The sequence below is a fragment of the Scyliorhinus torazame genome, chromosome 12 (assembly GCF_047496885.1).
Source record: "Scyliorhinus torazame isolate Kashiwa2021f chromosome 12, sScyTor2.1, whole genome shotgun sequence".
Lineage (NCBI taxonomy): Eukaryota > Metazoa > Chordata > Chondrichthyes > Carcharhiniformes > Scyliorhinidae > Scyliorhinus > Scyliorhinus torazame.
In genome coordinates, this window is record NC_092718.1 from 215,788,072 (window position 1) to 216,076,429 (window position 288,358).

Consider the following 288,358-nt stretch of genomic DNA (forward strand, 5'->3'; position numbering starts at 1 on the left):
CAGAACCCAGATGGGTTGCGCAGGTGGGCAGCACGGTAGCATAGTGGTTAGCACAATTGCTTCACAGTTCCAGCGTCCCAGGTTCGATTCCCGGCTGGGTCATTGTGCAAGTCTGCACGTTCTCCCACGTGTCTGCGTGGGTTTCCTCCGGGTGCTCCAGTTTCCTCCCATAGTCCAAAGATGTGCAGGTTAGGTGGATTGGCCAGGCTAAATTGCCCTTAGTGTCCAAAAGAAAGGTTATGTGGGGGTTACTGGATTACAGGGTTTGGGTAGATAGGTGGGCTTCAGTAGGGTGCTCTTTGTAAGGGCTGGAGCAGACTCGATGGGCCGATGGCCTCCTTCTGCACTGTATATTGTATGATTGTATGTATGATGTGGCCCCAGGCTGCAGGTTGCGCACCACTGGTCTAAGGTTAAGCCAGTCTGTTCACAACCTTGATGTCACATTTGACCCCCAAATGAATTTCCAATCTCATATTTGCAACATCATTAAGACCATCCATCTCTGCCTGATCACACATTGCATGACTTTGCCTCGTCTCAGCTAAGCTGCTGCTAAAATCCTCATACATGCATTTGTTACCTCGAGACTTGACTATTCTAATGTACTTTTGGCTGGTCTTCCAAATTCCACCCTCTGTAAACTTTATGTCAGCCAAATCTCTGCTCCCAGTGTCCTAACTCCCTAAGTCCTGTTCACCAATCACCTCTGTGATCCCTGACCTACCTTGGCTCTCACTGGAGCAATGTCTTGACTTTAAAATTCTTGTCCTTGTTTCAAACTGCTCCATAGCTGCAGCCCTCCCTATTTATGGCAGCCCCACAACCATGAGATAACCCCAACACCCAGAGTAATCAAGGTAACTCAGAGGTTTGACTAGATTCCACCTAAAAAATGCTGATGGGAAGTATCAGTGTAGCTCCATTGCTTACATGGCTCGGGTCCTTAATGAAGTACTTAAATAATTAATATATATGTACTTCAGTGCCTGTAATGTAGGAATAGAGTATTGGCATATCATTTAATTCAATTTTACCTTTTTAGTATCCCGTCCACCACTTCCATGCTACCTGCTGTATTTGTCCATTTTTGTTACATGATTGTTAAATGTTTTAAAATATGATTACTTAGTCTATATATTAATCTTTCAATGTGAGCTAAATTGCAATTCAGCCCTCTGGCTGAGAACGTGTTTCTTAAATAAAATGCCATTATTATTACCTCTGAACTCCTCTACATCTCGACCATCCTCAATTTTAATTGCTCCACCATTGAAACAACAGAGTCGTGAAGACAGCCTCCCATCCATTGACTGTCTACACCTCCTGCCACCTTGGGAAAGTGGGCAGCATAATCAAAGACCCCTCCCACCAGGGTTATTCTCTCTTCCAACCTCTTCCATCGGGCAGGAGATACAAAAATCTGAGAACATGCACTAACAGATTCAAAAACAGCTTCTTCCCTGCTTCTCAATGACTCTCTTATGGACTGAACTGATCTCTCCATGCATCTTCTCTACTGAGTAGCACAACACTCCCTATGCTTCACCCGATGTCTATGTGTTTACTTTGTGTATTTATCATATGGCCTATGTTTTCCATGTATGGAACGATCTGTCTGGACTGTATGCAAAACAATCCTTTTCACTGTACCTCGGTATAAGTGACAAATCCAAATCCATTGGTGACCTTGCCTTTTGTTGCCTAGACCCTAAGCTCTGAAATACCCTCCCTACACCTTTCCGCCTCTTTGCCTCACTTTCCTCTTTTGCAACACTCCCAAAATCTACTGCTTTAACCAAAGTTTTGCTCATCTGGTCTAATGTCTCTTTTTGTGGCTTGGTGTCATCTTTTGTTTTGTAATACTACTGTGAAGCACCTTGAGATGTTTTATAATGTTATTATAATTTGCATTCCAAATTTAAATTACCTCCATTGTTTTAAAAATAGCCTAAATTAAAGTAAATGCAATACATCCTTATGCATTATCTATTTACATATTTCAGGAGAGGAAGCAAAGACTGCAGCCATGCCAGCCTGGACTATACTGTGCATTGTGTGCTGTTGAATTATTACAAAATGCTGCAGGTAAATGTCAGCTGCATACTAACGTTAATTGATGATTTTTTTTTTAATGATCTACATATCACTTTGTAAAATAGGACTAGTAATAATCATTACTTTTTCAGGTTTTATATCGGAATTGCTTTTCTGCTTAGTGTGAAAATGAGCTCTTGTACCATATGAACCATTGCAGCGCACATATGTGGTACCATCCTCAACATGCTGAGTGTGCCATGTACCCTGTGATATTCTAAACTTTCAAAAGCAGTAGAATATACCCATTAAATCCTAATTTAGGCTACAGAAAAATATAAAGCATAGATGCACTGAAGCGATTGGGTGCAGAACAGCTTGCTTATAACCCACAATCCCGCTTTTGATGCAAAATTATGCATTCTTCAGTGTACAGTAAGAAATCTTACAACACCAGGTTAAAGACCAACAGGTTTGTTTGGAATCACTAGCTTTCGAAGCGCAGCTCCTTCATCAGGTGAAAACTTGCGATTCCAAATAAACCTGTTGAACTTTAACCTGGTATTGTAAGACATCTTACTGTGCCCACCCCAGTCCAATGCTGGCATCTCCACATCATTCTTCAGTGTAAGAAGGAATGGTTGGTGTTTTGAAATGGTGGTGTAGTAGGAATATCACTGGACTAATAATCCAGAGGCCCAGGCTAATGCTATGGATATATGGATTCAAATCCCACCATGGCAACTGGTGGAATTGAAATTAAATTAATAAAATCTGGAATTGAAAGCTAGTCTCAGTAATGGCAACCAAAAAACTATAATCGATTGTCGTAAAAACCTATCTGGTTCACTAATGTCCTTTAGGGAAGGACATCTTTACCTCGTCTGGTCTACGTGTGACTCCAGATCCACAGTAATGTGGTTGACTCTTAACTGCCCCCTGAAACAGCCCAGTGAGCAATTCCAGTTCATGGGCTTGCCAATGACACCCACATCCCATTAAAGAATAATGAAAATAAATCTGTTTTAGTCATAGTCATAAATTTAGAAGTTCACAGAACAGGTAAATGATAAGCTTGAGAAAATGGACATGATTCAAATAAGTCTTGCTTCTGTTCCCAGTGATGATTTTCATTTTTGTGGAAACAGTATAATTGCTTATTCTCATCCTCCTTTCTCCTGCCTAATGATCATTTTGATGATTCAAGTAACATGGCAATTTAATATTTGTCTTACAGTAGAATAGAACAAGTAGACAATTTAAAATTGCCAGTCGGGCTCACAATGTGGTGGATTTACATGTACTAGAAGCTAAATATATTAATAGACAGGGTCCTATTGTTGCAGACAGAAAGAACATGTACACACATTGTGCCTGTTTTAGCTAACAACATAAGTGATAGCCATTTTCTGGTTCATTCCTCAGGGCAATGCCTTGACTAATCGGAGTCAAGCTGCCTGGTTTAAATTTCAAACAATGCTCGGCAGTTAACTGTCAGTCACCATGAACTGTGCATTTCCATAGCAACGCCTCTATCAATCAGAGTGCGCTTGCCAATGAATTATTACTCTCTTACCATGCAGTATGTAGTTGTTGTTTCTCCTGGTATTCTTGTGATTGTTTTGATGAGTGCAAGACAAAAAGCTTTGACAAAATGGGTGGAATTTCAGAGTGTCTTGCTCTGATCGAAAACCAGCATATATCTCTCCAAATGCACCACCAAGTGTTCAGATCAGGGCCTCAATTCCAGCAGGTTTTGCGGTGCCATAGAGTGGTTTCATGCAAAAACCTATTGACAAGCAGTGGAAGGATAGAATCCCGCTGCCAGCGAACGGCGCACCGCCGATAAATACGTGGCTGGGGACCAGAGAATCCCGCTCCAGATCTCTAATGACTCTGACAAAAAAAAATCAGTGATCGTGGTTAAGGCCATCAGTCTGGTGGGGTGAGGCCTGATAGAGCTGGCTCCACCTTTGAAGGACGGCCCAATCAGAACTGAGCTGACAATCCCACCAGCTGCCCCCGATGGTACAATTGTCGGGGGAACACACACACATAACCACAGTGGCAGTAGCGCTGGTGCTCCCCCTCCCCCTCATTACCAGGTTCTACCCTCCTCCCCCACTAACTACCTGGTCCCCCATCACTGCCAAGTCCCCCCAATTGAAGGTCTCACTGCTCCCCCAATACTCCCCCCAACCACCATCCTAATTGGGCTCCCCAGAGGGCCTGTACCGGCAGGGGGCAGTGCCAGTGCGCTGCCTGGGCTCCCCCCCACCCCCTCTTCAGGGGCTACAGTGACCTTGGCACACCCGCCGGGGTCCTCTCGACTATTTACCATCTTCATAAAGCTGTTGTGAAGTGACGTTGGTGAGTTAAAATATTCAATGAGAGGGAGATCATGTGGCAGGTAGGCCTCAAACATTAGCTCCGTTCCATCTCCACAGATGTTGTCAGGCTAGTTGAGATTGTCCGGCATTTTCTGATTTGTTATATAAGGGAGTTTTTTAAATGCTTTCATTCATTCCTTGATTAACATCACTCAAACATATTAACTAGTCACTTAAAGAACAAAGAACAAAGAAAAGTACAGCACAGGAACAGGCCCTTCGGCCCCCCCAAGCCTGTGCCAAACATGCTGCCCGTCTAAACTAAAATCTTCTGCACTTCCGGAGTCCGTATCCCTCTATTCCCATCCTATTCATGTATTTGTCAAGATGCCCCTTAAACATCACTTTTGTCCCTGCTTCCACCACCTCCTCCAGCAGAGAGTTCCAGGCACCCACTACCCTCTGTGTAAAAAACTTGCCTCGTACATCTCCTCTAAACCTTGCCCCTCGCACCTTAAACCTATGCCCCCTAGTAATTGACCCTTCTACACTGGGAAAAAGCCTCTGACTATCCACTCTGTCTATGCCCCTCATAATTTTGTAGACTTCTATCAGGTCGCCCCTCAACCTCCTTCGTTCCAGTGAGAACAAACCAAGTTTATTCAATCTCTCCTCATAGTTATTGCCCTCCATACCAGGCAACATCCTAGTAAATCTCTTCTGCACCCTCTCTAAAGCCTCCATAGACTTCTGGTAGTGTGGCGACCAGAATTGACCACTATACTCCAAGTGTGGCCTAACGAAAGTTCTATACAGCTGCAACATGACTTGCCAAATTTTATCCTCAATGCCCCGGCCAATGAAGGCAAGCATGTCGTATGCCTTCTTGACTAACTTCTCCACCTGTGTTGCCCCTTTCAGTGACCTGTGGACCTGTATACCTAGATCTCTCTGAGTGTCAATACTCTTGAGGGTTCTACCATTCACTGTATATTCCCTACCTGCATTAGACCTTCCAAAATGCATTACCTCACATTTGTCACATTACCTCACAATTATCTCACTGTATTTTGGGACCTTGCTGTGTGTAAATGGATGCACTCCAATATTAGTTCATTGGCTGTGACGTGCTTTGGAAAGTTTTTTGAAGGTGTGGAAACAGCTATGTAATTGCAGGTTCTTTTTCACTTTACATAAAACTTTGTCTGAAATGTATATGAAATTAAGTACTAAATGTTGATGTTTTTTTTTCTAGTCTCATACCTCTTATCATCAGACCAAATTTAATTGCAGAATGCTATGCTGGAATTAATAAGAGCCCCAACGTGTTTACCAGTTCAACTTCATTCCCTTGAGGATGTGAGGTCATGACAAGCCTAATGTTGAAGTAATATGTCAGCACTTTGAAATTTTATAGAGTTGAACCGGAAAGTGAATTGAGTAAGAAAGGGCAAAGTTTCAAGTACAATTCCTCTTTTCAGATGTATTATTTGAAAGGAATAGTTTGGAGGAAAATATTATTTTTAAACAAGGGTTGAGTAAACTTTTTATCTGAGACTAAAACTGCATTATTATTGTACTTTAAAAGTTATGTTAGAAGCTTACAAAAAGCTTGTTGGAGTTGTTAACTCAATCTGTAGAGTATTGAAAGTCAAAGAGATCTAGGAGTACAGGTCCACAGGTCATTGAAAGGGGCAACACAGGTGGAGAAGGTAGTCAAGAAGGCATACGGCATGCTTGCCTTCATTGGCCGGGGCATTGAGTATAAGAATTGGCAAGTCATGTTGCAGCTGTATAGAACCTTAGTTAGGCCACACTTGGAGTATAGTGTTCAATTCTGGTCGCCACACTACCAGAAGGATGTGGAGGCTTTAGAGAGGGTGCAGAAGAGATTTACCAGAATGTTGCCTGGTATGGAGGGCATTAGCTATGAGGAGCGGTTGAATAAACTCGGTTTGTTCTCACTGGAACGAAGGAGGTTGAGGGGAGACCTGATAGAGGTCTACAAAATTATGAGGGGCATAGACAGAGTGGATAGTCAGAGGCTTTTCCCCAGGGTAGAGGGGTCAATTACTAGGGGGCATAGGTTTAAGGTGAGAGGGGCAAGGTTTAGAGGAGATGTACGAGGCAAGTTTTTTACGCAGAGGGTAGTGGGTGCCTGGAACTCGCTACCGGAGGAGGTGGTGGAAGCAGGGACGATAGTGACATTTAAGGGGCATCTTGACAAATACATGAATAGGATGGGAATAGAGGGATACGGACCCAGGAAGTGTAGAAGATTGTAGTTTAGTCGGGAAGCATGGTCGGCACGGGCTTGGAGGGCCGAAGGGCCTGTTCCTGTGCTGTACATTTCTTTGTTCTTTGTTCTGTGTCCACACACAGGTGGTGTTTTTAAATGTTTTAACAGAGTTGAGGTCTATTTTCAGAATTATTGGTTACAACTACATATAGCAGAGAGAACATGACTAAACTGAGGAAAGTCATCCAAAGTGCTAACAAAATATTCAACATTCAAAAGCTCTGCTGCAGCTGTCAGAATGACGCAGTTTGTGCCACAGACTCCGATGAAGTTCTGTTAGTTGTTAAAAATGAAAGAGGAATATACAACCTGAAGAAAAACACACAGGCTTACGAAGTCATGGTAGTGAGCCAAGGTATGAATGCAGGCAATCCCCAATATAAACTCATTAAGTTTTGATTTTTTTTTCTGTCCATTGTTTTAGTGAAATGCTTAATAATATTTGTACACTCTTGACTCTGCTATCATTACTGTCTGTTAAGTATATTAATTATTACTGTGTTAAAATACTCAGTCAGGATTTGAATATATGAAACATTAGCCAGTGCACTAAAAATAGCACACAGAGCAATTTAATTGCCATAGTGCCTCACAATTATGTTCTTATTGCTTAAATTTAACGAAGGATGAATTACACTAACAGCTCCACTAATAATTGCAATAGAGATTCACCTGGAACGTAGGGAAAAACTTTGATAGACGTACACAACTACAAACCCCACCATATCTAAGCAACCCTACTCCAGTTCTATATTCATCCTCCACTTTTCTGACTGACCTCCACTGCTTTCCCCTTATGCCTGTGCCACCATTCATGATAAAGTCTTTAGCCATCTCAGTCCTACATTCTGAAACTTCTGAAAAAACCTCAACCATCCTATCTCCCTCCAAATCTTCAGGATTCTCTTCAAAACACACCCCTCCAATAGCCTGAAACTTTGGTTCTATTCGGGCTTACTCTCCAGTCAAGAGAATGGGAAATGTGATTCGAATGAGATTACATGTGTATTCATTGAATCATACGTCGGGATTTTTCGGCTGCCCGGAGACCGGAACTTCCCGCCCGAGGTCAACGGAAGCTTACATGATCCCCTTCCCATCCGTGGCAATCTTGCAGCGGGCAAAGCCAAAAGATCCAGCTCATTGATTCCCTACAGTGCAGACGGAGGCCATTCGGCCCATCAACTCTGAAAGAGCACCCTACCTAGGCCTGTTACCCCGTTACCCCACCTAACCTTTTGGACACTAAGGGGCACATTAGCATGGCCAATCCACCTTTCCTGCACATCTTGGGCTGAAGAAACCCGAGCAACCGGAGGAAATCGACACAGACACGGGAAGAATGTGCAAACTCCACAGTCAGTCACCCGAGGCCGGAATCAAACCCGGGTCCCTGGCGCTGTGAGGCAGCAGTGCTGACCACTGTGCCACCATGCCGCCCCTTTCCACCACCCTTTCTTTTAATTTTGCTCCAACCATTATAGGGAGCCACAGATCTATTGCGTATGTCAAAGAGGTACGTCCATGACTTCCGGGTGCGGCGATGACCAGCTGAGTCGCACGTTTCGGCAGCTCCCTGTGAAACGGACTTTTGGGCTCTTGATAGGAGCCCCAACGGCAATTTTGACGGCTAAAAACACTGTGCGGTAAACCAGAAGGGAATCCCCCCTGGATACGGATGGAAAAAGGAGGAGAGAGTGGCCAGATTGCAGTGGATCCTTTAGAACAGCGGCAAGGAAGGCAAGCAAAAACCAAGATGGCGTCGGAAGGTGGCAGTTTAACATGGGGCCCTGAACAACAAGAGTTCTTGAAATGCTGTGTGGAAGAGATAAAAAAGGAAATGAAGAAAGAGCTGTTGGCCCCGATACTACAGGCGATCGAAGGGCTAAAGGAGGAACAAAAGACCCAGGAGCGGGAGCTTCGGGTCGTGAAGGCAAAGGCAGCCGAGAATGAGGACGATATACAGGGCCTGGTGGTGAAGACGGAGACGCAGGAGGCACATCAGAAACGATGTGTGGAAAGGTTGGAGGCACTGGAAAACAACGCAAGGAGGAACAACCTGAGGATTCTTGGTCTTCCTGAAGGTGTGGAGGGAGCGGACGTCGGGGCATATGTGAGCACGATGCTGCACTCGTTAATGGGAGCGGAGGCCCCGGCGGGTCCGTTGGAGGTGGAGGGAGCATACCGAGTGATGGCGCGAGGACCGAGAGCAGGAGAAATTCCCAGAGCCATAGTGGTGAGATTCCTCCGTTTTAAGGATAGAGAAATGGTCCTTAGATGGGCGAAGAAAACTCGGAGCAGTAAATGGGAGAACGCGGTGATCCGCGTTTATCAAGACTGGAGTGCGGAGGTGGCGAGAAGGAGGGCGAGCTTTAATCGGGCCAAGGCGGTGCTTCATAAAAAGAAGATAAAATTTGGAATGCTGCAACCGGCAAGACTGTGGGTCACATATCGAGGGAGGCACCACTACTTTGAGACGGCGGATGAAGCGTGGACTTTTATTGTGGAAGAAAAACTGGAATGAGCGGGTTATTAAAAAGAACGTTCGAACAAAGTGGTGGGGCGAATGTGGGGGGCAAAGAGGGGTTTTATGTACTAATCCTGCGATGTGGTAACTTTTCTCTCTCCCACAGGTGGTGATGGGGGGAGGAGGGGAGGTGGAGGAGATGGGGCGTTGGCCATTGGGGGCGCGGCCAAGGGAGAAGCGCGGGCTTGGTTCCCGCGCTATGATAATCATGGCGGGAATAGAGAAGCAGGAAGGAGGGGGCGTCGCACGGTGCGAGCCGAGGTCACGGGGGGAAGCCGAGGTCAGCCAGAGTTTGCTGACTTCTGGGAGCAACATGGGGGGAGTAATTACGCTAGCGGGGGATCTAGCGGGGGGGGGGGTGGGAGGGGGGAATTACTGGGTTGCTGCTGCTGGGGAGGGGGGAGCTGGTATGGGAGAGGATGGGCGGGGGGGCACCGCCTGGGGGAGATACAGCTGCGTGGGAACTGGGTGAGGAGCTGGAAAAAGGTGATGGCTAATCGACAAGGGGGGGGGGGGGGTAGGAAGCCCCCCAACTCGGCTGATCACGTGGAACGTGAGAGGGCTGAACGGGCCGATAAAGAGGGCACGGGTACTCGCACACCTTAAGAAACTTAAGGCAGATGTGGTTATGTTACAGGAAACGCACCTGAAACTGATAGACCAGGTTAGGCTACGCAAAGGATGGGTGGGGCAGGTGTTCCATTCGGGGCTAGATGCGAAAAACAGGGGGGTGGCTATATTAGTGGGGAAGCGGGTAATGTTCGAGGCAAAGACTATAGTGGCGGATAACGGGGGCAGATACGTGATGGTGAGTGGCAAACTACAGGGGGAGACGGTGGTTTTGGTAAACGTATATGCCCCGAACTGGGATGATGCCAATTTTATGAGGCGGATGCTAGGACGCATTCCGGACCTAGAGATGGGAAAGCTGATAATGGAGGGAAGATTTTAATACGGTGTTGGAACCAGGGCTGGATAGGTCGAAGTCCAGGACTGGAAGGAGGCCGGCAGCAGCCAAGGTGCTTAAAGATTTTATGGAGCAGATGGGAGGTGTAGACCCGTGGCGATTTAGCAGACCTAGGAGTAAGGAGTTCTCGTTTTTCTCCTATGTCCATAAAGTCTACTCGCGAATAGACTTTTTTGTGCTGGGTAGGGCATTGATCCCGAAGGTGAGGGGAACGGAGTATACGGCTATAGCCATTTCGGATCACGCTCCACACTGGGTGGACTTGGAGATAGGGGAGGAAACAGGAGGGCGCCCACCCTGGAGAATGGACATGGGACTAATGGCAGATGAGGGGGTGTGTCTAAGGGTGAGGGGGTGCATTGAAAAGTACTTGGAACTCAATGATAATGGGGAGGTCCAGGTGGGAATGGTCTGGGAGGCGTTGAAGGCGGTGGTTAGAGGGGAGCTGATATCAATAAGGGCACATAAAGGGAAGCAGGAGAGTAAGGAACGGGAGCGGTTGCTGCAAGAACTTTTGAGGGTGGACAGACAATATGCGGAAGCACCGGAGGAGGGACTGTACAGGGAAAGGCAAAGGCTACATGTAGAATTTGACTTGCTGACTACAGGCACTGCAGAGGCACAATGGAGGAAGGCACAGGGTGTACAGTACGAATATGGGGAGAAGGCGAGCAGGTTGCTGGCACACCAATTGAGGAAAAGGGGAGCAGCGAGGGAAATAGGGGGAGTGAGGGATGAGGAAGGAGAGATGGAGCGGGGAGCGGAGAGAGTGAATGGAGTGTTCAAGACATTTTATAAAAAATTATATGAAGCTCAACCCCCGGATGGGAGGGAGAGAATGATGGGCTTCTTGGATCGGCTGGAATTTCCCAAGGTGGAAGAGCAGGAAAGGGTGGGACTGGGAGCACAGATCGAGGTAGAAGAAGTGGTGAAAGGAATTAGGAGCATGCAGGCGGGAAAGGCCCCGGGACCGGATGGATTCCCAGTCGAATTCTATAGAAAATATGTGGACTTGCTCGCCCCGGTACTGACGAGGACCTTTAATGAGGCAAAGGAAAGGGGACAACTGCCCCCGACTATGTCTGAAGCAACGATATCGCTTCTCTTAAAGAAGGAAAAGGACCCGCTACAATGCGGGTCCTATAGACCTATTTCCCTCCTAAATGTAGATGCCAAGGTCCTGGCCAAGGTAATGGCAATGAGAATAGAGGAATGTGTCCCGGGGGTGGTCCACGAGGACCAAACTGGGTTTGTGAAGGGGAGACAGCTGAACACGAATATACGGAGGTTGTTAGGGGTAATGATGATGGCCCCACCAGAGGGAGAAACGGAGATAGTAGTGGCGATGGATGCCGAGAAAGCATTTGATAGAGTGGAGTGGGATTATTTGTGGGAGGTGTTGAGGAGATTTGGTTTTGGAGAGGGGTATGTTAGATGGGTGCAGCTGTTGTATAGGGCCCCAGTGGCGAGCGTGGTCACGAATGGACGGGGATCTGCATATTTTCGGCTCCATAGAGGGACAAGGCAGGGATGCCCTCTGTCCCCATTATTGTTTGCACTGGCGATTGAGCCCCTGGCGATAGCGTTGAGGGGTTCCAAGAAGTGGAGGGGAGTACTTAGGGGAGGAGAAGAGCACCGGGTATCTTTGTATGCGGACGATTTGCTACTATACGTGGCGGACCCGGCGGAGGGGATGCCAGAAATAATGCGGATACTTGGGGAGTTTGGGGATTTTTCAGGGTATAAATTGAACATGGGGAAAAGTGAGTTGTTTGTGGTGCATCCAGGGGAGCAGAGTAGAGAAATAGAGGACCTACCGCTGAGGAAGGTAACAAGGGACTTTCGTTACCTGGGGATCCAGATAGCTAAGAATTGGGGCACATTGCATAGGTTAAATTTAACGCGGTTGGTGGAACAGATGGAGGAGGATTTCAAGAGATGGGATATGGTATCCCTGTCAATGGCAGGGAGGGTGCAGGCGGTTAAGATGGTGGTCCTCCCGAGATTCCTCTTTGTGTTTCAGTGCCTCCCGGTGGTGATCACGAAGGCTTTTTTTAAAAGGATTGAAAAGAGCATCATTGGTTTTGTGTGGGCCGGGAAGACCCCGAGAGTGAGGAAGCGATTCTTACAGCGTAGCAGGGATAGGGGGGGGGCTGGCACTACCGAGCCTAAGTGAGTATTATTGGGCCGCTAATATTTCAATGGTGAGTAAGTGGATGGGAGAGGAGGAGGGAGCGGCGTGGAAGAGATTAGAGAGGGCGTCCTGTAGGGGGACTAGCCTACAGGCTATGGTGACAGCCCCATTGCCGTTCTCACCGAGGAACTACACCACAAGCCCGGTGCTGGTGGCTACACTGAAGATTTGGGGACAGTGGAGACGGCATAAGGGAAAGACTGGAGCCTTGGGGGGGTCCCCGATAAGAAACAACCATAGGTTTGCCCCGGGGGGAATGGATGGGGGATATGGAATGTGGCAAAGAGCAGGAATAACGCAACTGAAAGATCTGTTTGTGGATGGGAAGTTTGCGAGTCTGGGAGCGCTGACCGAGAAATATGGGTTGCCCCAAGGGAATGCATTCAGGTATATGCAACTGAGGGCTTTTGCGAGGCAACAGGTGAGGGAATTCCCGCAGCTCCCGACACAAGAGGTGCAGGACAGAATGATCTCAAAGACATGGGTGGGGGATGGTAAGGTGTCAGATATATATAGGGAAATGAGGGACGAAGGGGAGACTATGGTAGATGAACTAAAAGGGAAATGGGAAGAAGAGCTGGGGGAGGAGATCGAGGAGGGGCTGTGGGCAGATGCCCTAAGCAGGGTAAACTCGTCGTCCTCGTGTGCCAGGCTAAGCCTGATTCAGTTTAAGGTATTACACAGGGCACATATGACTGGAGCACGGCTCAGTAAATTTTTTGGGGTGGAGGATAGGTGTGCGAGGTGCTCGAGAAGCCCAGCGAATCATACCCATATGTTTTGGTCATGCCCGGCACTACAGAGGTTTTGGATGGGGGTGACAAAGGTGCTTTCAAAAGTAGTAGGAGTCCGGGTCGAACCAAGCTGGGGGTTGGCTATATTTGGGGTTGCACAAGAGCCGGGAGTGCAGGAGGCGAGAGAGGCCGATGTTTTGGCCTTTGCGTCCCTAGTAGCCCGGCGCAGGATATTGCTAATGTGGAAAGAAGCCAAGCCCCCGGGGGTGGAGACCTGGATAAATGACATGGCGGGGTTTATAAAGCTAGAGCGGATTAAGTTCGTCCTAAGGGGGTCGGCTCAAGGGTTCACCAGGCGGTGGCAACTGTTCGTCGAATGCCTCGCAGAAAGATAGACGGAATGGGAAAAAGAAGGCAGCAGCAGCAGCCCAGTATCGGGGGGGGGGGGGGGGGGGGGGGGGAGGAACCAGAAGGACTCTCAGGGTTGTTAATATATACTGTATAGTATGTATAGGTCGTTGCTACAGATAATTATATATTGGACTGTTAAATTATATTTTTGGAGAGTGTTACTTGTGACAAGGCAGTTGCCAATTAGGGCTAGTTTTCATTTTTGTTATTTATTATTTATTCATTTTTTGTTTATAAAATAGGTCATTGTTATTTGTGTTGTTATAATATTGTGTAAAGGATGCACAATGTACTGTGTTGGTTGACCAAAAATTTTCAATAAAATATTTAATAAAAAAAAGAGGTACGTCCATGAGTTCCATGTTATCACGGAAATTGTGCTATTTTGTCCTTGAAGCGTCTTAGCAAAATAGGTTGGTTCCTGGGAAATTTGAACCAAGAAAAAGATACTTTCCCTCTATCCACTTTGTTCTGTGTCTCAAACTTTCCACCATACTCTCTGACTCTCTAATAGCAACAAATTGTATATCAGCATTAACAACTGCTGTCAGTAATGACTAATATATTGGAAAAAATATTCACATTCAGAAAAACTAAAATTGTAATATGAAGAAATGTCTTATTTGAACACTATTGAAAGAAAAACAGTGGAGATTGTTCTGCCTCGTTGTTAGAAATCAAATCTTCTGAATTCTAAAGAATTATTTTTGTACCTTGTTCTGTGTAAATCCACAAATGGGCACATAGGGGGCGTCATTCTCCGACTCCCCCGCCGGGTCGGAGAATGGCCGTTGGCCGCCGTGAATCCCGCCCCCGCCGAAGTCTCCGAAGGGAGAAAAGTCGGCAGGGCGTTAATGGCGCCGCTGCCGCGGAGAATGTCACGGGTCTGCGCAAGGCAGCCGATTTTCGGCCTGCCGATATTCTCCCTTCCGGATGGGCCGAAGTCCCGTCGACGTGATGACCGTTCACGTCGACGTGAATCAGACCTCCTTTTCATCGGCGTGACCCGGTGCTCCAGGCTCACGCCGACCAGCAAGAAGGTGAGTGACGGCCTGGGGGGTTGGCTCTGGGCAGGAGATGGCGTGGCCGCAGACTGATTGCGTGAGGAGAGGTGTGTCTCGGCTTGTGTGTGTGTGTGCGGCGGGGGCGGGGGGGGGGGGTGGTTAGAGTAGGCTGGGCTCCGGGGGAGTGCCGGGAGGGGGTCCGTGCCGGGGTGGAGGTTGGGGAGGGGGTCCGTGCCAGGTTGGAGGTTGGGGAGGGGGTCCATGCCGGGGTGGAGGTTGGGGGGGGGTCCGTGCTGGGGTGGAGGTTGGGGGGGGTCCGTGCTGGGGTGGAGGTTGGGGAGAGGGTCCGTGCTGGGGTGGAGGTTGGGGGGGGGGTCCGTGCCGGGGTGGAGGTTGGGGGTTGGGGAGGGGGTCCGTGCAGGGGTGGAGGTTGGGGGGGTGGGTCCGTGCTGGGGTGGAGGTTGGGGGTTGGGGGGGTCCGTGCTGGGGTGGAGGTTGGGGAGGGGGTCCGTGCTGGGGTGGAGGTTGGGGGTTGGGGGGGGTCCGTACTGGGGTGGAGGTTGGGGAGGGGGTCCGTGCTGGCGTGGAGGTTGGGGGGGGGGGTCCGTGCCGGGGTGGAGGTTGGGGGTTGGGGAGGGGGTCCGTGCCGGGGTGGAGGTTGGGGGGGGGTCCGTGCTGGGGTGGAGGTTGGGGGTTGGGGGGGGTCCGTGCTGGGGTGGAGGTTGGGGAGGGGGTCCGTGCTGGGGTGGAGGTTGGGGGTTGGGGGGGGTCCGTGCTGGGGTGGAGGTTGGGGAGGGGGTCCGTGCTGGGGTGGAGGTTGGGGGGGGGTCCGTGCCGGGGTGGAGGTTGGGGGTTGGGGAGGGGGTCCGTGCCGGGGTGGAGGTTGGGGGGGGGGGTCCGTGCTGGGGTGGAGGTTGGGGGTTGGGGGGGTCCGTGCTGGGGTGGAGGTTGGGGAGGGGGTCCGTGCTGGGGTGGAGGTTGGGGGGGGGGTCCGTGCCGGGGTGGAGGTTGGGGGTTCGGGAGGGGTCCGTGCCGGGGTGGAGGTTGGGGGGGGTCCGTGCTGGGGTGGAGGTTGGGGGTTGGGGGGGGTCCGTGCCGGGGTGGAGGTTGGGGAGGGGGTCCGTGCCGAGGAGGTTGATGGGAGGGCAAATGAGTTGGTCCACCTGGCCAGGTGCCACCCTCCAACAGTTGGACCCATGCGGTCCATGCCACCTGGCTGGGGGGAGGAGGGGATATGGGCAATGATGACATGTCGTCGTTCCCCTCCCCCCCACCAGGCCGTCATGTTTTCAGACCATCCAGCGATGTTGGCCGCCGTGGTGGCAGCTGCTCATGTCTATGTTGCCCTGGATGAGGAGGAGGAAGAGGAGCGTGCCAGAGAGGCGACGCAGGCTGCCGCAGAGGGGCAGCCGCCCAGGCTGGAGGGACACGTGACCGACAGGACGAGGAGGGGGAGAAGGACGTCGCGGCCCCACGGCAACGGAGGCACCCGAGGGCGCCCCGTGTGTGTAGGCCCCGGCAGTCATACCAGGACCTCACGGACCGGGAATGCAGGAGGAGACTCCGGATGAGCCGGGAAACCGTGGCACACATCTGCCACCTGCTGGCACACCTGTCACCGCGTGGCACTGGCGGGGGACACCCTCTCCCCGTGTCCGTCAAGGTTACGGTGGCCCTGAACTTTTATGCAACAGGGTCATTCCAGGCACCGAGTGGGGACCTGTCCGGCATATCGCAGACATCGGTGCACCGGTGCATCCGGGCAGTGACAGATGCCCTTTATGCCATGGCGCACCGCTACATCCGCTTCCCCGTGGACCGGGCCAGCCAAGATGCCCGGGCCGTGGGCTTCTCTGCCGTTGCCGAGTTCCCCATGGTCCAGGGCGCGATCGATGGGATGCACGTCGCCGTGCGGCCACCTGCAGATAACAGGGCCGTGTTCACTAATAGGAAGGGGACCTATTCGATGAACGTACAGGTGGTCTGCGACCATCGCATGATGATCCTGCACGTCTGCGCCCGTCACCCAGGCAGTGTACACGACTCATTCGTGTTGTCGCGGTCATCCATCCCCGGCATGTACGAGGGACGCCATCCCCGGCTGAGGGGCTGGTTGCTGGGCGACAGGGGCTACCCATTGCGATCGTGGCTGATGACGCCTATACGGAGGCCACGCAATGAGGCGGAGAACCGCTACAATGATGCCCATGTAGCGACAAGGGGAGTGATCGAGAGGTGCTTTGGCGTGCTGAAGATGCGTTTCAGGTGCCTGGACCTCTCTGGGGGCGCCCTCCAGTATCGGTCAGATAGGGTCGGCCGCATCATTGTGGTGTGCAGCGTCCTGCACAACATAGCCCAGCAGAGGGGCGATGTGCCGCAGGCAGAGGAGGGCGGAGTGGAGGAGCAGCAGGAAGATGCCCAGTCCTCCCCAGATGAGGGGGATGGGGGCAATGGTCAGGGCAGACGGGGTAGACATAGGCGGGTGGCTGTCCACCGTTACTGGCTGGCCCAGCGGGCACGGGACAGACTGATAGCCGCCCGATGGGCGTGGGAATCGGGTAGTATGGCCACAGACCGCACACCATGGCAACAGCCGACCACTCACACCCCCCACCCATCCACCCACCCAGCACCCTCACCCCCCTCCCCAACCCCACACACCCCACCCGCATGCACACCACCCCCCCCCCCAATTGCCGATCCACCGGCGGCACAACGGGCCGGGCTCACCCAGTTGCGGGTGGACGCGTGCCTATCGCAGGCCATGGAGGATGATGACAACCCGCCCTGCGATGAGCTCCTGGCTCTACATCGTTGGACTATGTCTGACCCATGGCCACAGTACCACCATCCACCCGGACCATCCCTGCATGCGGCTGTGACACTGCAGCGCACGGTCCCGTCCTCTGCCCGGGGGATGTTGATGGCGGCCCAGGGGGAAGGGGGCAGACTCACCTGGGGCTGAGGTAAGACCACCCCTCACACACACACTTGCGCTCAACGTACATGACACCCCCGCACACTTTGGACAGAGCACAAAGGCAGCTTCGGTAGGTGTAACATTGACTTTAATAACCAAAGGAATTCATGCACGTGCCCTAGCCCCTAAAACTCATCTGTGCCCTGCACCCGTGCCAACTTACTCAGTGTCTAATTGTTTGGCCTTACGGGCCCTTTGACTACGTCTACGTGGTTCCCCAGACGGTACAGCAGAACTGGAGGTGGACTCCTGTGATTCCTGCCCTCTGACACTGGATCCCTTTGGCGGCCGTTTCCTGGGGCGTCCTGGCCTAGATGGGCCAGGCTGCGGCCCGGGCGACTGGGATGGCGAGCTGCCAGCCTGTCCTGCCCGTTGCCCACCCGATGCACCTGGGACGGAAGGGGGGGAGTCCGAGGTGTCGCGGTGTACCGGGACCTCCCCTACAGAGGGAGCCGGGACGGACCACACCACCTCCTCCTCCCTCGGGGTGCCCGATGGCCCCCAGGCCTCTACATGGGTGGGGGATGCGAACGGACTGGCCATCCGACGCGCCCCCGACATCTGGCGCTGCCAGTCCTGGAGGCCCGTGCTGGTATCGACAGGGGTCTGCAGGTTTGCAGCCATGGAGCCCAGGGGGTTGTCAAACCCTGTCTGTGACAGTGCGACGCCGGCTCGCACATGGCCACTGGCGCCGATGCCCTCAGCGATGGCCTGCTAAGACTGGGCCATGGCCTGCTGAGACTGGGCCATGGCCTGCTGAGACTGGGCCATGGCCTGCAGAGACTGGGCCATGGCCTGCAGAGACTGGGCTATGGCCTGCTGAGACTGGGCCATGGCCTGCTGAGACTGGGCTATGGCGTTGAGCGCCTCTGCCATCTGGCGCTGGCACTGGCTCATGGCCTCCTGTGAGAGGGCAGCCATTTCCTGGGCCACAGACGCCGCCTGCACGGAAGGCCCCAGGCCTCGCAAACCGTTCCCCATGTCTGACACCGTCGCACCCATTGCCTCCACCGCGACGCCACCCGTGCGGTGTCAGCCTGGGTGGCACGCATGACCGGGACCACTCCCAGCTCCTGGACGCGGGTGGACTCCTCCACCTGCGACCGCAGCCTCCGCAAGCCACCCGTCACCCTATTCGCTCGTCTCCGTGTCGGTGGTTTCATCGGATCTATGTGTGGGTGTGGTAACTGCAGGAACCCGGGATCCATCTGGGCGGCAGATGTTCGCTTGGCCTGGGCTGCCCTCCGACCGCCCGGTCCCTCTGCTGCTCCTACCTCCACCTGCTGTACCGGGACGGCTGTGTTGTGCGCACCAGTGAGTGTACCAGACGCCTCATCACTAAAGTGCCCAACCGTGGTGCGTGTTTCTGCGATGGTGGAGGGTGTTGGTGACAGCAGTGGCGTTGTGTCGTGCTCTTCTTCCCACTCTGACTCCATGGCACTTTGGGGTGGGGGTTCGTCTCCACCCATCCACTCTGAGTCACTGTCCGGTATTTTGTCTTCCCGGGTAGGGGTGTCCTGGGTAGTGCTGTCCCGGGTAGTGCTGTCCCGGGTAGTGCTGTCCCGGGTAGGGGTGTCCTGGGTAGTGCTGTCCCGGGTAGGGGTGTCCTGGATAGTGGTGTCCTGGGTAGTGGTGTCCTGGCTCGGATGTGACGGGGGCCTGTGGCTGCCCCCCTCATCGCTGGGTGGTCGCTCCCGCACGTGACGGGGGTGTCGTCTCCCTGTTGCTCCAGGTCTCTCCGTCTCCTGTGGTGTGCGAGGGGCATCCTGCGGGCGTCGCATGCTGGAGGGTCCGGGTCTCTCCGTCTCCCGTGGTCTCCGAGGGGCATCCTGCGGGCGTCGCATGCTGGAGGGTCCGGGTCTCTCCGTCTCCCGTGGTCTCCGAGGGGCATCCTGCGGGCGTCGCATGCTGGAGGGTCCGGGTCTCTCCGTCTCCTGTGGTCTCCGAGGGGCATCCTGCGGGCGGTGTGCATCTGCGGGGATGGGTGCCTGGACGTTTGGTCCTGCGATACACAATGAAGCATGCATGGTTAGACATCAGGCAGTGATCAGGTGATACGGGGGAGGGGGATATAGGGGAGGGGGGATATGGGGACGGGCTGTTGGTGGCTCACTTGCTCGTGGGCCCCGACCTCTGCATCAGCAACCTCCCGGTCCTCAGGTCCGCCAGCCAGTTCCAGGGCCCTTTCCTCGTGTACGGTCAGTGGCCTCTCATCAGCGGGCCCTCCTCCAGTCCTCACATGCTCCCTATTGTTGTGTGCGCGCTTCTCCTGTGGGGGGGTGGGGTGGTGGCAGGGGTAAAAGGCAACAGTGTTAGGCAGGTATATGAATGCACGCCATCGGTTGCGCGTGCATTGCAGAGGTTAAGGTTAGGGCTGGATTCACTTGGGGATATGGGGGATATGAGGGAGGGGGGATATGGGGGATATGGGGAGGGGGGATATGGGGATATGGGGAGGGGGGATATGGGGAGGGGGGATATGGGGGAGGGGATATGGGTGAGGGGGGATATGGGGAGGGGGGATATGGGGGAGGGGGGATATGGGGGATATGGGGGAGGGGGGATATGGGGAGGGGGATATGGGGGATATGGGGGAGGGGGTTATGGGGGAGGGGGGAATATGGGGGAGGGGGGATATGGGGAATATGGGGAGGGGGGATATGGGGGAGGGGGGATATGGGGGATATGGGGGAGGGGGGATATGGGGGAGAGGGATATGGGGGAGGGGGGATATGGGGGGGGGGGATATGGGGGATATGGGGGAGGGGGGATATGGGGAGGCTCACCCTGCCTGCTCTGACGAGGTCGTTCACCTTCTTGTGGCACTGGGTGCCTGTCCGTGGTGTCAGGGCCACAGCGGTGACGGCCTCTGCCGCTTCCCTCCACAGACGCCGGCTGTGGCGTGGGGCAACTCTGCGGCCGTGCCCGGGATACAGGGTGTCCCTCCTCTGCTCCACCGCGTCCAGGAGCGCCTCCACATCGCGTGACTCGAACCTCGGGGCTGAGCGACGGCCAGCCATCCAGTCGGGTGTTGCGGTCAGGTGTTCTGGTCGGGTGGGGGGGAGCTGCGCGGCCTTATGAGCCGTCACACCGTGCAGCGCGTATGACGCTGCACGGCGTGAACCACTGCGCAAGCGCGGATCCCGTTACGTCGCTGCTAGCCCATTTCGGGCCGGAGACTATCGTCCCATTTTTATGACGTGATGCAAGTGGGATTTGCGCCGTTTTTTGCGCCGATCGGCGGACTTTCCGCCTATAACGGAGAATTTCGCCCAGGGTTTTGATCATCTTTCGACTGTCCTGGTTTTTAACAAGCAAGTTGATTTTTCTTTCCAAATCTACTGGCTCTAGTGCTTAGCAGATTTGATATTTTAATTAGAATAAGTCAAAGTTGCTTGGAGCAGCAATAGGCTCGCAAGTCCCTGACCACTTATGCAAAAGCTGATAGATGGCAGAGAACGAGCTCTTAATAACAGCAGAATTTGAAAACTTGATCTCATTATTGTTAATGGATTTACAAAATTATGCAAAATGCAATATTGACATAGCAAGCTCAATTTTCCTCTGGGCTCAGGAAAACCCGACTTGCGCACTTGCACGACTCTCAGACTGCACACCCAACCCATGTATGACTTTAAACAATATATTTGAAGGGAACAAGGAAAAAATATGGAAAATTATAGGCCAATTAGCCTAACCTCGGTTGTTGGCAAGATTCTAGAATCCATTGTTAAGGATGAGATTTCTAAATTCTTGGAAGTGCAGGGTCAGATTAGGACAAATCAGCATGGATTTAGTAAGGGGAGGTCGTGCCTGACAAACCTGTTAGAGTTCTTTGAAGAGATAACAAATAGGTTAGACCAAGGAGAGCCAATGGATGTTATCTATCTTGACTTCCAAAAGGCCTTTGATAAGGTGCCTCACAGGAGACTGCTGAGTAAAATAAGGGCCCATGGTATTCGAGGCAAGGTACTAACATGGATTGACGATTGGCTGTCAGGCAGAAGGCAGAGAGTTGGGATGAAAGGTTCTTTTTCGGAATGGCAACCGGTGACGAGTGGTGTCCCGCAGGGTTCAGTATTGGGGCCACAGTTGTTCTCTTTATATATTAACGATCTAGATGACGGGACTGGGGGCATTCTGGCTAAGTTTGCCGATGATACAAAGATAGGTGGAGGGGCAGGTAGGATGGAGGAGGTGGGGAGGCTGCAGAAAGATTTAGACAGTTTAGGAGAGTGGTCCAAGAAATGGCTGATGAAATTCAACGTGGGCAAGTGCGAGGTCTTGCACTTTGGAAAAAAGAATAGAGGCATGGACTATTTTCTAAACGGTGACAAAATTCATAATGCTGAAGTGCAAAGGGACTTGGGAGTCCTAGTCCAGGATTCTCTAAAGGTAAACTTGCAGGTTGAGTCCGTAATTAAGAAAGCAAATGCAATGTTGTCATTCATCTCAAGAGGCTTGGAATATAAAAGCAGGGATGTACTTCTGAAGCTTTATAAAGCATTAGTTAGGCCCCATTTAGAATACTGTGAGCAATTTTGGGCCCCACACCTCAGGAAGGACATACTGGCACTGGAGCGGGTCCAGCGGAGATTCACACGGATGATCCCAGGAATGGTAGGCCTAACATACGATGAACGTCTGAGGATCCTGGGATTATATTCATTGGAGTTTAGGAGGTTGAGGGGAGATCTAATAGAAACTTACAAGATAATGAATGGCTTAGATAGGGTGGATGTAGGGAAGTTGTTTCCATTAGCAGGGGAGACTAGGACCCGGGGGCACAGCCTTAGAATAAAAGGGAGTCACTTTAGAACAGAGATGAGGAGAAATTTCTTCAGCCAGAGAGTGGTGGGTCTGTGGAATTCATTGCCACAGAGGGCGGTGGAGGCCGGGACGTTGAGTGTCTTTAAGACAGAAGTTGATAAATTCTTGATTTCTCGAGGAATTAAGGGCTATGGAGAGAGAGCGGGTAAATGGAGTTGAAATCAGCCATGATTGAATGGCGGAGTGGACTCGATGGGCCGAATGGCCTTACTTCCACTCCTATGTCTTATGGTCTTATTTGTCTCACGGGATTGGGTTTACAGTACAATTTGTGAGCTGCATTGGAGTGCACGAGGGGTATGGGTGCAGAGGCAGGCTGATTAGAAAATCTGCCTCCGTTCTCCAACACAGTATTCCAGCTACTAAAAGTGTTTATAGGGCCCCAAACTCTCACTTCCCTCACACACCCACCCACTTCCACATGCTATTCCGTGCCCCATCTGATCACCCATGCCACATCAATGCTCCCCATTTATCCTCCATAACCATGCACTCAGTATGTACTATGTACAGACCTCAGATTCCATGCAATAGCAATGGAAAATACTTCACATTCCTTGGGGGAAAAATAAACTTCTCACTATCTTAAAAACCTTCATATCATTGATTTTGAGAAATAAAATGTGTTCTGCCATGTGGCAAAAAGAATGTAATACTCGTATTCCTATTCGCTTTTGTCAACAAACCAGAAACCACATCAAAGGGGCAAAATCTGTTATTACAACTTCTTGAAACTGTCATTCATTGTCAGATGAATGGAACACCTACTGTGCTGAAACCCATTAGCAATTGAAACTCAGCCAAGCATTCATAATGGCCACAGTGGTCCAAAGCAAAGACTATCCTCTGGGAAGGAAGAACAGAAGGTGCTCATTTCACTTTCAATCAAGAGTGTCAATCAATTGCAGAGAGCAGGTGGTTAGATTTATTTCAAGTGTCAATACCAGTTTTTGGATCAGCCAGAGTTATTTAAATCATGGTAGAAAAGATAACTCACTGGCTGCTTTATTTTGGTTTATTCTGTAATAGATTTCACTGCATCATGGTGCTTTCTCCATTGGAAAAGAACTATAGTGCATGTGAATGAATGCACAAGGCTGGTCAATGTAATAGTCAACTTACCCTTAAAAGACATATTCCTATGATGAATCATTGCATTAAAATACATCTACAAAACAATGCAGCGCCTAACAGTGACATTTGAAGACATGAAAGCATTTTACCCTTACATTTCCGAATGTTCCAGACTCCTCAGCAGGCGTTCCATTTTCTTCATGAACTTTCAAAACTGGCTTGCCTTTAATGGGCTTCTAAAACCCCAAATCACCAGTCAAAAATGGTTTGGAAGGAGGTTTTCACTTCCCATTTCAAATGGAAAGCCTAATCTCAGTGAGGTTTGGGTGTGCTTTGCACACTAGACACTCCCAACCTGAAAAAAGGCTAAACAAATATCGCACAGGGTCAGGAATGCAGAGGACCCCCCCCAAAAAAGCTAAGTGTAGCCATTCACGCACTGAACCGCACCCCCATATTCAGATTAAAATTCAGTCCAACATGTCACAATTAATACTCTGCATCATTGTGACATGACATTTTTTGTGTGTTGAAATATGATGACTTTAATTGGAAAAGTCTGGATGCTTGAATAAACATTTAAAATGACTGGTCCCGATATTCAAAAGTCCCATATTAACTTTACTCCTAACCTGAAACCCATTCAAATATCTATTAAAACCTGTACTTCCATAGCCAACCACAGTACTGCTTTTTCCAATTATTATGTTTGATCAAATGTTTATTTTTCCTTTCTTCACATCTGATTGATATGCTCCAAAATTGTGATATGGTAAAACATCTCGAGCATTTTGCAAACGTAAAATTGAGCAATCAGCAGAATCTTGAGTGTTTCAGTACACAATCCTACAATCATTGCCCTGTTTTCTTTTAAATTTCTGATAGGCTTGCAAAACACTGGCTTATCATTAAACGCAACCTGGAATTCACAGGAATGTACTTTGACCAGCTACTTACAATGCAGAAACTGCGTCAGCCAGCTAAATCCTCAATGTTTACTGATGGGTGCTGAAATAATACAATTGAAAAGTCTTGAAAAACCAAAGGTAGGGAACGCACATCAGAAAGTTATTTAGAGCCATAACATTTTCTAAAACACAACGTTGGGCAGGCCACAGGACTGGAAGATTCCACCCAATGTTTGCCTTTATTTTACCTGCCTTATGAAAAATGGCTTGCAATGTTTCCTTAGACCGGAGAATTGTTCACATTCCTAGAGTGCTAATTGACTTCTGGCAGAACGGGAACATGGGGCGAGATTCTCCGACCCCCGCCGGGTCGGAGAATCGCCGGGGGCTGGCGTGAATCCCGTCCCCGCCGGTTGCCGAATTCTCCACCACCGGATATTCGGCGGGGGCAGGAATCGCGCCGCGCCGGTTGCCCCCCCCCCCCAGCGATTCTCCGGCCCGGGGGCCGACGTCCTGCCGCTAAAATGCCTGTCCCGCCGGCGTAGATTAAACCACCTACCTTACCAGCGGGACAAGGCGGCGCGGGCAGGCTCCGGAGTCCTGGGGGGGGCGCGGGGCGATCCGGCCCCGGGGGGTGCCCCCACGGTGGCCTGGCCCGCGATCGGGGCCCACCGATCCGCGGGTAGGCCTGTGCCGTGGGGGCACTCTTTCCCTTCCGCCTTCGCCACGGTCTCCACCATGGCGGAGGCGGAAGAGACTCCCTCCACTGCGCATGCGCGGGAATGCCATCAGCGGCCACTGACGCTCCCGCGCATGTGCCGCCCGGAGATGTCATTTCCGCGCCAGCTGGCGGGGCACCAAAGGCCTTTTCCGCCAGCTGGCGGGGCGGAAATTCGTCCGTTGCCGGCCTAGCCCCTTAAGGTTGGGGCTCGGCCCCCAAAGATGCGCGATGCCCGACTGATGTGCGCCGTTTTGGGCGCCAGTCAGCGGACATCGTGCCGTTTCCGGAGAATAAGTGCAGAGATAAGTGCAATAATCTAGACCAGGGGCGTCATTCTCCGACCCCTGCCGGGTCGGAGAATGGCCGTAGGCCGCCGTGAATCCCGCTCCTGCCGAAGTCTCCGGTACCGGAGATTGGGCGGGGGCAGGAATCGGGCCGCGCCGGTTGGCGGGACCCCCCCGCTCAATTCTCCGGCCTGGATGGGCCGAAGTCCCGCCCAGAAATTGCCTGTCCCGCTGGCGTAAATCAAACCTGGTATTTACCAGCGGGACCAGGCGGCGTGGGCAGGCTCCAGGGTCCTGGGGGGGGGCATGGGGCGATCTGACCCCGGGGGTGCCCCCACGGTGGCCTGGCCCGCGATCGGGGCCCACCGATCCGCGGGCAGGCCTGTGCCGTGGGGGCACTCTTTCCCTTCCGCCTCCGCTACGGCCTCCACCATGGCAGAGGCGGAAGTGACTCTCCCCACTGCGCAAGCGCGGGAAACTGACAGCGCCCGCTGACGCTCCCGCGCATGCGCCGGGAAACTGTCAGCGGCCGCTGACGCCCCCCGCGCATGCGCCGCATTTCCGCGCCAGCTGGCGGGGCAACAAACGCCATTTCCGCCAGCTGGCGGGGCGGAAATCCCTCCGGCGTCGGCCTAGCCCCTCAATGTTGGAGCATTCCGCACCTTTGGGCCGGCACGATGCCCGTCTGATTGGCGCCGTGTTTGGCGCCAGTCGGCGGACATCGCGCCGTTGGGGGAGAATTTCGCCCCATGTTAGTATTTTAACTTACAGAAAATGAGCCTCCCTTCAGTCAGGTGTACTGATCAGAAAATTATGAACTATACTTCAGAAAGCAAGAAGTCATTGCGTTTAATGGCTATCAATGTAACTTTCCTCTTTCATAATGCACTTCTCACAATTGGTGATCTTGGGAGAAGGACCCCATACACCCAGAAATATGCTCATGAGAAGGTCAGAAGGTGGATAAGTATTGTCCCTACTACCTGAACAATCTAGTGAGAGATGTGTTAATAATTCCATGATTTTAAAATGACCAACAAAATCCTTCAGCTATCAGGCTATTAACATTACCTGACCAACCCACAGAAACTTAAAATGTTATGAGATCAATGGGGTAAAACCCTTTGTCCTAGAAATGCCAGAAGCGATGACTGAGGCCAAAATAGGACATTTTACGAGGAATCTTTTTTCCATTAGATGAGTAGTTAATAAATCAGTCCGTAACAAATGTTGAAATACATGCTTTGCCTGGAATAGCTTTCTTGAAGTACAATATTAATGTACCTTCAGTATCTATACATGAACAACATTTGTATTATCTCTGAAAAGCCCAAGCACAGAAGCACACTTTATAGCCTCCTGTAACGCCATACGTAAGTGAATCACAGCGTGTAAGTAGTCATGGAGCCTAAGTGCCCAGTATCTTCATTGGTGGCGATGGACTGAATAAAACATTGACAGACGTTTCAAACAAAAAGGCAGGAAGACCAATGGTTCAATAGGGTTGTCTTCAAAGTGATGATGTCAAAGTAGTGATATGATAGCCTGGACTAGAGGATGGAATAATCCATCTCATGTACACAGTAAGTTCTCATTTTAAGACATTCTGCTGAAAGTCGTTTAGCTTCAATGTTGTTTATTCTTGAGAGGTCTTTTTTCGATTTATGTTGCTACTTCCGGAGAAGAGAGCTGGGCCCAAGATCCAGAAGTAGGGGCGCAGGGCATGGACAGATAGCTGGCTGGAAGCCCCCAATAGGGCGATGAATTGTGAGTCGTCCGGATTGGCAGTAGAGATGGGAGAAGGGCCTCCTGCTCCTTCCGCTGCCGCCTGCCCCAGATCTTTCTGCTGCCCCCTCTGGCACTTTCCACAATTCCTCCGGCTCTTTTTGCCCCTCCCCCCGTTCTTTCCATGGTTCACCCCTCCTTTGCATGACTATCCTGGTTTGGTTCCCCTCCTATCCCCATCTCTTTCCAAGTCTTCTTCGACTCTTTCCATAGACCTTCCCAAACACTCAGCTCTGCTTGCACCCCCTACTCCACCGGCTCCATCTACGGTACTCCCTGGGACAGGGGTTCTACTTCAAACTGTCAGGCAGAGGTTCAGTCTCTTTAAAGACACAGAAATATACTGCAAAAAGACCAAGAGAGACAGAGTGGGAAAGGAAACCAAGCAAATAGTTGAGCTGAGTTTCAGGGGTGCTGTGGATGAGACACAGAAGCTGTGCTACTCTGGTCTTGTTTGTGTGATTTAGTGTTATCTAATTTGAATTTGTTCAGTTTTTCTGTTATAGCCAATGGTTTATTTTATTTTTCAAGTGATTCCAGATGAGGATTCACAGTGCGGTACAGGTGCGCCACTGTATTTCAACACGTTCATTGGTTTTTCCGGGCAAGAAATGTATGAAGGCCTCTAACTCCGGCTTTAACGTTGAATTCTTCTGGGAACCCAAGATTCATTTAAAGCTATTTTACTCAAAGTTGTGATTTTCAGGAATGTACACAAAACTTTAAGTGAGGACTTAATAGATCAACGTGATAGATCAGTGGCTGTACTACAGGCCACAGTGGATTGAATAGCAACTAATATGGACTATATGCTGACTTCTGGTGGTGGTGATGTGCTGAACAATCGCATGAAAGGTGGCTCTCCTCTAGAAACTTCAATTTACGCCTTTTTAGCCTGGAAATCGGCAATTAAACCACCAAACCCACCTTAAAACGAACAACCACCAAAGGAAATGCCAAACCAAACACCGGTCCACCCACCGGTGAGGCAGTGGATTGAGCTCCTAACACAAGAGCTCCCAAAACATAGGGGGCGGGATTCTCCAACTCCCCGCCGGGTCGGAGAATCCTCAGGGGGGTGGCACGAATCCCGCCCCAACACCGGCTGCCGTATTCTCCGGCGCCGGTTTTCCGGCGGGGTTCACGCCATGCTGGTTGGGGGCCGTTGGCAGTGGGGGAGTCCCCACGGTGGCCTGGTCCACGTTCGGGGCCCACCGATCTGCGGGCGAGCCTGTGCTGTGGGGGCACTCCTTCCTTCCGCACCGACCCCTGTAGGGCTCCGCCATGGCCGGTGCGGAGAAGAGAACCCCCTGGGCATGCGGCAAAGTATGCCGGCCGGTCTGCGCATGCGTGGAACCACGCTGGCGGTTCCTCGCAGGCGCAAGATCACGCCGGCACTCAGCGCATGTGCAAACTCACACAGTCCCTTCGGCGCCGGCTGGAGCGGCGCCAACAATTCCGCCATCCACCTGGACCCTGGAAGTGCGGAGAATTCGCACTTTCGGGGGCTGTTGACGCCGGAGTGGTTGGCGCCGGTTCTCCCACCGGCGTGGGGACTTAGTCCCCAGAAGGGAGAATCCCACCGAGGGACTCCATTAAGGAGGACCTCATGGTGACCGTGAAGGCGCCATAGTAATCGCTCTCATTTTCATTCTGGCCCCCTTCAAAGAGGCGCTGGAGAAGACAGAGTGGCGGTTGGAGACCCAGGAGGCGACGGTCCGGGAACTGGAAAAAGCGGCCACCGACTAGAGTGATCGGATCGTCTCGCTTGAGACAGAAATGGCAAGGTTGGTGGCGGCCCAGGGAGTGCTGAAGGGGAAGGTGGAGGACCAGGAAAATAGGTCCCGCCACCAGAGGCGGAGCCATGGCGCAGTTCTCGAAAGGGAGGAAGCACCTGGCAGAAAAGGGAGGCAGAACAACAGGTCGGGGGAAGGAGGGTGAGAAGGGCGGGGGGGTGGTGAGGGCGGGGAGCCGACAGGGGCATGGGGAGGTTAGTAGTAAGGGCAGGGGAGGCAAAGATCAGGGGCCAAGTGGAAGGAGATGAGGGAGGAAGGGTAGAATGCTGGTTACAACAGCCTCCCGTGGGGATGGCTGGAACAAAGAAGGCAATGGCAGCCATTTTGGATGGCCCCCATGCAAAGGGAAACCCCGGCGTGCAGGGGCGCATCCATGTGGCAAGTATAGCTGACCCCGCAGGATGGGGGAGGCGAACAGAAACTTCCCCCCATCAGGATAGTCACCTGTATCATGAGGGGACTCAACGGCCCAGTGAAAAGATCCAGAGTCTTTGCCAATCTGAAAAGCCTAAAGGCTGACATAATCTTCCTCCAGGAGACACACCTGAGGGAGAAGGACAGGCTGAAGATAAGAAAGAGCTGGATAGGACTCTGGATAGGCCTACCAAGCATGTTACAGGATGAGGGCTTGGGGGGATGCATACTGTTTAATAAGAGGAAAAAGGTGACGGACCTGGGGGGAGGCAGTATGTCATGGTCAACAGTGTCCTGGAAGGTGCACCAATGGCGTTTGTGAATGTGTAAAAACCTAACATGGATGACGTAGACATCAAAAAGATCATGGCAGAAATCCCCGACCTAGACACACACAGACAATTCATGGGGGGAGACTTCAACTACATAGAGGACCCACAGAAGGACAAATCCAGCCCCAAATCAGGGAAACAATCGGCGATGGTAAGGGAACTGAAAGCCTTTAGGGAGAAGATTGGGGGGTGAACCTGTGGAGGTTCACACAACCGAGGGAGAAGGTGTTCTCTTTTCCTCTCCCAAGTCCACAAAGTATACTCCCGTATCGATTTCTTTGTAGTGGGTAAAGCGATGCTTTCAGGGGTAGTGGGAGTAGAATACTCCACAATAGTAATCTATGACCACTCTCCGCACGACGTGGATGTGAGGTTGGAGATGGACCGGGACCAGCGACACCCATGGAGGCTGGACACAGCCCTGCTTTCCAATAAATTGTTTTGCGAAAGAATATCACAAGTCATCGACGGATATGTATCCTGCAACCAGAATGGGGAGGTCTCACTCTGCACATTCTGGCACGCACTGAAAGCGGTGATAAGGGGGAAATAATAGCATATAGGGCACTCAGGGACAGGAAGGAGAGGGCGGCTAGGCAAAGACTGATTGGATGTAGATCGGTGGTATTCCATGGCCCCCACCGTGGAACTACTGGCAGAGAGGAACAAAACTACAAATGGAATTTGATCAGCTCTCCACCGGGAAAGCAGTGCACCAATTCTACCAGGCACGGGGGACCTTCTGTGAACATGGAGACAAGGCCAGCGACCTGCTGACTCACGGCCACCTATGGCCGCATTCTGGCTGTCTGAGTTGACGGAATTCCTCAAATTGGCAAAGATAAAATTCACCATCAGGGAATCGGTGGAGGGCTTCCACAGTACATGGAAGAAATTTACCAACCTGTTTGAGGACCTGTTCATGACCAGCAACCAATAAGGGAGGGGGAGGAGCAGGGAGGGGGAAGGGGAACCAAAAAACAGACAAAAGATGAGGAGAAGGGGGAGGGAGGGAGGGGGGGTGGGGGGTGGGAAATCAGAGAAGGGAGGGGGGAAGACACCATCCAGAGCACGGGGGAAGCAGGGCAGAGATACAAAGGACACCGAAGGGAGAAAAACCTAGGGGGTGGCCAAAGCAAGAGGAGGGCACACCTGGGTGACCTCAAACAAGCCCCTGGTGTGTTTTAATACCACAGGGCAACATGTAAATAGTCAAACAGTACGGCTGTGATAACCGATTACTGGGGGCCTAATGTTAACAGCCCTGAAATCTGTATATATGTTACCTGTGTATTTATACTGGGTCACTTTGTTTCCCCGTTTTCGTTCCGTTTGTTTACTGTGTTTTCTTTTGATTTTTGTTCTCTTTTCTTTTTGATTTGAATCTGCAGAATAATCTGCAAGGTTGTTACAAATTACATGCAAAAATCAAAAACATCTTTTTAAAAAATAATATGGACTACACGCCATTCCTCTAAACCCAGGAGTAAACATTAGAATGGTATTTTTCCAAAATGCGTTGACTTGCATAAAGTCTATGAGGGCCTGTGCAATGAGGGCTGGAGAGACTTTTAGAGAGATTGCAGACAATCAAAAAGTAAGGTTTGCATGACCCTACAGATCACTGTCAATGCAAAAAAAAATGCCTAATTTCATTTGTCCAATCTAAAACTTGATTTTCTGGATCAGCAAATCTAACATAACTATCACTTGCATTTTGTGCAGCAGCTTTAATGTAGAAAAATGCTATGCTGCTTCACAGAGGCAAAATAAAAAACACTGATACTGTTGAATGGAAGTGTCATGGACAGAAGTAATGATGGAATACTTACTGGAGGAGAATATTAGCAGACTTGTACATATACAGAAGACATGTACAATGTTACTATCTATCAGAAGTTGTAGCAGCCAATTAAACTCAAATTTTGTATAGATCATACTTGAAAACGCATCCTGCTTGATTCTTTCTCTGCCAGCCATGGAGTCTCTGACAAATACAGGAAATTATTTGACTAGCATTTGAAATGTTGAAGTATTTTTTTCATGTAGGAAATCATTTCCATGCATTATAATGTGATTTATTATCTGCAAGATTAATAGTTCCGTTTGAGATTACTTTTTTTAGATTATCCATTCAGTCCAGGATGGTTTAAAATATAATTATCTTCCCTCCTTTCCATGCCATCATGGCTTTTTATTTGATAAGTATATGAATCATAATAGCTTGTTTTAACAGCTAAAAACAAGGGCCAAAATTTTGTGGTGGTGATGATAGAAAATCTGTCAGCTTTCACTGTCTCCACTCCTTTGCAATTGACAGAAACCTCTGCAGTCCACACTTGTACAGTTAAATGTGAAAATCCAGAAACTCCTCTCAGTGATACTACTCTTTTCCACAGGTTGTGCTGTTAAAATTCCCTGCCCACATCCCCCAGTCCCCAATGAATTAGAAATCACTGAACTGATGAGAACTTGTCATTTTAACCACTTGTCTTCTTGTAAAAGCACTTGAAAAAGTAACGCCTAGTTGAATGAAGTCTTGCTGGGTGTTTTAAGGGCACACTAAATTCAAAATTACTGCTGGGAAATCTCTCTGGCCCTGAAAAATATATGTTATACTTGTGGAATGGCAAATGTGTCCAGTATGATTAAAAATGTATTTTACAATATATTTTTTCAACTGAATTATTTCAGCCTCTACCTTAATCTCACACCCCAAGTATTTTGCTCTCTAACATTTAATCAAATGAGAAGTATAACCAGTGAATTTTACCTCCTGGGCTGCTGTCTGTGAGAATACTTCAATGTATTGGCTGCTTACCCTGTTTGATGACACCATTGTCGCTGGCTGGCTAAAGATCGCCTTGACTTGGCACAAGATTGAAACTAAGATTGGGAGAAATGAAATCCATGTCACAAAGATCACCAGAACTTGCTCACTCTTCTCCTTTGTTTTCCCAACTGTGTGGAAGGTTACACACAAATTATAATTGAAAATATTGGTGTGGTAGTATGCATTAGGGGTCATGTGGGACTGTGAAGCCGTGATGTCATTGGCTGACAGATCCCGGGTCCTGGTTGGCTGTTGACCTCTAGCTCCGCCCTGAAGGCGGAGTATAAGAACCAGGAGTTCTCCCCCGCAGGCCAGTCTGTTGCTGAACTGCGGGGAACAAGTCACGCTTAATAAAGCCTCATCGACTTCATCTCTATTCGTCTTTCGTGAGTCTTTGTGCGCTACAATTGGAAAACACACTTTGGGGGCAATTATCCAATATGGAGCCCAAGTGTTCGTGCCGTCGTGAACGACGGCGTAAACCGGACCCAGGTATGACCGATTCTGGCCCCCATAGGGGGTCAGCACGGCGCTGGAGCGGTTCACGCCGCTCCAGCTTCCTTTCCGCCACTCCAATCCGCACATGCGCAGTTGGGCCGCGCCAACCTGAGCATGTGAGGGGGACTTCTTTAGCGCGCCGGCCCCGACCAACATGGCGTCGGTTTTCAGGGACAGCCGCGGCAGAAAGTAGGCCCGGGGGGGAGAGGCCGGCCCGCTGATTGGTGGGCCTGGATCGTGGGCTGGACCCCATCGGAGCCCCCCCCCCCCCCGGGTGAAGCAGCCCCCCTCCTCCACCCCCCACAGGCCGCCCCCGACCGTTCTCGCAGAGTTCAAGCCCGCAGCGACCAGGGGCAAATGCGCTGGCGCAAATGGCACCGATTCTCCGCACCTCGGAGAATCGCGCGCCGGCATCGTGGCGCGGTTGCGGCGATTCTCCGGCCTGGTGTGGGGCTCGGAGAATCGCCCCCTATGTTAGTCATAATTTAAAAGAGAAAAGTAAGAAGTCTTACAACACCAGGTTAAAGTCCAACAGGTTTGTTTCGATGTCACTAGCTTTCGGAGCGCTGCTCCTTCCTCAGGTGAATGAAGAGGTATGTTCCAGAAAGATATATATAGACAGATTCAAAGATGCCAGACACTGCTTGGAATGCGAGCATTAGCAGGTGATTAAATCTTTACAGATCGAGAGATGGGGTAACCCCAGGTTAAAGAGGTGTGAATTGTGTCAAGCCAGGACAGTTGGTAGGATTTCGCAGGCCAGATGGTGGGGGATGAATGTAATGCGACATGAATCCCAGGTCCCGGTTGAGGCCGCACTCACCTGAGGAAGAAGCAGCGCTCCGAAAGCTAGTGACATCGAAACAAACCTGTTGGACTTTAACCTGGTGTTGTAAGACTTCTTACTGTGCTCACCCCAGTCCAACTCCGGCATCTCCACATCATGGCTACCATCGACACCGCAAACTGCCGGCTCAAAGTGGAGAGGATCTCCAGGAAGATCGCGCATATAGACACTGACATTAAGTTTCTACAAAGATGCAAGAAAGCAGACAAGATCCCGAAAGGGCTACAGATCACAAACCCACTCAAGTCGACCTACAACACAGACTACGCTGAGAGACTCTGCCGTCGCACCTCTCTCACACTCCTCAACCACCTCGTACGCCAGCTCTACAGCAGACGACCTGGAAACCAAGATAGAGGCCATATTCTCAACTTGCGCTCAGGACGCAGCAGACCAGCTGCGGAACACCGCCAAACAGATGAGACAACAATACTATGCCACCTATATGCATACCAAGAACAGGAAGCTTGAGAAACTCGGCATCACCACCAGCAGCAACCAAGCCACCCCCGGTACCACAGTAGAAAACAATACAGGGAAATCTATTGTCAACTTGTCAGACTACACCCTTCAACCAGACAAAATCGAAGTCCTCAGCAGAGGGCTCAATTTCTGCACCACCACCAAAATGGACCCCATCATTCTCGCAGCAGACACGGAGGAATTTATCAGGCGAATGAGGCTCCGGGAATTCTTCCACAGACCACAAGAGGCCAACAGCGAATCCAAGCAGACTACCAATGAACCGGAACAGCAGACCGAGAGATCTGCGGTGCGGCAACTGAAGAGGAAAGAGTCGAATTGGACCCCTCCGGAAGGCCGCTGCCCTGGACTCGACATGTATGCTCAAGCCGTCAGGAGTCGCGTCAATGCCAGATTCATCAGTCGCATTCACAAGACAGCCCCGAACGTCACCCAAGGACAACGCAATGCCTTCCGCGCTCTCAAGACCAACTGCAGCATCGTCATCAAACCAGCAGACAAAGGAGGGGCCACTGAAATACTGAACAGAACGGACTACCGCAAAGAAGTATACCGACAACTAAACAACCAAGAACACTACAGACAGTTACCCGCAGATCCGACCAAGGAACACATCCGCCAACTTAACAGACTGATCAAGACCTTGGATCCAGATCTTCAGCGCATCCTACGTGCTCTCATCCCACGTACTCCCCGCATTGGAGATCTCTACTGCCTCCTGAAAATACACAAGACCCACACACCAGGCCGTCCTATCGTTTCAGGCAATGGGACCCTGTGTGAGAACCTCTCTGGCTACATCGAGGGCATCTTGAAACCCATCGTACAAGGTACGCCCAGCTTCTGTCGCGACACGACGGACTTCCTACAGAAACTTATCACCCATGGACCAGTTGAACCAGGAACATTCCTCGTCACAATGGACGTCTCGGCACTCTATACCAGCATCCCCCATGACGACGGCATTGCTGCAACAGCCTCAGTACTCAACACCGACAACTGCCAATCTCCAGGCACAATTCTGCAACTCATTCCCTTCATTCTGGATCACAATGTCTTCACCTTCGACAACAAGTTCTTTATCCAGATGCACTGAACAGCCATGGGGACCAAATTCGCACCCCAATACGCCAACATCTTCATGCACAAGTTCGAACAAGACCTACTCACTGCACAGGACCTTCAACCGACGTTATACACCAGATACATCGATGACATTTTTTTCCTTTGGACCCACGGCGAAGAATCACTGAAACGACTACACGATGACATCAATACGTTCCATCCAACCATCAGACTCACCATGGACTACTCTCCAAAATCAGCTGCATTCTTGGACACACTCGTCTCCATCAAGGACGGTCACCTCAGCATTTTGCTTTACCGCAAACCCACAGATAACCTCACGATGCTCCACTTCTCCAGTTTCCACCCTAAACACATTAAAGAAGCCATCCCCTATGGACAAGCTCTCCGTATACACAGGACCTGCTCAGACGAGGAGGAGCGTAACAGATCTACAGACGTTGAAAGATTCCCTCGTACGAACGGGATATGGCGCTAGTCTCATCGATCGACAATTCCAACGCGCCACAGCAAAATACCGCACCAACCTCCTCAGAAGACAAACATGGGACACAACCGACAGAATACCCTTCGTCGTCCAGTACTTTCCCGGCGCGGAGAAACTACGACATCTTCTTCACAGCCTTCAACACGTCATTGATGAAGAGGAACATCTTGCCAAGGTCATCCCCACACTCCCACTACTTGCCTTCAAACAGCCGTGCAACCTCAAACAAACCATTGTTTGCAGCAAACTACCCAGCCTTCAGAACAGTGACCACGACACCACACAACCCTGCCATGGCAATCTCTGCAAGACGTACCAGATCATCGACATGGATACCACCATTATACATGAGAACACCACCCATCAGGTACGTGGTACATACTTGTGCGACTCGACCAACGTTGTCTACCTCATACGCTGCAGGAAAGGATGTCCCGAAGCGTTGTATGTTGGCGAGACCATGCAGACGCTGCGACAACGAATGAACGGACATCGCGTGACAATCACCAGGCAGGAATGTTCCCTTCCAGTCGGGGAACACTTCAGCAGTCAAGGGCATTCAGCCTCTGATCTCCGGGTAAGCGTTCTCCAAGGCGGCCTTCAGGATGCGCGACAACGCAGAATCGCCGAGCAGAAGCTTATAGTCAAGTTCCGCACACATGAGTACGGCCTCAACCGGGACCTGGGATTCATGTCACATTACATTCACCTCCCACCATCTAGCCTGCGAAACCCTACCAACTGTCCTGGCTTGACACAATTCACACCTCTTTAACCTGGGGTTACCCCATCTCTGGATCTGTAAAGATTTAATCACCTGTTAATGCTCGCATTCCAAGCATTGTCTGGCATCTTTGAATCTGTCTATATATATGTTTCTGGAACATACCTCTTCATTCACCTGAGGAAGGAGCAGCGCTCCGAAAGCTAGTGACTTCGAAACAAACCTGTTGGACTTTAACCTGGTGTTGTAAGACTTCTTACTGTGCTCACCCCAGTCCAACGGCGGCATCTCCACATCATAAAAGAGAAAAGGTAAGGTAACAATAATATGAGAAAAATACTGCAGATGCTGAAATAAAAACAAAACGTGCTGGAAAAGCTCGGCAGGTCTGGCAGCATGTGTAGAGAGAGAAACAGAGTTAACAATTCAACTCCAATGTGACTCTTCCTCGGAATTCCTAGGTAACATCAATATTTGGGTGGCATATTTCATCAGAATGTTCCCCAGTTAGAGGGGAGGGACTTGCTGGAAATGTTTCTTCCAGGTACGGGAAGTCCTGTCATACATTTCCACCATTTTCTGTTTTTATTTTGGTCTTTTATTTCAATCTATCAAATTCCAGAAGAACAATGTTGGAAGACAAAAAAACCTGAGTTGGAAGGTGTAAAAATGATTTAAAGTTCAGTTTTGGTGGGAAAAACTCATTCAGTAAGCTTGAAAAATTGTGGTTTAATGGACATTACTTTCAAAGCAGCAACATACATTTATGTGGTACCTTTAATATAGTAACACTTCAGAGTGTTATCAAACAAAACTTGACACCAAGCCACATAAGCAGATATATGGTCAAATGAACAAAATCTTGGTTAAAGTGGTAGAGTTTAAGGAGGCAATCTTATTCATTACTAATAGCATTTCACTTGCATTTGTACCTCTGCATTAGTGTCAGCGTTAAGCTGTTACAGTGTAAGTGCAGCCTGAATCCAGGGCTATTGAAAGCAAAGTGAAGGGTGATCCCCCACAGAAAGAAAGCCTCTACTTTGCTTCAAAGTCTGTTCAGGTCTTGACATAGTGGGCGACATTCTCCGACCCCCTGCTGGGTCGGAGAATCGCCGGGGGCTGGCGTGAATCCCGCCCCCGCCGGTTGCCGAAGTCTCCGGCACAGGAGATTCGGCGGGGGCGGGAATCGCGCCGCTCCGGTTGGCGGGCCCCCCGCTCGATTCTCCGGCCCGGATGGGCCGAAGTCCCGCCGATAAATTGCCTGTCCCGCCGGCATAAATTAAATCACCTACCTTACCGGCGGGACAAGGCGGCGTGGGCGGGCTCTGGGGTCCTGGGGGGGGGGCGCGGGGCGATCTGAACCCGAGGGGTGCCCCCACGGTGGCCTGGCCCGAGGGGCCCACCGATCCGCGGGCGGGCCTGTGCCGTGGGGGCACTCTTTCCCTTCCGCCTCCGCCACGGTCTCCACCATGGCGGAGGTGGAAGAGACTCCCTCCACTGCGCATGCGTGGGAAACTCAGCGGCCGCTGACGCTCCCGCGCATGCGCTGCCCGGAGATGACATTTCCGCGCCAGCTGGCGGGGCAACAATGGCCGTTTCCGCCAGCTGGCGGGGCGGAAATTCGTCCGGCTCGGCCCCCAAAGATGCGGAGCATTCCGCACCTTTGGGGCGGCGCGATGCCCGTCTGATTGGCGCCGTTTTGGGCGCCAGTCGGCGGACATCGCGCCGTTTCCGGAGAATTTCGCCCCTAATTTTTAATCCACAATTTTATTGCTATATAAAACAAAAATGACTTTGTACCCATACTAGATTCAAATTAATAATAAGAATTAAAGCTGAATAAATTAATAAACGCTCATCTCTATAGATATCCTTTCCTGGGATAAAGATGAGTAGAAATGCTCAATGTAAATTAATTAGTACTTTTTCCATGGTTGATTCTATCATAGATTATTTTGAATTTTTATGCATGTGATGTCACTCTCTCATGAAATACCCTGTGGGTTTATCGGCATACAGTCCTTTCTGAAAAAAATGTAGAAAATCATTATGCATCTCTGCATTAAGCACAATTTATAAAATAAATTCCAAATTTATTATCATAGAATGATTTTAGGCAACTATTTACAATGTGACTTTGTGACACATGGATGGTTACCAGAAGCTGGAGCTTGATTATAGATATAAATTAGATTTAAACAAAAGTCTGAGTTTTTGGTATTTTCTTAATAGAGCAGGCTCCCATTAAAATATAACTGACAGAGTAAGGATTTTGAAAATTTGAAAATTCCACTTAGTGGAATAAACTGTATTCATTACCTTTCTTTTATTGACCTTCTAGTCGCCTCCATCTAATCTTGTTTTTCACAGTAGTCAGTGACTGACACATTCTATAAAAATTCAAAATTGAATCCAGAGGACATATGCGTGCAAGTGAAGGGATTTTCAGCATTATTTGGGCAGTGCTGTTTAGAGAAGGATGTATTTATGTAGCCTATGTCAGCAATCAATAGATTTCTGATCCTAAAATAAGTGTTTTTCAAAGGTGTTGATTTCTAGTACAGCAGGTGGTTCATGTTCAATTGTGTGATCAGCTGCTTCTAGTTGTACTTACTTTGTGTTTTTGTAAAGCTTAGAAATAACAAGCCTGACATTCTCTGCCTACGGCAGGTCTTGACTTACTCTGTTTCCTGCTTTGACAACAGAGGCCAAAAGTTTAATGTATTCAATTGGATTCATGCTACACATCAAGTGCTACTATTAACATTGTTTATCATTGTATCTCAATTACTTTGTAATAAGATTTTTGGTTTTACTGCAGCTTTTCATTTCTGTTATTATTAGCAGTAGGTTGAATCAAAGATCCACGCTAACAGATGCACTTTATATAATAGGCAGTAAGCAAATGGTGGTGCAGGCACTGTTAGACAAAAGATTTGTCTGTTGATGATTGACATCAGTTTTCTATGGAGTAGTCTACCATGGGTGTGAATTTGAAGAGTTTGTTTCAAACTAGAAAAATAAATCTTTAATCTTTTGCCAATTTATTTCTGAAATGCAGTTAGCAAAGCAAAAAGTGACTTTAAATCCATCTGTGGAATATGCTTGCCTCTCGCCTCTCTTATGATTTGAAGTTCTCAGGTGTCCCAACACTTAACCTTCCATAGGAAATGGGAATTACACAGATTAGCCAGTGGCTCAAAAGCGCCATGTACATAAGAGTGCTGTACATCCTTGTAAAGTAACACACATTTGAAAGGAAACTGGTATAGGTTTAGGGGTCAATATTGCAATTCAACATCAGTTCTCCTGGGAATGCATGGCATGGGCTTCTATGCATGGTAGCAGAGTGAAGAATTGAGCTTACTGGCTATTGCATTCTAGCCATTCATTTTGTTGCATTTTGTGAAAAGTTTGGTACAGTACAGCTGTTACGTTTGCTTGTATAATAATAGCCGTTATACTTCATTTTATTTCTTTTTTAAATTTAGAGTATCCAATTCTTTTTTTTCCAATTAAGGGGCAGTTTAGCGTGGCTAATCCACCTGCCCTGCACATCTTTTTGGGTTGTGGGGGTGAGACCCACACAGACCCGGGGAGAATGTGCAAACTCCACACAGACAATGACCCAGGGCCATTGTACTTCAAAACAAAAACATTTCTAAAGCATTTGAGACATTTTAGCTGAAAGATTCTCCATCCCGCCAGACCTGTTCTCTGGCGCGGCATGCCCCCGCCGACAGCGGGATCTTCCATCCTGGCAGTCAGCTAATGGGGTTTACCATTGTGGCCACCCCCACGTCGTCGGGAAATCCACGGGCGTGAGTGTGCTGCCGGTGAAGCGGAGGATCCCGTCAATGGCGAAGCAGAGGATCCTGCCGATGGAGAAACCCGCCCTCTATATTTAACAAGTTTTCATTAATTTGTCCTGCTTTGGATTCCTGAAATACACATCTTATTCAAACATTTAGCTCTTTTTTTGTTACAATGCCATTCTTAGTAGTGCCTGCACGCACCAGGGAGCTCTATACATAGAAAAGCAGGAGAGTGAAAAGAACCTGAAATCTGAGCAAGGAGCTGCATGGATAAGTAATGGAGAACATGCTGAGAGAAATACAGTTTGGCCAAGAGGTAAACAAGCCAAGAGGGAAAGTAAGTCCTGTAGAGGACAGAGAGAGAAAAATTAAGGCAAAGAGTGTTGACAGGGAGAGGTGCCTGATGAGTGAGAAGGATTCTGAAGAGTGTGTGTTGCCATCAGCGGGGAGGCCTGTGCATATGTTCCAAAGTAATTCCAGCAGTGGCACCTAAGACCCATAAACCACTGCTAGGAATGCCAGAGGCATAGCATAAACATTGCCAAAACACAGCTTTACATCTTTAATGTTGATGAAGTGTCAGTTTTGGACTGAACAATATGTCAAATATATATTATGTTTTTTATTCGTTCAGGGTGTCACTGGCTGGGCCAGCATTTATTGCCCGTCCCTAATTGCCCTTGAACTGAGTGGTTCACGAGGACATTTAAGAGTCAACCACATGTGCTGTGGGTCTGGAGTTATATGAAGGCCAGACCGGGTAAGGAGGACAGATTTCCTTTCCTGAAGGACATTAGTGGACCAGATGGGTTTTTACGATTATCACAAAGTTTCATGGTCATTATTAGACTTTTAATTCCAGATTTTTATTGAATTCACCTGATTCCCCAGAAAATTACCTTGGTTCTCTGGATTACTAGTCCAGCGACAATACCACTATGCCACCGCCTCCCCTCAAATGTATGTATACATATATATGTATATTTTGTATCATTTTGCTGGTCGATGTCCAGAAGCATTTTCAGTTTACTGAAGCACTATTCAAGACATGAATTTATCCATGCTGCACATGAAAGATATTCATTTTTCCATTAACACAACTTTATATCATAGATGTTTTTTGTTTTAATTTTATATTAAACCAGTGTAGTAGCAAATATAGTTAATTCAGGCAGATTTGTAAAAATTATGCCACTGGGTAACCTTGCCTCGTTCCTCTATCACTAAAAGGGAGAAATCTGGGGCGTGATTGTCCGACCCCCCACCGGGTCGGAGAATCGCCGGGGGCCAGCGTGAATCCCGCCCCCGCCGTGTCCTGAACTCTCCGCCACCGGAGATTCAGCGGGGACGGGAATCGCGCCGCACCGGTCGGCGGAAATCCCCCGGCGATTCTCCGGTCCGCAATGGGCCGAAGTCCCGCCGCTGTCAACCCATGCCAGCCGGCGTGGATTGAACCACCTTTCAAACAGCGGGACAAGGTGGCATGGGTGGGCTCAGGGGTCCTTGGGGGGGCGCGGGGCGATCTGGCCCCGCGGGGTGCCCCCACGGTGGTCTGGCCCGCGATCGGGGCCCACCGATCAGCGGGCGGGCCTGTGCCGTGGGGGCACTCTTTTCCTTCCGCCTTTGCCTTGGTCTCCACTATGGCGGAGGCAGAAGAGACCCCCTCCATTGCGCATGCGCGGGGATGCCGTGAGCGGCCGCTGATGCTCCCGCGCATGCGCCGCACGGCAAAGTCATTTCCGCGCCAGCTGGCGGGGCACCAAAGGCCTTTCCCGGCAGCTGGCGGGGCGGAAATCAGTCCGGCGCGGGCCTAGCCCCTCAAGGTGGGGGCTCAGCCCCCCAAGATGCGGAGAATTCCGCACTTTTGGGGCGGCGCGATGCCGGACTGATTCGTGCCGTTTTTGGCGCCGGTCGGCGGACATCGCGCCGAATGCGAAGAATCCCGCCCATGATGTTGAAATGCAAGTAAAGAATTCATTATTCTTCAATATGATATTTTCTTTTCCCACGCCAAGTCTCACCGTTCTTTCGCCAAGAAAATAAGAGGTAGCAGCCCCCAGGTCACCACATATTCCATTCTGTAATTACAGTAATAGCATTTATAGTGTGCCTTTAGCATATTTTGTGAGGGCCATGAATAATCCAACATGAGTTTGTAGAATAGAAAGAAATAACTTTATTTACAATTAGATATATATACAACAGCAGCAGTACTCCCTTGCTGCTCACTCCACTCTAGCTGGTTCCACACTGGCCAGCTCTATTTATGCTGGGACTCTGCTAATGATTTTTCCGTCCACATCATTGGAGAAGCTCATACTCCCTAAGGATTGTCGTATTGCCATTAGTCCCCAGCCAGTGGTAAGCAGGCAGGTTATAACAGCGTAGTAAAACATTCTAAAATAATTCAGAATCACCGTCCAAAATAAGACACTGAGAAAACCCCTTCATCCCAGGAATCAACCTAGTGAACGTTCTCTGAACTACAATGCAAGTATATCCCTCCTTAAGTAGGGGGACCAAAACTATATGCAGTACTCTAGCTGTGATCTCACCAATGTACAGTTGCAGCAAGATCTCCCTATTTCTATACACCAAACCCCTTGCAATACAGGCCAGCATTCCACTTGCCTTACTTGCTGCACTTGCATGCTAACCTTTTCAAATTAATGTATAAGAACACCCAGATGCCTCTGTGTAGCATTCTGCAGTCTCTCTCCATTTAAATAACATATTGCTTATCCATGCCACCAAAGTCAACAAGCTCACATTTCCCCACATTATATTCCATCTGCCAAGATTTTGACCATTCACTTAACCTGGGCGGGATTCTCCGAGCCCCCGCCAGGTCTGAGAATCGCCAGGGGCTGGCGTGAATCTCGCCCCTGCCGGTTGCCGAATTCTCAGGCATCGGATATTCGGCGGGGGCGGGAATCGCGCTGCGCCGGTCGGTGAGGCCCCCCCCCCCGGCAATTCTCCGGCCCGCGATGGGCCGAAGTCCCGCTGCTGGAATGCCTGTCCCACCGGCGAGAATCAAACCACCTTTCTTACCGGCGGGACTATGCGGCGCGGGCGGGCTCTGGGGTCATGGGGGGGGGGGGGGTGCGGGGTGATCTGGCCCCAGGGGGTGCCCCCACCGTGGCCTGGCCCGCGATCGGGGCCCACCAATCCACGGACGGGCCTGTGCCGTGGTGGCACTCTTTTCCCTCCGCCTCGGCCACAGCCTTCACCATGGCCGACGCGTAAGAAACACCCCCCCCCCCGCCCCGCGCATGCGCAGGGATGACATCAGCAGCCGCTGATGCTCCCGCGCATGCGCGGACTTCCGCCGGCCGGAGAAGTACTTTTGGCCCCGGCTGGCGTGGCACCAAAGGCCTTTCCCGCCGGCCGGCAGTGCGCCAACCACTCCGGCGCGGGCCTGGCCCCTCAAGGTGAGGGCTTGGCCCCTCCGCACCTTTGGGGCGGCCCGACGCCGGAGTGGTTCCCGCAGGGTAGGGGAGAATCCCGGCCCCTATCTATGTGCCTTTGCAACTCTTGCATCTTCCTCCCAACTTGCTTTTCAACCTATCTTTATGTAAATATGGCTATAATATACTTGCAGAAAAGGTTGTTGTTTCAGCGTGTTTGCTATTGTGGGATTTAGCTATTTGCTGCAAGAGAAAAATTAAGAAACAATCAATTTAAATTGAACATTATTTATATTGTTTTCTTTAAAAAAAACTTTGGGCGGGATTCTCCGCCGCGTTGGCCCAGTGGCCGGAAAATCCTGCCCGAGGTCAATGGATTTTTCCATTGTCGGCGTCTCGCCCGGGGCATACTTGCTGCGGGCAGGGCAGGAGAATCCAGGCCTTAGTATTGTATTTCTCCTTTTCTTAACATGCACATTGTTATCTTGTTAATCAATTCAAAGCGGTCCTTAGTTTCAGGTAATAACTGGCAATTTTCTGAACTTTTGCACCTAAAACATTGCATGATACTGAGATGCTGCTCTCTCTGTTTTTTAAACCACAAAACGTTGGTTCATCAAGATCTTCATGCGTCACAGTGTGGAATTGTTTTCTTTGGATCATTATTTCATCTATGACTAGAGAAAACTTGATTTTTTTCACTGCTGACTCACACAGTTGCAACACCTCTACTTGCTAAGCCAAGTTCTTTGCCAATGGTGGCTTACAATCTTCCGTTACGTTCCAGATCATCAATGAGTTGGAGTTTTTTGACTTCAAAGGTGAAAACTTCATCAGGTGCACTTTGTCTGATTGCTGTTCCCTTGGACGGAATTCTCCCATAAGTCCCGTGGTAGTGATGGGGACTCAGTGAGGGGGGAGAGAAAACTAGCAGCCTCCACAAATCACATGCATGTATGTGTCTTCTCCTTGCGCATGGATGTGTTCAGTTGGTCCATAATCCTTCTGCTCAAATCGCACCTGCCGCACAGAAGTGGCTATATTACGAGGGGAAGAACACTGTGACATGCAACTCCTCTCGAGGGTTCTCTGCTTTGGCCAGGAGAAACTTTGACACAATCGAGCGGAACCGGTGAAGACTGGACAGGGGGTGACCACACTTGAGGGTATTCACCGAGTTTGAGGACAAGGCATCAGAGCTCGTGGTAGTCGAGCACAAAAGAGCCGTTGAAGATGGGGAGATTGGCCTTCGGTGTCACCAAGTGGGAATTCATCCATTCAATGCAAGCCTAAGGGTCAAAAGTGCTGTCACTTGCACCCTCCTTTCTCACATAGGTACTGTGGTAGTACAAGGTATTGCGGTACCTAAGAGGTGGATGACCATTGGTTAGACCCAGGAGTCTACCATTGGCTGTTGTACATAGCTCTGCCCTGAGAGGCGGAGTATAAGAACCGGTGCCGTCCCAGCAGCCTTCACTTTCTGTATCGAAGCTGTTGGGGAAGAGGTCTAGCAGATTTAAGCCTTCAGTTATGGAATCACTTCGTCTTGAGTGTAATTGATTGCGCATCAATTTAATCTGCTACAACTTCAGTTGGAAGGATGGATCTCTGCATCAAACCGGAGTGCCTCCAGCTCAGCCCTCACGCGGATAACTCTGCTGCTATTTTTAAACACTGGCTGGCGTGCTTTAAGGGCTACCTCGACACGGCCGTAGGCACCCCCACGGAAGGACAGAAGATGCATCTCCTGCGCTCCCGGGTCAGCCCTGGGATCTACCCCCTTATCGAGGAGGCGGAGAACTATGCTGCCGCTATCGAACTGCTGGAAGGACATTACATCCGCCCGGTAAACCAGGTCTACGCTCGTCACCTGCTTGCGACTAGGCGGCAAAGCCCCGAGGAAACGTTGGAAGATTTCTACCGGGCGCTACTGGTGCTGGGCCGAAACTGGCTGCCCGCAAGTTTCGGGGAGCGAGCACACAGAACTTTTAATTAGGGATGCTTTCGTGGCAGGTATGACCTCCACCGATATCCACCGAAGGCTCCTAGAAAGGGACACTCTGGGACTTACAGAGGCACGGGCCCTGGCAGGGTCCATGGACGTTGCCTATAAAAATGCGCTGTCCTTTGCACCCAATCGCGCGGCGGCCCCCTGCAGCGGCAGCCCCTCAGACCTTCCCCCTGACCCCGCAAGCCTGCGCGGCGAGACGGCCCGCTAACGCCGCCAGACCCCGCTGTTTCTTCTGCAGGCAGGCAAATCATCCCGGCCCGCGCTGCCCGGCCCGTACCGCCACCTGCAAAGGGTGCGGCAAGAAGGGCCACTATGTGGGGGTCTGCCAGGCCCGCGCCGTGGCCGCGGTCTCCAGCGACTATGGACCGCCGTGGCAACCCTCCCTTCAGGCCCCGACCGGCCAGCGCTCACCGCCCCCCCCCCCCCCATCCTAACGTCACGTGCGACCCACGGGCGCGGCCATCTTGCCCCCCAGACTCCACACTGGACGGGTGGGTGCCGCCATTTTGTCCATCAACAACGTTATCTTCTTCATCCCCGGACACCATGTGCGACCCATGGGTGACGCCATCTTCGATGGGGCCCCAGGCCCCCGGCTCGGTCGACTACACGCTGCCCAATCAGAACTCGCAGCTGCTTCATCTGGCCTCGGTAACACTGGACCAAAGTCGACCTCGGACACTCGCAACGGCTGCAACGACGGTCCTCATCAACGGCCACGAGACGTCTTGCCTGATTGACTCTGGGAGCACGGAAAGCTTTGTTCACCACGACACGGTAAGGCGCTGTTCACTTGTAACCCACTCTGTAAATCAAAGGATCTCCCTGGCTTCCGGGTCACACTCGGTGGAGATACAGGGGTTCTGCCTAGCGAACCTCACTGTCCAAGGTAGGAAATTCAACAATTTCCGCCTGTACGTCCTGCCGCACCTCTGGCGGCTACCCTCCTAGGGCTGGATTTCCAATGCCATTTGCAAAGCCTGACTTTTAAATTCGTCGGCCCTATACCTCCCCTTACTGTCTGCGGCCTCGCGACCCTTAAGGTCGACCCGCCTTCCCTGTTTGCGAACCTCACCCCGGATTGCAAACCGTCGCCACCAGGAGCAGACGGTACAGTGCCCAGGACCGGACCTTCATCAGGTCCGAGGTCCAAAGGCTGCTGGGGGAAGGGGTCATCAAAGCGGGCAACAGTCCCTGGAGAGCTCAAGTAGTGGTGGTAAAGACCAGGGAGAAGCATAGGATAGTCATCGACTACAGCCAGACCATCAACAGGTTTACGCAGCTGGATGTGTACCCTCTCCCCCGTATAGCCGACCTGGTAAACAGGATCGCACAATACAAGGTCTTCTCCACGGTGCACCTCAAGTCCACCTACCACCAGCTACCCCTCCGCACTAGTGACCGCAAGTACACTGCCTTCGAAGCAGATGGGCGGCTCTATCAATTTTTAAGAGTTCCCTTTGGTGCCACTAATGGGGTCTCGGTCTTCCAGCGAGAGATGGACCGAATGGTTGACCGGTACGGCTTACGCGCAACGTTCCCGTATCTGGATAACGTCACCATCTGCGGCCATGACCAGCAGGACCACGACACAAACCTCCGCAAATTCCTCCAGACCGCGAAAATCCTTAATCTGACATACAATAAGGATAAATGCGTGTTTAGCACCGACCGTCTAGCCATTCTAGGCTACGTAGTGCGAAGTGGAGTCATAGGCCCCGACCCTGAGCGCATGCACCCCCTCATGGAGTTCCGCCTCCCTCACTGCCCCAAGGCCCTGAAGCGCTGCCTCGAGTTCTTCAGCTATTATGCACAGTGGGTCCCCAATTACGCAGACAAAGCCTGACCCCTGATCCAGTCCACATCCTTCCCCGTGTCGACGGAGGCCCGCCAGGCCTTCAGCCGCATCAAGGCAGACATTGCAAAGGCCACGATGCGCGCCATCGACGAGTCCCTCCCCTTCCAGGTCGAGAGCGATGCGTCCGACGTAGCTCTGGCGGCCACCCTAAATCAAGTGGGCAGGCCTGTGGGTTTCTTCTCCCGTACCCTCCATGCTTCCGAAATTCGCCACTCCTCGGCCAAAAAGGAGGCCCAGGCCATAGTAGAAGCTGTGCAACACTGGAGGCATCATCTGGCCAGCAGGAGTTTCACTCTCCTCACGGACCAACGGTCGGTTGCCTTCATGTTCAATAATGCACAGCAAGATTAAGAACGACAAGATCTTGCGGTGGAAGATAGAACTCGCCACCTTCAATTACGAGATCTTGTACCGTCCGGGGAAGCTAAACGAGCCTCCTGATGCCCTATCCCGCGGCACATGTGCCACCGCACAAGTGGGCCGCCTCCGATCCCTCCACGAGGACCTTTGCCACCCGGGGGGTCACTCGCTTTTTCCATTTTATCAAGGCCCTACTCCATCGAGGAGGTCAGGACAGTCACCAGGGACTGCCAAATCTGCACGGAGTAAAAACCACACTTCTACCGGCCAGAGAGGGCGCACCTGATTGGATTGGATTGGATTGGATTGGATTTGTTTATTGTCACGTGTACCGAAGTGCAGTGAAAAGTATTTTTCTGCGAGCAGCTCAACAGATCATTAAGTACATGAGAAGAAAAGGGACTAAAAGAAAATACATAATAGGGCAACACAACATATACAATGTAACTACATAAGCACTGGCATCGGATGAAGCATACAGGGCGTAGTGTTAATGAAATCAGTCCATAAGAGGGTCATTTAGGAGTCTGGTGACAGTGGGGAAGAAGCTGTTTTTGAGTCTGTTTGTGCGTGTTCTCAGACCTCTGTATCTCCTGCACGATGGAAGAAGTTGGAAGAGTGAGTAAGCCGAGTGGGAGGGATCTTTGATTACACTGCCCGCTTTCCCCAGGCAGCGGGAGGTGTAGATGGAGTCAATGGATGGCAGGCAGGTTTGTGTGATGGACTGGGCGGTGTTCACGACTCTGAAGTTTCTTGCGGTCCTGGGCTGAGCAGTTGCCATAAAGGCTTCCCGTCCCTTTGAACGCCTCAGCATGGACTTCAAAGGCCCCCTCCCCTTCACCGACCGCAACACGTACTTCCTTAACGTGATTGACGAATACTCCCGGTTCCCATTCGCCGTCCCCGGCCCAGACATGACCACAACCACCGTCATCAAGGCCCTCCAGGGTATCTTTACACTGTTCGGTTTTCCTGCATACATTCACAGTGATAGGGGATCCTCCTTTATGAGCGACGAACTGCGTCAATTCCAGCTCAGCAAGGGCATCGCCTCGAGCAGGATGACAAGTTACAACCCCCGGGGAAACGGGCAGGTAGAGAGGGAGAACGGAACGGTCTGGAAGACCGACCTGCTGGCCCGACGGTCCAGGAATCTCCCAGTATCCCGCTGGCAGGAAGTCCTCCCGGTGGCCCTCCACGCCATCCGGTCGCTGCTCTGTACAACCACAAATCAGACACCTCAGGAATGTCTCCTTGTTTTCCCCAGGAAGTCCTCCTCCGGGACCTCGCTCCCAACCTGGCTAGCGACACCCGGACCCATCCTGCTTCGGAAACATGTGAGGGCGCACAAGTCGGGCCCGTTGGTCGAGAGGGTCCACCTGCTGCACGCCAACCCCAAGTACGCCTACGTAGTGTTCCCTGATGGCCGGCAGGACACAGTCTCCCTTCGGGACCTGGCGCCCACCGGAGCCCCACGCGCACCCGAACCATTGCCCCCACCCCCACCCTCCCCACAGCACCTAACTGGAGGGTCAGTACTCCCGCCGCTCCTGCCTACGCCCGACCACACACCGGCGCCCCCTACTGGCGCTTTCCCCCCTGTCAACCTTTTGCCCCTACAGCGCCACTTAGGGGTGACGAAGCTGCCAGGGAGGATGACATCACGCTCCCGGAGTCGCAACTGCCGGGACCCCCATCAGAATCACTGCCGAGGCCCAGACGCTCCAGAAGGACGACCAGGCCACCCGATCGACTGATTGCTGCACTATGAACACTTTGTAAATACCCTCGACATCACGGTACCTCCATACCTGGTCATACCATGCGAAAGGCGACTATTAACGCTGGCCACCACCCCCGCCGGGCTCTTTTTTAACAGGGGGTGAATGTGGTAGTACCAGGTATTGCGGTACCTAAGAGGTGGGTGACCATTGGTTAGACTCAGGAGTCTACCATTGGCTGTTGTACATAGCTCCACCCTGAGAGGCGGAGTATAAGAACCAGTGCCGTCTCAGCAGCCTTTACTTTCTGTATCGAAGCTGCTGGGAAAGAGTTCTAGCAGATTAAAGCCTTCAGTTATGGAATCACTTTGTCTTGAGTGCAATTGATTGCGCATCAGGTACCTCCAGGAAGAGACCAAGACCTGAGGAAGAGACCTTTCAAGCTCTAGCCCTAGTCACATCCCAGAAAGGAGCCAGGAGGGAGCGGAATAGGAGGTTGCCACACCTTCTGAGGCACCAGAGCGCTCAGTTGCGCCCTCCACAAGCTCAGGTACACACAACTTGGGTATTAGTGTTAGGAGGCAGTCTTGACTCCACAAATCCCTCCCCTGCGTGTGCACCTGGGCATTCCCTCCCCTTCCACCCTCCAAACTCTTTCCTGCCCTTCTCCTTCCTCCCCCCTTCTCCTTCCTCTACCTTTCTCCTTCCTTTTCTTATTCCTCCCCCCTCCGAACTTCTCCTCTCCATACTCTTTCCTCCCCTCTTACTATTTCCTCCCCCCTTACCCCTTCCTCCTCCCAACTCACTGTTTTACTCACTCCTCTCCATTACCCGACCTCCCAACTTACATCCTTCTCTTCCGTTACCCCTTTCTACACCCTGACACCTTCACCCCTACGCACCTCCTTGCCCCTTCCCAATTCCAGTTCCATCACCCCCTCCGACACCTTCATCCCCCATCCCAACTTCACTCACCCTGACACCTTCATCCCTCTTCCAGTGCATGGCAAAGACCTCAAAGTTCTGAAGCATGTCTCACATCAGCAAAGCCGAAGCTGCTGCATGGAGACTTAAAGGCAAGTACCGACTTTTTCATGTCACATTGGTGCAGACATGGTCTGGACCAGCAAGCTTTCCTGCTGGCATCACAGAGAATTGGGCGGGGGGGGCGGGGATGAAAATCAGTTTCACGCCAGCCTCCACTAGGATTCCTGATCCGCCATGACGGTACCAACGGAAGATCCCACTGCATATCCACAACGGTGCAAAACCGATTTTTATCACCTCCCGCTGAATTCTTCCTCCCCCCACTGTTGATCCTGTCAGCAGGAGCATATGACAATATCAGTTTCCTTTGCAGATGGTGGGCCATCTTAGCAGGCAACCAATTGAGGGATCATGCTGAATTCACACTAACCAGGTTACCTTACAACATCAGCTAAAATCCCATCACTGTATCTGGGTCATTCTGAGTAGATTCTGCTAAGTATTCGTTGTTTGTGTCTTTTCATTGGAATTGTTAAAACTGGGTTATTATTATAAGCAATACAAGTTATAGTGAAGTTATATTGCATATGAGATTTAATAGGATAGGACCAAGAGCTTATATAATGAAATACTGAGGACTTTGTGTCCTTCTTATTGCAGTATATAGCCATGTATGTTCAGTAAAATGAACACCTGCTGTAACACATTAAAGAACCCACTGTGTTACTGTTACTCAGCACCATCGTGGAAGACAAGAGTATGTGACTGACTTGGAATTGATCCTTCAATAATGCTTTGTTGAGGATTTTGTTTCCAGATTTTGCGTTATTTAATTGAGGCTCTCAGAAATGGGTACCGTCTATCAGGCAGAATTGTAGGAATTAACTCAAAACAGCATTGTCCGTGACTGAACTCATAAACAGACTGTTGTGTAATTTATCGAAACCATAAATTCCATATAAGCCCCAGAGGCTTTCAGTACTAAAGCTACAATTCTGTCATTAAAAAACAACTTTCAATAAAGCTGTTCCCATTTTCCTAAAAGGGCACAAAAATTAATAATTTTCTCAGATCCCCTTTCTAATACATTTTGAAAGCTTTGTCATCCTTTAAAATGAATTAAATGTAAACTACTTTCAAAAATAAACAATTGATTTCTCTCATCCTTGCAGTACATAAGTACATAAATACCTTTTTTACCAAATTACTAAAGCCTAAGCAGGTGTATATGAGATATTAAGTGATATTAATGGGCGGCACATAACACAGTGGTTAGCACTGTTGCTTCACAGCGCCCTAGTCCCTGGTTTGATTACCGCTTGGGTCACTGTCTGAGCGAAGTCTGCACATTCCTCCTGTGTCTCCTTGGGTTTCCTCCCGGTGCTCCGGTTTCCTCCCATAAGTCCTGAAAGACATGCTGTTAGGTGAATTGGACATTCTGAATTCTCACTCAGTGTATCCGAACTCGTGCTGGAATGTGGCGACATGGGGATTTTCACAGTAACTTCATTGCAGTGTTAATGTAAGTATACTTGTGACAATAATAAAGATGATGATGATGTTGTTTTTCATATGTGCAGGCGCTAAGTAAGTTGTACAAATACCAGTTTATGTTAAGAAGAACATAAGAAATAGAAGTCTAAGTAGGCGATTCAACCTCTCAGGCCTGCTCTGCCATTCATAAGATCATGGCTGATCAGATTGTGCCTTCAACTTCATCCTGTTCCCCATAACCCTTAACTCTATTGTTGAACAAAAACCTGCCTAACTCAGCTTTGAATATATTTAATGACCTGTGGGATTTCCTGAGCAGCCGTCATTTGTTTCTTAGTGATAGGAGGCAGCCCACCATTGGCTGGCAACAGGATCTTCTGGTCCCACCGTTGTCAATGGGGTTTCCTGTTGAATGCACCCCTCGCCGCTGGGAAACCCATGGCGGGGGGGTGCCGGCAGTGGGACCAGATCATCCCACTGGCATGAACCGCAGAAAGGTTTTTCCCCTTGTCTCCACCGCTGTCAGGCGTAGAGAACTCCACATATAATGGACCTTCTGAGGGAAGAAATTCCTACTTTTCTTTGTCTTGAATGGCAGATCCCTTGGGCGAGATTCTCCACTCCCGCATCGGTTGGGAGAATCGCCTGGGCCGCCAGAATTTCCCGGGACGCCAGTCCGACGTCCTCCCGCGATTCTCACAAGCGGCGGGAACGGCCCGGTCGAGTTCCACGGGCCGCAGGCCGGAGAATCGCCGGAGACACCCAAAATGGCGATTCTCCGGCACCCCCGCTATTCTCAGGCCCGGATGGGCCGAGCAGCCAGGCCAAAACGGCGGGTTCCCCCCGGCGCCGTCCACACCTGGTCGCTGCCGTCGTGAACGGTGCGTGAACGCTGGGGGGGCGAGGGGGGATCCTGCACCGGGGGGTACCTTAAATGTGGGGTGGCCCGCGATCGGTGCCCACCGATCGTCGGGCCGTCCTCTCTGAAGGAGGACCTCCTTCCTTCCGCGGCCCCGCAAGATCCGTCCGCCATCTTCTTGCGGGGCGGACTTAGAGAGGACGGCAACCACGCATGCGCGATATGTGGCGCCGACCGCGTCATCTACGCGGCGCCGCCTTTACGCGGGCGACAAGGCCTGGCGCGTGTAGATGACGCAGCCCCGATCCTAGCCCATTGTCAGGGCCTGAATCGGTCGGGATCGGGGCCGTTTCACGTGTCATGAACCTCGATGGCGCGGCCACTTCGGCGCGAGAGTGGAGCATCTCGCCCCTTATTTCAAAACTGTGGCCCTTAGTTCTAGATTTTGGCTGAGAGGGAAAACACCCTCTCAGAATCTTTTCTGTCAAGCCCCCTTAGCATCTTATGTTTCAATAAGATCATTGATTGATTGACTGATTTTACTGTCACATGTACCGAAGTACAGTGAAAAGTATTTTTCTGCGGCCAAGGGAAGGTACACAGTATGTACACAATAGACAAAAAGAATAATCGACAAAGTACATCGACAAATGGTGATTAGTTACAGTGCGGAACAAGGGCCAAACAAAGCAAAGCAAGATCATCGCTCATTTTTAAAAATCCCAATGAGTATGGCCAATGAGAATGGGCCCAACTTGCTCACCCTTTCCTCATAAGACAACCCCTTCATCCCAGGAATTAACCTGGTGAACTTTCTCTGAACTGCCGCCAACGCAGATATATCTCTTATTAAGTAAAGTGGCCAAAACTGTATGCAGCACTCAAGGTGTGGTCTCACCAATTGCCTGCCTACTTTCATATTCCATCCCTCTTACCAGAATGGCTAACATTCCATTAGCCTTCCTAATCACTTGCTGTACCTGAATGCTAGCATTTGGTGTTTCGTGTGTGAGGACACCCAGATGCCTCAATCCCACAGCCTTTTGTAGACTCTCTCCATTTAAATAGAACATTCAAGCAATTAAATTTAAATTGTGGATCCCATCCGAAAATGTTCTGACTTCTCTGTCGATACTGCAATACAATTACCACACCTCATCATAAACATCTCTCGGCAGTATCTCTCATTGTTAATTTCGCTGAAACCAACTCCTTTATCCCAACAGCAGAAATTCATAAACCTCTTCTCAAAAAGTGCACCCTTGATCCATCTGTTGTTTCCAAATATTGCCCCAAGTCTAATCTCCCTTTCTTTTCAATGGCCTTGAACATGTTATTGCCCAACAACTTCATTCAGCTCTTCCATAATTATCCATTTGAATTCTTCAGTGCCCTTCTACTCTGTCCACAATGCCAGGATCACTATTTTAGTCAGAGTTGGTGTTAGCCGTAGTACACAAAGGGTCATAGGCATCTCTCTCAATTCAAAAAAAATGTGTAACATAGCTTATGGGGCAAGGCAAGAAGACCAGCCTCCATGAATCACACAACTTTAGTCAAAGCCACAAATTATTTATGCTGTGTCTGCAGCCAGGGCATTCTTCCTCCTGCTTGTTGACCACTTGACCCGCCTGCCCTCTATTGCCCAACTTTGTGGGACTGCGCTTGTGTAATTCCACTCTTACCAGGCTTAATGTATAAATCTGCAGCAATGGCTTTTTCTACAGCTTTTCAAAAACACTGCCTACTCTTGGTCCCTCCTTTGCTTCATTTACAGCTGGTCTTTAAAAACTGACATGCAATTATGGATTCCGCTTCTATAATATGCTGATAAAACCCAGCTCTACCTTTTCACCATTTCTTCTAACCATGATTATTTTGAACTGCCAGATTTCCTATCTGACATTAACAAATGGATGAGTCAAAAGCAACTTTTCATCATTTAAGTGGGAGAAGAAACTCGATGCTGACGATTGCAGCTCCCCCAAAAAACAATTACTTTTTAGAAACATTATATTTTAATTTACTACGGGATGGAGGTGCATTTATTGCCCATCTCTAATTGCCCTTGAGAAGGTGGTGGTGAGCAGCCTTCTTGGGCCGCAGCAGTTGTAGGTGTAGGTACACCCACGGTGCTGATAGGGAGGGAGTTCCAGGATTTTGATCCAGCGACAGTGAAGGAACGGCGATATATTTCCATGTCAGGGTGGTGAGTGACTTGGAGGAGAACTTTCAGGTGGTGGTGTTCCCATGCAACTGCTGCCCTTGTCCTCCTAGATGGTAGTGGTCGTGGTTTATTTTGACTGAGGAGCCTTGGTGAGTTCCTGCAGTGCATCTTGTAGATGGTACACACGGCTACCACTGTTCACCGGTGGTGGAGGGAGAGAATGTTTGTGGAAAGAGTGCCAACCAAGCGGGTTGCTTTATCCTGGATGGTGTCGAGCTTCTTGTGTATCGTTGGAGCTGCACTTACCCAGGCAATTGGAGAGTATTACAGCACACTCCTGATTTGTGCCTTGTAGATACTGAATGGGCTTTGGGGAGTCAGAGAGTGAGTTACTTGCCATAGGTTTCCTAGCCTCTGTCCTGATCTTGTAGCCAAAGTATTTACATGTCCAAGTCAGTTTCTGGTCAATGGTAACCCCAGGATATTGATAGTGGGGGTTTCAGCAATGGTAATGCCATTAAATATCAAGGGGCGATGGTTAAATTCTCTCTTGTTGGAGATGGCCATTATCTGGCACTTGTGTGGCATGAGTGTTACTTACCACTTGTCAGCCCAAGGCTTGATGCATTTGGGTCAGGTCTTGCTGCATTTGAACTTGGACTCCTGTGAAGGATCCAATGAAAGGAAAGAATAAATGGGCCGTAATTCTCTGTCCGTTGTGATCTACATTTCACACCGGCAGCACACCCCTCCCTACGGGTTTCCCGGCAGCGTGGGCTGGCTTCAATGGGAACTCCCATCTAACAGAATTAGACAGGGTAGATTCAGAAAGAATGTTCCCGATGGTGGGAGAGTCCAGAACCTGGGGTCATAGTTTGAGGGTAAGGGATTGTGGTATTATAGGTATTACGGTACCCAAGAGGTTAAAGCACCGTTGGTAGAACCTGTATGCTTTCTATTGGCTAGAGTGTATAATAGCTCCGCCCTGATAGGCGGGGTATAAGAACCCGTGCCGCCCCAGCAGTCCGCATTCTGTACCTGAGCTGCTGGGGAAAACATCTAGCTTATTAAAGCCTTCAGTTGGACTACAACCTCGCTTTAGTCCTCATTGATCGTGCATCAATTTAATAAGCTAGATTTTTAAGAAGAAAGGATGGAGCTCCGAATCAAGCCGGAGTGTCTGCAACTTAGCCCCCACGCGGGCGAACTCAGCGGCAATCTTTAAGCACTGGCTGGCGTGCTTTAAAGGGTATCTCGAGACGGCCGAAAAAGCACCCACGGGAGAGCAGAAACTGCACGTCCTGCACTCAAGGGTGAGCCCGGAGATTTATACCCTCATCGAGGAAGCGGAAGACTTCGATGCAGCAATTGAGCTGCTAACAGGACACTATATTCGCCCAGTAAACCAGGTCTACGGCCGGCACCTGTTGCAACAAAGCGACAAACCCCTGGGGAATCGCTGGAGGAATTCTACCGCGCACTCCTGGTGCTGGGAAGAAGCTGCGGCTGCCCACACGTTTCGGCGAGCGAACACACGGAACTCTGCGGCCAGCTGTCGCCGCCACCTCCATAGCCCAGGGCCACGTGGGGACCCCGGGCGCGCCATCTTGTTCCGCGGACGCCACGCTGGAGGGATGGGCGCCGCCATTTTGTGCACCCCCGGCCCTGTGCGACCAATGGGAGACGCCATTTTGGATGAACCCCCAGGACCCCAGCTCGGCTTACCACACACTGCCTGACCAGAACTCTCAACTACTGCGATTGGCCTCGGTGACTCTGGATCAGTCTCGACCTCGAACACTCTCAACCGCTACGACGACCGTTTTCATCAACGGGCATGAGACATCCTGCCTGATCGACTCTGGGAGCACGGAGAGCTTCATAGAATTTACAGTGCAGAAGGAGGCCATTCGGCCCATCAAGTCTGCACCGGCTCTTGGAAACTGCACCCTACCCAAGTTCAGCACCTCCACCCTATCCCCATAACCCAGTAACCCCACCCAACACTAAGGGCAATTTTGGACACTAAGGGCAATTTATCATGACCAATCCACCTAACCCGCACATCTTTGGACTGTGGGAGGAAACCGGAGCACCCGGAGGAAACCCACGCACACACGGGGAGGATGTGCAGACTCCGCACAGACAGTGACCCAAGCCGGAATCGAACCTGGGACCCTGGAGCTGTGAAGCAATTGTGCTATCCACAAGGCTACCGTGCTGCCCACACACCCTTGCTTCATACACCCCAACACGGTAAGGTGCTGTTCCTTCCTCATCCACCCTGTTAATCAAAAAATCTCACTGGCCTCCGGTTCCCACTCAGTGGAGATAAAGGGGTTTTGTGTAGCAAACCTCACAGTCCAGGGAAGGGAGTTCAAAAATTTCTGTCTCTACGTCCTTCCCCACCTCTGCGCGGCTACACTCCTGGGTTTAGACTTCCAGTGTAACCTTCAAAGTCTGACCTTCCAATTCGGCGACCCTATACCCCCCCTTACCTGCTGGCCTCCCTCCCAGATTTAGAAGCACATCAGCTTATTTGGGGTGGGGATCTAAACTGTGTTCTGGACCCTAGTCTGGATCGGACCAAGCCCAGATCTCTGACTCCATCAGGGGTGGCCAGAGCTTTGTTGTGTTTCATGGAGCAGTTTGGGAGGGGGTGGGGGTAGGGTGGGTGGGGGGGGGGGGGGGGGGGGGGGGTAGATCCTTGCCGCTTTTTGCACCCAGGTGAAAAATATGTTTTCTTTTTCTCACATGTTCATAAGGTATACTTGTGGATCAATTTTCTTTGTGGTAGTTAGGTCCCTCTTCCCTTCAGTGGTGGCAGATGAGTACTCAGTGATTGTGATTTTGGACCATGCCCCGCACTTTATTGATTTGGGGCTAGAGTCAGACCCCTCCCAATGTCTGCCATGTAGGGTGGCCACAACATTACTAGTCGACAAGAAATTTTGTGAACGCATGTCCACTGCCATTGGGGGCTACTTAAAATTTAATAAAACTGAATCAATCTCCCCTTCCATGCAGCGGGAAGCCCTTAAGGTGGTCCTCAGGAGGAAGTTATCTCCTATAAAGCACACTTGGTGAAGACAGCGAGGATGAAGCTGCAGAGGCTGGTGGACTCCATTCTTGAGGTGGACCACCTGTACTTACTTGCCCCTAACCCGGAGTTGTTGGCAAGCTGGAAAAAGCTGCAGACACAATTCGACCTATTATCGACAGAGTGGTGGGCCAGCTGTGACGTTGAAGGGCATGTTTTGTGAATATGTGGAGAAGGCCAGTCTCCTTTTGGCTCACCAGCTTAAGCAGCAGGAGCTTCCCGGCAAATCATACAGATACGAAATTCGAGCTGTAGCCTGGTTTCTGCCCTCCTCAGGTTAATGCGGCTTTTGAATCGCTCTATCGTGATCTTTATAGATCAAAGTCGCCAGTGGAGGGATAGGTCAGGATTGACTTTTTGGACAGCTTATCCATCCCAGCGGTGGAGGGCAGAGGAATAATGAGTTGGAATCGCCGATGAACCCAGATGTCAGTATAAAATACATTGGTTTGATATAGACTGGCAAAGCCCCTGGTAAGGATGGCTTTCCCATTTATATCATTCAGACATTCGCGAAGCAGTTGGTGTCTTTTTATTCTGGATATGTTTAATGATTCCTTATCCCAGGGTTCGTTGCCCTCTACCCTTACACAGGCCTTTATCTCCTTGATTCTCGAGAAGGACAAAAGACCAACAGAATGTGGGTCGTATCGACCTGTCTCACTCTTGAAAGCAGACGTTAAGTTACTTGCCAAGGTGCTGGCGCTTTGGCTGGAGCCCTACCACCCAGAGGTAATCTCGAAGGGTAAGACTGGCTTTGTTAAGCGTCAACAATTGTTGGCCAATATACGTCCCCTGCTTAACGTTGTCCTTTTCCCCTCCTCGGTGCCCGAACTGGAAGTGGTTGTTTCCCTAGATGCCAACAAAGCATTTGATAGTAGAGTGGGACTATCTGTTTGAGATTCTTGGAAGGTTGGGATTTGGCGACAAGTTTATTTCCTAGATTTGACTAATTCATAGGACCCCCGACTGCTAGTGTTCGTATAAATGCTGTGAACTCGGGTTATTTTCCGTTGAATAGGGTACGAGACAGGGGTGTCTCTGCTCCTGTTTGCTTTGTCAAGAGAACCACTTGCATTACTGCTGAGATCCTCTATTAAGTGGAGTGGGATGAATCACGGAGGGGTGGCGCATCGGGCATCCCTTAACGCGATGGCCTACTTTTTATGTCACGGACCCATTGTGAATGTTTCCCAGTCACCCCAGCTCCTTTTTTGTCACAATCAACAAATGAATGTCCTCCTTTATTTGGGCGGGTAAGACTCCAAGGGTCCGTCGGGCTTTTCTCCAAAGAGACAGCCAATCAAAGGGCTTGGCCCTATCCAATTTATTGTTTTACCATTGGGCAGCCAATATTCAGAAGATTACGGGCGCGATTCTCCGGAAAGATTATGGTAGCGAGCGGGAATTGCCAGGAACATCCCAGCGTTCAGCCCAGCGAGGCCGGCAACATAATTCAACATTAATTGGTCCACTTGACGAGGCCTCACAGGCTTCTCGCCAGGACTGTGTTCGCACGCCCCCCATTAACAAGATTGAGCAGCACTTAAGCTGCAGTTGCTCAGCCAACCCCAGCTGGCACACAACAGTGGCGCCGAGGAGACCAGCCCCAAGATTCAGGGACGCTGACCTGGGCAGACTCCGGGATGCGGTGGAGGCCAGGAGGGATGTCCTGTTCCCTCGAGGGTCCCAGAGGGTAAGCCATAAGGCTGCCAGTGCTGCCTGGGACGAGGTGGCGGCAGCAGTCAGCTCGGGGAGTGTGACCAGGAGGACTAGCCTCCAGTGCCGGAAGAAGATCAATGACCTCCACCGGGTAGCATGAGTGAGTAGACACCAATGTCTCCCCCCACAAAGGAGCATTCACCCCAACCACCCAGGTAACTCACAACCCATCCTCCGCCCACCTCCCCCTTCAACCCCCCCTACCCAACCCTCCTTTCACACCCACCCGCCCACAACTATGAACCACGCATGTGGCTAACAATGCCCCCTCTGTGTCTCCGCAGGAAAAGCTCTCCTACAATCGGCGGGAGAAGGCCCAGACTGGCGGTGGGGTGACGGACTTGAGAATCCTCACCTCCTTCGAGGAGCGTGTCCTGGAGGTGACCGGGGTGGCCGAGGACAGAACGGTCACCCATGCAGAGGGTGGCGGACGCCGCAGCGGTGAGGAACCATCGAACTCCACCCAGGGGACCTGTCAAATGTGAGTACTGATTGCCTTACTGGCTGACTGACTGACCCATCCCTCCCACTGACCACATGCCCATTCTCCTGCAGGTCCTCCAGCCAACGGCGCCGGCCCATACCGGGCGACACTGTCTCCTGACTCCGAGGGGAACACCTCGGATGAGAGCCCCGAGGACGCAACCGTTATGATTGCGTCACAGCTGTCATCCACACCCTCCACCATCGCAGATACACACACCTCAGTGGGAAATGCTAGTGGACAGGCTTCTGGCGCACAATCTGATGAGCACCACATTGCTGGTGATGCATATCTGGTGGAGGCAGGAACCCCAGGCGAGACGGCAGTTGGAGGGCTACTGGATCCCAGGACCCAGCAGTGCCCCAGTCTGATGCTGAGCCTCTGAAATAGTGTTACCTAGATCTGATGGAGACGATAGGGAGCGGCCGGGACATTCAAAGGGAGATGCCAGCATCTTTCTAGCAGATCCATAGCCGATTGGAGGAGTTCCAGAGGCTACTGGCGCAGGAGATGGCGCCGGCAGTGGAGGGCCTGATGGCACCAAGGCTAACACTGATAGGGTGGCGCCCGCAGTGGAGAGCCTGATATACAACATCGGTAAAGGTGTCCAAGGTGTTGCTCAGTCGGCGACGGCTATGGCCGAGATTCTTGACAGAATGTTTGCCTTGCTGGGGGATGTCACCCCAACGAGGCTGACCTTGATGAGGTTTTGCGGGTCATGTCCCGCTCTCAGGTGGGATTGGCCGAGGCTCTGCGGAGCTTGTCCCAGCCGCAGGTGGACATTGCCGAGGCGCTGCAATGTATGTTCCAGTCACTGAGGGGCAGGGCCAAGGGCGTCGACACCTAGCGAGACATTGGGGAACCGCCAGGGCTGGCAGAGCCAAATGATGCAGGGGCAGCAGAGGTTCGAACCAGCTGCCCCCCGTCCCAAGGTGGATCCCAGGGCCCTATAGGCACCAACTTGGAGGAGGGGGCACTCGGTGCCTACCCGTCCCGTCCAATGGTGCAGCGACGATGGCCACCAGCCCCCCCGAGTTGCACCCCTCTGATGAGGCCGCGTCTCAGGGTCAGCCCGGGCCATCCGGCCCACAGGAGACGCCCGCTAGGGGACAGGGAGAAGTCCCAAAAGAGGAACCCCAAACAGGAGACAGGGAGAGGTCCCAGTTAAGTTAAGAAGAAAGAGGAGCGGGAAGAGAGGCTCCAAGCAGAAAAAGTGATGGGCCGGATGGCCTCCTTCTTCACTGTAGCAATTCTATGATTCTAATTACTTTAATATAAATTTAGAGTACCCAATTCATTTTTTCCAATTAAGGGGCAATTTAGCGTGGCCAATCCACCCACCCAGCACATCTTTGGGTTGTGGGGACGATACCCACGCAAACACAGGGAGAATGTGCAAACTCCATACGGACAGTGACCCAGAGCCGGGATCGAACATGGGACCTCCGCACCATGAGGCAGCAGTGCTAACCACTGAACCACCGTGCTGCCCTATGATTCTAATTTATTGCATACCCCTATTTGCCCTTGGGAAGGTAGTGGTGAGCCTTAAACTGCTCCAGTCCATGTTGATTTATAGTTTTGTATCGCGGTTTTGGTACAATTCGGTGTCCTGCTAAGACATTTCGAAGGGCAGTTAAGAGTCAGCCACATTGTTGTGGTTCTGGAATCACATATTGGCCAGACCAGGTGAAGACAACAGGTTTTCTTTTCTAAAGCACATTAATGAACCAGTTGGGTTTTTACAGCAAATCTTAGTTTCATGCAGTTATTTGGCTAACATATTGCAGACATTCATTTGAAATCATTATAAATTTCTGGAAACACCCAATGCAAATATCAACTCATAATCTCCTAGAACATTTGCCATATTTTATTTTGGCATCCTTATTTAGCACAAACCTCACTTGACCCTATTCTAGAAAAGAATGAACAGACATATATGCAGGAAAAGACTAATCATATTGGATCACGTCCAACAAAGCTCAACCCTCCAGTCCAAACGTTTACGTTTATATTTGTTGCAATTCGGTTTGTGTGCCAGGTGATATTAAATTGATACGTGCGCTGAAAAATATGTTGCTGCAAAATATATGAGGGAAAGTTGCGCACTGTGCCAATCTGATGTAAGTCTGGTGTTAAACTAGTTGAATTTCAGTTGAGCTAACACCCTTTAAACTATGGACTTTAGCCCAGAAATGCCCCAGCATTGTAAACAGTGTGGAGTGTTTTTTTCCCCAGGATACCTATTCATTTGGTTGAACTGCAGTAAAATTTATCCTACATATATTTTGTTTGCAACTGTTAATCTGCAGCTATAGCAATGGAAGCAAACATCCTAGGCACTATTCAGCTGGGCAGCTGGGTTCCTGCTGAAAATCCTTTTTGGATATTTTATTTTCTGTTAGATTGTTTTGCTTTGAATTTAGTGCTTCTCGTCCTCTTTCTAACCTGGTAAAGCTAGATACATTTTAGTGTGGTTAGTTGCGGGGTATATTGTTTTCTACTCCATAACAATCTGATAAAAGTACCTTCCTTAGCCCAAACCTATTTCACATAGAACTGAAAATAGGTCAGTACTTATTCTATTGTATCTTCCATTTCTTCCCGTTTTATTGCTTCTCTTTGTCAATATGAAAATATTGAGTTCCATTGAAATACTAACATTACATGAGAATGTTTAGGAAAAACTACCGGCAATTACAATCAACAAGCGTGATTCTTTTCAGTAGACTTAATCCCATTTAACTGCCTGATTTTCTTTCTTAATTGCTAACTTTTAATATTGGGCCATTACCAAATAATTCTCCAAAATTGAAAGTATATTGAGGAGTGCCTGGGGAATGCGCTTGTCACTGACCTTTGTATCAATGAGATCCACTGATGGGATGGTAGGATTCTGGTGTCGGTTTTTTGGTTCCATATTGGGATGGTGTTGGTTACAGAATGTGTCTGCTAAAGAAGTCTTTGTCATCTTCTGTACGTTAACATAACCCTCACTCACACCCTCCACCTGCAGAGAGACATACACCTTGATGGGACCTAGTTTAAGAACAGCCTTGGGATCATAATCTGGTGAGCACATCACACTTCCAGATTCACAGCGGGTAGTGGAAGGGACATAGCAGGGTATCGACACTCGGAAGATTGCTGGAGGCCAGGAATCTGCTGAGTCCCAGTCAGATATCATCAGCAGGATTCTCCGATCCCCCGCCGGGTCGGAGAATCCCCGGGGGACGGCGCAAATCCCGCCCCGACGCCGGTTGTCGTATTCTCTGGCACCGGTTTTCGGGTGGAGGCGGGGTTCACGCCACGTCGGTCGGGGGCCGTTGGCAGCGGCCCTCCCAGCAATTCTCTGGGTCCTGATGGACCGAGTGGCCCTCCGTTTTTGGCCAGTCCTGGTGGCATGGTCCCACACGGCGGGACTTGGCAGGTATGTCGGCTGGGGCGGTCCTTGGGGGGGGCGTGGGGGGATCCGACCCCAGGGGGGTCCCCACAGTGGCCTGGCCTGTGATCGGGCCCACCGATCTGCAGGCGGTCCTGTGCCGTGGGGGCACTCCTTCCTTCCGCGCCGGCCCCTGCAGGGCTCCGCCATGGACGGCGGGGAGAAGACAACCCCCTGCGCATGCGCCAGAATACGCCGGCCGGTCTGCGCATGCCAAAATCACGCTAGTCCTTCGGCGAATGTGCAAACTCGCGCAGTCCCTTCGGCACCAGCTGCCGCGGCGCCAACCCCTCCGCCGTCCACCTAGCCCCCAGAAGTGCGGAGTGGTTTGCGCCGGTTTTTCCGACGGGGTGGGGATTTAGTCCTGCGAAAGGAGAATCTCGCCCCATATCTCTAGACTCGGTCATGCCTCAGCTGCTGGAGCTCCAAAGGCAAACTCGGAATAATCACGAAGGGATGTCTGATACACTCCTCGGATTGAAAGGCTGCATGGTGAGGTGCTTGTGCCGACATAGCAATGCAATGAGGTCAAAACAGATAGTGTGTCAGCCGCCGTGGAAACCTTGGTGCAAAACATATGACCTGCACTGCTGCATGAGATGCACTCCATAGTGCAGGAACTTACTAGGATCCATCAATGCAAACATCAAAGGATGGTGGGTATTCGCGAGTTCAATTCAACTGCCACTCTATCCCAAGGAGGAAACTACGGGCCCTTGGGAGGAAGATCAGCTGATGCACACCCCAGGGCCACCCAACTCCAGGAGTTACCTGCTAATTGGAATTCCCTCTTCCTGTGACTGCCTCAGCTCAAGCTCCACAGACCAAAGAGGGTGGCACTGCTGCACAGGAGAACCCCAAAAGCAAGCTGTGATCCTCCAGGTCTCGGCCCTCGAGAGGATGCCCGCCAAGGTGTTCACAGACAACAGGACGTGCTAGACAGCAGGCTGCTTTCACCTCTGTTACGGATGTTGGGGATGCATCAAGATGTAGCGCCAGGGCATGGACACGGTTATTATGCACTTGTACATGATGGTCACCTCCGTAAATAAACTCTCACTAAATGCACCCTTTCTGTGGCACCTTGTTCCGCTGTGATCCTGTAGTCCTGATCTGAAAACTGGATTCCTGCACCAGAAAAGGGCAGGGTGTTCAGCCTGGGCTTCCTCCATGTGCTTTGTGTAAAGTTGCCAGCATATTGGTGGTTTCCCTTCACAGTGACTGGACACATCAGTCATGCCTGTTTCTCGTGGGGAATGAGGATGTCTCCACAATGTAAGGGGCTAGCGTCACTCATTCCATTCATTGTCAATGTGTGCTCTCTGCACCTTTGAACTGCAGCTGGCCCCCTTATCCCCTCCATGAATCTAATGACAATGAACAGGTCAAGGGCTTGCCTGGACATTGCCATTGCCTCATGGCTGACATCCTCACAATTGAGGAGCTCCTTAGCCTCGTCCCTTTCAACATCCTCCTTATCGGAAGAAACGTGCCACTCCTCCTCAGGCATGTCCTCTCCCCGTTGCAGCACCAGATTGTGCAGGGTACAGCAAGAAGCCAAGATGCAGATTGTATTGCAGGGCTCTACCAGACCTCTCCAGAACCTCATCTTCAGCATTCCTATGGTCTGCTCCATCAAAGTGCAGTTTGCAGCATGAGCCTCATTTTACCTTGTATCTACTGCCTTCTGTGGCCTCCGCACAGGTATCATTAACCACCTCCTAAGCGGGTTGCCCTCGTCCCTGAAGAACCAATACTGTGGCCAATGCTGACCCTGAAACATGTCAGGGATCTTAGAGCGGCTCAGAAGTCAGAGTCGTGCATATGCGAGGCGGTAGATTTAAAACTGAGATGAGGAAGCACTATTTCGCATAGAGGGTGGTGAATTTGTGGAACCCACGCAGACACAGGGAGAACGTGCAGACTCCACAGAGACAGTGACCCAAGCCGGGATTGAACCTGGGACCCTGGAGCTGTGAAGCAACAGTGCTAACCACTGTGCTACCGTGCTGCCCATAACAACATAACAGCGTAGTTATCGTTCCCTACAGTGAAGCCATACTCAAAAGATGAACTGTTGACTTCCGGGTGCGGCGATGACCAGCTGAGTCGCACGTTTCGGCAGCTCCCGGTGAAACGGACTTTTGGGCTCTTGATAGGAGCCCCAACGGCAATTTTGACGGCTAAAAACACTGTGCGGTAAACCAGAAGGGAATCCCCCCTGGATATGGATGAAAAAAGGAGGAGAAAGTGGCCGGATTGCAGCGGATCCTTTAGAACAGCGGCAAGGAAGGCAAGCAAAAACCAAGATGGCGTCGGAAGGTGGCAGTTTAACATGGGGCCCTGAACAACAAGAGTTCTTGAAATGCTGTGTGGAAGAGCTCAAAAAGGAAATGAAGAAAGAGCTGTTGGCCCCGATACTACAGGCGATCGAAGGGCTAAAGGAGGAACAAAAGACCCAGGAGCGGGAGCTTCGGGTCGTGAAGGCAAAGGCAGCCGAGAATGAGGACGACATACAGGGCCTGGTGGTGAAGACGGAGACGCATGAGGCACATCAGAAACGATGTGTGGAAAGGTTGGAGGCACTGGAGAACAACGCAAGGAGGAACAACCTGAGGATTCTTGGTCTTCCTGAAGGTGCGGAGGGAGCGGACGTCGGGGCATATGTGAGCACGATGCTGCACTCGTTAATGGGAGCGGAGGCCCCGGCGAGTCCGTTGGAGGTGGAGGGAGCATACCGAGTGATGGCGCGAGGACCGAGAGCAGGAGAAATTCCCAGAGCCATAGTGGTGAGATTCCTCCGTTTTAAGGCTAGAGAAATGGTCCTTAGATGGGCAAAGAAAACTCGGAGCAGTAAATGGGAGAACGCGGTGATCCGCATTTATCAAGACTGGAGTGCGGAGGTGGCGAGAAGGAGGGCGAGCTTTAATCGGGACAAGGCGGTGCTTCATAAAAAGAAGATAAAATTTGGAATGCTGCAACCGGCAAGACTGTGGGTCACATATCGAGGGAGGCACCACTACTTTGAGACGGCGCATGAAGCGTGGACTTTTATTGTGGAAGAAAAACTGGAATGAGCGGGTTATTAAAAAGAACGTTTGAACAAAGTGGTGGGGCGAATGTGGGGGGCGAAGAGGGGGGTTAAAAAGGGGGGAAAGAGGAGTTTTATGTACTAATCCTGCGATGTGGTAACTTTTCTCTCTTCCACAGGTGGTGATGGGGGGAGGAGGGGAGGTGGAGGAGATGGGGCGTTGGCCATTGGGGGCGGGGCCAAGGGAGAAGCGCAGGCTTGGTTCCCGCGCTATGATAATCATGGCGGGAATAGAGAAGCAGGAAGGAGGTTGCGTCGCACGGTGCGAGCCGAGGTCACGGGGGGAAGCCGAGGTCGGCCAGAGTTTGCTGACTTCTGGGAGCAACATGGGGGGAGTAATTACGCTAGCGGCGGATCTAGCGGGGGGGGTGGGAGGGGGGAATTGCTGGGTTACTGCTGCTGGGGAGAGGGGGGAGCTGGTGTGGGAGGGGATGGGCGGGGGGCACCGCCTGGGGGAGATACAGCTGCGTGGGAACCGGGTGAGGAGCTGGGAAAAAGGGGATGGCTAATCGACAAGGGGGGGGGTGGGGGGGGGGGGTAGGAAGCCCCCCAACCCGGCTGATCACGTGGAACGTGAGAGGGCTGAACGGGCCGATAAAGAGGGCATGGGTACTTGCACACCTTAAGAAACTTAAGGCAGATGTGGTTATGTTACAGGAAACGCACCTGAAACTGATAGACCAGGTTAGGCTACGCAAAGGATGGGTGGGGCAGGTGTTCCATTCGGGGCTAGATGCGAAAAACAGGGGGGTGGCTATATTAGTGGGGAAGCGGGTAATGTTCGAGGCAAAGACTATAGTGGCGGATAACGGGGGCAGATACGTGATGGTGAGTGGCAAACTACAGGGGGAGACGGTGGTTTTGGTAAACGTATATGCCCCGAACTGGGATGATGCCAATTTTATGAGGCAGATGCTAGGACGCATTCCGGACCTAGAGATGGGAAAGCTGATAATGGGGGGAGATTTTAATACGGTGTTGGAACCAGGGCTGGATAGGTCGAAGTCCAGGACTGAAAGGAGGCCGGCAGCAGCCAAGGTACTTAAAGATTTTATGGAGCAGATGGGAGGTGTAGACCCGTGGAGATTTAGCAGACCTAGGAGTAAGGAGTTCTCGTTTTTCTCCTATGTCCATATAGTCTACTCGCGAATAGACTTTTTTGTGCTGGGAAGGGCGTTGATCCCGAAGGTGAGGGGAACGGAGTATACGGCTATAGCCATTTCGGATCACGCTCCACACTGGGTAGACTTGGAGATAGGGGAGGAAACAGGAGGGCGCCCACCCTGGAGAATGGACATGGGACTAATGGCAGATGAGGGGGTGTGTCTAAGGGTGAGGGGGTGCATTGAAAAGTACTTGGAACTCAATGATAATGGGGAGGTCCAGGTGGGAGTGGTCTGGGAGGCGTTGAAGGCGGTGGTTAGAGGGGAGCTGATATCAATAAGGGCACATAAAGGGAATCAGGAGAGTAAGGAACGGGAGCGGTTGCTGCAAGAACTTTTGAGGGTGGACAGACAATATGCGGAAGCACCGGAGGAGGGACTGTACAGGGAAAGGCTAAGGCTACATGTAGAATTTGACTTGCTGACTACGGGCACTGCAGAGGCACAATGGAGGAAGGCACAGGGTGTACAGTACGAATATGGGGAGAAGGCGAGCAGGTTGCTGGCACACCAATTGAGGAAAAGGGGAGCAGCGAGGGAAATAGGGGGAGTGAGGGATGAGGAAGGAGAGATGGAGCAGGGAGCGGAGAGAGTGAATGGAGTGTTCAAGACATTTTATAAAAAATTATATGAAGCTCAACCCCCGGATGGGAGGGAGAGAATGATGGGCTTCTTGGATCGGCTGGAATTTCCCAAGGTGGAAGAGCAGGAAAGGGTGGGACTGGGAGCACAGATCGAGGTAGAAGAAGTGGTGAAAGGAATTAGGAGCATGCAGGCGGGAAAGGCCCCGGGACCGGATGGATTCCCAGTCGAATTCTATAGAAAATATGTGGACTTGCTCGCCCCGGTATTGACGAGGACCTTTAATGAGGCAAAGGAAAGGGAACAACTGCCCCCGACTATGTCTGAAGCAACGATATCGCTTCTCTTAAAGAAGGAAAAGGACCCACTACAATGCGGGTCCTATAGACCTATTTCCCTCCTAAATGTAGATGCCAAGATCCTGGCCAAGGTAATGGCAATGAGAATAGAGGAATGTGTCCCAGGGGTGGTCCACGGGGACCAAACTGGGTTTGTGAAGGGGAGACAGCTGAACACGAATATACGGAGGCTGTTAGGGGTAATGATGATGGCCCCACCAGAGGGGGAAACGGAGATAGTAGTGGCGATGGATGCCGAGAAAGCATTTGATAGAGTGGAGTGGGATTATTTGTGGGAGGTGTTGAGGAGATTTGGTTTTGGAGAGGGGTATGTTAGATGGGTGCAGCTGTTGTATAGGGCCCCGATGGCGAGCGTGGTCACGAATGGACGGGGATCTGCATATTTTCGGCTCCATAGAGGGACAAGGCAGGGATGCCCTCTGTCCCCATTATTGTTTGCACTGGCGATTGAGCCCCTGGCGATAGCGTTGAGGGGTTCCAAGAAGTGGAGGGGAGCACTTAGAGGAGAAGAACACCGGGTATCTTTGTATGCGGACGATTTGCTACTATACGTGGCAGACCCGGCGGAGGGGATGCCAGAAATAATGCGGATACTTGGGGAGTTTGGGGATTTTTCAGGGTATAAATTGAACATGGGGAAAAGTGAGTTGTTTGTGGTGCATCCAGAGGAGCAGAGTAGAGAAATAGAGGACCTACCGTTGAGGAAGGTAACAAGGGACTTTCGTTACCTGGGGATCCAGATAGCCAAGAATTGGGGCACATTGCATAGGTTAAATTTAACGCGGTTGGTGGAACAGATGGAGGAGGATTTCAAGAGATGGGATATGGTATCCCTGTCACTGGCAGGGAGGGTGCAGGCGGTTAAGATGGTGGTCCTCCCGAGATTCCTCTTTATGTTTCAGTGCCTCCCGGTGGTGATCACGAAGGCTTTTTTTAAAAGGATTGAAAAGAGCATCATGGGTTTTGTGTGGGCCGGGAAGACCCCGAGAGTGAGGAAGGGATTCTTACAGCGTAGCAGGGATGGTGGGGCTGGCACTACCGAGCCTAAGTGAGTATTATTGGGCCGCTAATATTTCAATGGTGAGTAAGTGGATGGGAGAGGAGGAGGGAGCGGCGTGGAAGAGATTAGAGAGGGCGTCCTGTAGGGGGACTAGCCTACAGGCTATGGTGACAGCCCCATTGCCGTTCTCACCGAGGAACTACACCACAAGCCCGGTGCTGGTGGCTACACTGAAGATTTGGGGACAGTGGCGATGGCATAGGGGAAAGACTGGAGCCTTGGGGGGGTCCCCGATAAGAAACAACCATAGGTTTGCCCCGGGGGGAATGGATGGGGGATATGGAATGTGGCAAAGAGCAGGAATAACGCAACTGAAAGATCTGTTTGTGGATGGGAAGTTCGCGAGTCTGGGAGCGCTGACCGAGAAATATGGGTTGCCCCAAGGGAATGCATTCAGGTATATGCAACTGAGGGCTTTTGCGAGGCAACAGGTGAGGGAATTCCCGCAGCTCCCGACAGAAGAGGTGCAGGACAGAGTGATCTCAAAGACATGGGTGGGGGATGGTAAGGTGTCAGATATATATAGGGAAATGAGGGACGAAGGGGAGACTATGGTAGATGAACTAAAAGGGAAATGGGAAGAAGAGCTGGGGGAGGAGATCGAGGAGGGGCTGTGGGCAGATGCCCTAAGCAGGGTAAACTCGTCGTCCTCGTGTGCCAGGCTAAGCCTGATTCAGTTTAAGGTATTACACAGGGCGCATATGACTGGAGCACGGCTCAGAAAATTTTTTGGGGTGGAGGATAGGTGTGCGAGGTGCTCAAGAAGCCCAGCGAATCATACCCATATGTTTTGGTCATGCCCGGCACTACAGGGGTTTTGGATGGGGGTGACAAAGGTGCTTTCAAATGTAGTGGGGGTCCGGGTCGAACCAAGCTGGGGGTTGGCTGTATTTGGGGTTGCACAAGAGCCAGAAGTGCAGGAGGCGAGAGAGGCCGATGTTTTGGCCTTTGCGTCCCTAGTAGCCCGGCGCAGGATATTGTTAATGTGGAAAGAAGCCAAGCCCCCGGGGGTGGAGACCTGGATAAATGACATGGCAGGGTTTATAAAGCTAGAGCGGATTAAGTTCGTCCTAAGGGGGTCGGCTCAAGGGTTCACCAGGCGGTGGCAACCGTTCGTCGAATACCTCGCAGAAAGATAGATGGAATGGAAAAAAGAAGGCAGCAGCAGCAGCCCAGGATCGGGGGGGGGGGGGGGGGGGGGGGGGGGGGGATGGGGGGGGGGGAGGAACCAGAAGGACTCTCAGGGTTGTTAATATATACTGTATAATATGTATAGGTCGTTGCTACAGATAATTATATATTGGACTGTTAAATTATATTTTTGGAGAGTGTTACTTGGGATAAGGCAGTTGCCAATTAGGGTTAGTTTTCATTTTTGTTATTTATTATTTATTCATTTTTTGTTCATAAAATAGGTCATTGTTATTTGTGTTGTTATAATATTGTGTAAAGGATGCACAATGTACTGTGTTGGTTGACCAAAAATTTTCAATAAAGTATTTATAAAAAGAAAGATGAACTGTTTATAGCCTGATTCTCTGACTTGTGCTCTGTTTTGATTGCGAGTTGTCACTTGGTGCACGGAGATTGCTTGTTTTACCCCATTTTTTACATTGAATAATATTGTCAAATAGCACATGAAATAGTATCCAAAGTAAACTTAACTTCATTGGGAGGAAATAAATAAGTTTTGGTTGAAATTTGTATTATATAGGAATTCTCAGTTCTGACCAAAACAGATAAGCTGTTTTTTTATGCAAGGGTGTTAATGCATTTTTAGAATCCAATCTTGCTGAATGAAATTAAACTGGTGACTGTTGAGTTATTAGCTTTCATATAAAAGTACTTTTTTTTTTTGCTGCACTGGAGTCCGGCCTTCTTGAACACCAACCCGGCCTTAATCTGTAAAAAGAGCCTTAGAGCTTGCATGAGGGGTGATCGGAAGAGGTGGCATCTTTTTAAAAACTGTATATTTATTATTGCATGTTAATCGGATTCATCATGTGATAAAGATTTCATCTGCTACATGAACATAGAATCAGCTGTTTCTAAGCGCATGTCTCTGTCTTGAACAGATTATTCACCCCTTATTAGTGGAAACCAGAGACCTTTTTAATTTGTTTTACATTGTGATTTGTAGCAGATAAGTCTAATCAGAATGCAAGCTCTGTGTGAGACAGCAGTTATTCTCGTTATTCATTTTTTTTTAATAAACAATTTTAATGAGGTATTTTTGGCATCACAAACAACAACAGTATAAAAACAATGTACAAAGAACAAGAAAATAGTGCAATCCCGCCAAGACCCGCCTAATTGACCCCCTATTCTACACTACCCTAAACCTCCCCCCGCCCCTGCTGACGATTAATTCTGTGCGAAGAAGATGAATGGTTGTCACCTCCGGGCGAACCCTAACAGTGACCCTCTCAGGCGAACTTAATCTTCTCTAGGCCGAGAAAGCTTGACATGTCAGTCAGCCAGGTCTTCGACTTCGGGGACTTTGAGTCCCTCCAAGCTGGCAGTATCCGTCTCCGGGCTACCAGGGAAGCAAAGGCCAGAACATCTGCCTCTTTCTCCTCCTGGATTACCGGGTCTTCCGACACCCCAAAAATCGCCACCTCTGTACTCATTGCCACCCTTGTTTTCAAAACTCTGGACATGACGTCCGCAAACCCCTGCCAATATCCCCTAAATTTTGGACGTGCCCAGAACATGTGAACACGGTTCGTTGGTCCTCCCGCACATTTTGCACACCTGTCCTCTACCCCACAAAATCTACTCATCCGGGCCACTGTCATGTGGTTCCGGAGGACCACCTTGAATTGGATCAAGCTGAGCCTGGCGCATGTTGCAGTCGCGTTGACTCTGCTCAATGCATCCGCCCATACGCCATCCTCCATCTCACCACCAAGCTCCTCCTCCCACTTACGCTTCAGCTCCTCCGTCTGCATCTCCTCCACCCCCACCCATCCCCAGACACTACCCTATCCTGGATCCCTCTTAGTGGCAGGAGTGGGAAGGATGATACCTGCCTGCGCAGAAAGTCCCGCACCTGTAAATATCTAAATTCGTTCCCCCTTGCCAACACAAACTTCTCCTCCAGTGCCCTCAAGCTAGGGAAGCTCCCCTCTAAGATCAGGTCCCCCATCCTCTCAATTCCTGCCCTTCGCCATACTTGAAACCCCCCATCCAAGCTCCCCGGGGCAAACCGGTGATTGTCACATATTGGGGACCAAACCGATGCTCCCACTTCTCCAACGTACCTCCTCCACTGACCCCAGATCCTCAAGGCCGCCACCACCACGGGGCTGGTGGAGTAACTCACCGGCGGGAACGGCAGAGGTGCCGTTATCAACGCCTCCAGACTGGTGCTCCTACATGAAGCTGCCTCCATCCGCTTATCCTCGTTATTAATTGATAGAAGATCCTAACTGCCAGTTCCTTTTAGCACAGAAAAGTAATTGCAGACTATGCTTGGCAAATTACATAAATTGCCTGTTGTTATTAAATGTACAAAATATGCAAAACATTGGTCTTTTTTGATTGTAGAGCTACTGGGTAACTTTAGTAGTTGATTAGTTACTGTTTCTTCATAAAATTGTTATCCTTTTAGAGAATTATTTTGAATGGCATGTATGATTTTATTTCTCGAACAACATGAAATATTTTGTCAGGGTTCTAAATTACAACAGCATAGAAATTAGTGATATCGGTGGATATTATGAGATTATGTGCCATTCCTCTGGCTACTGTTTTAAGACAAGGAATAACTTGTTTCCTTAAATAATGGACAAAGCATGATATATGAGAAAATTAGGTTAATAATTGTATGGACACTACCTTCTATGCTTAAATGCCATGACCAGGTACAACATAATACTTGAGAAGAAATTGAACTAGGAATTGCCAAAGCACTAATGGATTGCAGATTTTACCTGTATACTGCATTTGTCCATTGCTGAAACAATTGGGGCCATGGTTACCATGGCACAGGCACAGACAATGGGCATGTAGGGGGTCATCTTGTTAAATTTCTTCATTCGATTAAATTCTTCGCATATACTTTCTGGCCATGTATTTGACGGCATATTGGAAATTGGGAAAGCCATCAGCTCTTTAGTGGTTTTAGCTGGAGAAACTAAGATCTGGCAAATGGTCTTCCTCACCCACACTTGTCTTGCAATGAAGCTAGTGTGAATAACTTGCAGTGGTATTGCATAAAGTGTGGCAGGAGTATGTGTGTGAGATAGACCTTGGTGCTGAAGCATCTCGATTACTGAGGTGGAAGTGGAAGCTGCTTCGATGAAGGTTGAAAGCTTCTCCTATAATTTGGGATTGGCAATACATGCTGGCCTAGCCAGCTACACCCACAGCACATGAATGAATTACAAATAAATCTGGGAACAAACCAGGAAGAAATCATTGCCATCAGAACAAATCATAAGATAAGAGTAACCATCTGAAGGGTTGATATGGGTAATATGATTGATGTGGTATACTATTTGTATCTTGTTAGGGACCATTAACAATTATTGTGTTATTTATTTATTATTTCATGGGATGTGAGCACCAGTGGTAAGGCCTGCATTTAAAAGAAATCCAAACACAGCATTTTTACCGATAGAATATTCCACAAGATTTCACGATTTTAAACAAAAACAAATTTTATTGCATACAAAAGACAAACAAAACCAGCATTATTAACTTAACAATGTGGTGTGTAAATATGTATGTTATGCACTCAGTTTTGCTCCTTACTCTCCAAAGCCCCTTCCCTAGAAGACCCATCACTCTTAAAGTTATTTACTTCCCTAGGAATGTATGCTACAGCCCTCTAGAAACTACTTCAATTCTCCACAGTTGCTGCTACTCTCGGAGGTAAGACTTTCATTTACCGCAGCTTAATCATGGCTGCTTCAATATCCTGGGCGGGATTCTCTCAACCCGAGGCCGAGCCGGAGAATCACCGCGACCGGCGCAATTCGCGCCATGCCGTCCCAATGCCGGCACGCCATTCTCCGCAGAGCTGAGAATCAGCACCATTGGCGCCGGCGTGGTGCCGGTCGGGGGTCGCTCTACGCGGCCGGTCCACCGATTCTCGGCCCGGCCCGGCCCCCCGGCGCCGTCCACATCTGCTCTCAGCCAACGGGAACTCAGCATGGAAGGGTCGGGGGTTGGCCTGTGTGGGGGAGGTGGGGTCTGACCCGGGGGGGGGGGGGGGGGGCGGCTCCGATGAGGCCTGGCCCGCGATCGGGGCCCACCGATTGGCGGGCCGGCCTCTCTGGCTGGGGGCCTCCTTTCCTCCGCGCCAGCCCCTGTAGGCCTGCGTCATTTTGCTTCGGGGCCGACACGTTGAAGGAAGCCACTGCGTATGCGCATGTTGGCGCCGGTGTCACTGTGCATGCGCGGATCCCACGGCGCCCAGTTGACGCCGGGATCAGCAGCTGGAGCGGCGTGAACCGCTCCAGTGCCGTACTGGCCACCTGTAGGGCAAAATTGCTGATCCAGAGGCTGTGTTGATGTCGTCAAGATCACAGAATCCCGCCCCCTGTCTTCTTAATGCTTCTAAACTAATCTGCTGGTTGCTTTTACCACATGTAGATGGAGGGCTGGATTAGCTTAGTGGGCTAGACAGCTGGTCTGTGATGCAGAACAAGGCCAGCAGCACGGGTTCAATTCCCGTTCCAGCTGAGAATTCTGAATTCCCCCTCTGTGTACCTGAACAGGCGCCGGAATGTGGCGACTAGGGGCTTTTCACAGTAACTTCATTGCAGTGTTAATGTAAGCCTACTTGTGACAATAAAGATTATTTATTTATTTATTTTTCCACTCGCTTCAAATTAGCAACCTTTGGGCATGGTGGGGCAGTGGTTAGCACTGCTGCCTGATGGCGTTGAGGACCTGGGTTCAATCCTGGCCCTGGGTCATTATCTGTCTGGAGTTTACACATTCTCCATGTGTCTGCGTGGGGCTCACCCCCATAACTCAAAAGATGTGCAGGGTAGGTGGATTGGCCACACTAAATTACCCGTTAATTGGAAAAAAAATAATTAGGTACTCTACATTTTAAAAAAATTAATCTTTAAGTTTCTTTTCCCTCGTGAAATCCAAGTTGAGATGAAGTCCGACCCGCATTCCAAATGGCAAATGATGAAGTTAGCTTTTTCTGTGCTTACAATGTAGGTCTAACTAACTCATTTATTTTAGCTATCTTCTCTCAGTGAACTGCACCAAAATCCAAGATGCAGCTAAAATCATCTGCAAACATTCAGATAAATTGAAACCAGGTAATCTCCCAAAGCTCCACTCATTTCCATGTCAACATGGCATGCTTGGAGATGTCCTCAAACAAACCCTTTTTGGTTAAATATCCCTCTTTAAAATTCCTACTTTGATCTGAAGGAAGAAATTGATTTTACAACCCTTCACGTTTAACCAAATTCTTTTAAATCAATTTAGCTTTAACTCCCAAAACAAAATGTCTTTCTCAACTGCCCTTACTGAAATTATTGCAGATGCCAAGTTTCAACCAGAAGACCCAAAGATAAGTCATCCATTGTTTAAGTTTCTCCACCTGTTGTTTTATGACTCTCACTGTCCTTGCAAGATAAACATAGAGTAGTTTTTAACTGTAATTCAATTCCAAATTGTTTGAATTGCATCCACTTCAGGATTATTACCAGTTTCTCCATCAGGGATTTCCATTTGTATTAAATTTAACTCTTTAACCTCCAACCTAAATGTTATATTCCTAAAACGATAAGTTATATTCTAAAACATGAATTATGAACTAGGCATTAACAACAATACGTGAACTTCCAAAAGGCATTTGATAAAGTGACACATAACAGGCTTGTCAACAAAGTTGAAGCCCATGAATAAAAGAAACTGTGGCAGCATGGTTTACGAAGTTGACTGAGCGACAGAAACCAGAGAGTAATAATGACAATCGTTTTTTTGAACTGGTGGAAGATCCCCAGGGCTCAGTATTTGGATCACTACTTTTCTTCATCTATATTAATGACCTAGACTGTGCTGTGCCAGGCATAACTGCAGATAATGCAACATTTTGAAATATCATGAACTGGTGATAAACTTCCAAGAGGACTTAGACAGGGTGTTGAAATTTAATGCAGAGAAGTGTGAATTTATACATTTGGTAGGTAGGATGATGAAAAGCAATATACATCAGACCCAGTGCAGAGGTTTAAGAAGGTGACTCACCGCCACCTTATCAAAGGAAATTAGGGTTGGGCAATATATGCTGGCCTTACCAGATGTTCGGCCAAATAACAAAAAGCTTGGTCAATGTGGAAGATTTTAAGGAGACTCTTAAAGAATGAAAGTGAGGTAAAGAGGCAGAGAAGGTGGAAGGGAGGTATTCCAAAGCTTAGGGTCCAGACAACTGAAAGCACTACCGAAAATGATGGAGCGATTAAAATCAGGGATGTCCTGGAGGCCAGAATTAAAGGAGTATAGACATCTCAGGTGTTTGTGGGGCTGAAGAAAATGAGGAGGGATGAGGCCATGTAGGGATTTGAAAGCAAGGATACAAATTTAAAAATCAAAGCGTTGCTTGAACAGGAGGCAAAGTAGATCTGTGAAGACAGGGTTGGTTGGTAGGTGAATGGAATTTGGTGTGAGTTACGGGACGGGCAGCAGGGCTGTGAATTAAGGTTTCAGCAGCACAAATCAACCAACATCACAGAAGTGGAAATAGACTTGCTAGTCTGTTGTCTTTTTTATGTAGCATTTTTACTAAAATCAAGCCCATAGTTGAAACTCATGTTTTCATGGCCTTATGGATTGATTTCTTTGGAATTAGCTTAGTGATTCATTTCAGTAATCTGATAGAGACAGATCCAAATTTAAACAGATAAAATTTGAAAGATTTATTTATTTCTATCAGTGAGAAACTGGAATACAGATTTATATATGTGGCAAATTGTCATCTTTTAAGAAGTCATTATTGTTTAAAGACTAGATAGTAAAACTACTGCAGATGCTTTCAATCTGCTAGTTTCTGTTTGAAAGGAACTGTTTGCAGTCTCTCAGTTGGATTCACAAATACCTGCTTTAAGTACTCTTTTGTGCTCTTTAAAAAAGGAACTTTTAGACCAAAAGTTGCAAATGTTGCTCAATTTCAAGTAATATAAAAGATTCTATTCATCTGATGCTTAATCTCTGTAAACAATAGAAGTTTCAGTTGGATTACTCCCTGCTGTGTTTAATATGGTGTAATGATCAGCCATATCATATGGAATGGTGGAACAGGCTCAAATGGTGGAATAGTATTATAGTCTTACGTATCTTCACGTTTTTTTGAAGTGTCATCTGTACCTCCTCATGTTTTGCAACTTGTGACACAATTACCCTGTCCTTCCTCAGTGCCTCTCCCCTATGATACACCTACATGACTCCTGCCTATCATGCTTTTACTGTTCTATGTTCTATTACTTATCTCAAAATATCACTATCTCGTATCCATTAATTTCTCTTCCTGCACTTACACAATTCGTTCGGAATTCCATACTTAGCCACTTCCTCTATTCATTTTTCATGCGACCCCTCAGTTATATCAGGGGGAAATTTGGGTCAGCTTTCATATTGAGGCCCTGGTTCATCTCTCTGTCATTATCCTTGATATTGCTGGTGCTGTTTGACCGCATGGCTGACATAGCTATGTCTGAGCTAACATTCAATTCCATAACTTCCCAGTTGCTCATTCAGCTTAAACCAATAATATTCAGCATTGCTTCATAACATTGTCTGCTTATGTTGCAACCTATCTCCATCACCAGTGAGTTGGTCTCACATTGTGGTCTTCAAATATATTTTAAATTCTATGCATTAATTATATGACTGTTTATGTATTGTGCAATCCCCTCTCCCATAGATACAGAATGTACAGGTGCATGCTATTTCAATTATGATTGAATGTCAATATGTGAGGTTTTTTTCATGTATGTATTGTTACATTTTAGTCACCCCAGGATGGGTGCTTTGTGATAGGAAATGTTATGTTGGTGTGCGCACAACATCACCCTAGCTCAGTCATTTTCAAAGTCAGGGTCCCGACCTGCGGTGGGTCGCGGGCGTGTGTTGCAAGAGTCGTGCGGCCATTGGTCACGGCGTTCCTGATCGCGGGAAGTAGTGCCAAACGGCCATGCCCAGCTTTCAGAATGACGGCCATTCCACCCATGCATGCCCCCTCAGCAGTGTGCAGGGCCGGAGCCCAGAGAGGCAGACCGCCTCCTCCTGACATCAGCATGCTTTCCCAGGAGCAGATTTTTTGTTTTTAAATCGATACAGTCTTCCTGCCTGGAGCGGCGACAGAGAGCAGGTCACGTGCCCCATACACTGACATCACGTTTTCTGGGTGTGAGAGAGATTCCTGCATTTTATAGCTGCCAGCAGTGCTGGTGTGAGCTCCAGGGCGTCTGGTGAACAACCCTCGAAGAAGAAGAAGCTGAAAACAGGAACAATATAAGGTTTGGGTTTATTAATTGTGCCACTGCAAATCAGGATGCAAAGTTCATGTGTGTTACATGGAGGGAAGTACTGGCAAATGAAAGATAAAAACCCTGAAATCTTCAAAGGCATTTGAAGACTAAGCATGGCGAGTTCGAGGACAAACCTCTTGATCTTTTTCAACGGATGCAATGAGATCTTAAATCATCAGCTGAACTCCTTAGTAGAAATGTGACATTGAAAGCAAGTGAGATTGTGAGGATCAAGCAGGCTCACCTGTCACATTAAAGGTAAGCGGAAATGGTGGGTCGTGAAGTTTGGGCAGTGTGGGTCACGAACGCTGGCCGGCGTGAATCCCGAAGGATGGCCGGTTGCTAAATATGTGTCCCAGGCAAATAAGTTTGAAAAACACTGCCCGAGCTAACTCTCAATCCTGATTCTATGCCATTGTTATACCAGTAAGAAGTCTTACCACACCAGGTTAAAGTCCAACAGGTTTGTTTCGAAGGAGCACAACTCCTTCATCACCTGCTGGACTTTAACCTGATGTTGTAAGACTTCTTACTGTGCCCGCCTCAATCCAACGCCGGCATCTCCACATCACTGTTATACCAGTAAACCATCAATTAAGGTGAGAAGTGAATCAATGGCAGTAAAAGTGCCTTGACATGCATATAATATTTCCACTGTCTCATGTCTCAATGTGATGTTTTGTAAGAATGCACAAATTGAATGTGTGAAAAAGCCCTAACACGTTTATCTGCTTTGTTGCATGATCACAGATTTTTGAATAAAGGTGTGTATGCAACCTTTGCTAATCCCAATTTCTCAGTCCTGAGGCATTAATATGTGTGCACATGTTGTAAAGACCCAATGACATTTTAACACTAATGTGGTTTACTGACATAAACCCTACCAATATCTCTGCTGTGTGCTTCCACGTAAATTGAGTAATTTGAAATTATTCCAGTTGGTACTTGGTGCAGCTTAAAATAGTGCAGCTACAAACATGTTAATAGCTCTGAGCAATCCATCCCTGATATACATGCATAGTTATTTTATGGTTGGTTTGTTAGTAAAATCCCGATAGGTTGCCTTGGTTTAAAGCTTGCCGTCTTATATTTAAAAATAGGAAAATACAGATGCAGGTGTGCCACATATACCAATTTTAAACATCTAACCCAAGTGTAAAGTGCCAGGGTGCTAAATACTCTACCTTTAAGTCCCATTGTGTGGAATTCCTAATGCAAATGTAAGACAAAAACACAAAACAGTAAGTCTGTATAAAAATGTCCCTTAACCCTTTTGTTAATCAGTTTCATTCCCAAAGTACCATGGACACCAATAAAGTAGAAAAATCGGATCAATTTTGTATAAAATACATAATTCTATTAAGCATTTGAACAAAAACAGAACATGCTAGAAATGTATAGCAGATGTGTCTCTCAGAAATAAAGGTTCATGTTTTGGCTCGATACTTTTTGTCATAAACTTCAACTGTGTTTTCTCCCAGATTCTGACAGATGTTCTCTGAATTTCCAGCCTTTAGTGTTTTTAATTAAGATTTCCAATGTTTGCAGTTTCTCTTTTTATATCTTTCTTATACATTTGTTCCTCAAAATCTCTCAAAATGAAACACCCACAGTTATACCAGGATCGCACCCACCCATTAGCTCCCAAACCAATTCTGCTGGGGCTGGTGGGTCATTAGGACTGCATCTAACTCACATGGGGCAGCAAGTTGATTTTCTGACGTCCATCCCCTTCCATGGTGGAGGAGTTGTTCAGACTCTGGTCACATCCTTTTGGTAAGTAGCTTTTTAAAAACCATCACTTCTTTGTGGTTCAGGTTGTTTCCTGGTCTGGACTTCACCAAAAGAAACCATTTTTCCCTTTTGCGAGACAATCCAGTTCAACTGATTCGGCATACCAACCCCCACATACAAGTCCAAGACCTGACTGTGCTAAAGAAACTCTAAACTCCTGGGGCGAGATTCTCCGACCCCCCGCCGGGTCGGAGAATCGCCGGGGGCTGGCGTGAACCCGCCCCCGCCGGTTGACAAAGTTTCCGGCACCGGCTATTCGGCGGGGGCAGGAATCACGGCGCGCCGGTTGGCGGGCCCCCCTGCAGGATTCTCCGGCCCGAATGGGCCGAAGTCCCGCTGCTAAAATGCCTGTCCCGCCGGCGTAAATTAAACCACCTACCTTACCGGCGGGACAAGGCGGCGCGGGCGGGCTCCGGGGTCCTGGGAGGGGGGGTGGGGGGGGCGATCTGGCCCCGGGGGGTGCCCCCACGATGGCCTGGCCCGCGATCAGGGCCCACCGATCCGCGGGCGGGCCTTTGCCGCGGGGGCACTCTTTCCCTTCCGCCTTCGCCACGGTCTCCACCATGGCGGAGGCGGAAGAGACTCCTTCCAATGCGCATGCGTGGGAATGCCGTCAGCGGCCGCTGATGCTCCCGCGCATGCGCCGCCCGGAGATGTCATTTCCGCGCCAGCTGGCGGGCCACCAAAGGCCTTTTCCGCCAGCTGGCGGGGCGGAAATTCGTCCGGCGCCGACCTAGCCCCTCAAGGTTGGGGCTCGGCCCCCAAAGATGCGGAGCATTCCGCACCTTTGGGGCGGCGCGATGCCCGTCTGATTTGCGCCGTTTTGGGCGCCAGTCGGCGGACACCGCGCCATTTCCGGAGAATTTTGCCCGTGTGGAAACTACCCTTGAAAAGTGCACAGGTCTCATATAGAACAACAACATTGTGCCTGATTCTTTGACCCCTAGTTTCATGCTAGCACCTTAGAATCGTAGAAATACCACTGTAAATTTACAAAGTGGAAGTGAGGAGAAAGTGATTTGTCAATGCTCTGAACCTAAGTTTGAACCACAAAATATACGGTCCAATAATATGACTTGCTGTATTATTGAGCGTATTGACTCACTAACTTGCTGTATTATTGAGCGTGGAAGGCTGAGGTCTACCGCACACCCGATACACACTATGAACTCTAACAGAAGCCCAAAGTGCAACCTGTGTTTTGGAACCAAATATTGTACAAATCAGGGAGCCTCCTCCCAAAGGAATTGGAGTCATGCTGAAACGCAACACTGAATTATAATTCCAGGTTGATAATGATTCGACAAAATTAACTCCTTTCTTTTATTATTTGATAATCTGCCTCAAAACCAGGTTAGTGAATACCGAAATGAGGAACTGCTGGTCTCCGTGGCCTTCTAAATATTTGTGTTTTTTTTAAAGTTTAATATCAATCCTTGGCCGGGATTCTCCCCTACCCGGCGGGGCGGGGGGTCCAGGCGGGATGGAGTGGCGGGAACCACTCCGGCGTCGGGCCGCCCCAAGGGTACGGAATTCTCCGCACCTTTAGGGGCCAAGCCCTCACCTTGAGGGGCTAGGCCCGCGCCGGAGTGGTTGGCGCGCCGCCGGCCAGCGGGAAAGGCCTTTGGCGCCACGCCAGCTGGGGCCGAAAGGACTTCGCCAGCTGGCGGAAGTCCGCGCATGCGCGGGAGCATCAGCGGCTGCTGACGTCATCCCCGCCCATGCGCAGGGGGGTGTCTTGCACGTCGGCTGAGGTAAAGGCTGTGGCCGAGGCGGAGGGAAAAGAGTGCCCCCATGGCACAGGCCCGCCCGCGGATCGGTGGACCCCGATCGCGGGCCAGGCCACCGTGGGGGCACCCCCCGGGGACAGATCGCCCCCCCCCCCCCCCAGGACCCTGGAGCCCACCTGCGCCGCCTAGTCCATCGGTAAGAGAGGTGGTTTGATTCTCGCCGGCGGGACAGGCATTCCAGCAGCGGGACTTCGGCCCATCGTGGGCCGGAGAATCGCCGGGGGGGGCACGCCGACCGGCGCAGCACGATTCCCGCCGCAGCCGAATATCATGTGCCAGAGAATTTGGCAAACGGCGGGGGCAGGATTCACGCCAGCCCCCGGCGATTCTCCGACCCGGCCGGGGGTCGGAGAATCCCGCCCCAGGTTAGTAAGTATGAACATCCCTTTTAATCTATCCAATATGGAACCCCCAAGACCTGGCTGTGAAGCTATCTTAGCACAAGGGCTCAAATGTTGGAGGCAATTCAGCGATTGGATTGCGCCCAGTGCAGATCGGGGCACGTCGGATGAATAGCGGGCGAAGGCAAAATCTAGATTCTCACCAGGCGTGAACCATTTTGCAAGTCAAACTGCCCGCTCCCTATGGCAAGTTCTGGTTCTCGCCCAAAATGGCGAGGGTATCCCTAATTTGTATGCATTTCAATCTTATTAACGAGATTGAATTCAAATGCAGCAGCCTCCCAGGAATTAACCGACTCCCCAGCGGGAAGTCACACGGGCGTCGTTTAGTATTTCTTTTCAAAAACGCAACGGATACAGAGGGGAAGTGAGGAGGCGAGTAGCCATTTCCAATTTCCGGCATAAAGCTCAAGGGCACTGCTTGAGGAGGAGGAGGGACGATTGTGGGGTGTGGGCAGACCTGCTGTGAAGATTAACTTGACAGCTGTGTCACATGTATGAGGTGTGACATGTTTTAATAGTGACCATTTTACTGTGACAGATTTCCATTCCCCCCTAGCTCAGATAGTGACTCCACCAGTGTCCACCCCCTGCTCCTCACTATTTTAGATCTCTTGTGGTCTAGTGTTGCATCTAGGTGTGTCCCAGGATGCACATCATAGGTGGAGGTAGCCTGTTGCTTTCCATGCCCTATATCTTTTGATGTCTTTCATAGAAGTCCCTTGGAGAGCCTGGAGCTAAGAGTCATCAGCCGACTTATCGGTGTCATTGGCATTGGGCGCACTCTGTTCTGCCTGCTGCCCTTGAGATGCACCGGTGTCAGGAGAACAGGAAATTTCCGTAATCCCCTTGGGGGCAGGCCTCGGGTTGACCTCCGGCGCGCCCTCCTCCCCGACTGCGCCCGCAGGGCCCTGGGGACGCCATGGGATGAAGCGACAGCTGGTTTGAGCTCTAGAGGCCTCTGAGTCAACTGACGCTTTCAGTCCTGAAGGCTCCCCATTGTCTGCACCATGGTGTCGACGCCCTCAGCAATGGTCCTCAGTGACTGGACCCATGCTCTGTAGTGCCTCAGCAATGAAATGAAATGAAAATGAAAATCGCTTATTGTCACAAGTAGGCTTCAAATGAAGTTACTGTGAAAAGCCCCTAGTCGCCACATTCCGGCGCCTGTTCGGGGAGGCTGTTACGGGAATTGAACCGTGCTGCTGGCCTGCCTTGGTCTGCTTTCAAAGCCAGCGATTTAGCCCTGTGCTAAACAGCCCCTTGCCAACCTGCATCTGGGATTATACCCCTCATCGACTGGGACATGATGCAGAGGCCCTCAGTCAAAATCGTCAGAGACAGAGCCATGCCTTGGCCACCAGCACTCAAGACGCGGACATCATGCTGCAGGTTTTCCACTGCGGCCCTCGGTGCCACGCATTGTCGGCACCATCTCCTGCGCCTGAAGCCTTTGGATCTCCACCAATTGGCCTTGCAATCGCTGGAATGTTGCTGACACCCCCTCCTGAATCTCATGGCTATATCCCATCATCTGCATCAGCTCTGGGAGCACCTTGTCCAGAGGTTCGGTACCTGGCTAGGACCCAGCTGCGTCCTGGGATCCAGCAGATCTACAACTGCTGACTTCCTTGGATGTTCCTGCCTCCACCAGGTGTGCATTAGCATCTTTATGCTGCTCACCAGATTGTGCCCCAATAGCCTGTCCACTAATGTGGCCCACCAAGGTGTGTGTCTCTGCGCTTGTTGATGGTGTGGACGATAAATGTGACACCTCACAGATGGTCACTTGAGAGCTCTTCCTCGAGGTATTCTCTTGGGTAGCGAGTAATACGACTCCAGATGGCCTGGCCTCATCGGATGGTGATCCTGCAAAACAATGGACATGTGGTCAGTGAGAGGGAAGGATCATTTTGTCTGACATGAACAACTCACTTGAGACAGTTCTTCTGGATGAAGTGGCAGTGGATCCTCACCTCTCTGTCACAGTCCAAACTCGCGGTCGGCGACTGCTTTCTCCTCGGTCAAACCCGTAATTTCCAGGATTTGAATCTCTGGGATTCCGCCCCGTCTTGGCCCTTTCCTGTTCATTATGGACTATCTTTTCCTGTGGGGACAAAGAGGGGGCTGCACACTTGATGAGCCATGGGGTCTATAGCAGGTGGCATGTGGGCACCGCACCTGGACATGAAGGGGTTGTGCTGGTGGGTACCGGGGTTCTGAGGAACAAGCTTGAAGATCGGATGTGGGAGGGTTGGCGTTAGATTGAGGAGATGGGCGGTTTGGGAATTTGAGGGGTAGCAGGTGGAACTCATGCCAGTAGACAGATGATAACTTAGCCTTGCAGCTCGTGGGAGGCCATTGGTCTTCTTCCAACATTGGCCGGCAGTCCTCCTTGTATGCTGCCTGCACTGACAGCCGCTGTCACTGACTCCCACGTGGCATTGCTCATTCTGTTGCTGGTCCTTCGGCCCCTTCGGGGGAAAAAGGGTTCCCTGTCCCTCATCCACAGCATCGAGAAGCCCTGTCACGTTGGTAATCTTCAAAGTGAGGAGCAGGTCTGTACACTGCCATGCTTGTGTGTTGACTGGGAGTGAGTGGTGAGGGAGGGTTCAAAAGCAACTCCCCCTTGTTAGCGGTGAGCAGCTGAGGCTCAAGTCAGCTGAATCAGATGACGAGGGGGCCAGTAACGTTGAGAATCTTGTGGGAGCTCATTTTTGGCACTAAGTGCCTTTGAATATGTGATCTTGCCAAAGTGGCAGTTGCAAAACTCCCTGCAAACGAGCCCAAAAACTGGACTTTAACTTTGGTCTGCTGAATCGTGCCCATTGTTCTATTCAGTGTTTCATTAGGCATTAGTTGTGTAATCTATCTTACCGATTTACCAGCAATAAGCAGAACGAGATCCAAATTGATAACGGCCAAGCTTATTGCTTGCTTCAGCAAAACCTCCAATACTTCAGCAGTCATAGGATGAATTTGGCAGTGTTTGTTACAAAACAAATGATCTTTTCCAGGTATTAAGGATCTCCTTAACTGTAATTGTTTTGAAAACATCTAGTTGTTACCAAGACTCTCAGAATATTGTTAGTCTGTTGTTTAGAGATGCATGAAAATGTAGGGCGAGATTCTCCATCCAGCGTCTCTGGAATTCTAAAGTACGATCGGGCAGCGAATTCGGCGTCAGCCAAAATTTGAGGTTGGCACCGGACACTGAATGAAATGCCATGCTCCAGTCTCTCGACAGCAGTGTCAATGTGTTCTATGCCATACACCGGCGTGGGAATGCGAATTGTATGGTAAACACCGTTGGAATATCATTGATGGGCCCGACTCGGCATTTTCTGGGCCTCCCACGATGCTCTGCCCCGCCAGGAGGAATTACCGACAGCAAGGTTCACTTGTGGTATTTACAATGGGGAAATGGGCGCTGTGGCTGCAGAGGGAGAGGGGGTACGAAGAGCTCCCAACATCGCTATAGTGTGCTGCCACTTGTTCTGCTGGCTGGGGGTATTTGCCAGAGCTCGGGTGAATAGTGGGGGCGGCCAGTAGGTGGGCCGTGGGGTCAGGGTGGCCGGGCACGGACCACCATTGCCACAGCCTGCAAGGCAGCCATTCGGCTGCGCACACCGCTGACTGCCCATTGTGAACTTAGCGCCAAGAGTCATATGGGTGCCCCCCAGGACACCACCACCAGCCCCCCCCCCCCCCCCCCCCCGCAGGAACCTTCTGGCTACAGCCGTCCCATCAATAGGATGGCCGTGCCCCAGCGCAACCAGTGCCATTGTCTTTGTCGGGCTGAGGTCGGCATGCATTGGAATCGCACGGGTTCCATGTGGTGCTGGTGCTAGCCCATTAACGGGACCAGAATTGCTCCGGGACTGGCACCATTTTCGTGAACGTAGAACACTTGCAATTCAGTCCGGCATCAGCACTTAGTTTCTCAAATGGAGAATCCAGCCCATAATCTCTTGTGTCTGTATTAGGACTATCTTCTCTGTTTTAGTTGAATATACATTTACTGAGTGTGAAAGTTGTTTTCTTCAAGTATATCAGTGATTATGCAAAATATTTGCTTTGTTCTCTTTTTATAATGACATCTTTCAAAAAGTTAAAACTTATTATTGGATTTGAAGGCTACTCCCAATAGAGTTTAACAATGTTATATAGATTTCTTTGAGTGGGGAATTGTAACATAAATCTGCATCCTCCGACGTTGGCACATTGATGCACTACAGTTGAGACCATCTAGGTTATTTTGCACTTAACATTCCATATTGTTATTCTGTCCAACATTACTTTAACCATATTTAGAAATTTGCTCCATGTTTGCAACAATAATTTAAAAATTAGACATTTTGGGCGAAATTCTCCCGAAACGGCGTGATGTCCGCCGACTAGCGCCCAAAACGGTGCCAATCAGACGGGCATCGCGCCGCCCCAAAGGTGCGGAATGCTCCGCATCTTTGGGGGCCGAGCCCCAACATTGAGGGGCTAGGCCGACGCCGGAGGAATTTCCGCCCCGCCAGCTGGCGGAAACAGCCTTTGTTGCCCCGCCTGCTGGCGCGGAAATGACATCTCGGGGCGGCGCATGCGCGGGAGCGTCAGTGGCCGCTGACAGTTCCCCGCGCATGCGCAGTGGAGGGAGTCTCTTCCACCTCCGCCATGGTGCAGACCGTGGCGGAGGCGGAAGGGAAAGAGTGCCCCCATGGCACAGGCCCGCCCACGGCGGTGGGCCCGGATCGCGGGCCAGGCCACTGTGGAGGCACCCCCTGGGGCCAGATCGCTCCACGCCCCCCCAGGACCCCGGAGCCCGCCCACGCCACCTTGTCCCGCCGTTCAAAAGGTGGTTTAATCCACGCCGGCGGGACAGGCAATTTATCGGCGGGACTTGGGCCCATCCGGGCCGGAGAATCGTGCGGGGGGGCCCGCCAACCGGCATGGTGAGATTCCCGCCCCCGCTGAATATCCGGTGCCGGAGACTTCGGCAACCGGCGGGGGCGGGATTCATGGCGGCCAACGGCCATTCTCCGACCCGCTGGGGGGGTCGGAGAATGACGCCATTTATTTCAGAAGATTTAAATTTGGCAGAAAACAAATATTTAATTAAATGCAGTATTTAAATGCAATTTAACGTTCCTCAGGGTAGCATCCTCAGCTTAACCATCTTCAGCTGCTTCATCAGCAACCTTCCTTCTGTTATAATATCAGGGGCGAAATTCTCCGTTATCGGCGGAAAGTCCGCTGATCGGCGCAAAAAACGGCGCAAATCCGACTTGCGTCACGTCGGAAAAATGGGTCGATAGTCTCCGGCCCGAAATGGGCTAGCAGCGACGTAACGGGATCCGCGCTTGCGCAGTGGTTCACGCCGTGCAGCGTCATACGCGCTGCACGGCGTGACGGCTCATAAGGCCGCGCTGCTCCCCCCCACCCGACCGGAACACCCGACCGCAACACCCGACTGGATGGCTGGCCGTCGCTCAGCCCCGAGGTTCGAGTCACGCGATGTGGAGGCGCTCCTGGACGCGGTGGAGCAGAGGAGGGACACCCTGTATCCTGGGCACGGCCACAGAGTTGCCCCACGCCACAGCCGGCGTCTGTGGAGGGAAGTGGCAGAGGCCGTCACCGCTTTGGCCCTGACACCACGGACAGGCACCCAGTGCCACAAGAAGGTGAACGACCTCGTCAGAGCAGGCAGGATGAGCCTCCCCATATCCCCCCCTCCCCCATATCCCCCCCTCCCCCATATCCCCCCTCCCCCATATCCCCAAGTGAATCCAGCCCTAACCTTAACCTCTGCAATGCACGCGCAACCGATGGCGTGCATTCATATACCTGCCTAACACTGTTGCCTTTTACCCCTGCCCCCCCCCCCCCCCCCCCCCCCACAGGAGAAGCGCGCACACAACAATAGGGAGCATGTGAGGACTGGAGGAGGGCCCGCTGATGAGAGGCCACTGACCGAACACCAGGAAAGGGCCCTGGAACTGGCTGGCGGACCTGAGGACCGGGAGGTTGCTGATGCAGAGGTCGGGGGCGTACTAGCAAGTGAGCCACCGACAGCCCGTCCCCATATCCCCCCTCCCCTATATCCCCCTCCCCCGTATCACCTGATCACTGCCTGATGTCTAACCATGCATGCTTCATTGTGTATCGCAGGACCAAACGTCCAGGCACCCATCCCCGCAGATGCAGACCGCCCGCAGGATGCCCCTCGGAGACCACAGGAGACGGAGAGACCCGCACCCTCCAGCATGCGACGCCCGCAGGATGCCCCTCGGAGACCATGGGAGACGGAGAGACCCGGACCCTCCAGCATGCGACGCCCGCAGGATGCCCCTCGCACACCACGGGAGACGGAGAGACCTGGAGCAACAGGGAGACGACACCCCCGTCACGTGCGGGAGCGACCACCCAGCGACGAGGGGGGCAGCCACAGGCCCCCGTCACATCCGAGCCAGGACACCACTACCCAGGACACCACTACCCAGGACACCCCTACCCGGGACAGCACTACCCGGGACAGCACTACCCAGGAAGACGAAAGTGACTCAGAGTGGATGGGGGGAGACGAACCCCCACCCCAAAGTGCCATGGACTCAGAGTGGGACGAAGAGCACGACACAACGCAACTGCTGTCACCAACACCCTCCACCATCGCAGAAACACTCACCACGGTTGGGCACTTTAGTGATGAGGCATCTGGTACACTCACTGGTGCGCACAACACAGCCGTCCCGGTACAGCAGGTGGAGGTAGGAGCAGCAGAGGGACCGGGCGGTCGGAGGGCAGCCCAGCCCAAGCGAACATCTGCCGCCCAGATGGATCCCGGGTTCCTGCAGTTACCACACCCACACATAGATCCGATGCAGCCACCGACCCGGAGACGGGCGAAGAGGGAGACGGGCGGCTTGCGGCGGCTGCGGTCGCAGGTGGAGGAGTCCACCCGCGTCCAGGAGCTGGGAGTGGTGCCGGTCATGCGTGCCAACCAGGCCGACACCGCACGGGTGGCGTCCGCGGTGGAGGCAATGGGTGCGACGGTGTCAGACATGGGGAACGGTTTGCGAGGCCTGGGGCCTTCCGTGCAGGCGGCGTCTGTGGCCCAGGAAATGGCTGCCCTCTCACAGGAGGCCATGAGCCAGTGCCAGCGCCAGATGGCAGAGGCGCTCAACGTCATAGCCCAGTCTCTGCAGGCCATGGCCCAGTCTCAGCAGGCCATGGCCCAGTCTCTGCAGGCCATCGCTGAGGGCATCGGCGCCAGTGGCCATGTGCGAGCCGGCGTCGCACTGTCACAGACAGGGTTTGACAACCCCCTGGGCTCCATGGCTGCAAACCTGCAGACCCCTGTCGATACCAGCACGGGCCTCCAGGACTGGCAGCGCCAGATGTCGGGGGGCTTCGGATTGCCAGTCCGTTCGCATCCCCCACCCATGTAGAGGCCTGGGGGCCATCGGGCACCCCGAGGGAGGAGGAGGTGGTGTGGTCCGTCCCGGCTCCCTCTGTAGGGGAGGTCCCGGTACACCGCGACACCTCGGACTCCCCCCCTTCCGTCCCAGGTGCATCGGGTGGGCAACGGGCAGGACAGGCTGGCAGCTCGCCATCCCAGTCGCCCAGGCCGCAGCCTGGCCCATCTAGGCCAGGACGCCCCAGGAAACGGCCGCCAAAGGGATCCAGTGTCAGAGGGCAGGAATCACAGGAGTCCACCTCCAGTTCTGCTGTACCGTCTGGGGAACCACGTAGACGTAGTCAAAGGGCCCGTAAGGCCAAACAATTAGACACTGAGTAAGTTGGCACGGGTGCAGGGCACAGATGAGTTTTAGGGGCTAGGGCACGTGCATGAACTCCTTTGGTTATTAAAGTCAATGTTACACCTACCGAAGCTGCCTTTGTGCTCTGTCCAAAGTGTGCGGGGGTGTCATGTACGTTGAGCGCAAGTGTGTGTGTGAGGGGTGGTCTTACCTCAGCCCCAGGTGAGTCTGCCCCCTTCCCCCTGGGCCGCCATCAACATCCCCCGGGCAGAGGACGGGACCGTGCGCTGCAGTGTCACAGCCGCATGCAGGGATGGTCCGGGTGGATGGTGGTACTGTGGCCATGGGTCAGACATAGTCCAACGATGTAGAGCCAGGAGCTCACCGCAGGGCGGGTTGTCATCATCCTCCATGGCCTGCGATAGACACGCGTCCACCCGCAACTGTGTGAGCCCGGCCCGTTGTGCCGCAGGTGGATCGGCAATGGGGGGGGTGGTGGTGTGCATGCGGGTGGGGTGGGTGGGGTTGGGGAGGGGGGTGAGGGTGCTGGGTGGGGGGTGTGGGTGGTCGGCTGTTGCCATGGTGTGCGGTCTGTGGCCATACTACCTGATTCCCACGCCCATCTAGTCAGTGAAGCGGGCGTCTATCAGTCTGTCCCGTGCCCGCTGGGCCAGCCGGTAACGGTGGACAGCCACCCGCCTGTGTCTACCCAGTCTGCCCTGACCATTGCTCCCATCCCCCTCATCTGGGGAGGACTGGGCCTCTTCCTGCTGCTCCTCCACTCCGCCCTCCTCTGCCTGCGGCACATCGCCCCTCTGCTGGGCTATGTTGTGCAGGACGCAGCACACCACAATGATGCGGCCGACCCTATCTGACCGATACTGGAGGGCGCCCCCAGAGAGGTCCAGGCACCTGAAACGCATCTTCAGCACGCCAAAGCACCTCTCGATCACTCCCCTTGTCGCTACATGGGCATCATTGTAGCGGTTCTCCGCCTCATTGCGTGGCCTCCGTATAGGCGTCATCAGCCACGATCGCAATGGGTAGCCCCTGTCGCCCAGCAACCAGCCCCTCAGCCGGGTATGGCGTCCCTCGTACATGCCGGGGATGGATGACCGCGACAACACGAATGAGTCGTGTACACTGCCTGGGTGACGGGCGCAGACGTGCAGGATCATCATGCGGTGGTCGCAGACCACCTGTATGTTCATCGAATAGGTCCCTTTCCTATTAGTGAACACGGCCCTGTTATCTGCAGGTGGCCGCACGGCGACGTGCATCCCATCGATCGCGCCCTGGACCATGGGGAATCCGGCCACGGCAGAGAAGCCCACGGCCCGGGCATCTTGGCTGGCCCGGTCCACGGGGAAGCGGATGTAGCGGTGCGCCATGGCATATAGGGCATTGTCACTGCCCGGATGCACCGGTGCACCGATGTCTGCGATATGCCGGACAGGTCCCCACTCGGTGCCTGGAATGACCCCGTTGCATAAAAGTTCAGGGCCACCGTAACCTTGACGGACACGGGGAGAGGGTGTCCCCCGCCAGTGCCACGCGGTGACAGGTGTACCAGCAGGTGGCAGATGTGTGCCACGGTTTCCCGGCTCATCCGGAGTCTCCTCCTGCATTCCCGGTCCGTGAGGTCCTGGTATGACAGCCGGGGCCGGTACACACGGGGCGCCCTCGGGTGCCTCCGTTGCCGTGGGGCCGCGACGTCCTCCTCCCCCTCCTCGTCCTGTCGGTCAGGTGTCCCTGCAGCCTGGGCGGCTGCCGCCTGCCCCTCTGCGGCAGCCTGCGCCGCCTCTCTGGCACGCTCCTCCTCCTCCTCCTCCTCATCCAGGACAACATAGACATGAGCGGCTGCCACCACGGCGGCCAACATCGCTGGATGATCTGAAAACATGACGGCCTGGAGGGGGGGAGGGGAACGACGACATGTCATCATTGCCCATATCCCCTCCTCCCCCCAGCCAGGTGGCATGGACCGCATGGGTCCAACTGTTGGAGGCTGGCACCTGGCCAGGTGGACCAACTCACTTGCCCTCCCATCCCCCTCCTCGGCACGGATCCCCCCCAACCTCCACCCCGGCACGGACCCCCCCCCCCAACCTCCACCCCAGCACGGACCCCCCCCCCAACCTCCACCCGGGCACGGACCCCCCCCCCCAACCTCCACCCCGGCACGGACCCCCCCCAACCTCCACCCCGGCACGGACCCCCCCCCCCCCCCAACCTCCACCCCGGCACGGACCCCCCCCCCCAACCTCCACCCCGGCATGGACCCCCTCCAACCTCCATCCCGGCACGGACCCCCCCATCCACCTCCCCGGCACGGACCCCCTCCCGGCACTCCCCCGGAGCCCAGCCTACTCTAACCACACCCCCCCCCTCCCCCCGCCGCACACACACACACACAACCCGAGACACACCTCTCCTCACGCATTCAGACTGCGGCCACGCCATTGCCTGCCCAGAGCCAACCCCCCAGGCCGTCACTCACTTCCACGCTGGTCGGCGTGAGCCTGGAGCACCGGGTCACGCCGTTGAAAAGGAGGTTTAATTTACGTCGACGTGAACGGTCATCACGTCGACGGGACTTTGGCCCATCCGGAAGGGAGAATATCGGCAGGCCGAAAATCGGCTGCCTTGCGCAGACCCGTGACATTCTCCGCGGCAGCGGCGACATTAACGCCCCGCCGACTTTTCTCCCTTCGGAGACTTCGGCGGGGGCGGGATTCACGGCGGCCAACGGCCATTCTCCGACCCTCTGGGGGGTCGGAGAATGACGCCCCAGTTGTCTAGTAAACGCCCTCACCTGCATATATCTCAAGAAATTTCCCCGGGGCAACTTATACTTTTCCTCCAATGCTCCCAAAAGTCCCATCTATAAATAAATCTCCCACCCTCCTAATTCCCAACTGGTACCAGCTCTGAAATCCTCCATCCATTCTTCCTGGGGCGAACCTATGGTTGTTCCTGATTGGGGACCCCATCAGGGCTCCCCGCACCCCTCTCTGTCGCCTCCACTGTCCCCAGATATTCAATGTTGCCGCCACCACCGGGTTCGTGGTAAACTTTTTAGGTGAGAACGGTAGCAGCGCCGTCACCAGCGCCTCTAAACTCGTCCCTTTACAGGACTTTCTCTCCAGTCTTTTCCACGCCGCTCCCTCACCCTCCATCATCCATTTACGTATCATTGCCACATTGGCGGCCCAATAGTAATCGCCCAAGTTCGGTAGTGCCAGTCCTCCTCTGTCCCTACTACGCTGAAGGAACCCCCTCCTTACTCTCGGAACTTTCCCTGCCCACACGAAGCTCGTGATGCTCCTGTCTATTTTTGTAAAAAAGGTCTTGGTGATTAGTATAGGGAGACATTGAAATACAAATAAGAACCTCGGGAGGACCATCATCTTAATTGCTTGCACCCTGCCCGCCAGCGATAGAGGCTGCATGTCCCACCTCTTGAAGTCCTCCTCCATTTGTTCTACCAGCCGTGTCAGATTAAGTCTGTGCAAGGTTCCCCAGCTCCTAGCGATCTGAATCCCCAGGTATCGGAAGTTTCTTTCCACTTTCTTTCGAGGCAAGCCTTCTATCTCTCTACTCTGGTCCCCTGGATGTATCACAAATAATTCACTCTTCCCCATGTTTAGCCTATACCCCGAGAAATCCCCGAACCCCCTCAAAATTCGCATAACCTCTATCATCCCCCCCGCTGGGTCCGACACATATAACAATAGGTCATCTGCGTATAACGAGACTCGGTGTTCTTCTCCCCCTCTAATCACCCCTCTCCATTTCCTGGAGTCTCTCAACGCCATGGCCAGAGGTTCAATTGCCAACGCGAACAACAATGGAGACAGCGGGCATCCCTGTCATGTTCCCCTATATAGTCGGAAATACTCCGATCTATGTCGACCTGTAACTACGCTTGCCGTTGGAGCCCCATAAAGAAGTCTAACCCAGCTAATAAACCCGTTCCCAAACCCAAACCTCCTTAACACTTCCCATAAATACTCCCACTCCACCCTATCAAATGCCTTCTCTGCGTCCATTGCCGCCACTATCTCTGCCTCCCCCTCCACTGGGGGCATCATTATCACCCCTAATAGACGTCGCACGTTAACATTCAGTTGTCTCCCTTTTACGAACCCTGTCTGATCTTCGTGCACCACCCCCGGGACACAGTCCTCTATCCTCGATGCCAGTACCTTTGCCAACAATTTGGCGTCCACGTTCAATAATGAAATGGGTCTATAGGACCCGCACTGCAACGGATCTTTATCCCTCTTCAAAATTAACGATATCGTCGCATCCGACATCGTCGGGGGTAGAGTCCCCCCTTTCCTGGCCTCATTGAACGTCCTCACCATCAACGGGGCCAACAAGTCCACATATTTTCTGTAATATTCCACCGGGAACCCGTCTGGTCCCGGGGCCTTCCCTGCTTGCATGCTTCCCAGTCCCTTAATAACCTCGTCCACCCCAATCGGTGCCCCCAGGCCTACCCCCTCCTGCTCCTCCACTTTCAGGAACCTCAATTGGTCCAGGAATTGCCGCATCCCCTCCTCTCCCTCTGGGGGTTGAGACCTATACAGTTCCTCATAGAAGGTCTTGAACACCTCATTTATCTTTCCTGCCCTTCGCACCGTGTCTCCCCTTTCGTCTCTAATTCCTCCTATCTCCCTCGCTGCTGCCCTCTTTCGCAATTGATGAGCCAACAGGTGACTAGCTTTTTCCCCATATTCATACCTCCTCCCCTGTGCCTTCCTCCACAGTACCTCCGCCTTTCTGGTGGTCAGAAGGTCAAACTCCGTCTGGAGTCGTCTCCTCTCCCTGTACAATTCCTCCTCCGGGGTCTCTGCAAATTCCCTATCCACCCTTAAAATCTCCCCCAGTAATCTTTCCCTTTCCTTGGCCTCTGTTTTCCTTTTGTGGGCCCCAATGGAGATCAGCTCTCCTCTAACCACCGCTTTTAGTGCTTCCCATACCACTCCCACACGGACCTCGCCGTCTTCATTGACCTCCAGGTATCTCTCAATACACCCCCGCATTCTTGCACACACTCCCTCATCCGCCATCAGTCCCACATCTAATCGCCAGAGTGTTCTCTGCTCCCTTTCCTCTCCTAATTCCAGGTCCACCCAATGTGGGGCATGATCCGAAACCGCTATGGTTGAGTACTCAGCTTCTTCCACCCTAGAGATCAGCGACCTTCCCAAAACGAAAAAATCTATCCGGGAGTACACTTTATGGACATGGGAGAAGAAGGAAAACTCCCTAGCCCTAGGTCTAAGATATCGCCATGGATCCACTCCCCCCCATTTGGTCCATAAACCCCTTAAGTACCTTGGCCGTTACCAGCCTTCTTCCGGTCCTTGAGCCGGATCTATCTAGCCCCGGGTCCAGCACCGTATTAAAGTCCCCTCCTAAAATCAAGTTTCCTACCTCCAGGTCCGGTATACGCCCCAGCATCCGTCTCATAAATCCCGCATTGTCCCAGTTTGGGGCATACACATTAACCAACACGACCTCCATTCCCTCCAGCCTGCCACTCACCATTACATATCTACCCCCGATATCTGCTACGATGTTCTTTGCTTCAAATGCTACCCGTTTCTCACCAAAATGGCCACCCCTCTATTCTTTGCGTCCAGTCCTGAGTGGAACACCTGTCCCACCCATCCTTTCCTTAACCTAACTTGGTCCGCCACCTTTAGGTGCGTCTCTTGGAGCATAACCACGTCTGCCCTTAGTCCTTTCAAATGCGCGAGCACTCGGGCCCTTTTTATCGGTCCGTTCAGGCCTCTCACGTTCCATGTGATCAGCCTCACTAGGGGGCTACCTGCCCCCCCTCCCGTGTCGACTAGCCATTCTCTAGGCCAGTCCCATATCCCGCCTCCGCGCTCCCGCTCGCTCCCCCAGCGTCGCACACCATCCCCGCCCACCCACTCTTTAGCCATTTCCTTTTGGATTTCCGCAGCAGCAACCCAGTTGTCCCCGCTCCCCCCCACACTAGATCTCTTTCTAGCATGATTGCTCCCCCCATATTACTTCCGTAAGTCAGCTGACCTCAACTGACCCCGGCTACTCCTGCTCACTCCTCGACCCCCCCGTGTGGGGAACTCCCATCCGCCTTGCGCCTGTCTTCCCGCCTTATTCTTTCTGGCGCGGGAACATCCCTTTACCTGACCCGCCTCTTATGGCGCAGCTCCCTTTCCCCTCCCCCTCCCCTTCTCCATTCTCCACCTATGTCCCGTCTTTTCCCCCCCTCACCGGTGCCCACATTTCCCCAATGTCTCCCCCCTTCCCAATTTACTTCTCAATTAACTTTAACCATAACATTAACAATAACATTTCCTGCAGCATCAGTCCCTCAGTTCCGATCCAATTTCTCTTCTTTGATGAAGGTCCATGCTTCCTCCGCCGTCTCGAAATAATGGTGTCTCTCCTGATACGTGACCCATAGTCTTGCCGGCCGCAGCATCCCGAACTTCACCTTCCTTTTATGCAACACCTCTTTGGCTCGGTTGAAGCTCGCCCTCCTTCTCGCCACCTCCGCACTCCAATCCTGGTCTACCCGTACCACTGCATTCTCTCATCTGCTACTCCGCACCTTTTTAGCCCATCTCAGGACCTCTTCTATATACTTAAGGCGGTAAAATTGCACAATACCGCCCTGGGTGGTTCTCCCGCTTTTGGTCTTCTCGCCGGAATCCGATTTGCCCACTCCACCTCCAAGGGGCCCGTAGGGGCCTCAGCACCCATCAGTGAACTCAGCATCGTACTTACGTACGCTCCACAGTCCACTCCTTCCACACCCTCAGGGAGACCCAGTATCCGAAGGTTCTTCCTTCGCGCTCTGTTTTCTAGGGCCTCGATCCTTTCAGTACACTTTTTATGAAGTGCCTCGTGCGTCTGTGTCTTAACCGCCAGGCCCAGGATCTCGTCCTCAATATCTGTCACCTTCTGCTCCACCACGCGGAGCTCTGTCTCCTGGGTCTTTAGTGTCTTCTTGAGCCCCTCAATTGCCTGTAGCATCGGGGTCAGCACCTCCCTCTTCAGCAGCTCCACGCACCATCTCACAATTTCATCCTGCTCAGGCCCCCATGTCGCCTGCGCTTTCTCCGCCGCCATCTTGTACTTCTCTCTTTCTGACCCTTTGGTCGATGATTCCTCACGCTGCAGCCGCCGCCGCCGGTTTTTTCCTCCTTCGTTTGGGGGAGACTCCCTTCTCACACGCCCCACACCGGGTTGCGTCGTCAAAAAATTCCCCGTTGGGGCTCTTAAAAGAGCCCGAAGGTCCGTCGGAGCTGGAGCCGCCGAAACGTGCTGCTAGTTAGGCATCCCCGCAACCGGAAGTCTCCTTGCTCCTTCATTTCCAGCAATTTCTTCACAGCTTCTTCCCCGCTGTTACCAGACTCCTAAATGACCCTCTTATGGACTGACCTCATTAACAGTACACCCTGTATGCTTCATCCGATGCCGGTGCTTATGTAGTTACATTGTATATGTTGTGTTGCCCTATTATGTATTTTCTTTTCTTCCCTTTTCTTCCCGTCTACTTAATGACCTGTTGAGCTTCTTGCAGAAAAAATACTTTTCACTGTACGTCGGTCCACGTGACAATAAACAAATCCAATCCAATCCAATTTCCTTGTCTGCACCGCTTCTGCTTTTTAAACTTCAAGTGCCTTGCCTTTTTGGTCTAAATTTATTTTTGTGGTGGGTGGAATGGTGGTGGGTGGAAGAAAATCACAGTCACTTATTTTGGCTATCCTTTGCTCTGGTCTTTCTATTCTTCTTAAGGGTTTTTACTTCCCTTATTCCAGAGCTTTAATTTTTCCTGTGTGTTTGCATGCTGGCCTCGATGCTAAGTTTCTAATTCAGAATCTACCACTCCACGTCCCTTATAATAAAGGGAAATAATACCTGTGGAATGAGTCATTAAAAATAAGTGAAGGACACAAAAATCATTGTTTTATGTTTCAATGAGCAACAATTATGAAATGGTATATTTAACATTTGCCAACATTATTATGACTTCAGACACCCTGTCCATTAATGATATTAATTTGATTTGCCACCAAAAATACAGCTGTACTCAAACTATATTGCTGAGCAACAATAACATTTAGTAAAATGTAAATTCTTGGGCTGGATTCTCTGCTCCCCGATGCTGAAATCACATTCGGCGACGGGCGGAGAATCCGTTTTGGCGCCAAATTCGGGAGCGGCGGCGGTTTTTAAATTCTCCTCCCCCTGAAAAAAACGGCGCGACGAGTATCCACTGCCTCAGGCCATTCCCTGAGACCCACCCTGTGATGCTCCATTGCCGATCGGCCGAATCCCTGACGGCGTGGCTTACGTGTGCTCGCACCATCCGGGATCCTCGCGTGCAGCTGCACACTCAGTCCGTCACCGCCACAGTCGGGGGAGGGCCCATTGACGGGCAGGGGGGTGTTTCATTCGGAGCTGGGGGCAATGTGGCCGGCCGTCCCGGCACGCAAGCGGCCAATGCGCGGCACTACTTTGGCGGTCCAAGTCCGCGGACTGAGTCCGCCAAGGAGCACAGCGCGGCCTCTGATCCGGAAGTCCTGGGGGCCGTACCGGCAGCTAGAGCGGCGAGCTCCACGACAGCTCCCTGCCAGCCCCCAGCAAAACAGGGAATATGTGGCCTACTGACGCCCGTTTTCCTGCCGTAAAAGACCACAATTTTCACAACGGCATGGGGACGTAGTCTCCAAAATGGAGAATCCAGCCCATAAGTGTTTGCGTTTCTGTTTGTGTGATTGATAAAAGTACATTATAATGTTGCTGCAGTTAACACAGCATCATTGGAGGATGATACTTATGCTCAGAGCCGTCATGCATCAAGCCTTGATCATGAAACAGTAACACAACATCATGGAAATAATTTTGTAACACGTCTAGCCATCTCAGCTGGAATATTTGTTGTTGTCACTCATTAATCAAACACTGAACACAGTCCGTTATGACTTCATACTCAAACACACCTCAGCAACTGCTGATTGGACATCGTACCTCTGTTTGCGTCTGTTTTTTTCCCCTTTTGTATATTTATGCAGGTCAGCAGCAAAACTGGATTGTTGCCATTGCTCAGTACGAGTGTTCAAATGTTTTGTAGATGCCATATCAAGTTTGAAATGAAGGAATGTTATCTAGCATCTCTTCTAAGTACATGTGAGGAAATAATAGACGTCAAATTTAACTCTGAATAGCCAATATTTAAATTTTAAAATATTTACTTGAATTTAAATATATCTTTAATTAAAAATTATGTTTAACTTATTGATAGTTTTATTCAGTTTTTCCATATTAAATCCTGATACAATGGGCTGGATTCTACGCCAGCGGAATGCTCTGTTTTGCCGGCAGCCCGGGGGTTTCCCAACGGCGTGTGGCTGCCCCACAATGGGACACCCCATTGACCAGCCGGCGTAACGGAGCATCCCGCTGGGGGGGTGAAACAGAAATGCGGCGCGGCGGGGCAGAGAATCTAGCCCAATATATTGAAAGTGATAAGCAACACTGAGCATATCGAATTCTCTCTTGCCTACTGAAATGTATAACTATCATTTAAGTTATCATAACTATCATTTGAGCAGATCAGGAAGAAAGATTTGCATTTATATAGAATCTTTTACAACATCAGGACATCACAAAGTGTTTTAAAGCCAACGAAGCACTTCTGCAGTGCAGTCAATGTTGTAATGTTCAAAATCAGGGGCGAGATTCTCTGACCCCCCGCCGGGTCGGAGAATCGCCGGGGGCTGGCGTGAATCCCGCCCCCGCCGGTTGCCGAATTCTCCACCACCGGATATTCGGCGGGGGCGGGAATCGCGCCGCGCCGATTGGCGGCCCCCCCCCCCCCCGCGATTCTCCAGCCCGGATGGGCCGAAGTCCCGCCGCTAAAATGCCTGTCCCGCCGGCGTAGATTAAACCATCTACCTTACCGGCGGGACAAGGCGGCGCGGGCGGGCTCCGGGGTCCTGGGGGGGGGGGGGGGGGGCGCGGGGCGATCTGGCCCCGGGGGGGTGCCCCCACGGTCGCCTGGCCCGCGATCGGGGCCCACCGGTCCACGGGCGGGCTTGTGCCATGGGGGCACTCTTTCCCTTCCGCCTTCGCCACGGTCTCCACCATGGCGGAGGCGGAAGAGACTCCCTCCACTGCGCATGCGCGGGAATGCCGTCAGCGGCTGCTGACGCTCCCGCGCATGCGCCGCCCGGAGATGTCATTTCCGCGCCAGCTGGCGGGGCACCAAAGGCCTTTTCCGCCAGCTGCCTTTTCTGGGCAGAAATTCGTCCGGCGCGGGCCTAGCCCCTTAAGGTTGGGGCTCGGCCCCCAAAGATGCGGAGCATTCCGCACCTTTGGGGCGGCGCGATGCCCGACTGATTTGCGCCATTTTGGGCGCCAGTCGGCGGACATCGCACCGATACCGGAGAATTTCGCCCCAGATCAGATCAGGCAGACCCTGTCTGCTAAAATGTGGATTATCTCGAGATAATAGGCAGAGACTGGTTACTTACCCACAAACAGAATATCAGAGGGACCCTGGTTTCCTCTTAGTGGTCTCCTACACTTGGGGTTTATAGTGTCAGCAACAGAGGCCTAGAATTCCTTGGCAACAACGGTGATGCCCAGGGTAATTTGTGAAACTGAAGTAAGGGCTGGATTCTCCGATTTGGCGGCTATGTTTGGAGGAGGCGTCTGGTCTTACGACCAAAAAGTCTGCAGCACCCCCACACCGATACTCCACCCAGTGGGGGGCTAGCAGCCGTGCCACGTAAAGGTGCTGCCTGGGATGTGCCGGTGCCGTCGGCTGGAGGACATGCGGGAGAATGGACATGTGGGGCGGGATTCTCCCCTACCCGGCGGGCGGGGGGTCCCGGCGGGACGGAGTGGCGTGAACCACTCTGGCGTCGGGCCGCCCCAAAGGTGCGGAATCCTCCGCACCTTCAGGGGCTAGACCCGCCCCGGAGTGGTTTGCGCCAGGCCCGCGGGAAAGGGGCTTGGCGCCACGCCAACTGGCGCCGAAGGGCCTCCGCCAGCCGGCGCGTGTTGCCGCATGTGCGGGAGCGGGAGCGCCAGCGCATGTTGGCGTCATCCCCACGCATGCGCAGAGGGTTTGGCTTCCGCACCGGGAATGGCGGACCGGTACAGCCTCCGGTGCGGAAGGATAGAGTGCCCCCACGGCACAGGCCCGCCCGCGGATCTGGGGGCCCCGATCTGGGGAAGACGACATCTCTCCTGGCCTCCATGGCGTCTAGCAGCCTCCACAGGTCAGTGCCCCCGAATCTTGGGGCCGGTCTCCTCAGCGCCATTGTTGCGAGCTAGCTGGAGTTGGCTGAGCAAGTGCAGCTTATTTGCGACCTTGTTAGCGGGGGGTTGGCGAGCGCAGTCCCAGCGAATCATTTGGCAACCCTTCATTTGCGGCGAGAAGCCCATGGGACCTCATTAAGTGAACCAATTAACGTTGAATTGCATTGCCGGCCTCGCTGGGCCGAGCGCCGGAAAACTGGCAGTAATACCCGCTCACTACCACACTTATAAAGTTTTCCGGAGAATTGCGCCCGATGTACGTGCAACTCATATATGGAACCAATGGCTATAATTTTAGATTCACGTTTTTATTAGAACTTTTAAATATAGGTTTTTTAAAGATCAATTGGATTTGTTGTACACAACTATCAATTATTTTAAAACAACTAACTTGCAGCTGTAAACCCAACTTTATAGTTGTCTAGTTTGTAATAAAATGAATAGCTATTGTCAAGCTGCTGTGCATTATAGATATTCATTATGTCTTATTCACAGTGCAGCTGCTACTGACCTCCCAATTAATCACAACAAAGCCAGCTTTGTCGTACAGCATGAGAAGTGATAGCTATGTATATATGCTAGTTCAACCTTGCACAATAAAATAATTCAAAGTGTTTTAAAGGTTTGTTTGCCTTCTCCTGTAGAGAGAAAACCAACACAGTATTATTATTGCCTTAGCAACACATTGGTTGAAAGTTAGTCGTGTTTGGATTTTTTGACATTCGTTTTGGAAAGCTGGTGTACAATCTTGTCTTATTAATTGAAGGCAATTTTTTTAACCAAGAACATACTTTACTTATAAAACTGCATGACCATTGAAAGTTGACATTACATGAGGCGCAAATCAAATCAGTTTCTTCCAATACCGTATGTTACTCACTACATTTACTATTACAGTTAACATTTACAATATTCATTACAAGTCAGAAATAGAGATTTCCCATTTCCAGCTCCGTGGAGTTCTGTGGCGGAAAGGCCTTGGATGGTGGCCTGCACCACCAAGAAACATGTGGCTGGGGAGCGGAGAATCAGACCAGAGAATCCCGCCCGTTATCTTTCAGATTAAATCTTAAACCAAAGTTTTGCCAAATATTTGTCCCTCAAGTAACACAGTCAGAAACTGATTAACAGGTCATCTATGTCATTGCTGTTCACACTGGCCTACTGCACCCGTCTACATAACAGTAGTGATTATACTTTGATGATAATTCACCAGCTGCAAACACAACTATGAGGCTGAGAGTCGCTATATAGATGCTTGCTCATTCATTCTGTGGAGACATTGGATTTGATTTATATCTTTGTGGTAGCACAGCCCCCTTAAGCAGGCAGGCTCCATGAACCCATGCCCAGCTCCCCCCTCGGCCAAAAGGAAGTTTGGGCAGGGCCCCGGGAACAGGTCCTCCGGCAGTGTGGACCCCAGTGCTGAAGTGTAAAGACCTGTGATATTGTGTTCTGTGCCTGCTACTTAACTGCCTTTGTGTTTCATCAGTAAACCCCTTTGTTAACTACTGGAACCCTCCAGTTTCTGTCTCAAGCCACCACAATCCTCATGCTTAAAGTTAGTTCTAATGATGCAAATCTGACCCAAAATGTCAACCACTCGGGTCACAGTTAGTTTTGGAGCACAAGCCTTCAATACTGCAGCCTGGATGTTATCAGGTCCATAATCTTTGCGGTATCCGGTGCCTCCAGCCATGATATCACATAGAGTGAATTGAATTGGCTGAAGACTGGCATCCATGATTGTGGAGATCTGAGGAGGAGTCCAAGATGGACCATCCACTTGACACTTCTGGCTGAAGATAGCTGTGAATGTTTCAGCTTGTCTTTTGAATTGACCTTTTGGGCTCTGCCATCATTAAGGATAAGTTGTTTGGGGAGCCTCCTCCTTTGGTTATTTGTTCAATTGCCCAAACCATCCCTGACTGGGTCTGGCAGGATTGCAAAGCTTTCATTTGACCTGTGGGTTGCGTGCACAGAAATCTAGATCCCAAGATGTCATCTCAGACTCTTTTTAAAGTTGATTTGGCCATTGTAAAAAGGACATCTACGTAATTTATGTATCTCTGATTGAAGCTCGTCTACGGCCCATCTACCCTTAGTGTTCTGGACTTTTGCAAGTCTTACCTGCCGATCAGAATTAGAAAGATGCTACTACAGAGAGGAAGGTAGACAGGGGTTTGGGGTCTTCCGAACCTGATGTATTATTACTGGTTGGTGAAGGTACGGAGCTGGGTTAGAGGGGTTGACTCCCAATGGGTCAGAATGGAGGAGAGTTTGTGTAGGGGGTCAGGATTGAAGGCGCTAGCAACAGCGCCGCTCCCGATGGCCCCGGGGAAATACTCAGGGAGTCCAGTAGTAATAGCTTCATTGAGAATTTGGAGGCAGTTTCGCCAGCATTTTGGGTTGGAGGCAGGGTCAAGGGAAATGCCGATTCAGGGGAACCATAGATTTGAGTCAGGGAAGTGGGATGGAAATTTTCGGAGATAGGAGCAGAAAGGAATTAGGAACTAAAAGATTTGTTTGGAGGATTGAAGGAGCTGGGAGTGAAGTATGGGCTGGAGCAGTGGGAAATATTTAGATACATACAGGTTCGAGATTTTACCAGAAAGGAGATACGGAGCTTCCCAGTAGAGCCGGCTTTCACATTGCTGGAGGAGGTGCTGACGACAGGGGAACTGGAGAAGGGGGTAGTATCGACGGTTTACGGGGCTATTGTGGAAGAGGAGAAGGCGCCGCTGGAAGGGATCAAGACAAAGTGGGAGAAAGAGTTGGGAGAGGGTACGGAGCAGGGGTTTTAATGTGAGGTTCTCCGGAGAGTGAACGCCTCCACCTCGTGTGCGAGGTTGGGGCTGATGCAGCTGAAGGTGGTATATAGAGCACACCTTACAAGGGTAAGGATGAGCCGGTTCTTTGAGGGGGTAGAAGATGTTTGTGAACATTGTGTTGGGGGGGGGGGGAAACTACATTCATATGTTTGGTCCTGTCCAAAGCTGGAGGATTACTGGGAGGAGGTTTTTAGGGTAATCTCTAAAGTGGTGCACGTGAAACTGGACCCAAGCCCTCGGGAGGCCATAAAATAAGAACATAAGAACTAGGAGCAGGAGTAGGTCATCTGGCCCCTCGAGCCTGCTCCGCCATTCAATGAGATCATGGCTGATCTTTTTTGGACTCAGCTCCACTTTCCGGCCTGAGCATCATAACCCTTAATCCCTTTATTCTTCAAAAAACTATGTATCTTTATCTTAAAAACATTTAATGAAGGAGCCTCAACTACTTCACTGGGCAAGGAATTCCATAGATTCACAACCCTTTGGGTGAAGAAGTTCCTCCTAAGCTCAGTCCTAAATCTACTTCCCCTTATTTTGAGGCTATGCCCCCGAGTTCTGCTTTCACCCGCCAGTGGAAACAATCTGACCGCGTCTATCCTATCTATTCCCCTCATAATTTTATACGTTTCTATAAGATCCCCCTGCATCTTTCTAAATTCCAACTAGTACAGTCCCAGTTTACACAACCTCTCCTCGTAAACCAACCCCTTCAGCTCTGGGATTAACCTAGTGAATCTCCTCTGCACACCCTCCAGCGCCAGTATGTCATTTCTCAGGTAAGGAGACCAAAACTGAACACAATACTCCAGGTGTGGCCTCACTAACACCGAATACGATTGCAGCATAACCTCCCTAGCCTTAAACTTCATCCCTCTAGCAATGAAGGACAAAATTCCATTTGCCTTCTTTTTTTAAAAAAATATATTTTATTCAAATTTTTGGGCCAAACAAAACAATACAAAGGTTTTCCTTTTTACAACAGTAAAACAATATAAATAACAGTGGCCGTTTTTAACAAATAAATAAATAATATATAAACTAAATGGCAACTGCCCTATCAAAAATAATAACTCTCCAAAAATGAAATCAAACAATCCAAGATACATAGCCTAATACAAATATTTATACAAAAACACCCGGGAGGACCCGCCCGGGCCCCCCCCCCCCCCCCCTACCTCCCCTCCCCCCCCTGGGTTGCTGCTGTTACCTTCCCATTTCCTTTATCGTTCTGCAAGGTAGTCAATGAACGGTTGCCACCGCCTGGTGAACCCTTGAGCCGAACCCCTCAGTGCAAACTTTATCCGTTCTAGTTTTATAAACCCTGCCATATCATTTATCCAGGTCTCCACGCCCGGGGATATATATTCCTTCCACATAAGCAATATCCTTCGCCGGGCTACTAGGGACGCAAAGGCCAAGACATCAGCCTCTTTCGCTTCCTGCACTCCCGGCTCTTCTGCAACCCCGAATATAGCCAACCCCCAGCTTGGCTTGACCCGGACCCCCACCACCTTCGAAAGCACCTTTGCCACCCCCACCCAGAACCCCTGTAGTGCCGGACATGACCAAAACATGTGGGTGTGGTTTGCTGGGCTTCTCGAGCATCTCCCACACCTATCCTCTACCCCGAAAAATGTACTGAGCCGTGCTCCGGTCATATGCGCCCTGTGTAAAACCTTGAATTGTATCAGGCTTAGCCTGGCGCACGAGGACGACGAGTTTACCCTACGTAGGGCATCAGCCCACAGCCCCTCCTCAATCTCTTCCCCCAGCTCTTCTTCCCATTTCCCCTTCAGCTCATCCACCATGATCTCCCCCTCGTCCCTCATTTCCCAGTATATATCCGACACCCTACCATCCCCCACCCATGCCCCTGAGATCACTCTATCCTGAACCTCCTGCGTTGGGAACTGCGGGAATTCCCTCACCTGTTGCCTCGCGAAAGCCCTCAGTTGCATGTACCGAAATGCATTCCCTTGGGGCAACCCATATTTTTCCGTCAGCGCTCCCAGACTCGCAAACGTCCCGTCTACGAACAGATCTCTCAGTTGCACAACCCCAGCTCTTTGCCATGCTCCAAATCCCCCATCCATTCTCCCCGGGAAAAACCTATGGTTATTTCTTATCGGGGACCGCACCGAGGCTCCCGTCCTTCCCCTATGTCGTCTCCACTGCCCCGAAATTTTTAGTGTTGCCACCACCACTGGACTTGTGTATTTCTTCGGGGAGAACGGCAACGGCGCCGTCACCATTGCTTGTAGGCTGGTTCCCTTGCAGGACGCCATCTCCAATCTCTTCCACGCCGCTCCCTCCCCTTCTCCCATCCACTTACACACCATTGAGATATTGGCGGCCCAGTAGTATTCACTTAGGCTCGGTAGTGCCAGCACCCCCCCCTATCCCTGCTACGCTGCAAGAACCCCCTCCTCACTCTCGGGGTCTTCCCGGCCCACACAAAACTCATGACACTTTTCTCAATTCTCTTGAAAAAAGCCTTTGTGACCATCACCGGAAGGCACTGAAACACAAAGAGGAATCTTGGGAGGACTACCATTTTAACCGCCTGCACCCTACGCACCAGTGACAGGGGCACCATGTCCCATCTCTTAAAATCCTCCTCCATCTGTTCCACCAATTTTGTTAGATTTGTTAGATTAAGCCGGTGTAAGGTTCCCCAACTCCTGGATATCTGAATCCCTAAGTACCGGAAATCTCTTGTCACCTTCCTCAGCGGTAAGTCATCTATTCCCCTGCTCTGCTCCCCCAGATGCACCACAAACAGCTCACTCTTACCCATATTCAATTTGTACCCCGAAAATTCCCCAAACTCCCTGAGTGTCTGCATTATCTCAGGAATCCCCTCCACTGGGTCCGCAACATACAGCAATAAATCATCTGCATACAAGGATGCCCGGTGTTCTTCCCCTCCCCTGAGCACTCCCCTCCACTTCCTGGAGCCCCTCAGTGCTATGGCCAGGGGCTCAATCACCAATGCAAACAGTAACGGAGACAGGGGACACCCCTGCCTCGTCCCTCTATGAAGACGGAAGTAATCAGACCTCTGTCTGTTCGTGACCACGCTCGCCACCGGGGCCCTATACAGCAGCTGTACCCATCCGATATACCCTTCTCCAAAACCAAATCTCCTCAGCACCTCCCACAGATAATCCCACTCCACTCTGTCGAATGCTTTCTCGGCGTCCATCGCCACCACTATCTCCGCCTCCCCCTCTGGTGGGGGCATCATCATTACCCCTAGCAACCTCCGTATGTTCATGTTCAGCTGTCTCCCCTTAACGAACCCAGTTTGATCCTCGAAACAAACCTGTTAGACTTTAACCTGGTGTCGTCAGACTTCTCACTGAAACATAAGGGGAAGGATTCTCTGTCAGCTGACGCCGGAATCGCGATCAGGCGGAGAATATGGCGTCAGCCACAGATAGAGGTCGGCGCCTGACGCCCAACAGAATGCTATGCTCCGGCGCCTTGATAGCGGCGTGAATGTGGTCCACTCCACGCTCCGGCATGGGCATGCAAAATGTAGAGTAGCATGCATTAACATCCCATTAACATGCCCGACCCAGTAGTCTCCGGCCTCCTGCGATGCTTCACTTGTGGATTTTAAGTCAGGAAACAGGCACCGTAGCTGTTGAGGGAGAGAGGGGAGGTTGATAATGTCCCCAAAAGCGCAACGGTGGGCTGACAGTTGCTGTTGGCTGGGGGCATCTGCCAGGGCTGAGGAATAGCGGGAGGCAACCAGGGGATGGGCCATTGGGTCGGTGTGTCCCCTAAGACCAGGGTGTCCAGGCAGGGACCACCAGTGCCGTGGACTGTAAGGCAGCCATCTGGCTACGCACTCCGCTGACTGCACACTGTGGCCCATAGATATGCAGAGCATCACTGGCCATATGGGTGCCCAACCCCCGCCCATCCCCCGAGGAACACACAGATCCCAGCCGACCCATCCACGCAATGACCGTAGAGCACCCGCGATTCAGTACCAGCATCAGTACTTGGGGCTGGATTCTCCGATTTTGAGACTATGGGCTGGATTCTCCAGTCGAAATTGCATTCGGTCGAAATTGCGTTTGGCTTAAGGCCGGAAAATCACATTTCCGACCGAATCTGGGGGCGCCGCTTTTGCGATGGTCCACCCCCTCCAAAGCGGGTACGCCGCGCCACGTATCGACTGAGACCCAACTCCCGATGCTCCTGTTGCTAACTTTTGGTTGGTTCAATTGGCTCTGTTTTATAACCTTTGCTCTAGAGTCGCCAGGTATCTTTATGATACCGCCATGAGGTTCAAGTAATGATCAATAACTCAATACACCGATTAGTAAGATTCAAATCAAAGCATATTTATTACACACAGTCAATCAAGACTCATGCATAAACTCTACTTTCTAAGCTATTTCTATCACTAACCGGCCTATACTTAGCTTCGGACTGGCCCACCAGGTCAGAGGAACAAATGGCCTTTCGTTCGGGTTCTGAGTCTGCGGGATTCAAAAGCTGGTATGGACTGGTAGTTAGGAGCGCCTATCTCGTAGCGAGCGTTGACTTGAGACTTACGTTCTTTGGAGGAATCTGAGACAGGTCACTGTCAAGGGTTGGTTCGCGTTGCTGAGTGACCCTGTCAAGAAGGACGATTTGAACTTGGGGGCTTTACTTTATAGTCCCCAGGGGCTTCCCGCCTTTCGGGGCGGACCCCGTACCTGGTTTCAAGTGATTGGACTTCGCTCCAATCGCTTGGTTTGATTTCTCCAATACTGGAGCTGTTCCCTGATCGTTGGGCGGTCTTTCAGTGTCTGTTAACCTCTTTTGTGTTGGCTCCTGCTGGAGCCGAGGAGTCTGGCTTGGCCTTGTTTACCTCAAATGTTTCGATTGTTCCCGGGGATCGTTCATTACTATGTAGATGGCTGCTACATTACTATGCAGATGGCTGCTTGTATCGATGCTGTCTGGGCCTTTGCAGAGTCTAATACACAGTAAACTTGCACCTGCTAGTTTTTGCCTGTGTTGGCTGAATTTCCCTTCAGCCTTTGCGCTTCTCCATTTTAAATCGGGAAGTGGCCAACTCAGGTGGCTACACTCCGCCCCCGACCGGCCAAGTTCCCCACGGCGCGGGACACGTATGGTCTCATCCTAGCGGCTCAGCATAGCGGCTGCGGACTCAGTCCAGCACCGCCACAGTCGGGGGAGGGCTGATCCGCAGGCAGGGGGACATTATTCGGGGCTGGGGTCACTGTGGTGGGGTGGTCCGGGGCGCGCAAGCCAGCCGAAGGGAGGGGACTATTTCGCAGGCCGGGTCCATGTAAAACCCCCGGTATTCCTGACAGAAATGGCCGGAGAATTGACGGTTCCATGGCTGTGCATGCGCATGGCGACGACCTGCTGCAGTTGTGCCAGCCGCATGCAGACCCAACCTGCCAGATGGTGCCCCCCTATACACCCCCTCGCACCCTGCACCAGGCCCTGCAGCCCCTACCGAAGCCCCCCCCCAGCCAGCGGAACGCTTTCCCCCCCAACTGTGGCTGGACACGGCTTTCCCCCCGTCGCCTGCAGCCGCCACATGAGGTTGATGAAAACTCAGAGCACACGTGTCCCACACCGTCAGGAAGTCAACCCATCGGAGCAGAGCGTCGGGGGAGGTCCTTCGGGTGATGTCCTGAAGCCGTCCCGAAGGCGTGTGGCGTACTCCCTGATGGAGGGGGTGGAGCATCTGAAAACAGGCAGGTCCCCATTTCGGCATCAAAGGCGCTTCTCCGCCCAATCACCGATTCAGATATTGGCGTTGGAGAACGGCGAATCCCGCCCTTAGTCTCTCAAATGGAGAATCCCGACCAAGCTATCCAGACGCGGCAGGGCTTAAAGTTAGCTTGGGAAGCCCTTGAAGTTCCAGTTCACTCCTTCATCACTCAAGGGTTCACCTTGATAATGGCGTATCAGAAAATGTAATCCGTTTCAGCAGTACGTCCTTCAGTCTGCTTTGGTGAATATACTTACAAAGCCTTTTCTGATTTAGGCAACATAGGCGGTCTTTTGAATGGAAGAGGTTCAAAGGGGAAAGGTGGTACTCAACGCTAACCAACTGTCAAGCGAGTCACCACATAAGTCTAAATTGTTGTTCCTCTAATTCAGAGTTAACTGAATGTTAAATTGAATTTTTGAGGGCTTAAAAGAAACTGCTCAATGTCTGAGCTTGCTGATTTGAGTATGTGTGCTAAAATATGAGTTTTGATGCCCGCACATCAGAGCATACAATTGGAAGCCACTTCAATTAACAGAGAGTAACATTTAAACTGCTACAGTAAAACAAGTCAGCTCTTACTGCAATGATTATATTGAAAAATATAAAGCCATATTCACACATGAGGCTGTTGGATACCTGCTTGAAGAAGTGATGGAGAACTGAGATACTCAATGGGACAGATGAATGTTTTTCCCAATGCCAGATGCATTTGGTAGATTAAGCATGGAATTAAATCACAGGTCAATGATGTATTTCACATCCCCAGGACATAGAAGTTTATCAGGAGAAGATGTCAAGCTCAAAGTAATCTGTTAAGGTTAACTGTTACGCATGACAAGCACCTGCCACAAGTAGAAATGTAGGGAGTTATACCTGCTAAATCTTATTTTTACTAATATTTAATCTCGCCATAATAGAAAGTAATTAAAAGAATACCTTGTGCTTATGGCAACATGTATGTACAGCAACAATTCTCAAAGAACTTCACATATGGAATATGCACCCACAGATTTTACAGAGTAACCTGCCTCTGGCTGACTACTCAACCCCTGCTGATCTCCAATGATTCCCTGCCCCCTAAATGCATTACATTTTAAACCCACCACTAATATATCCACCCATTGCCTTGCTTCAACGGATCTCTGAAATCTCTTCCAAACCTACATCCTCTCTCAAATGTTTAGTTCCTCTGTCTCTGGATTCTGCGCATCCCCATCTCCACTCACTTCTCTCATGTCCACCATGCCTACTCACGCATCGACTATATATTTTTTAGGTTCTCAGGGGAGACATAATTTCTTGCAATGTATATATTATCAAACAAATAAAATTAAAACAACAAGAACCGGTGGATTCAATTTTAGAAACAGACCGTCAGTATTCCATTACATCCACCCCTGAATTATATGCAGACTCATTTTGACTTATTTTCCACAAATAAAGCTCTGCACATGATACAACATTCAAGGGGACTTTTTATGAATACGGGACAAAGCTTGCTGCCTAGTAGCCCACCAGCTCAGGTGCCAGTCTGCTTCTCAGTTTATTACCCAAATCTATGACTCTTCCCATAATTTTACTACTGACCCCTCTGATGTTAATTTGACCTTTGCCTCTTTTATCGTAACCTCTATAAATCTGATCTCCCGTCAGATAGCATTGCAATGGCTGACTTCCAAAATAATTTCGACATCCCATCTAAATGTGGACAAGACCAGAGAGTTTTGCTGTTATCTGGTGCTGGTGCTACTTAGGTGCGAACATAACGCTCTTGCAACTCTTCATAGATCAAATCTTACAGCCTGGTCATCAATGGTTTGCCTCTTACCTTAGTCGGCAGAATTCAATCCATAAAAATAAACATCCTGCCCGATTCTTGTTTCTTTTCCAATATCTCCCTATTTTTCTACCAAAATCATTTTTTGTTATGGTTAACAAGTTCAACATTTATCTGGGCAGGCAGAACTAGAGTCCTTAGAGCGATACTTCAGATAGGTTGGTGGGCTAGCCCTTCCTAATCTGCTAATCTATTATTGGGCAGCCAATATTCAAAAGATTTTAACATGGTGTCATGATTCATGTTTAAACTGGTGTCTTATGGAAGCACACTCTGCTCATCCTCACTTCCTGCCTTAATTTGTGCCCTGCTATCCCTTTCCCCTCGAAATCATGTCAAACCCCATTGTGATTTCTACTTTAAAAACGTGGAAACAATTTCATCAGCATTTTAAACTTTCTACTTCTTCGCCATTAGTAATAACCATTTATTCTTGCCCTCCATGCTTGACTCGGCATTTGCTTTGTGGCGGAATAGACTCAAATGTTTTATTGACCCGTCTGTAGATGGGAACTTTGCCAGCTTTAGTGAGCTTACAATCGAATTTAATTAACATGAATCTAGCCTTTACCGCGATTTTGTTCGCTTGCACATCCTTTCCTCAACTACTTCCAAGTACATTGTTGGAAGGGATTTTGTCATTGCCTCAAACCAGCAGTAATTCTATTTCAAGGTTGTACAATCTCATGATATCCGCTGGACTCTCCACTCTCCATAAGGTAAGAAACGATTAGATGTGGATGACTGGTGGGAGGAGGCCCATCTTAGGGTCAACTCCACATCATCCTATGCTCAGTTAAGCTTAATTCAGTTTAAAGTTATGCACAGGATTCACTTCATCAAAGTCAGAATTAGTATGTTTTTCCCCAACACAAGAAACAAATACAACAGGTACTCACTCACCCCTGCAGACCATACCCCACATCATGCCTGAAGCTGGCCAGTTTTTGGGCGTGCTTCTTTGACATTCTTCCCAGATATTGACCTTGCACTTTGATATTTGGAGTCTCATCTGTACTGGTCACTTTCACTAAAATTGAGGCAGATGTCAGTGCATTTGCTTCATTAATAGCCCGCAGGTGGGTTTTATTAGACAGGAAATCCCCCAAGTCTCCCAATGCTTCATCCTGGTTGGAAAACTTAATGAGCACGATCTATAGCCGTGTTGCGGCTGAAAGGCAGCGAGGCCGATAGACGTCAGGAGATCCCTCTTCCGGGATCTACCTGGCTCACCACACCTCCCAAGATCTATTGTAGGCGGGATCACTATTTTGCAAACCTGCATATTAGAGCAAGACAACTAGTCTCACTCTAATATGCTTTCCCATGACGTACCCAAGACTTTGGGATCTAACCCCTTTGCCTCGGAGACTTCAGGCAAGCGTCGTTCAGTGCTTGTCTCCACAAACGGGGCATTTTTCCCACGATGGATATCGGGCCCGGGTTGCCCTGTGCGGGTGCGGGAGGGCCCAAGGATCCCTTTCTGGATGAGTTGTACCTTTTGGGGGGTTCGGAGGCTACGTCGGGGGGGGGGGGGGGGTTGTCGAGGTCGAGAGATCGGGACACCATTTTAAAATGGCATCCCCATCTTCTCCTGCACTGAGGAGTTCCGTGAGCGGAGACCAGCACTGACTGGCGCTCGCCCGAGGTCTCCGAGGCAAAGGGGTTGTCCTTAGCATAAATCCTCCACAGAGGCGGACGAATTTGTCTGGTTTGAAGACAGGGACAACAGGCATGGCCTATTCTGCGAACTGTACAGGCCTTATTATGCTAGATTTTCCAGATGCCCAAGTTCAGTCTCCACATTTTCCAATAGGGAGTACGGGACCAGTCTTGCACTAAAATATTTAGGCGTAGCTTTAGGGTCGACATAAATCTTGGCTTTGGCTCCTCCTATTTTCCCAAATCCTTCCTGGAAAACTTTAGGGTATTTGCTGATGACTCCATACATCCTCCCATGCCCAGCCTAAAGATCTCCAACCAGTTTAGCCTGATCCGCTGGAGCGAATCTCTCGCCTTTAGGCTTGGTTCTTGCCCCCGCACAGTGATGAATGGGAGTTGGTCTGATTGCTGCCTGTAAGTCACTGGGATAATTGTGATACCCTTTATTCATAATGTTTCCCCTGTGTAGATAACTAATCTGGCCTTCGTGCCTTTGGAGCTCAAGAGTTGAACACCAGTTTGGAGGTGATCATATGTCTGCTCTCCGATAATGGAGACCGCAGCTCCCATGTCCACCTCCATTTTGATGGATAACCCCATCAGTCCCACCATATTGGGGAAACATGGTCATAATAATGCAGTTTAGTTGTGTTGACCCTGTTTCTGGTAGTGGGTATACCTGCATGGTGTGGATCAGTACCAGCCTTGGCTTCTAAACTGAACAGCATGCACTTTGCCTATTATAACTTTGACTTGGTTGTACCCTTTGGCAATGCTTGCAATAGTCCATCGTCTGGCATCTGCAAACTTCCGGAGCATGTTTCTAGCATTGTTGGGGCCATCATCGCATTTCCTTGACTGCCGGGTGATGCGAGTTGAGCACCTATACTATGGACTATCTGACATTTTACTTACACAAGAACCCTCAGTTGGGGAATGATAATATAATCTTTATTGTCGCAAGTAGGCTTACATTTACGCTGCAATGAAGTTACTGTGAAAATCCCCTAGTTGCCACACTACGGAGCCTGTTTGGGTACAAAGAGGGAGAATTCAGAATGTCCAAATTACCTAACAGCACGTCTTTTGGGGACTTGTGAGAGGAAACCGGAGCACCTGGAGGAAACCCACGCAGACACGGGAGAATGTGCAGGCTCCGCACAGACAGTGACCCAAACCAGGAATCAAACCTGGGACCCTGGCGTTGTGAAGCAACAAGACTCCTCCCTCTAACTGAAACCCCTTGTAGCCCCTGAGCTTTTTCTTGCATTTTCCAGTGACAGAGCTATTTCGATGGCTTTTTAAAAATCCGATATTTTGTTTGCGATTTTCAAGTTGTTTATTCTGTATACCAATCTATCTTGCGACATTTCATTCAGGAATGGTCCGAATTCACAATGTTCTGCCAATCTGGCCTCAATTTCGGTGACAGATTCCCCTTGCTTTGTTAAAGTGGTATCTCTGGAATATAGCAGAGGGCTTCAGATCATAATGGTTTCTTATAAGTCTTCGAGTTAGGGGCATCTGGATAGGTCAGACTTTGTATCACGCTGAATATACAGGTCCCGCATTCTGTCAGTAAGATCACTTTCAGTTTTTCATCTCCCTCAATATTATTAGCCCAGAAGAAGTAACGCATGCACTCTGTGTATTGAGCCCAGTCTTCGCTTACATCATGGAGTTCAGGTTTACCGAAGAGAGTTTTTTTTTTTCTTACCGTTTGTTCTCGACAATGAAGGTTGCTCGGAGAAAGAAATCTTGTTTAATCCTCATCACCAATTTAATAATCTCACCAAGGCGTTCCAACAGCATACTCTTTTATTTACATAGTGGAAAAGGCCGCAACCGCGGCTTACAGCATACAAGTTCAAGCCCGGGGATCGACAGAATACCGGCCCAGGTTGAAGCAGCGGGTTGCTTCCCATTGGACAAGCTCCCGCCTGCTCAATAGGGAAGTTAATACTCCACAAAGCCCTATTGATGATCCCCCATGTCCTTCGTGGCCACCATAACATCCACCCTCCCCATTCTGGGACCCCCTGAACTTACTTGGGCCTCCAGTGCCAGGACATAGGCTCTGACGTTCTCCTGCACCACATTTTCCGTCTACTGCAGCGCTTTTGGAGCAGGGACTAAAGAGCTTCCCGCTACCAGATTGGATGGAAGTCCTACCTGCAGCCACTTAAAGCTCATTCAAATGTGAAATGGCTGCGTGGCACTTGGGAGTCAGTGGGAATGTGTTCCCCATCCACTCTTTAGATGGTGGGAAGCAAAACCCCACCATTCGGAAAATCCAGACCTTGAAGTTGAGGAGACAAAGCAAGGTAAGTCGCAGTGCATGCGTTAAGAATGACTGGTGACAGCTGGAGGCCAGACACTACTGGCCAGAGGTCCAGGATATCTTATGCTTATGTGCTAGCCTCTTGGAATTCAGATCTCATGGGCTGACTGCCTGAGCAGGATCATCCAAATCGGCCAATGGTGTCAATGAAAAATACGCTCATAGATTTCAGGACAAATCTAGCAGCTGGATCTTTAGCATTGTGGGTGAGCACTTGTCTGCGCTGCAGTCTGCCACGAAGCATTTGATAATTCCTGTGGACTCCACAGTAAACTCCTCAATGGCATAGGTCACTGGTACAGCAGGAAAATCTTATGTACGCTCGCACAGCTGCTAAAGAGGTTTGAACACAAATCTTACAAGGTGCCCTTTTCACTGTCTGAACATCCTGACAAATTGCCGAGATATGATTGCTATTGGCAACAAAGCTACCCCAAGTTTTATTCTAAAATGTGATGGAAATAAAGTAAACATTTATGTTTTCTATCTCCTCATCACAATTTGAATTTGAATCACTGTTGTTTTGTAGGTGAATGTGGCAGCCAAATTCACACAACAATCTCCCACAAACCGCTGTGCAGGATGTCCAGTTAATGCATTTTAATAATTTAGGATGCTAGCTCGGAAGAGGGCTGTTGTGGATGGAGGCAAAGACTCCACAAGAGGCCAGGCTGACAGGATATAATTCTCTTTATTCTCACACAGATATCACAATCACTCCTCTCCACTCAGGGTCACCTTCCAGGTCTGATTGGGAAGAAGCTCTGCCCCCTTGTCACCTGGGTAGCTCATACTCTGGAGTGTAGGAGGGGTATCGGATGCAGTACCAGTTCTGCCCCCGTAGGGAATTTGCAACAAGGGCAATGGACGATTTCCACCAAATACATTCGGTGGAACAGAAATGGATAAAGTGAAGTATTGAGCTAAAATAGCAGTTTCATCCATGTTTAGCCCAAGAGACTAACCTGGTAAAGGGGTTGAAGCCTGTGTGAGGAACTTCTTCTCAGAGGTTTGTTGAACATCTAATTGCCACTTGAAATGCTTGCTAGTACTCATTTAAGAGATTGCACTGCATTTTGCAGGCTAATGTTTCTCCTAACATCCTCTTCTATCAGCGTCGAGCTGTTTGGGAATAAACATGGCATTAATATTGATTTCAATTGCTACTTAAAGGGATAGCTGCCATTTCCTGGTCATTGCCGGTGGAACTGTGAAGAGGACCTCAAAAACACATTGAGAGACATTCTTGGACACATTGTCAAGACTGCAGCAATACTTGAGCAATATTTATCCTAAAATTCTCGGGAGACTTTACCTGAAAATGCTGTTCTAGACTCATACAGCCTTATTAGACACCTTATCAGAATCGCCAGAAGAAAGGAAGTGCTTGGTTGTGTTGCCAGAGGTCCCCCTTGGTCTGCATGAGGAATGGGAGGATGTCATGAGACCAGGCAACGTGTTAGAGTGAGGTAGAGGAGTCTGCAAGTTGGCTTCCTTCCCCCTCGCACCCATTGGTGCAGAACATTCATAGAATCATAGAATCCCTACAATGCAGAAGGAGGCCTTTCTGCCCATCGGGTCAGCGCCGACCCTCTGAAAGAGCAGCCTAACCATGCTCCCGCCCTATCCCTGCAACCCCTTAACCCCACTTAACCAGTGGGCACAAAGGGGCAATTTAGCGTGATCAATCCACCTAACGTGCACATCCTTGGACACTAAGGGGCAATTTAGTGTGATCAATCCACCTAATCTGCACATCCTTGGACAGTGGGAGGAAACCAAAGTACCCGGAGGAAACCCATGCAGACACGGGGAGAATGTGAAAACTCCACACAGACAGTCACCCAAGGCTGGAATTGAACCCGGGTCCCTGGTGCTGTGAGGCAGCAGTGCTAACCAATGTACCACCATGCTGCCCTTCCCCTCCCTTTCTCCTCTTCCCTGAATCATCTCCATAAGATTGCATCTGAGAACCCTTGACCCCAGAGTCATCTTGCAATATCCCACTTTGAACCAGCTGGAGCACTGCACACCTTTGGTGGAAGTCGGTGTGAGGAGTCCACATAGACCACTGCATGAAATTACATCAAATCACCAATTGAGTGGTAAACCTGCAGGTGGGTTTAGATTGTTTGGAGACTTGGGCGGAGAGATGGCAGATGGAGTTTAATCTGGACAAATGTGAGGTAATGCATTTTGGAAGGTCTAATACAGGTAGGGAATATACAGTGAATGATAGAACCCTCAAGAGTACTGACAGTCAGAGAGATCTAGGTGTGCAGGTCCACAGGTCACTGAAATGGCAACACAGGTGGCGAAGGTAGTCAAGAAGGCATACGGCATGCTTGCCTTCATTGGCCGGGGCATTGAGTATAAAAATTGGCAAATCATGTTACAGCTGTATCAAACCTTATAAGCAATTAGGCCCAACTGAACTTTCAAACAGGCTAGTCTTATTAGCACTACCCATTTAGCACTTGTTTTCACCCTCTGGCTAAAATAATCACCAGGATCTGAGACTTTCACCTCTAACACTGGTAGTGACAGGCAGGATCTCAAATAGCGTACCTCAGCCTCGGCAACATTCCTCAGTACAACACTGAGGGATTTGCTCAAGCCCTGTAATTGTAGTTGAGGAAATGGGTGGAAAGCTATTAGTCAGTGTTACGGAGCAGTTTATATCATACATCTGTCCACAGATTTTTGAGGAAAAGTGCTAACTCAGATCCTTATTGGAATGCATCTTGTGTTACTGCCTGTTATAACCTGCCTGCTTACCACTGGCTGGGGACTAATGGCAATCCCACAATCCTTAGGGAGTAATTATAAATAAATGTTATTTATTTCTATTCTACAAACTCGTGCTGGATTCTTCATGGCCCTCACAAAACTGGCAACGAGGGTTAAAGTGGATAGCTGTCTACGCTGCTGAAGCCACCTCCCTGGATTTTTGTTGGATACAGGTTGGAAGTTTTTTTTCTGTTACACCTCTTTTTGGACTTTTGGATGTCTTTGATGCTGTGCTGGAAAGTTGTAACCAATACGCACAATGGCTGCGTTACTATTTCCAGGCAAACAACATCACCGAAAAAGAGCGCCAGGAAGTCATTTTGCTCACCGCCTGCGGCTCGCATGCGTTTGGGGTGATTAGGAGCCTTACATACCCAGCTGTGCTGGACACCAAAACATTTGATGAACTTGTGACCTTAGTGGGGCAACATTTTAACCCAGCCCCATCCACAATAATCCAGTGTTACAAGTTTAATACCGCTGAGAGGACCCCAGGAGAATCCCTTGCAGAGTTTCTATCCAGGCTACGCAGGATTGGGGAGCACTGTGACTATAATGAGACCTTGTCAGAAATGTTACGCGATCGTTTGGTTTGTGGTATTAACAATGCGGCCACCCAGAGAAAGTTGTTAGCCGAGCCAATGTTGACTTTTTCAACAGGCCATTCAAATAGTATTGTCCCGAGAGAGCACGGAACGGGGAGTGCAGGAGCTACAGGGAATGGAGGTGCACGCCTTGGGGCGTAACCCCTTCCATCCAAAAGCGTCTCCGTGCACCCCTGCGGTACCTTGGGTGGGCAGCGTCCGGATCGACGCCAGTGTCCGCCAGACATTCCTCCCCGAAGGGAGCCTTCTCCAGAACCGATGGATGAGGAGCCATGTCAGTGTCGGACTTGTGGGTGCTGACACAGTCGCGGACGCCGGTCCTGGGGGTGCCAGAGGCGCCATCTTTCCGACAGAAGCTGGGGCCAGCCCAGGGGCCGTACCTTCCATTTGGATGAACCTGCGGTGACTACCCCTGAGGATGTGGAGACGGAGGACGACTGCCTGCAGCTGCATTGTGTGGCAGCTCCCCATGTGGCCCCCATTAAGGTAACCGTACGGGTCAATGGTCACCCGCTTGAGATGAAGTTGGACATTGGCACAGCTGTCTCCGTGATCGCCCAGAGGACATTCGACCACATAAAGCAGGGTATACAGATCCTTATATTAACCGATACACAGGCCAGGTTGGCCAGCTATACAGGGGAACCATTGGACATTGCAGGAACTACGATGATCCCTGTTGCTTATGGATGCCAGGAGGGGCGTTTCCCATTTATCGTGGTGCGCGGCCACGGGCCCAGCCTGTTGGGTCGGGACTGGTTGCACCATTTGCAGCTGCAGTGGCAGCACGTCTTCCAAACAGGTTCTGGAGGGTTGATGGAGGTACGAGGACGGTACCCAGATGTATTCCAGCCTGGTTTGGGGAAAATAAAAGGGGCCGTAGCCCACATCCAAGTCGAACCAGGAGCCATGCAGCGCTATTTCCGGGCGGGCCTGATGCCTTACGCCTTGGTCGAGAAGGGGAGCTCACTCGTTTGGAGTCCTTTGGTATTATCAGGCCTGTCCGTTTCGCTGACTTGGCAGCGCCAATTGTACCTGTAATGAAGCCAGATGCCACAGTTTGCTTGTGCGCCCACTATAAACTTAGTGAATACGGCTTCCCGACTCGACTGATATCCAATGCCCCGCATAGAAGATCTCTACGTGCAGCTTGCAGGCGGACCCTCGTTCACGAAATTCGATATGAGTCACGCCTACCTTCAGTTGGAGCTGGACCCTGCCTCCTGGCCATATGTAATTATTAATACACACCGGGGCCTGTATGAATATGCACGGTTGCCCTTTGGAGTATCTTCTGCCTGCAATATCTTTCAACGCGCCATGAAGGGCATCTTGAGAGGTTTACCGCATGTCGGTGTCTATGTTTTGGTTACAGGAACGTCGGAGGGATGTCGGAGCAGGAACATTTGGAGGCTGTCCTTAGACGCTTTTCAGAGGCTGGAGTCCGTTTACGTTGTACAAAATGCGTCTTTCAGGCGAAGGAAGTAGTCTACCTGTGTTATCGGGTGGACCGCGAAGGTTTGTGACCCCGTCGCAGAGAAGGTGCGCGCAATTCAACAGGCCCACGCCCCGACTGACATTTTGCATCTTTGTTCTTTTCTCGGCCTTGTAAACTATTACGCGAAGTTCCTCTCCAATCTGGCAACTACACTGGTCCCGTTGCACCTTCTGCGAAAGAAGAATCACACCTGGGTCAGCCGCAAGAAACCACTTTCCGACGGGTAAAACAGCAATTGTCGTTGTCTGGGTTACTAACCCACTATGATCCTGGAAAACCATTGCTCATCACGTATGATGCATCCCCGTGTGGTATTGGGGCCATCCTGTCCCACAAGATGGAGAACGGGGCCGAGCGGCCGATAGCATTCGCCTCCCACACATTGACTGCAGCGGAAATGAAGTACGCGCAGGTCGAGAAGGAGGGCCTGGAGGTGGTCCTTGCGGTGAAACGCTTCCACCAGTATGTGTATGGGCGCCACTTCACTATCGTGACTGATCATAAGCCTCTGCTGGGACTTTTCCGAGAGGATAAGCCAATACTGCCCATTGCTTACGCACTGTTCCAGTTCTGGGCTTTGTTGCTCGTTGCCTACGAGTATTCTCTGGAGCATAAACCAGGGACCCAGATAGCGAATGCAGATGCACTGAGCCAATTGCCTTTGTCGACCGGCTCCATGTCGACCCCCACGACCAGTGACGTGGTTGCAATCCTAAATTTTATGGACTCCTTGCCTGTCACGGCATCACAGGTCCGTGAGTGGACTCAGACGGAGCCGGTCCTGTCAAAGGTACGGCACATAGTCCTGTATGGTGGGCAACATAGACAGCTCTCAGGCGAGTTGCGGGCATTTTCCTCCAAGCTGTCAGAAATTAGTGTGGAAGACAATATCCTCTTGTGGGGGACGCGTGTGATTGTCCCGGAAAAAGGAAAGGACTTGCACAATGGGCATCCGGGTGTGACCACAATTGGAAAATGGTGGCCAGGCCTCAACACCGCCATTGAGAAAGTGGCCCAAAACTTCTCCATTTGCCAGGAGCATCAGAAGCTTCCGCCGGCCACCCGTACTACATCACTCGGAATGGCCAGGGCGGCCTTGGACACGCTTGCATGTGGATTTCGTCGGCCCTTTTCAAGGATCCATGTTCCTTCTATTAATCGATGCTCAGTCTAAATGGCTAGAGGTGCATAAGATGATAGGCACAATGTCCTGCGCAACAACCAAGAAGATGCGTTTGACTTTCAGTCCCTCACCGGAGGTGCAGGTCACGGACAACTGCACTCCGTTCACAAGTGAGGAGTTTGTGAGGTTCATGAAGATGAACGGCATACGCCATATCCGCACCGCTCCATACCACATGGGTTCCAATGGGCTGGCGGAGGGCGCAGTGCAGACATTCAAACGGGGCCTAAAGAAGCAATCTTTGGGGTTTATGGCCACGAGACTGGCTCGTTTTTTGTTTTCATACAGGACCACTCCACATGCGGATAGCTCTCGCGGAACTCCTAACGGGCCGGAGACTTCGCACCTGCCTTAGCATGGTTTTCCCGGACATTGGCGCAAAAGTACGCCGCACTCAAGTGGAGGGGGTCTCTTCCGCCTCCGCCATAGTGAAGACCATGGCGAAGGCGGAAGGAAAAGAGTGCCCCCACGGCACAGGCCCGCCCGTGGATCGGTGGGCCCCGATTGCGGGCCAGGCCACCGTGGGGACACCCCCCGGGGCCAGGTCGCCCCGCCCGCGCCGCCTTGTCCCGCCGTTCGAAAGGTGGTTCAATCCACGCCGGCTGGCGTGGTTTGACAGCGGCGGGACTTCGGCCCATCGCGGACCGGAGAATCGCCGGGGGTGGGCCCGCCGACCGGTGCGATTTCCACCGACCGGCGCGATTCCCACCCCCGCCGAATCTCCGGTGGCGGAGAATTCGGGATACGGCGGGGGCGGGATTCATGCCGGCCCCCGGCGATTCTCTGACCCGGTTGGGTGTCGGAGAATCGCGCCCATGGTCTTTCTCGGCATAGGCCAATTTGGCAGTTTGCACCCGGTGACCCAGTGTTTGTTCGAAATTTTGCTGGTGGTGCCCAGTGGGTCCCTGGCGTTATCTTTTGCCAAACGGGCCCTATCTCTTACCAGGTGCAAGCCCAGGGTCGTCTCCAGCGCAAACATATCGACAACGTTCGGTCCAGAAGTCCATTTCTTCCAAAGATTCCCTGCCCCTGGAGCTCACTTCTACAGCCGCAGAGACCAGACAAAGTGGAGAGTATTCCTCACAATCTTCGTCTGGCGCCGCACTCAAAGCCTGCGCAGGTCGTTGCAGAACCGTGTGGAGATAGGGATGCCGAGATGACGGAGGCAGTGGACTCCGACTCCGAGATGGAGTCACAGGACGCTTCAGAGGGGGAGTCCTCGGTCCCACGGACCGTGGATGTACAACCGTTACGCCGTTCATCACGGAAGCGCCGTTCTCCGTCTCGTTATACGCCGCCCGATCCAGCGCATCGTGCAAATGGTGTCCAAATAGATGATTGCTGTGAAATAAGTTGGCCATAAAGCTTCCAAGGAGGGCTTTCAATTCAATCAAACCTCCTTTTATGACAAATATTACTGCTCTATACATGGAGAAAACAAAAAGCAATCTCGTCTCTTAATAATAATAATAATAATGTTTATTAGTGTCATAAGTAGGCTTACATTAACACTGCAATGAAGTTACTGTGAAAATTCCCTAGTCGCCAGCATCTGTTCAGATACACGGAGGGAGAATTCTGAATGTCCAATTCACCTAACAAGCACATCTTTTGGGACTTGTGGGAGGAAACCAGAGCACCCGGAGGAAACCCAGGCAGACACGGGGAGAACGTGTAGACTCCACACAGACAGTGACCCAAGCCAGGAATCGCACCCGGGTCCCTGGCACTGTGAAGCAACAGTGCTAACCACTGTGCTACCGTGCTGTCTATTCTGTAAGAAATACAAATTAAACAAAATTTTTATCCGTTGTCAAATGAAAAAGAAAAAACTACAAGAATGTATTTGTTGTGTTTTCTTTTGCATAATATAAATACATCAATATATACTTTTGCTAAACTAAGCCTATCATGTTGATAAGGCTATCTGTCATCTCAGAAAATGTAGAATATGTTAAAATATGTGATCCTTGGTTTGAAATGTGTTGAGATTGTTTGGAATACAAACATCATAGTGAAACATGACACATACGAGTGATGTATGTGTTTTGAAATTGACTTTTGTGTTCAAAGGGTAGATTATGAAATTCAAAAGTAACTTTAAAAAAAACAATTGAATAATTATTCTGATCTCACTACCCAACCCCCTTACCAACAATGAATAGATTTATCACAAGGATTTGAAAATATGCTTCCATGGATCTGAACCTTAAATCAAATGTTAAAAATTTTTTTTTTAAATTTAGAGTACCCAATTATTTATTTTCCAATTAAGGGGCAATTTAGCCAGCACATCTTTGGGTTGTGGGGGTGAAACCCACACAGACACTGGGAGAATGTGCAAACTCCACACGGACAGTGACCCGGGATTCGAACCCGGGTCCTCAGCGACGTAGTCCCAGTGCTAACCACTGCACCACTGTGCTGCCTGAATCAAATGTAAAAATTGCTGTTGTATCATCCAGTTCAATGAAGAATTGGCTCAGTTGCACTAATTTATATTGTTTTTGAAAGAGGATATGAGTTCAAGTATCGTGAATTTCTGAGCATTCAATGCTATGGAATAGGCAATTTTCCACATATTATCTGTTATGATGAGGACTCACATTCCTCCTTAGGTGTGTTTATTGATTCTCGCTAGGCTGCTAGATTTATAGAATTTTAAAAATAAATGTGGGTGTCGCTGGTGGAACCAACATTTGTTGCCCATCCTTAATTGCCATTGAGAAGGTGGTGGTGAGCAGTCTTGTTGAACCGCTGCAGTTGACATATCGCTGGTATGTTATTCAGAGGGAAGTTCCAGGATTTTAATCCAGTGACTGTGAAGGAACGGCGATAAAGTTCCAAGTCAGATTCCAAATTAATATGATGGCTGGGGATAAAATAATATCAGAAATGGCTTCACCCAGTGAAACAGCATCTTTTATTTATTCACAGATCAGCATTTACTATGTTTCTTTTGTTTTGCAAAATACACCAATACATTCAGCCCTTGACTCGAGCTTTACAACAAAAGGTTTGAATCCCACCATGGCAGATGGTGAAACTTGACTTCAAAAATCTGGAACTAAAAGTATAACGATGACCATGAAACAATTATTGTTGAAAAACCCATCTGGTTCACTAATGTCTGCCATCCTTGTGACTCCAGACCCACACAGGCTCTTAACTGCCCCCCCCCCCCCCCCCACTGAAATGGCCTAGCAAGCCACTTAGTTCAAGGGCAATTAGGGATGGGCAACAAATGCTGGTCCAGCCAGCGATGCTCACATCCCAAGAACGAATAAAACAGAAGAGCGATGCCTTTGACATCAAGACAATGTTTGATCCAATGTGGCAGCAAGGAGTCCTAGCAAAACTGAAGTCAATGGAAATCAGTCAGAAAACTTTCCACTGGTTGGAGTCACACCTAGGACAAAGGAAGATGATTGTGTTTGTTGGAGGTCAATCATTCCAGCATATCATTGCAGAATTCCTCAGAGCCCTAGGCCCAGCCTTCTTCAGCTACTTCTTAAATAACCTTCCTCCTTCATAGGGTCAGAAGTGGGAATGTTCAATGCTCAGCACCATTTGCAATTCCTTTGATACTGGTATAGTCCACATGTCCACATATATAAATCCAGCGCAGCGCAAGGCTTCAAGCGGGAAAGGGAAAAAATGGGCAAGAGTTTAAACGCTGCGCGCTTGCAGCACGCATGCCCGTACGCCCGCACTTCCAGGTCGTCACACAGTGCATGCGTGGTGCACCAGTGACTTAAGCTGTGAATCCTACAGGAAGTTACGACCCACTAGGTTTCGCAGTTACACTCTTCAGTTTAGGATCTTTTGAATTCAAGCCTCTGAATTCAGTGTTATAATCTTTGTTGATCGACTTCAACAATTGTCAGTTTGTTAAGCTATAACTAAAATTTTCATTGGTACAACAGCTTAACACCTGCAGATAATATTTCATTGTAAGTTCTCCATATTTTTTTCTGATGCGATTTAACTGTTGTTGGGCACAGTAAAAACAAAAAACTCCAAAATTGATATTTAAAACTTGTTTTTTTAACAAGATATGACAGTTCAGGATCTGTCCTGAGATTTGTGCCAAGAATAATGTTTGTACTGGTTAAATATGCTGTGGAACTATAAGGCTTTAAACTGACATCATTAGCTGAATAATTAGAGTGTTAGCGTTGAACACCCAAAATTGAAGGTGGGAGGTCGGGAAAATGGGGACTTGGGTTCAAGGGCCACTCCCCAATGCATTCATGGCATCAGGGAACTTTTACAGGACTGGGAAGCAGTTTGGCTGACCTATGGAGCTGGGCAGCAAATGGGGGGTTGGGGCGCGTGCCATCAGAGCCAAAGGCTCCATGCTACAAGAAGAGGGCTGTGTTTATAAAAGACCTCTGTCATGGCTGAGATCAATCATGAAGAGGGCTTGCTCTTCCACACTGCTTAACATGTAGGCAGCATTTGACCAAATCTGACATCAAGTAGCCCTAGCAAAACTTTAGTTAATGGAAATCAGGGGAGGGAGGGAAACCTCTGCTGGTTGGAGTCATTCCTGGCGCAAAAGAGGATGGATATCGTGGTTGGAGGGCAATCATCTCAGCTCCAGGACATCACTGCTGGAGCTCCTCAAGGCAGTGGCCTAGGCCCAACCATCTTCAGCTGCTTCATCAATGAACTTCCTTCCATCATAAGGTCAGAAGTGGGAATGTTCACAAATGACTCCGCAATGTTCCACGCCATTTGCGACTCCTCAGATACTGAAGCACTGTTGAAATATTTGTCATTAGACAGAATAGATTCTTTGTGTATTGGGGAACACAAACATTAATCACCATCAATTAATGCCAGCTTTAGACACATAATAGTGGCATCATTTAAATGGCCCTTTGCTCAGATGACCTAAAATCAACATGGAAGAAAATGTTTCATGATCGTTAGAACATAGAACATAGAAAATACAGCACAGAACAGGCCCTTCGACCCACGATGTTGTGCCGAACCTTTGTCCTAGATTAATCATAGATTATCATTGAATTTACAGTGCAGAAGGAGGCCATTCGGCCCTTTGAGTCTGCACCGGCTCTTGGAAAGAGCACCCTACCCAAACTCAACACCTCCACCCAACACCAAGGGCAAATTTGGACACTAAGGGCAATTTATCATGGCCAAACCTACCTAACCTGCACATCTTTGGACTGTGGGAGGAAACCGGAGCACCCGGAGGAAACCCACGCAGACACGGGGAGGATGTGCAGACTCCGCACAGACAGTGATCCAAGCCGGAATCGAACCTGGGACCCTGGAGCTGTGAAGCAATTGTGCTATCCACAATGCTACCGTGCTGCCCTTGAGAACAAATAAATCTACACTATATCATTTTACCGTAATCCATGTACCTATCCAATAGCTGCTTGAAGGTCCCTAATGTTTCCGACTCAACTACTTCCACAGGCAGTGCATTCCATGCCCCCACTACTCTCTGGGTAAAGAACCTACCTCTGATATCCCTCCTATATCTTCCACCTTTCACCTTAAATTTATGTCCCCTTGTAATGGTTTGTTCCACCCGGGGAAAAAGTCTCTGACTGTCTACTCTTATCTATTCCCCTGATCATCTTATAAACCGTTATGCTACTTGCAGGATACAGACTAAGAAGGGAACATGGATATCTGAAAGGTAAAATAAATATTTTAATTTCCCAGAATTATATAATAGAATAAACTACAATGGAAATGAATGGAAATGCCTCGGAGGAAGGGTAAACAGTTTCCAGGTAGATCATCCATTGGAACAGAGCAGGGAGTTTGTAAAATACATCTAGTGCTTATAAGTGCAGCTAATCATGACCAATTGTATTAATTTGACACAACTTTTAGCCAGTAAGGAAAGGATGGGAGGTAAGGGTAATTGGTAATGACAAGCTATTGGGAATTAGAGGAGAAGCTATAAAGAAAAACTATTTAATAGCACTGTTCAGCCATTAAGCATAGCCTTAAGCATCCAATATAGTGGGTGATGTAGCCACCTGGGTTGGCCACTTCCCGACTTAAAATGGAGAACCGCAAAGACTAAAAGGAAATTCAGCCAACATAGGCAAAAACGAGCAAGTGCAGAAATCCTGTGTATTGGAACTTGCAAAAACCAGACAGCACTGAAACCAGCAGCCATCTGCATAGTAATGAGCGATTCCCAGGCACAATTGATACACTTCAGGTGAATAAGGCCAAGCCAAACTCCTCGGCACCATCAGGAGCCAAGACAAAGGAAGGCCAACGGACATTTAGGGACTGCCCAGCGATCAGGGAACAACTCCAGTATTGGAGAAATCGATCCAAGTGATCGGAACGCAGCCCAATCATTTGGAACCAGGTACGGGGTACGCCCAAAGGGGCGGGAAGCCCCTGGGGACTATAAAATAGAGTCCCCAAGTTCAAATCATCCTTCTTGGCAGGGTCACTCAACAACGCGAATCAACCCGAGAGTGAACTGCCCAGCTGCCGCACCAACCAAGTAAGTCTCCAGTCAACGCTCGCTACAAGATAGGCGCTCCTAGCTACAAGTCCATACCAGCTTTTGAATCCTGCAGACTCAGGACCTGAACGAAAGGCCATTTGTTCCCCTGACCTGGTGGGCCAGTCCGAAGCTAAGTATAGGCCTTTTAGTGATAGAAATAGTCTACAAAGTAGAGTTATATGCATAAGTAGTGACTTACTGTATATAATAAATGTGTTTTGATTTGAATCTCACTAATTGGTGTGTTGAGTTATTGATCAGTACTTGAACTTGAACCTCGTGGCGGTATCATAAAGATACCTGGCGACTCTAGAGCAAAGGTTAAACAAACAGAGCAAATTACGAATTAAGAGCCAACCAAAAGTTAGCAACAGTGGGGTACATGCATTCGTTCATTAACATGCTAGACGCTCGCCAGCTGCCAAATTGGTAAAGGCAGGAAAGGCATGTCCCTGATGGTCATACCTGTTTTTCATATTCAATTAGGTATATACATAGCAGGCCAAAATTGAAATCCTCTGTGCTGACGATCTGCCAATTGGTCTGATGTAATTGCGGACCTAGGCCCAAAATTACATGCACCTCAGGCCTATCCATTCTGAGGCAGGGATCCTTCCCAATTTCTAGGCCATGATATATGAATAGAAGATCTGAAGGCAGACTTGGGGATAACCAGAAAATCTATTGTCATAATTTCTCTCTTGGAGGTGTTTTTGGTTTGTTGCGGGCATAGCAGGATTAAAAACACATCCAAAAGTATCGAATTGTGACTCATATTTCCTATTGATATATTGGCCGGGATTCTCTGGGGACACCCGCCAATGGAGGGAAACCTGATGGCCCGGTGAATCAGGCTTGGGCCAAAAATAGGTTTCATGATGGTTGCATAGGTATTGAAAAGTCCTAAACGGAAACTGAACTGGTCTTTGTGTTGGGTCTCTGTTCAGAAGTATCACTGCTTAAATTGGAAACATTTCAGTGCATTTTCCAGGTTTTCCAAGTAATGAAGTAACCCCACCTAACTTGCACATATTTGGATATTCAGGGGCAATTTTTGCATAGCCAATTCATCAAACTGCAAGGGCTGGATTCAGGGACTATTTCCCCACGTCGTCGTAAAAACTGTGGCCTTTCACTCCCAGAAAAACTGCTCTGAAAAGGCCACATATTCATAGCCCTGCAGGGGGCCAGCAGGGACCCGTCATGAATCTAGCAGCTTTAAATGCAGATACGGGCCCCCGCACTTCCGGGTTAGAGGCCGTGCATCCGCACGCCGGCAGCCTCCAGCAGCTGCGCCGTGCTCCTTGGCCAAATCAGACCGCGGAGCTGGACCTCCCAAATAATGCCCCGATCGGCCGCGCGCCCGACCAAAAGTAACCCGGTCCCGTATGAGGCCCCCCCTGCCCTCCGATCGGCCCACCCCGACCATGGTGGCTGCGGACCACATTAGATACATGCCGTCGGGACTTCGGCCGGTCGGGGGCGGAGAATGGCGGGGCGGGCTTCCAGCAATGGCCGCAGATAGGGGATACGCGGTGCGGCGTACTTCCCGGGTACGCCGCTTTTTGAGGGCCGGTGAATTGGGGAAATCGCCGCCGGTCCCGATTCCATGTGCAAAAGTGGATTCTCCGCCCCAGCGTCGGACGTGATTTTAGCATCGGTTGCGGAGAATCCAGCCCCATATCTTTGCACTGTTGGAGGAAACTGGAGCACCCAGAGGAAACCCACGTAGGTATGGGAGAAAGTGCAAACTCCATGATGCACGATCAATGACCACTAAAGCGAGGTTGTAATCCAACTGAAGGCTTTAATAAGCTAGATGTTTCCCCCAGCAGCTCAGGTACAGAAAGAAGGCTGCTGGGGCGGCACGGGCTCTTATACCGCAGGGCAGTGCTACCATACAGCTTGATCAATAGGAAACATGCAATATCTACCAATGGTGTTCCAGCATTACCAGGTACCGTAATACGTCTACATAGACTACCACACTCCACACAGCCAGTCACCCGGAATTTAACCTTGGACCTTGATGCTGTGAGGCAACAATGCTAACAACTGTGCCACCCTATCACTTAAACCTACTGGTTTTCTGACAACAGAAGTATAATAATGATCATATAATCTGCTTCCAGATGGTTGGTAAGCTCAGTTGGCTATATGGCTAGTGTGTGATTCAGAAAAATGCTGCCAGCAGAGGTGGCAGTTGTTCATCGACTTCTTCAAGGAAAATTAAACGTCAGCAAGGGCGGGGTGGGAGGGGAAAAGTGGGGGTGGGGGTGGAAAATGGGAGGCATGGAGTGTAAGACAAGGACAGGGAACTTTGTATACGGGTAATTAGGAAATAGGGCGGGGTAGTAGGGGATGTTATTTTTATGATTTTTGCATGTGCCGGCTGGCTCGGTTGTTTAAGAAATATTAAAGTGTTCAAACTGTGAAAATTACAAATGCTTCTATAAAATATTTTCTAAAAAAAAAATGCTGCCAGCATGGGTTTGATTCCCATTTCAGCTGAGGTAGACTTGGGACCTACCTCCTTTCGCTGTTCCTGAGCGTGGGAAGCAATGTCAAACCACTATGGACAAGAAGTTTCCAAGAAAATGACTCCGCTTGATGAATCTGCAGTCAATGGGCCTTTAGGTAGAGCACAAATGAATGAATGTTTCTGTTACGTTGATTGATTGGCCAGGACACCAATATAATCCCCTGCTCTTCCTCAAAATTTACCCTGGGATCTTTTAAGTCTAGTTTAAATGGGGCCTTGGTTTAATGTCCCATCTGAAAGACTGCATCAGAGTGCGGCAGACCATCAGTACTGCACTGAGGTTCAACCTTGACTGTTGTGCTCAAGTCTCTGAAGTGAACTCAAACCCACAACCTTCAGATTCAGAGATGAGAGATCGTCTCATTGAGCCATAGCTAACAATGACATTTACTAGAATGTCAATTCCCTGTTAAATTGTAATAAAGACCAAAAATTATATTCAAGAAAACCATAAGGATTTTTATGGAATCATAGAAAACTGAGCTCAGACAGAGGCCATTCAATTTATTGTCTATGTGTTGGTGGGATAGGTCACTTTGGAAAAATCTACTCAAAATCCATTTCCCTGTTCTTTTCCTCTGCTCTTTCATACTTTTCTTCTCCAAGCAATTATTTATTTTCTTTGTAATCTTATGGTTGATATGGTTTCAGTTTCTTTTCATGGTACTATATTCCACATGCAAATAACGTTTTGGGTGGGGGAAAAAAAATCTTTTAACCGCTTCTAATGTGCTTCTGTTGCTAATTCTGAATTTATGAGCCTTGCTTTACAAAGAAAACATTGTTTTGCAAGGGTTTTAGATCTTTTATTCTATTAAGTGACCTTGAGAGCCAGTGTTGTTCTATAGAAATTATCACTGGTGGAGATATGAATAAAGATAAAGACCACTTTTAACTCTTGCCTGGTGGGTGTCAAGCAGAATTTGAGGGTTAAATAAGTTCATTTAAAGAAAGGCAGAATTTGGACAAAACCTGAAGGGATTTTTTCTTACAAGGATTTTTAAAACATAGAGACTACAGTTGATCTTAGCCAAAAGGGCAAGAAGTGATTTTTAAATTAATATAATAAAATATTATAATGAATTCTGTACAGATTTAGTAATGCATTTTTTGGATATGTTTATGCCTCCCACCTCCCCCCCAACAGAGAGCAAATCCTGCTACCCCCTCCCCCATGATCCCCAAACAGACACCCCCATCAGACTCTCCCCATGGAGACCACCATCAGAAACTCTCAGCAGGGACCCCCAACAGAGATCCCCATCAGTCACCCTCAAAAGCCACCCACATCGAGGAGACTCCTGCCTGAAAGCTGAAAAGCAATCCAGGCAGTATAGTGAAAACTCATTGCATGTTCACTTACCCTTCTTTTACATCTGCTGCCTCAGACAAAGGTGTTTAAAGCAACAGCTGTTACAAGTTACATCTGGGGCTGGTTTAGCTCACTGGGCTAAATCGCTGGCTTTGAAAGCAGACCAAGGCAGGCCAGCAGCACGGTTCAATTCCCGTACCAGCCTCCCTGAACAGGCGCCGGAATGTGGCGACTAGGGGCTTTTCACAGTAACTTCATTGAAGCCTACTCGTGACAATAAGCGATTTTCATTTCAAGTGTCAGAGATTTGCTTGAAAGGCCAGTACCTTCAAAGGGCTTCAAATTCCTTGACAGCCTTTTGAATGCAAATCATCCATTCAATTTGACACAGTAATACATTGCATTAGTTAGTGATTATCATAGAATTTACAGTGCAGAAGGAGGCCATTCGGCCCATCGAGTCTGCACTGGCTTTGGAAAGAGCACCCTACCCAAGGTCAACACCTCCACCCTATCCCCATAACCCAGTAACCCCACCCAACACTAAGGTCAATTTTGGACACTAAGGGCAATTTTTTATCATGGCCAATCCACCTAACCTGCACATTTTTGGACTGTGGGAGGAAACCGGAGCACCCGGAGGAAACCCACGCACACACGGGGAGGATGTGCAGACTCCGCACAGACAGTAACCCAAGCCGGAATCGAACCTGGGATCCTGGAGCTGTGAAGCAATTGTGCTAACCACTATGCTACCGTGCTGCCCTGACAGTTTTATTACTCCAAATATAGGTGCTTGCTGGATTGTTGATCTATCTTCCCTTTATGTTTGAATGCATCTTCATTATCCTGCTTTAATGCGAACCACATTATTTGTAAACACTTGTGCTCTGATTGACAGTTCCTCACCACACTAAAAGCAGCTAAGTGCCTTCACTTCCTCTTTTTCATAGCAGAAAGTCTCAGTTGGGGGTCTCTGGTGGGGGTTGGGGGGTCGGGTAGGGGGGCAGGATTTGTGTTATGCGGGGAGAGCGCCTTCCGAAGGATTTTGGGGGGCGCCTCTTTTATGAACTGAACCCCTTGACCCACGGCAGCATCAGGGCCACGCCTGGGAAAATTTGCACAAATTCCTGCTGGTGGATTTCCCGTCGGTGTATAACGGGGGTTTGGAGACTTGGACTCCCAGCCTATTAGTCGGATGCAAATGGTTGAAAATCACCAGTTTTCACACTCCTGCCGGTGCGGGGCGTGTAGCTTTCTGTCACCGCCGTTGGGACACTGGAGGATTGGCGCCAGGCACCAAGACTATTTTCAGGTGATGGTCCATTCTCTGCCGGATCAGACACACGCTACCAGCACAAGCAATGGAGAATATACCCGCTGGTTACCACTCAAGAGTGGGTCCAAAATTGGTTTCAAAAGAATTTTTGTGGGGCCAGAATTGTGCAGGAGTAATCCTATGAAAATATTACATCCAGCTCCCAGCACAACACGAGACCCACCCAGACCCAACCTACTGACCGTCTCAACAATGAGAGTTGATTGATTTCCCATTCACCCATCACTGTTAAGCTGCCTCTGATTAGTCGTATGGCACATGCAACTCCCCAGTGCATTCAAGTAGGCTTGTGCCCAAAAGCTTTCAGGCCACCTAGCCCTGACTTGGAAAGAGGCATGGCAGCCGCTGTGCTAAATCCATGCCAGTGTTGGTCAAAAATTGCCCCTATTGAATTTCAACATTTTTTTAACAAAGTAAGTCCAAGAGATCTACAGCAATCAAGGACATAATTTTCCTCCCCTCCAACAAGAGATTAAAATGGTAAATTCAGATTTAGGGCACGATTCTCTGTTTGGGAGACTGTGTTCACCTGCCGGAGCTGAATTGCTACCGGTTTACGATCCCCCTGGCAGCATTACCGGCCAGCTGTTCAGTGTTCCACCCAATGCAAATTTATTCATGGTGTGGAACACGAGGGATTCCCAGGGAATGCCGCTATCGGGCTGCCATTGTGAAGGGCAGCCTGATAGTGAGGTCCCATGGCTGGCTACCCAACTCACGCACCACAAACCGGCTCCGAACCCCCCCCCCCGCCCCCTGCATCCTACATTGCCTGGGTGTCTCTGGATTGCCTGGGTGCCCCCCCCCCGCCCCAAGTACAGGGATGACCCGACCCACCCCCCTGGGACCCCTGTAATAGTAAGACCCCGGCAGGGACCCCTGTAATAGGGAGACCCCCACAGGACTCCCTGTTAAAGGGAGACCACCTACAGGGACCCTGCAATAGGTGGATCCCCACAGAACCCACCCCCGTTACACAGACCTCTCCCCCCCATCAGAAAATAAACCCCTGTCTGGAAACTAGAGAGTAGCCCAGACAGGGGCAGTGAGAAGAATTGCAGCTGTAACATTTGTCTTGCAGCTCCACATGTCCATTCCTGGAAGGAGAGCAGCTGTGACCTGCATTTGGTTGTCACAGATCCATTAGCTGCAAGCCAGTCATAGTTTTCAAGTAGTGGTCTGTGATTTATAGCTTCTACAAACCATCTGTAGCTTTGATTCATTCATCCCCCTTCACGGTTCAATGGCCTAGGTGGTGAAATCCCAATGTCTGTAAATATTGACCAGAACAAAGAGAGATAAGTGCATTCCAAGCACTAAGTGCATTCCAATCACTCAAGCGTGGGATTTCACTGCACGTACCTCTCTTTGAGGGGATCTGTGAGGCAGTCCCTTTTGGCAGGTGGTCTCTGTGGGGTGTCCTCCAATTACAGTGATCTCTGGAGGGGTCCCCAATTACAGGGGTTCCTGTGGTAGGTCCTCCTATTGCAGCGGTCCCTGCAGGGGGTCCTCCTGTTACAGGAGCCTCTGTTGAGGGGGGGAGGGGGGTCTGATAGCAGAGGCGTGACAAGGTCCACTGCGAGGTCCATCACGCCAGGGCCACGCTGGTAGAGACTACAAGTGATCCACACCCATGTGATTCCCGGCCATAGGGACTAGAGAAGCACGGAATGCCGGAGCGTAGTGCACCAGGCCCGCTAAATGGATACAAATTGGTCATTAAGATCTATTTCCATTTATTCCCATGCTCTCACTGGTGTGCAGCGTGAACCTCGTTCCCGTCGCCCGTGGGGGGACATTGCAATCGGATCAGAACTGGGCTTCGATCCCGATTTTGCCCTGATGCCCGTTTCTCCATCCTATTGGGGAACACGATCTGGGCGTCCCGGGATCGAGAATCGAGACTTGTGTTTTGTTTCACTCCAACCTTGTGGTTCATTCACTTTTAGGAATAATTTATTAAAGGAACTGATTAAGCGCACAAGCAGTTAGTTTATTAGACAGAAATCCTTGCACCACGCGATATGTGTGTCAATGGTCCTGAAAGAATGCCTGGCTGTGTTTTTTTACATTGTTTTACTGTAGTGCACACAATGGATACTACCTGTGTTAGTCAAGTACTCACACACATTGAGGTCCCCAGGAAGTTGAGATTTTTTTAGGAGAGGGGTTGTAAGCAAGGGACTGTAGGTTTGTTACTGAAACGTTTCTATGGTAAGTACAGCAGTGAATTAATAGTTTAATAACTCACTATAAATTATATTCTCACTTTTTTATTGGGTTCTGAAATTTAACTGACTGGTTATGTTAGGTGGGAACTTGCCACTGGGGATAATTTATTATTTTCCCTTTTATTGTATCTGCCAAACCTGCTGTGATTTTCCTATTTTGTAGTTGTTGATAGATCTTTGTCCTGATCAGATTATTTACATTATATTCTGTTTTTTCCCCATGCTTTTTTAAAAAAACATAAAACGCGTATGCACCTATAGGTCCAAAAATCCTTGAATGTGCAATCACGCTGGGGCCAGGAGTAAACCACAAAGCAAAAATTAATCTGCCAGATTTTCAGGTGTGAAATCGGTGATAGGGGGCGCGATTCTCCGACCCCCCCCCATCGGGTCGGAGAATCGCCGGGGGCTGGCGTGAATCTCGCCCCCGCCGTGTCCCGAATTCTCCGCCACCAGAGAATCGGCGGGGGCGGGAATCGCACCCCGCCGGTCGGCGGACTCCCCCCGGCGATTCTCCGGCCCGTGATGGGCCGAAGTCTTGCCGCTGTCAACCCTCGCCAGCCGGCGTGGATTGAACCACCTAACCGGCGGGAGCAGACGGCGCGGGCGGGCTCCGGGGTCCTGGGGGAGGTGCGGGGCAATCTGGCCCCGGGGACTGCCGCCACGGTGGCCTGGCCCGCGATCGGGGCCCACCAATCGGCAGGCGGGCCTGTGCCGTGGGGGCACACTTTTTCTTCCGCCTTCGCCATGGTCTTCATTATGGTGGAGGCGGAAGAGACCCCCTCCACTGCAGCCGCAGACGCCCCCGCGCATGTGTCGCCTGGCGAAGTCCTTTCGGCGCCAGCTGGCGTGGCGCCAAAGGCCTTTCCCGCCAGCCGACGGGGCGGGAATCACTCCGGCGCTGGCCTAGCCCCTCAAGGTGAGGGCTTGGCCCCTAAAAGGTGCGGAGAATTCTGCACCTTTGGGGCAGCCCGACCCCGGAGTGGTTCCCACCACTCCATTACGCCGGATTCCCCCGCCCCGCCGGGTAGGGGAGAATCCCGGCCAGGGTCTCAGTGCGTAAGCTGGCAACTGGAGAAGACTCAGACTGACTTGAAATTGAGTCTTGGGTCTCATGTGTGGTGATATGCCTGTGGGCCATATCATAGTTGGATGGTGTGCGACCTCCAACCAGCAGGTGGCAGTACAGGCACAACAAGTGGTGTCTCCTGGCTATAAAGGGAGACATCCGGCCATTTTCAGAAGAAGATTGAGAGGGTAAAAAGACATACATGTAATTGGTCAGTGCTAGGTGTAAGTTCCAGAGAAGTAGCAACACTCCATGATAACATGTGCTGTATCAGATTGCCATCTTACCACACGAGACACAATAAAAAGTACCTTGGTTTGGACATATCAAAGTGTTTGGTGAGTTACTTCATAAAATACAAGGGATCAAAAACAACATCATGTATATAATCTGGAGGTGCTCATGAGCAGAGTCTTACCATATTTTTTCAAAGTGTCAGACGTGTAGCTCTCCAGCTGCACAGACCAGTTTTTACTCCAATCTTGAGCCTCTTTGAGTAAAGAAAATGAGTGGGTGTGGTTTACGTTGTCACTGTGGCAAGGCAGGGCCTGATAAAGTCTCAAAGGCCGACTCCAAGAGATAGGGGTGCTACCTAAGTGCCAACCTGGCAGTGCCAAACTGTGCCAAAGGGCAGTGCCAACCTTTGCCACGGGGCAGTATCAGGGCAGTGGCATGTTCCTCTACCTTTGGGGGCTATACCTTTGTGCCCCCCGAGATCTCCTCAACTGATTTATGTTTTCAAGTAGCTGTTCTAAACCTCATTGACGTCACGTCAGTGAAGTTTGAATATTCAGTGAGGGGGGAATCATTGCCGGGTAATTACATTCAAATGTCTTCATAAACATTAACGTGAGGGTCTCGCTCTTTGTAGGCGTGAACCTTGTGATGTCATCGGCAAGGGGGCGTGGAAAATCGCGTTTCCAGATTTTCTCTGGATTTTCCACTCGTGTCGGCAATCCTGCGGACCACTATCGTGTGCTCAAAATCACCCCCAATATCTCCACAAATAGCTCATCCTTCTGCAGTATGGAGCTTTGGACCACTGCCTTGCCATCAGCTGCCTCAGATAGGTGCTATAAAAGGATAGAGGACAGCAGTGAGCTACGGGTCAATCATGACGGGCAGGAATTATGTGGTGTCAAGGGGAGCACTCCTCCTCCTTCTGTCTCCACATCAAAAGTAACTTTTTCTTAAACTTAGCTTTTTGAGGCGGTTGTTTTCTTACCCACATCCATGTCAATAACACCTGAAGCGGGCAAATACCACTCACCACATAACCTGAAAGTCAGACTCAAAACATGTGCCCATTCTATGATGTCAACTTTCCCATGCAGTACACCCAACTAGTGAGACCACATTTGGAGTACTGTGTACAGTATTGGTCACCTTATTTCAGGAAAAATGTAAATGCATTGTAAGTAGTTCAGAGAAGGTTTACCAGACTAATACCTGGAATGGGTGAGTTGTCTTATGAGGAAAGGGTAGACAGGCTAGGCTCGTATCCCCTGGGGTTTAGAAGAGTAAGAGGCAACTTGATTAAAGCAGTTTAGATTTTGAGGGGTCTTGACAGGATGGATGTGGAGAGGATGTTTCCTCCTGTGGGACTATCTAAAATTATGGGTCACTGTTTAAAAATAAGGAGTCGCCCATTTAAAACGGAGATGAGGCAAGATTGTTTCACTCAGAGGGCCATGAGTCTTTGGAACTCTCTTCCTGAGGAGGTTGTGGAAGCAGAGTCTTTGAATATTTTTAAGGCAGAGATGGATAGATTCTTGGTAAGCAAGGAGTAGGCGGAATGCAGCTCTGGCATTACTATCAGATCGGCCATGATCTTATTAAATAACGCAACAGGCTCAAGGGGCTGAATGGCCTATTCCTGCTCATTGTTCATTTGTTCATTCGTCCATCATTCATAGAAACCCGTGTGGGACCTGCAATCTGGGAAGCTTCTTTATTTTTATTGTGACTTGTGAAACTTCAAAGAAGCAAACAAATGTTGGGCAGTTCACAGGGAGGGTGAATTACAAGAAAACACACAAAAAAAGTGCAGTACAAGACCGTAAAAACTGATTGGAAGCAAGTGTAATCGCAGTTAACTTGCTCTAAGGCTCTGCAAATTAGGGCGGGCCATTATTATGGATAGAAATGTAATCAGGAATCAGTAGACAATTGTAAAAGATCGAGGATATTTGGGCGTATTGTACTTGAAAATGAAATGAAAATCGCTTATTGTCACAAGTAGGCTTCAAATGAAGTTACTGTGAAAAGCCTCTAGTCACCACATTCCGGCGCCTGTTCGGGGAGGCTGGTACGGGAATTGAACTGTGCTGCTGGCCTGCTTTGGTCTGCTTTCAAAGCCAGCGATTTAGCCCCGTGCTAAACAAACCCTGGTTTCCCCTTACTTTCACCACAAAGATTGCACATATTTTGTTTGTACCAAGATGGCTGGTATATCTGAATTCCAATCCTAGTGTTTTCATTTATGGTTTATTGTCATTTTTGCTGCCTGGCAACTAAAGGGCCCAACAACGACTAAAGAATATGTAATCAATGACATTGTAGATTCTTATACAGGAAGCATCAACAACAATAACCCCTTAAAAACAACTAAGTGCTTAACTTGCTTTCTGGGCTGAGGGCACTGCAATCATAAATGCTTTACTAAAATAAAACGGAGGGATTATCATGTATGAAGTAAGAAATAATTTTAATTGTGCTTTTTGGGAGTTTTAGACCAGCAGGAGCCACTGATGATAATTTGAAAACTGTGTTCAAATTATGTCAAAAAACCTCTACTTTTCGACTGAATTTTGGAAGCATTTTTTAGTTGCTATTAGTCCAAGCTACAAAGTTACAAAGTATGTTCTGTCATTATAATTCTTGACAGAAACGATATAAATCTTGGGCAATGTGACAAAGGGGCTATTGTCTCTGAGCAGATGTTGCACGTTAAAGTTTACCTTCTTATCGCAGGTGCATATTCAATGAGAAAATATTGGTCACAGGCCTCCAATCTCTGCATTGTGCATTAGTAATGTGTAATTTCTACATTTAAATTGGTCCAGGCCAAGTTAGGCTACAGCCATTCATATACATTTTACCAAAGTTGGATGTGATTGGTTGATGGCAATGGGCAGTGCTGCAGTTGACATTTTATTATATTTTCCAAGTTACTCAGGAGATGGGATTCTATCTTGATGAAACCTCAGGCACTCTCACCTCTCAGTCAGAAGGTTATGGGTTTGAGTCCCACTCGAGAACTTGAACACATACATCTCGGCTGACACTTCCAGTGTAATACTGAGGGAATGTTTGCACTGACAGAAGTGCCATATTTCAGAGAGACATTTAACCAAGGCCCATCTGCTCTCTCAGCTGGACGCTAACACTCCCATGGCACTATTTTGAAGAAGAGTAGGGGAGTTATCCCCGGTCTTCCAATCAACATCTATCCTTCAATTAACATCCCCAAAACAGGTTATCATAGTGCTGTCTTTGGGAGCTTTCTGCATGCAACTTGGCCGCCATGTTTCCTATATTACAATAGTGACTATGCTTCAAAAAATACTTCATTGTTTATAAAGTGCTATATAAATGCATGTTCCTGCTTTTCTTTATCTTGTGACCTCATGGTTGGGAAATGATAATTGCTGAGATTTGACTCTTGACCCTTTAAGGCTGAATGTTGTTTGTAGTTATCTCTGTATATGTTAATACATGATTAGTTAATGTGTAGTCAGTACAGTCAGATGATCTCTAGATGGCAACACTAACAGGAACTATATAAGGAGTTTCCCGCTCTTTCTTAGTGTTAGTGTGTGTATTGCAGCTAGAGGATAGAAGTGACCAGTTCAGAGTGTAGTGTATTATATTAATTGTTAATTTAATCTAATCTTAGGTAATTCCATTACTAGTCAAAGTATTAAAGTAAAAGAACTCAAGTATATTATTTTGTTACTCAATAAATAATTTGTCATCAACTGGAAGACTTTGATGTTTATTATCAAGTTAAATACAACTCGGCAAGACAAATGAGTAATATATATATTACATCTCTGTAATATAACATTGTTTATTTAATGATTTTGCTCATCTACTTAAAACAAGATGTGTGCATTTTACAGCTTTAAAATGATGTTTGGGAATGAATGAATGAAAATTTCAATTTAAAAAAAGGCATTTATAATTAGACTGTAGAAAAGGGAAGATCTGTCATTTCGAAAATTATTATTGGAGTATGTAATTGATTTTGATGACATTGCTGATAAGGACACAGTAAAAATAAAAGTGTTGCAGTTTTCTTGTTTCCTTTCATCGGTTAAATCGGTTCAAATTGTATGCAAAGAAAACCCTCGGTAGCTCAATAATGACAGATGTCAGATTTACAAAATTCTGTCAAGCTCTTAAACTACTGAACCTGAGCAGACGTTTGAGATTGACTGTTTCTTATGTTTCGGAGTATTAATTCTCCTTTTCACAGTTTGTGCTGTGTATAGTATACAGTGTCCGGATATTGCTATTCGTGTGTATTATAAAAATGTTTGTAGTGAAGTAATTTCTTCCTTGTAAAATTATCCTTCCATCACTGGAGGGACTTTTCTGTGTAACACTACCTCTCACTGGCCCCTCAAAGCGCAACCACTTCATCACAGAAATCCTTCCGTTAAGTTGGTTGATCATAAGAAAGTATTGTTTTTGACACCACCATTTAAATGTACTTGTTCTGTGATGTTTTTGAAATAATCTATTTCCACATAAAAGGAGCAGTTCATCTTTTTTTTATACATTTAGAGTACCCAATTATTTTTTTACCAATTAAGGGGCAATTTAGCGTGGCCGATCCACCTACCCTGCACATCTTTGGGTTGTGGGGGCGAAACCCACACAGACACGGGGAGAATGTGCAAACTCCACATGGACAGTGACCCAGGGCTGGGATTCGAATCCTGGTCCTCAGTGCCGTAGGCAGCAGTGCTAGCCACTGTGCCACTGTGCTGCCCTCGAGTTGTTCATCTTAAATGTATTTGTTGGGAGATAAATTACTGGTCTTAAAAAAAGAACCCATTCAAAATTATACCCATAGAAATAAAGATCTTGGATTTCTGTAAGCACCTTCCCCATATTTACAGTGAAAAAGTGACCAGTTAATCTGTTTTAGGTAGTGTTAATTGAGGGATGGAACTTTTCCAAAACACCAGAAGAATTCCTCCCACACCCACTACTTCTATTGCCATAGGATCTATTATGTCCACCAGAACAGGCAGACAAGGCTTCCCACCTATGATCCAAAAGGCAGCACCTCCAGCAAATACAGTTGCAGCTGGATTATGTAATCAGTCCCAGAGTGAACCAACTGACACGTTGATTCAGAGGCGGGAGTGTAGCCCGGAGCCAAACTGAAACTCACGTTGCCTTCAAAACAATAGTGGCTAAATTTTATAGTGTATGTTTATTGCATTAAGGGCCCCACTTTGCATAGAAACTAGCTTAAGCGCACTGTCACATCAGTCAGCAGCTGAATCATATAAGAGTAGGGAACAGTCAGTAGCTTAATGAAGTGCTGTAGTGTTATCGTAAGGATTTTTTTCCCAAACAAAGTGTCTTTAGCTTTGTTTGGCTAAACATTGAGTTTAACTTCCCACCTATCTGCTCAATTCCTACATATATTTAAATTCTCCGTTGTTAATCTTGTATCAAATTTAGCCACTGATCTTGTGACTCCTAGCTCCACCAGGACATTTTATATTCAACAAAATGTAGGACATCACTGGTAATATTCACTCCCAGGTTGATGACAATCCCTATATAACTACCCTCAATTAACCAAAAACATCGCAAACTTTTTTTGCATGGAAATGTTGACATGCAGTCTAATAGCAGTAGTATAATAGCAATAAACTTCAGACTTTCCCAGCGTACCCATCAAAAACTAATGTGAATAGCGTCGTTTTTTAACATTGGCATTAATTTAAGCTCACAGGAGCTATTTATTGCTTCGTAGATGTGGGATTCTGAATTTTATTGCTTAAATATGTTTCAAAAAGAGTTTTCTGCTGGTTTCAGCAGAAATTGTGTGCAAATTCTGGCATGCAATTGTTATGAAATAGATGGCTAGAAATTAGTACTATTAATTGTAGCTGATGAATGTCTGACATGTTTTTACTGCATTCCTTTGCTATTTTAATGGTGGCTTTAACCCATTTACTTAAAACCCATTAATACTTTCAACATTGTCTGCTATCATCACTAACAATCACTTTCAGTCTAAAGTCTACTTTGCACGTACTCAGTCTACATCAGCAACAGTCTGTTGCAAATTTGCATGATATGAGTTGCAATGTTTTGATGGAATTAATATGCTTGTGTTGTCATTTTTACAGCTGCAGGGATTTTATGTTTAATAAACACAGAGCATCAAAAACAAACATTCCAATGTTAATGTTGTACCAAATACAAAGCTTGAAGTAGCATAAATTTAACCTCAGAGGCCATCTGGGAGACTTTCAGCTCAGAATGCTTTCAGCCTGTTGAAAAACTCTTTAGCGCAATCTCGCTTTTAAAAGGCATAGTTTAAACCTCTATTTTAGCAGCACCCTAAACTCTAAAATGTAAATGGTAAAATTTCCATCTAAATTCCAGTATTGTGAAGACTCCTGTCTACCAATAAGATAGTCACTCAACAAGGATCAACTGCCCCATTATTGAAGCATTCCTGATAGCCAGCCTGTATTGTTAGTAAAAGTGGCATTGTGATGTTTATCTCAAACCATGTCAAATAGTTACTGCATTTCTGATTAATGAACTGTGAATGAGCTGAACAGCTTTAGATAATCTTAACAAATGAATTGTGGTGATAGGTGGCCGTTTTAATTTGTAGGCAGACAGGTTAGAACAATAGGTGTGCCTATTACAGGTGAATACCAACATTCTTTTTATTCTTTGCAAACCCCCCCCACCCCCCCTCCCCGTGGGGGGTTCTCCCCCCCATGGGGGGGCCACTACATGTAACTGTGACAGCTGTAAATGGTCAAATGTATGAGTTCAGACTTCTGGTGGGGGCAATGTGCTGAACAGTCGCATGAATGTTGGCTCTCCGCCAGAAAATTCAACTTGGATCCTTTTTACCTGGAAATTGGACATTCAGCCCCCCCCCCCCACCCTAAAACGAGCAACCACCTGAGGAAATGCCTGCATGTCAACCAAGAAACCGAAAAGATAGTAAGAGCAGCAAGAGCAGGAGAGTAACACCCAGGCTGCAGACACAAGGAGTGAAGCAGAGCAGGACATGGTGTATCAAGCGGTTTCACCAACGCAAACGCCGGTCCTCCCACCAAAGGAACAGTGGATGGAGCTCCTAGCACAAGAGTTCCTAAAACTTAGGGACTCCATTAAGAAAGACCTCCTGGTAACCATGAAGGCAGCCATAGAATTCACTTTGGCCCCCTTTAAAGAGTTATTGGAGAGGACGGAGGGGCGATTGGAGACCCAGGAGGCGATAGTGCAGGAACTGGAAAAAGCAATCGCCGACCAGAGTGAACGGATCACTTCGCTTGAGACAGAAGTGGCAAGGTTGGTGGTGGCCCAGCGAGTGCTCAAGGGATAGGTGGAGGACCAGGAAAATAGCTTCCACGACCAGAGCCTCATGATTGTTGGGCTACCTGAGGGCCCAATGTTAGGAATGGGTTAAGAGACATTCCAATTACATGTCAAATTGATGTTAAGTATCAATAATTGACACTGTTATGCAAAGGGTTGGAGGTGGCACTTGTGGTGGTGATAGAGTTTTGTATAGAGTGTGTTCAAGGGAAATAAAGGTGTTTGGGAAAGGAGCAGAACTCTTGACTCTTTATTCAACAGCAGACGGAAGCTAACACATGGAAAGCACAAACTCAATGGAATCTGTAGCGCTGATGCTAGAGAAGCTGGGCAGGGGAGAAAGCTCTCCCAAGCCCCCAGATGTGGATAGGGCCCACAGGTCATTCCCAACAATGACCCAAAACAGGAGAACTACCACGAGCAATCATTGCAAGGCTCCTCATATTTCAGGACATAGAGTGAATTTTGAACTGGGCAAGCAGCATGCGGTCCTGCAAATGGGAAGGGCTTGCAATCCGCATGTATCAGGAGAGCTAACCTGACCAAGCGCCGGACCGAGCCCAACGGGGCTAAGGCGGCTCCATTTAAGAACAAAGTGCGGTTTGGGATACTGTACCTGGAAAGACTCTGGATAACATACAACAACAAGGAGTATTATTTCAACACACCAGGAGAAGCAAACAAATTCATTCAGAAAAACAGACTGGAAAGGCAGCAATAATGAACATACATGGACCATTTATCAAGCTCTTTCTTTTTATTATTCTGTCTGTCCTTGGCGCTCAAGGGAATGAACACATCCACATCCTAGGGTAAGGGAGTGAGGCAGAGAGACATCGAAGTGAGAAAGGAGGGAGGGGAGGTCCAAATAAGGGTGAAGAATAGGAGGAAATGCTTCCAGGAGGGGAGCCGCCAGACTGGAGAATATGCGAGCACATGGATGTAAGAGGAGACTGGGCTGCTGCGGCGCAGCTCTCGGCATGCAGAGGCATGTCCATGTGGTGAGGGTATGGCTGACTTCTGGAACGACGCAGACTTTATCAAAAGACCATGGCGGAAATCCCCGACCTACACTCCCCCCGACTCATCATGGGGGGGAAATGTCAACTGCATACCGGACACAAAGATGGAAAAATCCAGCCCCAAATCAGGGAGGCAATCGTCAATGGCAAGGGAACTGAAAGTCTTTATGGAGCGGGGGAGGGGCTGGACCCGTGGAGGTTCTCCCTCTTCTCCCAGGTCCACATGGTATACTCCCATGTTGACTTCCTTGTAGTGGGTAAAGCAGTGCTTCCAGGGGTAGTGAGTGTGGAATACTCAGCATTAGTAATCTCTGACCATGCTCCGCACTACGTGGCTGTGAGGTTGGAGATGGGCCGGCCCCACATGGAGGCTGGAGACAGTTCTGCTCGCTGATAAGGCGTTTTGCGAGAGACTATCACAAGCTATCGATGGATGTGTATCCTGCAACCAGAATGGGAAGGTCTCACCCTCCACATTCTGGGAGGTGCTGAAGGCGGTGATGAGGGCGAAATAATATAGGGCACATGGGGTCAGGAAGGAGAGGGTGGCTAGGCAAGGGCTGATTGACTCCTTATTGAAGGTGGATCGGTGGTACTCCATGGCCCAAACCGTGGAATTACTGGCGCCGATTAAAAAATTACAAATGGAATTTGATCAGCTCTCCACTGGGAAAGCAGTGCACCAACTCCGCCAGACACAGGGGACCTTCTATGAACATGGATACAAGGCCAGCTGCCTGCTGGCTCACCAGCTGAGAAAACAGGCAGTCATGAGGGAAATAGCGCAGGTGAAAGATAGGAACGGCAGAATGGCCACGGCTCCAGATAAGATCAACCAGGTGTTCGCAACATACCACTGGGGCCTGGGCACCTCAGGGACCCAAAGGTGAGACAATTTCACGAAGGACAGGACATACCAGTCGTGGGGTGGAAAGAAAACAGGGACTAGAAGCACCACTAGAACTGAGAGAAGTCATGGAGAGCATCAACTCCATGCAGTCGGGGAAAGCACTGGATCCGCATTCCCGGTGAACTTCTTTGAAAAATTCACGACAGCACAGGCCCGACACCTGCAGCAGATGTTCAATGACTTGCTATCGAGAGGAACCCTGCCGCCCACGCTGGCACAGGCCTCAATCTCACTGATCCCTAAAAAGGACAAAGATCCAATGGTGTTTGGGTCATACAGGCTCATCTCACTCCTAAACAGTGATGCCAAAGTCCTAGTGATGGCCCTGGTGAGGCGACTGCAGAGTTGCGTGCCAGGAGTAGTTGCGGAAGATCAGATGGGCTTTGTCAAGGGCAGGCAACGAACGGCAAACATCAGATGCCTGCTGAGCATGACCATAATGCCACCCGGGGAGGGGACACCAGAAGTGATCATCTCCCTGGAGGCAGAGAAGGCCTTTGACAAAGTCACCTAGAAGTACCTCATTGAGGTAATAGAACAGTTTGGGTTTGGGCCAGGCTTCACCTCATGGGTGAAACTACTGTACAGCGCCCCTTGGCGAGTGTACAGACAAACGCCACCAGCTCTGAATACTTCCGGCTGCACAGAGGCATGAGACAGGGATGTTCTTGTCCCCACTGCTATTTGCCTTGGCAGTTGAGCCACTGGCCATCGCTCTCCGATCAGCGAAGGGGCGGAGTAGGCATCCAGAGGGGAGACTGAGAGCACAGAGTCTCACTCTATATGGATGACCTGCTCCTCTAGGTGGTTAGGTGGATTGGCCATGCTAAATTGCCCTTAGTGTCCAAAATTGCCCTTAGTGATGGGTGGGGTTACTGGGTTATGGAGATAGGGTGGAGGTGTGGGCTTGGGTAGGGTGCTCTTTCAAAGAGCTGGTGCAGATTCGATGGGCCGAATGGCCTCCTTCTGCACTGTAAATTCTATGATTCTACGTCTTGAACCCACTGGCCAGCATGGGAGGAATAATGGAATTCCTCAGGGAGTTCGGAGCCTTCTCAGGTTACAGACTCAACCTGAGCAAGAGCGAAATAGTTCCCGTGAACCCGCAAAGGGAGAAACCAGAGCTGGGAAACTGGCCGTTGAAGCTGGCCCAAACCAAATTCTGATACTTGAGAATCCAAATAGCCCACGACGGGACACGGATCCACAAATGGAACCTGTCGAGCCTGATGGAGGGAGTAAAAGGGGACCTGCAAAGGTGGGACTCACTCCCGCTCTCCATGGTGGGGAGAGTGCAGATGATCAAGATGAACGTGCTGCCCAGATTCCACTTCCTATTCAGGTCCCTCCCGATCTTCATCCCCAAAGCCACCTTCACTAAATTAGACAAATCAATCATGACGTTTGTGTGGAGGGTGAAGGAACCCGAGGATCTGCAAAGAACAAAGAGCAAAGAAACGTACAGCACAGGAACAGGCACTTCGGCCCTCCAAGCCTGCACTGGCTATGCTGCTCGTCTAAATTAAAATCTTCTACACTTCCAGGCTCCGTATCCCTCTATTCCCATCCTATTCATGTATTTGGCAAGACACCCCTTAAACATCACTATCGTCCCTGCTTCCACCTCCTCTCCCGGCAGCAAGTGCAAGAGCATCTTACAAAGAAGGAGAACCATGGGGGTGGGGGGGGGGGGCCTGGGCCTGGCCCTTCCGAACCTCCAACTCTACCACTGGTCAGCCACCGCAGAGGGAGCCCCCACCCCCAGGCAAGAACACAAAAAAAACAGTGGTGGTGATCACACTTAAAGCATGGAACCAACTAAGGTACCGATACGGACTGGTAGCAGTGTCCGCCATGGCCCCCATCTGCAAGAACCATAAATTCACCCCGGTGACAATGGACTCCTACTTTAAAAGATGGAGCCAGGACAAGGCGATACTGATGGTAGGGGATCTATATATAGACGGCAGGATAGTGACCCTGGGGGAACTGACAGACAAGCTACAACTCCCAAAAGGGAACAAGTTGCGATATATGCAACTAAGGAACTTCCTTTGCAAAGAGACAGCAACGTTCCCCCAGCTACCAGGGCACTCCCTACTGGGCAGACTTTTTTAAAATCAAAATTTAGAGTACCCAATTATTTGTTTCCAATTAAGAGGCAATTTAGCGTGGCCAATCCACCTAGCCTGCACATCTTTGGGTTGTGGGGGTGAGATGCATGCAAAAACGGGGAGAACGTGCAAACTCCACATGGATAGTGACCCGGAGCCGGGACTGAACCGTTCTCGGTGCTGTCAGGCAGCAGTGCTAACCACTGCACCACCGTGCTGCCTACTGGACAGACTTCTAACTGCGCTGACATATAGGGGCATCTACTGGTGGAGATACAGTCACCGCTGGACGAAACAAGGGAAAAATGGGAGGAGAAACTAGGCATGGAGATAGGGGAGGTCTCTGAATCGAAGCACTGCGCAGGTCTGAGCCTAATGCAGCTAAAGGTAGAGCACAGGGCGCTTTTGACCAGAACACACATGAGCGTTTTTTTCTGGAGTTGGAGAAGAAATGAGAACAGTACAAGGCAGGCCCGGCCAACTACATGTGCAAGACTTGTTGGGTACTGGATCGCCTTTTTTGAGGCCATGTCCGAGGTTGTGGGTGTAAGGGTGGAGCCATGCCCATTAGTGGTGGTCTTCGGGGTATTGAAACAGCCAGAGCTCTTTCTGGGAGAGGGGCAGACGCCCTTTCTTTTGCCTCCCTAATCGCCTGCCAGAGACTCCTGCTCGGCTTGAGTCTGGTTGTCCGCCTTAGCAGAATTCCTCAAATTGAAAAAGATAAAATTCACTGTCAGAGGGTCGGAGGAGGGCGTCCACAATACATGGAAGCAATTTAGCAACCTGTTTGAGGATAAGGAGGAGGAGAAGCAGGAAGGGGAGGAGGGGGACCGAAACAGATAAAAGATGAAGAGAAGGAGACTTCCGGGTGCGGCGATGACCAGCTGAGTCGCACGTTTCGGCAGCTCCCGGTGAAACGGACTTTTGGGCTCTTGATAGGAGCCCCAACGGCAATTTTGACGGCTAAAAACACTGTGAGGTAAACCAGAAGGGAATCCCCCCTGGATACGGATGGAAAAAGGAGGAGAAAGTGGCCAGATTGCAGTGGATCCTTTAGAACAGCGGCAAGGAAGGCAAGCAAAAACCAAGATGGCGTCGGAAGGTGGCAGTTTAACATGGGGCCCTGAACAACAAGAGTTCTTGAAATGCTGTGTGGAAGAGATCAAAAAGAAAATGAAGAAAGAGCTGTTGGCCCCGATACTACAGGCGATCGAAGGGCTAAAGGAGGAACAAAAGACCCAGGAGCGGGAGCTTCGGGTCGTGAAGGCAAAGGCAGCCGAGAAAAAGGACGACATACAGGGCCTGGTGGTGAAGACGGAGACGCAGGAGGCACATCAGAAACGATGTGTGGAAAGGTTGGAGGAACTGGAAAACAACGCAAGGAGGAACAACCTGAGGATTCTTGGTCTTCCTGAAGGTGTGGAGGGAGCGGACGTCGGGGCATATGTGAGCACGATGCTGCACTCGTTAATGGGAGCGGAGGCCCCGGCGGGTCCGTTGGAGGTGGAGGGAGCATACCGAGTGATGCCGCGAGGACCGAGAGCAGGAGAAATTCCCAGAGCCATAGTGGTGAGATTCCTCCGTTTTAAGGATAGAGAAATGGTCCTTAGATGGGCGAAGAAAACTCGGAGCAGTAAATGGGAGAACGCGGTAATCCGCGTTTATCAAGACTGGAGTGCGGAGGTGGCGAGAAGGAGGGCGAGCTTTAATCGGGCCAAGGCGGTGCTTCATAAAAAGAAGATAAAATTTGGAATGCTGCAACCGGCAAGACTGTGGGTCACATATCGAGGGAGGCACCACTATTTTGAGACGGCGCATGAAGCGTGGACTTTTATTGTGGAAGAAAAACTGGAATGAGCGGGTTATTAAAAAGAACGTTCGAACAAAGTGGTGGGGCGAATGTGGGGGGCAAAGAGGGGTTTTATGTACTAATCCTGCGATGTGGTAACTTTTCTCTCTCCCACAGGTGGTGATGGGGGGAGGAGGGGAGGTGGAGGAGATGGGGCGTTGGCCATTGGGGGCGGGGCCAAGGGAGAAGCGCGGGCTTGGTTCCCGCGCTATGATAATCATGGCGGGAATAGAGAAGCAGGAAGGAGGGGGCGTCGCACGGTGCGAGCCGAGGTCACGGGGGGAAGCCGAGGTCGGCCAGAGTTTGCTGACTTCTGGGAGCAACATGGGGGGAGTAATTACGCTAGCGGGGGATCTAGCGGGGGGGGGGGGGGGGTGGGAGGGGGAATTACTGGGTTGCTGCTGCTGGGGAGAGGGGGGAGCTGGTATGGGAGAGGATGGGCGGGGGGGCACCGCCTGGGGGAGATACAGCTGCGTGGGAACCGGGTGAGGAGCTGGAAAAAGGTGATGGCTAATCGACAAGGGGGGGGGGGTAGGAAGCCCCCCAACTCGGCTGATCACGTGGAACGTGAGAGGGCTGAACGGGCCGATAAAGAGGGCACGGGTACTCGCACACCTTAAGAAACTTAAGGCAGATGTGGTTATGTTACAGGAAACGCACCTGAAACTGATAGACCAGGTTAGGCTACGCAAAGGATGGGTGGGGCAGGTGTTCCATTCGGGGCTAGATGCGAAAAACAGGGGGGTGGCTATATTAGTCGGGAAGCGGGTAATGTTCGAGGCAAAGACTATAGTGGCGGATAACGGGGGCAGATACGTGATGGTGAGTGGCAAACTACAGGGGGAGACGGTGGTTTTGGTAAACGTATATGCCCCGAACTGGGATGATGCCAATTTTATGAGGCGGATGCTAGGACGCATTCCGGACCTAGAGATGGGAAAGCTGATAATGGGGGAAGATTTTAATACGGTGTTGGAACCAGGGCTGGATAGGTCGAAGTCCAGGACTGGAAGGAGGCCGGCAGCAGCCAAGGTACTTAAAGATTTTATGGAGCAGATGGGAGGTGTAGACCCGTGGAGATTTAGCAGACCTAGGAGTAAGGAGTTCTCGTTTTTCTCCTATGTCCATAAAGTCTACTCGCGAATAGACTTTTTTGTGCTGGGTAGGGCATTGATCCCGAAGGTGAGGGGAACGGAGTATACGGCTATAGCCATTTCGGATCACGCTCCACACTGGGTGGACTTGGAGATAGGGGAGGAAACAGGAGGGCGCCCACCCTGGAGAATGGACATGGGACTAATGGCAGATGAGGGGGTGTGTCTAAGGGTGAGGGGGTGCATTGAAAAGTACTTGGAACTCAATGATAATGGGGAAGTCCAGGTGGGAGTGGTCTGGGAGGCGTTGAAGGCGGTGGTTAGAGGGGAGCTGATATCAATAAGGGCACATAAAGGGAAGCAGGAGAGTAAGGAACGGGAGCGGTTGCTGCAAGAACTTTTGAGGGTGGACAGACAATATACGGAAGCACCGGAGGAGGGACTGTACAGGGAAAGGCAAAGGCTACATGTAGAATTTGACTTGCTGACTACGGGCACTGCAGAGGCACAATGGAGGAAGGCACAGGGTGTACAGTACGAATATGGGGAGAAGGCGAGCAGGTTGCTGGCCCACCAATTGAGGAAAAGGGGAGCAGCGAGGGAAATAGGGGGAGTGAGGGATGAGGAAGGAGAGATGGAGCGGGGAGCGGAGAGAGTGAATGGAGTGTTCAAGACATTTTATAAAAAATTATATGAAGCTCAACCCCCGGATGGGAGGGAGAGAATGATGGGCTTCTTGGATCGGCTGGAATGTCCCAAGGTGGAAGAGCAGGAAAGGGTGGGAATGGGAGCACAGATCGAGGTAGAAGAAGTGGTGAAAGGAATTAGGAGCATGCAGGCGGGAAAGGCCCTGGGACCGGATGGATTCCCAGTCGAATTCTATAGAAAATATGTGGACTTGCTCGCCCCGGTACTGACGAGGACCTTTAATGAGGCAAAGGAAAGGGGACAACTGCCCCCGACTATGTCTGAAGCAACGATATCGCTTCTCTTAAAGAAGGAAAAGGACCCGCTACAATGCGGGTCCTATAGACCTATTTCCCTCCTAAATGTAGATGCCACGGTCCTGGCCAAGGTAATGGCAATGAGAATAGAGGAATGTGTCCCGGGGGTGGTCCACGAGGACCAAACTGGGTTTGTGAAGGGGAGACAGCTGAACACGAATATATGGAGGTTGTTAGGGGTAATGATGATGGCCCCACCATAGGGAGAAACGGAGATAGTAGTGGCGATGGATGCCGAGAAAGCATTTGATAGAGTGGAGTGGGATTATTTGTGGGAGGTGTTGAGGAGATTTGGTTTTGGAGAGGGGTATGTTAGATGGGTGCAGCTGTTGTATAGGGCCCCAGTGGCGAGCGTGGTCACGAATGGACGGGGATCTGCATATTTTCGGCTCCATAGAGGGACAAGGCAGGGATGCCCTCTGTCCCCATTATTGTTTGCACTGGCGATTGAGCCCCTGGCGATAGCGTTGAGGGGTTCCAAGAAGTGGAGGGGAGTACTTAGGGGAGGAGAAGAACACCGGGTATCTTTGTATGCGGACGATTTGCTACTATACGTGGCGGACCCGGCGGAGGGGATGCCAGAAATAATGCGGATACTTGGGGAGTTTGGGGATTTTTCAGGGTATAAATTGAACATGGGGAAAAGTGAGTTGTTTGTGGTGCATCCAGGGGAGCAGAGTAGAGAAATAGAGGACCTACCGTTGAGGAAGGTAACAAGGGACTTTCGTTACCTGGGGATCCAGATAGCTAAGAATTGGGGCACATTGCATAGGTTAAATTTAACGCGGTTGGTGGAACAGATGGAGGAGGATTTCAAGAGATGGGATATGGTATCCCTGTCACTGGCAGGGAGGGTGCAGGCGGTTAAGATGGTGGTCCTCCCGAGATTCCTCTTTGTGTTTCAGTGCCTCCCGGTGGTGATCACGAAGGCTTTTTTCAAAAGGATTGAAAAGAGCATCATGGGTTTTGTGTGGGCCGGGAAGACCCCGAGAGTGAGAAGGGATTCTTACAGCGTAGCAGGGATAGGGGGGGGCTGGCACTACCGAGCCTAAGTGAGTATTATTGGGCCGCTAATATTTCAATGGTGAGTAAGTGGATGGGAGAGGAGGAGGGAGCGGCGTGGAAGAGATTAGAGAGGGCGTCCTGTAGGGGGACTAGCCTACAGGCTATGGTGACAGCCCCATTGCCGTTCTCACCGAGGAACTACACCACAAGCCCGGTGGTGGTGGCTACACTGAAGATTTGGGGACAGTGGAGACGGCATAGGGGAAAGACTGGAGCCTTGGGGGGGGGGTCCCCGATAAGAAACAATCATAGGTTTGCCCCGGGGGGAATGGATGGGAAAGAGCAGGAATAAAGCAACTGAAAGATCGGTTTGTGGATGGGAAGTTCGCGAGTCTGGGAGCGCTGACCGAGAAATATGGGTTGCCCCAAGGGAATGCATTCAGGTATATGCAACTGAGGGCTTTTGCGAGGCAACAGGTGAGGGAATTCCCACAGCTCCCGACACAAGAGGTGCAGGACAGAGTGATCTCAAAGACATGGGTGGGGGATGGTAAGGTGTCAGATATATATAGGGAAATGAGGGACGAAGGGGAGACTATGGTAGATGAACTAAAAGGGAAATGGGAAGAAGAGCTGGGGGAGGAGATCGAGGAGGGGCTGTGGGCAGATGCCCTAAGCAGGGTAAACTCGTCGTCCTCGTGTGCCAGGCTAAGCCTGATTCAGTTTAAGGTATTACACAGGGCACATATGACTGGAGCACGGCTCAGTAAATTTTTTGGGGTGGAGGATAGGTGTGCGAGGTGCTCGAGAAGCCCAGCGAATCATACCCATATGTTTTGGTCATGCCCGGCACTACAGGGGTTTTGGATGGGGGTGACAAAGGTGCTTTCAAAAGTAGTAGGAGTCCGGGTCGAACCAAGCTGGGGGTTGGCTATATTTGGGGTTGCACAAGAGCCGGGAGTGCAGGAGGCGAGAGAGGCCGATGTTTTGGCCTTTGCGTCCCTAGTAGCCCGGCGCAGGATATTGCTAATGTGGAAAGAAGCCCAGCCCCCGGGGGTGGAGACCTGGATAAATGACATGGCGGGGTTTATAAAGCTAGAGCGGATTAAGTTCGTCCTAAGGGGGTCGGCTCAAGGGTTCACCAGGCGGTGGCAACCGTCCGTCGAATACCTCGCAGAAAGATAGACGGAATGGGAAAAAGAAGGCAGCAGCAGCAGCCCAGTATCGGGGGGGGCGGGGGGGGGAAGAAGGCAGCAGCAGCAGCCCAGGATCGGGGGGGGGGGGGGGGGTTGGAGAGGAACCAGAAGGACTCTCAGGGTTGTTAATATATACTGGATAGTATGTATAGGTCGTTGCTACAGATAATTATATATTGGACTGTTAAATTATATTTTTGGAGAGTGTTACTTGTGACAAGGCAGTTGCCAATTAGGGCTAGTTTTCATTTTTGTTATTTATTATTTATTCATTTTTTGTTTATAAAATAGGTCATTGTTATTTGTGTTGTTATAATATTGTGTAAAGGATGCACAATGTACTGTGTTGGTTGACCAAAAATTTTCAATAAAATATTTAATTTAAAAAAAAGATGAAGAGAAGGGAGGGGAATTGGGACCTGAAAAGGGAAATGGGAAGACACCACCCAGAGCACAGGGGAGGCAGGGCAGAGGGACCAAAGAGCATTGAAGGGTAGAGAACCCAGGGGGACATCCACAGCAACAACAAGAGGGCACACCTGGGTGACCCAAATAAACCCCTGGTATGTTTTAATACCATGGGGCCACGTGTAAATAATGAAATAGTGCAGTTAGGATAACCCATTACTGAGGGCCTAATGCTAACAGACCACAAATCTGTGCATAGATAGGTTTCCTGTGTATTTACACCGGATCACTTTGTTCTCCCCGTTTTGTTTTGTTTTATACTGTGTGTTGCCTTTGAATCTTTGGTTCTCTTTTCTTTTGTATTATTTAAATCTTAATTAAGCAATGTTGTTACATGTTAAATGCAAAATCAATAAAAACATGAATTTTTTTAAAATGTGAGTTCAGGAGTAAAGAGTGCTGTATATAGCATTGCTGCCTCACTGCGCCGAGGTCCCAGGTTTGGTCCCGGCTCTGAGTCACTGTTCGTGTGGAGTTTGCACATTCTCCCCGTGTTTGCGTGGGTTTCACCCCCACAACCCAAAGATGTGCAGGGTAGGTGGATTGGCCACGCTAAATTGCCCCTTAATTGGAAAAAAATTAATTGGATATTCTAAATTTATATATATTTTTTTAAAAGAGTGTTGTATAACAGGTGACACAGAAATTACTTTCATGTTAATTGTGGTAGATTGTGCAAGAGTAATTCCATCTGCAATGCCTCTGCTGCATCCTCTGGATTCAATGGGAAAACCATCAAACATTGGTGACATTCTTGAGACCGGCTCCACAAGCATTCAAGCAAATCTCTTGCAAAAACAACTCCAATGGACTGGATACTGGTCGGTTGGCCGAAAGCTGTCTGGCCCATCAGATCCTGGGGCGGGATTCTCCGACCCCCCCCGCCGGGTCGGAGAATCGCCGGGGGCTGGCGTGAATCCCGCCCCCGCCGGTTGCCGAATTCCTCGGCACCGGATATTCGGCGGGGGCGGGAATCGCGCCGAGCCGGTTGGCGCCCCCCCCGGCGATTCTCCGGCCCGCGATGGGCCGAAGTCCCGCCGCTGTCAACCCTCGCCCGCCGGCGTGGATTGAACCACTTTTGGGACGGCGGGACACGGCGGCGCGGGCGGGCTCCGGGGTCCTAGGGGGGGGTGTGGGGCGATCTGGCCCCGGGGGGTGCCCCCACTGTGGCCTGACCCGCGATCGGGGCCCACCGATCCGCAGGCGGGCCTGTGCCGTGGGGGCACTCTTTTCCTTCCGCCTTCGCCATGGTCTCCACCATGGCGGAGGCGGAAGAGACCCCCTCCATTGCGCATGCGCGGAGATGCCGTGAGCGGTCGCTGACGCTCCCGCGCATGCACCGCCCGGCAAAGTCAGTTTCGCGCCAGCTGGTGGGGCACCAAAGGCCTTTCCCGCCAGCTGGCGGGGCGGAAATCAGTCCAGTTCGGGCCTAGCCCCTCAAGGTGAGGGCTCGGCCACTCAAGATGCGGAGACTTCCGCACCTTTGGGGCGGCGCAATGCCGGACTGTTTTGCGCCGTTTTTGCCGCCGGTCAGCGGACATCGCGCCGATATTGGAGAATCCCGCCCCTGTTTCCTCAACTCTGAAATTGCCAACATTTCAGAGGAAGACAAAGAAAACACTTAAAAGATGCTCTGAAGTTCCCCTTGAAGTAGAGAAGCATTCACATTAATGACTGGATGGAACTTTCTACGAATCATTCAGAATGACGATAACCTGTCCTTTAAGCTGTGTCACATTTTGAGTTATGACATCTTAATGATAAGGCAGAATGAAATGAAATGAAAATCGCTTATTGTCACAAGTAGGCTTCAAATGAAGTTACTGTGAAAAGCCCCTAGTCTCCACATTCCGCCTGTTCGGGGACGCTGGTACGGGAATTGAACCATGCTGCTGGCCTGCCTTGGTCTGCTTTCAAAGCCAGCAATTTAGCCTTGTGCGAAACCAGAATGGCAGCAGAGGAGAAAAAAAGGAAGCAAATCCTGCACACCAGATCCCACTACCCCATGGGACATCCTGACCCATGTGTCCAAAGATATGCAGGTCGAGAATCAGTCTGCTCAGTCACATGAAGACCATGGCAGAAACTCACAACCGTGAGTAGACATCATTGTTTAATTAAGGAACAACCAACGCTGATGATACATTATCACTGAAAAGAATGAGAATGGAAAGGATAAACAGGTTGTTTTTGGGTAACATGCTTCTCAAAAAACCATGCAAAAAAAAATGATTGGTTATCTTACAAACATAATAATAACAATCTTTAACACTGCAATGAAGTTACTGTGAAAAGCCCCTGGTCGCTGCATTCCGGCGCCTGTTCGGGTAGACGGGGGGAATTTAGAATGTCCAAATTTCCTAACAGCATGTCTTTCGGGACTGTGGCAGGAAACCGGAGCATCCGGAGGAACCCACTCAGGCACTGGGAGAACATGCAAATAACCTGAACATTTGCTGCCTGGCAGAAAATTCACAATTCAGCTCTTCTGCTTCCAGAGCTCAGAGGGTCCAGCAGCATCCAGCTGGATATGTGTTTCTTTGGGGAGATGAGGGCTACTTGCAGGAGAGGGGGTCAGTCTTAAATGGCTAATCAAAGGAACTAGGTCTAAGCCATCTACTGTGGCTGCAAGGGTGGTCAGAGACAATGCAAGCAACTTTCCTCTTGGATTCCCTGAACCAGAGAATAAAATCCCTATAGTGCAGATAGAGGCCATTCAGCTAATTGAGTCTTCATCAACCCTCTGACCCCCCACCCCCCCAATTGAGGTCCAATCCTCATAACCCCACCTAACCTGCACATCCCTGGACATTAAAGGGAAATTTTAGCATGTCCAATTCACCTAACCTGCACATCTTTGGACTGTGGGTGAAAACCAGAGTACCTGGAGGAAACTCACGCAGACACTGGAAGAATGTGCAAACTCCACACAGACCCAGCTGGATTTGATCCTGATTCCCTGGCACTGTGCCACCTTGCCTGTGCTCCACCCATAAGGCACAAATCAACAGTGTAATAGACTACTCTCTGCTTGCCTAGATGAGTCCAACAACACCTGAGAAACTATACAGTAACTAGAATAAAGGACATTAAAAGTTCTCTCCATCTTCCAACCATCGACTGTGGCAGTGGTGTGTACTATTTACAAGGTGCACTGCAGTAACTCGCCTAGATTACATCAATAGCACCTTCTTCTAACCCCGCCACCTCTACTATCTGCAAGGACAGGGGCAACAAATGCAGAGGAACACCACCACCTGCAAGTTCCGCTCAAAGTAAAAGGTCACTCTGATGTTGAACTGTATCACCACTCCTTTGCTGTCGCTGGGTTAAAATGCTGTAACTCCCTCCACTGGGGATTAGTCTACATCACATGGACTGCAGCAGTTCTAGAAGGTGGTTCACCATCAATGATTATTCGGGATGGGCATTACATGCTTGCATTGCCAGCAACACTTACATCTATGAATACATTTTGAAGAAGTGTGACTACAGAAATGGAAAATAGGATTGTTCCAGATGTTTCAATCAGTGAATAATATCTCTGGAGCTGATTGGAAGGAAGAAAACACAAATATAAAGGGTGCAATTTTCCCACCGAGTTGCTGATCCCGTTGCGTCAGGCGCATAGTGGGAGAGGCCAAAAATGGATTTTGCACAGATGCCAAGCTGCATGCGATGCACCTGACCTGCGGCGCCCTCGCTGGGCATGATCCAGATAACAATTAAATGAGCCATCATGCTGGCACGAACTAGCACTGGTCTCTGAAAACGGATGACCTGACTTCCACCCTCCTCTAAATAACGAGACTCCCGCCACAGACGCCCCAGAAAAGAAACCCCTGTCTAGAAGCCCCTCAGCAAAGAAACCCCTGTATAGAAGCCCCTCAGCAAAGAAACCCCTGACTAGAAGCCCCTCAGCAAAGAAACCCCTGACTAGAAGCCCCTCAGCAAAGAAACCCCTGTCTAGAAGCCCCTCAGCAAAGAGACCCTTTCAGGAAGCTAGAGAGCAATCCAGACAGAGGCAGTGAAAACAATCACTGTTTTAACACTTACCTGAGCAATACACCTGCTGGCTCAGACACGAGAAGCAGCACCTCTCAATTCCTGGAAAGAGAAATCCAGTCAACGAGGTTTAAACCTTTTCAGATCTTTGATCTGCAAGCCATTCATTAATTTCTCTTTAATATTGATTTTGCTAAGCTGTGATTGAGAGCTTCCACACACCCCAGCTGTCAGCATTGTTCCATTCTTCCTTCATGGTTGAGTAATTCTGATGTGGCCTCACCACAATGTTTTTAAACATCAAGCTTTGATTTACAACTCCTGGACCACTTCAAACAGAATTAAGTGTTTGCCAATCATCTCCCTTCACGGTTGAGTGATTTTGAAGTGGTCAGCTAGAAACTGAAAGCACTTAACTCTGTTTAATTTAACTGCTTTATTGAAATAAAGGTGAAATACTGCAGATGCTGGGAATCTGAAACAAAAACTGAAAACGCTGGAAAACTCAGCAGGCCTGGCAGCATCTGTGAAGCGAGAAATAGAATTAATGTTTCGAGTCTGTATGACTTTTCTTCAGAAACCCTTGTTAACTGGGTTCTTCATGAGCATAGAGTGACCAGGTTCGAATCATGATTAGCTCCAATCATAAATTGGATTTAGACAGATGAAGGGTGACAATTTAACTTATGCTAACTGGCTGCAAGTTGCAGAACTTCCTTGTTTTGACTGTTTTATGATCAATTTTTGCTGTATTACTAGGCACACATCGGTGCCTTTCATAAGCATACTAATTGTGGTGTTGTGTTACAGTCCACTCAGGGAGTCAGTTGCTATGGCAATCAGCACTTTTACATGCATGTTGTAGTCTTGAGCTATGTGTGTGAAGTGATGATGGATGCTCCAACTTTATTTCCTGGCTGACCAGGGATCTTTCCTATCCTTACCATCTGCCTTTGGCCTGTGTTGGTAGGATTTGCAGGTTAATGCTCAACCTGTTTGGCCACGTTATGTATGTGTGCCATGAACCTTCCTTGGCTGTCAATTCCTGGATGGGACTCAAACCTGCAGCTTCTGGCTCAGGGGCAAGTGTGTTACCCACTGTGCCACAAGACCTCACTTATGGGCAAAAAAGAGAAAATGCTGGAAATTCTCAGTGGGTCTGACAGGGCCGAATTCTCCGCTCCCCCAGTCACGTATTTCTTGGCAGTATACCGTTCCCTGGCAGCGGGATTCTCTACTCACCGCTTGTCAATGGGGTTTTCCATTGAAGCCACCCCACGCTGCTGGGAAACCCGCGGCAGTTGTGCAATGCCGGCGGGAGCAGGGAATACCAACAACCAGAGAATTCTGGCCAGCATCTGTGGACAGAGAACAGAGTTCATGTTTTGAGTCTGAATGATTCTTTGTTACTTTTACCTTACTTATAGTGGTATACCTGGGCACCTCTGAATGATTTTTGATTGAGAGGTTGTGGTTTAGGCCCAAGTTCTATGTATAGAACACCTGCAAGATTATAAAGAGTGGAAGACAAGATGAGGGGCAGGATTCTCCGACTCCCCCGCCGGGTCGGAGAATCGCCGAGGGGCGGCGTGAATCCCGCCCCGACGCCGGCTGCCGAATTCGGCGCCAGGGTTTCAGCGGGGAATCGCTCCTCGCCGGTCGGGGGCCGTTGGCAGCGGCCACCCCGGCGATTCTCCGGCCCGCGATGGGCCAAGCGGCCGCTTGTTTTCGGCTGGTCCTACCGGCGTAAATCAAACCAGGTCCGTACCGGCGGGACCTGGTTCTACAGGCGGCCTGCAGAGTCCTCGGGGCGGTGCGGGGTGATCTGGCCCCGGGGGGTGCCCCCCACGGTGGCCTGGCCCGCGATCGGGACCCACCGATCCGCGGGCGGGCCTGTGCCGTGGGGGCATTCTTTCCCTCCGCGCTGGCTGCTGTCAACCTCCGCCATGGCCGCGGGGAGAAGAATCCCCCTGCGCATGCACTGGGATGACGTCAGCACAAGCTGGTGCTCCCGCGCATGCGCCAACTCGTGCCGGCCGGTGGAGGCCCTCCGGCGCCGGTTTGCGCGGCGCCAAGCTCTTCCGCGCCGGCTGGCGCGGGGCCAACCCCGCCGCCGCCGGCCTAGCCCCTAAATGTGCGGTGGATTCCACACCTTCCGGGCGGCCCGACGCCGGAGTGGTTCACGCCACTCCTCTGCGCCCGCCCCGCCGGGTAGGGGAGAATACCCCAAAGATGTGCAGGATAGGTGGATTGGCCACACTAAATTGCCCCTTAATTGGAAAAAATAATTGGGTACTCTAAATTTATTTAAAAAAAACAAAAAATTATTATTATAATAGTTTTTGCACAAGTATAAATAAGGTTTGTGTTTCATAGATTGTTCAATGTGAGATGAGTTCACTGAAAATTTTGATATCTCCAGGTACGTTCGGGGATCTCAACCTAACCATAAATAAGTTACTCTATTTTGCCCTTCTGATTTAAAAAAAAAAATTTAGAGTACCCAATTATTTTTTCCAATTAAGGGGCAATTTAGCGTGGCCAATCCACCCACCCTGCACATATTTGGGTTGTGGGGGCGAAACCCACGCAAACACGGGGAGAATGTGCAAACTCCACACGGACAGTGACCCAGAGCCGGGATCGAACCTGGGACCTCAGCGCCGTGAGGCAGCAGTGCTAACCACTGTGCCACCGTGCTGCCCTCGCCCTTCTGATTTTTGAAAAATTGTTCTAATTGTAGTTTACAAGTGATTACACACTGTCAGAGTGAAATACTTATGTAAATCCTGTAGCAGTTATTATGCTTGACAGGATGATGAAAGATAAATATTATTTTAATATTCTGACTAAGAGATAAAGGACACGATTCAGTAGACAAAATTTAAAGTCCAGTTTTGGGTGCGTTTGTCTGGGAGTTTCACGTCGACCATGTTGTCGATATCGCAGCCAGTATTCAGCGGCACTTAGTGCCAAAAATGAGCCCCCATGAGAATCTCAACATTATAGACTCCCTCTTCCTCTGATTCACCTGACTCGTGCCTCAGCTGCTCACCGCTAACAAGGGGGAGCTGCTTTAAAAAGGCCCACTCACCACTCACTCCCAATCAACACACAAGCATGGCAGCGCACAGACCTGCTCCTCGCTTTGGAGATGCCAATGTGACGGCTTCTCAAAGGTGTGGATGAGAGGCAAGACACCCTGTTCCCCCAAGGGGTTCAGAGAACCAGCAGCAGGGTTGGCAATGTCGCCTGGGAGGCAGTAGCAGCGGCTATGAGTGGGCAGTAAGACCTGGAGGACCACTGACCAATGTGGGAAGAAGACTAACGACCTCCAATGAGCTGCAAGGGTAAGTTACCACCTCTCTCCTTGCATCAGTTCCGCCTGCCGCTCCTCAAATTCTCAAACCATCCTCCTCCCTCCCCTCATCCGATCTTCAAGCATTTTCCTCAGAACCCCCAGGACCCACCAGCAAAACCCCTTCATGTCGAGGTGTGGTGTCCACACATGCCACCTGCTATAGACCCCCCCGACCCATCAAGTGTGCAGCTCACAATGTCCTCTCTTTGACCGTGCAGGAGAAGATAGCCCATAATAAGCATGAAAGAGCCAAGATGGGGGAAAGAGTCTCCCCATGAGGAACAGGTCCTGGAAATTGTGGGGTTGTCTGAGGAAAGAACAGTCACCAACAGCAAAGTAAAGAGTTGAGGATCCATTGCCCTTTCACTCAGATGACCTGTTTCAAGTGAGTTGTTCATGTCAGACAAAATGATCCTTCCCACTCACTGACCACATGTCCATTGTCTTGCAGGGCATCCATGTGATGAGGCCGGGCCATTTACAGTCATGTTCCCCTCCGCCACCCAAAAGAACACCTCAGAAAGAGCACCGAGGAGACCACCGGTGATGTACCCCAGTTGTCACCTGCACCTTCCAACAGCGTAGAGACACACCTCAGTGGTTGACTTCAGAGTGGACAGCCTTCGGGGGCACAATCTGGTGAGTACCACACAGCTGCTGATGCACATCAGGTGGAGGCAGTGCTCGGGGGTGGGGTGGTTGGGGGGCCCTTCAGGGGGGTTGGGCTTGATAGGGGGCTGAAGTGTTCCAGGTCAGGGCCGCCCCTGGTCCGGGGGGGGGGCTTGGAGTCTGTAAGGCCTTCGAGACATCTTCAAATATTGTGGAGATCCATAACAGGGACAGCCACAGCTGCAGCTCATCTGTCCTCCCAAACTCTTACAGGACAAATCCCTGTTGCAGCTTCTCTCCTGAAAGTCAATTTGACTCCCTTTGACTGTGAGCAGCCTCTAGCATCATAGCTGAAGGCTATTTCAAATGAGGAATTAGTCTTGTTAGTTGTGAGAGCATCTCACGCTCCTGAACTCTCAAGTGCCTCCTTGAAAGCACAGGTGCCATGCCTCAGAGGCCGATTAGCGCACTGCATGTCCAGCAACCTTGGATGTCAGAAGTGTGTGCCTGGACTCTAGGAGCATCAGCTCCATAGCAGCAGCTGTCAATAATCAAACAGTAAAGAGCAGGACTTCACCATGGAGGATACACTCGCGGCAAAAGGATAAGTGTTTTGATGAGTGAAGGGCAGCTGAGCACGGCCTCCCTAATGTTTCTGACAGAGGTCTGTGGTCTAGGGGCTCCTGATGTGGCCAGGGGTGAGTGTGCAGAGCATGGTTTGCCAGCACAACTGGCTCGCTGGATGCCACTCTGAGAGCAGGCGGGACAGTCAAGGTCAGGGTGGAGGAGGCTTGGGGGATATGAGGGTTCCGGGATAGAAGCCGTAACTGAATGTCTAACTCTCCTTCTCCAATTCCTTCCAGATAAAACAATGTTTACTGGTGTGGATCCCATGGAGGCTGCCCTCGCTGTGGCTATGGCAGCCCCCCAACCAAGCCCACCACCCACCCGGGAACGCTTCAGCCCCCCCCCCCCCCCCGACCAAGCCCAACACCCGTCCGGGAAGCATCAGTCCCCCCGACCAAGCCCACCACCCACCCGGGAACGCTTCAGCCACCCCCCCCCCCCGACCAAGCCCAACACCCGTCCGGGAACGCTTCAGTCACCCGACCAAGCTCAACACCCGTCCGGGAACGCATCAGTCCTCCCGACCAAGCCCGAGCCTCCGCCCCTCAGTGGGGGAGTTTGTACTCTGTGAACTCCATGGGGAGAGCAATCGCGTTGTCCCTGTGGGTTTCGTGGGGCTTAGAACATCACTATTCCCCCATTGTTAATGGTGAAAAATCCTGGAATTCGCAACTAACCATCCTGAGAGCACTATCACCAAAGGAACTGTAGCAGTTCACCCACGAGCACCTTCTGAGGATAGCTAGGGAAGGATGGACTTTTAATGACTCTTGCCACATTCGATGAGCAAATAATGAAAGATTTGTATATTCAAAGGTGTTAAAAAAGAAAACAAAAATCATCTTTGCTTAAAGGTTGTGACAAGTTAAACAGAGAAAAACTGATTCATTCAGTATGAGTCATTTTTAAATGTTGCCTGTAGCGTTTACTCATAAAATGTCTTTAGTGACTGTGGGGTGTATATAACAGGTGGGATGTGTATGCGGAAAACACCTCAAAAACAAACAAGGCCTATTTTGGCCCAGGAAAAACTCTGTCGCAGAAAAGATTCTCCCTCTGAATGCAGTTATTGTGTTGCAAGATTGCCTTTATTCCATTAGAGAATCAATCTCCAATGTGTACTTATTACTTTATCCATGGCAAGAGCTTTTGTAAAGATGTCATAAAGGATTCAAAATTGCCTTTTTGGCAGCTAGAAGGTACATGTTTGTCTGTAATCACTTGAATCTAACTCTCGCAAAGTTTTAAAGGTGTTACCTAATCAAATTTATAATCGCGTTGTTCAAGCATATTTTACACACTGTGCTGAATGTGCATATGGTCTGTTACAAAGACTATAATAATTGCAAACCCATAAGCATAATGGACTTTTAAAAATTGCAATACTTAAATACTGGGGTGTGGTGACCCTCCGGTTAAATCACCACCAGTCAGCTCTCAAAGGGGAGGGCAGCCTATGGTCCTCTGGGACTGTGGCAACATTTCTATGGAATTGGTCATGGACATTATTATAGCTGAGTTTAATCCTGCTTTCAATGGATTGTACTTTCCAACTAGAGGATGGTTAGCTCAGTTGGCTAGATGGGTGGTTTGTGATGCGGAGTGATGCCAACAGTGTGGGTTCGATTCCCGCACTGGATGAGGTTATCCATGAAGGCCCCACCTTCTCAACCTTTCCCCTCACCTGAGGTATGGTGACCCTCAGGTTGAATCACCACCAGTCAGCTCTCACTCAAAATGGGATGAGCAGCCTATGGTCCTTGGGGACGATGGCGACTTTCACTTTCTGCAGGATAGCAATCAGGAGCAAAAGGAATCTTTGCTCTTCAAAACCCAGGGACATTCAGCGACAATGCCAGTAGGGTTGACACCAATGTAGACCATTATAGAACCTAAAGGTAGCAGATTGTGAGCTTCACGATGTAGAACCATTCCTCATTATTGTCCACTGAGGTTTGATGAGGTCAAAAGATTCAGTGCCCAATGCTGCCTTTCTGAGGGTCCTAATGCAAAGGAGGAGGCGAAGGGGGGAGAGGTGACGCACAGCACCATCAGGAATCCCACCTGATGTCCAGGGTCAAGGGGAACCAGAGCAAGAACAAGAATGTCGAGAAGAGAAACCCAGACAATGGAGGTGAGTCGTGGGCAGCACAGTGGCGTAGTAGTTAGCACTGCCACCTTATGGCACCGAGGACCCGGGTTCGATCCCGTTATAAGTTTAACCATTAAGAGTCTGTCTCAGCCTTCAAAGCCAGGCTTTGCTAACTTGCTGAAGGCTGTGAGTTTGGGATCACGCTTAGTGACAGCTAGTTTGTGGAATCCATAAACTTAATACCCAGAAGAAGCTTCTGGCGGAGATCACAGTTACGTTGTAGAAAGCGATCGAGATAGCTCAGGTGGCAGAGTGTGCTAAAAAAAAGGCGCCAATGAGCTTCAAAGAGTGGCTGAAGGGGAGGTTAACCAAGCATAGAGCAGTACGGCTCCAAGGTTTGCAGCGGGATCAACAGGCACAGCTCAGAGCCAGGCACGGTCCTCAGGACAGGACTAGAACCCAAGGAGTGGGAAGGAATTGGGATATCAAACCGAATCCTAGTTGGATGGCTATTGTTGCAGGAGGGATCATCCCCCGGAGACCTGCCGTGTTCGGGAGTTTGTGTGCTTCTGTTGCAACCGAGGGGGCGCACTCAAGCATGTTGGTACGTGAGGCAAAGCGCATCAATGCAGAAATAAGCAGCAGCAGTTCACAACGCCACTGAGGTTAGTGGAGAAGAGTTCTGAAGAAGAGTATGCAATGCATCGGTCGAATAAAGTCCAGTTGACTACTTGGCTCCAAGTGAAATCATCTTAAGGTTAAATGGTAGACCCCTTGAAATGGAAATCGACACCAGGGCTTCGGCAATCATAGTGGGTGAGCGGACCTTCCAACATTTGCGTGTAGGAGCACCGTCTTTAAGCTTGAAGAGTACTACAGCCAAACCTATGAGTTGTTGAAGATTCTCGGAACAGCCAAGACCCCAAGTGGCCTACGGATGGCAAGGGGGGCCAATCAACCTTTGGTTGTCGTAGAAGTATTAAAGAGATTTCATGGATCCCACTGATATCGCGAAAAATGTATTTTCAGGCCTCAGAAGTGACGTATCTGGGATTTTGCATTGATGTTTGTGACAGGGTTGGACCCATTGCAAGTAAAGGTCAAGGTCATACAAGACATCCCTGCATCCAAATATGTCAGCGAGCTTAAGTCCTTCCTTAGTATGTTCAATTACTGTGGAAGGTTTATTTAGAATCTAGCCACAGCATTGACACCATTACACCAGCTATTAACGAAGAATCAGCGATGGCAGTGGAGGGAACCTCAAGAGACAGTCTTCCAAGTTGTGACGCAAGCATTGCAGTCGGCAAACCTCTTGGTGCATTTTGATCCGGGGAAATGAATCATGCTGACATGTGACATGTCTCCTTACTGTATAGGGGCTGTTTTATCTCACAAAATGATAGCTGGTTTGGAATTCCATATCTCCTTTGCCTCAACGATCCTTTCTGAAGCAGAACAAAACTATACCCTGAGAAGGAGGTTATATTTGGTGTGAAGCAATTCCACCAGTATGTATACGGTTGACAGTTCAACATAGTGACTGACCACAAGCCATTACTGTGTCTGTTTGTACCCTCCTGGATAAGTTATACGATGAGCTGGGGAAGGGAAGATCGCGGATATCTGTGGGATGTTACTGAAAATGGGGAAAGCGCCATTAGAAGAAATAAAAGGGAAGTAGGAGGAGGAGCTGGGAACGGAACTGGGGGGGAAGGGCCTGGAGTGAAATATTGTACGGGGTGAATTCGACCTGCGCCAGGATGAGTTTAATTCAGTTTAAGGTGGTTCACAGGGTTCATATGACGTGGGCTCGGATGAATAAGTTATTCCCTGAAGTGGAGAATAGGTACAAGAGGTGCATAAGGGGGCTGGACAATCATGTATATATGTTTTGGCCCTGCTCGAAACCTGTAGAAATTTGGACATTGATCTATCAGACGCTGTCGGAGATTGTGGGGTGAGAGTGGAACAGTGCCTGCTGGTGGTGACCTTTGGGATATTAGAGCGGCAAGAGTTACTGGAGGGGAGGGGGCCGATGTCGTAGCTTTCGCCACTCTGATTGCCCGGCGGCGAATTCTGCTAGGGTGGAGGTCGGCGGTGCCACCAAAGGCTTCGGCAAGGCTGAGGAACATGGTGGATTCCTGCAACTGGAGAAAATTAAGTTTGTTCTTGGAGTGTTAGAGGAGGGATTTCACATGAGAAGGAGGCTATTAATTTCCTTTTTTTTAATAACTTTAGAGTATCCAATTATCTTCTTTTCCAATTAAGGGGCAATTTAGCATAGTCAATCCACCTACCCTGTGATGAGACCGTCAATTCACTGAGAGACACGTTGAGAAGTAAACCGTGGTTTTAATCAGCTTTAGAACTGAGCCTGCCTGTGACCGGTACAACAATGAATATGGCCCCGCAGGTCAGCTGCCTTTATACTTCCTGTAAGGGGTGGAGACATGGGCGAGCCCGTACATGCCCCGACATATCCCCCTGTGGGTGAAGCTGTACAATGGCCCATAGGTGGAGCCCACAGGGTTAAACACATAACTTAACACGATGCAGCAGTAACATGATATCACAATGCACTGGTGAATTAACAGTAGTTCCATTCACCACATTCACCCCTTGTTTAAAAAATGAAATCCAGCGGGGGTGACAGGTTTACAGATTCAGTCGGTCTGGTGCCCGGATCATACGTTGCAACCGCCGAAACACTGGTGTTGCAGCCATTTCGGGTGGCTGTGGAGCTGGGCCACACTGGCGTGGACTCCTGGAGCGGCTCTTCTGGAGCTTCATTCCTGTGGACCGGTGCGGCGGGTGGGAGGGAGCGCGAGAACCATATCGGGGTAGGGGCGCTGAACATGGGAGGTTGGATAGGGGTAAGGGCACTGAACATGGGAGGTTGGACTGGACCTAGTGTCGGGGGTGCAGTAGTGGTTGTGGTGTCGGAGCCTGCGGGCGCCAGGTCCCGGAAGGAGACGGTATCCTGCCGGCCATCGGGGTGTCTGATATACGCATGGTGTGAGTTGGAGTGCAGGAGCTGGACCCTCTCTACCAGGGGGTCGGTCTTATGGCTCCGAACATGTTTTCGGAGGAGGACTGGATCCGATGTCATCAGCCAGGGGGGAAGCGAGGCCCCTGAGGTAGCTCCCCTAGGGAAAACAAACAAGCGGTCATGAGGGATCTGGTTTGTGGCCGTGCAAAGGAGGGACCTAATAGAGTGGAGAGCATCGGGGAGGACCTCCTGCCAGTGAGAAACCGGGAGATTCTTGGACCGTAGGGTCAGTAGGACGGTCTTCCAGACCGTCGCGTTCTCCCTCTCCACCTGCCCGTTTCCCCTGGGGTTATAGCTGGTAGTCCTGCTCGAGGCGATGGCCTTACTGAGCAGGTACTGCCGCAGTTCGTCGCTCATGAACGACGAGCCCCTGTCGCTGTGGACATAGCTGGGGAAACCGAACAGGGTGAAGACACTATGCAGGGCTTTGATGACTGTGGGAGTGGTCATATCGGGGCAGGGAATGGCGAATGGAAAACGGGAGAACTCGTCTATGATGTTCAGGAAGTACGTGTTGCGATTATTGGAGGGGAGGGTCCCTTTGAAATCGATACTAAGGCGTTCAAAGGGCTAGGCTGCCTTTACCAGGTGGGCCTTATCCGGTCGATAGAAGTGTGGTTTACACTCCGCACAGATTTGGCAGTCCCTGGTTACAGCTTTGACCTCCTCGCTGGAGTAGGGCAGGTTGCGGGCCTTGATGTAGTGGGCGAGCTGGGTGACCCCCGGGTGGCTGAGGCCAACGTGGATAGCACGTAATCGGTCATCTTGCGCGCTGGCGCACGTGCCGCGGGACAGGGCATCTGGGGGCTCGTTGAGCTTCCCAGGACGATGTACTATATCGTAGTTATAGGTGGAGAGTTCGATCCTCCACCTCAAGATCTTGTCATTCTTGATCTTGCCCCGCTGCGTATTGTCAACCATAAAGGCAACCGATCGTTGGTCGGTGATGAGGATAAACCTCCTACCAGCGAGGTAGTGCCTCCAGTGCCGTACGGCTTCCATGATGGCTTGGGCTTCTTTTTCGACCGAGGAGTGTCGAATTTGGGAGGTGGTGGGGGTGCGGGAAAAAAACGCTACCGGTCTGCCTGCTTGGTTGAGGGTGGCGGCGAGAGCGACCTCTGAAGCGTCGCTCTCCACCTGGAAGGGGGCGGATTCATCCACCGCGCGCATTGCAGCTTTGGCGATGTCCGCCTTGATGCAGTTGAAGGCCTGGCGAGCTTCGTCTGCCAGTGGAAAGATGGTGGCCTTAAAATAGTGGGCGGGCTTTGTCCGCATTCTGGGGGACCCACTGGGCGTAATAGCAGAAAAATCCAAGGCACCTCTTCAGGGCCTTGGGACAGTGAGGGAGAGGGAATTGGAGGAGGGGGCGCATACGGTCAGGGTCGGGCCCTAGGACCCTGTTTTCCACGATGTAGCCGAGGATGGCTAGCCTGGTTGTGCGGAAAACGCATTTCTCCTTGTTGTAGGTGAGGTTGAGTTTTTGGGCGGTTTGGAGAAATCGGTGGAGGTTGGCGCCGTGGTCCTGCTGATCATGGCCGCAGATGGTTACATTGTCCAAGTACGGAAACGTGGCCCGCAGCCCGTACTGGTCCACCATTCGGTCCATTGCTCGTTGGAACACTGAAACCCCGTTTGTGACGCCAAAGGGGACCCGGAGGAAATGGAAAAGGCGCCCAGCTGCCTCAAACGCCGTGTAGGGGCGGTCCTCCGGGCGGATTGGAAGCTGGTGATATGCAGACTTCAGATCTACCGTAGAGAACACCAGTAGTGCGCGATCTGATTTACCATGTCTGCAATCCGGGGAAGGGGGTACGCATCGAGTTGCGTAAAGCGGTTAATGGTCTGGCTGTAATCAACCACCATCCGGAACTTTTCCCCGGTCTTGACGACCACCACCTGAACTCTCCAGGGGCTGTTGCTGGCTTCTATGACCCCTTCCCGCAAGAGACGCTGGACCTCGGACCTAATGAACGACCTGTCCTGCATGCTATACCGCCTGCTTCTGGTGGCTATTGGCTTACAATCGGCGGCGAGGTTCGCAAAGAGGGAGGGAGGGTCGATTTTTAGGGTCGCGAGGCTGCATATGGTGAGCGGGGACAGGGGCCCCCCAAATTTAAGAGCTAGGCGCCTGAGATTGCACTGAAAATCAAGTCCTAAGAGGAGAGGAGTGCAGAGGTCTGGGAGCACAGACAGTTTAAAATTAACGTACTCAGCGCCCTGGATTGCTCGGGTTGCAGTAGTGCACCCTTGGATTTGCACCGAGTGCGACCCAGAGGCGAGGGAGATTGTTTGTCGCGTCGGGAATATTGGGAGCGAACAACGTCTTACCATGTCCGGGTGAATGAAGCTCTCTGTTCTCCCGGAGTCGAAAAGGCAAGGTGTCTCGTACCCGTTTACCCGGACGGCCATCATGGAGCTCCGGAGGTGCTTCGGTCGCGACTGGTCCAGGGTGACCGCGCTGAGCTGGGGGTAGCCGGTGGCGTGATCGGAGGTGCTGGGGCGGCCCCGCAATGGCTGCTGTCCATGTCGTTCGTCCATCTCGGGCGGTGTAGAAGATGGCGGCCCCCGTTGGTCGAGCGTGGCGGGCGGTGAGGAAGATGGCGTCCAAGATAGTGGCCCCCATGGATCGCACGTGGCTGGCCGCGTGGGGGAGGATGGTCAAGATGGCGGCCCCCATGAGTCGCACGTGTTGTGCGGAGGCGGAGTCAGCAGTCACGCTGCCACTTTGCGGGGTCTGCGGATCGGGTCTGTGAGTTTGAGTTTTTAGAGCTGGCCAGGCAGACCTTGGCGAAGTGTCCTTTTCGCCCGCAGTTACTACAGTTCGTGTTGCGGGCCGGGCAGTGCTGTCAGGGGTGTTGAGACTGGCCGCAAAAATAGCAGGGCAGCCCCCATGATGGGCGGGCGGCCGCGCGGCACAGGCCTGGGGTAGTCTCTGGTCGGTCCCACGAGGGGGTCGCGTAGTCGGCGGGGAACGCAGTAAGGCTCTGAAACATGACCTCCAGAGAGGTAGCTAGTGTCACCGTGTCCTCCAGGTCCTCGGCCCCTTTTTTGAGCAGGCGCTGTCTTACATAGTTCGATCGGACCCCTGCCACGTAAATGTCTCGGCTAGCAAGCTCCATATGCTGAGGGGCCGTAACGGCCTGGTAGTTACAGTTGCGTGCGACGGCTTTGAGGTTGCGTAGGTAGTCATCTAGCGACTCCCCGGGGCGCTGGCAGCGAGTAGTGAAGATGTGTCGCACGTAGACCTCGTTCACGGGCCGTACATAAACGCGTTCGAGTAGTGTGAGGGCCTCTGTATGTGTCGCGGCGCCGTCGAGCTGGACAGAAATACGATGGCTCACCCGTGCGTGGAGAAGACTCAGTTTCTGTTCGTCTGTGACAGATGCCGATGCTTCAAGGCGAGATAGGCCTTGAAGCATCGAAGCCAATGTAAAAAAAATTATTTCGCCTCCGCAGCCTGTGGATGGAGTTCCAGTCTATCAGGTTTGAGGGCTGATTCCATAGTAGTATTTAAAGCTGATTAAATTGATGAGACCATCAATTTACTGAGAGACACGTTGAGAAGTAAACCGTGGTTTTAATCAGCTTTAGAACTGAGCCTGCCTGTGACCGGTACAACAATGAATGCAGCCCCGCAGGTCAGCTGCCTTTATACTTCCCTTAAGGCGTGGAGCCATGCGCGAGCCCGTACATGCCCCGACATAGCCCCCTGTGGGTGAAGTCGTACAATGGCCCATAGGTGGAGCCCACAGGGTTAAACACATAACGTAACACGATACAGCAGTAACATGATATCACAGTGCACTGGTGAATTAACAGTAGTTCCATTCACCACACCCTGCACATCTTTTGGGTTGTGGGGGTGAGACCCAAACAGGCACAGGGAGAACGTGCAAATTCCACACGGACATCCTTTCATATCTGTGTTCAAAGATGTGTTTTCCACTGATTAAGGGAGTGAGTGTGGGTGGTGGTGGGTGGGGTGGTGGGGGGGGGGGGGGGGGGGGGGGTAATGAGGAGGAGGGATGTGGGTGGGGTGTTTTTTGGGGAAGGTTAAGATAGTTAAGGGTTAAAAAAGGGGTAGAAATGACAAACTATTTTGGCTGTGTTTTCTGGATAGGTGTGTGATTTTTCTTTTTGCTGTGTTTGGAATGAAATATGCTTTTAAAAAAAACAAAATTACTGGGCCTGTGAAGGGAAGATTAGACCATGCCTCGGTAAGGGTGCAGTGTTTAGCCCTGCTGTTGGCAGCTTACAACTATGCATTTCAGCTCTGGCCTGGGACACAAATTGTTAATGTGGATGCATTAAGTCATCTGTCCCTTCCAGAGCATTCTGCCACCACCGGTACCCCAGGAGATCATTCGAGCCCTAAACTTCCCCAACATCTTGCCAGTGTCCGTGGGGCACATCTGCAGCTGGACACAAAGTGATCCGATTCATTCAAAGGTCATATGAATGATACAGTTTGACTGGTGTTAGGAGAAGTCTGAACAGCTGAGGCCTTACTTCACGTGTCAAGATGAGCTGACATCCGACGTTGGCGGGATTCTGTCAGGATCACGGGTGGTTGGCCTGCCTCAGGCCAGGGGGCTCCTCTTTCAAGAGGTATACAGCATCAACCAACTTCCTCCTGACCAGGGTCCACGTTGATTAAGCAGGCCCGTTCCTGAGCAAGATGTTTTTGGTGCTGGTAGATGCCCATTCGAAGTGGCCATCAGTTCAAGAGATGGGGACCACTACCTCGGCAGCCATGGCACCCTTGCACCGAGTGTTTGTTATTCAAAGGCTTCTTGAGTCAATTATTTCAGACAATGGCACTCCCTTCACTGGTGGTGATGATTTCCAGTGTTTTGTGAGAGCAAATGGCATACGACACACTCGGACTGCCCCCTACCACCCAGCATCGAATGGTCTGGCTGAGAGGGCCATTCAGACAAAGATGCCACGAAAAAGCAATCCGATAAACCACTTTGGCAGAGGCTGGCTAATGTTTTTTGTTGTGAAACTCAACCCCTCATTCCACCAGGGGGGGGGTCACACGACGTGACGTGCTTGTTAGGTGAATTGGACATTCTGAATTCTCGCTCTGTGTACCCGAACAGGCGCCGGAATGTGGTGACTATGGGACTTTTGCAGTAACTTCATTGCAGTGTTAATGTAAACCTACTTGTGACACTAATGGAGATTGTTATTACCAAGGGTGGCACGGTGGCACAGTGGTTAGCACCGCTGCCTAAGGCTCTGAGGGCCAGGGTTCAATCCTGGCCTCGGGTCACTGTCCGTGTGGAGTTTGCACATTCTCCCCGTGTCTGCGTGGGTTTCATCCCCACAACCCAAAGATGTGCAGGTTAAGTGGATTGGCCACGCTAAATTGCCCCTTAATTGGAAAAAAATAATTGGGTTCTCTAAATTAAAAAAAAGATTATTATTACCAGCTGAGTTGCTCATGGGCTATCGGTTGAGAACCTGATTGGATCTTGTATTTCCAAATTTGGTGGAGGCAAGTCAGGCCCCCCCCAGAAGAGTTAGTGGTCAGAACAATGAGGTGGCAGGTCGTTTCAGGTGGGAGACCCAGTTTTGGTACGATTCTCTGCTGCCGGTGGCCTTGGTTTGAAGTGCGTTGTGGCCTAGTCAGGGCCGGTGTCTTATGTGGTTGATGTTAACAGTAAGACACATAAAAAGCACATAAACCACCGAGGAATCCATGGGTGGCGACCCCTGACGCGGAGTTGATAAGTCCAGCAGGCATTGTGAATATTCCTGTAAAGTGGTCCAGCCAAGGGGAGCCAGGGACTCCCATTTCTGTTCAACCTGCTGCATCTTCCGAGGCCAGTGAGGCTAGTTAACCTGTCATTGAAGTGGGCCCTCCTGAGGTAGCATCAACTGTAGACCACCTGATCACCCAAAAGAGTGCCAAGCCTGTGGCTGGGCTATGGAAGTCCAGGAGGAGCCGGAGGCCTCCGGACCGATTGAGGACCAAGGTCAAAATTCTGTCAGGCCAATGATTTTTTAAATTCAATTCATTTATGGGATGTGAACATTGCTGGAAATTCCAGCGTTTATTGCCCATCCTTATTGGCCTTGAGAAGGTGATAGTGAGCCATTTCCGTGAATCACTGCAGTCTACATGGTGTGATTAGGGAGGAATATCTTGGATTTTGAAGTAGCAACAGCGAACGTACAGTGATATAAGATGGTGTGTGACTTAGATATAGGTGGTGATGTTCCCAAGCGTTTCCTGACCTTTTTTTTCTAAATCAAGGGCGGGCAAACCTTTTAGCCAATGGCCACATCTGGGTATGGAAATTGTATGGGAGCTGGCCATAAATGATCAAGAAACATAATAATCTTTATTAGTGTCGCAAGTGGGCTTACATTAATACTGCAATGAAGTTACTCTGAAAAGCCCCTAGTCGCCACATTCCGGCGCCTGTTCGGGTACACTGAGGGAGAATTCAGAATGTCCAATTCACCTAACAAGCACGTATTTCGGGACTTGTGGGAGGAAACCGGAGCACCCAGAGGAAGCCCACGCAGACACGGGGAGAACGTGCAGATTCCGCACAGTCACCCAAGCGGGGAATCGAACCTGGGACCCAGGAGCTGTGAAGCCGTAGTGCTAACCACTGTGTGTCTGTGCCGCCGAACAGTTATGATAGATACATTTTGGTACAAATAAACACAAAACCATTATTGTTGTTATAATAATACAATCATAATGATGCATTACATACAATAACGAAACAAACATACATGCCTTCCTGCTTGGGCAATACAGTTGGTCATCCGCATTACAACGGTATCATTGTGCGTCATTGCCAACCTCAATGCTTCCTCCAAGTGGTGTTCACCATGGAGGAGTATTGATTCATCAGCTGAGGGGGTGAGGGGGAGCCTAGGTGGTAATCAGCAGGAGGTTTCCTTGCTGATGTTTAACCTGATGCCATGAGACTTCATGGGGTCCAGAATTGATGTTGAGATTGCCCAAGGAAACCCTGTGTATCACTGTGCCACCTCTTCTGATGGGGTTGTCCTTTTGGTGGGACAGGACGTACCCAGCAATGGTGATGGCTGTGTCTGGGACATTGTTTGTAAGGTATGGTTTTGTGGGTGTGACTTGATGCTGCTTGACTAGTCTGTGGGACAGTTCCCTCACATTGCACCAGATGTTACTAAGGAGGACTTTGCAGGGTCGACAGGGCTGGGTTTGCTGTTGTTGTTTCCACTGTCTAGGTCGATGCTGTGTGATCCATCCAATTTCATTCCTTTTGTAGTCCTCTGTTGCACTTTCACCAGGTTGCTACCTCATTTCTAGGTATGCTTGGCTCGACAGCTGATGTGGCCTTCAACATTCCCCTTTGAACCAGGTTCATGGGAGAGAAAGGGATATGCTGGGCCAGGAGCTCACTGATTGTGGTTGAATACAATTCCGCTGTTAAAGGCTCACAGCCACATGGATGCTCAGTTTCGAGCTGCTAGATCATTTCTGGTTCTATCCCATTTAAAATGATGGTCATGCCGTACAACACGATGGAGGAAGTTCTCAATGTAAAGGCAGGACTTCATTTCCACAAGTGGTCAGCCGCGGGTTCCAATTGCCCCACCCATTTTATGATGGACATTAGAGCTAATGGAATTACTCCTCTTAGGATCAACGTTTCTCTTAAATGTGACTCTGATGTTGGCCAGGCACCTCTGTATTTTCTTGGTTCATTCAACTGTTGACAAGAGATAAGCAACTCATAGTTATGCATTCAGCAGTTCTACATAGGATCTGAGCTGTGCCTAATCGTTTAATCTTGATTGAACCTTTACAGTGAATGAGGCTTTAGGACTGTGCTATGACACCCTGGGATAGTGTGAAGTCAATTCCAGCCTTGTTTGACCTGGTGTTGCAACACAGGTGAAATTAGATTTTACATTAATAGTCGTTGCTTTGGTTGAACTAAATTGACTACAGTCACCAGGTTTGTAAAGTTTAAACACAAGTAACCTTTTATTAACAGTAATTATAATTATTATAACCCCTACAGAGGTCCCATTATAAGGACAATCCGATTCCCCGTGACCTCCATGGAATATGAACTTCCCCGGTAATGAGGGGACCTTCCCCTTAACTAGGGGAGCCCTCACTTGTACAAAAGTCCTGACCTGGGTCCAGGTCGGGGAGGGAGACCCTTCGGGGAGTGGAGACTTATTGTATATCAAACGAACCTAGTTATTCTTCTCTACCTGCTGGGCCACACGTGCTACTTAGGTGGATTCTAAATAATCGAATAGGCAAAAAAATACAACTGCCGATCTACTATCTCATTCCCACCATTCCCCCCACCCAGTTTTAACTCCCCCCACTCTCTATATACGCACAAAAAACACAGAGGGAATAGGGTGATTGAGAGGTAAAGAACATATAATAATATAAAAGGATAAGGATCTTATATTCAGGTGGATGTCTTTCAGTTAGTTTCTTTCTCAACGTTGGGTCGTTTTTTCCCTTCAGCTTGTAACGATCTTCACTGCAGACTCACTGCAGACTCACAGAGACATTAGGAAACCGGGAGCAGAGAGAGGGAGAAAACACAGCTCCTCTTCCTTCAAGGGTCTAGAAGTTTCTGGCAAGTGCTCTCCTAGAAAACCACCTGGCAGGAACCAATCACTGACTGTTGTCTGGTAAAACACTGTCCCTGGCCAACCCACTGGTTGTTAATTAGCCAATTGAACCGACTTCCTCCAAAACCTAAGATTCACTCGGCATGGAGTCTGATTTCTCCTATCCAAAATACAAAAACTAGGAACACACTGGATGCGATTTAACCATATGGGAACTATGCCCCATATTAAATGTATTTATCCGCTTGCAGCACCAAGAAACACAACCCTATCTTAGGTGACTCAGGTTAGATACGAGGCCTAAGCACAGAATGCACAGCCGAGGATGTACTTAACCCCTTTTCCTGCACTGAGGAGCCTGCTCGCCGAAACTCCTCAGTGCAGGAAACGGGGAGAGACCGGAACAACATTTTTAAATGGCATCCCGATCCCTTGAGCCCCTGGCGTGACCCCCCAAGACCCAACTCAACGTAAGGGGTTCCTCAGCCACCACCCCTACACTCCACCTCACGTGCCCAAGCCCGATCACTGCTGCACAAAAAATGCCAGCTTGGCACCCTGACTACCTCTGTCAGCTGGCAGTGCCACCTGGGCATCTTGGCAGTGCCAGGCTGGCACTCAGGTGGCCCGTTCAATGTGCCAGGCTGGTAGTGCTAGAGTGCCCAGGTGGCACCAGCAGTGCCAGGGTACCACCCTGCCCAGAAGGCATATACTTGGGGGCCACCAATCCCCAGGGAGACTCCCATGAGTGCCGATCCGTCTGATCCCTGTTTGTGGAGACCAGTACTGAACGGCACTTGCCCAAGGTCTCCAGGGCGAAGGGGATAGATCCCAACGCCTTGGTTACCTCGGGGAACTGCATATTAAAGTGAGATAGCTGTCTCGCTCTAATATGCAGATTTGCCAAATGGTGATCCCGCCCACAATGGGCGGGCTTGACGTCGCGTGAGCCGGGTAGATCCCGGGAGCGTGGTCTCCCACATTTTACAAGCCACATTGCAACATGGCGTGCTGCTTTTCAGGGGCTGCGTGGCTGGGAGATCGTGCTAACTGTCCTGGCAAGCACTCTTCTGCTTAAAGGCACATTCCGATTATGGTTCACAGACCAATGATAATAAAACAAAAGAAATGGAAACAAAGGAAATAAACAGGAAGGACTCTTACAACTTATGTGCTACTCAGAAACATATGGCCCTTTACCATTGATTCATGTAATACAGAACAGAAGCAAGTTGTAAACTGTTTGGGTCCAATATTATTTTACTTTAGTCCCAAGTAATTGCATAAACCTGTTTGACTTTCAGGGAATGCTAAAACTGGAGTTTTTCAAAATTCAGATATCACACCAAAATATAGCATAATAGATGAAAACCTAACTCAGTTCCTTTTTTAATTTGCACAAACATGAAATATTTCTTCACTCAGAGGATCCTGAATCTTTGAAATTCAGAACCCCAGAGTTATGATGAGTATATTCTAAATTGAAATTGATATATTTTTGGGAGCTAAGGAAATCAACGGATATGAGTTTAGGGCAAGAAATTTCAGTTAATGTGGCAGTTCAGCCAAGATCTTATTGAATCATGAAATTTACAGTGCAGAAGGAGGCCATTTGGCCCATCGAGTCTGCACCAGCTCTTGGAACGTGTACCCCTCTTAAGCCCACACCTCCACCCTATCCCCGTAACCTCACCTAACCATTTTTGGACACAGGGCAATTTAGAATGGCCAATCCACCTAACCTGCACATCTTTGGACTGTGGAAGGAAACCGGAGCACCCGGAGGAAACCTACGCAGACATGGGGAGAATGTGCAGCCTCCACACAGACAGTCACCCAAGGCTGGAATTGAACCCAGGTCCTTGGCGCTGTGAAGCTACAGTGTTAACTACTGTGCTACCATGGTGGAGCAGGCTCGAGGGGCTGTATGGCTTACTCTTACTCTTATTTCTCATGTTACTGAGGGAGGAGAGAGACTGATGTTCAATTGTAGTAGAAACACTGGTGTACAGTGGTATAAGGGACCGGTGTGCAATGGCAGGAGAAAGACTGTGGCTAGAAGCATGTCCCCATTAACAAAGTTAAACTTCTTAAAATCTCCTGAGTGGGATCATCAAAATTTACAACATAGAAGGAGGCCATTTGGTCTATCATATTTCTGCTGGCTCTTTGAAAGAAGTTCCACGCTGTTTTCCCTCCAGAAACTTCCACCAGCTTTTCCTGTAGAAGTTGCCAAATCCCGACAATCTTAGTTCTTTTCCTCATCCCAATTCTAATGATTTTTAATCAAAAACTTATTGAATAATTACAGCAAAGAAGGAGGCCATGCCAGCTCTCTGCAAGAGCACCACAGCTAGGCCCATTCCTCTCCGGTAGCACTATTTCAAAGAAGAGCAGGGGTGCTATCACTGATGTCGTGGCCAATACTTATCCCTCGAACAACATCACAAGAACAGAGGGTGGAATCTTACCAGAATTTGGCAAAGTGCCAGACTCGGACAGAAAATGTGTAACTTGAGTGGATGTGGTTTATGCCATTACTCTAGTGGGGCGGGCCCTCATAGAGCTGGGAACCAACTCCAAAGAGATCAGGATGCCACGTTTAAAGGACACCCCGATTAGCGCTGTAGCCTAACGGCACCCCCTCCTCCCCCACAGACCCACCAACATTCATCTTCAGCATCCCCCTCCTCAGTATCCGCTCCCCCCCCGCCCCCGCCACCGCCCACCACACATAATGCACCCCCCATGGGGCTCCCACTAGGGTCCGCTCCAGACACTGCACCCTGGAACAGGTTGAAACTGTCAGGTTGGCATCTGCCTGGGCATGACCCTCTCCCCACGGGGGCTATACTTACCTCTGTGCCCAGTCGAGGGGATCCCCTCGACTGCCTCACACCTGGCCAAACTTGTAAACCTCGCTGATGCAACCTCACGTTGGCACGGTATGAATATTTAGTGAGAGGAGAATCATTTAGGACAGGGCCGCTAATTACATTGAAATGCATTGAAATTTATTAAAACGAGGTTCACGCCATTTGTGGGCGTGAATTTTGTGATGTTGCCGGCGAAGGGCAGGGAAAATCAACAAATGCCATCTCTCCGATGAGAATTGCATTTCTTGATTCTGGGGCGATATTCCATCCGCACCGCCAATCTTATGGAGTGCGAGCTCAAGATCGCAGCCATATTACCTGGTCATTATCACATTGCTATTTGTGGGAACGTTCTGTGTGCAAATTGGAGCTGCATTTCCTACTTTATAATAGTGACGTGCGGCACGGTGGCAAGTGGTTAGCACTGTTGCCTCTGACGCTGAGGGTTCATAACGGCCCTGGGTCACTGTCCGTGTGGAGTTTGCACATTCTCACCGTGTCTGCATGGGTCTCACACCCACAACCCAAAGATGTGCAGGTTATGTGGATTGGCCACGCTAAATTGACCCTTAATTGGTAAAAAATAACTGGGTACTTTAAATTTATAAAATAAATAATAGTGACTACATCCAAAATGCTGTAAAGTGCTTTGATGTGCCTAATGATCATGTAAAGAACCATATTTGGTGCTTTATTTGTCTTTTCTTTTACCACAAATATTAGGCTGACTGGCCTGTTGTCTCTTTGTTTACCCTTTTTCATTTTCTTTTTTTTTAATGTATTTTATTATAAACATGTATCAAAGCAGGTTAAAGCAAATAAACACCCCGGGAAACATACTTCCCAACAATCAATTATGCAGTCTGTACAGATTTTCCCCCTTTTTCACCCTCCCCCCACCACCCACCCCCCTGCGATGAACAGCTCCTCAAACACGGTCACAAACATCCCCTACTTTTTCTCAAACTCCCCTGCTGAGCCCCTTAACTCATACTTTATCTTCTCTAACCACACGAAATCGGTCAAGTCACCCAACCAAGCCGCTACCCCCGGTGGCGATGCCGACCGCCACTCCAGCAAATTTTGCCGCCGTGCAGTCAGAGAGGCGAAGGCCAAGACATCACGCCTTCTTCCTCTTGATGAGCTCTGGCTTCTCTAAAACCCCAAATATCGCCACCAAAGGGTCCTGGTCCACCTCCTCCTCCACTACCCTGGCTAAGACCGCGCACACTCCCGCCCAGAATCTTCCCAATTTTTCGCAACCCCATAACATGCGTGTGATTCCTTCCTTTTCTTTAATAGTGGTATAATATCAGCAACCATTGAATTGTCCAACGTGACTCCTTTATCCAATAAGTATTAAAAGGCTGCCTCTACTATTTCTACCTGTGCTGCTTTGAATAACCTCGGATGCATTCCATCTGGAGACTGTTGCCAGCGAAGGGCAGGGAAAATCAGCAAATGCAATCTCTCCACGAGAATTGTGTTTTCCGATTCTGGCGCGATTTTCCACCCGCACCGCCAATCTCATGGACGGTAAGTGCGAGCTCAAGATCGCAGCCATATTATCTGGTCATTACCAATCTTCAGTCTCTTATTCAGATACTCAATTGTTCCAAGCATGGGCACCAGAAGAGAAATAGTTCTATTCACTGGCCGCTATTAGCATAAGGTAAAGCCCAAATGAAGAGCAGGCTGAAAACATTGCATTAAATGGATAATCTACATTCCCTGTGACGCCGCCAACCTCGATGATGGAGAGGGTTGTTTTGCCCGCAGGGTTGGAGGAGGAGGGGAGTACCTCGGGTATCTATGGAAGGATTATGGCCAAAGACACAGTATCGGTGAAGTGGGTTAAGGCCAAGTGGAAGGAGGAGTTGGGGCTGGTGTGTGGAGTAAAGCCCTGCGGAGGGTGAACGCCATGTCCTAGTGTGTGAGGCTTGGCTTAATACAACTTAAGGTAGTGTATAAGGCTCATTTGATTAGGTCTAGGATGAGTAGGTATTTTGAGAGACTGGAGGACAACTGCGAGTATTGTGGGACAATTTTGACTAACCATGTGCACATGTTCTGGTTGTGTTCTAAGCTTGTGGGGTTCTGGGTCTCCTTCTTTAGCACCATGTCGGCGATTCTGCAAATTGAACTAGAGCCCTGCCCCCTAGGGGCCACATTTGGGGTGTCAGACTTGCTGGAGCTGCAGATGGGGGCGGTGCTGGTGTTCTGTCCTTTACCTCGCTGATTGCTCGGGTGCTGATGGGACAGCGATCAGCTTCTCCACCCAGTGCCTCAGCGTGGCTGGGAGATCTGATGGAGTTTCTATACCTCGGGAAAGTCAAGTACACCGTGAGCATAACAACTGAGAGGTCCTACTGAAGATGGCAGCCATTTATCTTGTACTTCAAAGAGCTGGTCAGGGTTATAATAATAATCTTTATTAGCGTCACATGTATGCTTACATTAACACTGCAATGAAGTTACTGTGAAAATCCCCTAGTTGCCACACTCAGGCGCCTGTTCGGGTACACAGAGGGAGAATTCAGAATGTCCAATTCACCTAAGAGGGTCAGCGGGATTCTCCGACCCCCCGCCGGGTCAAAGAATTCCGGGGGGGGCGGCGCGAATCCCGCCCCGACACCAGCTGCTGTATTCTCTGGCGTTTTTTTGGACGGGGGCGAGGTCCATGCCATGCCGGTCATGGGCCGTTGGCAGAAGCCCCCCTGGCGATTCTCTGGGCCCCGATGGGCTGAGTGGCCATCCGTTTTTGGCCAGTCCCGCCGGCGTGAATCACTCAGCTCACGTATCGGCTGGACCTGGCAGGTAAGTCGGCTGGGGCGGTCCTCGGGGGCGTGCGGGGGGATCCGACCTCGGGGGGGGGGGGGGGGGTTCCCACGGTGGCCTGGCCCGCGATCGGGGCCCACCGATCTGCGGGTGGGCCTGAGCTATGGGGGCACTCCTTCCTTCCGCGCCGCCCCCTGTAGGGCTCCGCCATGGCCGGTGCGGAGAAGAGAACCCCCCGCGCATGCGGCCAAACAAGCTGGCGGTTCCACGCATACGCAAGATCACGCCGGCCCTTTGGCGCATGCACAAACTCGCGCAGTCCATTCGACGCCGGGTGGAGCGGCGCCAACTCCTCCAGCGTCAACTTAGCCCTCGGAAGTACGGAGAATTCCGCACTTTTGGGGGCTGTTGACGCCGGAGTGGTTGCCGCCGATTTTCCCACGGGCATGGGGACTTTGTCCCGGGAAAGGAGAATCCCGGCCCATGCCTTTCAGGACTTGTGGGAGGAAACCAGAGCACCTGGAGGAAACGCACGCAGACATGTTAGTTGCTGGGGTTGGGGGGGGGGGGGGGGGGGGGGGGGGGCAGGGGATAGGGAGGAAGGGAGTTAGAGTGGAGGGTGGTTGGTTATTTTGGGGGGTTTTCTCAGTGGGGGTGGTTTGGGAATTGGGGGTGTTTTGTTTTGGTATTACGTATAAAATGTAAAACGTTTCAATAATTAGAAAAACAAAATGGATAATTGTGTTTTATGCCAGTTGCAGGTTGACAGAAAATAGGCAAGTGAAAGTAATAATTAATCAATTTGCTTCAATATGAGTAATTTACCTTCTCTGTCTTTTGGTCCCATCTCCAGTAAAGAATATCTGTTAAATGAATATTATTTTGCTTAAAAATAAAACAGATACTGAAATGTAAAACTAATACATTTTAGATTAGTCAGCAGAAAAGACAAAAATAATCTTCTGGCTGAAACTCTGTCAAAACGTAAAAGGTAAAACATAGGCAAGTATTTTAGTCGGGTTTGAAAAGATGAAGATCAGTAAGGTACAACAGATAAGTAAATCAGAAAAGTTAACAGGTCGAATGACCTATAAACTGCTTAAATTAGAACTGCGAGATGATCTAAACATTCACCTCCATGAGGCATTGGAAAGATGCTCATGTCAAGAAAATGGGGGTAATTGAAGAAAGAAAGGAAAAATAAACCTTTAGATACAGAAAGGTGAAATGAAGAATGCTGGAAACACAAACTAGTCCCAAAAAAGTGATTTTAAAAAACAGATGATCATTTGGGCACAGACCCAGTGCTGTAACTGTGTCCTGGCAAATGATCGTCACCCAAAATGTTAACCTGCCTCCCACTGACTACCAATAGACCCACCAGGATTTGCCACTGTAATGATAATGGGGGTTCCAATGAAAATTGGAAGTTACGGAAGTCAGCATTAGGAGGAGCGGGGTGCTGTGTGCCCAAGAGACTGTCTCTTGAACCTCTGACATTGCTCAATCAACCTTCTTTTGTTTTCCCATAATAAAGACTAAAATGTGTCAGAATTAACTTGCCCTGTTTTCAAGTTGTTTAAAAATATTTCTATTTTTACAGCACCACCAATGCTACAGTACTCTCTTCAAGCCCAAGTTGCTGAGTAATTATCTATGCAAATTCCAGACTATTGCAGGTGCTGATGATGTGTCACTTCCTAACTTGCACCTGTAGATGTCAGTCTAGCACTAGTGTTTAATGCATGTTTCGCTGGATTCTGTGTTATCTCAAGACATTTGTTAAAAAACCACAGAACCCAATTTTTGCCAAATTTCTGAATAAAATCCATCTAATACTAGCTATCCATTTGTAAAACTCTTACAGACGTCAGGCTATTGTAGAATCATTCTGCACTTCAAAAGTTCTTCATTGGTGATAACGCACTGTGGTATAACCTAAGGCCATGATAGGTTCCATATAAATGCAAGTCTTTGTTTTTTACATATTGTTCATATTATCTGCTTCGACATATTTATTAAAAATAAGGTAACCTAGCAGCAAGCCAATAATTTTAATGTGCTAATTTAAATACTTATTGATGTAGATTGCGGCTATAAATAACTCCTCAATAAAAGATATGAATGTTTATTTATAGGACTTTGCCACTGAAACTCCTATACCCTCCATTTATTGTGGAAACATTAGGTGGTCACTCTCACACTCCTGGCCTGTGCTCTGTAAAATGTTGTAATCAGTCTGTTTGCTGTTTAATTTCTAGTCACCTTTAAATTGATTCCACCTAATACTTGCTGTAATATAGAATTGCATTAGTTATGCAAGCTTCAAATATATTGCAAGTTATTTTACAATATTTAAGTACACTGACAAATCAATATGATCTCAATCAGGTCTAACATACAGGAGAATTTTTGAAAAATAATCAGTCAAAGAAGAGCATTGTAGCTCTAAGTTAATTATATGATTTTAAGTTAGTATTTTTTAGAAGCAACAATTCATTATCTCTGTGGATATTCAATTTCAATTGCCAAATGTATTCCAGTTGTGCGAACAAAAAAGAAAAGAAAATCACCTCCTAGTTCTTTTGAAACATTTTTGTTCATAGTGTATTCATCTCCTGATTCTGTGAAAGAGGCATGCAAGCAAATGCATTTAATCCATTCACAGCACAGGTTGAGTTGACCATGAATGTCATTGATCTGAGAAAGCACAACTGAGCTTTTAAAAACTCTTTGAGCCTTGTTTGTTTAACTGCTGTAAAATGGTCAAAAAAACAGCTGATAATTGGCAGTAACAAGATACCAGTGCATTAAGGTCCATATATCACTCATTTAATGAGGATTATGAGAAGTATGAGGTTGTAGTTAAAAAGGTAGCACTTAATAAAAAGCAAATATAATTAATGAGAGGAGACACAATAGGAGGTTTAAGTGTGCTGAACTGGCTGTGTGAAATGGATATTCATATACTGCTCTGAGAGGCAATAGTTGTGTTAAAGGGTTTTGCTCAAATGCTAAAGCAAGCCTGGCAATCACACGCTTAACAAATTGTACAGGAGCTTATTTCAGTTGTTTACTTTCTGCTTGACCTTTTTGACTATCGGTTGAAGTAAAAGATTTTGTTTAATAAGAAATGCCTTTTTGCTTCTGAGCTGGTCTGATACAATGACTCAAACAAATGGTGAAACCATTTTTGTGCATTACATTACATCAGCCCTACACACTGGAAGAATGCAGGGAAGCAGTACAAGGGTGATACCGAGTAAAAATTATTATTTTTTTTCATTTGGGGCATAAGGAAGGGGAGGACAGATTTTCATAACCTGCAATCAAGGGCAAGGGAGAACATTTTCTGTGCAAATAAAGGAAAATTTATAGATCCATTATAAAAGACTCAGATACGATCTTATTCCATATGCCCTTTGGTGACGAACAGCAGAGAGGCCCATGTCTGCCGTGGCTCAGAGGATTATGACATCTGTCAGCAGACCCAATAAAATTACTTCTGGATTGATTATGATGGTCCTGTCGGTGACAGTATGTCACACGTACAAAAGCTCCCCCAAGTAGACAATACACCGTCTCCAATTGCTCCTTCTATTTCTGGCAATTATTATGAGAAGCCCGTGCTGAATGATTTATAAATTACAAATATTATTTGAATTTTTATGACTTCAGTCTGAGCTGAAGCCATGAAGCTACATATGCATGTAGCCGGTTTCTCATCTGGAATGTTATTAGAGCAGGTGAAGTACATCTTTAGAATTTTCCCCATCCACTTCACCATATTATAACTTAGCCTGACAATGTTTTGTATGGTGGAAATTTTGCAGTGGGATGTTCTGGAGGAAGCTGTCCTCCCCTTCTAGAAATTATGGATGGTGTTACAGTCGGAGGTGAAGCCAAGATCAGCAACAAACATATTTCAGCTTGAAAGAAAGATTGTGTCATTTTGAGTCTTGATGAAACTGGGAAATCATTTACCTACCACCAATTTGTCAGTAATATTACTGCACAACCTGCTAAATCACAAGCACTAATATTCAGTGTGAATAACTTAGACATAAATTACACTTTTGATGTGGTGACATATCACAAGGTAGTTCAAAAAAGGGCAGATCAGACACCCAGGCCTGAATTTTTGTTTCATTGAGACTCTGGTCAAAAAGAAGAAGGAGGCATATGACGTACATAAGCAACTGGGATCAAGTAGATCCCTTGAAGAGTATAGAGATTGTCGAAATAGAGTTAAGAGGGAAATCAGAGGGCAAAAAGGGGACATGAAATTGCTTTGGCAAATAATGCAAGGGAGAATCCAAAGAGATTCTACAGATACATAAAGGGGAAAAGAGTAACTAGGGACAGAGTAGGGCCTCTTAAGGATCAACAAGGGCATCTATGTGCAGAGCCACAAGAGTTGGGTGAGATCCTGAATGAATATTTCTCATCGGTATTCACGGTGGAGAAAGGCATGGATGTTAGGAAACTAAGGGAAATAAATAGTGATGTCTTGAGAAGTGTGCATATTACAGAGGAGGAGGTGCTGGAAGTCTTAAAGCGCATCAAGGTAGATAAATCCCCGGGACCTGATGAAATGTATCCCAGGATGTTGTGGGAGGCTAGGGAGGAAATTGCGGGTCCCCTAACCGAGATATTTGAATCATCGGCAGCCACAGGTGAGGTGCCTGAAGATTGGAGAGTGGCGAATGTTGTGCCCTTGTTTAAGAAGGGCAGCAGGGAAAAGCCTGGGAACTACAGACCGGTGAGCCTAACGTCTGTAGTAGGTAAGTTGCTAGAAGGTATTCTGAGAGACAGGATCTACAAGCATTTAGAGAGGCAAGGACTGATTCGGGGCAGTCAGCATGGCTTTGTGCGTGGAAAATCATGTCTCTCAAATTTGATTGAGTTTTTTGAGGGAGTGACCAAGAAGGTAGATGAGGGCAGTGCAGTAGACGTTGTCTACATGGACTTTAGCAAAGCCTTTGACAAGGTACCGCATGGTAGGTTGTTGCAGAAGGTTAAAGCTCACGGGATCCAGGGTGAGGTTGCCAATTGGATTCAAAATTGGCTGGACGACAGAAGGCAGAGGGTGGTTGTAGAGGGTTGTTTTTCAAACTGGAGGCCTGTGACCAGTGGTGTGCCTCAGGGATCGGTGCTGGGTCCACTGTTATTTGTGATTTATATTAATGATTTGGATGAGAATTTAGGAGGCATGGTTAGTGAGTTTGCAGATGACACCAAGATTGGTGGCACAGTGGATAGTGAAGAAGGTTATCTAGGATTGCAACGGGATCTTGATCAATTAGGCCAGTGGGCCGACGAATGGCAGATGGAGTTTAATTTAGATAAATGTGAGGTGATGCATTTTGGCAGATCGAATCAGGCCAGGACCTACTCAGTTAATGGTATGGCGTTGGGGAGAGTTATAGAACAAAGAGATCTAGGAGTACAGGTTCATAGCTCCTTGAAGGTGGAGTCGCAGGTGGACAGGGTGGTGAAGAAGGCATTCGGCATGCTTGGTTTCATTGGTCAGAACATTGAATATAGGAGTTGGGACGTCTTGTTGAAGTTGTACAAGACATTGGTACGGCCACACTTGGAATACTGTGTGCAGTTCTGGTCACCCTATTATAGAAAGGATATTATTAAACTAGAAAGAGTGCAGAAAAGATTTACTAGGATGTTGCCGGGACTTGATGGTTTGAGTTATAAGGAGAGGCTGGATAGACTGGGACTTTTTTCCCTGGAGCGTAGGAGGCTTAGGGGTGATCTTATAGAGGTCTATAAAATAATGAGGGGCATAGATAAGGTAGATAGTCAACATCTTTTCCCAAAGGTAGGGGAGTCTAAAACTAGAGGGCATAGGTTTAAGGTGAGAGGGGAGAGATTCAGAAGGGCCCAGAGGGGCAATTTCTTCACTCAGAGGGTAGTGAGTGTCTGGAATGGGCTGCCAGAGGTAGTAGTAGAGGCGGGTACAATTGTGTCTTTCAAAAAGCATTTAGATGGTTACATGGGTAAGATGGGTATAGAGGGTTATGGGCCAAGTGCGGGCAACTGGGACTAGCTTAATGGTAAAAACTGGGCGGCATGGACTGGTTGGGCCGAAGGGCCTGTTTCCATGCTGTAAACTTCTATGATTCTATGTCGGCTGCACAGAGTTGGGAGAATTCCTGGCTCTGAGAACCTGGGCGGGATTCTCTGAGAACCGGCGGGGCGGGTTCCTCCGCACCTTCAGGGGCTAGGCCGACGCTGGAGTGTTTGACGTCGCGCCAGCCGGCGCGGAAGGGCCTGGCACCACGCCAACCGGCGCCGAAGGGCCTCCGCCGGCCGGCGCGAGTTGGCGCATGCGCGGAAGCGCCAGCGTGTGCTGGCGTCATCCCAGCGCATGCGCAGGGGGTTCTTCTCCGCACCGGCCATGGTGGAGGTTGACAGCGGCCAGTGCGGAGGGAAAGAGTGCCCCCACGGCATAGGCCGTGCCCCCACGGCGGATCGGTGGGCCCGATCGCGGGCCAGGCTATTGTGGGGGCACCCCCCAGGGCCAGATCTCCCCGCGGCCCCCCCCCCCCCCGAGGACTCTGCAGGCCGCCTGTGGAGCCAGCCGCCGGTAAGGACCTGTTGTGATTTACGCCGGCGGGACCCGCCGAAAACCGGCGACCACTCGGCCCATCGCGGGCCGGAGAATCGCCGAGGGGGGCTGCTGCCAGCAGCCGCCTCCCGGCGTGGCGTGATTCCCGCCCCCTCCAAAACCCCGGCGCCGGAGAATTCGGCAGCCGGTGGGGCGGGATTCATGCCGCCCCCCAGCGATTCTCCGACCCAGCGGAGGGTCGGAGAATTCCGCCCCGACTCCTATACATGTCTGATTTTTGGCCCCGGGGGGAATTGGGAGATGGGCCATATTAGGAGTCAAGGCAGGTGACCCCAGAAGCATTAAGGGGTCGGATGGTCGCCCAGCGCGGTTTGGATGCAGATAATAAGTGGGTTGTTGGAGAGGTTAGTCATCCATGGTGACATCCCCCTATTCCTTGGAAGATATATTATTGACTTGTCAGGTGAGTTGGAACTCTGAATGCTGTCCAGCCATTACCTGACCCTGGAATGGATGTCTCATCTCGGGTTTTCCCAAGGAATAGATGTAATTATTGCTGCCTATTCAGAGTGTACTGAAGCATTGAAAGCATGGAGTGGATTCACAAAACACAGCCACAGAGATGGCATTGTCTTGTCACCACTACCTGATAATCTGCAATGATGTACTTTGCTGCTAAGACTCAGTGGATGAATAATGAACAATGCCATTGTCATTGTCCCATCCACTTGCCCTTTTGCAACGCATCCATCAGTACCGAGTTAATTAGGAGGGCTGTCAGAGGTTGTGGAGCACAGCATGCTACCTTCTAATAACAGCTGAAACATACATGGCACTAAGCATTTGTGTACGGCCATTTTCTCCACCACACCTGAACAGTAATCATTGATGTGATGAAAATGGTGAGTGCATGTAAGCACACAGATGTGAATGAGAGCATTGTAATATGAATGGCCCATGACTGTTTTCACCTAACATTTTTATTGATAGGATGTTATAGAGTGGAGGCAGCAAAAAAGCTGTCCCATCTTTCTCTAATCAGGACCTTCGGGTTTTAGTGGAAATGATCCTGAAGAGAAGATCTGTCCTGGCCAACATAATCTGCAGCAACCAAGAAGGCCTGGATTCAAATTATTGCACAAGGTGAAGTGCACTGCACCTAAGTGTAAGAGGGAGGTGTCTGAGTCAAAGGTATCTGTGCAAAGTTCCCTTCGGAGTAGTGAGGAAAGTTTCTAAGATGCTCCAGTAGCAGGAACATGGAGCCTCAGGAGTCACTGCTCCAGGACATCATTACAGGAGTTCCTCAGGCAAATAATCTTCAGCTACTTCATCAACAACCTTCCTTCCATCATAAGATCAGAAGTGGGGATGTTTGTTGATGATTGTACAATGTTCAGCACCATTTAGAACATAGAACGATACAGCGCAGTACAGGCCCTTCGGCCCACGATGTTGCACCGAAACAAACGCCATCTAACCTACACTATGCCATTATCATCCATATGCTTATCCAATAAACTTTTAAATGCCCTCAATGTTGGCGAGTTCACTACTGTTGCAGGTAGGGCATTCCACGGCCTCACCACTCTTTGAGTAAAGAACCTACCTCTGACCTCTGTCCTATATCTATTACCCCTCAGTTTAAAGCTATGTCCCCTCGTGCCAGCCACTTCCATCCGCGGGAGAAGGCTCTCACTGTCCACCCTATCTAACCCCCTGATCATTTTGTATGCCTCTATTAAGTCTCCTCTTAACCTTCTTCTCTCCAATGAAAACAACCCCAAGTCCATCAGCCTTTCCTCATAAGATTTTCCCTCCATACCAGGCAACATCCTGGTAAATCTCCTCTGCACCCGCTCCAAAGCCTCCACGTCCTTCCTATAATGCGGTGACCAGAACTGTACGCAATATTCCAAATGCGGCCGTACCAGAGTTCTGTTTAGCTGCAACATGACCTCCTGACTCCGGAACTCAATCCCTCTACCAATAAAGGCCAACACTCCATAGGCCTTCTTCACAACCCTATCATCCTGGGTGGCAACTTTCAGGGATCTATGTACATGGACACCTAGATCCCTCTGCTCATCCACACTTCCAAGAACTTTACCATTAGCCAAATATTCCGCATTCCTGTTATTCCTTCCAAAGTGAATCACCTCACACTTCTCTACATTAAACTCCATTTGCCACCTCTCAGCCCAGCTCTGCAGCTTATCTATGTCCCAAGTGTGGATGAGCAGAGGGATCTAGGTGTCCATGTAACCTGCTACATCCTTCCACACTGTCGACAACACCACCGACTTTAGTATCGTCTGCAAATTTACTCACCCACCCTTCTGCGCCTTCCTCTAGGTCATTGATAAAAATGACAAACAGCAACGGCCCCAGAACAGACCCTTGTGGTACGCCATTTGTAACTGAACTCCATTCTGAACATTTCCCATCAACCACCACCCTCTGTCTTCTTTCAGCTAGCCAATTTCTGATCCACATCTCTAAATCACCCTCAATCCCCAGCCTCCGTATTTTCTGCAATAGCCTACCGTGGGGAACCTTATCAAACGCTTTACTGAAATCCATATACACCACATCAACTGCTCTACCCTCGTCTACCTGTTCAGTCACCTTCTCAAAGAACTGGATAAGGTTTGTGAGGCATGACCTACCCTTCACAAAGCCATGCTGACTATCCTGGATCATATTATTCCTATCTAGATGATTATAAATCTTGTCTCTTATAATCCCCTCCAAGACTTTACCCACTACAGACGTGAGGCTCACCGGTCTATAGTTGCCGGGGTTGTCTCTGCTCCCCTTTTTGAACAAAGGGACCACATTTGCTATCCTCCAGTCCTCTGGCACTATTCCTGTAGCCAATGATGACATAAAAATCAAAGCCAAAGGTCCAGCAATCTCTTCCCTGGCCTCCCAGAGAATCCTAGGATAAATCCCATCAGGCCCCGGGGACTTATCTATTTTCAGCCTGTCCAGAATTGCCAACACCTCTTCCCTACGTACCTCAATGCCATCTATTCTAATAGCCTGGGTCTCAGCATTCTCCTCCACAACATTATCTTTTTCCTGAGTGAATACTGACGAAAAAACTCTACACCTCAGAGACTGCAACGGTTCAACAAGGCAGCTCACCAGCACCTTCTCAAGGGCAACTGGAGATGGGCAATAAATGTTGGCCTAGTCAGCAATGCCCATAACTTATAAATTAATTTTTAAAATCTCTTTGCGGCATAGTATTTGGACAATCAACAATTTGCAACTCATCAGACACTGAACCAATCCATGTCCAAATTCAGCAAGAACTGAACAATATCCAGGCTTGGGCTCACAAGTGGCAAGTAACATTTGTGCCACACAAGCACCAACCATCTCCAACAAGAGAGAATCTAACCATTCACCCTTGATATTCAATGATATTACCGTTGCCGAATCACTCACTATCAACATCTTTGGCATTACCATTGACCAGAAACTGAACTGGACTAAGCATGTAAATACTGTGGCTACAAGAGCAGGTCAAAGGCTAGGAATCCTGCTGCAAGTAACTCACCTCCTGATCTCCCAAAACCTGTCCACCATCTTACAAGGCACAAGTCGGGAATGTGATGGAATACTCTCCATTTGCTTGGATGAGTGCAGCTCCAGCAACACACAAGCTCGACACCATCCAGGGTAAAGCAGCCCGCTTGATTGGTACCCCTTCCACAAACATTCACTCCCTTCACCACCAACACACAGTGGCATCATCTACAAGATGCACTGCAAAAACTCACCAAATTTCCTTAGGCAGCTCCTTCCAAACCCATGACTACTATCATCTAGAAGGATAAGAGCAATAGATACCTGGACGATCCCTCCGAGTCACTCACCGTCCTGACTAGGAAATATATTGCCATCATTTCATTGTCGCTAGATCAAAAAGCTGGAACTCCCTCCCTAACAGCACTGTGGGTGTTCCTACACCTCAGAGACTGCAACGGTTCAACAAGGCAGCTCACCAGCACCTTCTCAAGGGCAACTGGAGATGGGCAATAAATGTTGGCCTAGTCAGCAATGCCCATAACCTATAAATTAATTTTTTAAATCTCTTTGCGGCATAGTATTTGGACAATCAACAGCAGATGTGTGGGTATGTGGCAGTGAGGCAGTGTTAGTTCTAGGACTGCAATTAGGGCCCGATTTCCGGTTCTCGCGAGATTCGCCCGTTGCGTCAATCGCGCCCATGATATCAGATCTATACATCCTTCCACAGGGTAGTATCCGGTTGTCCTACCGCTCCACCTCTTCCTTCCGGGTACCAGTGCTGATGGCTCTTTCCTCTGACCTTCTGCCCTCCCTCTGGCTCCTATGGGGTGGGACCTCCAACTTCCAGGCACATCCACCATTTTCGTAACAATGGAGAGGCTCTCTGTCGGATGAAAATCCAGGCTCAAGGACAAATGAGGATGAGTTAAAGGAGATTAAGGTGCTGTTGCAGATATTGGTTTTGAAAATGGAGCGATGGATTAAATTGAGCCGGACACGCACAATAATCCAGATTTGGGTGAGCAGTAGTTCATGCTGGAGGAGGGGGAGAGGAATGAGGCCCTGGAGGGATTTGTAAATGAGAGGTTTGAAGAGATACGGAGCTATCATCCTGCTAAAATAAAGGAACTGATTTTAAGGTGCCACGTGCAATTAAATGCAATTAGGAGAGGTGGCAACATGCACTGTAAGATCCTAATTTAGGGTGGAGTAGTTGGACAGCCTTTAAATTTCGATATGAAAACTAACCTGGTGCTCAATATAGTATTATGGTTTGTAAGAGTTAATGTCGGGGACCGTGTCGACAGCACCTCCCATAATGATGATGCAAAATAACACATGACTAGGAGAGGACAAGGATGACTTCAGCAGTGTAACACCTAGTCATGGATAGCTGTACATAGTTCAGTTATGCAAACCAAACCAGTTACTGTTTGAACACAACAACGCCTCAGTAATCATTCTAAAGCTAGACTAACCAACATAGAACATAGTGGCAATGGTGATGGATTCCAAAACACTGAAAATTAAACTTTAAAGAAGGTTAAATGTCAGACCTGTTAAAGTGGCACCAAAACTGCAGAACCCTATAAGACACAGTTGAAGAACTCCAAAGCTGCTCCATTGGTGAAGTGGAGGCAGGAAGAGGCAGTAGATCAATGGTTCAAAGTCATTCGGGGCTGCATGTGGTGGTGGGTGAAGAAAATCCCATTCCAGCGATCATAGGCTTTGAGTCGGAGAACCCAGCAAAGATCATGGAATAGGTGAACAACCCTTAAAAAGGGTTTAAAAAAAAAATGTTAACAGCGCACTGGTCAGGCAACACTGTGAAAACCAGATCCCTTGCGAGGGCGGGTGACAGAAAACACTGAAATCCAGGTCCGATGTTGGCACCATTACACATGGCCACTGCAAAGCAGCACAGCAGAAACAAAATGGCAGCTGCAAATTCCCCATGCTCCAGTGCAAAGTGAAGAGCTTATTGAAATTACTTGAAGTAAAGCAGTTTTTAGCAGAGTTGCAGCATTCAAGAAATAAACACCAAGTCTAGCTGGGAGGTCCCCTAGGGAAACACAGTGACCGCAGCAGGTCTCTGGAAGGGCTGAGCAGCCGGGGACGTTTCAAATACTGGGGGGGGGGGGGGGGGGGGGATAATTTAAAACTTTGGGTAAACCATCTGAAATCTTAGAAAAGCCGTAGATCCTCAATTTATCCTAACTCAGAGATTTGGACACCTGGAAGGACCAAATCAAACTCAAAACTGGGCACTCTTGGTGAAAACAAATCTTGAGGATCTGAGTTGTTTCAGGATTGGACAGCAAGTCTGAAGTTGAGCAGATCAACAAATTACTTGACTCCATAAGAACTGTAGCAGATGATGTGTTTGCAAGACAGGGTACCAATAAGACCTCTGATAAATTTGAAGAAATTGTAAGCCTTCGATAACTATTTTAACCTGAAGGGAAATATGATCTTGGGAAGGACCTAATTCACCGAAAGGATCCAGGAACCAGGTGAATCAGTAGATGTTTTGATGAATGATCTTCATAGGCTGGTTGCAGGATGCAAGTATGGAGACTTTAAAACAGAATTACTGCAAGATCATGTTGTTACCAATGTTACCGAGTCAGTGTTACCAATGAAACCAAGACATTGATCAGGTCGATTCTGCACAGCTGCCCGTCCTACCCAAAGGATTACTTCCAGGGCTAGAAGTCTAGGACTATCCGCGAGTTCAATAAAAAGAGACTGCAAGAAGACATTGCTCCTGAAGTGTGGAAGGGCAGAAAAAAAAACTTAAGAAGCAAGGATAGGGAGCATGCAAAACGCAAAGAGAGGGATAAACCTGCAAGATCAAATCAAGGGAGAGGGAAATGTGATTAAGAAACGTTTAAGAGTAAAGAGAGGAAGAGTAAAAGTTTAAGAATAAAGAGAAAAGTTTAAGAGTAAAGAGAGGAATGTGATTAAGAAAAGTTTGAGAGCGAAGAGGAAAAAACAGATCAAGTCCAGATTCCACAGTTAGACCAATGGAAAGAAGGATGAATAGTGCAGAGAGTTGACAATCAACAGAGATCTTATTTAGTGTTATGGGCGAGGCGTTTTCAGAACCCCAAAATGTATCATGGAGTTCAACCAACCTCTCCCTTTAATGTATTTGTTGCTTTTCCTAGCACACGGCTTGTTCCCTAGGTGTGGGATTACAATTATGGACACGTGGGTTTTTAAACACAAAACAATGTTTATTCCATGAACTCAACTTAACATCTTAAATAAACATTAGATCTCTTAACACCCCTTACTTCACAGATAACTCAGAAAATATTGCAACAGTAAATAATTCCTCAAAATGTTCCTTCAAACTTCCAAGAGACTTAACACCTTTAAACAGAATCACATCAGGTTAAAGGCTTTACTATTATGAGTTTAAATCACCCAAATGATCCAGAGATAGTCTTTCATGGCAGAGATCCAGCTCACTGCAAACACAGACACTCCCAAGCTCTTTTCCTCCAAACTGCTTTTTAAACCTGCAGCTCTCTGGAAACACCCAGACACACACAAGCTCTTTTTCAAACTGCAAAACTAAACTGCAAATTGGCTGATCTAAAGCACAGCTCCACCCACTCTCTGACATCACTGTTTTCTTAAAGGTACATTGCTTAAACATCCATGTCTTACAGGTACTCTCACATGGCATTAGTATATATGTCAGAAGGTACTATAACGTAGAAAATGGAGGAATCTTATTTTTAAGCATCAAAGCCGACAATCAGTTAGACATTTGGAAGAACCGAACACGGAGTCAGAAATTAATAAAGAACCAGATACTACAACTCTCATTGAAGACTATCCAAATCAAGGAGTTCAAACAGAACTGACTGATCCTCCAAGTCTGAACATTGGGAGTTGAGAAGCCGCCTAACAGATTGATTCTGTGATGTCAGAGATTTTGGGAGATGGAGTAATACATAAATATGAATGCAAAACAAATGAACGGGATGTAGTTACTCCAAAAAATCAAAGTAGATGGGCGATGGTGAGGGGCTGGGAGGAAGCAGTCAGTGCAGGGATCCTCTGTGGTCGTCCCCCTCAGTAACAAGTTTACCGTTTTGGATACTGTTGAGGGGGACGACCTACCAGGGGTAAGCCACGGTGAACGGATCTCCAGCACTGAGTCCGTCCCTGTGGCTCAGAAGGGAAGGAGGGAGAGCAGGAGAGCAATAGTTATTGGGGACTCGATAGTTAGAGGGACAGACAGACGGTTCTGTGGCAACGAAAGAGACTCACGGATGTCATGTTGCCTCCCGGGTGCCAGAGTCCATGACGTCTCGGACCGTGTTTTCAGAATCCTTAAAGGGGAGGGGGAGCACTCACAAGTCGTGGTACACATCGGTACCAACGACATAGGTAAGAGAAGGGACGGGGATTTAAAACGGGAATTTAGGGAGATAGGGTGGAAGCTGAGAGCCAGGACAAACCATGTTGTCATCTCAGGTTTGTTGCCGGTGCCACGTGCTAGTGAGGTGAGGAACAGGGAGACAGTGCAGATAAACACATGGCTACAGAACTGGCTAGGTCATAGAAGGCAGAGAGTAGCAATGGAAGGATGCTTTTCTAATTGGAGGGCTGTGACCAGTGGTGTTCCACAGGGATCAGTGCTGGGACCTTTGCTCTTTGTAATATATATAAATGATTTGGAGGAAAATGCAACTGGTCTGATTAGTAAGTTTGCAGACGACACAAAGGTTGGTGGAATTGCGGATAGCGATGAGGACTGTCAGAGGATACAGCAGGATTTAGATTGTTTGGAGACTTGGGCGGAGAGATGGCAGATGGAGTTTAATCCGGACAAATGTGAGGTAATGCATTTTGGAAGGTCTAATGCAGGTAGGGAATATACAGTGAATGGTAGAACCCTCAAGAGTATTGAAAGTCAAAGAGATCTAGGAGTACAGGTCCACAGGTCATTGAAAGGGGCAACACAGGTGGAGAAGGTAGTCAAGAAGGCATACGGCATGCTTGCCTTCATTGGCCGGGGCATTGAGTATAAGAATTGGCAAGTCATGTTGCAGCTGTATAGAACCTTAGTTAGGCCACACTTGGAGTATAGTGTTCAATTCTGGTCGCCACACTACCAGAAGGATGTGGAGGGTTTAGAGAGGGTGCAGAAGAGATTTACCAGAATGTTGCCTGGTATGGAGGGCATTAGCTATGAGGAGCGGTTGAATAAACTCGGTTTGTTTTCACTGGAACGAAGGAGGTTGAGGGGAGACCTGATAGAGGTCTACAAAATTATGAGAGGCATAGACAGAGTGGATAGTCAGAGGCTTTTCCCCAGGGTAGAGGGGTCAATTACTAGGGGGCATAGGTTTAAGGTGAGAGGGGCAAGGTTTAGAGTAGATGTACGAGGCAAGTTTTTTACGCAGAGGGTAGTGGGTGCCTGGAACTCGCTACCAGAGGAGGTGGTGGAAGCAGGGACGATAGTGACATTTAAGGGGCATCTTGACAAATACATGAATAGGATGGGAATAGAGGGATACGGACCCAGGAAGTGTAGAAGATTGTAGTTTAGTCGGGCAGCATGGTCGGCACGGGCTTGGAGGGCCGAAGGGCCTGTTCCTGTGCTGTACATTTCTTTGTTCTTTGTTCAGAGAGCAATTATCTCTTTTAAGTTATCAAGTAGTCTGGAAACAGTTTTTAAAATGAAGATAGAGAAACACTTCTTTGAACCTGCGCAGTTCAAAACCCAGTCCAAAACTCAAAGCGAAAGTAAAACCCACAGAGCCACACACCAGCTCCAAATTCAAAACGAAAGTAAAAACTCACAGAGCCACAGCGCAGCTCCACCCACACAATGACATCACTGAGCCATGTGATAAGACAAAAACATTTCTTAAAGGGACACTCCCATGACACTAGAGAGTCCGGATATTATTGCTTTGGTGGGTGGGGGTGGGGGGGGTGGGTGGGTGAGATACACATTGATGATCCACGTTGTTGGGGGGTGCTGGGGAGGGAGGGGTTGAGAGCCCTGATGTCCATGGTGTTGGGGATGGGGGGGGGCGGTTGTAGTGAGAACCTCGTGTTGATGATGGGGTAAGGGGGTGGTGGGTGAGAGCTCCAATGGTGGTGCTGGATTCGGGGAGTCCCTGATGCCCATCAGGGGGTCTTTCATGTCAATGGTGGGGGGGGGGTTATTTTCTGTGCTGATCAGGATGCCTTTTTAAAGTACGCCCCAATCTCTGCGAAGCTGGCCTCACAAAGGGCCCCGCACTGCCACAGTGACACCGTTATCCAAGCCCCCTAATTTTCTTTCTCAGCGAGGCTCAAGGACTGGACTAAAAACTCAGGTGTGCAGCTGGAGAGCTACATGCCCGGTTTTATGGGAAAATTCCACCCCTTGTCATGGAGATAGTTCAGTTGTATAAAATAAACCAGTTTCTGTTTGAACATACCAACATCTCTTTAATCATTCTGAAGCTAGAGTAACCGACATACAATACCAAAGGAAGAGAAAGGGTGCGTATGTAGGGACTGTGGGAGGAAACCGGAGCACCCGGAGGAAACCCACGCACACACGGGTAGGACGTGCAGACTCCGCACAGACAGTGACCCAAGCCGGGAATCGATCCTGGGACCCTGGAGCTGTGAAGCAATTGTGCTAACCACCATGCTACCGTGCTGCCCCCAAAGTATGCTTGTTCCCTCTTCAGCTGTCAGTTCCAGGTCCTCCAGTAAATGACCTTTTCATTAAATGGGGAAACATAATCAAAGATATGCTATCCTCTAAAATTATTTATTGATAAAGTCAATAATTCAAACATTTCCCCACTAAGTTTCTGCTCTCCTTGACTGCTGCTACAATGCTCTGCCTGAACAGGATTTTTAAAGTTTTCATTATACAGTATTCTTGCTTTGTGTAGGATTTGCCCCTGAGAGTCAAAAATCAATATTTAAATGTGCTAATCAAGCAAATTTTGGGCAGATCAGATTAGAATTGCAACAAGTGAAACTCCAGGCTGATTGACCTAAATCTGGTGAAACTTGCAGCATTGAAATTTGGAGCCATGGAACCTTGAAAATGGGTTAGAGTTGAGGCTGAATATGCAGGATCGAGCATCTCTGTTTGGCAAATAACAATTTACTGGTATTGGTTTAAGAATTACCTGCAGTTTGTACTGACAGGTTCAGTATCAAGAATATTGTTGCAGTGTTTGTGTTGTCAGTGGTGACATATTTGTAGATTTAAAGTTGACAGTTTAAATGACTTGTCAGGCATGTCTAAATTCACATCATCTGACACTTAGTTGACAGGTTTATTGGAAATTAATGGTTGCATTAACAGTTCTTTGTGTACAAGAGCTTAAACCTCCATTGACTTCTTTTGGGAGTGGGAAATTCTCTCATAAGTTATTAAAACAAGTCACGCAATGTACTTTTTTTCAGTATGCATTACCATTCATTGATGAGATTTTTTTCAACCCTCCAAGAATTCAACCTTAGAATATTTCTCTGAACCAATGTTCAAATAGCAGCAACATAACAATTAAAAACATTACGGGCGTGATTCTCCCAAAAAATGTCTAAGTTAATTTGTGGTGGGTTTTTCAGGGCGTTTCCCGCCGGCTCTGTTGGTGAGTTCCCCACCGCTATTCAATGACACTTCATCACTTTTTGGGCCCTAGGAAGTTTCTCACCGGTTTCGGCCACACTTAGAATTTATCTTTTGCACTGGGGAGCTGAACTCAGAGATCGGGCTGCCATTGTGAAAGGGTGCCCCAGTCTCTTAAGTGAGCTTGTGGGTCCCCCAAACCCCACACTCATGGGCAATGTCACCCCCACACACATGGACCCCACACTCCCCTTACAGAACCCCCTCCCTTCCAGAACCCTCACCCATCACCACCCCCCCCAACTTGCCAGAGGTCCCTACTTACCTGCCCTGCACTCTCCCGCCCTTCAAACCACCCCCTCCAACCTCATTATATGGGTAAGTCCCCCTTCCTCTCCTGGCCCCTGGCAGTGCCACCCTGGCACTTGAGCACTCTTTCACTGCCACCCTTGCACTCTTGCACTGGCACCCAGGCAGTGCTCCTGTTGACTTGGCAGTGCCATCCGGGCACCTTGGCAGTGCTAAAGTGGCAGTGCCAAGGTGTCAGCTTGCAGTGCCATGGTGCCTGAGTTCCAGGGGGAGGGTCAGGGGGCCACCCTGAACTTACCCTGACCACCCAGGTGTCTAGGTAGCCCAGGAGACCCGCGGGTGCCTTTCTGCATGGTTCATGGTTATGGGGATCACCACTGATTGGCGCCCGGCTGCAGCCTCCCTGGGGAGGCTGGTGTATCAAAAGAGGCTGTTGATCCCGCGCAGTTTGGTCGTAAGTAGGTTTATGACCTACTTCTGTGAGCATCATTCGGCCCTGTCCTATTTGGGGTTGGTCCTGGGAGGCACCGAGGCTGTCAGGAGGCTCGCTGGAGGACTTTCCCGGCATTCTCTGGCCGCGTTGCACTCAAGTGAGAGCCCAGCGCGGCCAGAGATTCCATGGGCATGGCCCCCCTTAGTCACGTTTTTGGGCCCTGGGGAGTTCTCACCAGTTTAGCCCACACTTAGGGCGAGATTCTCCGTGGCGACAATCCGGCGACCAGAGAATCCCGCCCGAGGTCAATGGATTTCCCCATTGTCGCCGTCTTGGCTGTGGCATTCTTGCAGCGGGCGGGGCGGAAGAATCCAGCACTTAGAATTTTGTTTGGCACTGGGGAGTTGAACTCAGAGGTCAGGTATTTTGAAAGAGTGTCCTGATCTCTAAATGAGCTTGTGAGTCCCCCATACCCCCACCCATGGGCAATGTCACCCCCCACACACGTGGACACTACCCCACAGCCTCCAAGTGAGCACATCCCGTTATGGGGCTCCTTGGGGTCTCCCCCCTTCACGTCCCCCCAATCCCCTTACAGCACTCCCTCCCTTTTAGGCCCACCAACCATTATCCCCCCCCAACACAACTTTCCAGAGGCCCCTACTTACCCGCCCTGCACTCCCACCCTTCAAACCCTCCTTCCACCCTCATTTCATGGGCATGGCCCACCTCTATCCCTGGCCCTTCGCAGTGCCACCCTGGCACTCAGGCACCCTTGCACTGGCAACCAGGCAGTTCTCCTGCTGGCTTGGCAGTGCCAGCTGGGCACCTTGGCAAGTCCAGGTGACAGTGAAGGTGCCAGCTGGGCAGTGCCATGGTGCCTGCATTCCAGGGGGAGGGTCAGTGTGCCACCCTGCACTTACCTTAACCACCCTGGGCTACCGGAGACTCCACAGGTGTCATTCCGCTTGGCCCACGTTTGTGTGCACCAGCACTGATTGACATCCGCTGCAGCCTCTCTCGGGTGACCACATCGTACGACCTACTTCCGTCAGCGGCATTTGGTCTGGCCATTTGGGGTGGGGTTACGACTCCGAAATGTCACGGGACTTTGGCGAATCTGGGAGGCGCGGAGCCTGTCAGGAGGCTCGCTGCAAGCCTGTACCGGCATCCTCTGGCTGTGTTGCACTCAAGCAAGAGCACAATGCGGCCGGAAAACCACGTCCTATATTTCTCATTTATACTAAGAGACATTAAGATCTGCACAGCTGTTCAAGGATATACCGACACAAACTGCATCATTTAAAAATTCTCTCTCCTCAATCTTGCTGCCTATTGGTATTGTGAGCTTACTGTCAAGACAAAATAGTTCCCACCACAACTAATCTTCTCTTCCAACAGTAAGCCTTCAAGTTTTAATATTTCCATTTATATTGGCAGATTTCTAGTATTTTAATATGTCAAAGGTAGAATTAAGGGGAGGATGGGACCTTGAGCCCAGGAGTTTTTTAAAATTGATTTATGGGATGTGGGCAGTGGTTAGGGAAGCCATTATTGCCCACCTTAGTTGTCCTTCAGAAGGTGATGGTGAGCTGCCTTCTTGAACCGCTGCAGTCCCGGAGGCGTAGGTACACCCACAGTTTTGAATTAGACATTTCAGGGAAAATATTGTAAATTTACTTTTCAGCCCCCAATTGTATGTGCACAAATAAGAGAACAGGACACCCATCTTACGCAACATGAGAAAATTAATCGTACAATTAAATACTTTTTCCTCACCAAGTTTCTGACCTCTCCTGAAAGTGTTGATTTGTGGCTCCATCCTGAAAGCTGCTGTCACTCAAGCGGGCTATTCTTGAGGCACAAAACTGTACAGTGAACATTGGCAAGCTATTGGAACAGGAAGATATCAGAACTAAAAGCAATCCTGTTCACTTTCCAGCAGAACCTTTGGACAGCAATCCAGGCTGTAGGGGCCTTACCTTAAGCTTGCCGAGCTTTGAAAAAGGGTCATCTGGACTCGAAACATTAGCTCTTTTCTCGCCCTACAAATGCTGCCAGACCTGCTCAGATTTTCCAGCATTTTCTCTTTGGCCTTACCTTAAATTTAGCTCCCTCGCCAAGGACGCTGGAGCAAATTATCATGTTCTTAAGAATACTGCAACACACCTCTGAACAAATGACTAAAATTGACGTATCAATGACTTAAAAGATGCATCAATACTAAGAATAAATGGTGAAACGGGAATTAAGTTCTACCATTAGGATACACTCTGTGAATGGAACTTGAGTGCTCTGTAGATCATCCGTATTTCATATTTGTTGACAAGCAAAAGCTATGGGTCCTTGCCACTATCCCTGCAAAAACTGACTTATGACTTGCATGATTTCACAACTCACTGAATTGATGTGTGTTATTCTTATTCGATGAAAAATACTTTTTCTTATTCGTTCATTGGATGTGAGCATCACGAGCTGGGCCCCACCATTTATTGCCCATCCTTGAGGGCATTTAAGAGTCAATCACATTGCTGTGGATCTGGAGTCACATGTAGGCCAGACCAGGTAAGGACGACAGATTTCCTTTCTTAAAGGACATTAGTAAACCAGATGGGTTTTTACGACAGTCGACAATGGTTTTTTTAGATTACCTTTAGAGTTTTTAATTCCAGATTTTTATTCAATTCAAATTTCACCATTTGCCCTGGCGGGATTCGAACCTGGGTCCCCAGAGCATGACTCTGGGGCCGGGATTCTCCGACCCCCCCCGCCAGGTCGGAGAATCCCGGGGAGAGATGCGAATCCCGCCCCACTGCCCCAATGTCGGCTGCCCTATTCACCGGCGCCATTTTTCGGGCAGCGGCAGGATTCCCGCCAGGCCGGTCGGGTGCGGTTGACAGCGGCCCCCCCGGTGATTCTCCGGGCCCCGATGGGCCGAACGGCCATCCAGTTTTGGCCAGTCCCACCGACGTGAATTACTCACCTCATGCACGGCTGCACCTGGCAGGTGAGCATGCGGGGGGCGGTCCTCGGGGGGGAGGGGGGGCGGCGCGGGGGGATCCGACCCTGGGGAGGGCCCCCACGGTGGCCTAGCCCACGATCGAGGCCCACCGATCTGCAGGCGGGCTTGTTCCGTGGGAGGACTTATTTCCTCCGTGCCGGGCCCCTGTAGGGCTCTGCCATGTTGCCCAGGGGTCGGCGCGGGGAAGAGAACCCCCCGCGCATGCGCGGAAATACGCAGCCAGTCCGCGCATACGCGAGATCACCCCGGCTGGTCCGCGCATGCGTGAACTCGCGCAGTCCCTTCGCCGCTGGCTGGAGCGGCGGCAACCCCTCCGGTGTCCACCTAGCCCCCAAAGGTTCAGAGAATTCCTTACTTTTGGGGGCTGTTGACACCGGAGTGGTTGGCGCCGGTTTTCCCGCCGGCGTGGGGACTGACTGGGTCTCTGGATTACTAGTCCAACGACAATATCACTATGCCACTGCCTCCCCACTATTAAATATGAAGTTATAGATCCACTAGTGTTATGATAAAGGAGAGTGTGACCACAGATACACATGATTTTTTTCCATATTTTTAGCAAATCATTAAAATCATCAGGAACTATTGCATTTGCTGATTTGTTCAAATGAGTGAAAATATTGACCATCATGTTAAAAGGATCCAAAGCAGTGCTGAAAAGCTGTAAACAATTCAATCTACCCTTATGCACTGGAAATGTAAAATATTGGACAGTTTTATTTTCTTGCTGCAGAGGGCAGTGCAGGGTTATTGTCGAACCTTTGTGTACTGTGACTGCCCGGGTTTGTTTGAATGACAAATTAAGCTCAAATACCAAAGCAAAATAAGCAATGTGAGCGGAAGACAGACAGAACCAACAAGCAACGTTGAACACAAATTAACCCTTCAAAAGCTAACCATAAGTCCCGATGTTTTGCTAGTTTTGCACTATATTTCAAAATGCAAGAATGTATTTTTTTCTTCCCTGAAGGGCTTGTGGAATTTAGGGCAGAGTAATTTGGACAGTGTCTGGGAATGAATTTCAAGGGCAGAATTCAGCTGAATCCTGATTTTGCAATCTGATTATAGTTTGTTTCTCCTGATTATTTTAGAAACAAGAATAAAGGATGAGATTCAATGTAAAAAAGTTAAAGTGCTGTTTCTGGCTCATTTTGTGTGGTGTTTCCCGGTGGCTAAGGCCACACTTAGGCAGCCATCCTGCACTGTCAAGCTGTGCTCGGCAGCAGTTCCGACTTCTCGCAGATCGGGGCAGCATTTTGGAAGCTGCTGCAATCTCTACCCACCCCCACCCCTTCTCCAACTTTCAGGATCCCCCCTTCACCCCCCACCCTTTTTTGGGGCCCTCAAACACCCCCTCACCCCCACTCTTATGGGAAAGGACCCTCTGGGCCTGACCCCTGGCACTGCCAACCTGGAACCTAGACAGCTTGGCTCTGCCAGCCTGGTGCCCTGGCAATGCCCCCCCCCCAGCCTGGCAGTGCCACCCAGGCAACCTGGAAATGCAATGATATGCAAGTCTTCAGAGCTGCTTTTGGTGCTTGTAATATGGGGCTGGATTCTCCATTTGGGAGACGTGGGGCGGGATTCTCCGTTGCACGACGCTGATATCGGAATCAGATTTGAGGGGGGTGTAAAGCCTTATGATGTGTTTTGACTTATAACAGCTGCTGCTTTCTGTACCTATGAGGCAACAGGTGAAAGGGACAGGTGATTGAAAAAGCAGTGATTTTTCACTGTTTCTGCCTGGCCTTCTCTTTAGCTTCCAGCAGGGATGACTGATGGGGAGGGGAGGGGTCTCTTTTAAGAGGGGATTCTCTGTTTGGGGGGTTCTCTGATATGGGGCAATCCCTGATATAGGGGGGGACGTCTCTGATATGGGTGGCTCTCAGTTATGGGAGTTGTCTGATATATTGGGTAATGGAGGGTTTCTGACATGAGGGGGGTCTCTGATCTGAGAAGCTCTCAGTTATGGGGGTTCTCTGATATATTGGGTCCTTTGTTATGGGATGGTCTGGTGGGGGTCTCTGATGGGGGTTCTGAGGGGGAAGCCTGAAGGGTGATGTGGGCGCATTTGCATTGTGGGTGGGGTGGAGTCCCTCGGATAGATCTTGGGGGCACCTACCTTAAATACCCTGAGGTCCATCGCGCCAAGGCCACACTGGCAAATACTTGCATCAATCCACGCCCGCGTAATCCTGGCCCAGAAGGCTGGAGCATCACGGAGGTGTTGAGAATCTGGTGTCCAGCCCATTAACAGGATGCAAATGGGATCAAATGGACCATTTGCATCCTCCTGCTGGTGCGGGGTGTGAACCTCAATGCTGCCGCCAGGGGGGGACTGGAACATCGCAAACAGGCCAGAGCAGGCCCCGATCCCATTTTTTGACCATCACGAGATTCTACGCCACATTGGGAACTCCACTACTGGCGATGAACGGCGGAGAATCCCCACCATGAAAGCCAGGGTTTTCCTCTAATTGCTAACTTGAACTAATCTGCAAATACATTGTTGGTAAATTCACTTAGAGATTTGTTAATAGGGGAAGGAACATGTGTATATGTGATCACGCTCCTCTATACAAAATTGTGGATTTTAATTGAATAAAATTTGATATTCATTATGCAGCAAGAAATCACAACTGAGCAGGTAGAAAATTCACACAATAGAAATGGTTCATAAATTTCCAATGAAAAGATAGCAAGGACAAATGAAAACATAAAATCAAAAATGTGAAGTAAACAAAAACCGAAGCAGAAGGGGAACTAATTACATCATCCCAACAAATTTTTGAAATCTTTTTAGATGTCAATTGATTATTAGAAAGTTTGTGAATAACGTTTTAAAAGCATAAAAATGCAAACCAAGTGCTAAACTTGCCTTTGATCAACATTTATTTTATGAATGACACCTTTTTGAGAAACCAAAGGCTTGAAACACTACTGCTGGCTGGAGCCATCACTCTGACACCTGAAGACAGTCAATCTAACGTACACCTTCATCCCAGCAATGAGGCATTATTAACAGGAGTAAAAGATATGTAAATAATTTTTAAAATCAGGTCAAATAAATGTGTATGTCTCTTGTATAAAATAAAGCCAAAACCTGCTAAAAATTTGCTAAAAACCAATGTAGGTTAGTATATTTAGCAATTACAAATATTTGTTTGGTAGCCCAGAAATTGAGCATTTCTGAAACAAAAGAGTTTTTTTGTCAAAGTTTTTCATCTTGCATTCATCAGGACAAGGATACCAATGTCAGGGGAAATAATGAATGTATACTGGAGGAGAAGAGAGTGCTGACTGGTTGGCAAGTGACTCTTGATTGGTAGAAGCATTGCCATGCTGAATGCACCAGTTGATAATGACTGATAGTTAACTGCCAAGCATTGTTTAAAATTTAAATCAGGCAGCTTGACTGCGATTGGTCAAGGCATTTCCCTGAGGAATGAACCAACAAATGGCTGTCACTTATTTTGTTTAGCTGAAACTTGCACAATATGTGCATATGTTCTCGCTGTCTGCAAAGAACGTACTGGAAGATAGACATATTAATACACAGGACCCTATTCTTTAGTGTAAAGTAGTTTTTTTCCCTTAGATTGATATTCTTGTGAATTATCCTGATGAGTGCAAGATGAAAAAACTTTGACAAAAATGTCTAATTTTTCAGCAATACTCAAATTAGAAACATCCTCAGTTGCATTTTCATCAAAATTGCATCCTTGCAACCTCTGACCATACATAATTCCAAGGGAGAAGTACTAGTTTTATATTAAGTACAATGAGATGGACAAAAATAATTAAATAATGCAAGAATGCTGTCCTTTCAGTTTTAACTTTTCAGATATAACAAAGCAAAATTTACAAGCGTCAAAACAATGTCAACATCCTGAGACACCTTCAGTGTGTACACAAGATACCTATACTGAAATGTTAACCATTTTCCTCAATGCAGTTGCTCACAGAATTGAATTTCCAGGATATTCTATTTTTACCTCAATTTCTAAGACTGTGCCTCTTATAATATAATAATAATATAATACTCGCTTATTGTCACAAGTAGGCTTCAATTAAGTTACTGTGAAAAGCCCCTGGTCGTCACATTCCGGTGCCTGTTTGGGGAGGCCGGTACGGGAATTGAACCCGCGCTGCTGGCATTGTTCTGCATTAAAGCCCACTGGGCTAAACCAGCCCCTTGTTTATTAATCTGTACTGTATGGCATGATTCTTGGTGAGCAAATACACAAATATAATGATCTGTCTGATAAAAGAATATTGGAGGCTATTCTCTTATTTTGGTATTGCCAAAGAAGAATATTCCAACTTTTCTGCAACTTTTTATAGTCTCCAAATGTAACACAGTAGTTTACCTGGTGGTGCAGCCTCTAATTCTTAATTTACAGTACATATACAATTCAAAACTGGTAGCTTCAGAAGTGATTCCTTTATTGTAACCAAAAGATTCAAATTCTGAAGTTCCACTGTGGCTCTCCTGGTATCCTACCGTAGTTTAGGTGAGAATGTGGGCAGCACGGTAGCACAGTGGTTAGCACAAGTGCTTCACATTTCCAGGGTCCCAGGTTCGATGCTCGGCTTGGGTCACTGTCTGTGCGGAGTATGTACGTGCCCCCCCCCCCCCCCCCCCCCCCCCCCCCGTCTGCGTGGGTTGCTCTCCCACAGGTCCAAAGATGTGCAGGTTAGGTGGATTGGCCATGCTAAATTGCCCTTCGTGTCCAAAAATGTTAGGTGGGGTTACGGGGATGGGGTGGAGGCGTGGGCTTAAGTGGGCTGCTCTTCAAGGGCCGGTGCAGACTCAATGGGCCAAATGGCCTACTTCTGCACTTTAAATTCTATGAAATCAGTCAGTCACTTTGCACAAAAATAGCTAAAATGCTTCTCTGGGGTGATTTGGAGGGGCCTGAGAATCTCATACTAAAGTTATATCGGGATACTAGAAGAACTTGTGGAATTTCCAAGCCACTGTACCATGATGGAAATGCCAGAGTTTTTTTGTTTGTGTTTTGGTGAACTTCATCCATTTGTAGTTGAGCTGATAGATATGAGCATTCCATCCCCAGGAGGGGCTTATTTAGCACACTGGGCTAAATAGCTGGCTTTTAAAGGAGACCAAGACAGGGCAGCAGCGCGGTTCAATTCCTGTACCAGCCTCCCCGAACAGGCGCCGGAATGTGGCGACTAGGGGCTTTTCACAGTAACTTCATTTGAAGCCTACTTGTGACAATAAGCGATTTTCATTTTCATTCATTCAGGAAGAGGGGGAAAGAAGAAAGGTGGACTAATGGGTAAATACTCTCATTAGTAAATATTGATATTGTTCATCAAATGACTTAAGGTTATTACATACATGATATAAAAACCTACAATCATTTCCGTCTTCATTCAGATGATATGCTTTTGCTTTCAAAAGTCACAAACATACGTTGTGGCCCATTGCTGGTCTATTGTTTAACAGTATTAAGAAGTGTACTCTTTCTGTGGCATATTTATGTGTAATGTTTTGTGCATTTTTAAACCATTTTTCTACAGAAGGAATTGGAAAAATAAAGTTTGTTTTATGTTAGAATTTTAAAGAAAAATATATTTACATCAATTTTAAAAAGCGACACTCAGACAATAGGCAGTTCAAATTGCTAACCTTTGTTGTTTATCCACGGACTGTAAATAATAAGCAATTCAATGGCTTGCCTCAGCAATTGATAAAGAACTCCTCAAAACCACTGTGTAAGGAAGTCCTTGATCCCTTTTGGCTACGAACTAGAAGCAGTCTGTCAGGTGCAGCAAACACTGCAAAGTCAGTAAGATTTTTTAGCCAAAAGGCTAGTTTTCACCATGCTCAGAAGGAGAACATTAGTGTGGGCAAGCGCAGCATTTTCATTATTTTGTATTATTCTGAACAAACCTGCTATATGATTCAAATCAGGTCATAACTGTAGCTCTGTATGTTCATTTGCTGTGAACGCAGGTTAACATACCTGGTCTTGTTCTACCAAGTGTTTTATTTTTAGTCTACCATTGAAGAGATTGAACAAACACGTGCAAACGACATAAATAGCCACTTCAGGTGACATGTAACTCGTGTTGCTACAACCCTGAGCTATTATTACACAGTTAGATTTGGGCAATACCGGACATAAACCACCTGCTACAACCCCCAAGGAGATCACGGATGTGGACCATCAGGTTCCCTGTGATCCCTATCGAGTATGAACCTTTCCGGAAACAGTGTGGGGCTTCCCTTTTAATGCGGGGAACATGTGCAGTATAAAAACCCCAAGCTGTGTGAAGGGGTGGGAGAACCCTTCGGGGAGTGTAGTAGTTTAATGTACGTAATAATAAACCTTTATTTTTGCACCAGTTTTGACCCAGCCCTAGGTCACTGTCTGTGTGGGGTTTGCACATTCTCCCCGTGCCTGCGTGGGTTTCACCCCCACAGCCCACAGGTGTGCATGGTAGATGGATTGGGCGTGCTAAATTGCTCCTTAATTGGAACAAAAATAATTGGGTATTCTAAATTTATTTATTTTTAAATAAAAAAAGTTTTGCGCCCTACCCTTCATTCCTTGTGATCACTCTGTGCGGATTATACACTGGCGACGAGGATGGGATGGCGATCCTGAATTTGGGATAACCGGGGGAGTGCCATGCGGCCTTTCCAAGGCCCAAAGAGACTGGCCCTTGACCTTGGGGCCATTTCCACAGGAAGACAGACCACCGCCGAAGGGGCCCAGTGGGCCGTCGAAACGTCTCCCACAACCAGGAAGACCCAGACCGCAGATGCGGGCCAGCAGCAGGCCGTAGTGACCAGGGCGAAAGACGGCGGCCAGAAGGCCCAACCCCAGCCATTCCACCAGACACAACCGCCCTCCCCATGACTGGGCATATTATTTAGACAAGGAAGACCACCCATACCAGCAGTTGCACTGCATAGCGTCACCAAGGGTAGCACTGATCATGTCAGATGGGTGAATGGGCACCCCATATGCATGGAATTGGATACCGGGGCAGCAGTCTCCATGGTCAGCCGCCGGATGTTTGACCAGATCTGATTCTGCATTCGGGCTTTGGTTCTATGGGACACGGACGCCTGGCTGGCAACATAAACGGCAGGTACCTCGGTGGTCCCGGTCACCTACGGGCAGCAAGTGGCCAGTCCCCTTGGTAGCGGTGCGCGGAGGTGGTCTGAGCTTTCTGGGCTGCGACTGGCTGCAACACCTCTGCCTTGACTGGCAGCAGATCTGCTGCATGTACCCGCACAGACCAGAGGGCAGCTTGGCAAAATTTCCTGAAGTGTTCCAGGAGGGCCTGGGCACCATCAGAGGGGCAGCGGCCAAGATTATTGCCGACCCGTCGGCACAACTACGCTATGTTCGTGCCCGCCCAGTCCCATACGCCTTACTCCCAAAAGTAACTGCCAAACTGGACCGATTGGAATATTTGGACATAATCCACCCCATGCAGTTCTCCGATTGGTTGAACCCAGTTCCTGATGCCGAGCCGGCCACATGGCCCGATTCCGGCGCTCCACACACGAACACCAATCCCCTGCCCAGAAGGTGCCACCGGACCCCACACTAACAATGCCCGAGCACCAAACCTGGGCGAAGAGGACAATGGACTACCCCACGCCAGTCCCCCAGTCCCCGACGAAGCCTCCCCTGCCTGGGGAACGGCTCCCCCCCCGGCTGTGCTGACGCTGGACTCAGGATAAGTGTCCCACGCCGTCGGGAACTTGGCCCATCGGGGGCAGAGCATCGGGGGAGGGCCCCAGGTGACGTCCTGAGGCCATCCATATGGCGTGCGAGTACGCCTTTTTCGAGGGGACGAACCATCGCAAAAGAGATTTTGCCATTGGTGACCAGAGAATCCCGCCCTCTGAGTCCCGAACTCAGCCCCAAATGGAAAAGGTCACTTGTGATTTTACACAGGGCTGCTTCCTCAATTGACCTGGAGCCATACTGATTAATGGAGGAGGTAGCTGAAGGAATTTTGTTTTTATTATTTCACAGGATATGGACATCAGTGGTTAGGTCAACATTTATTGCCCATGGGAAGGTGTTAGGAGCTTTCATTCTGCAGCAAAATAGAAGGGATCCTTTTAAAATGCTTGTAGGATGGAAGATGACCAGGAAAAGCACTAAACTCTCCAAACAAAAATGGTTAGGAATGGCAAGCTTTAAGCTCTTGTTACTACTGACACTATACCATATTTGTTGGACAGTGGTTAGCACTGTTGCTTCACAGCGCCAGGGTCCCAGGTTCGATTCTCGGTTTGGGTCACTGTCTGTGCGGAGTTCTCCTCGTGTCTGCGTGAGTTTCCTCCGGGTGCTCCGGTTTCCTCCCACAAGTCCCAAAAGTCGTGATGTTAGATAATTTGGACATTCTGAATTCTCCCTCTGTACCCGAACAGGCACCGGAATGTGGCGACTGGGGGCTTTTCACAGTAACTTCATTGCCGTGTTAATGTAAGCCTACTTGTGACAATAAAGATTATTTGTTTATTTATTTATTTTATGTTAATAAGGAGACTGTGCAGGGTCGACAGGGCTGAGTTTGTTACTGTCGTTTCTGCTGCCTCGGCTGATGCCAGGGGGTCCATCTGGATTCACTCCTTTTTGATTCTCTTTATCAGCCTGGTACAACAGGCTTAATTTCCAGCTCTTCCAGAGAGCATTTAAGGATCAACCACATTGCTGTGGTTCTGGAGTCGCATATAGGCCAGACTAGGATGACAGATTTCCTTCCAAAATAGTGAACCAGATGGGATTTTTATAACAATCGACGATGGTTTTATGGTTACCATTATTGAGATTATTTTAAATTTTATCAATTTAATTTAAATTCCACCACCCATGCGCTATATCTTGTAGATGGTGGATGGGAGCCAGTAGGTGAGATAATCACCTCAGAATTCCCAGTCTCTGACATGCTTTTGTAGCTACAGGTCGCAGTTTTCTGGTCCCGTTCGTCACAGGCGCAGATTCCATTATGACCGCTCACTCTCACGAGAAGGCCAGAACAGGATTTGTAGTGGCAAGGTCTCAATATGAGATCTCCACCCCCCTCACCGTAATCAGCACGTAATCAAGGTTCACGCTCTGTGAGGACGTGAACCTGATTATCATTAACTTGAATTCAAAAGGCTTAATGCTGTTGCTTCCAAGGTTGTCAGATGCTGGCATCAAGCTGGCAGGAATCATTACTGGTTTATAAAAACGAAACCCCAGTCGGAATGACCATGCCGAGTGTTCCGCGATGAATATAGCACCTGGGTGGTAAGGGACATGGTCAGGCATTGCCCTGGTACAGTCCCCTGGTAGCATGGCAGTGCCAACCTAGCAGTGCCAACCTGGGGGAGGAGGGCCTTAACTTTGACTTTGAGGTTAGGCTGCCTTTTAAAAATGGAACCCCAATCTCTGTGAAGCCGGGCTTGGTGGCTCAACAGGCCCCACGCCGCTAGAATGGTGGCACAAAACATGACTCCCTGCTTTTTTTTGACAGTCAGAACCTGGCACTTTGCCATTTTTAAGGAAAATTTTGCTCATTGTTTTATATAACTGGTCATTGCTAACTCCCAGGCATCGATTCTCCGTTCCGGAGACAGTGGGCTGGAATCTCCGGTTCAGCGGCTAAGTGCCGGCTCAAACGGAGAATACCTGGGCATTTTACGACTCCAAAATTGAATCCGGGACCGGCGAGGGGCGAGCTACGGTGCCGGGTGAAACTCCATGCTCCCGTGCCGAAAACCATCGGAGATTGGCCGTGTCCGTGGCTGGGCATGCGCACAGTGATGACCTGCAGTGGTCGTGCGGAATAACATGGTGCCAGCCGTGCGCGGACCCGACCTGCCATCCGCGACCCCACAGGGCACCCACTGGCCCCCCCACCAGCCCTCGCGGAAGCCCCCCCCCCCCGCCCCCCCGGGCCAGCGGCACGGATCCCAGCCAAGTGTGATGGCGCCGGACAGATTCCGCAGTCGCCAAGCTGGGTTCCCGCCTGCTCAGACCAAACGTCAACGCGCGGTTGGGAACTCAGCCCATCGGGTGCAGAGCACCACGGGAGGACCATCTGATGATGCGCCAACGCCGTTGCAACGGTGCAACATGATTACGGAGCATGGCTGACCGGCGCCGGCCGCCATTTGGGCATCGGAACTCATTTTCCGCCCAATCACCGATTACAATATTGGCATCGGGCAACGGAGAATCCAGCCCTAAGTGTTCCCGCCAGCAGAGAGTCGCTACTGGTCTTCGCTGGTGCTCGGAGCGGTACCCAGGTGCGAGTCCCTCTCCTTTACCATGCCAATTTATGTAAGGGGCAGAGCTCACCGGATTCTGCCATTTTGAGTGGGCGGCCTGATATTGAGGTTTGAGGGTGTGCCCCCTTCCCCACTACAGTGTTTATCCTGCCCCCCACTGATATGTAGGGGCATCTTCCCTCACAGCCACCCCTCCACCACGGGAATAATGGACCCCCCCCCCCACACAGCACGCATGCATGAGGATGACCTGACCCCCCCCCACAAATTCCATCATCTCATCATCCACCCTATCAGACACCACCATCAGAGATCCCCATCAGGTATCCCCATCAGAGATCCCCATCACAGATCCCCATCAGAGACCCCCATCAGAGATCCCCATCAGACACCACCATCAGAGACCCACAACAGAGACTCCGAACAGAGATCCCCATCAGAGATCCCCATCACAGATCCCCATCAGAGACCCCCATCAGAGACCCCCATCAGAAATCCCCATCAGACACCACCATCAAAGATCCCCATCAGAGACCCACAACAGAGATCCCCATCAGAGATCCCCATCAGAGACCCCCATCAGAGATCCCCATCAGAGACCCCCGTCAGAGATCCCCGTCAGAGACCCCCATCAGAGACCCCCAGCGTAGACCCACAACAGAGATTCCCATCAGAGACCCATATCAGAGATGCCCATCAGTCACCCCTGCCTGAAAGCTGGAGTACAGTCCAGGCAGTAAAGTGAAAAATCATTGAATTTTACTTACACTTCCCTAACATTTGCTGCCTCAGCCAAAAGTGTTTAATGCAGCAGCTGTTACAAGTGTCAGAGGTTTCCTTGAAAGCCCAGTGCACTTCAAAAGGCTTCAATTTCTTGACCTTTGAAATGCAAATCTTCCATTCCATTTCACATAGCAATACATTGTATTGGCAAGTGATTGACAATTTTATTACTCCAGTAACCAGCGCTAGGTGGATTGTTTCCCTTCATGCTTGAATGCATCCCAAGTACCCCGCTTTGATACTAACCACAATGTTTATAAACACACTTGCTGTGATTGACAGTTCCTCACCACATCAAAAGCAGCTAAATGCTTTCATTTCCTCTTTTTCATAGGGTTGGCAGGCAATTGGAACATCGTAGACACCAAACCTGTTTTTCCATCGGCAACACACTCTGCCCTATCAGTAATCCCGATACTGGCGTCGGGCAATGGAAAATCCATTCCCCAGAATATTGATGGTGAGGAATTTGCGATTGACCATCAAAGGAGATGGTTAGATTCTATCTTGTTGGAGGTGTTCATTATGTGGCACTTACTTGTTTGGCGGGAATGTTACCTGTCACTGATCAGCCGAAGCTTGAACGTTGTCACGGTCTTGCTGCATGCAGATGTGGACTGCTTCCGTATCTAATTGCAAATGGTACTGAACACTATGTTCGTCCGCTTCAGATCTTATGACGGAGAAAAGGTCATTGAAGAAGCAACCAAAAATGATTGGTCCTTGGACACTGTTCTGAGAAATTCCTGCACTGGCTGTTATACAACCTTTAACAGCCTTGCTAACACTTTTTAAAATACACTTAAAGTATCCAATTCTTTTTTTTCCCCAATTAAGGGGCAATTTAGCGTGGCCAATCCACCTACCCTGCGCATCTTTGGGTTTTGGGGGTGAGACCCACGCAGGTACAGGGAGAATGTGCAAATTCCACATGGACAGTGACCCAGAGCTGGGATCGAACCCGGATTCTCGGCGCCATGAGGCAACAATGCTAACCACCTTGCTAAAGCTTTTGGTTTAACTCCATCGAGCTCAAGCACAAACACAAATTGACACCCCAGTAGGGAAATGTAAAGAGCCAGAGGAGATGAGTAAAGTGATTCTTAGAGTCTAAGTGGAAAGGATAGCCCAGGCGATGATTCACCTGAGGACAAAGTCAGGTTAGAATTGGAGAAGTGGTCCAGATGTTAACGTGCAGCCCTGTGGAAGTGGTATTTTGTTGAGTGTTGATATCTCTCATGATGATAGGATGTCAGTTCCCTAACTGGCCACTCAACTAATGGTCCCATTGTGCAGGAAAGCCAATGGACCAGACTGTCCTGGCAGCAGCTGAGACATTGCAGAGTGCAGCAGACTGACAAGTAGGCCAAACTTTCTTCCCAAAACCTGATAGGATTTAGTGAACCTGATAGGATTTTATTGATGATGGTTTTACAGTCACTATTATTGGGAGTTTCTTTTTCATTCCAGAATTTATTAATTGAATTAAAATTCCATCACCTATATGCCCAGAGCCTTAGCCTGGGCCTCTGGATTGCTAGTCCAGTGACATTGTCACTACACCACTGCCTCCTCGATAGCAGAGCTAGAGCTGGCACTCAGCCAACCCAAAGCGGGGTCTCCACCAACTACACCTGCAGGTGCTGGATGCATCCCTCATGCAGTCACTGGCTCTGTGACTGCATTTCCAAAATCGATAGGACCTTCCGTTCCAGAAGCCCGAACCCATCTGGACGGCAGCCTGCCCTCCAACCGTCCGCCCCCTCGGAGGCTCCTACCTCCACTTGCTGTACTGTTCAGGAACCTCTACACTAAAGTGCCCAACCGCGGTGAGTGTCTCTGGGATGGTGGAGGGTTTTTGAGACAACTGTGACGGGAAGTGGGTGATTTCCTGGACTCAAGCTCCGGGGTATCACAGGATCCGGGTCGATGGCTCCCGTCCGTGTCGGGGTTATCATTGTCACTGCCCGCCACCTGGGGATGTGGTTGAGGTTTGGGTCGGGGGACACAAAAAAGGCCCCCCTCATCACCAGCAGCTCCTGCAAGACAAGACACATGTTTGCATCGCGGGCCGGGGGAAGTGGAGGGAGGGGTTGTGCGGGTGGTGGGGGGGGGGTGACACATGTGCCTTGGTGAACTGTAACTCAGCGGGGTCTCACTTCCTTGCCTGATGCCGACCTCCACCCCAACGACTGCCTTTCTTCAGTCCCTCCGACCCGTCCAGTGTCCTCTGATCTGCTGCGGTGTAGGGCCGGAGGTCCAGCAGTCCCGCTCCAGTCTTCCCTCTCTCTCGGCAGTTGCGTGTGGCCTTCTCCTGGGGTGAAGGGGGGGTGGGGGGGGGGATGGTGGCAGGACAACAGAAAACACGCAGTGTTAGACAGTCCGCATGCAGCCCAGAGAGTGAGTAGCTGGTGACCTCAGCGGCCAGGGCACCCAGCCATGGCTTCCGGTACGGATGCTGGCATGTGGTGCAGGGTGGGTTTTCGGCTTCCCTCTGGGTGGGGGGTGGTTATGAGTGTGTGGACAGGGGTTGGTGCCAGGGGCACAGTGCTGCCCACTCACCCTGGCAGCCCTGAGAAGGTTGTGCAGTTTTTTCTGCACTGTTGGCCGGTCCTCCGTTTTGCCCACGGTGCTGATGACCTTTGCCACCTGCACCCAGCCCCGGCGAACGACAGCAGCTGGCAGTCTCCTTCCCACCCCGGGGTACAGGGTTGCCCGCCTCTCCTCCACGGCATCCAGCAAGGTCTCTAGTTCAGCATCTGTATACCTTGGTGCCGTTCGTCTTGCTGCCATCTTGTTGGCTGGGATGATTGTGCATGAAGAGTGGTGTGTGTATGTGCGGCTGCAGCTTCTCAGCCTCCTGAGTGCCAATCCTGAATCCGGCTAATCACACACCATTTTTCATTGGAATCAGTCATGTTCCACGTGGCGCCGGTGCTAGCCCATTAACCATCAGTGAACTGGTCCAGATGCAGCACCTGTTTTGCTGCCATAGAAATCCACTAATTCTGCCCCAGCACCAACACTTAGGGTGGGTTTCTCCATTGCCCGACGCCGATATCGTAATCAGCGATCGGGCGGAGAATCCCTTTTGACCACGAAATCGGGAGTGGTGCCTGTTTTTGGATGCTCTGTCCCCTCCAAAATGGTGTCATCCAGGAGCACGCGGCACACCATTGGGACGGCCTCAGAACGTCATCTGAAGGCCCTCCCCTGATGCTCCGCCCCCGATGGGCCGAGTTCCCGACGGCATGGGGCACGTGTGCTCTGAGTTTTCGTCAACCTCGCGTGGCGGCTGTGGACTGTGTCCAGCGCTGCCACAGTCGGGCGGGGGGGGGAGGGGTGCCATTCCGTTGGCCGGGGGACGGGGGGGCTTCGGCGGGGGCTGTGATGACTGGTGGGGAGTGGTTCGGGGTGTACAAGGGAGCACTATCTGACAGGCCAGGTCCACGAGGGCCGGCGTCATGTCGTACTGCGCGACCACTGCAGAACGTCACCGTGCGCATGCGCAGTCATGGACCCAGCAATTCTCCAGCCATTTATGTAGGACACGCTGGGAATTTTATGTGGCACGGCTGCTAACCCCGCCCCCCCCCCCCCCCCACACCGGCGAAGCATCGGTGCGGGGCAATGCCGACTTTTTCGTCGTAAAACTAGACACTTCCTCCAGACAGCCTCAAAATCGGGGAATCCAGCCCGTAGTCTCGGGAACGAAGAATATGGCTCCATTTGTACATTGGGCTACCCTTTATCCCTGCAGTCAAACAGTGGGGGGAGTCCAAACTGCCAGAGTATGTATGCATAATGACAGATTCCAAGGAACTGAGCACACTCGTGAATCATTTTCTGGTGGTCACATGCATGTTGAAGAGCGGATACCCTTTCCTAGTGCGGAATGGTGTTAACTCATGTGGAAATCTGATGGTCATATATGTGCAGCTCTTTCCCGTTATTTCAGGCATCCATGGGGAATTTCATCTACTCAATCTGCACTGCTCAGTATTATGGGTGTTCCAGCAATAATAATATTAATCTTTTATTGGCACAAGTATGAAGTTACTGTGAAAAGCCACTAGCCGCCACATTCTGGCGCCTGTTCGGGTAAGCTGGCATCTAATGTGGGCTCGGTTCTCCGCTTCCCCAGCCACCTGTTTCTCAGTGGCACGCTGTTCGCCAGCAGCGGGGTCTCAGTTCCCGTTGTTTGTCAATGTGATTTCCCATTGAAGACACCCATGCCACTGGGGTATCCGCAGGCCGGGGTGCGCAGCCGGCCGGGAACAGCGAATCCCAGCGGCCGGAGAATTCCAGCAGTATTTCCACTTTGATCAGTCAAAACAGAATTTAGGTTGCATGGTTGTCATTGGATCTACACTTAAATATCCACATAAGCCTCCTGTCTGGTTTTGGTGGTCATCTAAACAGGTGAATGCTTGAGATGCCCAGCAAAAGGACCCAACAGAATGGCATTTGTCGGATTACCAATGGGACCAGGGCAGTAGGTTTTGTCCCATGATTATTTTGGCACTATAATCCCATTTTCACCTGGCAGAGCTAGTGAATAATCTACCCACGGTGCCATAGAAACTCATTAATTGTGTTAATGTTTTGAAGCATGCTCCCAGCCAGCTGTCCTCCAAAATGATACTTGTCAAAGCTAATTTTGTATATGGCTCTTAACAGTTCACAGAAAAAAAACACCATCAGCTCCATATAGCTGAAATCAAATGCAGGCCCCAGAGAAAGAGTACAGTGTTCTTGCAATACTGCAACACCTAGTCCCCAGTGGACAACCTTTGCCCTTAGAGGGAACACTGTTGATGAAGTCAACACAAAGTTTGGCAATGGAAGACGCTCTGCCCCTTTCTAATGGTTGGTGCCTACTGTACTCCTGTCCTTCTTTTTCTGAAACGCTTTCCCAATATGAAGAGTGTTCTATAAATGAAAGTTGTTGATGTCTCACCTGTATTGCTGCTTGTACCAACATGCTACAGATAAAACAAAAGGTTGGAATGAAATACTTTGACCTGACGCTGTTACGAAGGCAAACAGAATAGCAATTATATGCAAGGCAAGATTCCCCAAGCATCATTAAAATGAAAGACCAGTTGGTGTGTTTTTGATGGAAAAATGCCTCAGTGCTCTTTAAATGGTATAACATCAGCCTGAAACACAAGGACAGGGCTTCAGGTTAACATCTTATCTAAAGGTATTGAAGCCTTGGGCAAGGTTTTACTGGCCTCTAGGAAGCAGGAGAGCTGGTAAAATTATGGGGTGCCGCGTTTGGAGGGGGGGGGGGGGGGGGGGGGGGGGGGGAGAATGTTCCCGGCGCAGTCCCATCACTGCCATATTTTACCAGTGGAGATAATGGGAGTATCTCGGCCAACTTCCAACAGAGTACTGCAACCTATTTAGGCCATTTAAAGGCCCAATTATGTGCCGTTTCTGGGGCGTGGCCAGCAGAGGCAAAGGTCGCTTGAGTGGCAAACACTGCCTCTGCAGTACCAATGCTGCCACTGGAGGGTTACTCTGCCAGTCATCAGGGTCTGCATGTTTAGCCCTGCCGGAGAAAGAACATTCCAACTCCTCTGAGAGAGATCTCATGATGGCCCTCTCATTCTCTATGCAGCCTCAGCAGCAGCCCCTCTCTTGGTGACACTACAGAGCTGCTGGCTCTCGGACTGAGCCAGCCTTGTGGCGAGCCAGTCCGCTCTCCTCATTTTGCCCAGCGGCCTAGTGACAGCCAATCAAGAGGCTGCAGCAAGATTGCCATTGTGGGCTTGAGACCAGCATTCGGACACGATGTTGGAACTTAATCCCTGCTGGTAAAATTACAGCAGGTCTTTAGATTGTGAACTCAAACTCCTTATTTGAGGTTCAAACCCTGTTGACTTGGAGGTAAGACTAGTGCCCAGGTGAATCAACCATCTTTCTGGTGCTTCAGAAGCGTAAAAATCGATGGAAGGATGAGTTAGCAGGGCTGAACGGCCTTCTCCTCTTCCTGACTTTAAACAATGCACAATCTCTGTATAATGTGAGCCATCCTGAGCTGGCAGAATAAAATAATGTTATGACTTGTAGGGTTTAAGCAGATGCAGGTTAGCTGGACATTTCTAAAAGAAAAATAATCTTAATTATTTTATTTTAATCTGCACACTCAGGCTATCATTAATAGACGAGACACCAACTGTTATTATCACTAAATATTTACTTGTTACATTTTTGCCTTGGTGTCTTTACTAGCTTGCATTGCATTCATTTTCTTTCATCACACATGAGTTGGGTGACACTACACTCTTTCCCAGAAAGCTTTAGTTTATCCCACAAATAGAGTTTAATTAGAAGTTGCTTTCTGAAAATGGTACATTATAGTGGAATATTACAGCACAATAACAAATCATTTGTTCCCGTCAAATCCAAGGGCAGCACGGTGGCGCAGTGGGTAGCACTGCTGCCTCACGGCGCCGAGGTCCCAGGTTCGATCCGTGTGGAGTTTGTATATTCTCCCCGTGTTTGTGTGGGTTTCGCCCCCACTACCCAAAGATGTGCAGGTTAGGTGGATTGGCCACGCTAAATTGCCCCTTAATTGGAAAAAATGAATTGGGTACTCTAAATTTATTTTTAAAAAAGAAGAAAACATTTGTCCTGCCAAATCCATGCAGCTGTTTTCTCTACATAAAGTCACCAAGTCTAATCTCACTTTCCTACTCGCTCTCCATACACTTTAACATTCTCCTTTCTCAATGACCTATTTAATCTCTTTTAATGGAACTTATGTCCCCCTGCCTCATCAACTATTGATGGTTGAGTACTCCACATTCCAACTATTCGCAGTTTAAAGATTTCTTTATCTCACCTTCCCCTAATTTTTCTTGTGATAATCATACGTTTGTGTCCTCATATTACCAAGCAGAAATAATCTATCAGAATTTACTTTATCTCAATCCTTCATCGTTGTCCTTTATCTTACTTTCAGTGTCCAAGACACTGGATATGCAGTAAGAATGTAAAGTAGAATGTATGCACCGTAAACATACCACCCACCATATTGGTCAAGGCTGAGGTTTTGGGGACCGTGCCTGAAACAGATAGTAGTCATGTTGCAAATGGAATAGTGAGCCAAAACCTATTTCAAGACTCCTTCCAGAGACAAGAACTGTTTAGCTATATTGGGCGGGATCTCCGTTGCTAGTCCGCCTCGCTATCGCTGCCAATGAAGGCGGAGGAAGGAGCAGAGCTCCAAAAGCTACTGATTTGAAACAAACCTGTTGGACTTTAACCTGGTGCTGTAAGACTTCTTACTGTGCTCACTCCAGTCCAACGCCAGCATCTCCACATAATGAAGATGGAGAATTTGGTGTTCAGCCAAATCTCCATTCAATGCAACTGGCCCGGAGAATCCCACCAACGTAAAGGAACGGAGATTCAAAGTCATTGTTAACATCACTTAAACTAGTAGATAGATTATTTTAAGTTGGATCTGCAACTTTTTCTGAGATAGAGATCATGGCCGGAATTTTCTGTTTGGGAAACTAAGGGTCAGATTCTGAGGCTAAATGCGAAGGATCTGTGGTGTTTTACTTGGAAAAAATTGGCGGCGTCCCCTCCACCGATGCTGCAACCAGTGACTGGCTAGCAGCCATGCCATGCAAAATCCCCGGCCTCCACAAAATAAATGGCTGGAGAATGGCCGGGTCCAAGGCCGCGCATGTGCACAGCGACGAACTGCAGCGGTTGCGCAGTAAAACATGACGCCGGCTGTGCACGGACCCAACCTGTCAGATAGTGCACCTCTGGCCACTCCCTACCAGTCCCCCCAGCGTTGGCGAAAGCCCCCCCAGCCAGCAACACGCTCCGGCCTGACTGTGGCGATGCTGGACACGCAGCCTCCATGCCGGGTTCCCGCACGGCTGACCACGAGTGAATGGCGTCATCGTGAACTCAGCCCATGTGGTACAGAGCATCGGGTTGGGCTTTCAGGTGACGCGCTGAGGCTGCCCCAACAGCGCGCAGACAGCGCCGCGATGGCGCCGTTTTGGAGGGGGCAGAGAATACGAAACCTGCGTCAAACAGGCACCGTCCCCGATTTCGGAGTCAAAAGAGATTCTCTGCCCAATCACTGATTACGAAATCGGCGTCGGGGAATGGAGAATCGTACCCTAAGAGTGCGATTCAGTGGACTTCAAATACAGTCCGCAGTCGGCCACGTCTAGTGGGTTGTTTTTCGGCAGCTGCCGTGCCGGAAATATCCTGCTATTCAACGGCACTTCACCGGGTTTTTTTGGCTTCGAGAGGTTTCTCTCCACCAAGGCCGTGAAAGGCTTCTCGCAGATTGGAGCGCCATCTTGATCAGCAGCCTCAATCTTTATGCCTCCCCCCCCCCCGCTTTATTGACCGTCCCCTCATCCCCAGCCTGGGAACCCACCCTCAACCGCCCTTCAAGTGGGAACCCCCCCCCCCACCCCAGGCCCGATCCTTGGAGTACCAAGTTGGCACCCAGGCACCCTTACAGTGCCACCCAGGCACCCTGACAATGGGTGGCACTGCCCAGGTGGCACTATTAGGCTGACAGTGTCAAGGTGCCTACAATTTTGTCTGGAAAAGTATGTGGGGCATAGACAGAGTGGATAGTCAGAGAAATTATCCCAGGGTAGAGGGGTCAATTACTGGGGGGCATAGGTTTAAGGTGTGAGGGGCAAGGTTTAGAGGAGATGTATGAGGCAGGTTTTTTACACAGAGGGTAGTGGGTGCCTTGAACTCACTGCCGGAGGAGGTGGTGGAAGCAGGGACGATAGTGACGTTTAAGGGGCATCGTGACAAATACATGAATAGGATGGGAATAGAGGGATACGGACCCCGGAAGTGTAGAAGATTTTAGTTTAGACGGCAGCATGGTCGGCACAGGCTTGGAGGGCCGAAGGGCCTGTTCCTGTGCTGTACTTTTCTTTGTTCTTTGTTGTTCTTTGTGCCCAGGTGCCAGGGGGTTGCCAGAATACCACCCTGCCCTGTCTCCGACCACCTGGGGTCTCACATGGCCTGGGAGATTCTCCCACATGCCATTGCGTCTGGTCCATATTTGTGTGGACCAGTACTAGGCGGTGGCCATGCGAGGTCTCCTAGTGTGGCCATTGAGTACATAGCACCGGGTAGAACGAGTCAAGTGACTCGTGATTGACCTGGCGCCCGGCGCGGAGGCCGATTTTGGACTCTCGCGTGATTCACGGGCTCACTGAATCACACCCTAAGTCGCACACGATTCGTGTTCCTGGCCCAGCGGGTGTTCCAACCGCTGGGATTGGAGTTAGCGCTAAAGAGCCCGGCAGCTGGAGCTGTTTCTAAGCGCTCCTCAAACTCACTGAAGCCACAAAGAGGGCTCACCGAAAACCTGTCCCCCGAGATCAGGAGTCCAAGGTGGACCCACAGCCCCATGCCAGTGAGGAGCGGAGGGACACCCTCTTCCCCAGCATGAGCCACAGACTCAAGCCTGCCCTCCTGAATACCAGCTGGGAGGTGGTGGCAGAGGCTGTCAGCACTGCCACTCTCACCAAGCAGAGACAGCTGGTGATCCGGAGGGATAGGGGTCATTGGTGAGGCAATGTCCAGCCCCTTGATGAAACAGCTGGGCTATGAGAGTGCCCAGAGGGGTGTCCTGGGTGAGCTTCCAGAGGACCAGAGGCCTGTTGAGAATTCAATGACCACAGGCTGCACTCAGCAGGAACATCAAAGCGCTATGTTTAAAGCACAGACTGCAGCAATAGTGGTCTGAGTCAGGCCACCCCAATCCCGAGGGGGTCTCCTCAAGTCCAAGGACTTGGCACCAAGTCGCTCCTCACTACTGCACCCAGTCTGGGCAGACATCCCCCAGCAAACTTGATACTTTGAAGGTTTTTCAGGTTTTTTTCACCACCCGCTCCCCCTCCACAGCCATGGCACGCAGTCCCAACTTGTCAATGCTTGCATAACTCGTGCCCGCAAGGGGTGGGGTGGAGGATTGGTAAACGGCGGAGCATCGGGAAGGGTGGAGCATGAAGTGTCCAAGCTGTTAATGAGAATTAAATCCTTGCAAATGGTGGTTTCGTATGGATCCGCTGGTGCGGGGTACAAACTTCAATATCACCGCTAGCGAGGGACAGGAGCATGGTGCAAACCTCGATTTTGGGATTTCCTGCGAATTTCCGCCGGATCACAATTCGTGTTTGTCGTCGCTCAGCGGAGAATCCAGCCCCATATATAATTTTCAATCTGGGCATAATTTAGAGGTGGTCATTTGGGACATTATATTGACTTCTTTCACTCTGATTACCCTTAATGATATCCTTCAACTGGCTTACTCACTTTAAAATTGAGTGCAAGTACTAATCAAGGTGGCTGTATACAGTGTTCTTTGATTTTTGTGCCCTTGTGTGTGCTACAAGGCAAGATTATCAATTTAAATATTGCCCTTTGTAGAGCAACAAGAGCTCACTGCTTCAAAGAGGAACTAAACAGGTTAATTTATTTGGGTGGCATGGTAGCACAGTGGTTAGCACTGTTGCTTCACAGCATTAGGGACCGGGGTTCAATTCCCGGCTTGGGTCACTGTCTGTGCGGAGTCTGCATGTTCTCCCCGTGTCTGGGTGAGTTCACTCCTGGTGCTCCAGTTTCCTCCCACGAGTCCCGAAAGACGTGCTTGTTAGGTGAATTGGTCATTCTGAATTTTCCCTCTGTGTACCCGAACTGGTGCCAGAGTGAGGCGACTACGGGATTTTCACAGTAACTTCATTGCAGTATTAATGTAAGCCTACTTGTGACGATAAAGATTATTATTATTTTGAACCTGTGTTTTTGCGTACTGTATTAACCACATAACTTTAATAAAACAGTGGCCCAAATGCAAAGGGCATCAAAAAGGATGGTAAATAAAAGGGCCTCTTGCAGGACTTGTTTTGTGTACAGTATTTCTAAACTTTTTTTTATCCATGCCGACATCTGATGTCCCACAGGCAGCCTGGTATCTGTTAAATCACTTTGATTCATGACCAGCACCTCAGACATGAAAAAAATGACTGTCTGCATCACATTTCATATCTTTATAAAGCATGCATGTTAAGTGCAGAGTCAGACACTGTGTCTTGATAACTTCCTGCTTGACTAATTGTATCAGTATATTGTTTGTGCAGTAGAAAATTTAAGTACACAGTTACTTGTGAGTGTTTTATGATACATTGGAATGATAAGAGTCGCAGCTCAGAGACATGTATCAGCAGGATCAGTGCTTGCTCAGATTGAACCTGCAGTTCGGCGCAAAAGGTACAAAGATTCATGAAAGAGGAATGTGTGTTCTTAAAAGATTAACTTGAGTTGAACAGAAGAGAAGATTGCAGTTCCAGCGATCCTACCAGTGTTAGCATTTGTGTATTGACTTAAACTGTGTATCAAAGGAAAGCTTGCTTTCAGGCATTTCTGTAGCTAGATTTTTTTTCAAGACCAAGTAAATGGGGATAGAATATATTTAAGAGGAAACAGTTCACGTTTGTTTATATCCTTAATATGTTTGTGTGCACCGGTCAGATAGAACACAGAATCGGTTACAATCTGCCCACCAGCGTGCATTATGACCCACTTGAAATTTGATTGATGATATAAACCAGATCCGCCTCAGTGGCTGGTTTCACACTGGCACCAATTCAGAATACACTAGTATAAACTTGGCTCCAGGCTCATTAATGAATAGCCCATGTCTGCCTTCCTGTACCATGCTTGCTCCATTCATTTTGCACGTCTAATGTAAAAGGGTTAATTATCAATAACTCCATTAATTTACAAACAGATTTTTTCCAGATTGAGTACAAATTACAGCACAAAGTCTCTGTACAGCAGAGGAGGAACTCTGTTGCTGTCTCCGATGTCCTTATGTTACATGAGGCTCATCATGCAGAAAAAACTTAAGACTCTTAATCTTCGAGATAAGGTTACAAAGAGAATGAATTGCTAATTAACATTAATGTCTACTAAACCATAACATTCATTTTTGCTTATCCTGGAATCAATAAAAACATTTCTTTGAACTATTTAGATTTTTCCTGTTGTCTGGCCTGTGAAGGGATTTATCTAGCATATAAACAAAACATATATTGTTTCACAAAAACTGTAAACGTACGCTTTTGGTTGCTTAAACCTTCAATTCTTCCATGATTGCATTGACCCATAATACATACTGAAAACATCACAATATATTGTTGGGTTTTTCTTGCTCTGAGGCTTTATTTCACATGCCTGTATGTTATTTATTAGATTTTGTTTTTAAAAAATTATTCAGAGCATGCAACTAACTTGGTCTAGCCTATTACACATGGTCATATTGCTTCTTACCAAGTCTTTGTTGCTCCGAGCACAGCCCTATGCATACCTATATTAAATGTTGCAATAAGAACAGCGCATGCTGGAAAACCTCAACAAGACTGGCTGCATCAGTAGGGAGCTCTCCCTGTAGATGCTTCCAAACCTGCTGAGTTTTTCCAGCGTTTTCTGTTCTTGTTTTTGGTTTCATTGGAAATTCTGGTGCTGAGAGGCTTCTAATTGATTTGTCTCTGACGGCGAGGTTATGCCGAGATTTTAGTTGCGCCGCCTTGAGGGACTTGGGTAGATCCCGCTTGGCGTCGTGGCTGCCGGGAAGCCGGTGGTAGGCTTCACCCGGCATCTACCGGCCATGCTGCGTTTCCTGTTGGTGCGAAGTGGCCGGTGGATCACACCTGTAGTCATTTTTGGGGAGAATTGTGCCTGTAGTCCTTGTAATGTAGCAAACATTGTGTGATATACAATAATTATTTTACATTAAAAGGTACTGAATCATTGCATTTATTGAATTGGATGGAGTGTGTTTCATTTGGCTCAATGATTTTGGACAGCTGTTGTATTAGTAAGTTGCAATGAACCAGATGATACTAAGTTTGATTTTAAAGGTCTTAATTGTATACAAACCCAAGGGACATTGGAAAGGAGCTGAGGAAATCTACAGATGGCTTGGGAAAAATTGAGCGAAAGCATGACTAATTGAATACAAGTAGGATTGGTAGCACTCTGATCTCGGAATCACAAGGTTCCGAGTTGAGGCCTTACTCCAGAGCTTTCGCACAAAGATCACGGCTGACCGAAAAATAAATACCAAGTATTGAGGGAGCACAGCAATATCGGAGGTGCCATCTATGAGATGAAAGGTTAAACTGAGGCCCCATCTGCTTTCACAGGTGGATGGAAGCAATCCCATGGCACTCTCTCAAAGAATAGTAGGGTGGTTATTCTGGTGTCCCAGCCATTATTTATCTCTCAATCAACATCATAAAAAGAAATTGGGCGTGTTTCTCCAGCCTCGTTATGCTCTCTCTCAAGGAAAGCGAGGCTGGTAAATAGCGGGAGAGGCCAAAAGCGAGAACCACGGCAGGTGCCAAACAATTTGCGGTGCAACCGGCCCGCTCCTATAAGCGAAATCGGGATCTCTCCGTAACGTGGCGAGAAACCAATTATCACCACTTCAGCCCAATTTCCATATCTAATGGCCTCCCGTCATTCAGCGACCGAGCGCTGGGAAACCCAAGGCATTTCCTGCTTGCTAGCACACTTAGAATTTTTTCCGGAGTATCGCTTCCCTTATCTGGTCATTATTGCTGTTTGTATGGTTTACTAAGCACATGTAGGCTGCCACCTGTGCTACATTACAACAGTGACTACACTTCAAAAAGTACTCCCTAGGTTGTAAAGCACTTTGAGACTTCTGTTGTCATGAAAAATGCTTTGTGAACGTAAGGAGGTAATTTTCCAGCTGGGCTACACCCAGCGCAAATCCTTCTGTGTCGAGAGAATTCCGAAAGAGGCCCAAAATAGGATTTGAGCAGGGTACCAAATAGTTTCTGATGCTCCCGGCTAGCTCCAACGGCCGTGATCTGGTTCAGGCCCTCGCTGGACATGAATCAGATTAGCATCTTTAAATCTTCATTTAAATATACAGGATCTGTTTGAAGCCAGATTCTTCCAGATTCTCCCGGTTGGCATTGCCAGGGTGGCACTGTCAAGGGGCAGGGCCTGAAAGGTGTGGGGCCTGAAGGGGGCAGGACCTGAAGGGAATGCCTGAACAGGGGGTAGCTGAAGGGGGATCATTTGGCCACCCCATAGGGGGTGTCGGTCACCTGGGAGAGGTGCTGGTACTGGCGAGTTGGGGGGGGGGGAGGGCGTGGAATGCTGGTTCTGGGTCTTTGCCAATATAAAGGGGAGGGGGCGGAGTGTTAGCCTGAGATCGTGGCACCCTTTAATAACGATGCCTTGATCCCTGAGGAGTTGGATCTGCCAGCGTTTCCAGGTCCTGCACACCTCACTCAGGGAGCAGTTCACCCCAACCTCTAAAAAAAATTCAAGTGTGGGTGGATTGCAACCTGAATCGTACCAAACCACCCGACTGGAATCGCACCTGGAGCTGGATTCTCCAAAAATGGTGCTATGCCCCCATGCCAGCGTAGAAACGCTGGTGTTTCACTCTGGACTTTCCTTTAGAAAGCAGCGCCGGTCCCGATTTCCGGGTAAACGGCCATTCTCTGCCCCCCGCGCCGAACGCGATTTTGGCACGGGAGCTCGGCGAATCCAGCCCCTGGTTTCCTGTCGAGAACACACTGAAAATTTCTTTGGGAGAATTGCGCCTAAGTCTTTAAAGTGTTTTAGGATGCTGAAAGAGAGTATCTGCAGGCCAGCATATTTAGGGCGGGATTCTCCGGTCGCCGACGCCGGAATCGAGTTCAGCGATTGGCTGGAGAATACCCGTTTGCACCGAATTCGGGGGCGGTGCCGCTTTTGCAATGCTCCGCCCCCTGAAAAATGACATACTCGCAGAGTATACCGCTACCGTCGGGATGTCACCTGAGGTCCTCCCCCAGTGCTCCGCCCCCGATGGGCCAAGTTCCTGATGGCGTGGAACACGTATCCGTTTTATTTTTGTGAACCCAGCGTGGCAGGTGCAGACTGAGTCCAGTGCCGCCACAGTCGGCAGGGGGGGGGAGGGCCATTCCACAGGCAGGAGGGGCTTTAGCGGGGGCTGGGGACAGTGTCCTGGGGTTGGCGAGGCTGATTACAGGGGGCAGTTTTTGGCAGGCAAGGTCCGTGCGTGGCGGATACAATGTTGCACGGCCCGGCCGTTGCAGACAGCCACCGTGCGCATGCGTGGCCACGGACCCGGCAATTCTCCGGCTGTATCTGCAAGTAAAGCCGGGGGCTTTATGCTGCGTGCCTGCTAGCTCTCCACCAGACGGAGGATCGGTGTAGCTTTTGCGCCGTTGTTTCAGGCGTAAAACGCTCCTGTTCCCATGCAGGCGTCAGCACTTAGTCTTCAAATCGGAGAATCCAGCTGTTGCAGTTTAAAAGGAAGAAGAGAGGATTGGAATCTGGGTCCTTTGTCTATTAATCACATTGATTTAACAAATTTCTAGCCAAGCAGAGCTAAATGGTTCCGAGTCAGAGGTTACAAAATCAATCTGTTTTGAGTTAATAGAATTGGAGCCCGGGTAGGTTGATGTACATGCTGTGTCTTTTTAAGAAATAATTTATTCAGGTGTGCATGCTTAAAAAAACTAAACTTTTTCTTTCAAAAATTAGTGGAAGAATCCAAACTCTTTTTACCTTAACGTGCTCAAACCTATCTCTGTGGCACTACTATTCCTGCATGTCGGGTCAGATGTACTTGTGGTCTTAAATGCTGACTACCCAGGTGTGCTGCGGTAGTGTCATGTTAACTATTCATGAGTTAGATTATGCACTTAAGTGGTATAGCATTACTAGAGGTCAATTTGACAATATGCTTGAGGCTGAAACCATTAATTTAGCCAAATCCCCTTTTTTAAAACTCCACACCCTACTTGCTTGGCATATTTTTATTGAGACTCTTCTTTGAAACTTTACTGTGCTTCTTTGATTTTTGACAGCTGCCACAATTTCTAACAGGGAGGTAACAGGAGGGTGTGTTGCATACTGATTTGTGACTCAGCTCAAAGTCCCATTGATTTGCGTACAAAAATAATATGAAAGTCCTAAGAGACAACCTCTGCTGCCACACAGTGTCGATGTTCACTGCAGAAATCTGCAAAGTGGAACAGAAAAGCACTATGCACTTCTGCAGATCTGACTGCCTGTTCGTATCCATTATCACCACTTTTTGTCAACTTTGAAATCGGACAAGAATAGGTAAAAAGGAAATGGCATGGATAGGGTCGGAGCTTGAGTTTTGATATTGTTTTGAAAATGGTGATGATTATTAAGCCCCTATTCTACAGGTTAGGCAAAAATGGGACCATTTGGTCAATGGCTTTGGGTCACCCTCATCTGTAATTTTGTGATGCGACTCATTCCCCCAATTTGAATAGGTTATTGGCACAGGAAAAGTTGGCCGAGAGAGCTCAGCCTGTAGTATGTTTGGCCAATGATCACAGAATTTGAAATGGCAACCAACACTTGAAGGGCTGCAGCTCACACTTAAGATTTAAAATGTGGTGCCAGTAAAATATTGCAATTGTCAACAGCACAGCGGAGATATACAGGCACCCCCGCCTCCTTTGATACCGCAGAGTTGGAGGTAGTGTCCTAAAAGAGGATCACCCTAATTGGAGTTGAAGACCACCCTCGAGTTAAAACTCAAACTTAGCTCATGGAGAGCAGCAGTGAACTGAGCCAATGGTCGCCACACTCCGGCGCCTGTTTGGGTATACAGAGGGAGAATTCAGAATGTCCAATTCATCTTTCGGGACTTGTGGGAGGAAACCGGAGCACCCGGAGGAAACCCACGCAGATACCGGGAGAACAGACAGTGACCCAAGCCAGGAATCGAATGCTGTGAAGCAACAGTGCACACTAACCGCTGTGCTACCATGCCACCCATTTTGGGGGAAACTTTGGGGAACTACCACATGATCTTGGAGCATTGCGCACAATGATTGCTCTTTCATTCTTCCTAAGCTGCAGGGGTACCTTTATGTCCTGTCCAACTTATGTTAACCCTTGAAAACTTAAACTCTGATATTCCAGGGTTGAGCTCTGTCAGTTGGCAAGGTAGAGTGGGATCTCTGTACATTCTAGCCTTGGGCTGCAGATCCCCATCTTAAATCTCAGGATGGTGACATTTGCATGGCCAGTGATGTGTTGGGTGTTCTGGATCACACACAGGTCACCAACACTGGAAGTGGTGCAACTCTGTTTTATTCTAAGGTTAACTATATTAACATACTTGAACTGTGGGTAAATGCAATACCAGCTTTAACTGTTGACTCTTGCCTAGTCCTAACCAAGTGATGCACTCAGCACATGGTGAATGTCTGTGTTGCAGGCTGTGAGCTCTGTGCTCCGAGCTGGCTGCTACTAGAATGAGCGGGAACTCTCCAGTCCACTGTCTTTAGTGCGTGTGCTCTCACTGGTGATTGGCTGCGGTGTTGTATCTGCTGATTGGTCCCACTGCATGTCCATCAGTGTGTGTGTGTGTGTCTGCACCATGATATACTGGTGTATATTATGACAGCCAGGACAGGTGCCCCATGCCTACAAGAGCCCATAAATTTATGCTACACCAAACTAGCAGTGAAATGCCATGCTGCTTCAGTGACAGAGAGGATCGTAAATATGTGTCTCATGTTTTACTCTTCCAGTCTCAATGAGCAAGTAGGCCAGCTGAGAATATAAGTGGTTCTCCACCCTTCTTCCCTGATTAATTATGCTTCCTTATTAAAGGTTTGGGACATTTTAACAGACCTCTGCAGGGTGAAATTCCCATATTAGGCTGGAGATTCTCTTACATCTCCATACTGTGGGAATACGGGCAGAGGATTCATCCATTGTTATGGAAAATGGCAGGATGAAGAATATCGGCTGGAGTAGCATTGGAACCAGATTCTGTCATTTTCAGCCAGAGATCCACTGAAATTCTGCCTCAATCAGAATTTGAGGGACATTATTGTGTTTGTGTTACCTGGGTATGCTGACAACTGCTTGATCTGTCTGATAGGGTGGCTTGGAAGGATCCAGTTCCATCAAAGCTTCATGGACTGTTCCTTACCCAAATGTTACAAATTATTGTGCAGCATATGGCACACAAGGGATTCTTTTTCTCCCGAGTCACTTGCTTATGCTTTTAAGTGTTAGTTGTAGCTCTCTTGCCTCTGCATCAGGAAGTTGTAGGTTCAAGTCCCACTCCAGGGGCACAAAATATCTTGGCTGACCTCCAGTTCAGTACTGAGAGGATATACTGTAAGAAGTGTCATCATTCAGATCAAAATTAACTCAGACCCTGTCTGCCTTTCAGGCGGATGTGAAGGAGCACATGCCACTCTTTTGAAGAGCAAGAGAATTGTCCCTCGTGTCCTGGCCAATATTTTATCCCTCAGTCAAAATCATAATAATGGTAATTATCAAATTGCTGTTTATAGGAGTTTTCTGTATGCAAGCTGCTGTGTTTCCTATACTACAGCTTTGACTACACTTCAAAAGTCATTGGATGGAAAGTGCTTTGGAATGCCCTCAGGTCATGAAAAATGCTATACAAATGCAAACCTTGCTTTTTTTAAAAAGACTGATCTATCCCTCAGTGCCATTCAACAAGGTGGATTGAATTGAGTTTATTCAGGAACCATTTTGAAACTTGCTACTAATATTCATAACAATTTTGTAGCTTCATATAAACAGTCTTTGTTTTTACTTTTTTTATTTTAAATATTTTTTAATTCTCCATTTTCTCCCAAATTTACACCCAACAATAAACAATAATCAGTAATGAATCCCCATATCAGTAACAACAATCCCATCCTCCCACCAAACCTCCAAACATTAGCCTGCATGTTAACATAAACAAATGGCAAAAAGGAATCAGGAATCACCTATAAAGAACAAAGAATAGTCACCATTAACACATAAAGTCCCCCCAACTCATATAAACAGTCTTTAATGATATATCTTGTTTTGCATTTTTTCTTTGGCTACAGATGCAAAATTGGATCAGATTTAAGAGCCACTTAAAGCCATCTGTATGGAAGGTGTTTTATTATCAAGGGATGAGAGAGGGCAGTGAAGGCTTTTACTTAAAGAGGTATATTTCACTCCACATGCAAACATGAGTCCAATAATCATTATGTGGGAATTTTTAAACAGGAAGCTGTCTTCTCCAAAACCAACCAACTCAGGAGATGTAGGCAGTTACCCCCTGTATTCATCATCTGTCAATTCTCCATGAGGAGATATAATAGTCACCAAAGTGGGAGCTAGTACACTTGATAATGTATTATTCTCGACATGGAATATTTTTACTATACCTCCATAGATTTATGGGAGTTGAGTTTCCAATGGCAGCTGTACTCCTGTGGGAAAGTGATAGGCTCCCGCAAGGCAAAAGAGGATTGGAAACAGGGAACTCATTGGCCAGTGTTGGTGTTGGCAGTGGCTTGGGGTCAAGTTTCCTGCTGAACTTTCCAGCTACAGATGTGTAGACAATAAAAAGGGGATAACATTTGGAGGATAGTAGAGTTTTATATATGGTAAAAGTGTGAAGGGTCCTTCCTGTTTGTTAGCTTATTTCCCCTTTCCCTTATTTTTCCGTTATCATTTTTGATCCATGGGTGATTAATGGACATGTGACTTTAAGTCAAGCAACAGACAGAATGAGGAATTCAAGTTACAGGAGAAAACTCTCTGCTAGTCTCTGCTATTTGAAGAGGTGTTCAGACTTTTCACCAGCAGAGAGGTGGTGTGGGTCTTGGTTTGATTGATTGTCTGAGGGGCAATCAATTAGCCCAAAAGGCCGTACTCTGCTCAGTAGCAGGTGGTGATTGGATCCTGACCCAGTGGAATGATGATTTTCAGAGTCCCAAGGAACTCAGTTTAACTCCTGGAAGCACAGGGACAAAGAATCTCTCTCTCCTCTGTGTTTCCTCCAGAAAGGCTGTGAGTGCTCCAGAGACCCTGAATGAATGAATCAACAGGAAAACCATTACCAAAGACCAGGGTCTGCTCACTCTCTCTCCAGAAATACTGTGAGTGCTCTATTTCTGGAACTGCAGAGACTCTGAATAAATCAACAGTAAAGCCTTTGACTGAAAGTAGAGTTTGAAGAAGAGTAAGTTGCTGGAAACAATCACCTGAAACAAAGACTCTTTTTTTCCATTTTACTTGTGTTCTTTTACCTCTTTCTCCCCCTCTGTGTTTGTCTGTCTTGTGTGTGTATAGAGGGTGGGGGGCAGGTTAAATCAGGGATTTAGGATGACTTCCGGGTGCGGCGATGACCAGCTGTGTCGCACGTTTCGGCAGCTCCCGGTGGAACGGACTTTTGGGCTCTTAATAAGAGCCCCAACGGCAATTTTAACGGCTAAAAGTACTGTGCGGTGAACCAGAAGGGAATCCCCCCTGGATACGGATGAAAAAAGGAGAGGAAGGTGGCCTGATTGCGGTGGATCCTTTAGAGCAGCGGCAAGGAAGGCAAGCAAAAACCAAGATGGCGTCGGAATGTGGCAGTTTAATATGGGGCCCTGAACAACACGAGTTTTTGTAACGCTGCGTGGAAGAACTCAAAAAGGAATTGAAGAAGGAGCTGTTGGCCCCGATATTACAGGCGATCGAAGGGCTAAAGGAGGAGCAAAAGACCCAGGAGCGGGAGCTTCGGGACGTGAAGGCAAAAGCTGCCGAGAATGAGGACGACATACAGGGCCTGGTGGTGAAGACGGAGATGCACAAGGCACACCATAAACGATGTGTGGAAAGGCTGGAGGCGCTGGAGAACAACGCGAGGAGGAACAACCTAAGGATTCTTGGTCTTCCTGAAGGTGCGGAGGGAGCGGACGTCGGGGCATATGTGAGCACGATGCTGCACTCGTTAATGGGAGCGGAGGCCCCGGCGGGTCCGCTGGAGGTGGAGGGAGCATACCGAGTGATGGCGCGAGGACCGAGAGCAGGAGAAATTCCCAGAGCCATAGTGGTGAGATTCCTCCGTTTTACGGACAGAGAGATGGTCCTTAGATGGGCAAAGAAAACTCGGAGTAGTAAGTGGGAGAACGCGGTGATCCGCGTATACCAAGACTGGAGTGCGGAGGTGGCGAGAAGGAGGGCGAGCTTTAATCGGGCCAAGGCGGTGCTTCACAAAAAGAAGATAAAATTCGGAATGCTGCAGCCGGCAAGACTGTGGGTCACATATCAAGGGAGGCACCACTACTTTGAGACGGCGGATGGGGCGTGGACTTTTATCGTGGAAGAAAAATTGGAATGAGCGGGTTATTAAAAAAAAAGAACGTTTGAAACAAAGTGGTGGGGCGAGTATGGGGGGCAAAGAGGGGGGTAAAAAGGGGTGAAAGAGGAGTTTTATGTTATTAATCCTGCGATGTGGTAACTTTTCTCTCTTCCACAGGAGGTGGTGGGGGGAGGAAAGGAGGTGGAAGAGATGGGGCGTTGGCCATTGGGGGCGGGGCCAAGGGGGAAGCGCGGGCTCGGTTCCCGCGCTATGATAATCATGGCGGGTATAGGGAAGCAGGAAGGAGGGGGCGTCGCACGGTGCGAGCCGAGGTCACGGGGGGAAGCCGAGGTCGGCCAGAGATTGCTGACTTCTGGGAGCAACATGGGGGGTGTAACTACGCTAGTGGGGGATCTAGCGGGGGGGGGTGGGAGGGGGGAATTATTGGGCTGCTGCTGCTGGGGAGAGGGGGGAGCTGGTATGGGGTGGGATGGGCGGGGGGGCACCGCCTGGGGGGGACACAGCTGCGTGGGAACCGGGTGAGGAGCTGGAAAAAGGGGATGGCTAATCGACAAGGGGGGGGGGTAAAAAGCCCCCCAACCCGGCTGATCACGTGGAACGTGAGAGGGCTGAACAGGCCGATAAACAGGGCACGGGTACTCGCACACCTTAAGAAACTGAAGGCAGACGTGGTTATGTTACAGGAAACGCACTTGAAACTGATAGACCAGGTGAGACTACGCAAAGGTTGGGTGGGGCAGGTGTTCCATTCGGGGCTAGATGCGAAAAACAGGGGGGTGGCTATATTAGTGGGGAAGCGGGTAATGTTTGAGGCAAAGACTATAGTGGCGGATAGCGGGGGCAGATACCTGATGGTGAGTGGCAAACTACAGGGGGAGACGGTGGTTTTGGTAAACGTATATGCCCCGAACTGGGATGATGCCAATTTTATGAGGCGTATGCTAGGACGCATCCCGGACCTAGAGGTGGGAAAGTTGGTAATGGGTGGAGATTTAAATACGGTGTTGGAACCAGGGTTGGACAGGTCGAGGTCCAGGACTGGAAGGAGGCCGGCAGCAGCCAAGGTGCTTAAAGATTTTATGGAGCAGATGGGAGGAGTAGACCCGTGGAGATTTAGCAGACCTAGGAGTAAGGAGTTTTCGTTTTTCTCCTATGTCCACAAAGTCTATTCGCGAATAGACTTTTTTGTTTTGGGAAGGGCGTTGATCCCGAAGGTGAGGGGAACGGAGTATACGGCTATAGCCATTTCGGATCACGCTCCACATTGGGTGGACTTGGAGATAGGGGAGGAAACAGAAGGGCGCCCACCCTGGAGAATGGACATGGGACTAATTGCAGATGAGGGGGTGTGTCTAAGGGTGAGGGGGTGCATTGAAAAGTACTTGGAACTCAATGATAATGGGGAGGTCCAGGTGGGAGTGGTCTGGGAGGCGCTGAAGGCAGTGGTTAGAGGGGAGCTGATATCAATAAGGGCACATAAAGGAAAGCAGGAGAGTAGGGAACGGGAGCGGTTGCTGCAAGAACTTCTGAGGGTGGACAGGCAATATGCGGAGGCACCGGAGGAGGGACTGTACAGGGAAAGGCAAAGGCTACACGTAGAATTTGACTTGCTGACAACGGGTACTGCAGAGGCACAGTGGAGGAAGGCACAGGGTGTACAGTACGAATATGGGGAGAAGGCGAGCAGGTTGCTGGCCCACCAATTGAGGAAAAGGGGAGCAGCGAGGGAAATAGGGGGAGTGAGGGATGAGGAAGGAGAGATGGAGCGGGGAGCGGAGAGAGTGAATGGAGTGTTCAAGGCATTTTATAAAAAATTATACGAAGCTCAACCCCCGGATGGGAGGGAGAGAATGATGGGCTTTATGGACCGGCTGGAATTTCCCAAGGTGGAGGAGCAGGAAAGGGTGGGACTGGGAGAACAGATTGAAATAGAGGAAGTAGTGAAAGGAATTAGGAGCATGCAGGCGGGGAAGGCTCCGGGACCGGATGGATTCCCAGTCGAATTTTACAGGAAATATGTGGACTTGCTCGCCCCGCTACTGATGAGGACCTTTAATGAGGCAAAGGAAAGGGGACAGCTGCCCCCGACTATGTCTGAGGCAACGATATCGCTTCTCCTAAAGAAGGAAAACGACCCGCTGCAATGCGGGTCCTATAAACCTATTTCCCTCCTAAATGTAGACGCTAAGATTCTGGCCAAGGTAATGGCAGTGAGGATAGAGGATTGTGTCCCGAGGGTGGTCCATGAGGATCAAACTGGGTTTGTGAAGGGGAGACAGCTGAATACGAATATACGGAGGCTGCTAGGGGTAATGATGATGCCCCACCAGAGGGGGAAGCGGAGATAGTGGTGGCGATGGATGCCGGGAAAGCATTTGATAGAGTGGAGTGGGATTATTTGTGGGAGGTGCTGAGGAGATTTGGTTTTGGAGATGAGTATGTTGGATGGGTGCAGCTGTTGTATAGGGCCCCAGTGGCGAGTGTGATCACGAATGGACGGGGATCTGCATACTTTCGGCTCCATAGAGGGACAAGGCAGGGATGCCCTCTGTCCCCATTACTGTTTGCACTGGTGATTGAGCCCCTGGCAATAGCATTGAGGGGTTCCAAGAAGTGGAGGGGAGTACTTAGAGGAGGAGAAGAACTCCGGGTATCTCTGTATGCGGATGATTTGTTGTTATATGTAGCGGACCCGGCGGAGGGGATGCCAAAGATAATGCGGACACTTCGGGAGTTTGGAGAATTCTCAGGATATAAACTGAACATGGGGAAAAGTGAGTTGTTTGTGGTGCATCCAGGGGAGCAGAGCAGAGAAATAGAGGACTTTCCGCTGAGGAAGGTAACAAGGGACTTTCATTACTTGGGGATCCAGATAGCCAAGAATTGGGGTACATTACATAGGTTAAATTTAACGCGATTGGTGGAACAAATGGAGGAGGACTTCAAGAGATGGGACATGGTATCCCTGTCACTGGCAGGGAGGGTGCAGGCGGTTAAAATGGTAGTCCTCCCGAGATTCCTCTTTGTGTTTCAGTGCCTCCCGGTGGTGATCACGAAGGCTTTTTTCAAAAGAATCGAAAAGAGTATCATGAGTTTTGTGTGGGCCGGGAAGACCCCGAGAGTGAGGAAGGGATTCTTACAGCGTAGTAGGGATAGGAGGGGGCTGGCACTACCGAGCCTAAGTGAGTACTACTGGGCCGCCAATATCTCAATGGTGAGTAAGTGGATGGGAGAAGAGGAGGGAGCGGTGTGGAAGAGATTGGAGAGGGCGTCCTGTAGGGGGACTAGCCTGCAAGCTATGGTGACGGCCCCATTGCCGTTCTCACCGAAGAAATACACCACAAGCCCGGTGGTGGTGGCGACTTTGAAAATTTGGGGACAGTGGAGACGGCATAGGGGAAAGACGGGAGCCTTGGTGGGGTCCCCGATAAGAAATAACCATAGGTTTGCCCCGGGGCGAATGGATGGGGGATTTGGAATATGGCAAAGAGCAGGAGTAACGCAACTGAAAGATCTGTTTGTCGAGGGGAAGTTCGCAAGTCTGGGAGCTCTGACCGAGAAATATGGGTTGCCCCAAGGGAATGCATTCCGGTATATGCAACTGAGGGCTTTTGCGAGGCAGCAGGTGAGGGAATTCCCGCAGCTCCCGACGCATGAGGTGCAGGACAGAGTAATCTCAAAGACATGGGTGGGGGACGGTAAGGTGTCAGATATATATAGGGAAATGAGGGACGAGGGGGAGATTATGGTAGATGAGCTGAAAGGGAAATGGGAAGAGCTGGGGGAGGAGATTGAGGAGGGGCTGTGGGCGGATGCCCTAAGTAGGGTAAACTCATCGTCCTCATGTGCCAGGCTAAGCCTGATTCAATTTAAGGTGTTCCACAGGGCGCATATGACTGGAGCACGGCTCAGTAAATTTTTGGGGGTAGAGGATAGGTATGCGAGATGCTCGAGAAGCCCAGCGAATCACACCCACATGTTCTGGTCATGTCCGGCACTACAGGAGTTCTGGGTGGGGGTGACAAAGGTGCTTTCGAAAGTAGTGGGGGTCCAGGTCGAACCAAGCTGGGGGTTGGCTATATTTGGGGTTGCACAAAAGCCGGGAGTGCAGGAGGCGAGAGAGGCCGATGTTTTGGCCTTTGCGTCCCTAGTAGCCCGGCGCAGGATACTGTTGATGTGGAAGGAAGCCAAGCCCCCGGGGGTGGAGACCTGGATAAATGACATGGCAGGGTTTATCAAGCTGGAACGGATTAAGTTCGTCCTAAGGGGATCGGCTCAAGGGTTCACCAGGCGGTGGCAACCGTTCGTCGAATACCTCACAGAAAGATAGAGGGAATGGAAAAGAAGAAGGCAGCAGCAGCAGCCCGGGGGGGGGGGGGTGGGGGGGAGGAGGGGGAGGAACCAGAAGGTGTCTCAGGGTTATTAATATATATGTATAATATGTATAGGTCGTTGCTATAAATGATTGTATATTGGACTGTTAGATCATATTTTTGGAGAGTGTTTATCTGAGACAAGGCAGTTGCCATTTAGTTTTAGTTTTAGTTTTTGTTATATATTATTTATTCTTTCTTTGTTTATAAAACAGGTCATTGTTATTTATACTGTTATATTATTGTGTAAAGGATACACAATGTACTGTGATGGTTGACCAAAGATTTTCAATAAAATATTTTTTTTTTTTTAAATCAGGGATTTAGGAAATAGACAATAGTTAACCAGTTATATTTGTTGCATTTTTCATTACAGTTCTTGTTATTAATAAAAAGTAATTGTGTTTACATTTACAAACCTGGTGACTGTAATTATGGGCAGCCAAGGGCCAAAGACTTTGGGTATTTTTCTAAGAATTATTGGTTAATTCACTTGTGTTGTGAGTCTGGGTCAAGTGAGGTGGGAATTGACCATGCACTAGCCCAGGATGTCGTAACAATAGACAACAAAATGTTTCTGAAATGTGCCTGAATAATCAGTATATCTAAATATTCATACAACACAAAAGGAGTCCATTTGACGGTCTGTGCCGGCCTCTGCAATAGTAATGTAATTAATCCCACTCCCCACCCTATTCTTGAGCCCTGCAATTTGTTTATAAATTTGTTCCAGTTTGGCTGGCAAAAAAGATTAGCTTTAATTAAAAATAAATATATTCGTATCTTCTGGTCTCATAGGGCAGAATTTAAGGTCCCTCAAGCTGGCGGCAACTTCCAGTTCCGCCAAAATCAGAACTTTGAACAGCTCGCTGCATTTTATAGCCCTGCCCCCACCATAACAGGGCCATAAAATTCCACCCATAGTTTCTAAGTATGCAGCTTGTTTTTGTCTATAGCTTATCAACAGATGCTTAGGTGATGAGTTTCACAGTTTCAGGCCAGATAAGCATGCTGTATCTGTGGGAAAACGAATAATAAGAAACTGAAAGTGTCCAAATGGATCATTATCTTAGAATCTGGCGTCAAAATTATTTTGCGGTTTTAAATAATATGTTGATACTCCTGCATTTGACACAAACACATCTAGGATGGCCTTTTGAATGCTGGCTCATTCCATTTAATTTTAGTCTGTGAAATATGTAACACCGTATCATGTTATTGGGGCCAAGTATTGCACACTCCAAATTGAGTTAGCTGCTGCATCCTTATGTGGAAGGTAATGTCACTGGATTTGTAATCCAGAATTCCAAGCTAATACCCTGGTAAACAGGTTCAAATCCCACCACAGCAGCTGGTTGAATTTAAATTCAATTAATAAATCTGGAATTAAAAGCTAGTCTCAGTAATGTGCCATGGAACTATTGTTGATTGTTGTAAAAACCGACCTGGTTCACTACTGCTCCTTAAGGAAGGAAATCTGAGGTCCTTACCTGATCTGACCTACATGTGACTCTTGACTCTCAACAAGGTGGTTGACTCTCAAATTCCCTCTGAAATGGCCTAGCAAGCCATTCAGTTGTATCAACCCACTACAAAGTCTAAAAGGAATGAAACTGGAGTGACCAGCCAGCATCAACCTAGGCACCAGAGACGACAATGGCACACCCAGCCCTGGCAACCCTGCAAAGTTCTCCTTCCTGACATCTGGGAGCTCATGCCAAAATTGGGAAAGCTGTCCCACAGAAGGGTCAAGCAATATATAATCATACTCACTGAATCATACTTGATAGACAATGTTCTATACACTACCAATACCATTCCTGGGTGTGTCCTGTCCCACTATCAGGACAGACCCACCAGTGGCACAGTGGTATACAGTTGGGAGGGAGAACGGGGCGAAAAGTGTGAGGGTGCCTTGTAGGACAGCTTACCCAGTGAGTGACCCATTACCGCTCATCTCCATAACCGCCCCCTCCCCACCCCCACCGCCCCAAAGAATATATGGGCCCATGAGAATGGCCAGTACACATGCAAGGATCACCCAGGCGGACAGTGGAGTGTGTTCCTGAAGACAGGAGGACAGGAGGCAGACTTTGTTAGACGATGAGGAGCACCAGAGCTCATCTCACTGTGAGTCGTCATCATCCTCCGTCCCGTGATCAAGACAGTCGGCCTAGTAAGCAAAAATTTTTGGCAGTACACATGGTCCGGCATCTCCTCGAAGGACAGGCACTGATGGTATACACTGATGCCACGCACCTCCTCCTCGGCCTGTTGGACAACAAGCACTGGAGCCTCACCAGCTGGCCCCTGCTCTCCGAGGACAGGTTCCTCTTGTGCAGGGTCATCCCCCAGCAGGCCCTGTACCTCCAGCCTCTGTGCATCCGCAAAGGCAGCTGCGGCCAGGTAGATAGTGAGCATTCTTGGCTGTATTCTGACATTCATTCTCAGCAGGGGGGGAAAGAGTTAGCAAGGTGAGTATTACCTTGCCCATCCAAATCCAAAGCATTGCCACACTGCAGAGGAAGCAGGGGATCAGCAGAGCTCACCGCAAACAAAGGGCAGCTGCACCGTGGCCTATGGAACCATCCCTGGCACTCTGCCCTCTGAGGGCAGAGGCCTCACCGGTGAACCCCCCCACCCTTCAGGATCATGAGCTAACTCCTGGAGAGGCTGGCAGCACTGACTGCCTCTACCACCTCCTCCCAGGTGCTGTTCAGGAGGGCGGACTTGAGTCTGCGCCCCACAAGGGGAAGAGGGTGTCCCTCCTCTCCTCATTGGCATTGAGCAGTGGGTCCATCTTGGACTACTGAAAGCAGCAAGCGGGCCTTGTCTGAGCCATCTTCATAGCTACAATGAGTGTGTGGTGAGTGGAGCGCTTAAAAACAGCTCCAGCTGTCACGCTCTTCAGCAGTAATTCCAGCCCCCAGCGGAAACACTGCCCGCTGGGTCGGGAAATGCTTCAGATTTGCACCGGCAGAGTGCTGTCCATTTGCATATCCTGAATCGCAGAATGATTAGCGTCGCCGCTGCAATGCTAATCGCAAGCTATTCTGTTCCAGAGGGAAAACTTAGGGCCAGATTTTTCTATTCTGAGGCTGTTCGGAGGATCCGTGGCGTTTTACGTGGAAAACAATCAGCGCTGCTCCCTCACCGATGCTGCAAATGGTTAGGGGCTAGCAGCCGCGCCACGTAAAACGCCCGGCATCCACAAAATAAACGGCCAGAGAATTGCCGGGTCCGTGGCTGCGCATGCGCTCAGCCACGACCTGCAGCGGTCGTGCGTGGACCCAACCTGCCAGATGGTGCCCCCATGGACGCCCCCAGCACCACCGAGAAAGACTCCACTCTTCAACGGCACTTGCCCATTTGTTTTGGCCTCGGCGAGGAATGCCCCGTCAAGGCCACTCTTTAAGCTCCCAGTGCAGAAAGTATTCGTGGATCGCGGCGCCTTTTTAAAGGCAGTTCTAATCGACCCCCCTCAGCCTCCACTGTGGATTCAGGACCCACCACACTTCACCCAATTGACCTCTTCTGGGATCATTGAGACTCCTCTCACCCCACCCCTTATGGGCAAGGTCCCTAGGCCTGACCCGTGACTTGGACAACCTGACACCTTGGCATTGCCAGCCAGGCACCTTGGCACTGTCAACCTGGCACCCTGGCAGTACCCAGGCCAGCCCGCAGTGGCACGTGGGTACCCCATCAGTGCCAGGGTGGCACAGCCAGGGTGCCCTGGTGGCAGTGCTTAGGTGCGAGGGTGGCAGTGCCCAGGTGCCATGGGGAGATCCAGGGTGTCACCCTGCCCTGCCCCTGACCAAACAGGGGCCTCAAATCCCCAGCAAAACCCCCCGAGGTGCCACCATGACTGGTTCATGACTTGCTAAACTGGTGCATGTGAAACTGGACCCGGGCCCCCGGGAGGCCATATTCAGGGTGTCGGACCAGCCAGGGTTGGAAACGGGTGAGGAGGCAGATGTTGCAGCCTTCGCCTCGTTGATTGCCCGAAGGCAGATCCTGATTGGATGGAGAGCAACCTCTCCACCCTGCGCCCTGGCGTGACGGGGGGTCCTGTTGGAATTCTTGACTCTTGAGAAGGTTAAGTTTGAACTGAGGGGAAGGACGGAGGGGTTCTACAATTCATGGGCATTATTCATTATGCACTTTCAAGAACTGGATAACATCGAACATTAGCTGGGGCGGGTGGGTGGGAGGGTTGGGGGAAGGGGGCTGCGTTTGTTAATGGCGACTATGGGTGATCCCTAATTCCTTTTTGTCATTTATTTGTGTGAACATGCGGGCTAATGTTTGGGGTTTGATGGGAGGATGGGATCATTGTTATTGATATGGGGATTGACATATTTGTTACTGATTATTGTTTATTGTTGGTGGGTGTAAATTTGGGAGAAAATGTGAAAAAGGAGGAGAATAAAAAATATTTTTTTAAAAAGATAATTTAAATGTGCGCACCTGGATCGCGCCCAGTGAGAACAAGTTTCAGATCGTGACACCTCGTGAGATTCCGTTGAATCCTGCGAGACATTTCAAGTGTCCCGATTCCCGATGGAGGCCTCTCACTTGATTCAACAGCCTCATTCTGACACAAAGTCGGTCGTAACGAGGCCGCTGAATCGCACCCATACTAAGTGAGGTTTTTTTTAAAGTGGGTACAGACAAAATACTTTTCATATGTTATGTGTACTAGGATCTTTATTATGTGGGCCTTGTCTGCCTGTTTAAGAACTTGGCTCTACATGTTTACTACAAACTTTTTTCGGCTTGTTTTTAGTGCTTCTAAACCCTCTGTAATGAATTTTCGGCGCTAAGGCTGCTGAAAGCCATGTGCTATGGTAAGATTTTAGAAGTTGGACATTCTGTACTATACCAGTAATAATGTTAATTGCTTATTTTCCTGGTTGGATGCCAGTATTTTATTTGTTTTTTTTTAGTGTTGTAATAAACAACTGTATATAGAATCACATTGCCAGCAAGCTCCATCAGGAAATTCAATAAATATTAATTAGATCTAGGCCCTTCGGCCCAACAGTTTTATGTTACACACGAGCCTTCCTCCCACTCTCCTTCATTTAATCCCATCAACACATCCTAATGTTTCTCCTTCAGGTGTTTAGCTTCCCCTTAAATGCATCAAGGTTAGTCTCCCCATCCACTCTTTGTGGTTGGAGAAGAACATTCTAACCATGCCAAGAGTAGGCCATTCAACCCCTGGACCTCATCCACCAAAGTAAATAGTTTCTCTCCATTTACCATTTGCCGATTGTGTCCTTGTGCCACACTGTGAGCTGGGGCTTCGACGGATCATGGACTGTTTTCAAAAGCGGCTGATGACTGTGGAATAACAATCAACTTAAGGAAGACAGATATACTCCACCAATCACCACCAAACTCTGACCATATCCTACCTACCATTCCTATCAATGACACAACCCTGAGGGCTTTAGAAAACTTCACCTGTCTCAGAAGCACAATCTCCAGAAATGTCTGCAATGCTTGTGAGATAGCAAATAGAATTGCCAGAGAAAACTTAACATTTTCCCATTTATGCCAGACACTGTGGAGGAAACAAGGGTATCAAACTTCAAACAAAAACTGCAGTGTACAAAGCTGTGGTAATACCACCTTCCTCTGAGGAGCAGGAGTAGGTCATTCAATAAGATTATTGCTAATCTGATTGTCTGATTATGGCCTCAACATCATCATCCTGCCTACCCTGATACCCTTAGATTCCTTTGTTAGTCAAGAATTTATATACCTATTGCCTCAAAAGTATTTAATGACCCTGACTCTACCACTCTCTTGGGAAGAGATTTTCATGGACTCATGATACTCTGCGAGAAACTAATTCTCCTATTCTCTATCTTAAATGGGTGATTTCTTATTTCTAAACTGTTTCTCTAGTTCTGGTCTCTCCCACCTGTTGAAACATCCTTTCAGCATCTACTCTGTCGAGCCCCTCAGGATCTTATGGCCAGAATTCTCCAGCCGTTGGGACTCCCTGTTCACACCAGCAGCGCACCTCCGCCCGCAGGTTTCCTGGAGGCGTGGAGTGGCTTCATGGGAAATCCCATTGACAAGTGGTGGCATGGTGGCACAGTGGTTAGCACTGCTGCCTCACAGAGCCAGGGACCCGGGTTCAATTCTGGCCTTGGGTGACTGTGTGTGGAGTTTGCACTTTCTCCTCGTGTGTGCGTGGGTTTCCTTTGGGTGCTCCAGTTTCCTCCCCAGTCCAAAGATGTGTAATTAGGTGGATTGGCCATGCTAACTTGCCCCTCAGTGTCCAGGGATGTGCAGGTTAGGTTACAGGTTGTGGGGATAGGGTGGCGTGGGGCAGCGGACCTGGTAGAGTGCTCTTTTGGAAGGGCAGTGCAGATTCAATGAGCTGAATGGCCTCCTTATGCACTGTAGGAATTCTATGATTCTATAATAGAAAATCCTTCCACCCGCGAATGGCATGCTGCCAAGAAACATGGGGCTGGGGAACAGAGAATCTTGCCCTGTATGTTTCAATAAGATCACCTTTCATTCTTCGAAACCCCAATAGATAAAGGCCAACTTGTCCACTTTTCGCTCAAAAGATAATCCCCTCATCCCAGGAATCAATGGGCGTGAGCCTTCTCTGAGCTGCTTCTCATCTAATTATGTCCTTTATCAAATAAGGAGACCAAAACTGCATCGGGTACTCCAAATGCAGTCTCGCCAATGCTCTGTACAACTGGAGCAAAATACCTCTACTTTTATATTCCATTCCCCTTGCAATAAACAACAATATTCCACTTGCCTTCTTAATCACTTGCTGGACCTACATTCTTACCTTTTGTGATTCATATGTCAAGACACCCAGGTCCCTTTGTGTCTCAGAATTCTGCAGTCTCTATTTTAATAATTTGCTACTTTTCTATTCTTCCTGCCAAAGTGAACATGTTCACATTTTACCACATTCCACACGACTTGCCAATTTTTCTCCACTCACTTAACCCATCTATATCCCTTTGCAGCCCCCTTACATCCTCTTCCCAACTTAATTTTCTAAATATCTTTATGGCATCAGCAAATTTAGCAACTATACATTCGGTCCCTTCATCCAATCATTGATGTAGATTGAAAATAGTTGAGGCTGCAGCACTGATTCCTGTGGCACACTCAGCATTACATCCTGCTAAACCGTAAATGACCCATTGATGCCTACTTTCTATTTCCTATTAGCCACTACCCATGTTATTATGTCACCCCTTACACCATGAGATCTTACTTTGTGAAGTAACATTTGATGTAGCACTTTGTCAAATACTATTTGGAAATCCAAATACACCACATCCATCGGCTCCCCTTTACCCAAGTTGCTAGTTACTTCCACAAAGAACTCTAATAAATTACTCAAACACGATTTCCTTTTCACAAAACCATGTTGACTCTGTCTGATAGCATTAAGATTTTCCAAGTACCCAGCTACAACCTCCTTAATAATAGATTACAGCATTTTCCCTGTGACAGGTGTTAAACTAACCAGTCCGTGGTACCCTACTTTCTATCTTTCTCCTTTCTTGAATAGAAAAGTTACATTTGTTATTTTCCAACCTGATGGGACCTTTCCAAAATGTAGGGAATTTTGGAAAATTAAAAACAAGGCACCTACCATCTCAGCATCCAATTTTTAAGACCCTAGGATGAAGTCTATCAGGACCTGCGGATTTTTCAGGTTTTAGTTCTAATACTTTTCCTCGTACCCTTTCCCTGGTGAATATAGTTGTTTTAAGATCCTCGATCCATTTCACGTCTTGATTCACAATTATTTTTGTGATGTTATCTGTATTCTCTACAGTAAAGACAGATGTTAAATATCTGTTCATTTCATCTGACATTTCCTTATCTTCCATTATCAATTCCCCAGACTCACTCTGAGGACCAATGCTCATTTTACTTACTCTTTTTCTGTCTGCTTTTATATTTCAAGCTACCTAGGGGCTCCTTTACTATGGGATCATTAAATAATCCTGTCTTGTTGAACACGCCGGTTATCGAAAGCCAGCTCTCTGGATGGCTAAAGAATATGTTGCTCTAAGCAACTGTCCTGAAAATACTCTATGAAATCATCTTCCAGGCTACCTTTGACAATCTGATTTGTCTAATCTTAATGAAGATTAAAAATACCCATGACTTTCGCTGTACCTCATCATAAGCCCCGTTATTTCTTTCCTGTATACCTCATCCCACAGTGTGGTTACTGTTAGGGGGCCTATAAACTACTCCCACAAATGGCTTCCTACATTTTCTATTCCTTCTCTCTGCCCAAACTGATTCTACATCTCGATCTTTAGAACTAAGGTCATTCATCCATTGTCATCTTGCAGATGACCCTTTGTAAACTGTGATCCAACTTTGACAAAGGGTCATCTGGACTCGAAACGTTAGCTCTTTTCTCTCCCTACAGTTGCTGCCAGACCTGCTGAGATTTTCCAGCATTTTCTCCTTGCTCTCTTGCCTTGTCTTCCCTCTTTACTCTATTACATCTTCCCACATTTGACCCCTCACCCCCATTATTTAGCTTAAAGCCCTCTCTGCCACCCTATTATACGACTCACTAGAACACTGGTCCCACCACTGAGATATTTTAAAGAACAGAAACGTCTGGAATTGAAGCACCCATCAACAGAGCTCGACTAAGAATGTGGACATGTAGTTGTATGACTAATTATAAAATTCTCAGACATCAGGGGCGGGATTCTCCCCTACCCGGCGGGGCGGGAGGTCCCGGCGGGTCGGACCGCCCCAAAGGTGTGGATTTTTCTGCACCTTTAGGGGCCAAGCCCTCACCTTTAGGGGCTAGACCCGCGCCGGAGTGGTTGCCATCCAGCCGGCTGGCGTGGAAGGCCTTTGATGCCATACCAGCCGGGGCCGAAGGGACTCTGCCGGCCGGCGTAAGTCCGCGCATGTGCGGGAGCGTCAGCGACTGCCGACGCATCCCCGCGTATGCGCGGGGGGGTCACCTCCGCGTCGGCCATCGTGGAGACCTACACGGCTGATGCGTAGTAAAAGAGTGCCCCCATGGCACAGGCTCGCCTGCAGACCGGTGGGCCCCGATCGTGGGGGCACCCCCTGGGGCCAGATCGCCCCGCGACCCCCTCCAGGACCCTGGAGTCCGCTCGCGCCGCCTGGTCCCGCCGGTAAGGGAGGTGGTTTAATTCATGCCGGCGGGACCGGCATTACAGCAGCGGGACTTCGGAACTACCTGGTGAGTGATGTCAAGTGACGTCGAACAGCAAAGAATAAAGGCGCTAAGGACAAACAGTGAGCTAGGGAGACTGGGCAGTCCCAACAAAATCAGACAATTCATCTTGGCCCGCACTATGGAAAGCCAAGTATGTCTGAAATCGGGCTCCACTGTCACAGTAGAACACACAACAGATGACTCTGTACACGGAAGAAATGGGCCATCTTCAATAACGAGTAGCGTCTATTTTTAGGAAATTACAAGCATTGGGCGGAATTCTCCGACCCCCTGCCGGGGGGCGGCGTGAATCCCGCTCCGACACCGGCTGCCGAATTCTCCGACGCTGGGTTTCGGGCGGGGCGCCACGCCACGCCGGTCGGGGGTCGTTGGCGTCGGCCCCCCCGGCAATTCTCCAGGCCCCAATGGGCCGAGCGGCCGCCTGTTTTCGGCCAGTCCCGCCAGCGTGAAATGGACATGGTCCATCCTGGCGGGAGCTGGCTTGGAGGGCAGCTAGTGGAGTCCGCGGGGAGATCCGGCCCCGGGGGGGGGCGGGAGGCCACGGTGGCCTGGCCCGCGATTGGGGCCCACCAATCTGCGGGCGGGCCTGTGCCATGGGGGCACTCTTTCCCTCCACGCAGGCCTCTGTAAGGCTCCGCCATGGCCAGCGCGAAGAAAAAAAACCCTGCGCATGCGCAAGAAACACGCCGGCGTTTCTGCGCATGCGCCAGAACACGCTGCCGGTTCTGCGCATGCGCCAACTCGCGCCGGCCCATGGCGGCCCTTCGCCGCCGGTTGGCGCGGTGCCAACCCCGCCACCGTCAGCCTAGCCCCCGGAAGTGTGGAGGATTCCGCAACTTCCAGGCCGCCCGACGCTGGAGGGGTTTGCCCCGTCCCGCCAATTGCAGGAGAATCCCGGCCTTTGTCTCTGCAACCTGCCTTTGAAATTGAACCTTCAAGCCATCAGAATCATTCTGGTCAATCTGTGCTTAATCCCATCCAAGGCCAATATATCCTTCCTGAGGAGCAGTACCCAGAACTGATCACTGAACACAGCACTCCCAGTAGGTTATAATACGAGTTTTATACAACTGTAACATAATTTACATCCCTCTGAATTCCAGCTCACCCCCCACGTTGAGATAATGGTGTTGTTTCTGTGTCATTGCGATGTGCTTGAAGTTGATCCAATGATTCAGCTTGCAGTATTTAAATAGGCCACAGTACATTTGAAGATGTTAAATAATACAGATGAATTATTTTGGTCAAATATAATCCTAAACACTGTTAAGTAGTAACCAAATTATTTGTTGCTTTATAAATTCCTTATCTTTTCAAATCGCACCACTTAAGAGATTAAGGTTTTACATTTAAAAGTTTAATCTGCTTTTTGAACTAGCTGTTGTTGGGTTCTGCTGAGTAGAATAATTATGTAGAAAATAATGGCTAGCACAGCATTACAAAGCAGCGGTTCTGACATGCATTTCTTACTTTGTCACAAATCAAAAATGCATTTTGAACACTTAAAAGACCTAAGGACTGAAACAGCTCATAAGCAGTTTATTTACTGCTATACAGTGAGGTTGCTTAATGTTAACGGAAATACATGATGGAGGTGAAAATCTAAAAGCAATTTTAATGAAATATAACCTAATTCATCCTTTCCCCAGCATCCATGGTTATTTTTGCTCTTTGTTTTCCCCACCATGTCATGATTTGAAAAGGACACACCCGACCGATAAGGTGGAATTTAATGTAATCCGCGCAGGTTCAGCACATTAGTTGGAGAACCAGTGGGAAACCTGTGTTGCTTCTGAGGAGGGGACTGGCTGGAATTAGTGCCTTTTAGGCACCTGACTGGCCAGCATTGGGATTTCCCGAGAGTTCAGGATCCTGGGGGTGTAAACCCCACTTGCCAAGATCTGCCAGCCAATTAGAGGCGGGCAGCTTTCCATTATCGACCCTGGGAACAGTTGCTGTAGCTGGTAAAGCACCCAGGGAGGAGCCTCTAGGATCGCCGAGCGATGTATGCCACCAGCGAGTGAGGGTGGGGTTGGGGGTGGGGGGGGGGGGGGGGGGGGGGGGGGGGCTTGCAGGCGAGGTGTGTGGCTGGAGGTCGTGGGACAGTGGTTGGCTTTCAACAACTGATGCTAGGACCCTCAATCTGGTATTAGATGCCTTTGAAAGAGGGTTTCCCTGTCAGTCTTCAGGAAGCATCGGAAATCCATACCACTCGCATGTAACCCTAGACCCACCTCTAAATTTTGTTGGCTTAGGGAATAATGGGCTGCATTTAATCCAGCCTGTAGCAGTTGAAAACATGGAAGCCTGTCCCTCAGAATCATGGGAAAGGTCCCACATCTGTACCCCGGCAGCAGCAAAACTTCCTCTGATTAAGCTGGAGGCCAGAAAGGACAGGTATGGAATTTCCTAGCCCCCTGTGGTGGGACGCCAATTAGTCTTCTTTAGCGAGCCAATTAACACCCATTATTCCTGCCAGGGTGTCCAGGTGGCATTTTGTCCATGCCGGGATCGGGCCTGTGGGTGCCCTGCCCTTATTAGATGGAGTGTGGGGGGATCGATTACCCCCTCATATAACTGGGGATCGGGTCCTGGCGTACCCTGCCCTTATTAGATGGGGTGTGGGGGGCTTGATGGCCCCTGGCATTGAGAGGGCCAGGGTACCACCCTGCCCAGAGCCCAACCACCCAGGGGCCTCCAATCCCCTGGGAGACCCCCCCCCCAACTGAGTACAGGTAGGCCTGGACCCTGTTTTCTAGGGGTCTCCAAGGCATGGGGGTTAGATCCCGGACGTTGGATAACTCCAGCAAGTGCTGCGTACTGCAGCACACTAATAAGCAGATTAGCCAGATCTGGATCGCTCCGATTGTGGGCAGGATTGAGATTGCGATGTCCAGATCCAGGTGAATCCCATTAGAGGCCTCTCGTGAGATTTTACAGCCGGATCAGGCACCAGTTTGGGTGCGGCACAGCCATTAGATTTTGCCCTAAATGTGGGCAGCACAGTATTCCCGTGCCCTCAGAGGGTTTGCCAACAACCTGAACGAGGGAACTGGAATTTGAAACGGGGGGTCTGCTGAATGCCACCCCTTGCACTTGCCCCCAATATTTCTGAACACCCCATATCCTGCTGTCCTAAGACCCTCACCCCGCCTTCATTCATCTTAGGTCTGCGGTCCCACTATGACGCTGAACATCTGGTGGGTACATTGCTGCCAGTAATCAGCACTCCCGCAGGTGGCAAGAGCAATTCTAATTGGTAATATTACTGAAAAAAAGAACCATTTTTTGTCAAAGCTTTCCATCTTGCACTCAGCAGAACAATTCGCAAGAATACCAATGTCAAGGGAAACTGCAAGTTTATACTGTATGAGAAGAAGGAGCTGATGAGACACACAAAAGTGATGTCCCTGTACACCCTGCCATTTCTATGACCAGTTCTGCACAGCACAAAATGGTCAAATGGTTGGGCGAATTGTTAAAACTTGAGCATGTTTTCCACATACGTGGTGAAGGATTCCTTCACAGTTGCAAAGACCGTACAGGACTTGCTTATTGATAGCAATCATGTGCTCATTCAACATTGCTCGCCTATTCACCAATGTTCCACTTAAAGGAGTCAGAGATATTTATGCTACAGCATTATATCACTGTACACTGCTGTCCCTGTGCATCCATGGTGGAGGGGATACCAATCAAACAGGCTACTTGTCCTGGGTGATGTTGAGCTTCTTAAGTGTCATTGGAATTGCACTCATCTTGGCAAGTGGAGAGTATTCCATCACAATCCTGACTTGTCCCTTGTAGATGGCGGACAGGCTTTGGAGAGTCAGGAAGTGAGTTACCGGCCTCAGAATTCCTGACCTCTGATCTGCTCTTGTAGGCACAGTATTTATTTGTCTGGATCAGTTCAGTTTCTGGTTAGTTGTAACCCCCAGAATGTTGACAGTGAAAGCCACTAAATGAAGGCCAAATGTTGAACTGCAAGAATGAGGAGTACAGTGTTAGTTTAGACTGATTATATTTGGCTCCTGTTTCTTACTTTACTTTCTATTATCAAGCCCCCATACAGTCACTTCTTTACAATAACTTTAGTTCGTGTATTAAGTTATTACTTGACACAATCTTCAGTTATACAGTAAGTTTTCACACAAAAAAAGATAACTTGCTGGTTTATCGTAATGATTGTTATAAAATGTAGCTCACAGAAATTTAAAACAGGAATTGCTGGTAAGCACAATTGATCTGGGCATCTGTAGAGAAAAGATAAATTAACATTTTGGATGTGGGCCAATTGTTTTAATTTGTTTTCTGTGTTTAACTGTAAAGAGTTCTTGTAGCAATATTTTCCTGAGGAAAACCCTATCATGTCTGAATGAAATCATATTATTATCATGTATTATGTGCTCAGAACACAAAGGTTGACAGGACTGCCTAGTACTGAATATCTTTGTGAAAATTTTTGGTTAATGAATATTTAGAATATACGAGTAAAGTGATACAAGAGATCATTCTGTATTAATATAGGATTAATACAGGGTGTTGACATAACATATTCTTATTTTTGATACACACATCGGTGTTATATTTTACCTCACCCTGCATATTTGCAGCTGTATCTCTGGAGATTTTGGTACTCTTAAGCAGTCACATTCAGTTTAGTGACAGGCTTAGATGTAAATCATTTTTCAGTTAGAAGATTTAGAGACAGCATTCTGGACTTAAATCTCTTAGTTTGCCTTTCTAAACTAGCTTAAGCCACTTGCTGAGCCTCATTATAGTGTGGCTCATGGGATTAGGCACAAGGTTTTTGTGGATGTAAAATACCACGAAAGCAGCTTTAGAGAAAATGCTATTATCCTGTAGTAGCACTAAAAAAACTAGTTACATTTTAAAATTTAATTTGCAACTGATGCATTTTCAGGAGCAGAGTTCTGTCAAATTTTGATGTTCGTTTTTCTGGAGTCAGTGCCAAAGTCGCCAAGAATAGTTTTACTTCAGAACATAGTGACTGCTCCTGCAGTGTTTCACTATCCAAAATAACTTAATAATACTACTAAAGAGATGGAATTCTACATCAGAGTCAATGCTGCACAATGGAAAGCATAGCAACAATACCAATGGTTTCTATAGCACCATCTGCTCTTTTAAACAGTATTTTATGCAAAAGCTCATTATCCATTTCATACTAAGAAAAATAGTTAATGGCCGCAATTCACCCCAAAATGACTAAGGGTGCCATTCAGCGACCCATTGCGCTTAGCGTAGATCCGGGCGCAAGGAAGAATTGTGTGCGAGCTCCAAATCAAGCTCCGCGCCGGGCGAGAAACCTTGTACAAGTCGCCTGACTCGCTCCTGATGCGATCTGGATATTTAAATGAGCCATAACCCGGACGTTGGATTCACCTGACGCTCGGTACTCAATGGCTGCACCTGGCAGACCTCGCCAGGGACCAGATGAGTAATTCTAAGTGCTGTAACCACAATGTTTACAAACATGAACCACATCAAAGAGAGATAAGTGCATTCCAATTCCCCCCCTCCCTTCACGCTTGAGGGATTCTGATGTGCTGAGCTGGAAATTGATAGCACTTAATTCTCTTTATTGTGGTTGATGTTTATATCATTGTGGTCACAGCACTTCAGAGTTACTCATTCATGAAGAAGATGAATGAAGCAAGGAATCACAGCTGTTTGTGGAAAATGTCAAAGACAGCCCACCATGAGAAATGAATGAATGGCTTGCAGCAAAAGGATCAGAGGGTTTAAACACAGGTCACAGCTGTTCTCTACCCAGGATTGTACACCTGGTGCTTCGAGTGAGCTTTACAACTGTAATTTATTTCACTGCCCCTGTCTGGACTGCTGTGTAGATTCCAGGCAGGGGAGTCTTTTTTTGTGGGGCGGGAGGGGGAGTGCCTGGGTGCCAGAGGAAGTGCCAGGGTGCCAGTCTGCCCTGTCCCTGACCACTCCAGGGTCTTTGATGGCCTGAGAGAATCCTTCCTAGTGCTATTGTGATTGGTCCACGTTTGTAGAAACCAGTACTAAATGCGAGGTCTCCCAAGCACAGCTGTTGGGTCCCGGGCGCGGGGAAAATCCCACAAACGCATATTTATTTGAACCATTAAATATGCTGATCTGGATCACGCCCAGTGAGAGCGAGATATAGATCGCAACATCTTGTGCGATTTAACAAAATCTTGCGAGACGTTTCGAGCGTTGCAAATCTCGTGAGAATCAACGGCCTTGTCTCAACATCAAGTCGAGTGTGGCAAGGCAACTGAATCACGCCCTTAGTCTCCAGTGGCAATAGCACAAAATCAAGCTGAAATGCAACGTTAGAGCTCTGGGAATTGTCAATACCATTGGCCTCGGTGCTACCTCTTGATTGAAAAATCACAATGGGGGGTTCAGAGGGCATTTTCATCGGGGGGGGGGGCACCAGGCCACCAGAGGGCAGAGCGTGACGTAGGGGCTCTGCAAAGAAGGAGAGTGCGGTGCTCCCAAAAATGTACGTAAACCTCATGGTGGCAGGACATATTGAGATAGTAGTTATTAATGCATTTAGAATATTTCCTTTTCATGTACTTAATGATCTGTTGAGCTGTTCGCAGAAAATTATTTTTCACTGTACTTTGGTACACGTGACAATAAACAAAATCCAAATCCAAATCCAAATCTTGGTCTTCATAAATTGAGGTATTGAGTACAAACACAAGTAACTTGTGCTGAATCTCTACAAAAGCATCAATAGAGAGATGTATTATTTGAATAGTTGCTTTGCAAATTTGAATTTGCGCCATAAACTAGTATATTTACTGATAATCTGATTAAAACATATTCAAGTAACAGTCCTGAACTAGATCTGTACGACCCATTTTGCATGACCATGAAGCGAACAACAACTTACAACAATATAACACCTTTAATGATGTGGGGAAACATCCCAAACCCCTTCACTGGAGAGTTATAAAGCAAATTGTAGCACCGAGTCACATAAGAGGATCTTAGGGAAGGTGACCCAAACCTTGTTCAGAGAGCAGTCTCAAGGAGTGTCTTCAAAGTTGTGGAACATGCAAAAAGGTTTAGGAGGGAATTCCAGAGCTTAGGTCTCAGCAATTGAAGACATTGCACCAGGAGTGCAATGATTAAAATGAGCATGTGAAAAATCCCAGAATTGGAGGAATACAGAGATCTTGCAGGGTTCTCGGTTTGGAAAAGGCTACAGGAATAGGGAGCAGCAAGCCCACAGAGGGTTTGAAAATAAGGGTGAGAGTATTAAAATTGAAGGTTAGCTTAAGTGGGAGACAGTGCATGTCAGTGAGGAGGATGAGTGAACAGCATCTGGTGCAAGTTGGGTTACGAACACCAAAGATTTGGATGGACTGAAGTTTATGATGGATGGAAGTTGGAGCTCATGGCCAACAAATGTGATTTAAATTTTCAAGGAGGTGACTAGAAATGAAAATCGCTTATTTTCACAAGTAGGCTTCAAATGAAGTTACTGTGAAAAGCCCCGAGTTGCCACATTCCGGCGCCTGTTCGGGGAGGCTGGTACGGGAATTGAACCATGCTGCTGGCCTGCCTTGGTCTGCTTTCAAAGCCAGCGATTTAGCCCTGTGCTAAACCAGCCCCTGGTGTGTAGATGAGGGCAGTGCAGTTGGTGTAGTCTACATGGACTTCAGTAAGGCCTTTGACAAGATTCTGCATGGAACCTGGTCAAAAAAGGTAAGAGCCCATGGGATCCAGGGCAATTTGGCAAATTGGATCCAAAATTGGCTTAGTGACAGGAGGCAGAGGGTGATGGTCAAATATTGTTTTTGTGACAGGAAGCCTGTGTCCACTAATGTACTGCAGGGACCGGTGATGGGCCCCTTGCTGTTTGTAGTGTATATTAATGATCTAAAGTTTAAAGTAGGAGGTATGATCAGTAAGTTCGCAGAAGACCCAAAATTGGTGGTGTGGTAAATAGGAGGAGGAAAGCCTTAGATTACAGGACAATTTAGACGGGCTGGTCAGATGGGCAGAACAATGACAAATGGACTTTGACCCTGAAATGTGTGAGCTGCTGCATATTGGAAGGACTAAAAGCAAGAGAATACATACTGAACGGTAGGACACTAGGACGTACAGAGGACCAGAGGAACCTTGCGGTGGATGTCCATAGATCCTGAAAGCAGTAGGACAGGTAGCTAAGGTGGTTCAGAAGCCATATGGTATACTTGTCTTTATTAGCCAAAGCATAGAATATAAGAGCAGGGAGGTTATGATGGAGCTGTGGAAAAAACACTCGTTAAGCCACAGCTGGAGTACTGTGTGCAGTTCTGGTCGATACACCATAGGGAGAATGTGATTGCACTAGGGAGGGTGCAGAGCAGATTCACCAGGATGTTGCCTGGGCTGGAGCATTTCAGCTATGAAGAGAGGCTGGAAAGGCCGGGGATGTTTTCCTCAGAACAGAGAAGGCTGAAGGGAGACATGATTGAGGTGTACAAAATTATGAGGGACATAGATAGGGTAGACAGGAAGACACTTTTCCCCTTAGTAGAGGGGTCAATAACGGGGCAGAGATTTAAGATAAAGACCAGGAGATTTAGAGAGGATTTGAAGAAATAGCTTTTCACCCAGAGGGTGATGGGAATCTTTAATTCACTGCCTGAAAGGGTGGTAGAGGTGGGAACACTCACAACATTTAAGAAACATTTAGATGAGCATTTGAAACACATACAAGGCTGCAGACCAAGCTGGAAAATAGGATTAGAATGGGTAGGAGTTTGATGGCTGGTGCACACATGATGGGCCAAAGGTTCTTTTTGTGCTGTAAAACCCTATGGAAAATCAGCCAGGGTATTGGAAAAGTCAAGCCTATATAATAGATGTGGTGAAGATTTAGCTACCTTTTGCATAGGCTGTATGATTGTTCCAGGATCATTGTGTATACAACAATTGGTAATTTTCTTGAGATTTTTCACCATTTCTTGATGATTCTGAATGAGCCCATCTCCAATAAGGTTGTCATCTAAAGTTCTTGCTGCCTAATTTTTAACCTCACGAATAAAGTAAAAATCTCAGATAATAAATGTCTACTTAACCCCAATTAGACTTTGTCTATTTTAAACTTCAGATCAAGCAAATAGTTTGATGAAGATCAAGTCTGCAAACTCAATAATCATCAAACCATCAGCTGGAGCTGAAGTATAAGATGCCAGATGAAAGTTGCAAATTGATAGATGGGTCTTGTGACGACTGGAAAAAGAACTAACAGGCTTGAGCATCCTAATGATGCTTGGGCGATCATTGAAGAGTCACCCTGACTGACCGATGATATTTGCTGTTTGAAAGAGAAAGAGCACAATTCCCAAAACAAACTTATCATAACACCTAGGAAGTAGCCTTACACAACAAAATGTGAATATGGCCCAATGCAGGTCGCTGGTCTGTGCCTCAGGAACTTCAGTTGGCTCTGACACCAAGCCAGATTGGTCCTAGGGGTTGGGAATGAAGAGGAGAAGGCTATCAAGGTTTTGGAATGGGTGGGGTAAAGTTGGGCAGCATAGGTAGCCTGGCTGAGGCCCAAGATATTTTAGTAGAGTCAGAAGAAGCTCCACACCTGCTCTTTCTGGCTCCACAGAAATTAAATTGTAGAAAAAAATCTGTTTTGTAGGAAGCCTCCAGTGAACAATTGTGCAGTTCCAATTTTGAACAATAGGACATCTACTTATACCTTGGAAGGGGAGGATTTTCACTTGCTGCTTCACAGCTCATGCTTTTTTTTGTTCTCTCGTTCTTCTTTGGCAATGGATCTCTCCTTCACTAGGTACCCAAATGGAGTAATAGACAGATTTGGACTTGGTCACAATCCTTCCACTGTGGGTGAAACACGCCTTCAATTAGCAACCTGTTCCACAAAACTGTTTTTTTTAAACGCTTCTTAAATTTAACTTTCAATCAACAAAAGCTCATAGTTGTGAGCTTTGAGTGATTAAGTACACAAAATGACAAACCAGGTTTTGTTGCATCCACCTGCTTCTTCTGTAGGCAGATAATCACCTTCAAGATACTCAAGCCTGTTTCGTTATTCTATCAGTCACCAAGCCAAGAGTTACGTTAAGTCACTTTTGTCAATCTGAAAGCTCGACATTCATCAAACTATCAGCTGGAGCTGAGATATAAGATGCCAGATGAAAGTTTCAATCAGGATTAAGTAGACATTTATTATCTGAGATTTGCATTAGCTTTTGCTACTTAATCCGAAGATTGCTCTCCCCTCAAGTATGTTCACAAAGTCACGCTAAAGCTGTACTTACTTAAGTGGTCACTGTGTTGGTTAATGCCAAGCACTCAAGCATCTTGGGACAGCTAGCGTGAAAGGGAAGGTCACTGTGAGCATTGACACCAGAGATAAAGGACCTAATTCCTGTCAATTTCATTTGGCCTCTGTTTCTTATCCATAATAAAATAATTACTTATTAAATTCTGCTTTAAGAAAATTGGTAATTTTCTGACAATAGGGATGGGTTTCATATCTTCTCAAACCAGATTAAACTATTTATGAGGCTTGTCGCCTGGATACAGTGTTAGCACATTGGACATGTAAGTAGGAGAGCATTGTTTCAATATAGCTTCGACTGGCATTCACGCTTTGGCTTCCCAAAATTAAAAATTCTCTCAGAAAATGCACTCAAAAAATAAACCTTTGTGGGGAGGAGTTAAAGGACCTGCACCCCTTATAAACTCATGAATTACCAAAGAGCATTGATGACACTTACGGAGATAAATCACAAACAAGAAATATTCCAACCTCTGTCAATAAAGTAGAACATGCATCTAAATTGGTACAGAGAAAGTTTAGTTGGAGGAAAGGGTTCTTCAGATTATTTCATTGTTTGAAAATTGAAACATTTTTCAACAGCTTGCATTTGTTTTTGGCACCTTTTATGAAACAGAACATGCCAAGAGCATTCTCAGTAAAACCGTTTTGCCATCAAGGTACAGAATGAGGCACCAGAACACAAAGAGAAGTGTTTTAAGCAGCATCTCAAAGGAGGTGAGAGCATCAGGGAGGCTGAAGGGTTTAAGGAGGAAATTCTACAACTTAGGCCAAAGCACATCCTCCCATGGAGGAGGGATTAAAACGAGGAAGGCATAAGAGGCCACACTAGGAGAAGCACAGATATTGTGAAGGGTTGCCAGTGGTCATAAAGAAAAGAAGGGCCAAAGCAACAGACTGATTTGAAAACAAAGGTGAAGGGCAGGATTTACCATTTGGGAGACTAAGGGCGATATTTAATGCCCAAAAAACAGAGTCCGTTTTGGGCGCAAATAGCGGTGTGTTGTTTTTTTTGGCCTCGGTTGGGAACCCCACGCCGAGGCCGCATTCACCTCACTTCCTGCACTGACGAGCCATTTAAAAAAATATATTTAAAGTATCAAATTCCTTTTTTTCCCCAATGAAGGAGCAATTTACCTTGGCCAATACATCTACCCTGCACATTTTAATGATAATAATAATCGCTTATTGTCACAAGTAGGCTTTAATGAAGTTACTGTGAAAAGCCCCTAATCGCCACATTCCGGCGCCTATTTGGGGAGGCCGGTACAGGAATCTTTGGGTTGTGGGGGTGAGACACACGCAGACATGGGGAGAATGTGGAAACTCCACACGAACAGTGACCCAGGGCCGAGGTCGAACCCGGGTCTTAAGCGGCGCAATGCAGTAGTGCTAACCACTGCACCACCGTGCTGCTTCTGACGAGCCACTTTTAATTGCCATCCTGATCTCTCGGACTCCACACATGGGCTTCCAAACCCCCCTTCGGACTTACCTTTCAGGGGGTCCTCAAGCCCACCCTCATCCCACCTCTTGAGGGCAGGGCACGCCCTGGCCTAATACTGGCTTGGCCAACTTAGCACCCTGGCATCTTGGCACTGCCAGCCTGGCTGCCTGGCAGTGCCCATGCCAGCCTGGCAGTGCGACCTGGGCACACTACCAGGATACCCAAGTGGCACAGCCAGGAAACTCAGGTGGCAGTGCCAAGGTGCCCAGGTGACAGTGGGAGTGCCAGGGCATAACCTTGCCCAGAGACTGTCCACCTGGGAGCCGCTGATGGCCTGGGAGACACCCCCAGGTGCCGTTATGCATGGTCCACGTTTGTATGGACCAGTGCTAAACAACGCCATGGTGAAGTCTCCCAAGGGGTGGGCGTTAGTTCCCAGGCCTCAGGAGAATTGAGCACTGACATATTTAAATTAGCCTAATGGCTCACTTAAATATGTAAATCTGGGCAAGATCAAGATTGCGATGGCTTGCGAGATCTCATTGGCATGAATTCAGAGCAATTCCTGGCCCAGCGAGCATTCTAACCGCTGGGACCAGACTTAACGCTAAAGTGTCTGGCAGCTGAAGCTGTTTTTAAGCGCTCCACATAACACACACTAACTGCAGCCACGGAGAACGCTCACAGAAGACATATGCCCCCTCCCCCTGAGGTCAGGAGTCTGAGTCCATGCCAATGAGGAGTGGAGTGTTATGGATCCCTGGTCAGCTCTCAGCAGTGGCTGGACTAGAGCCATAACTTATTTAAGTTTTAAGATGGTGGGGAAAGATCGATTTGTTCCCAGAGTCATAAAATAAAAAATAGGACTTGGTTATTTCATGAACGAACTTTATTAAAACAAATGAAAAAAAACAACAATATTTAAACCTTTAAACTTCCACCCTAACAATAACAGATTAAATGCAGTTTCTTAACCTTAAAATACTAGTTTCCATTAAACAGCACTCTAAAGAAACATGCAACTCTTGTTCCACTTACACAGATGGGCAAAGGCAATATATTTACAAAGCAATTTTCCACCTGCTAGGGAAATTTATTCTGAACTTTTTTCCAATGCCTGCCTCGGCGGCAACTTTCATGACCTCTCTTGATCAATTTCCAAAGCCTTCTCCTCTTCCTGTTCAAAAATTGATTATTTTTTTCTCTCTCCTTCTAAGCTCCACCCAACCCCTCAAACAAAGGTTTTATGGGATTTCCACTTGAACCTATCATCGTTATCTTGGCTGTTTGATGGCCCACTCTTGTTTATACAAAAGAGCAGAGCCATGCTTTGATATGCAACTAACTTCCCAATGATGGACAAACAGGCCATCAGACTCTAATGGGCTAATGGCTGGTCAGACTGGAGTGTCCCAAAGGACAATGAATCTGGGGCATCCTGTGTATTCCCACTAACAAGTTTAAGTCTGACTGGGACAATGTAACTCAGTCAGGTGTACCCCTCTCACTCCGTGCGAGCAGGTTTTTTTTCCCCTCAGTCTGTTTAACCCCTAAATTGGCTGCTATAACTTGGATCTCATTTCTGGACCTAAGTTCCTAATATCTCCCTCGCGTTACAGTAGGGACACCCTCTTCTCCAGGATGAGCCGCAGATTTAAGCCTGCCCTATGGGCGGCACGGTGGCACAGTGGTTATCATTGCTGCCTCACAGCACCAGAGACCTGGGTTCAATTCCGACCTTGGGTGACTGTGGAATTTGCACATTCTTCCCGTGTCTGCGTAGGTTTCCTCCGGGTGCTCCGGTTTCCACCCACAGTCGAAAGACGTGCAGGTTAGGTGGATTGGCCATGATAAATTGCCCGTAGGTGGGATTACGGGGCTAGGGCGGGGGATTGGGACTGTGTGGGGTGCTCTTTCGGAGGGTCAGTGCAGATATAATGGGCTGAATGGCCTCCTTCTGCACTGTAGGGATTCTATGATGAACACCGCCTGGGAAATGGTGGCAGGGGCAGTCAGTGCTGCCAGCCTCACCAAGAGGAGACAGCTGGTGATCGAGAGGGATGGGGGCCACTGGTGAGTCCTCTGCCTGAGAGGGGCAGGGAACCAGGGAGGGTTCCAAAGGCCACGATGCAGGTGTCCTCTGGTTGGGGTGAGCTCTGCTGATTCTAGGGCAAAATCCACAAAATGTGGAGTATGGTCTGAAATCACAATCGCTGAATACCCCGCCTTCTTCCCCATAACAATTATAACACAAAGAACAAAACTCCTCACAAACTTGAGTCCCTCACCCAGATCCAACCTTTGAAACCATCAAGCCACCCAGGAACAAAGAGATGCAGACAGACACAAAAAACCCCAAGAACTCCCCACGATCACATACCAACCCCCAATATCCAAACACCTTACATAAACCCCGATCAACTCGGACCCTGGCAATGTTTTTAACAAAAGCCTCTGCATCCACCGGCACTCAAAGGTCACACTGAGCCTTGCGATACCCTATCCCAAATCGAGTTCCATTCTTATATAGGACAGCCTTAGCTTGATTAAACGCCACCCTCTACCTTGCTCGTTCCGCTCCAACATATTGATTCATCCTGATGGCGTGACCTTCCCATTTAGAATCTCGATGATCCTTCACCCATCTCAGGACCCTTTCCTTCACCTGAAAACTATGGAACTTTACGACAACAGCTTGCGGTGGTTCATTGGGACGGGGACGGTTCGTTGGGACGGGGCAGCACGGTGGCACAGTGGTTATCACTGCTGCCTCACAATGCCAGGGACCCAGGTTCAATTCTAGCCTTGGGTGACTGTGTGGAGTATGTACTTTCTCCCCGTGTCTACGTAGGTTTCTTCCAGGTGCTCTCGTTTCCTCCCACACTCCAAAGATGTGCAGGTTAGATGGATTGGCCATGATAAATTGCCCCTTAGTTTCCAAAAATGTGCAGGTTAGGGCAGGGAAGTGGGCCTAGATAGGGTGCTCTTTCAGAAGGTCGGTGCAGACTCAATGAGCCAAATGGCGTCCTGCGCTGTAAGAATTCTAGGATTTTATGGCTTTTGACAGAGTGCCCGGTGCACTCGATCCAGCTCAGGGGGCGGATGTGGATCCACCCTCCCTGACCATCAACCCAAACATCTTTGAAAAGTATTCCGTGGGATTTGGGCCTTCCATCCCCTCTGGCCACTCCATGCACCTGAAATTCTGCTTCCTGGAATGATTTTCCAGATCGTCCACTTTGGCCTTCAGTGCCTTATTCACCTTGGCCAAATGCAACACCACAGCTTCCAGAGAGGCAATCTGGTCACTGTGCTTCGAGAGAGTCGCTCCATTCCCTTTGGCGCGGTGCCAGCCACTTTTACCAGCTCGTTGGTCTTTTCCAACCGAATGGGAGCCAGGGCCACTTCTCATCGACTGCTTCTGCTTCTCAAATTCTGCTGCCAAGGTGCTAGTCAGGACCTCGGCCATTCGTGGAGTGGACCGAGCCGCAGCTCCACCCTCCACCATTTCCTCCACAGAAGAGCCCTGAGAAATCTCCGACTCTGGTGACAAATCTCCTTCTTCAGATGTCTTTGCCCTGCTTCTTCTGGGCATTTCCCTTATGTGGGCACATTATATCATTCATCAGGTAGGACTTTAAACAAATGTACCTCCAGAAACTGGGCGAAAAGGGCTAAAAATTCAGAACTCTGGCGGGAGCTACCTCGTGTGCGACCTCCCTCTACATACTGCCACCGGAAGTCGATTTGAAATATTGACCTCAGAACATAGCAGCAGATTCAAGTCTAACACAGCATTAATATAAAACAGCTGCTTCTATATGGTGCTTTGGTCACCAGCTTCCGCAGCCTGAGCTCTTGCAGTTTTTGGCACAATGAAGTTAATATGACTGGTTTTGTTAGACTAGCAACCAGGAAGATAATTCTTTCCCCTGAATGTTTGCACCTGTTACCAATCTAGATGTGCCTAGTAAAAATGCTACATTGGCAGCAATGTGATTAATGTGGGAGCATTTGATAATGTCATAAAGCAAAAGACCCTGTCCCAATTATGCTTTGCGCATTGTGGCATCAGTAGTTGATGCCATTATAGCACAATCACTTTGCACATCCACGTTGCTCAATTTGTCACAGCCACTCGATGCATTAGTTCCCATCTGCATCGAGTTCACAAGGGAATGTGATTTAAAAGTAAACCTAGAACAACATCACTTCCTTGAGAGAAAGCTTACAATGTAAAAGGCCCTGACAGTTTGACTGCAGACATATAACAGTACCTACGCAGTATCGGCCCATTTCCCCCTTCAAAGTGAATTACATTTTTCTTCCTCGAGCCAACTGCAGTCACTTAAATGAATCTTCCTCCACTTAGATTGCTTCTAGCATGTTGTTTCTGCTGCTAGGTAATGGCCTGTTGACTCTTGGCAGTATCTGTACAGGTACCAGAAATGGACGAGATCATGCAGCAACAGCAGTCACCCAAAAACCAAAATACTGTTCAGTAACAAAACAACTTCCCTCGTGTTGGTATTGTAGAGTAAATTGTAGAAGATTGCTGACACCAATACTGTTTTTGCTGATGCATCTGCCAAATATTTACTTATAGCAATGATCACCTTTTACTGTGTATATTGCAAATTCCCTCACAGCATTGCAATGTAAATTGTAAATAAGTGACATTTAACAGTTAATCCAATACAAACAGTAAAAATTTTTTTAATGCAAATTGAAATTGCTGGAAATCTAATAATCTGGAGATATCCAGTAATTAAGTCAGCATTTACAAAGGTAATACAATGGTTGTGACATCTTGGGAATGTACACTTCATCAGACTAAAATAATTAACAAATTTGGAAGGAAGAAAAACACCAAATACACCAGAGAAGGGGGTTATATGTTAAAGACCAACAAACTGTTTAATAGAAAACAGGTGATTATAAAGTTTACTCCTAAGAGTTTAGTTTTTTCTACAGCAGAATAACATTGCTGTTAGAACATCAATCATCCTGTGATTTCCCAAGAGAATGTTGCAGGTTATTTATGCTCCAGCAAGTATACGTTGATGTCACTGTGACCATGAAACCATTGTGTGGAACCTTAGGGTTTACTAAAAGAAATGGTTTGATGCTATGATTATAATACTGAAACATTGGACTTTCAATCAGGACGGGCTGCTAGGACGAGAGAATCCCTTCATATACCACTCAAGATCTGCCCAAGATGTTGACCAAAGAGCAAGATTGACAAACGCTGAGAATATATCTGGCATCTGCCTATCTTAGCATATGACACCACTGATTTGGAAAAGGCAGCGCTGTAACGTAGGGAAGGAAACCACAAAACAGCATTTTTAAAATTATAATGCGAGGCAATTTATTTTCTTGAATGTGTGTTTTATTTCCCATTCCTCCTTTCATCCTTTCAGGATGCAGAAATTTGCATTTCATTTTATTTAAATGCTTCAATATTTTTCCTTATTTTTGAAAAGTACATTGGTCTTTTAAACCTGTGAAATGCAAAGAAGAACGTGAGCTTTTCATTTTGAAGCAGTTGGAACCCTGTGCCCATATATTTCTTGCATGGTGTGCAGTTTTAAAACAGATTTTTTTTCCCCTTTGGTTGGTGTTGCTTTTTGCTAACAGTAGAGGTCCTCATGGTCTCAGCTCCTGCACTGTAAGCTTTTGGTTATTCTTTCATGAGGTGTGAGCATCACTGGCTAAGCTAGTTGCCCATCACTAATTGCCCGGTGGTGGCTTAAATGCTGCAGTCCACCTGGTACAGGTAAACCCACAGTGCTGTTAAGAAGGGAGTTCCAAGATTTTGACCCAGCAATAGTGAAGAAGCAGCACTATAGTTCCAAGTCGGGGGGCGCGATTTACCGGACAGGTCATGCTGGAACTGGGGTGCAATGTGATCGGTAGATCCCGGGAGAGGCCTTTCCGGGATTTCCGACGGCCATTATACCTCGCGGGATCTAACCAGATCTCGTGAGACGTCACTATCTAGGTCCTTCCCACAAGGGGTGGGACCCAGTCTTGCAGTTTAAGAACCCAATTAGCTATGCTGGCACCAGAGCTAACGGCTACCTGGCATTTCTCGGCTTCGCTGAGGAGACCCCAGCCAGGCGCCGTTCAGTACTGATCCCCACAGGTGGAGGCCAGGCAGAACGGTAGCTTGGGGGGGGGTCTCTCATGCAATCCAGGCACTGCTGGTGCAGCCTGACACCTTGACATTGCCAACCTGGCACCCTCCAGTGCCACTGGTGTGTCAACCTAGCACTTCCAAGGTTCCCAGGTGGCACTGCCAAGCTGGTCTGCAGGCTGGCAGTGCCAAGGTGCCAGGCTGGCATTTTGCCCATCCAGGGATCGGGCCTGGGGGTGCCCTGCACGTGTGAGATGGGTTTCAGGGGGGTTTGATGACCCTCTTATAGGTAAGTTGGGGGGGGGGGTCATGGGGTTGCATCAAGGGGGTCAAGAGATCGGTACGCCATTTAAAAATGGTGTCCCGGTCTCTTCCTATATAGAGGAGCTCTGCTTGCCAGAGCTTTTCAGTGCAGGAAATGATGCTGAGTGCGGCCTTTGGTGGGAGGGTGGTGTTACCCGCCGGCGCACTAAAAGAAAAGGGTGCCGTTAGATAGCGCTACAAGCGCTGGGAACGACTCTGCTAATCACACCCTGAACAGACTCATTTGTTTTTAGTTGTATCGCACCCAGCATGTTGTGTGGCTTGAAGGGGAACTTCATTCTGCCGCTCTTGTCCGAATCTAGATGGTAGAGATCATGGTCTGGATTCTCCGCCAGCGGGATGCTCCGTTTTGCCGGCAGCCCGGGGGTTTCGTGACGGCGTGGGGCTGCCCCACAATGGGACACCCTATTGACCAGCCGGCGTAAGGGAGCATCCCGCCGGGGGGGTGAAACAGAAATGTGGTGCGTTGGGGAGGAGAATCCAGCCCCATCGGTTTGGAAGGTACTGTCGAAGGAACCTTGGTAAGTTGCTGCAGTGCGTCTTGTATAGTGTACACATTGCTGCCACTGTGAGGGTGGTGGAGTTGTGAATATTTATTTGGTGGATGGGGCATCAATCGAGCAGGTTGCTTTGTCCTAAATGGTGTGAAGCTCTTGAATATTGTTGGAGCTGCACTCATTCAGGCAAGTGAAGAGTATTCCATCACACTGGATATTCCACCACACTCCTGACTTGTGCCTTATCGATGGTGGTCAGGCTTTGAGGAGTCAAGAAGTAATTCCCCTCAGAATTCGCAGCCTCTGATCTGCTTTTGTAACCACAGTATTTATGTGGCTGGACATAGAACATAGAACATAGAAAATACAGCACAGAACAGGCCCTTCGGCCCACAATGTTGTGCCGAACCTTTGTCCTAGATTAATCATAGATTATCATTGAATTTACAGTGCAGAAGGAGGCCATTCGGCCCTTTGAGTCTGCACCGGCTCTTGGAAAGAGCACCCTACCCAAACTCCAACACCTCCACCCAACACCAAGGGCAATTTGGACATTAAGGGCAATTTATCATTGGCCAATTCACCTAACCCGCACATCTTTGGACTGTGGGAGGAAACCGGAGCACCCGGAGGAAACCCACGCAGACACGGGGAGGACGTGCAGACTCCGCACAGACAGTGACCCAAGCCGGAATCGAACCTGGGACCCTGGAGCTGTGAAGCAATTGTGCTATCCACAATGCTACCGTGCTGCCCTTGAGAACAAATAAATCTACACTATATCATTTTACCGTAATCCATGTACCTATCCAATAGCTGCTTGAAGGTCCCTAATGTTTCCGACTCAACTACTTCCACAGGCAGTGCATTCCATGCCCCCACTACTCTCTGGGTAAAGAACCTACCTCTGATATCCCTCCTATATCTTCCACCTTTCACCTTAAATTTATGTCCCCTTGTAATGGTTTGTTCCACCCGGGGAAAAAGACTCTGACTGTCTACTCTATCTATTCCCCTGATCATCTTATAAACTTCTATCAAGTCGCCCCTCATCCTTCTCCGTTCTAATGAGAAAAGGCCTAGCACCCTCAACCTTTCCTCGTAAGACCTACTCTCCATTCCAGGCAACATCCTGGTAAATCTTCTTTGCACCCTTTCCAAAGCTTCCACATCCTTCCTAAAATGAGGCATGTTCAGTTTCTGGTCCATGTAACCCCCAAAATGTTGATGGGGTGTGATTCAACAATGGTAATGCATTGAATGTCATGGGGATATGGTTAGATTCTCCTTTGCTGGAGATGGCCATTGCCTGGCGCTTACATGACCCGAGTCTTCAATTCTATTGCCAGGATGTTGTCAGTCCCTGCGTCCTTTGTAGTTCCCAGTTCTCATTTCAATGCAGTGCTGCTGGCAAACATGTGCTAAAATGTTCACAATCGAGGAAAAGATCTTCTGCCAACAAAAAAAATTTAAACAGACATATTAATGTGTACAGATTATTTTACTGTACAAAAATAAAAAACAAGTAGCAGTGAAACTGTGAAGCTATAGGATTATCTGTTTAGAAAAAACCTCACTCACTGATATTCTTTATGTGGAGATGCCAGCGTTGGACTCGGGTGGAACAGTAAGAAGTCTTACAACACCAGGTTAAAGTCCAACAGGTTTGTTTCGAATCACTAGCTTTCGGAGCGCAGCTCATTCACCTGAGGAAGGAGCAGCGCTCCGAAAGCTAGTGATTCAAAACAAACCTGTTGGACTTTAACCTGATGTTCTTTAGGGAAGGAAACTGCCGTCTTTATCCATTCTGGGCCGAAGTGACATCCAAAGTGACCCAACTAACCATTCTTTTGTACTGGAAGAAGAAGGTCCATTGCCACTTTCTCAGAAGAAGCAGATCATTACAAGCGTTGTTGGGTTTTTTCTTACTCTGCAATCTTTGTTAAGTATTTCAGAAGTGGAATAGAGCAGTCCCAAGTTCTTTTTCTCTTTTAGTCTTCTCATTGGGAATGTGCAAAAAACATAAGGGGCTGGATTCTCAGATTTTGAGGCTATGTCCCCACGCTGGCGTGGAAACGGTGGCGTTTTACGACAGAATAAATGGCGTAAAACAGCCACCGATCCTCCGTTTGGCTGGGGGCTAGCATAAAGGCAGCCTAAAGCACCCGGCTCTAGCTGCCTCTACAGCCCGGAGAATTGCCGGGTCCATGGTTGCGCATGCGCACGACAGCGGCAGCGCCGCACCATGCAATATGGCGCCGGCCGTTCGCGGACCCGGCCTGCGAAATAGTGCCTCCTTTTGGCTGGCTCGCGCCCCGGGCCACACCAGTGCCCCCCAGCCCATGGCAAAGTCCCCCCTGCCCACTGATCGGCCCTCCCCAGACTGTGGCGGCACTGGACTGAGTGCGCAGCTGCCACACTGAGTTCCCGATGGGTGAGACCATGAGAGACCCACGCCATTGGGAACTCGGCAGGTCGGAGGCGGAGCATCGGGGATCGGGCCTCAGGCAACATCCTGAGGCCGTCGATTCTTCGCATGGCGTTCTTTGGAGGGGGCAGAGCATCGTGAAAATGGCGCCGCCCCTGATTTGGTCGTAAACTTTGATTCTCCGGTCAATCGCCGAACGCAATTTTGGCGTCGGCTACTGGAGAATCCTGCCCAAGGTCTACAATTGAAAATTGATTTCAATTAAGATTGTCTGATTCTCATGTAGTGTTCTCCTGGCAAAAATATTCTCAGTTGACAAGTTAATAATAACACATGCTCGTCTCTCCCTGTGACATTGCAAATCAAGCTCAATTAATGTCTTCAGCAGATAAATAGCAATTAGAGACTGAGGTGGGGGAGGGCTAATTAAACATATTCATAAATAATTTACCCTCATTTTAAAATCACACATCCTCTCTTTTTTTTAAGTCGATTTATTATTTAGTGTTAAATAATCAAATTTCAATTGAATTAGTCATAGCATTGGAATATCTTAGCGATACATAGCTGAGCACATAGGAAACACACAACTGAGGCATTGCAATGTCGCCACAGGTGAGAGGGTGTAATTACAATGTGGAATAGTTACACAGTCAATTTACATTTCAAACATGGATTTTGGAATTTCAAATCAGAGAATGTTGACACAAAAATAGGACTAAAGCATGACAAGAGGAGGTACATTTTTGACAAGAAGTGGATGCAGGTAGACCCATCATGTATCAGACTGAAAATTTGCACATTGGAAAATATGCCATAGCACTATTTTCATGTTTATTGATGGCTTGTGCGGCTTTTGTTGTGTCATCATCGGCAACATTTATGAACATGGTCAACAATGGATAATGACCAGATAGTCGTTTTTTGTGATCTTGATTGAAGGATAGATATTTACCAGGATAACATCCCCCCCCACCACCTTTCTTCAACAATAACCCCATGGGATCTTTCACACTCACCTGAGAGGGCAGGTGGGACCTCAGTTTGATATCTCATCAAAAAGACAGCACTTCCGTAGCACAATGCTCTCTCTGGGCTGCACTGCCTTTGGTTTTTCATCGGATCGAGCCACAAATTGGGACTTGAACCTTGTGCTTCAGAGGTGAGAGTGATACCAACTGAGCTACAGATGACATTGTGTACGGACAATAGTGGAGAACAGATGACTTAATTGCCAGAATATTCTTCCATCAATTCTGAGAACTCTGAGAAGACAAGAAGTGAGTTGCCTATGAATTAATTAACAAGAATGGCTGCTTGGATTTACAGATTACCATCAGAGATAATTTATTGTGGACATTTCTCATGAGGTAATGTAGTTTGAATCTTATGCAGACCTTGCTCAGTGGCACCATTGATAAGAAGAGGATTTATTATTGTTGTCATACCTCTATCAAAATAAAAATGCTGCAAAATTGGTCCAAATAGTTTGTTCAAATAAAATACAAATTCCATAATTTCCAGTGACTGCCGTTCCAATAAGCATCCAAGGCCTTTTTGCATTTTTCTTGTTGGAGGCTTATATTGGAGATGGTCTCACTAGTGTGTTGCCAATTGCCACTGTACAGCAATATTACAATGTGCTTTTAGCACCTTATGTGCCAAACAAGCAGCATAACTGGAGTAAGTAAAGGAATTGTAATCTCCTCCAGCCACATAACCCGGCACTCCTACAACTCTGGCTTCTTGTGCATCCCCCGTTTCCTTCACCCCACTATAGGCATTACTGTGTCATAAGCTGTCCAGACCCGAAGCTCTGGAACCCTCGCCACAAACTCTCCTTTCTCTCCTCTTGAAACCTTCTCTTCTTTGACTCAGCATCAATTTTTGTCTGATTACACACTTATGAAGCATCTTGAGATGTGCTGCTACATTAAAGTCTCTATGCAAATACGTATTGCAGTTTTCGTGTTGATGTTTAACTCATGGGAACATAGGAACAGGAATAGACCATTCAGCCCATCAAGCCTGCTCCGCCATTCGATACGATCAGGCACTTTAATGCCTTTTACACACACTATTCCCATGTAACTCTTTAAGTTTTTGTTAATCAATCGCTTCTCGACCTTTTGGCTAATAAAAAAAAAGTTATTGTTAATCAGAAATCTAGCAATCTCTACCGTAAACATACACAATGGGTGGAATTCACCCAAAAAATGGTTTGGCTTTAGACTCTCCAACCAAGGAAAATATTTTACCTGCATTTACCCTATTTCATTAAGTATTTTGCAGGTTTCAATGAGATCACCTCTCATTCTTCGAAACTGTAGAGAATACAGGCCCAGTTTTCCCAAACTCTCTTCATTCCTGGAACAAGTCTGGTGAACCTTGCTGCACTCCCTCTATGGCAGTAATATCCTCTCTGAGGTAAGGGGACCAAAACTGCACTAAGTACTCCAGGTGTGATCGAACCAAGCTTCAATTCAATTGAAGCAAGACCTCGCGACACATATACTCAAATCTTCTTGCAATAATGGCTAACATTCCATTAGCCTTCTTAATAGTTTGCTGCACCTGCATGTTAGCCTTCAGTAACTTATGGACAAGGACACTCAGGTCCCTTTGTGCATCTACACTTTTCTAGTTTCTTACCATTTAGAACATACTCGGTTCCTTTTATCAGAGTGGATTACCTCACATTTTCCCACATTATATTCCATCTGCCATGTTCTTGCCCACTTACCAAGTCTGTCCAAATCCTCCTTTGGTCACCCTACATCTTCCTCACAACACACATTCTCATTTGGCTTTGTATCATGCACTTTTGCAGCATGCGCAAACATGGAAATATAAATTGTAAATATAAATCATTGATATATAATGAACAGCTGGGGCTCAAGTACTGATCCTTGCTATACCCCACTAACCACAGCCTACCAACTCGGGAATTATCCGTTTATTCCTACTTTCTGTTTTCAGTTTATTAGCCAATCCTTAATGCATGCCAGCATATTGCCTCCTATCCCATGTGCTTTCTTTTTTGCCAATAAACCTCTTGCGGGCGACTTTATCAAAAGCCTTCTGAAAACCCAAATATACTGGGCGGCATTCTCCGTCTCACCAGACCTGTTTTCTGGCGCGACGTGCTCCGCAGGCAGCGTGATCCTCGGTCCTGGCAGCCAGCCAATGGGGTTTCCCATTGTGGCCACCCCCATGGCGTCGGGCGCTGCTGGTGAAGCGGAGGATCCCCCAAGGAGACTCCCGCCCATTAAGTCCTTCGACTATCCTTTATCAATTTTGTTAGTAACATCATCAAAAAACTCCAACAGGTTTGTCAAACATGATTTCCCATTTGTAAATCCATGCTGACTATGTTCAATCAGATCATGATTATCCAAGTATTCATTTGTCGCCAACTTTAATAATAATAATCTTTATTGTCACAAGTAGGCTTACCTTAACATTGCAATGAAGTTACTGTGAAAAGCCCCTAGTCGCCACATTTGGGCTTTTCACAGTAACTTCATTGTGACAATAAGCGATTAGTATTATTATTATTTGGCGCCTGTTCGGGTACACAGAGGGAGAATTCAGAATATCCAAATTACCTAACAACATGTCTTTTGGGTCTTGTGGGAGGAAACCAGAGTACTCGGAGGAAACCCACGCAGACACGGGGAGAACATGCAGACTCCACACAGACAGTGACCCAAGCTGGGAATCGAACCTGGGACCCTGGAGCTGTGACGCGACAATGCTAACCACTGTGCTACCATGCTTTATTATAGAATCTAACATTTTCCCAACTGCTGTTGGAAGGCTAACAGATCTGCAGTTCCCTGTTTTCTCTCTCCCTCCCTTCTTAAATAGTGGGGTGACATTTGCTATCTTCTGTTTGCTATCTGGTTGCTGGTTAAGTGTTTTATTTTTACCTGTATTTTTACCTGTATTTAAGTTGGGCGATTGCTAAACCCGAGACACTACACTTGTAGTGTCCCCCACCCTTCCACCTCCTCTAACCTAAGGAGGTGAGTGTACATCAGGTAAGCTCTTTCTTTTTCTTGTTTTTACCGCAATTATCTAGGGGGGATGGCAGGGAAGGCAGTGCAATGTTCCTCCTGCAGAATGTTTGAGGTGAGGGACACCGTCAGTGTCCCTGCTAATTTCACCTGTGGGAAGTGCACGCATCTCCAGCTCCTCAGAAACCTCATTAGGGAACTGGAGCTGTAGCTGGATGAACTTCGGATCATTCGGGAGGCAGAGGTGGTCATAGATAGTAGCTTCAGGGATGTAGTTACTCCGAAGAATGAAGATAGATGGGTGACGGTGAGAGGGGCTGGGAGGAAGCAGTCAGTACAGGGATCCCCTGTGGTCATTCCCCTTAGTAACAAGTATACCGCTTTGGATACTGGTGGGGGAATGACTTACCAGGGTAAAGCCACGGTGACCGGATCTCCAGCACTGAGTCCGTCCCTGTGGCTCAGAAGGGAAGGAGGGAGAGCAGGAGAGCAATAGTTATTGGGGATTTGATAGTTAGAGGGACAGACAGACGGTTCTGTGGCAACGAAAGAGACTCACGGATGGTATGTTGCCTCCCGGGTGCCAGGGTCTGTGACGTCTCGGACCGTGTTTTCAGAATCCTTAAGGGGGAGGGGGAACAGTCACAAGTCGTGGTACACATCGGTACCAACGACATAGGTAAGAGTAGGAATGGGGATTTAAAACAGGAATTTAGGGAGCTAGGGTGGAAGCTGAGAGCCAGGACAAACCATGTTGTCATCTCTGGTTTGTTGCCGGTGCCACGTGCTAGCGAGTTGAGGAACAGGAAGAGAGTGCAGATAAACACGTGGCTGCAGGGATGGTGCAGGAGGGAGGGTTTCAGTTACGTGGATAATTGGAGCACATTTTGGGGAAGGTGGGACCTGTACAAACAGGACGGTTTGCACCTGAACCAGAGGGGCACTAATATCCTGGGAGGAAAATTTGCTACGGCTCTTCGGGGGGGGGTTTAAACTAATTTGTCAGGGGGATGGGGAAACGAGCTGTAGTCCAGAAGCCAGTGTTGAGAGTAGTGAGGTACTGAGGAGAGTATCAAGGTCGCAGGAGTGTACCGGCAGGCAGGAAGGTGGGTTGAAGTGTGTCTACTTTAATGCAAGGAGCATCCGGAATAAGGTAGGTGAACTTGGAGCATGGATTGGTACTTGGGACTACGATGTTGTGGCCATTATGGAGACATGGTTACAACAGGGGCAGGAATGGTTGTTGGAAGTTCCGGGGTATAGATGTTTCAGTAAGAGTAGGGAAGGTGGTAAAAGAGGTGGAGGAATTGCATTGTAAATCAAGGATAGTTTAACGGCTGCAGAAAGGCAGTTTGAGGGGGAACAGCCTACTGAGGTAATATGGGCTGAAATTAGAAATAGGAAAGGAGCGGTCACGTTGTTAGGAGTTTTCTATAGGCCCCCAAATAGTAATAGAAATGTGGAGGAAGAAATTGCAAAGCAGATTATAGATAGGTATGGAGGTCTCAGGGTAGTTGTCATGGGTGACTTTAACTTTCCAAATATTGATTGGAACCTCTATAGGTCGAAGTTTGGATGGGGCAGTTTTTGTACAGTGTGTGCAGGAGGGTTTCCTGACACAATATGTGGATAGGCCGACAAGAGGGAGGGGCACATTGGATTTGGTACTGGGTAATGAACCAGGCCAAGTGTTAGATTTGTTTGTGGGAGAGCACTTTGGAGATAGTGACCACAATTCGGTGTCTTTCACTATTGCAATGGCGAGGGATAGGGCCATACGGCAGGGCAAGGTTTACAATTGGGGGAGGGGTAATTATGATGCGATTAGGCAAGAATTAGGGAGCATAAGATGGGAACAGAAACTGTCAGGGAAAGGCACAAATGAAAAGTGGACCTTGTTCAAGGAACAAATGCTGCGTGTCCTTGATAGGTATGTCCCTGTCAGGCAGGGAGGAAATGGCCGTGTGAGGGAACACAAAAGAGGTTGAATGTCTTGTCAAGAGGAAAAAGTGAGCAAATGTAAGGATGAGAAAACAAGGTTCAGTTGGGTCGCTTGAGGGTTACAAGGTAGCAAGGAATGAGCTTAAAAAAAGGGCTTAGGAGAGCTAGGAGGGGCATGAGAAGTCCTTGGCGGGTCGGATCAAGGAAAACCCCAAGGCTTTTTACTCTTACATGAGAAATAAAAGAATGCCAGGGTGAGGTTAGGGCCGGTCAAGAACAGTAGTGGGAACTTGTGCATGGAGTCAGAAGAGATAGGAAAGGCGTTGAATGAATACTTTTCTTCAGTGTTCACTGAGGAGAGGGGATATGTTTCTGAGGATGAGAGTGTGATACAGGCCGGTACGCTGGAGGAGGTAGATGTTCTGAGGGAAGATGTATTAGCAATTTTGAAAAACCTGAGGGTCGACAAGTCCCCTGGGCCAGATGGGATATATCCTAGGATTCTTTGGGAGGCAAGGGATGAGATTGCAGAGCTTTAGGCTTTGATCTTTGGGTCCTCACTGTCCACGGGGATAGTGCCAGAGGACTGGAGAGTGGCGAATGTTGTTCCTCTGTTCAAGAAAGGGAATAGGAATGACCCTTGTAATTATAGACCGGTTAGTCTTACTTCGGTGAGTTAATGGAAAGGGTCCTGAGGGATAGCATTAATGACCATTTGGAAAGATGCAGCTTAATCCGGGATAGTCAACACAGATTCGGGAAGGGTAAGTCTTGCCTCACAAATTTGATTGAATTCTTTGAGGAGGTAACTAAGTGTGTAGATGAAGATAGAGCAGTTGATGTCGTATACATGGATTTCAGTAAGGCGTTTGATAAGGTTCCCCATGGTCGGCTCATGAAGAAAGTAAGGAGGTATGGGACAGAGGGAAATTTGGTCAATTGGATAAGTAACTGGCTATCACATAGAAGACAGAGGGTGGTGGTGGATGGAAAATTTTCAGACTGGAGACCTGTTACCAGTGGTGTACCACAGGGATCAATGTTGGGTCCTCTGCTATTTGTGATTTTTATAAATGACTTGGAGGAGGGGGCTGAAGGGCGAGTCAGTAAATTTGCTGATGACACCAAGATTGGTGGAGTAGTGGATGAGGTGGAGGGCTGTTGTAGGCTGCAAAGAGACATTGATAGGATGCAGAGCTGGGCAAAAAATGGCAGATGAAGTTTAACCCTGATAAATGCGAGGTGATTCATTTTGGTAGGACAAATTTGAATGCGGATTACAGGGTCAACGGCAGGGTTCTGAGGAATGTGGAGGAACAGAGAGATCTTGGGGTTCATGTCCACAGAGCTCTGAAGGTTGCCACTCAAGTGGATAGGGCCGTGAAGAATGCCTATAGTGTGTTAGCATTTATTAACAGGGGGGCTTGAGTTTAAGAGCCGTGGGGCTATGCTGCAACTGTACAGGACCCTGGTGAGACCACATTTGGTGTATTGTGTGCAGTTCTGGTCACCTCATTATAGAAAGGATGTGGAAGCATTGGAAAGGGTGCAAAGGAGATTTACCAGGATGCTACCTGCATTGGAGGCTAGGTCTTATGAGGAAAGGTTGAGGGAGCTAGGGCTTTTCTCATTGGAGCGGAGGAGGATGAGAGGCGACTTAATAGAGGTTTATAAGATGATGGGGGGATAGATAGAGTGGACGTTCAGAGGCTATTTCCTCGGGTGGATGTAGCTGTTACAAGGAGGCATAACTATAAGGTTTGGGGTGGGAAATATAGGAGGGATGTCCGCGGTAGGTTCTTTACTCAGAGAGTGGTTAGAGTGTGGAATGGACTGCCTACTGTGATAGTGGAGTCGGACACTTTAGGAACTTTCAAGCGGTTTTGGATAGGCACATGGAGCACACCAGAATGACAGGGAGTGGGATAGCTTGATCTTGGTTTCGGACAAAGCTCGGCACAACATCGAGGGCCGAAGAGCCTGTCCTGTGCTGTACTGTCCTATGTTCTATGTACTATGTTCCATTCTTCAGGAATCCACTATCTCTGTAGTGACCTCTTCCAACACTCTGGGATGCATAATATCAGGTCCAATTTATTCTGAGTTCTTTTTTTTTAATAAACAATTTTATTGAGGTACTTTTGGCATATAAAACAATGACATTGTATAGTACTGTACAAAAAAGAAAAGCATATAACGCATAGTACAAACCACAACTCCATTCCCCCCCCCACCCCCGCCCCCCCTGCTGACGGTTAGTTCTCCGCGAAGAAGTCAATGAATGGCTCCGGGCGAACCCCGATAGTGAACTTTTCAAGGCGAACTTAACTTTCTCTAGACCGAGAAAGCTCGCCATGTCCAATAGCCATACTCCGGTCTTCGGGGGCTTTGAGTCCCTCCATGCCAACAGCCTTCGTCGCTGGGCTACCAGGGAAGCAAAGGCCAAGACGTCGGCCTCCTTCTCCTCCTGGACTCCTGGGTCTTCCGACACCCCAAAGATTGCCACCTCAGGACTCATTACCACCCCAGTTTTCAAAACCCGGAAATGATGTCCGCGAATCCCTGCCAGTAGCCCCTGAGTTTAGGGCATGACCAGAACATGTGCATACATAGAATTACATAGAATCTACAGTGCAGAAGGAGGCCACATGTGATTGGCCGGCCCACCGGTGCATCTGGCACACTTGTCCTCCAGCCCTAAGAATTTACTCATCCGGGCCACCGTCATGTGGGCCCGGTGCACAACCTTAAACTGGATCAGACTGAGCCTGGTGCATGTTGCGGTCGTGTTTACTCTGCTCAGAGCTTCTGCCCAAATACCGTCCTCCATCTCCTCCCCCCCCCCCCCCCCCCCCCCCCCACCGAGCTTCCTCTTCCCACTTAAGCTTCAGGTCCTGAGTCTGTGTATTGTTGCTAACTTTTGGTTGGCTCTTAATTTGTAATTTGCTCTGTTTGTTTAACCTTTGCTCTAGAGTCGCCAGGTATCTTTATGATACCGCCACGAGGTTCAAGTTCAAGTACTGATCAATAACCACACCAATTAGTAAGATTCAAATCAAAACACATTTATTATATACAGTAAGTCACTACTTATGCATATACCTCTACTTTCTAGACTATTTCAATCACTAAAAGGCCTAAACTTAGCTTCGGAATTGGCCCACCAGGTCAGGGGAACAAATGGCCTTTCGTTCAGGTCCTGAGTCTGCAGGATTCAAAAGCTGGTATGGACTTGTAGCTAGGAGCGCCTATCTCGTAGCGAGCGTTGATTGGAGACTTACTTGGTTGGTGCGGCAGCTTGGGCAGTTCACTCTCAGGGCTTGATTCGCATTGTTGAGTGACCCTGCCAAAAAAAACGATTTGAACTTGGGGGCTCTACTTTATAGTCCCCAGAGGCTTCCCACCCTTTGGGGCGGACCCCGTACCTGGTTCCAAGTGATTGGACTGCGTTCCGATCGCTTGGATCGATTTCTCAAATACTGGAGTTGTTCCCTGATCGCTGGCCGGTCCCTGAGTGTCTGTTGCCCTTCCTTTGTCTTGGCTCCTGCTGGGGCCGAGGAGTCTGGCTTGGCCTTATTCACCTGAAGTGTATCAATTGTGCCTGGGAATCGCTCATTACTATGCAGATGGCTGCCGGTTTCAGTGCCGTCTGGTTTTTGCAAGTTCCAATACACAGGATTTCTGCACTTGCTCGTATTTGCCTGTGTTGGCTGAATTTCCCTTTAGTCTTTGCGGTTCTCCATTTTAAGTCGGGAAGTTGCCAACCCAGGCGGCTACAGTATCCTCTGCTCCCATTAGTTCTTTGTAAATATCTGAGACTCTACCCTCACCTACCTCTCCCCTCGATACTACCCGGTCCTGCCTCCCCTTTGGCGGGAAGCATGGGAAGGACAGCACCAGCCTGTGCACAAAATCCCGCACCTGCAAGTATCTAAAGTCATTCCCTCCCGCCAGCCCAAACTTCTCTCTTCCTTAGTTGTTGTGCGAGCATTCTGCTGGCCTTCTCTCCATGCTCATATATCACGCCTTTTGCCTTTCTAAGCTGCTCTATGGCCTTGCCTGTAGTCAGCACGCCGAACTCGGCCTGCAGCCTCTGTCATTTCCTGAGTAACTCTGGCCTCGGGGACCCCACGTAGCTCCTGTCCGTCTGTAAAATTTCCTTCACCAGTCGGTCCTTTTCTGCCCTATTTTTCCTGTCCCTATGAGCCCGGATTGAGATCAGCTCCCCTCTCACCACTGCCTTCAGTGCCTCCCAGAGCACCGCTGCTGAAACTTCTCCGGTATCATTTACCTGCAGGTAATTCTGCATCATCTCCTGAGTCTCTCACACACCGCCTCGTCCACTAGCAATTCAACTTTCAGCCTCCATTGTGGGCGCTGAAAGCTATCCTTACAAATCTGTTGATCTACCCAGTGTGGAGCATGGTCCGATATGGCAATTGCCGAATATTCTGCCCCTACCATCCAGGCCAGCAAGTCCCTACTCATGACAAAGAAATCAATTCGGGAATACACCTTGTGTATGTGGGAGTAGTACGAAAACTCCCTCGCCGACGGCCAGCTAAATCTCCACAGATCAGCTCCCCTCATTTGCTCCATGAACCCTCTCAGTTCCTTTGCGATCACTGGCAACCTACCTCTTTTTGAACACGACCGATCCAGGCTCGGGTCCAGGACTGTGTTAAAGTCCCCACCCATGATCAGTTTGCGCGAATCCAAGTCCAAGTATCGGGGATCTTCCCTAGCAACCTCCTGATAAAATCCACATTGTCCCAATTAGGGGCATACTCACTAACCAAGACTACTCTCACCCCTTCAAGCTTCCCCCTAACCATAACAAATCTGCCGTCCCTATCCGCAACTACCCTCTGCCTCAAATTGAACCCTTTTATTAATCAGGATCACAACCCCCCTAGTCTTAGTGTCGAGCCCCGAATGAAAGACCTGACCAACCCAGCCCTTCCTTAGCCTAACCTGGTCTGCCACTTTCAGGTGCGTCTCCTGCAGCAAGACTACGTCCACCTTCAGAACCCACAAATGCTTCACTGGCCCGTTTAGCCCTCTAACATTCCAGGTGATCAGCCTGGTTGGGGGGCACTTTGCCCTCCCCCTTTGCCGATCCGCCATCCCCTTTCCTTGGCCAGTCCCCCAGTCATACGTCGCACATCCTCTGGCCCGCCTCCTGGCTGGCTCCACCCATGACCTCCCCACTGTTGCCATGTCCAATTTCCAGTCTCGTCAGCAGATCAACTCCCCCCCCCCCCCCCCCCCCCCCCCCCCCCCTAGCAACCCCATCCTACCACCTAACCCCTGCTCTAATCTAACTATATGAATACGCCCTACCTGGCTTCCGTTGACTAGCCCACCCAGCTAGCCTGGTGGCTCCCAGCTTTGGCACCAGCGCGTCTCTCACCCATTGTTCCCTGGCTCCCCTGTCACCGGCCCATCCATACCACTTCCCCAAACCAGTCCTGCTTAAACAAATACGCTATACAAGTCAGAAACATCTCCAACAATAGTGCAATTTAAATCAAACAAATAGAGATAAGAAGTACCAGGCACTCTCAGCCCTTGCCCTCCAAGCACAGAAAAAGATTGCAAAAAATTCCCACGAAACCCCCATTATAACCGCACCTTTTTAACTATTTTCTTTTTTATATTTTTCCCCTACCAAAACTCCAACCAAACAAGTAACCCAAAAAGTAAACATTCAAGAAAAAGAACAAGAAAAACACATCGCAACCAAGATACATCCATCTAAAAAGGTCGAAAAAACGAAAAGAACGGATCCAAGCATGCAGGCATCTCTCACAGCGAGAGAGAAACAAAATAGACTTAAAGGTTCTACCATGAGTCCAAGAGTCCTCAACTCAGGGCCAGCCCTTGCTTCTTAACAAAGTCAATCGCCTCCTCGGGTTCCTCGAAATAGTGGTGCTGACTCTCATACGTAACCCACAGTCGCGCCGGAAAAAAGCAGCCCGAATTTCACCTTGTTCTTATACAAAATCTCCTTCACCTGTCTGTAGCCTCCCCTCCTCCTGGCCACCTCAGTACTCAGGTCTTGGTAAACATGCAGGGTGCTATTGTCCCAAGTACAGCTTTGTGTGCTCTTGGCCCATTGCAGAACCCGCTCCTTGTCCAGGTACCTGTGGAACCGGACCACCATCGCTCGTGCGGGATCCCCCCATCGCGGCTGCCTCACCTGCACTCTGTGTACCCTGTCCACCACCGGTGGGCAAGGAAACACCTCGTTCCCCAGCAGCTTCTGAAACATACCCTCCACATACGCGGCAGCATCCAGCCCCTCAGCCCCCTCCGGGAGGCCAACGATTCTTACATTCTGCCGGCGAGATCTGTTGTCCAGGTCCTCCAGCCTTTCCAGGAGCATTTTTTGCTGATCCCTCAACCTCCGAATCTTCACGTCCGCCACTGTTTGAAAGTCAGCCTGCTCCTCCACCGTCTGCTCCAGCTTCTGGAGCTTCTCAGCCTGATCATCCAGCCTTTTTTCCAATCGGTCCATCGATTTCTGGAGCGGCTCCAAGTTATCACGCTTCAGAGCTAAAAGGCCCTCCTGCATGGCCGGTAGCAGCTGCTCCATATAGGCTGGGCTGTCGGCACCTTGCTCTGGACATCGGCCATATTGGTCTCTCTCACAGCCTCCGCCGTGCCCTTGCTTGACCACTTCTTCTGCTGTTTACAGTCCCTCCGGCTTCTTAAGTCCCTCCAACTCTGTATGGGTTCAGTGCCTGAGTACTATTGCTTTCCAGTTCCGCGCTCAAAAGCACAAAAAAGTCGGGGGAACAGGTCCAAAAGTCCGACCAAAATGGGAGCCACCAAATGTGCGACCTACTCCCTCATAGCCGCCACTGGAAGTCTATTTCTTCTGAGTTCTGATTGATCTTCATAATTTCTAAATTACAAGCAAGTATCTATTATTTATTTTTACTTTCATCCAACAGACGATGCTGAAAGTTTAACAGAGGTCAATATGCGTTAGATGTTTTTCTTCCTTTGAAGAAACTGCTACTTATGTCAAAAGTGACAGGGAAGCATCAGTCCTTTTTAACCCACTTCAACATTTTGTGTGCACGCATGGGTTTAGTATGAAACAGATGCAGTGCATGTATCATCCAATCTTTATTTTCTTACTCAGTCCTCCAGCTGCCAGAACCTGCCTCACCCTATAGACCATGAGTGCACTTCATACTTCCCATCTCTGTTGTTGCATTTCCTATAACAGGTTTCTCTGTGACTCCCCTAACCAGCCGTGCCACAAGTTTTGTGGGTATCAACTCCCCCACTAGGGGCGATGGAACTCTCATTAAACAATGTATATAAGGTCGGCCAGTAAGGCACCAACCAGAAAGAGAAGAATCCGATAGGGAGCTACCGGTAATATATATAACGTATTGTAAATAAATCTAGTTTGTTACTTTACTCGGTGTTACCCCTTATTAAACAATGCACAGGCTCAGTTCATTTCAGAACATCCAACAATTGTTAGAGAGAGAGAGGAAACATCCATTCTATTAATCTGGGCTTGATTTAAACCAATGTCCCAGAAACTAAAAGAACCCTCTAATGCAAAGCACCGGACAGCAATTTTTTTAACTTTCTCTAACTTTCTAAATAAACTGAAAATTGTGAAAATTAGGAAATATTACAAAAGTTATTTGACACTTTTACCAATTCAGAATTTTTTTAGACTTTCCCGTTCTCCCCAAAACGTAATGGCTGCAATTTAACCACTGCGTTGCTCCCGGCGCGGATCTAGGCTCGCCAGTTATTTTTTTATTTTTTTGTGCAGAGATTTAATTTTCTACATTCTGGACTGAAAAACATTAATCTTCAATTAACAGTAAGTGATTCACATTACTGTCACACTTTACATGTCCCAACATAAATTAGGATGAAGAGGTGCTCAGAAGTATTCTTGGTCCCAAGTTTCCCTTATCCTACAGACAGAGCAAGAGCAGACTAGAGCTGCTTTTATGGCAATCCATCATATGCTTTTTTTCTGTTCATGCCGCTTCTTTTTGCTCCACAAGCTTCTATCCATGGGCCATATCGTGAGTTCAATGCCGGCCATCTAAATCCGTCGATACGATCACCGCTCACATACTGGGTGGGTGGTGGGTGGTGGGTGTCTGGGCTCGCCAGTTATTTAGCGGGGAAGACCAAAATCAGTTTGCCATCTAACCGGCCTGCTCCCGATGGCAAGTTCCGGATCTCACACAAATATGGCGAGCATGTCATTGACTTCAATTTGCATCAGTTTCCATCTCATTAGCAAGATTGAAGTAACGGCCTCCCCGGGATTAACCGGCTCCACAGCGAGAAATCAGGTTGGTGTCTTCTCATGCTCCTTTCTAAAAACGTGAAGTTGACACAACGGCTGCTGAGGAGAACTGAGGTAGTGAGTAGCAATTTCCATTTCGCTTTTCACAGTAACTTCATTTGAAGCCTACTTGTGACAATAAGCGATTTTCATTTCATTCATTTTCAGGTATGCAGCTCTAGGGCACTGGAGCTGCTGCCCAGTCCTCGAGGGGAGGGAGGGTGGGGCAGTGGGGGTCCCCAGAGAGGGGTTCGTCTTGGTCAGGGAGCTAAAGCTATCCAGCTTGGAGGAGGCCCTGGGCCGGGGGCGGGTGGGGGTTGAGGGACTTTCCGTCTGCGTGACCTTCAAGCCTTCTTTCAACATTGTGGATACCCATTATAGAGGCAACTACAGTTACTGCCTGTTCCTATCCTTCCAAACACTTCCAGGACAGAGCCCTGCTCTTGGCTATATGCTGAAGGTCACTTGACCACCTTCTGACTGTGAGCAGCCTCTAGCTTCACAGCTGAAAGCTATTGCTAATAAGGAATTGCCTTTGTTAGTTGTAAGAGCACTTCACAGCTGCAGATTGTGTTTGCTGCTTGCGCCTGCTGATGGCTGCAGATGCCGGGGGGCTGCTGTTTCCTTCCTTTTCTGTGGCTGGAAAGGAGGACAATTTTTTCTAAAATACTTGGGATCTGGAACATCGAGATCAGGGAGCCATTTGGGTCCTTAAGACAATCTGGTTTGAGGCAAGATGATGCTGCGGGGCCTGGTGTGCGACATTGATCCAAATGGGTTACCTGATGATGCCGTTGAAGAAATGCTTTTACACGCCATGACTCAGATGATGGATATTGCATCGGATTTTTGTTTG

The 288,358-nt window shown here is 49.0% G+C and overlaps 1 long non-coding RNA gene across 1 annotated transcript; it reads right to left on the reverse strand.

The window, feature by feature from the left end:
* Positions 1–77,964: 77,964 nt before the first annotated feature.
* LOC140386979 (uncharacterized) lies at positions 77,965–204,131 on the reverse strand. The gene is made up of 6 exons (XR_011933719.1): positions 204,030–204,131; positions 161,861–161,976; positions 160,670–160,720; positions 132,393–132,493; positions 118,238–118,394; positions 77,965–79,739 (listed from the first exon to the last, which is right to left on the reverse strand). It is a non-coding gene; the product is annotated as an uncharacterized lncRNA (long non-coding RNA).
* Between the last annotated feature and the right edge of the window lie 84,227 nt (positions 204,132–288,358).